Consider the following 251,699-nt stretch of genomic DNA (forward strand, 5'->3'; position numbering starts at 1 on the left):
AGTCTTTGCAGTAAGCACAATATTCTGCACAGTCAATGTGGCACATGCTATTTTAAGATTTTCGTATGCAATCTAACAAATTTCTGCACATAAAATGTATTTTATGAATCATTTCCTGAAGAAGCATACACGTACATTTAACCCAGACAGAGTTTATCCCAGAAAATTTTGTAAGTAATATTTTATAATCACAGTAACGCGGTTTCGTGTTGCCCTGGTGCAATGCTATCTTAATGTCATATAATATTTTTTTACAAAGCTTAATAAAATTTGAATAAGACATATCATATAAATATAGAACCGTGTGTGACCCATTGAATTATTAATTGAGGAAGGACAATTGCTTTTACACTCTCTCTTAAACACTTCATCTAGACGTAATATGATATTTCAGAGTTTGCAAAAGACACTTGCTCATATCTAAGGCTAATACAGAAAATATTTTCAACTGTCTTCACTCCTTACACGTTTATTAGGAAATGAATGCAACAATTACTTAATAATAAAATGTAGCTTTTCTTTTGTGTGATCAAAATATAAATTATTTTTAATCCAAATTAAATATTATAGGTGCAAATGAAAAAAGTATGTATTTTGTATTGGGGATGTAAAGGTTTGCACTCTTCCGACCTTAAATAATATAAACAAAAAGTATATCGATACATTGTTGCTTCTTTTTTTTCAGACAAAATGACACTTTGTTGCTTATATTTAAGTTTAGATTTAACTTTTCTTTTCGAATAAAATATGATTGAATTGTTTAAAAAGTGTGATATAGTGGAGCTGCTCTAATTTCACACCATGTATGTGCAAAATATATATTTTGTTTTCGTCAAGTAGTTAAGTGGTAGAAATTCACCTTTATAAGGTGAATAGGTGAGGTATATGGGGTTCGAATATCGGTCTTTATATATATCATATAATGTTCTTGTCAACTCAACTGAGTTAAGCTCACGAAAACCAATATATTAATCATTAGACTATTACTTTTCCTACTTGTGGGATTCCTCGCGCGCCCTATTTTTTTTTTCAAAGATGCCCTTGAGTTTCCGAATTTCATAATCCGGAATGGTATTTTCCTTTGTTATAGGGTGAAAAATGGAGTTACGGGTTTTTTCGGATTTTGTAATCCGAAAACTTCAAAAAATAGGGCGTGTTACATGATGTTTCCAGATTACATAATCCGGAAACCCCCTAAACACCCTTTTTCAAGGTAAAACAATTCGGATTATATAATCTGAACTGTATCAGCACAAATTCTAAACATGTTTGTAACATGAATAGTCATTTTAGGGACAATATTAATCTTCCTAACTCTCATCATTCCGTTTTTGGGTCATTGTTACTTGTTCTTAGTCAAAAATCGGGTTTTCGGGCTACTTGATCGGATTGCTCCGAAACTTCCCCAGAAAATCAGAAAAAACTCAAGGACCATGACTCCTCTAGAAGAGACTTCTTACGGGATTCCGCCCCTCAAAATCCAAAATTCCATCCTTTAGACCTATTTTTCATTTTTTTTAATTTTTCATATTCTCAGAAAAATCCGAAAAAATTTGCATTAGTTTTATTTGATTTTTAAAAATTTTGGTACTATTTTTATGATTTTATTTGATAGGTTTTAAGCATTTTTTACTTAGTTTTTTTGTTGTTTTTAAAAGCAAAACTTAAAACTGTTAAAATGTGAGAGAGTCTGATGGTTGATTATACATAAGAATTGTCCGGATTATAAAATCCGAAATAGTAAACATGAAGCCGGATTTTAAAATCCAAAATGCACAAGGGCATTTTTGAAAAAATTACAGGGCGCGGGAGAAGGCCATAGGGTGGAAAAAGTAATAGTCTAATCATTATTACGTTTTTAAAATATCTTAATTAAAAAAAAAACATTAAGACAACAAGCAACGAAAAATTAAAGTAACTGAAAGTAATAAACGATAGACACAGTTGATCTTTCTTCATGTAATTCGGCACATGATGCCTACCTTTGTGACAATAGAATATCTATAATTTCATTTCATTTCTATGATGAATTTAGGGTTACGACTAAAATATAGTATTGCAGTTCAGTTTACAATAATACAATTCCTTACTCCTTAATTTTATTAGGTTGCAAACACTTAACTCTAAAGATTTGGAGCCCTAAAGATTTGGAGCCAAATCAGCAGCAATTAATGCTAATAAGTTAACCTTAAAAAAATTTGGCTACAAAGTAGTAGCCTTTACATATTCATCTAAGTGCTTATCCTAATCATCTTCAACTCTCTCTCTCTCTCTCATTGTTTCTCACGAACTCTTCTTGGCTTTGGGTGTCTCTGAAATGGCATCTCCTTCATTTTTTGTTTCTTTCTCTTTGTTGCCCTCATCTATCCAATCAGGAAGAAGATAACCAAATTCAGAGTTGCCGGCAATCTCAAAGCCATCGATGTTGTCTCTAACTCCGACTTCAAAGCTTCCGTCGGCAAAAACATTGACGTTTCTCATCGGAAGGGTAAGAACGTGTAGTTATGCATTTAAAATGGAAAGGGCACACCGAATCATCAATTCGCCAACATATTGGTGTTTGCATATTTTTTTAGTTCTTTGTAAGTGTTATCTTATTATTGATTCCTTTTCACTCCATTCTGATTTTGCATATGTTCACAATTTGTTTGCAGCTTGAAGAAAGGAATGTTTCCATTCATGTGTTTTTAACCCTTATACAGAAAGAAAGAAAGAAAGGACACTTGAGACTTCTATGTGCAAAATCTGAAGCAAGAAGAGGTATTGCAGCTAGACATAACTAGACATAAAAGGATATCTAGAATTGATTTGGAAAACTTTGTGGAACTATTCTAATGTGTACTGTCATTAAAGTTTTATTTTTATAAACAAGCAATCCATTGTAATTGAGTTTTTGAGTAGCTACTTGAATCAAATTCTCTCTATTTGAATCAGCTTTTGATTAGGTCATAGTTTTATGTTTTTGACAGCTTTATCACATAGTGCAGTCCTTTCACAAAAGTTAAGCTTTAAATAAGTAATAACTTTGTCTTTGTTGCTATAGACCCTTTAGTGCTACCACCAACATGAATGTTTGCCTGCAAACTGAAAACATTACTTTAGATATTTGAGTAACATCAGACTTTGCAAAACATGAATTTTACAAGGCATCATGTTAGTTTGATGAGTTTTACTTCTTGGCCTAGGGGGTATTTGAAACTTTCAACAGTCTTTACGGCAACATGTTTATGCAACACCTACGCTAATGCAACAATTTTGTAGCTGACCGAACATTGTTGCCATATGAATTATCTTTTGATTATTTACGGTAGAATTATTTATTAACTATTTCATTATTTAAATACAATGGTCTTAAGCATTTAAATTTATTATAGCAGTATAGGCAAGACAACTTATGATCACGTTTGTTTTAAATTAGGTGCTATTTGTGGTGCTGATTGCTACTACGGAACAAATGTTATTTTAAATGGTAAATTACCAGAGGTAGAAGCGTACAATACAAGGTAGTTTCAGGACTTAAGTTCATGTAAAATTCAATGCTATTTTCTTGATTTCAAACATAGCGAGTAACATATAATTTTGTATGATTAGAGGATGAAAGGTGCTGATATAGATATGAGTCAGGGTGTGAGCCAGATGTCGACACATGAATCTGTGGAAGTTTATTTTGCAATGACTATTAACAAAAGCCAAGGTCAGTCTCTTAAACATATAGGAGTTTATTTGCCATCGTCTGTTTTTTCTCATGGTCAATTATACGTGGCATTGTCAAGAGTTACTTCAAGAGAAGGTTTGAAGATTTTAATATCTAATGACGATGGTGAAGACGATTGTGTAACGTCTAATGTGGTTTATAGAGAGGTTTTTCATAATCTTTCTTAATCTGTGTCATTTGTATGATTGAACATATTGATAGTCTTTTTTTATTTGTATGAAAGATGTAATATACTATCTTTATTACCGTCTTTTTTATTTGTATGAATGATGTAATACACTATCTTCATCATTATTGTACTAATGACTTATTGCTACGCTTCTATAGATTTTTATATTATTGTCGGTTTCTACAATCTATATGACCCGTGCGGCGCACGGGTCGGCGTTCTAGTTGAACCATAACGTTGGAATATATCGTCTATTCAACAACAATTGGTTTAACACATACATAGTACATACGCAAGGGCAAGGGGCGGGGTGGAGGGAGCTTCACCAGTTCATATCCTTTTCCGCCCCTTGCTCCTCTTCCATGTATATATGAGTCATACACATTAGAAAATCTATATCATATAATGACAACTTCAAAGTTAAATATAGAAAATAATTACAATTGATCAAACATATATTTTTCTAGACAAATTTATCCTTAACAACTCAACTATTTTTCAAATTTATATTTAAATCTACATCATAATTTAAGGAACTAAAAAGCTAACTACAAAGTTTTGTTAACCTTTTTCTAAACAAATTTCTCTTAAATAGTGTAGATTTATAAAATGAAAACAAACAAATTAAATTAAAATTAAGACTTGATACATCACTTGGTCCTTTAACTTAATTCTTTTTTTTAAATTGGTCCATTAACTATTAAACCGTTTCAATTTGGTCCTTTGTCTTGTTTCCATCATTCAATTTGGTTCTATTTTATCAATTTTAACGGCTAAAAAAGGAGACCATTGGATGCAACGTGGAGAAATGAACAGTGAGGAATTGAAAAAAGTTCTGATTGAGATTGAACCTGAATCTAAACCGAACGAAGCTTTGTGGTGGAAGAGGCGATTGAGTGAACCGATTGAGAGTGGAAAAAGGAAAAGTGAACCGATTGAGCAAAGCTTTGAGGGGAACAGTGACTCGGTTTTCAAATTGGGTTAGAGCAAAGCTTCAATTGAGCAAAGCTTTGAGGGAAACAGTGATCGATTTCGGATTGGGTGAGAGCAAATGTTTGAGGGGGAAGTGAGAATGAGAAATCATATTGGTTTTAGGGGGATGCTGAAAGTAAGAAAGCGGGAGACGAAATATTTGGGTAAAAGGTTGGAAGTGAAAGATAGACCCACATATGGAAAATATAGTTTCATTCAATTTGGTACCTTTCTGGAAATTAAATGGGGGAATGTTAGAGCCAAGTGAAAATAGTGAAATAGAGGGGTAGGAGGGAAATGAAATTTGATTATTTTGAGAAAGTGAAATGTGAGGGATATGAAATTTGATTATTTTGGCATAAAAAGGAAAGTGAATTGAGTATTATGATTCTGCCAAAAAAATTACATTTACTCCAAAAAAAGAAAATCATTTCGTCCCGTGAGCATAGTTCAGTTGGTAGGACAATGCATTATTATATGTATGGGTCGAGGTTCGATCTCTGGACACCTCATTTATTAACATACTTATTAACATTATAAGGTGAATTCTAGCCACCAGACTACCTGACCAAAAAAAAAAATCATTCCTTTGTTATTATTTTTTATAAAAAAAAATCACACCCTTTTATTGATTAATATTCTCGTTTCACATAATAAACAATAGTAAGTCTAACAAATTTGCATTTACATTTCATGTAAATAAATTTTTCTATAATAATGTTATATTATTGTTGTTATTAAAAAAAGTAATAACTTCGGCAACTAAAATTATATATAAAAAAATTGATAATTTAAATAAAATTTATCTTTATAATAAGGAGCAGAGGAGTAATTTATAATAAGAGAATGCATAGAGTAATTACTGTCTTACGGTGAAGGGTAATTTTAACGTGTAGAAACAGCTATCAATATTTCAACACATCAAGTCACACCTTGTCGCTGGTAGCAGTCTCCAGACTTAATGGTAATGTTGCCTTGGAACCACAAAATGGTGCATGCCTCGTATAGCCTTTTGGGAAATGGTCGAATAACAGTTTGGCACGTTATCCTATACTGATTGGAAGGCCGTTTGAAAAATTTAGGTTGGAAATGAGAAATATCTAGTTACATTGTGACCATATTTGAGAAGTAATGTCGTTCTCCATAATTTCACTACTTCTATATTTTAAATTTTACTTTTATATTAATAGCTAATAGTAATTATTAACCTTAAATATTTTTTTTTTTTAATGTTACGTGTCTTAATAAATTTTATATTTTAATTAATATTGTTTGCGATCATTGTTGTTTTTACAAAGTTAATTTTTCAAATAAATAATTACTAGTTTTTTTAACAAAGTATTAAAAACACACCGTAATATAAAAATGACAAAAATCAAAATAAAAAAAGAAGAGAGGAAAAGCTATTTCTTAAGCATAAAATATGGACAAAAGTTAAAAAGGCTGCGACGGTTGGAAAAAAGAGTCGCAAGAACTACTGTTGCAAATATTAGATTGCGACAGTTTTTCTTGAACCGTTGGAAATTCAGTGTCGCAAAATTGCAAATTTCTTGCAGTGATAGTTCACTAAAATCAATATCTGATTACAATTGCTCAAGCACAAAAACAAGAGATTTCAATATACTCAAGCACAAAAGCAAGAGATTTCTTATGTTAAAGCACACACGCAAGAGACTTCTTATGCTCAATCACAAAAGCAATAACTTTTTAATCAAACAAAATTTCACAAAAAGATGTTTGAGGTTTGAACATTTGATATATAATCAGTGGTGTTCACAATTCAAATCAGATACAGATTTTTAAGATACTAAATTTTCTAAGATATAACAGTTGTTAAAAAATTCTAAGTGAACTTTGATGTGAAAACAATTCAGCAGAGTTTTGACACTTGTAATGATATGTCTTCAGAATAATAACTTTTAACTAACTCCAGACTTTGTTGAACTTCAGCTTTTAAGGCTCTTCAGACTCTCTGATGACGTCAGCTTCTTATGGTCTTCAGACGATGTTGTCTTCAGACTCGGTCTTTAATCTTGCAACATAAGCTTCCTTTGAAAATTTCATTGCTCTCGTTTGTTTTTTCAAAACCAAAACTTGAATTAAACACTGATAAATTTTAGTCTATGGTGTTGCACATTTGAACCAATATTAGCATATTCAATTGACATTTTAATACCTTGTTATCATCAAAACTTAAGGTGGTAATGTTAAACACATTTTGTTTCAACAACCTAAACGTGGCTACAATCTGAACGGCAACAAGTGCAACCAATCCTACTGTATAAAACGACCTTCTTTGACCTAAAAGGATATAGGAACCGAAATTTCTCAGATCAGGTTCCCGAGGTAAGTCGATCGGACGAACTATCTCCTCATAAACTAGTCAACTTAGGAACTAATTTACCACGAGAACCTAAATGTGGCTTGAATATGAACGACAACAAGTACAATCAATCCGACCGTTCAAAACGACTTGATAGACCTATAAGGATAAATGACCTAAAATTTCTCAGATCGGATTCCCGGAGGTAAGTCAATTAGACGAACAATCCCTTCATAACTAGTCAACTTAGGAACTAGTTTACTCATGGGACCGAAACGTGGCTAGAATCTGAACGACAACAAGAAAAATCAACACAGACCGTTGAAAGAAGGTCCCCGGAGTAAACTAGTACCTAAGTTCACTAGTTTTTGAGGGGATAGTTCGTCCGATCGACTTACCTCCGGGCTCCGGGAACCCGATATGAGAAATTCTGATTTCCTTATCCTTTTAGGTCTAAGAAGGTTATTTTGAACGGTCGGATTGATTGTACTTGTCGCCGTTCATATTCTAGCCACCTCTAGGTTCTCGGAGTAAACTACTACCTAAGTTGACTAGTTTATGAGCTGATAGTTCGTCCTATCGATTTACCTTCGAAAACCCGATCTAAGAGTCAACTAGGAACATGAATTTCGACGATCAGAATCTTAGAGATAAGTTGATTTGACAAACCATCCCTTTGAAAATCTAGTCTTGAAAATTTAGTCAACAAACTTACACTTATCTGTTGACTGAATCTTACCCAAACGACAAACAGTATCAAACAAAGTCATCCTTAAATTGAACCAGAAACTTGAATTTCGACGAAGGAATAATTTGTGCGATTGATTTATAACAAAACATCGGATCGCCAAAATTTGAGTTTATATTTCGTCCTTAGTCTGCTTAGGTTTTATTCAATGGTCAAATTAATTAAATAGAAGATAAATTCTTACTTGGACACAACTCCAAATAAAAAAATTTGGACACATAAAAATTAATTATATGTATGTCAACCCAAATTTTATTTAGGCTTTGTGTCAACGTAAAATTTGCTTTACAGAAACCCATAATAAAACGAATTAAATCATTTTGACATAAAATGAATTCATTTTATCTATGGACTAGGAATTCAAAATTAATTCAATGTAAAACAGATGTAATTCATTTTATTTCTCTCAATAGCTATCAAATTTCTAATAACAAGTAAGATAAAACCTGGGAAATTCAAAATGAGTATTGGCCACGCCATGTAGTCAAAATTATTATTATTTTATTGCACAAGAAAATAGGAAAAATAACAATGAGAAAGTAATAAACATTATTATTTCTCAAAACAGGTAACAACAGTTAAATATAATTAAAATCCACAAAAATCATAAGTGCATGCTTGGTATTGTTGGTGATATTTAATTGTGTAATGTAATGAATGATAGGCCGTTGGTTCGAATTTTGGTTGGTACACAATGAAATTCAACCCATAGTATGACCCGACCGGATCTCGCTCGATACACAATAAAATTCAACGGTTTTTACGTAGTTTTGATAGGATTTGAATGGTATTGAGAAATCACATACATATTTTGCAAAATCCACACGTTGATCGCAGTTAATTTTTTTAAGGTTCTTTCATAAGTGTCTTTCAAAAACAAACATGGTTTAAATCTTTGATTTTTCACGTAAGTTACATCATTTCACACAGTAATTTCGAGAAATAATTATTCATACAAGAGAAGTCTCACTCAAATCGTAAAACAAAAAATGGAGTATGCGAAAAACTAATTCTCAGAACGGTGAAGTTATTTTTGACGGCGGTGGCGAACTGAAAGGGGTGGATTAAAGGGAGTGTGATTACAAACACTGTGAGTGTTTTTAAAATGGTGGACATATAACTCACACAATTGTACTCCATTCTTCATCTTTGTTTCATCCAAAAAAAAAAACCCAAAAACTTCAACTCAAATTCTGGAAGGAAACAAGAATTATTTCACACACCCATAACCATAATATCCGAATCTAAAATTATCATTACACTAATATAATGTGATATTTACCGTTAACCGGAAGAAGAAAAAGAAAGTGTCCCGTGAGCATAGCTCAGTTGGTGGACAATGCATTATTATATGCAGGGGTTGGGGTTCGAACCTCGGACACCCCACTTATTCACCTTAAAAAGTGAATTCTAGCCACTAGGCTACCTGACAAAAAAAAAAGTAAAATTTTATTTCTATATGTGTTTTTTTGGGGTGATTTACAAGTATCATTACCCATGAGAATCATATCCAGAGTATCAAATCCTTATATTTCTGGGTAAAATTGCTCATGTATTATTTCGATTTCCCCTAAAAAAAAATGATGATTATGTCACATATCACTGTTCCTCCAACTTATGTGTTTACTGCACAACCTTTGATAAACCAAAATCCACATCACATTGTCTGTGAAGTAATAAAACAAAAGTTTAATTGCACTTCTGACCCCTCATTCTTTTAAAAGTTGCGATTTTGGCCCTCTAACTAATTAAAATACAAAACAGTTCCCTATGTATTGGATCTTTGGCAGTTTTGGCCCCCAATGCCACTTTTGACTTAGTCTTCACTGACGTGGCACCTCACTTAAGAGATATGGGTGCCACGTCAGCGAAGACTAAGTCAAAAGTGGTATTGGGAGCCAAAACTGCCAAAGATCCAATGCATAGGGGCTGTTTTGTATTTTAATTAATTAGAGGGTCAAAATCGCAAGTTTTGAAAAGATAGGGGGCCAAAAGTGCAATTAAGCCTAAAACAAATCAACCGTCTTCTCCGGTTTGTTTTACAAAAAAAAAAATCCATACAAAAATCATAGGGACTAGAATCTGAGTTATGTTTTTTTTTTTTAAGGAAACTAGATTGACTTAAGTGTTGACAAAAAATATCCTTATTCCCATCTTTCCCAGATCTTCATCTTGTTCTTCTTCATTCTCCTTGTTATTGTTTATCTTAACATTTACTTGCTGATTCTTTGTGTAACAATGTTGATTTAGAATTCAAAGACACATAAACGTGTTATACCATACTACATGATTTGGATTGAAAAAGGAGTCATATGGGTTTAATTAACTAGGTTCTAAATAAACTGCCGGACAGTGGTGGCGCGGCGAGATAAAGACGGTGGAGTTTGGCATTTGGCAGTGAAAAATTGTACAATGGAAGATATTAATAATGCATGGGGTAATTTTGTAATAATCAAAACTACTGTGGTGAGTCTCTAATACTATTAAATAAAATAGTTAGGGTGAATGTCATAATCTCACATAAATCTGCAAATCGATCATAACATGTATTTTTATTTTTGTGCACCATACCAAAAAAGATACACTTTGGCAGGCTAGATGCCACCAGGTTATTATGATAAAATTTGTGTATAGTTTACCAATGGCGGTTTTCTATAGAACTTACGTATTGCCCTACAAACCGAAGAATTTCGAATTTGAACAAGTCATAGTTGGTGTGATCGAAAGCTCCATCCTAACTCCCAATTATAATATATCTTCATCAACTTGCATTTGCTATTTGACCGGTAATCAAACCAACAAATACAAATTTGATTGATAATATTATTAATTAATATGGAAAAACATATAATAATATAAATGTAGATGTAATTATATTTCTATAAATGAATGTAATTAAAGTAATTATTGGCGTTGTCAATTTCTTTTTTTATTGGTTACAAAATTTGTAGGGTGAAGGGATGGTGCCCCAATCCAAAGTAGGGAAGACTTTCGAACTCAAAAAGAACTTACAAAAGTAATTATATTTACCTTCCTCCAAAGACACTAACGGGGCTCGAACCCGAATTCTCTCGGATTCAAGACCTGTCTATAGTAGATTAACAGACTTGTCGTAAGATATTCAAATGCATAAGTAAGTTATGTTTTGTAACATTTTTTTGATTTGTTTCTACCATTGTCAAATCAAAGTCACTTCATTGGATGACATATGATGGAATTATTGATCAGGTGGTGTGTTAAAGAATTGTACATACAATACTATCTTACTTGTGCATTATATAAGCAACGCTAAAAAACATAATGTGTATGATGTCACTCGTAATTTATTTTCTTGACTAAGTAAATTGTTTTTATGATATCCCCTAATTAAGTTGTTAAGCTTTTTTTTACTTCCCCAAAAAAAGTTGTTAAGCTTTTACATAAAACAATATAAATATATGAACCATACAAAACACGATGCATTTAAATATTACTCCTTCCGTCCCTAATTATAGGACCCTTTTAAAAAAATAACGGGAATTAAAATAGTGGATATTTGTATTAAATATGTTTGTAATTACTATTGTTTTTACAATTTTATCCTTTAAGAGAGAATTGGTTTATGTTTTCAACATGATATTTATTGTTGATTGAAGAAAATTATGTATAATAAATAGGGGCATGCATGTAAAGAAATAATTAATGTAGTTGAAAATAGCAAAGGGGTCTTATAAAAAGGAACAAAAAAATTCTCAAAAGGGTCTTATAATCAGGGACGGAGGGAGTAGTATATATCTTTTCTACTATGAGTTGCAAACTGCAATTGCATAATTTTGTTTTTGACAATGACATTTGCATAACTTATAGCAATAATTCGGAGATGCGTGGCAGATAATTATATCGCATTTTATTAGAACTGGTCGAGATATCCGTGCTACAACACGGATAGTGCGGCTTCGCCGCGCTGTATGGTCGCAACTCCGTCGCGTGTTGCGTCTCGGCTGTGTTTGGTATAGTAATTTTTTTTTTTGTCCATAGTGAAAATATGTAAAGTATTTAAAGCATAATAATTAATCGGTAGTGATGAAAAAATTATAAATATGTATATATTGATCGGTAGTGATGAAAAATTATAAAATAATTAATTTTATTTTTTGGTCAAGTAGCTTAGTGGCTAGAGCTCACACAATTTAATTGTCGAGAAGTGGAGTGTTCGGGGTTCGAATCCCGGCCCCTTCATATAAAATGCGATATCCCTACCAACTGAGTTAGGCTCACGGGGATAAAATAATTAAATTTTAATATGAACAAATATATATTAAATTTTAGTATTGACGATATTAAAAAAGCTAATAAATAGTAACCAAAAAAAGCTAATAAATGAAAATAATCATTGTTTTTATTTACTAATATGTTTTAGTGTGAGAAATACTAATAAGCATCCCGTGAAAAATCATAATTAATGTATTATATAATATTGTTATCATAAAATATATTTCATAAATAAACATATGCTAACATATTCCCGTAAAAAAAATACAGTGAGATATATTTTTGTTAATATATAGTCCATACGCTCGTATATATTCTATCAATATAAATAAGAATATACTAATATATTCCCGTAAAACAAATATATACTCATATATTTTTATTAATATATAGTCCATACACCAACATATACTTTATTAATATATTAATAAAACTTAGGCAGTCACGGTGTTTAAATAGAGATATTAAAAAATACTATTTTTTTTTTAAAGATTAAAAAATATTAATTAAAATTAATCACTCGTTATAGTTACTAAAATGGGTCCCGTGTTACAATTGTACACTCCAATGGGTTTTTTATTGATACATTTAAAAAAACGGACAAAATTGAAGCAAGATTAATCGTAATATATTATAATTTTTTTGTTTATTTTAGTATTGACGATATTAAAAAAAATGAAAATACATTTCACAAATAAACATATACTAACATATTCCCGTATAAAAACATATAGTTAGATATATTTTTATTAATATATAGTCCATACACTCATATATATTTATCAGTATATAGTGTCCATTAGATTTCAGAAATAAGAATATACTAATATATTCCCGTAAAACAAACATATACTCACATAGTCACATATATATTTTTATTAATATATAGTTCATACACCTACGTATATTTTTCGAATATATTAATAAAACTTAGGCGGTCGCGGTGTTTAAATAGAGATATTAAAAAAATATTAATTAAAATTGATCACTCGTTGTAATTACTAAAATGGATCCCGTGTTACAATTGGACACTCCAATGGTTTTTTTAGTGATACATTTAAAAAAAAAAAAAAAACAACGGAAAAAATTGAAGTATGATTAATCATAATATATTATAATATTGTTATTGTTTTAGTATTGACGATATTAAAAAAGCTAATAAATGAAAATACATTTCATAAATAAATATATACTAACATATTCCCGTAAAAAAAATATATAGTGAGATATATTTTTGTTAAAATATAGTTCATATACTAATATGTATTTTATCAATATATAGTTCCCATTAAATTTCAGAAATAAGAATATATTAATATATTTCCATAAAACAAACATATACTCATATATATTTTTATTAATATATAGTCCATACACCCACATATATTTTATTGATATATTAATAAAACTTAGGCAATCGCGGTGTTTAATTAGAGATATTAAAAAAATATTAATTAAAATTGATCACTCTTGTAGTTACTAAAATGAGTCTCGTGTTACAATTGTACACTCCAACGGGTTTTTTAGTGATACATTTAAAAATAAAAAAAAAACAGAAAAAATTGAAGTATGATTAATCAAAGTATATTATAATATTGTTCTTGTTTTAGTATTGACGATATGAAAAAAGCTAATAAATAAAAATAATCATAAATTTTATTTACTAATATGTTTGAGTGTGAAAAATATTAATATGTGTTCCGTGAAAAAACATAATTAACGTATTATATAATAGTGTTATCGTAAAATACAAAATCATATTCTGCTATAACAACAACACTTGTTAGTTTCCTCTATAAAAAAACTTGTCGGTAAAATCGAATTGATAATTAGTAGAGAAAATGGAGTTGAAAATGAAGAGAGAAAATGAAAAATGAAGAAAATTGGTAAGAAAAAGATAAGAGAGGAGAGTGAGATTCAGAGAGTAAAGTTTATTATTAAAAAATAAAGGTGAGAGAAAAGTTTATTATTAAATAAATAAAGAAGAGAGAGAAAAATTTAGTATTATAAATAAAGAAAGATGAGAGAGAAAAGTTTATTATTAAATAAAGAAAGGTAAGAAAGTGGGTTTTAGTAAAGTGGGTTTAGATAGTGGATTTGACAAAAATAACCCTAAAGTTGTAAAAGAAAAAGTTTGAAAGAAAATTAGGTATGGGTAGTTAAATAATTTTGGTAGTATCTTGTTTTCATATATTGTAAGTGAAGTGATGATAAGATAGTCTAGAAGTTCTAGCTCAACTGACAAATGCCGAAATTGTAAGGTCAGACGTCGTGATCTGGATTCGAACATGAGACCTCGCAGTTTTATGTGAGTTTAATTTCAATAGATTACCACTTCATCTAAGACAAAAAAGAAAAAAAAAATTATATTGTCAATTTCATTCAACTTGGTTGACGTGGAAATGATTAAACAATAACATATCTGAGCTATTTGAATAAAGAAATACAATTAGTAGATATTATAGTAAACTTTTAAAATTTACCATGCATTCATTTTTCAAGTCAAATTTTAAAATTTAAATATTGTTTAGACACGAAAATGTCAATTAATACGTGATTGCATTTCCAATTTAATTAATAAGTGCTGGTGGACCACGTCCACTTGTGCAAGAGTGAGAGAGATTCTTGCATGTAAGAGTGGAAATTGCTGCTGCCGAGCAATTAGCTCCTAGTCCTCAGTGCTGTAATATAAGTAAAAAAAAAAATATTTTTTGTCCCAAAATATAAGTAAAAAAGATAAATTTTTATCCTATTTAATCTTAATTTTTTTATAAAAATCTTTTTTCCAATAATTTTTTTTTGTTTATTCTCTTAAAATTAAATGTAAATTACATTCAATTTTCTCTCTTTTTTATTTTTTCCATAACCAATAGTCAATGATTTTTTTTTTACATCTTCCTATAAAACTTTTTCCAAAGAAAGCACAAAAAAACTATACTCCAAATTCTTATGTTTTAGTTTTCTTAATAAATGTGATTTTTTTTTTCCCTATAATTTGGGTCAGAGGGAGTATATGATACCGAGTCCGTCCTTAATTATAAGACCCTTTTGAATATTATTTTTTTGTCCCTTTTTATAAGACTCTTTTTCTATTTTCAACTACATTAATTATTTCTTTACATACATGTCTCTATTTATTATACATATTTTTCTTCGATCAGCAACAAATAACATGTTGAAAACATAAACCATCTATCTCTCTTAAAGGATAAAATTATAAAAACAATAGTAATTACAAACATATTTAATACAAATATCCACTATCTTAATTTTCATTATTTTTTTCAAAAGGATCTTATAATTAAGAACGGAGGTATTGTATTGATTCAATCATTCTTTTTTGTTAAATATTAAATCCGACTATTCAATTTTGTACTGTAATTTATATTTTACACCACGGTTTACACGTGACAAGAAAACCAAACAAATACAATAGACAAACACTTTTTCTTTGTTCAAAGGAATATGGAAACATTGCATCGTTTTTCTGTTTGACCAACTATGATTTTGTTTTAATAAAAAATGATGGAATTGATTAGTTTAATTGCTCATAATGAAATGATTTGTTGTTAAAGAGTCTCACCAACAAAAGATGATATAAACACGTGTTTATAAATGGGGACAATTCTCGCCTTACAAATCAGTTTTGTTGGGTTGTGTTATAAGCGGTGGCGAACTCATGATACATAGCTCATAGGCGGGCTACTTCACCACTAGCCTGGATGTTTATGCTTGAAATCTTTTTTTTGAAGAAGCTAAATAGCCCATTCAAATTGACACCAGTAAGAATCGAACCTGAAACTTTAAGGAGGAGCATAGATGCCAAGTTAATACCACCAAGCCAACTCAAGTGGGTTATTCATGCTTGAAATCTAAATGCAAATGTTAATATATATATATATATATATATATATATATATATATATATTAAAACTCGGTATCCGATCCAAGGATCGACTAATCTGAGGGGACCAATCCCACCGCCCACTTGTGTGGGCCCCTTATAAGTCAGAGCTGCTCTATATGGACTTGTCCACCGAAATTGGTACCAACGGAATCAAACTTGAGACCTTGAGAGGAGCACACTTCAAGATCTCAAGTCAACCACTAGGTCGACACCAAATGGATTCAAATGTTAATATATATAATATAACTTTTAGGTAAAAATGTATATACATACCTATTAAAAATAAAAACTTTGAGACTCTCGGGAGGTCATGGCCCTCCCATGTCCCCCTTGACTCCGTCTCTCATTATAAGGTTAGAAGTGTCTTCTCGTTATAAATTTTTATCAAAAGCCATATCAATCAAATATGAGATTTGGGGTTTTTTCAATATTTGTGGTGTTATTTTATTCAATTATTCCTTATTTGAAATTTATCTTTTTCCTTCGATAGTTGTTTGATCTTCTGTGAAATCAGTTAAATAAATGGATTTTTTATTTTTTTTGTAAAAACTAAATAAATGGATTTTGTCAACAAAAGAAAAACTAAATAAATGAAAATATGACATAATTTCTTTTGCACCCGAGAATATGGCATAAGTCTCGTTAAATTAAGGGTTAAACGTATTTTTTATCCTTATAAATTTTTTAAATTTTAAGATTGGTGACAACTAGGGTACCCATGGAAGAATGGTGGGAAATTTACTCCAACCAACGAACATTCACCGTTTTAGATGGTATCCATAAACTACCTTGACCCCACCAACAAATTGCTCATTAAGATTGGTTGGTGGGTAAATTACCCACCATTTTTCAAAGGTAATCTAAAAAAACCTTTAAGATTTAGCCCCTGTTTTTATTTCGTCTTAATTTCATAAGGGAGAGTCTCTTTGCAAAACACAATAAGTTAGCTCATACTTATAAGCTCATATAACTAAAAACACCAGTTATATGACTGCTAATTTTTTTGATTTGGTCAAATATGTTTTTTATCCTTACATTTTGCGCTCCTTTGAAAAATAGTCCATACATTTCATTAAATATTTTTAAAATCCTCGCATTTTATCTCCGTTATCAAAATTAGTCCCTGCTGTTAATTCTCTAATGGAATGCTGATTTGGTCCCTACATTTTGCATGACTTTTAAAAATAGTCTTTGCATTTCAATAAATGTTTTCAAAATCCCTAAAATAATAAGGACTATTCTCTAATGGAATGATGTTTTGGTAAAATATTAGCGGGATAGAGTAACATATTTATATTATTTTACGGAAACAATTTCATTTAAAAGTGAAACAAATCGGTTGCAACAACATAACCAACAAAAGAGGAATTTCCTCAATCCAAACCGAATCAATTGAAACTAAAGCAAACTTAGCTAGAGCATGAGCAACATCATTATCAACTCTTCATACATGAAAAACTAAAAATGAAGAAAGCAAACAACTAAGATTTTAATCACCAAACCAAAGTAAAAATTATCATCGGTAGACGACTTCATAGTCTTCACCACATTAAGACTTAAGAGAAACACCTTCCACAATAATGTTTTGAAAATTCATATCATAGGCAAATTGAATTGCAAACTAAAATCTATGAGCTTCAACAATGTTATCATCAAGAAGTGCCTCAAAGTTTCATACAGCATCCGCTAAAATAAAATTTTATGAGTCTCTAACTATAGCTCCTATTCAGATGCATCAATGTTCAATTTAAAAGAAGATGTGGGAGAAGGATTTCAGTTAGAGGGAGAAAATACAGAAATAGTTGACTTCATATCAATACGAGTATCCACAAGTCCTTTATAATCTTTTTCATAAAAATTAATTACTGAACCAGCTGATAAATATAAAATATCAAAGAATTTATTGAAAATTTCTTTAAAAAAAAGAATATATTAAAAATTAATAGTAAAAATTCTAATCAAGAAAATAAGTGAAAAATAAGTATGAGTTATGAATGTAAAAACTATTTGAAATAGCATATTAAAAAGTATATAAACTTGTGAGAAAATAATTGTTACTTACGCAACTATATTTTGATCATACAAGTTTATATGATATAAACTACTGTATTTGTTTAACATTGCCAAACAGAACTTAAAACTTAATTGATTGAAAAAGACTGAAATGATAAAATATCTATATATTATATTCTATATAATTTTTTTAAAAATATTGATAACGTCAAAAACTAAATTCACAACAACTAGCTATTTCAAGAATCTGTCCAAAAAATAAAGCTATTTGAAGAAGTAATTATAGTTACCCACTCTTTGTTAATTAAGTAACCAAACAGCACGCAAACACAAATGAAAAAAGTCTTTTAATCCAAGTTTTCACTTCACCATGACACTTTTCTTTTACTCATGTGGCAATATGGCCTACGGCACTTGCATTATTTCAATCACATTTATTACAGACAACAACTTTGTCTTGGATTTGTCCTACATAGACAAATGAATTATTGATGCATTTTTTCATTCATTACCTCATCCTTATGAATATACCAGCACATGCAGAATTACAGATCCAGATTCGAATCTCAGCGAAAACATGTCAAACAATAACTAGCGGCTAAGGAGAATATAGTTTCTTCTTTTTTTAAGGATAAAAAGATAGCTGTCTTCATGAATGCTGCTACCAAACACCAAACCAAGCAGAACACTCAGAACTTATAGACAAGATAACTTACTAACTTTACAAGTCACCCTTAAATAAACTATATAAGACCATTTACAATGGTAAAATATATTCAACAATCCTCAACATCCACTTTTTCAATTTCCAAAACTCCACATCATTTTCTCTCTCTTAATTCAATACCTATTCAATTTTTACCTCTCCAATGGTTTTTTCATTCAACATCCTACCCCACCATATTTTATTTCTTATTCTTATTTAATTTTATATTTTTTTTTATAATTACATAAAATTACAATTATCGATTATAATTAAATTAAAATGAAGAAACACTTAACAATTTTTATTTTTTTGTAAAAACAAAATTTATTTAAATAATTTATTTATATTTTCTTAACATAAATAAAATGCAATACAACAAACTAAATAAACACTAAAACTTCAAAAGAAAGGCTAATACAAAGCTAATAATAAGATTAAGAGAGTGAAAAATTTGATTTTTTTTCTGTGTCCAAATCAAATGATCCAAGTCTCTATTTATAGAGAAAAAAAAATTACGAATTTTGGTAAAAAAGAAATAAAAATAAAAATTTATTTGCAATAAAATAATTGGGTCCAAATTATTAAGAAGATAAAAATCCGAGCAGCCAATCAGCGCGCGCTAAGTATCTCCATGGGCCAGACATTCAACATGTTGAATTGTTTCAACACTTCCCTCCTCCAACTCACTTTTTCCCCATTTCAACACCTCCCACCTACAATGGTTCAACAAAGGTTCAACATGTTGAATGGCAAATTCAACATGCTATTGTAAATGGTCTTTGATGGCTCTGGTCTCTGGATAGAACCGAACCCACTCGTTGTGATCTTAATCCACTTTCCTATCTGTCACATAATATTAAAAGAGTCTCACATTTTTTTAAAATTGAAACTAAAAGTAATTTACAACTTCACACTCCCCAACCTAAGGAAGTAGTTAAATCCATAAAGAAGTGTAATAATCGGTACGTCCGAAACACTCCTTTGCCTTATAGGACACTGATTAATAAAGTCAAAAAATATATGTTTTAAATTAAAAATAATTTTTTTTACACTTTCGAAAAGTTAATTATGCAAGATTCAATAAAATAGTATTATATATATTTTTTTAATTAGTATTTCGATGACACCGGTTAATATTTCTCATAAATAAACCGTGAGAGCTTGCAAAATATTAAGAAACTATACTTTAAAAAACACAATCATTTGATAAAATTGACTAACGTTACGATAAAAAAAATTAAATATTAATTAACTACATAGTTTATGTTTATAAGTTAACTGTAATTTTTTTTTAAATGCTTCATATTTAAATTTGCTAGTTTATTCATCATCAACTTCTCTATTCGTATTCCCTAAAAAAAAAAACTGTATTCATAATTTTTTTTTTGTTACAACTTACAATTCGTATCAAATTATAAGTAAATGATAGAAAGTTGCTACTTACTCTTAGCCTAGCACTCATTTTGCTGGTTAAGATTCATTGCAATTTTAATAAACTCCATTTTAATTAATTTTTTTTTTTAAAAAGTAAATGATAGAAAGAGTTAAACATTTTCTGTCTAAATTTTAAATGAGGTATGTTTGATTTTTATTTTTTTATAATTAATGATGTTTACATTTTATGAGTTTAATTAATATATTATATCAGTGTATAATTATTTTACACATATATTTAATAAAACATGGTCTGTTAATTAATCAATATGACAACTCATGTTTCTTTTTTTGAAGTAACAACAACTTATGTGTTATTGTATACATTAATCAACGTGAAAATGCATTATTAAATAGATGAGTAAAATAAGTATACTCTCATATAATATATATATTAGTTAAATTTATATTTTATTTTAAGTATTATTCAAATCGTCTCATAAGTCCTAACTCAATTAGTAAAACTGTCGAAATTGTTAGACCAGATATCATGACCGAGGTTTAAACCGCGATACCTCCATTTTATGTGTGTAAGTTTACGATGACTTTGTCATCTCGTCTATAAAAAAAAAAAGTATTATTCAAATCATTCATTATTAATAATTTCTTATGTCATGTTCTACAAACTACTCATTCCGTCCCGTAATAATTGAGTTATTTGTAAAAAAATATTATCGCATAAATCTTGACTCATTTCAGTTTTCAATAGAACATTAATTACTTTTTTCCAACTATAACTCTAATTAATACTACTTTCACTACTTCCAATTCAATATATTCTACTTGATATATAAAGAAGAATGCACCAATACTTGATAAAGATTCTCAAAACTATTTTTCTTTTTCTTTCATTTATACAATTTTTTTAATATGTGTGAAAAGCTCAATTAAATTTGGATGAGAGGGAGTACCATTTATGTTTACTAATAAATAAACTAAAAAATTAGGTACCATTTAGAGCATGACACAATGGTTAATACTCAAGATATATACGATGTTCCTGTCCTTTGGTTGGTAGACCTAATATATATGATGTTTATGATCCTTTGGTTGGTAGAGAATGAATATTCGGCCGGGTATGTAATATTTTCAATTTTACTGTTATTGTTTAGTTCAGTTTTTTAGATGAGGTGGGAGGAACTAAATTTCTCTTAGCCCTTTATAAAAAAAGAAAGAAAGAAAGAAAATAAGTGGACAAATTAGTTTGGAAGGAGGAAACTATTTGTATATACTGAATTTTTTGTCTACTTACTATATTATAAAATTAAATGTCTATGATTTTATAATTTTGCCCTTAAAAGGGGCATTTTTGTAATTTCCTATTGATGGGTGTGGTTATTGCCACCTCATCATTTTTAGGGTGCATTTTCCATTTTGCCCCTCATCATTTTTTTTAATTATTTTATAATTTTAATAACTTTTAACTATTTTCCAATTTTTATTTTTTAACTATTTTTTAATTTTTTCACCCAAATTCAGTTACTTCTACATTGCCGTTGTGAGAAATTAAGGTATCGTTTTTTTTCCAACTTCTCTACATTTTTAAGGAGAAGTTAGGTCAAACACACTATCAATTATTTTAATTTCAATATTGTTTAATCATCACAACCTCACAAATATTTTTATTCACGCTGTCATTTAATGATGCCAAATATTTTTATTTCCTTTCTTAAACCTCACGAATATATAAACACACACATATTAACGTTTAAAGTAATATTTTATGTCTGTCTGTCTGTTTTTTGTTACGTTAATGTAGAGCTGTCAAAACGGGCGGCCCTGCCCGGCCCGTTCGGGCTTTTAAGGGCCGGGCTAAAAAGCCCGGTTTGAATATGGGCTGGAAAAATAGAGCCCGAGCCCGGCCCTTTACGGGCTCCCGGGCTAACGGACCAGCGCAGGCCCTTTTTTTCATTATTTAAGGATTGAAAATATAATAACATAAATGTACACAAAATTTATAGTGAACAAAAGATAAATTAAGTTTGGTCCAAGAGAATAACAATTATCCATACTAACATAGTAACATTAACATAATTGTACACTAAAAAAATATATTTATTAAATTCATTTGCTAATCTGTATAGTTACTATATATATAATTTTTTTAGGGAACAACATAGTCACTATATTGTCTTGCAAGATCCACATATATGATATAATTAATTAATTAGCTAATACATGTAAAAATAAATTAAAAAAAGAAAGAAAGATAAAGCGTACTAAACTGAGTTAACAGTGAGGAAAGGAAATCACAATGCAACCATAAACAAAAGGGTTTCATAAGTGGGGAATAAAAGCATAACATTTTTAACATCATAGGAGAACAAGAGTTAAGAAACAATGATGAAACACGACCACTTTGATTTTTGTTTTTCCTTCATTTTAATCAGAAGAAGTAACAAAATTTCGGTCAAAAAAAATAAATTAGAAGTAACAAAACATATGAACATAAGTATATACAATTTTTAGAAGAGAGAATGACTTAAATACCAAATGAACATAATTATTTGGGCTGTCCGTCCAGTCCCGTGTAAAAAATAATGCATTTTTTTTGCGGGCTGCTCTTAGCCCTAACGAGCTTCGGGCTTTTTCGGGCCGGGCTAAAAAACCCTGAAAAAATTCGGACTGCTATTTATCGGCCCAGGCCCTACATTTTATTCGGACATTCGGGCTGGCCCGTAAGACCCGATCCATTTTGACATCTCTACGTTAATGCATATAATTTTTTTTAGTGTTGCTTGGTTGAGTGCCTACCTCACCAATTTTCATATTTTATAAATTTTTGACTATTTTTCAATTTTTTTACTTTTAACTATTTTCTAATTTTTTTTCTCCCAAATTCAGTTGCTTCTACACTGTCGTTGTGCCAAACGGTTCCGACTTTTTTTCCAGCTTCTCTCAATTTTTAAGGAGAAGCTAGACCAAACACAATATTAATAAAGTACCTTCGAAAAAAAGTACTTTTTTAGAATGCATAAAATTGAATGGAATGAGCTTTAACCAAAAATTGTTGAATGCTACTTCAAAAAACTATTTCTCCGTAATTTATTTCACAAGCACCTCTCTTCAACTCACGCATGCAACCTTTTATTTTATTTTTTAATATTATATTTCAATTTGTTTTTTTCCTTCCATTTAATGTTTTTTTTGAACCGGTCCATATAATTTTTTTTAAAGGAGGATCAATTTAATTTTATTATTTGAAGAAATTTTATTATCTTTTTATCACTTATATATTTAATTTTAATATCTTTTAATTATCACAACCTCACAAATATTTTTATTCCTTTTCTTCAACCTCACAAATATACACGCACACACATTAGCGTTTAGAGTAATATTTTATGTCCATATGTCTGTTATTTTGTTACGCTAATGCGTGTAATTTTTTTAGTGTTGCGTAATGCGTATAATTATTATTTTTATAACATTTTGATTTTAATTAAAAGTAAAAGTATAGATGCCTAAAATAATTATACTTATATATATTTTACACATTTATATTGTAACAAACTATGCATATCTTTTTCTTATTAAAAAAACTAAACATATCTTTTTCAACGACACCAGCGATGTAATAAATATAATATCATATATATCATATAATATAATATAATATGAATTCTTATCTTTTTAAATGACACCAAAAATATGGTATTCTTATAACAAAATTTGTTATACAGTATAATTGGAAAAGAAAAAATAAACTATTCTCTACCTTAGCTCATTTGATATAGACAATGCATAAATATATGCAAGGTCGCGGGTTCGAACCCCAGGCACCATCAAAAAAATAATAAATTCAAAGTTTTGTATAATATTTTGCCAAACACCTTTTAACTTAAAAATAACTTTAGAACTAAAAAAAATAAAGAAACCAAACAGCTTTAGCTTTTTTCTTAAAGAGCTTTATTTTAACTTTATTTTAAAGTAGCTTTTAGACCGAAAAAAAGTCTGGCCAAACAGTACCTAAGATATTGTTTGACCCGATGTTTTTTCAACTTCTCTACATTTTTAAGGAGAAGTTAGGCCAAGTACAGTATCAATTAAGTACTTACTAAAAAAGATACTTTTTTTTTAATGCATGAAATTGAATGGAATGAGCTTTGGCCAACAGTTGTTGAATGTTACTTCAAAAAACTACTTCTCGACAATTTATTTCACAAGCATCTCTCTTCAATTCATGTTGGGAACCTTTTCTTTTATTTTCTAATATTATATTTCATTATATTTTTTTCTTCCATTTAATTTTTTTTTAGCCGTTCCATTTAATTTTTTTAAGGAGGTTCCATTTAATTTTATTACCTTTTTTTTCAAAGAAACTTTATTATCTTTTTATCACTTATATATTTAATTTAAATATCGTATAATCATAACAACCTCACAAATATTTTTATTCACATTATCATTTAATGATACAAAATATTTTTATTTTCTTTCTTCAACCTCGCAAATACACACACACACACACACATATTAACGTTTAGAGTAATATTTTATGTGTGTCTGTTTTTTTGTTACGCTAATGCGTTTAATTTTTATAAAATTTTGATATGAATTAGAAGTAAAATTGTAGATGTCTTTTCTTTAAAAAAGGTATAAATGCCTAAAAAAATTATGCTTATATATATATATATATATTGCACCTTTATATCGTAACAAACTATGCATATCTTTTTCATATTGAAAAAAACTGAATATTGCTAAATAGAAAAGATATTATTTTCCATTTTGCCAACATCAGATGATAGGATTTTGTATAAGTTTGATAATGACCCGAAAGATGTCTTTCCTTATGTAGTGGGAATATAGTTGATGTAACACCATGGAAAAAAATACTTCGTAGCTTTATCATTTACTATCTATTTACCTTGTGTTCTTTGCTTCCATTTTGTAGTCAATGGCAACCCAAATATATGTAACAATTGGTGAGAAGTTTAAGACTTAGTAAGTTTACATTATGAGTTCACAATACAGTGTTAGAGTAACTTATTATTTCACAATCCGATTTGATTGTTTTTTTACCATGTTTCTTGAATTGTTGTCGTGACCTTAACACTTTTCAAGCTCAGAGTCAAAGCTTCAGTTAGAACTTAAGTCAGAGTTCGACTTCTCCTCTACGTACTTCGTACAACGATTTTTCCAAACTGTCTCAGGTTAGGCCAATTGCTGAATTATAAACTTAGTCAATGTCTGCTTTTGTTATGCACAAACATGCTTTGAGTTTTTTTACGCACAAATTAAAAATACATATTGCATTATTCTTTATTTAATGTGCATAATTTGTGTTAGGAAACATACTACATCACTATTTGGAAAACAACTAAATTCAATCCTAACCAGTTTGGATTGTATTATGAGAGTTGCACCAAATGTTTGAAGACATCAATGTCAAATGGTGGTAGCTATATATGCACATGCGGAAGTGATGCTTAATTTCCATTTGTTTGAACAATGTTAATTGGTCAATGGGGTGCATATAATGTACATGCATGCATTTATCTAGACTTTATAGGAAGATAAATTATAAGTCATGCTACATTTTTTTTAGCTTAAAATCAGTTATGGTACCTTTATTTAATAAATTATATGTAACTATATTTGCATACATTTTATCCATGTAAATATGCATTAGACTAATATTGCAGTTATTTTCCTGTTTAGCATTTCCCAAACGAGGTGTCAAGAACAATTCTGAAAGGAAAGCGTAAAACAATCACTCTCATTGATGACCAGATATAAAGACAGTATAACTGTCACCTCATTACCGCCAATAGAGCAAGCTATGAAAATTACTTGGGTGGGCAGTGGTTCAATTTCTGCAGAGAATGAGTGATGGAAGAAGGTGGTAAGCTCATCTTTGATCTCGAAAAATCACAGAAGAACTTGCAAATTCGAGTTGTTCCAAAGTAGATCTTTGTTGTTGAATTATTTAAACTTCTACTATTTTAACATATCGCTTTGGACTGTAGTCGTAAACTATCTTGACTTTGGGATGTCATTTGTTCTTTTCATTTTTTCTGATGTAAATATTGGCAAAAATCCCATTTTGGTTAGTTTATGAAACTTGCAATCTCTTTTATAAACCTAACTATTATGTAACGTTAATTTGCACATTGTTGGTTCCTTCATTGGTTCCAATTAGTATCATGTTAATTATAATGTTGTTTCCTAATCTCTTGAACAAAATAAAACATGCTCTTTTCCTACAACAAATCTTTATAATGTTTTGGTAAATGTTTTAGAAATGTATATATATATATATATATATATATATATATATATATATATATAACTTCTAATTAACACTGCAATTTGTTTTGTACCTAGCACTTATCAAATGAGATATCAATGACATTTCTAAAAGGAACACGGAAAACAATCACACTCATCCACAAACAAACTCAAAAAGGTATGAGTGTCGCTTGATAACGACAAAGAGAGCAAGTTACAAAAAATACTTAGGCGGTCAATGGTTCAAATTTTGCAGAGAACATATGTTAGAGGTAGGTGATAAGTTAATTTTTTATCTAGAGAAGCCACCTAAAAATATGCACGTTCAAGTCGTTCCCAAATAAAGATTTGGTGTTCATGATCCGCACTTTCAACAAATCACCTTAACTCTAATCCTAGACTAGATTATCTTCACTCATCGATGCTACTTCTTTGCTTGATTTCATTTGATGTAAATATGGGTATCAATCATTTTTTGGTAACTCTATAACAACAACACTCTTTTTTACAATTTTGGATAATATGTAAATTCACACATCATTGGTTCCTTTATTTGTTCCAATTGTTTTCATCCTAAATATTATGTCAATTCCTAATCTCATAAACTGATTATATGCTCTCTTAATCAGCCCATACATATTTTATGATGAATCACAATGTTCCGTCATTTTAGCATCACTTCTTTTAAAGAATTTTTTTTCAAATACGTTATTGAACCCGTGCGAAGCACGGGTTTGTAACTAGTTTATATATAAAAAGTTACATGAGAATAAAAGTCAAATGAACAACAAAATTCGTCGTTAATTAGCATATGTGTTTTATATTCAATAAATCTTTTGATTAAAATAACTAGATAGATGGTTAAAAGAAAAAAGATTTATACCAAACAAAATATCTCTTGAATAAAATAATGTGATGGATGGTCAAAAGAACAATAATTTTAGTTATTTATGTGGGAGAGTAACATAAATGATATACTAAATACAATAATACATATTAAAAAATAAAATAAAATAATACAGGTTGTCAAAAGATACAATAGAAATATAGAACAGACATAAATAATTTTCTTGTTCATAAAACATCAATTATTAGACTGAAAATTTGTAAAGAAAAAATACGATTTTTTTTTTTTTTATAACGAAAAACTTAATAAGTTAAATTAAACATCAATAATTGAGAAAACCTGTCCCTATTATTTCATACGTCATAGTGATAGGACATATATAAATAAAATAACAACACATATTGTGCTATGCACTTATCAGTATCACCTATCTGCACAGTTTGGCTATCATTTGTTCACATGTTCGTCCTTCGACCCATAAAATAATTGAGAAATAACAATTTTTTGGCTTATTATTTATAGGGTTAAATATGTATTTGGTCCCTATAAATATATCAATTTTTCGTTTTAGTCCCTCTAAAATTTTCCTTCGATTTTTAGTCCCTATAAAATTTTCAATCTTCAATTTTTGTCCCTCTTTTAAAGTAAACTCATATGTAAAATTCATATTATTTAATAAAAATTTCCAGAAAAATTAAAAATATTATAAGAATCACTCCAAAAAAAATTCAGAATTTTTTAACAAAACATGAATTTAATATGAATTTATATATTGTTTACGGTTAAAAATTCATATTTAATTTGTGTTTTGTTAAAAAATTCTAATTTTTTAAAGGAAATTTTTTTAGAATATTTTACACATTTCTGCATAATTTCATTAAAAAATAGAAAAATTAAATTAAAAATAGGGACCAAAAGTAGTGATTGAAAATTTTATAGGGACTAAATGTTGAAGGAAAATTTTAGAGGGACTAAAACGAAAAGTTGACATATTTATAGGGACCAAAAACATATTTAACCCTTATTTATATTATATTTTTACTTTATCTATTTATTATTTTGGTTTTTGTGCTCATATCTTTTTTTACTATAAATCTACAAGAGATACTACCCACATCTCAAATAATCTAAGTTACATCCCAAAATTACTAATACACCCTTTAATTAAAATAAAAATTTCAATTCAATTCAAAACCCACACAACACAGTCTATGTATTATCTTCAAACAAAAAAGTTCACGTATCCCCTCAAACTCAGAAAGAAGCCAATCACGTCTTCATCTCCTTCCTGTCAATCGCGCCTTCATCTCCTTCATGTTCACGTGTTCACCCACATAAGTAAACTAAAGTAAATTCATTTTACGTAGTTTATGTAAACTGAGTTTACATACACTATGTAAACTAAGTTTACATAAGTTAAGTAAACTAACATAAATTGAGTTTATGTAGTTTATGTAAACTGAGTTTACTTAGTTCATGTAAACTCAGTTTATGTAGTTTATGTAAACTGAGTTTACATGCACTATGTAAACTGAGCTTAAATAAGTTAAGTAAACTAACGTAAACTGAGTATACGTGTATGTTATTCCTTTTTAGAATAGGCACGTAAACTAAATTTACATGAGACCTGTGTAAACTTAAATTACGTTACGCGTCTACGTAAACTAAAATCACGTTATACCGTGGAACAAAATAGATAAACGTGAAATTAACAACGTCAACAAAGATAAACATCCATGGTAAAATTAACAACATCGAATAAATCATAGAGCAAATGATAATAGAAACTCATAAGAAATTTATCAAATTCACTTACTTGTATGAATCGAGTACGTATCAATGGAAGAGATGTTGATTCAATTGGCGATTTTAGTAGGTATTGATTGCATATCCACGGTGGTTTCTGGGTGAAAAGGATAAAGGTTACAAGTGATAATAAAAAAAAATTAAGAAGTTTACATGGAGAGGGCATTTTCGATATTATTGTAAAATTTTTTAAAAAATTGGGTGTAACTAGAACTATATGGGGTGACACTAAAAAAAGTACAAATCTATAGTTGTTACATAAGTTGTCGTACAAATAATTGTTCAAATAACATATTTTAAAGTAATTATCAACTAAAAAAAATGTTTTTGAATGCGGAAGAAAATATAAAAGGAGCTACTCCATATTGTACCGATTTCATATTTTCAAACCTAACACCAGAACGACTATCTTGATAGCTCGTTTTTTTAAGGGATCATGCTAACTTTAAGGCACAAATTAAGAAGTTAAAATTGAAATTAAAACATAATTTTGTCTAGAGAAGTTAAGATTTTAAATTTTTAAAATATGAAATGCACAATTTTTAATAAAATATTTATATCTTTAGTTTCTTAACTTTATTTTAATCATTTTATAATTTTTTTTATATTTTTTTGGTACATAAATAATATTGAATTACATTGATGACACATTTTATTTGATTATACATAGTCTTTAAAATCTATGCAGGTTAACTAAATAGTTTCAACAATCAATTACATATTTCGGTCACTAATATAAGCAAAAGTCAACATTTTAGATTTATTTATTAAATGATGTATGTGATTTATAATAAATACTATATACATCATTAATTAAACGAATATAAAATGTAAATTTTTATTTATAATAGTTATAGGAGGGTATAATTATAGCATTGATGTCAAAAAGAGTTTTTCCTTTTTCACAATATTTTTGTTTTTATTCCATAGGGACCATTTGTAAACACAATTTGCCAAAAAAAAAACACAATTTGCCAATGCCAGGTAAGCAATAAATTGGTTCATTTCATGCCTCGGTTTCTTATCAACTCTCTGACTTTTTTTTGTCTATTAATAAAATTAACATAACTATTAATTTAGGCTGCCATAGACGAAAATTATCTATACAACCCTTATTTACAAAGAAAAATGATATTTGTACAACCATTTTCTAACAATTTTTTTACACTCATACTTACATTATCTTTTTATTCTCTCTCTTCATTTTTTTATCTCTATTATCTTTTACCAATCAAATGAGAGACAATTAAAGTTGTCATAGAAGTTGTACCAAAGAGTTGTACATATATTACTACTCTTTTACAAATATCTAAAGAGAAATGATATTTGTACAATCATTTTTGTACAACTTTCTCTCTCATACTCACATTATCTTCTTATTCTCTCTCTTCCTTTTTCTCTCTCCATTGTTTTTGACCAATGAAAAGAGAGCACAACAAGGTTGTCCCAAAAATTATAGCAAAAAAATTGTTCAAATATCATTACTCATATCTAAAATAAACAAGAATAATGACATCTACAGAACAATTTTTTACAACCTTTAAGATACCTTCTTTCTCTTTTAACAACGTAGAGATAAAAACAAAAACAAAAGTAAAAATACAATATGAGAGTAACAAACAATTGTACTAAACTCATATTCATATTGGATGGTTCCTTATTCGAGAATTGACTCAAATGGAGCCTCTTTAACTTAGTGGTAGAGTAACACTATGGTAAAGCATAAGTTGTCGGTTCATATCCGATAAAAGTTTTTATTCAAAAAATAACAACAATAGTGTTCTGATTTGCAGAAAAAATGGAGATATTTTTTTTTATATTTGTAAGAAGTAGCTCTTTGTAAAAAAAAACTAAGATACAGTTGAATTTCATTAAAAGATTGAATTTTTATTCTATTAAATTATTGTTACCATTTGAATTTACAAAAAAAAATTTATTAGAAAGTTGTTGTATAAATATCTCCATAAAAAAAAGCAAGCATAAGAGAATTTACCAAAAAGTAAAGAGGGTGGATAGAACCGTAGAAGACTGTACTTGAACGATAAGAAGGAAAACGTTTCAATATTCTCCACGTCAGATTGAGTTACAGGTGGTGTGTTTGTCTGACAAAAAAGAATATACCAAAAAAATTAAGAAAATACCAAAAGAAACATGATAAACACAAAAACTAATTCAAGAATCCTGTGTCACAAATAAATTAATAATAATATTTTTTTAAAAATAATAATAATATATAGATCTTTTATAATTTTTTGACAATAATAATGAATCTCAATGATGATGTTTTTTTTATTGATAAATATATATACATAAGTAGCCGAGTAAACGGAACTCTGAAATATCACACGCAGAGACGAAGTAAGAGATATATATCAATCAATCTCTTCCTTCATTTCATTTCATTCCCATTTTGCAAACCAAATTATTGTCTTCTTTTATTCACTATTCATCCATCATTTCTTCCCTTTCAATCTCAATTTTCATTTTTTATATTTGATTTGTTATTATATTTATCCCTTCACGCCAAAGTGAAGAAATTATCAAGAGCTTGTTCCTTTATTTTCTGTGGATTTTTTTTTTAACATCACCCGAAAATTCAGTTCTACCTGTCCGAATTTTCTTCCTCACCAAACAGAACACGAGTCTTGGTTCTGTTTTTTGAACAAGAGATTTTATCGTTTTGAAACGTGTGAGAGTGTGTCAATTCAAAGAACAAAAAACATGGTTGATATGAAAATGAGATCCATATTATGGATGATGTTGTTATTGTTTGGTTCTTTTTTGATTGTATCTGGTGAAAGAAAGCTTGTGAAAATACAACTACCAAGTTTTAATGTTACTACTCAACCTCAAAAACATGAACAAAGCTTTCTCACAAAAGCTGTTAATTTCTTATGGAAATCAGATGGATCGGGTTATCAACACGTGTGGCCGGTAAGATTTCACTTTTCTGTTGGATTTTATGTCTTTGTTTTATCTTAAAGTTGAATCTAAATCAAAAGATAAATATTTAGTTTTATTCCTTCATTCTATGGATATGTTTTTGTTTTTCACATGTTTTTGTCAGTTATTGTAACTTTGGGTAATATAATAAAGTGCTTCTTTTGTTTATTTGTATTGTTGCAGGAAATGGAATTTGGGTGGCAAATTGTGTTGGGTAGTTTTATTGGATTTTGTGGAGCAGCGTTTGGAAGTGTTGGAGGTGTAGGTGGTGGTGGCATATTCGTTCCTATGCTCAGTCTTATTATTGGATTTGATCCTAAATCATCGACTGCTATCTCCAAATGTAAGACACGTGCTTACACGTTATTCTCAAAAATAAAATAAAAATTATTACGAGTAGTAACTGTCTTTCTCTTGTCAATTCTGAACCTTAGTACAATTAACACTGCCGTTACTTTCAGATAATTATTTCAACCACTTAACTGCCGGAAGATAACAAGTACTTGAATTAAATGCTTATCAAGGAAATTAAAAACAGTACATAGTACTTCAAAATACTTTGTATGGTCCAAAATTGAACATAAGATTTAAGATAATTCACGTACAAATATACATCATTTAATTATTTAAAAATATATATTGTATAATTCTCTTATCTTTTTATGAATGTGTCAAAAAAAATTTTTGACCAGCATAAGAGTTTCTCTATGCTAAAATTACTTTGCAAAGGAGATATTATAATGGGATTAAAGCTATCCCTTATCATTTAGTAAACAATTAAACTTTATAAAAATTAAAGAAAAGGAAAAATAATAATATTTTATTAAAATGGAAATTCATTTGGCTAGTTTTGCTTGTTCAAAGAAAAAAAATTGTTAAAATGTAAGGGTCTCTCTTTGAACATTTTTGAAGGTTCATATTAGATACATACATTAGGGATGAAATAATTAGTGTTTGCTAATGATAAAAAAACCTTAATTAAATAATTTTCTTGGATGATTCAATTGGTTTAAGCTAAAGATTGAAAAAGTTAGAAAACTAACAACTTAACATTTGCCTATCCAAAACCAGAGTTTGAGATACACTGGATTTTGGATAAAAAAAAAAAAGAATACTTCCACAAACAAGTATAAATAAGAGCTCTTAATGCACCTTAAAAACTAAATTATCCCTGAACATTAATCAAAGAGAAAACATTTGCAGCTTCTTGGATTAGCACTATATTTATTGATTTATGGGGTGTTCTGTTTGTTTCAGGTATGATCATGGGTGCAGCTCTGTCAACTGTCTACTACAACCTTAGGCTGAGACATCCTACATTGGACATGCCAATTATTGACTATGATTTGGCACTTCTCATTCAACCTATGCTCATGCTTGGTATCAGCATTGGAGTCGTCTTCAACGTTGTATTTCCTGATTGGCTTGTCACTATATTGCTTATTGTTCTTTTCTTAGGTAACCATTAATTCAATTCAACTGTCTTCTTCAGTAATTAGACATTTTTGTTGCTCCTCTGAATATTTTTACTCTCATGCAGGCACATCAACAAAAGCATTCTTTAAAGGGCTTGAGACATGGAATAAGGAAACCATAATGAAAAAGGTTTCATTTAATTTATCATGTAGTATAATGCTTTCGCTACATTTTCAAAGCTAAAATTTTACCATTGTAAACAAATAAATGTTTTATATGTTATTTTTTCGTAAATTATTTAGTGACAATCACTTGAAAATTTTATTTCTAGGAGGCTGCCAGGAGACAAGAATCAAATGGTGAGTTCAGGATTATTTTCCCAAAACAAAATAAAGTTGTCCTGGACCATTATTTTTCCTGATGTCAGAGTGTATTCAATTTCTTTTTGGTTAGGTTCAGGAGAATATAAAGCTCTTCCAACTGGACCAAATGTTGCCATTGAAAAGGAAAACAAGGTACAGGAGAATATTATATATTGAGGGAGGGTGATATTTCCATATTTAATAGGAATATGGTAATTTAAAAAAATATATATTTGGGGAAAGGGGTAAATTATTATTGATCAAAGTGACATTAATGGTCTTTTTTCAATGGACTCCTTCATTATAGATTAGAAGGACAAACTCTTACCACTTAATTGACACATTATTGATATAATAATTCGTTCAATTGCAGGTGTCTATAATTGAAAATGTATACTGGAAGGAGTTTGGGCTACTAGCATTTGTGTGGATTTCATTCCTTGCACTACAGATTGCCAAGGTATGTTCTGTCATCACAGTTATTAATACATAATACCAGTTTATAACTTTCAATTAATTCAAGCCTCCTGTTGACAGCAAAACTACACAACTACATGTTCTGCAGCATATTGGATACTGAACTTGTTACAGGTAAATTTAACTCTTGTGGTTTTGCTTTTTAATTGAACATGATATCTCATTGTCACTCAACTTTTATGAATTTGTATTTGAATGTATGTTACAAGTTACAAAAATATCAGAAAAAGTTTGAATCATGTTACATATGCAGATCCCAATCGCAGTTGGGGTAACTGCGTACGAGGCAACTGCATTGTTCACAGGGAGAAGAGTGATAGCTTCTACTGGTGATCAAGGGAAAGCATTTACAGTTGGCCAGCTAGTCATCTATTGTGTCTTTGGTGTGCTGGCCGGTATAGTCGGTGGATTGCTGGGACTAGGAGGCGGATTTGTTATGGGTCCGCTTTTTCTAGAGCTAGGAGTCCCTCCTCAAGTGAGTTTCAAACTGCAGTATATAAATCATGCTTCTCTTATCCTGATCATTAAGTGATTCCTAATTGGATCGGGTGTCATCTGTGCAGGTGTCAAGCGCCACAGCCACTTTTGCAATGACATTCTCCTCGTCTATGTCTGTTGTGGAATACTACTTGCTGAAACGATTTCCAGTTCCTTATGGTTCGTGCCGCGATCGCTCCTTGCTTACTTTCTACTTTTATAATATTCCAGTTCCAGTTCCTTCTGATTTCTGACCAATGTGCTTTTTGAAATGTGACACACAGCTCTTTACTTGAGCCTGGTGGCTACTATTGCAGCCTTGGTTGGACAACATATTGTGAGAAGGCTGATCATCCTATTTGGAAGAGCATCACTCATCATCTTTATTCTAGCCGGCACAATATTTATCAGTGCAATCTCACTAGGTAAGCTTACCCATTTTTTGGATTTGGGTTGTGTGCAATCATAACCTCGTAATTGAACGCAGTCAGTCACATTTAGACGGCTGATTAAAATCCGAATGTCAAGATTTTGAACCGGGTAGTTCAGATTAAAAAAAATGGAAATCTACATTGTAATTTTAATCAGACAGTCTAGACGTGGCTGACTATGCACAAACATTATATCAATATATGGTACACTAATATTTTCACTCATCTTGTTAGGTGGAGTTGGCATTTCAAATATGGTGCACAAGATTGCCAATCATGAGTATATGGGATTTGAGAATATCTGCAAGTACGGATCATAGCACATTTACTTTCTAGTGTTTACACTATTATTCAAAAATTGCGTACCAAGGCCAAGAGCTAAGGTGGCCATGATAGATTATTTCTTATCCTGTTAGAAGGTGTCATTTTTTATTATTGCCAAGTCATGGAGTGATTCCGTAGGAAACTCAGAAACTTATATTCATTCACACTGTTCAAGCCATTTAGATTAAGATTCATGTGATTTGAATCTTATTGTGTCATTTTCAATGAAAATTGCCATTATTAATTTATGTATGTAGGTTCTATTAGCTTATTATAAATAAAATTGCTGGGGTCATCTTTTGGTACCATAAATGTTGCAGTTGCAATGCCACTAATTTATGTATGTGGGCTCTATTAGCTTGCTATATATATCTTCAAGGGAGAACATTGCATGGAGTTTACATCCTCGCATATAGGGCGAGGGATACATTTTTTTTGCAGTTAAAATACAGAGTACTGTCAAAGATAAAATAGGAAAAACAAAGTTAAGCAACACATATTAATCTATATTATTTGATCACAAGGAATGTACATCATTTTTATTGGTCATCATGACAAAGAAGGAAAATTTCAGTTTGATGGTCCATACATTTATATTTTACGAGAGCTACTTTTATCCTATTAATAATCTTTCAAAAATCACACCTGTCAAGAATCAAGATATACCAATCCACAAAGAAAAACACCTAGGCAAAATGATACATTATTTTCCGTCATAAATTCGGATGTGAATTACTGGAAAACAAGGTCCCATATGTTTCAACTTTCAAGTCACACAACAATCATTGCCCTCATATACTACAACTAGACGGCCCCAAATTTGGGTCAACACCACATGGTACTGTTTCTATTTTCTTTCACTTCCAATTATGCAAAGAATATGTACTATGTACTAACAAGTGGGAAGAAAAAAAAAGGGCCATGACTTTTCAGGTTAGGTGAAATCATACGGACCGGCAATTAAATCCCTTTTTTTATGTGTAGAGTGCATATCCACCATATAGTCGCTATCGTTAATATAACCTTTGTGATAAACCGATAATGCTTGGGAGACCAAGTTTACCAAAAACACAAACAATATTAGACTCGGCGGTATGTATGTGATCATGTGAATCTCTTATAGGATTCCTATATGTTCTAATAACATTTGGAGAAGAAGAATGGATGAGGAGATCCACATTCGATAAAGTTTCAAGTTTGATCTTAAAATTTATACACTTATTCCCTTCATGAAGAGTGTGGCAAATAATGATATTGCTTTGCTAGATCAAATCTTTTATGTTTTGAATCAAAATAGCATGAACGTGGTACTTCATGGATTGACCTTTTATGAGATTTATACTATGCAAGGAATTAGCAAATGAGCTCATTAATATCCATAGATTTAGCTAACAAAAGACCCTGATAAATAGCAAGTAACTTGGTTGGGAGAATATCTGAGGAATTGTGAATATAACATGAAAAACCTGACAAGTAAACACCAACATTATTTTTTACGACATCGCCAAACCAAGATCTTATAGGGGAGCCTAAGCAGCTCCATCAACATTAAGGATGGCGTTAGAGTGATTGTGTTGTTATTCCACTTTATGAGTCTATCTTCCAACGCAACATTAGAGATTTGATTAAACCAAACTTTAAAAGTTTTAACCATATTTTGAATGTTGAAAGATAGATTACTTATGGACCAAATTTCTTTACATAAGCACATGTTGTTTCTCTGGTGCCAAGTCCATCAAAGAACATCGGTGAAAAGAAAAGAATTAGGACCCAAAAAACCATTCTTAAGCCAATCATGTTCAACCATGATAAATAAAAAAATCTGGATAATTGAACCATGAATGATGCCAAATTAAAAATTTGATTTTTTTTCTTCGTGAGCTATATTTTCCAAATTCAAGACCAAGAGAGATTATGGGTAGAAAGAGTTACCAGATTCATGCGATAAAGTAGCCAAGAATATCCACTTTTGGTAATTGGTAGTGTAGTTACCACTTTTGTTACTTGTCCAAATGAAAGCATCTTCTAGGGAAACATTGAATTTAAGGTGAATGTTGTTGATGTTGTCAGACACGTAAAGAACATGAGTATAAGGGCCGAGAGAGGATGTGACGTCTTTAACTGTCAAGTGCTGATCATGGATGTCAATAAAGGGTGCCAAGGACCCTAAATAACCAAATGAATTCCAGGGATAAGACCAAAAAGAAGAACTATTTGATCACGCGCGCCAAGAGAAACCATCTTTTATGATGTTTTTTACTTTTATGATGGAAGACCAAGTGGTTGAGGCGCTATTCTGGACAACAACATGGAGGAAGCGCAAACCACCAACATGAGGAGGTCGGCCCAAAGACTATTAGATGATTGGACCGAATCCCAAACAAGCTTACCAAGATAAGTATTAGTATCTCTAGCTCATATGATACTTGGGACGAGCAACTCTATTCCAACCAACTAGATAATATGTCATATTTTCATATTAATTATTTAAAAATTAAATCAAATTTAAATGAATTTTATATGTACGATACATAATCCAACAAAATTTAAGATCCCTACGAATTTATCTAAAAAAACACAGCTTCTCATCAACGAATGAAAGGTATAGGACAAAATAAAAAATAAATTCAGAATGTGAGGCACATGAAGTTAATTTTTTTTTTTGCTTTTGCACCGGTTTCCGACCCACCAATGATGAACGACTAATCCGACTCGTGCGTAGAGGCATGCACACATAAAGTTAACTTTTGTCATATTATAAATACCATTTTTTTCGTATACACAATGTAAAGAGTTTTTGTATTGTTAATCAATCGTAACCAACATATCATTATAAATATTTGAGTTTTAAATTTTTTTGTTAATATTAATAATTATTAGTATCATGTCAGAAGTAAAAACCGAGCATCCACTTCCTTATTACCCCGCTCTTTAATTCCCCCCACCCAGCAACCAAATCGATCTCATTTCTTCTAAAAAAAATTGACTTTTATCGTAACCAAAAAACCATTTATCAAATTGCATACAATTATTGATAAAATAAAATAAAATTGCTCACAATTAGTTATGATATGCTGATTGCTTGACATTAGAAAACCTTTTACACATATACATGTAAATTTTTTTGTTAATATTAATAAGAACAATAGTCACTTTAGTCCCTAGCTCTGCACCTCGCTGTCACATAGGTCCCTAATTCAGGATTAAATATAAACAAGTTTCTGACTCTACACTTCTGTTATCACTTTAGTCCCTGCCGTTAAAAAAATCTGTTAAGTGATGATGTGGCACATGTCTTATACTGACTTGGCATACGATGTGTTAGGGACTCACAAAAGTTATGGTACATAAGGAAATCCTTATGCACCGTGCATAAACACTTCACAACCATCAGATCTAGTGTACACGTGTAATAATCCTAGGCTTCTCAAACTACACCAAATCAAACTTCATTTGATTCAAACACTTCTCTCACTAAAACATAAAGCTCTCCCTCTCTCTACAATTCAGATGAGTCTTAATCTCTTCCGACCACACATGATGATTCCGGCGCAGTGGCCGGTGGTGACACCACCGCACCGGAGTTCAAAACTCCGTCCAAATCAAAAAGTTTTCACGGTTTTAGACATCCTTTTTTGTGTTGATTCCAAATATCGCCTTAGATTTCTCAAAAAATAAACTCACACGAGCGTAGATCTACGAGTAAAAAAACGGAACAAAAAGAGAAAATGAAACTACCTCTTGTTCTTCACGGATCCGTTTCGCGTTTTGGTCTTCTTCTCCGATCCGGTTCGGATTTGTTGTTGTGTTGAAGTGTTGTTCCGATCTGGTTCAAATCTTGTTGTGGTAGGCTGTACAAACTCTCCCTCTACCTCTTCTAAACCGATTCTAGATTTATTGATGAATTCGAGAGTGATAGAGGATGTTTATGTGATTTTCTGTGGTTTAGTGTTCATGAGGTTCACGGTTTCAGATCTGAAGTTGTTACTGGATTCGAAATCTTTGTGATGTTAGAGGGATTTATGGCTGGGAAACTGCTGGAAACCATTAAGTACATCTAATGGTTTTCCACAGCAAAATGGTTTTGGCATTCCGGTACGGTGATGATGATGAACGACAGTGTTGATGATGAGATTGAAGATTCTGGAAACCATTTCCACAACAAAATGGGTTTGGAGTACAACTCACAGAAACTATTTCCATAGCTAAATGGTTTTGGCATTCTGGTACGGTGATGATGATGAACGACGCTGTTGATAATGAGATTGAAGATTCAAGTGGTGATAATGATGAACGACGGTGATGATCCAGTTTGTTTCCACGTTTGATTCGTTTTGTTTTGTTTTGTTTGGTTTCCTTTGGGGGTGTAGGAAGCAATTATGTTGGGATTTATGCACGGTGCATAAGGATTTCCTTATGCACCATAACTGATCCCTAATCTAAGGGGTTTAACATCCAAGGGACTAACTTTCTCTAATAATGGATTGTATGATTCTAAAAAGGGGTTTAACATGTTGTTGCTTTGTTAGTTTTGATGTTATAGAAATTAGGGTTTAATTTTGTTGTTGATAATTTTGATGTTATAGAAGTTAGGTTTGAATTGCAATTTGATTGTTGAGAGATTATAATTTGAGAGAAATAATCTAGGGTAAAGTGAACCATAGAATTGAACGGTGAAAAGAGTGGTTAATCAGGTAGGTTAGTGATGGATTAACGTTCTAATGATAGGGTAATCATATGGTGATGATTATTGACGATTTTGGAGAGTTTAGGGTCAAGAAATGGAGCCAAGGAGGCTCCCATGGTAGAAAATCGCAGAAAAATCTATGATTTTAGCATGTATGATGCTGTCGAAATCATGAGGCGATTTTGACAGAAAACCTGCAATTTCAGTATGTCTGATGCATATCCCTTTTCATGTTCTTGCATCTTTTTCACACGTTTCTGTTTTGAATTGAGTTTTGGTATAAACATGAAAGTTTTAGATAATCGTGTTAGCTTTCTAGTGGCTTTGGTTTGACTTGAAAATGATTTTTGGTTTTTGAGATATGATGAAAATACTCCAAGGTGGTCTTAGTGAAATTTTATGAAAATTCCGCATAACTATTTCTAAGTCAACCCAAAACTTATGGATTGTCTCCAAACTTCAAAGCTTGTGTACTATGAGTTCAATTAAGGTGTTTAAGAGTATTTAACCTATGTTGTGGTGGATCTAACTTGGTTTGACGTGAATATCTTTGTTGGATGATTTAATATCTATATGAATGTATATGTTGATAAATATGAGGTATATGATGTTGTTCATGATTTATGAATTATTATATGAGTGTATATGTCGATGAATATGAATGTATATGATGTTGTTCATGATTGATGAATTATTATATGAGTGTATATGTCAATGAATATGAATGTATATGATGTTGTTCATGATTGATGAATTATTATATGATGTTGTTTATGATTGATGAATAATGAAGTCATAATGCGAAGTCGTTGCCGCTGTTGTCGTCAATGTCGTTAAATTTGTAAGTTGTTGTCGATGTTGTCGATGTTGTTGGTTGTTGTTGCAATTGTTGATGAGTCCATGCATAATCATTAAAGTTGAGGGCTTGATGCTCTGTTGAATGTATAATCATTCATATAAAGCTGGGGGCTTGATGCCCTGTCAAATGCTTGATCATTCATACCACGTTGAGAGCCTATGCTCTATAAGTTGGGGGCTTGATGCCCTGATTGGTACCACATGCATATTGCATTGTCAAGTTGATGTTGTTGTCGTTGCATTGTCGTTGATGTTGAGTTGTCGGTATTGTCGTCGTGTTGTCAAGTTGTCGAAATAATTAATGAGTTGTTCTTGAGAAATTATGTGAAGCATTAACATTGTTTAATTGTTGTTGTTTATGTTGTTAAATTCTCTACTTGACTCATTGTTTATTACTATTGTTGATGATGATTTGTTGTTGTTTTATGTTGATAAATTCTCTTATCTAAATTATTGTTTATTAGTATTGTTGATGATGAATTACTTTTGTTTTGTGTTGTTAAATTCTCTACTTGACTCATTATTTATCAGTATCGTTGATGATAAATTGTTGTTGTTTCATGTTGTTAAATTCTTTTATAGAATTATATGCATATTATTATTGAATGTGAAATCTCACCCATTCTGTTTGAATGTTGCCTCTACGTGGGTAACATGCAGATAACCAGGAGCAACCACTGATTTGAGTTGATTCCTCATGTCGTCTTAGGAGTCGCTCTGATACTTAACCGGATGAGGACTTTGATGTTTATTTCCTTTGTTACATATTTTTCTCTATGAATTTATTGTTGGACCAAGTTTGTTGGATTTAATGATGTTGTCTATGTTGAGGCCGTAATGTCATTTTGTTGAATAATGAAATATTTTTCCGCTGCGAGTTAATTTGAATTATTGATAAAAGATATTTAAATAAATAATAATTTTACTCTATTTATCTTTTAAAGAAGTGTGACATCCTGTTTAAGTTGAATACTCTGATTATTATGTATTATTTTGCATGTTGGAAAAACGGGGTGTTACGGCGGCTGCCCCGGAGGTGTTACCTGTGGACCCTCCCTTTCCTGGAGGACCGGAAAATATATATCTGCTGCACTCTTATGCCAATCATATGGCATTGCCGCTTTGGTATAATTCAGAGAACGTAAGTGTAATTTTTTAAAATGTTTTTTCTTTATGTTTAATTATTTTCTTTATATGTGCGTTTGTTTAATTATTATATCAACTTTTATATGTGTTTTTTTTTTAATTCTTTCTTTATGTTTAATTATTTTCTTTATTTCAACTTTTATTGTTTTCTTTATGTTTAATTATGATTTAAATTGTTTTTGTTATGTGTTTTTTTTAAGTTTTACATGTGTTATGTCTTAAATTAAAAATATGTGCGGCAATTTAAATTTGTGATTTTTATTTTTGCATTTATTAAGTTTTATTTTGATTACTTAAATGTTTACATTGTTTAAACTATGTTTATTTTTCTATTATTTCAGTGTCGTAAGAAGCGTGATGTAAAACCGATTAATCATGGGGCTAAGATTTTGAGTCTCGGACGTCCAAACGAGAATCATGATTGGTTTTGGGGTCCTCTTAGGGAGAGCGGGTTACATGATTTGGTTTTCCTGGGCTACGCCACTGTGCCTCATGGTTTGCAGATGACTCTATGCGAGAGGTGGCATCCCGAGACCAGCACTTCTCATGGGGGAGATGACCGTGACTTTGGAGGATGTCGCATGTCTTATGCATCTTCAGATTGAAGGGAGGATGTTGGGCCACCGAAAGAAGATGCTGAGACTTGAGGGAGAGGCACTATTGGTGAGGCACTTGGAACGTCGAAGAAGGAGGCAGAGAAAATTTGCAATAAAGAGTATGGTGGGTACATTAGTTATCCAAAGCTGAAGGACTTATATACGACTAGCCTTGGTAGGGCTAACATTTTGGCGGATACAGAGGATCCAGAGGAGCTGGAGGAGTTGGAGAGGGTTAGGACTTATTTTGGAGGTGTTACATTCTCTACTTGGTTGGATGCTTGTTGTTTGGGATAGAAGCAACAAACGCATCGAGTTGATCTATCTGACGACAATGGAGGACGGCTACGCGCGAATGCATAATTATTCGTGGGGAGGGATGACACTTGCATAACTATACAGCGAGTTAGCTGAGGGCTGTTTACCTGGTGACAGGCAGATTGGGGGAAGCGTGACACTGCTCACTGTAAGAAAACTTATATTTTATTTTTTTGTTAACTTTTATTTTTTTTGTTATATTTTTTGTGCGTAATAATTTATAAATGTGATTTGTTTGGTTTGTGCAGGCATGGTTTTTGGCGCACTTTCCAAAGTTTTATGCTGTTGATCCAAACACCAAGTATGTTGAAAACTTACCGGTTGCGGCGAGGTGGAAGCTTCAGAAGGGTCATGGAGAGGGGGTCACGTATCAGTCACTGCTTGATCGTATTATGTTTGATGACGTATGTTGGAGGCCGTACGAAGAGCACAAGGACTTCTAGGCTTTCGAGGAGGTATTCTGGTATTCAGGCTGGATTATGTGCGGTGATTGTAGGGTGTACCGTCACTTGACCGAGAGGGTTTTGAGGCAGTACGGATACGTCCAGACCGTCCCTAGACATCCGCCGGATGTTGTAGAGCTGTCACCGGCTGAGATTGTGCAGGCTTTCGTCGACTTCCGCACTCACACGCTTAAGGCGGCCGATTGGGGTGAGCATGCAGGAGAGCAGACATGGCGTATGGTAGATGGCTATGTACGATGGTACACCGTTGTGTCTCACCCTCCGTAGTTCGTTTTTTAGAACTTGTTTTTTAGTTTTGGTATTTTGATGACATTGGTTTGTATAATATTCGTATTTTAATGACATTACTTTTCATTTCATGGAATATTTTACTTTGTTTAATGGTATAAAAATGTTTGGTTTAATTAAGTTGTGCATTTGCGCAAATATTTGTTTTGTGATTTGAACCATTATGCATAAAAATAACAGGTACATATGTTGTGTTTTGTGTTTGAAACACATTACAGGTTCATGAAATGAAGCTACTGCCTCTGCCTTGGCTTCAGGACGCTTCGGCAGTTTACTGCCGAGAAAATCCTTGCTAATTAAGTGTCGAGGAAATTCTCGGCAGTTAACTGCAGCCGGTTTTTTAAATCCTCGTGTTTCTCAGCCTAACAAAGATGTGTCAACAACAATCTTCAAACAAAAATATATGCCTAATAACTAGCAGAGTAAACGGGGACTCTGATTATTGAGACGGAGAAAGAGATCAATATCTTCCTCCTTTTCACTTTGCCATTCCATGTAAAGCAAAGCAAATTACTGTGTATTCTATCCTAACTTAGGAATCCTAATCATCGTTCTTCCTTTGAACCCTAATTTCTATAATCTATCCCATCACGTTAAAGATGGCTGAGATGAAAATGGGCTCCATATTATGGATTTTGTTGTTGTTATTTGGTTTTGCATCATTTTTTGTGACTGTATCGAGTGAAATAAGGCTTGTGAAAATACAAGTGCCAAGTTTTGATTCTAAGGCTATGTTTCTAGTTAAATTGAAATGTATCTTTACAACCAAAATAAAAGAATGTCTCCCAGGCGAGTTCATAAAAAATATGAAGAAGAAAAAAAATCAACAAAGTAAAAGATGAATGTCTACCTAATATTCCCAACAATATACTAGGTTTAGAAGCAATTACCAGTCAATGGTGTCCCCAATTCCAAGTTGCCCATTCGTGCCTCTTCCCCAAGAATATACATTGTCTTTTCCAGTAACAGCAATTGTGTCTCCAACCACATGAGATTTGAGCTACTTTCTGTCAAACCAAACAAAAGTGATTTATTCTGCTCATCAATGATATTTTCCTTTGTATCATATTTTTTTCCTTGACCTGATATTAGTACCATTTCATAGTGTAATTTATATTTATATCTTTCAATTTATTTATTTATTTTGTTTATACACTTTGTATTATGCTAACTGTTGTATTTTCCCCCTAAATAGGAAAAACCTTGGCCTCCTTGGTTGAGAGATATGCAGTTGTACCAGATGAAACTGTAAGTGTCTTGTTTTAGCATACAGTACTTCTAAACTTAAGACTGAAGAGTGACTAGAGTATGTTAATAGGAGCAATTTTGCTCATAGTTTAAGAAATCTAGAAAGAAAAAGATAACATCAACTTGTGGGGACTATCTGCATTATGAGAACTTTAGGAGCTTGTTTTGATTGACAACTTATTTTGCAGCTTGTAGTATAAGTGCTTATGAATAAGCTATTTCTATGACTCAAGATAAAATAAAATCACACTATTTTTTTTTATAATCTACGGAGAGCTTATGGAAATAAGCTGAAAACAGATTGTAAATGTCATGAACAGTTTTCATAAGTTCTCTCAAGCGGTGTCACAAGTGCTTATGCTTGTAGATGAGCTCAAATAAGTCAATCTAAACATGCCTTGGTATGAGAGACACACATTTCATGCTAATATTATATAAACTTGTATAATTTGGCAGGCGCCGGTGGCTAACTCAGGTAGTTTAGATAGGCTGGACCTTAGTGTCCCAGAAAGCGATGTCAAACGGATCCGAGTTTGATATTACTACAAAATCTCCATTCGACAAGAATGATGCATCCTATCAATGTCTCTGCCTCCAGTGGCGGATCTTAGTGGTGACCTGCAGGTGCCACTGCATCCCCTAACTCTACTATAATTATCATATTATGCATGATATATCCAACGGAACATTGTTGTCGCAGTGGATAGACGAGTTTGGAAACCCCCCAAGGGTGTTGGTTTGAACCTCGTTAGCTTATTTTTTTTTATATTTTCCATTGTATTATTAATACTTTACTCAAAAAAAGAGGTCCCAATGGGAATTGAACCACTGTTCTCTATGGTAGTTTCAGGAAAATAAACCACTAGACTAAAAGGGGTGTATTGGATTAGGATATTAAAAGACTATTTTAATAAAAAAAAAGTCTTTAAGATTTTAAAAGATTGTGTGAGATTGTATTGATTCTGTGAGATTTTAAAAGACTTTTTATGTAAAAAGACTTTATACACTAAGATTTTAAAGGATTTATCACACTGACTTTTAAGGATTTCATGTGATTTTAAAATTTCAAAGGATTCAATGAATTTTAGGAGAAAAAGAACAAACTTACAAGCGTGAATGATAAAAAATAATGAACAAATAAATTCTATCGTTTGAATAAAGAAAAATAAAACCAATAAAAAATTCTTTTACTATTGATTTTCAAATTTTAAGAATTTTATAACATTTTAAGGGAGTAAAAAACACTCTATCACATTATTCTCAATACACATTTTTTATTTGTTAAAAATGTTATTCCCACAAAATTCTATTGTACATATTTAAAATTATGCCAGCACTTACAAATCTTTCAAAAAAAAAATATTGTGTCAGCCATTACAAATTGGTCGAGTTACACGAGTTTACCTAGTGTTAACTCAGTCAAACTCGTTAAACCTTCCAATTTCACCAGAAATCTATTTTACCTCAGAGTTAACACGATTTTTGTACCTAAAAACGTAAACTCGGTAATCTCGGAGAGTTAACACTCGATTTGCAGAACATTGATTACGACATACTCTCTATCATAACATTCTCAATACAATTTTTTATTTTTTTATGAGATAGAGAGAGAGAGAGAGAGAGAGAGAGAGAGAGAGAGAAAGGAGAGAATAGGGAGAGGGAGGGAGGGAGATATATATATATATATATATAGTAACTTTTAAAAGAAAAACAATCTCAAGAAATCTCATCTTTTCATGAAAGACTTTTTCTTGTTAAAATTACACTACAAAATCCATCAAAATCCAATTTATCAAACAATCATTCGAAATTAGAATGATTTTGAATACCACAAGACTTTTTTTAAATTATGAAAAGTCATGATTGAATATCTCAAGACTTTTTTAAAATGACAAAGAGTCTTGATTGAATACCACAAGACTTTTTTTAAGTTGCAAAAAGTCTTGATTGAATACCACAATACTTTTTCATAATTAAAAAGTCTTTTAAAATCCCATATAATCCTAATCCAATACATCCCCCAATTCATAATTTTATTAAGGGTTAATTAAGTTTTTGGTCCCTATAAATATTTGTAGTTTTCTTTTTAGTCCCTATAAAAATAAATCACACTTTTTAGTCCCTACAAAAATTTTCGTTAGTGTTTTTAGTCCCTGTTAAATTAAAATTTGTTTAATTATGCTTAAAATTTTAAATTTTTTAATGATTTTTTACATATTTGTTTAAAACATTATAAAAGGTTCCGACACAATAAATTAGCTCAAAATTTTATTTTTAGGTCCAAATTTTTGTTATTTTATCTTGAATTTTCGGCGTTTAAAAAAAAATTATATTTAATTCATTACATGTTAAAAAATTCTAATTTTTTATAAAAGAGATTATTATAATGTTCTTAACATGTCTGTTAAAAATCATTTTAAAATATAAAAGTTTAAGTATAATTAAACAAATTTCAATTTAATATGGACCAACACCTACTTTTAGTCCTAGTAAAATTAAAATTTGCTTAATTTTGTTTAAACTTTTAAATTTGTAACATATTTGTCACATACTTACTTAGAATATTATACAAAGTTCCTCCGCAAAAAAGTAACTTAAAATTTTATTATTAGGTCCAAATTTTCATTAATATAATCTTGAAAATTTGTCTTTTAGAAAAATTCATATTTAATTCATTACATGTTAAAAAACTAATTTTGTTTTTTTTATAAAAGAGTGTCTTACAATGTTATTAACAAGTATGTAAAAAATCTTTCAAAAAATTAGAAGTTTAGACTAAAAACACTAACATAAAATTTTATAGGAACTAAAAAGTGTGATTTATTTTTATAGGGACTAAAAACAAAACTGCAGATATTTATAGGGACCAAAAACTTAATTAACCTTTTTATTAATAACTTAAAACGGATTTATATATATTCTAAACATATTTGATACCCCAGAAAAAAAGCTCAAGATCCGCCACTGTCTGCCTCATCCATCAGTCCCATGGGGCGAGCTTCCACTTTTATCATTTTGGTTATTAACATAGTTATTGTAAAGTATAATATATCCTAGTATACAGTATGGATATATTGAATTTTTAAAACTGAGAAATTCAATTCAAGACCAGTTTTGTGGAAACAAAAATTTGATTGTCCCTCACGTGTTTGCTTAATTTGGGTGCTGATTGCAAATTTTCATTGTTGCAGATTTTTCTATCGCGGTGCTCTCCAGTGGTTCCCCGAAATTGGGTTAGTTTACTGTTCAATTGTTTTTTTGTTTGTTTTTGTTGTTGTTATTTGAGATAGCTTCTCCTATTTTACATATTGCTTTTAGAAAAAGTACTCTACAACTTTAATAAGGGTTAGGAACTTCATATAGAATGGAACATTTGAGCAGGACATTCCAAAACAGAATAAATACCTGCATGAAAAATGTGAGATATATGCACCTTAAGAATTCAGAACAATTCGTTCAATAGAACATTATTTCATTATCGTGCTTGCATTGAGCTACTCATCATTTTTCCACTTTTTCCATGCTTCTGTCAATGGAGTATGTTCTTGAATCAGTGTTTTAGAGAGAGATGAGAGGAAGAAGAGCTAGAATCAAATTTTGGAACACAATTTCCTTCCTTTTTTTTCTTTCTTTTTTCTTTTTAATTATTTGTTGTTTTTTTTTTCCATTTATTTAATTCCTTAATTTATATGTGACTTTTTTTATTTATTTTTAATTAAAACAATGCACACGTGGCGGCTTTGAAGTGTCACGTCAGCGTTAACAGAGTCAAAATTGGTTTAGGGGGCCAAAACTGTCAAAGATCCAATACATAGGGGGCTGTTTTGTATTTTAATTAGTCAGAGGTCCAAAATCGCAACTTCTTAAAACATAGGGGTCAAAAGTGCAATTAAGCCTTCTTTTTATGATTGTGCTTCAGTTTATTCCCGCAACCAGTATGGCCAAGGTTATCGGTCCCTTGGTTTCTGTTTTTGTAATATATGTTACATAAGGTGATGTTTCTCACTATGTGGAACTATTAAAAAACTATAACTATGGCATACTATTTCTCTTTGGCTCGTAATGTGCTTTGTATTAAGCATGTCAAATAGTATTATTAAAGAGGTTAAGATTCAGTCATGAAGCTGATCAGGTGGATGAAGACATGATTGAGACTGTTATTCTATGTTTGTGGAGGATGAATGTTTTTAATCAGTTGTAATTCGGGGCTTTTTGCAAAAGTTTAGGTTCATAGTCAAATGTTAGACAAATTCAGAATGAGATCCATGCTAAAAGTTTTCTTCAAATTAGATGTTGGTGAAGCAATTTGAGAGGCTTATCAAGTTGTTTTCTATCACTTTGATTCATTTAGGGTTTTCTTTGGTCATTCTTAGCTTATTGTCAAATGTTTCTTGGCTTATTTCCATAGTTGCAACTGGTTGCTGCTTCTGTTATGTCATCGTGCAGCTTTATTCTCTGTGGTTGTTTTGTGTTCAGTAAATTATTCACCAATGTGCAGATTTTCCTTCTATTCGTTCATGCAATCATGCTTAAAAAACAAAGACCTACTGGCTACTACACGTGTGCATGCGCACGATAGACTCAAATTAGCTCTGAAATCCACACGTTCTGTTGTGATTTTTTTTACTAAACAAACATTATCAATTCATTTAAATCGATAAAATTTACATTGATCCAAAGAGGACAATACAAACCTCAAAGTCGTTAAAACTATGAATGACGAATTTGTAAGCAAATTAACAACATCTAAGTTTACCTATTTGAAAATCACTTATTTAAAAAGAAGGGAAACAAAGAAAAAAATGATTTAAAGGGGTGATTTTGAAAAGAAAAAAAATGGCCCTTAATCACCCCTCTCATGAAAGGATGAAGGATGAGGCAGCTAGCTTTTTTCTTACAATGTGGTTAGGCTTGTGAGTTTACATGCTTGTATTATTAAGAATTTGTAGAGTACTACTGGTGTAATCCATTACCCACTTCGATTTCACTATCAATGACAATACTTCTTTCAAGCACTTCGATGAGATGATAAGCTATCTCTTCAAACTTAACCTAAGGTTTTGGGTTTGGAATTTTAAATCCCTCAAAAAGAAGATCGTTGGATAAATGAGATTCATTATATCTAACTGTGTATCCCCAACACGTAATATTAGCCACATCATATTTTATTATTAGAATATCTGAAATTAAATTTTTATTTTTATTTTTAAAAAAACCCAATTTTTTTTTAAAAATAATATAAATTCATTTATATTAATTTATAATATGTTAAAAATAAGGTTTTCTTATTTTTTATTTTGAAAAATTAAATTTCAAATATGTTAATAATAAAATCTGATGTGGCTAATATTAGGTGTTGAGGATACACGGTTAGATATGATGAATCTCCTTTATCCAATGGTCTTCTTTTTGAGAGATTTAAAATTAATAAAATAGAATCAAATCGATGACCAAAACAAAGATAAGGACCAAATTGAAACGTTTAATAGTTAAAAGATCAAACTGAGAAATTAAAATAAATTAAGGGACCAAGGGATATATTAAGCTGAAAATTTTATCACCCATTAGAATTTTACCCTTTCTCATAGGATTAGTCTGTGTAATTGTGTACGTAGATATCCAATTAAAAAAAAGGGAAAATTACACCCACCTCCCTTGAGTTTCATCTAAATGACACTGACACTAACACCCCCTCTAGTTTGAAAACCTACACTAATCTCCCTTAAGTTTTCATCAATTAGACAAACACCACTCTTATTATTTACACCGTTAAATTTCCATTCACATAAATTGATACATTATCCCATGATACAAATCCAACCTCTCAAACCAAAAAAAAAAAGAGATCGATGCCCAATAATCTCTCATAATCCAGCATCGAATAAATATATTTTACAAAAAATTGAATAATATGTCTCTTTAATGGATAAGAACCCATATATTTTCCTTCCTTTGTCTCTGGTGTTGCACAGTTGTATCCTCCTGTGACTCCATAATTGCAATTCTTTTAATCATTTGTTCACATTTGAAGTTCACATAAATTTTATTAAAACCTTCAAAGCCAAAATTCGAGTCATCTTATACATTCTCATGTGTATATTTAACTATTCATTCTTTAACGCCAATTGGATTGATTTTATTCAATCTCCTCATTATTCCCATCGTGATTATCTCTCTCTTTCTCTAGAATTAGCAAAGTCTCTCCCATCGTCATCTCCTTGACTCTCTCTCAATGGAATTAGCAAAGTATGTCCCTTTAAGCACAATCAAGTTAACAAACATGTGAGGTTTAGCATGGGAAAGCTACTTTTTTCCCACCATGGAAAGTTAATTTTTGACCATTAGATCAAACCAAGAACACATTCTTATCATACTCCTCATCACTAGATTTTTATAATTTTATTATTTTAAAAACAAAAAATATATTTCGAAATTAAAATAAACATTTAAAAATAAAAAATAAATTTAAAAATATGGAAATTAATTTTCCAAAATTTTAAAAAATATAAATAAAATAAACTTGTTTCCAAAAAATTTAATTATGATTTTCGAAGATTAAATTTTTGTAATTTTCAAAAATTAATTTCCATATTTTTTTAGAATTTTTTTATTTCGAAAAAAATGTAAAAATTTCTGAAAATATTTTTTTGAGTAAATAGGCAAAAACCCCCCTGATTTTTAGAAAATTTCAAAAAACCCCCTGAAATTGACAAACGTTAGTCAATTACCCCCCTCCGTTTGTTTTGGCTGTTAAATGACTTTTTTTTTTTTTTTTTTTTTGCTTTCTTCATCTTCTTCCTTCCACTTTTTTCATCATTTTCATGAATATTTATAAAAAATCCAGAAAAAAATTAAGAAACAACAACCATTAACAACATCATCATCATCTCATTACTAGCTTCTCTTGTTTGTTGCTCATTGTTGTTATCCAAAAGGGTCGTAGCAGAAAGATCAAGAGACAATTGATGATGATGATCAGTGTTGTTGATAATTTCATCGCTGCTCCAAAAAGGAAATCCATTTGAATGAGGGGTTAAAAAGTGATTGATTCTGAAGAGGAGACATGAGTGATGATGGAACAATAACATCATGAGAATGAGAAGAAACGTTGCTGTTGATGTTGGTGTTCATGCTATTCATCATAACCCTTGTTCTTTTTCCAACAAGTTCATGATCTTTTCTGTTATTCATTCTGTTGTTGATGAATTCCAAAGGGTTGTTGTTGATTAATTCAAGAAGGTAACAAACAAGAGAGAGAGAGAATCATTAGAAAGTGTGTGAGGTTGATGATGATGATGTTGTTGTTAATGGTTGTTGTTTCTTAAATTTTTTCTGGATTTTTTTATGAATGTTGATGAAGATGATGAAAAAAGTGGAAGGAAGAAGATGAAGAAAGCAAAAAGAAATTAAAAAATAGTCATTTAACAGCCAAAACAAACGGAGGGGGGTAATTGACTAACGTTTGATAATTTCAGGGGAGTTTTTGAAGTTTCTTAAAAATTAGGGGGGTTTTTGACGAAAGTTACAATTTCAGGGGGATTTTTGCCTATTCACTCTTTTTTTTTTTAGGCTTAAATGTGTCATTAATCCCTGCAGTTATACCATTTTTTGGGTTTAGTCCATGCACTTTTTTTTGTTTGGTTTTAGTCCTTGCACTTTAGAAAATATTTGGTTTTGGTCCTTGCCGTTAAAAAAAATGTCAAAATTTACAGAGTGCCACGTGGCCCAATCGTTACATGCCATGTGCCACATCAAAAAGAAATATTTAATTTTTTTTTTTGGTAGATAAAAATTATTTAAAAATTTAATTAAATCAAATAAAACAATTGTTTTATAATTTGTTTTGTTATTATTATTAGAGGCCTTCAATCCCACATCATCACCATCACTATTTATGCTCTTACAAGAGAATTATAAACTATTCTTCTCTCAATTTCAGTCATATCCCCCTTTCTTGTTACAATACAATTATAGATTACTCTTGTTCAAGGTTTGGTGTTCGTACATCTTTTTTTAGTGTATTGTAACAGAATATGACACACAACCACCATTTCTTCTTAGCAAATTTTATCATTGAATTGAACCACAAAATTTCATCTTTCAACTGGACTATGAAGACAGAACTTAATCGAGCTTTGAAGACAAAATTCAAAGTCAATTTCACGACCATGAGATTGATTCGCATTCAATTGAAAACCCTAGTTTCCATTTTTTCCCCTTTCACAAAACCTTCGATTGGCGTTTATGTGCAAACTGGAATTCCTTCTTTACACTTACAAATAATATTGACAATAAAGGTGTTGATAGTGAAGAAGAAAAACATCAAGAATGCTGTTGCGATGGAATGGGAATGCTACAGCCTACAAAACCGTAACACAAGAGGACTTGGCTTTTTAATGTTATGTTACTAATATTTTTTTTTTGAGCAAATGTTACTAATATTAATAAAATAATTGCTTATTTGATTTAATTAAATTTGTAAATATTTCCTTTGTGCCACATGGCATGTAACGATTGGGCCACGTGGCACTCAGTTAATTTTGACATTTTTTTAAACGGCTAACTATCGGTAAGGACCGAAACCAAAATTTTTCTAAAGTGCAAGACTAAAATCAAACAAAAAAAAGCGCAGGGACTAAACCCAAAAAATGGTATAACTGCAGGGACTAATGACACATTTAAGCCTTTTTTTTTTTTTATATCAATCAGCCTTTTATTTTAAATTTATTTTTTATTTTTAAATGTTTATTAACTTTCCCATGGTGGGAAAAAAATAGCTTTCCCATGCTAAACCTCACCTAACAAACATATCAGTTTGTAAAAATTAAGGGAACTAGGCCTTTTACCCGTGCTACCGCCCGGGACATTAAAAATGGAGAAGTTGAAAAAGTTCCGAATATATTCATTACATAAAGAATAAAATAAATAAATATGAAATCATAGTCCCACCGCCTACACAATTACTTGCTACCGCACGGGTCATGAACAATGCTGAAGCTAAGAGAACCTCCAGCGGTTGGAATTTTGCTTGGTCCGCCAGTATGGAGTACCCAAAGTCATGGTACTTTTGTTGGTTTTATCATTGGGGTCCGCCAAAGTGGCATCACCGTTACTTCTATTATGTGGGCCCAACATGAATAAAGAGTTGTGATACATATAATAAATACCAATATAATATTAGTATGTGAGATAAAATTGTGGGACCCAATATGAGTTTTTAAGATTGCACTATTGGAGTAAAAAAGAAGGGAGTTGCTTCAAAATGATTTGGCATTAGTAGGACCCACAAAATAACTTTGGGTGAGTTCACCATTGGAGGTGCTCTAATAGATTGCAATATGATTCATTACATAGATAAGGAAACAATTCAACATAAACTACATTATCTTTTAGGACATATAATAGTTGATCACACTTTTTTTTTTTTTCCGTCTAGTTCACACATTTTGGAACACCTCTTTATATACTACATTTCAAGTGGTGTTGATACAATCCCCACAACCTGCCTATCAAATACATTAAAATTAAAAAATATCACTTGTCGTGATATATATTATCTTCATGAGCCTCATCTTTTTTTCCTTAAATGTATGATTTCTGCTTACATTTAGATACACTATAAACTTGAAAAGCTGGGAATAAATCTCCTATGCCAGATAGCCTAAAGGCTTGTTACACTTACCTACCATAACAAAAAATGCCTAAAGAATTACTATTTGAGTGAAGAAAAGGAAAATTTAAATTGTCTTTCAACATAAATAATTTATTTTCCTATAGTGAAGAAAAATAATCCTTTGACAGCCACGCAGACACTTATTTTGTCTATAGTGAAAAAGCTTTTTAAAACATGGATTGTGGCATGCATGAAGATTTCTATACATCAATATTTCTCATTTAAATATCTTAAAAAATTCACCTACATGTAATGAAAGCATACTGATAGGCTCATTATAAACTACTCATAATCACTCCTTTTATGGCTATAATCAAATGCTAAAATAATTCTAAACAACCATGAAAACCATTAACCACTATAAATTACACAGAAATCTGGATAAAGTGTTCAGAAAAATGTTTGTACTCATCATTCATGACCCAAAAAAATAATGTAACAACATAAGAAAGAAAGATAGAACAACCTTGGAATTTCAAGAAACCAAGAGACCATGAAACTTTTTAAAAGAAAATAGATGGATAGTGCAAGAAGTGACAGAGAAAAGTAACATGAACAAAATTCACGACTCAAACTGATTATTTCAAATTATCCAGAATATATTTATAACTCTGAAACAGAATATTGGGATTGACTAATAATTATGTAAATAGAAATTACATAGACACACTAAATATATGGTTATGGGCTTGGAGAATTGATGCCAAGAATCCATGTGAAAGGTACAGGAGAATATGCCCATGGAAAGACGGGATTGATGATCAAAAGCAAAGCTCAACACTAATGCAAAGTCAATAAAAGACATTCAAAACTCCAAATGAAGAAATTACACACCTCTTGTTCTTACAAACCGAGAAAGCAAATTCATTCCCCAAGTGAGGGCATAAGAAGAAGGGTTTTTGTGTGTTGAAGATCAGAAGAAGAATAGGGTTGTGTTGTTACGTTAGAGAGAGTGAGGAAAAGAGGGAGTGGTTGTATGTTGTAGTGGCTTCGTGAATAATTAAAATTCCAATAACAATCAGATTTCATATGAAATACTCCCTCGATCCTTTATACAAGAAACAAAAGACATAAAACATCAGGACTAAGGAAATATATTGAAAATAGTTATCTTCATTTAATATATCTCTACATTTAAAAAAAATCCATGAATACCCTTAAATTAATTACTCTTTATTCCACCAACTTACTTACTTTTAATATTCTCTCTCATAATAAGTAAGGGCACAAATGAAATTTAGCTTCAAACATACTTGAAACTTGGTCAATATTTCTTATAAAAAGGACCAAAAAAATTCTCACTTTTGTTCCTAATAAAAAGGACCGGAGGGAGTAGTAGCTATTAAAATTTTGCTTTGGAAAATATAGAATTCATATGAAATAGCTTTGCTTTGGAAAATATCATTGTTATTAATAACATATATTGGTAAATGTCACTCCAATTAATGCAATAGATTTGGAGCCAAATTTTTAGGGTTAAGTGTTTGCAAACCTAATAACATTAACGAGTAAGGGATAGATTTGGAGCCAAATTTTTAGGGTTAAGTGTTTGCAAACCTAATAACATTAAAGAGTAAGGGATATCAACACCATTAACTGTGTTAGTATCGAAAGGAGATGTTTGTCTAATCTTATTATCTAATCCCTTACTCCTTAATGTTATTAGGTTAGCAATCACTTAACCCTAAAAATTTCTCTCTCAAAATGTTGTATTAATTGTTGTTAGTGTTAACCCTAATTCTTTCAATATTCCACCAAATGAAATTCAAAAAACGTAGCAATATTTAACATGCCTTTTTATTAATTTGGTGATACAATGAACTACATTTAATTAATTTCTATTGTTGTGCCGTATGGAAAACACCAATCTCTCCACTCAACCTCTCTTTTCGATTTCCAAGGCATGTAGAATGGTATCCCAATTAAGTTTCTTTCCTATAATAGATGCAACCCTAAAAAAATTCCCTCCATATGATGTTGCAATTCAAAATCCTAATATTCTGCCTTGCTGAGAGTGAAAATGAAATTTCAAATTCTTCTTGGCTAATGTGGCGCTTTTCCAACTTCTTTCCAACAATTAATGCTAATTTTCCTCTTTATCTGTTTTTATGTGGTAATTCTAAACAGAACCATACACTTTGGAATACCCCATGCAATCAGTCACGTTTAATTTCCACTCAGCATTATTTTGGGTGTTTCCAATGCAAACAATCGTTTATCTTCCCCATCTTTTATTGCTATATATGTATGCAAACCAGATACTCATGAACCATATCGTTACTGCCTATCTGAATCTTCCAACTCGAGCATCTTTGGTAGAAACATTGAAACCCTACTTTCTTACCACTGCTTGACCGGTAAATATATTATCATTGTTTGCATTCATCCCTATCTTTTCATGTTGAGTTTTGTACGTTACTAATATTGGTGTTTAATGTTAAACATGTCCTTTCGTGAAGAGCCCTGTTTCAGATTTGGACAAGACAATCAACAAAACAGAATGAAGTATAGGTCATATATTGTTGAATATGACATTGAGGATGTTAGTAGCCGTTGCATTCTCATTTGAATTTCCTGGTTGGGGATGGATCTTGCAAGATTTAGCAGCTTTCTTTTTGTTGTGTTGGGTTTGATTGTGAAAAATCACGATGGAGCCGTTGTTTTTAAAACCTGCAGATTGGAAGAAATTGCAGTAGAGTCAGCCTTAGCAGAAGATTTAGGTGTGCGATGGGGTATGCAATGTGCAATCTGCTCTAGAAAGAGGTATCTGAAGCTTGATAATTTCATCTGATGCTGAGAATGTAGTAAACTGCATCTTAGGAAAGAGTTTCAGTGCTGGAATTGACACTGTTATACTAGACTGTAAGCAGCTACTAAACTCTTTTACTATTGCTAGAATTATCCATGTTAAAAGATGTTTTAATGTAGAGGCACGTGACATGGCCATTCTTTCTAAGACTGTAGGATTTAAAGCTTGGATAGGGAATGCCCCTACTGAACTTTTGGTAACTGAAACTGTTGTAACCTCTTTTTAGAAGCTGTGAACCAGCTTTTCTTCAATGAATTAAATGTTTGAACCTAAAAAAAAAACTTCAATCTGCTAATCAGTTGTGATTATGTTAATTTGCATTGGAATCCATTTCTAAAATTAAATTAATTATAAGGAAAGGGATATCCATTTCTAATAATGTGACAAAGAAAGCTGCTAAATCTTATTGGAATCGTTTAAATTTGCAGCTAGGTAAATTATGAGACAAGCAAATGTAATTTCTTTGGACTATGAAAATGCATTAGAGAGCAAGAACAATGTCATTTTGCTGCCATATATTTGTTTTTCCTATTGCTTTAGTATTTGTATGTTCACAAGCTTCCTAATATTTTTTTAGTCTCACAGCTTCTTATCATACTCTGATCTTCATTTTTGTTTTACATTCCTTTTCTATTATTTTAATTTTAATATACTAATCATATTTAAAGGGGGTTATTGGTTATAATAAGAAGCACTGCTTTTGTTTGTTGAATTGTGGTTTAATGCTCAATCTTACCTCATGCAGGTTTGGAAGATTGTGAAATGAAGATATGACTAAAATTTGAGGGGATGTTATTCAACAGGTCATCCCCTATATTTTAGTTGATTGCAGGACGTTAAAATGCGGGACTATGTTCAATATTCTATACAATTCATCTGGATTTTACATTGCAAATTTCTACACTATTTTATTTATGGTGTTTGTGATGCAGGATTTTACATTGCAAATTAAATGGAAGCTTTGATAAGATTCTAAATGTGTGCATGTTAAGATGGTTTTGTTTTCAATATTGTAACTGCATTAAGCTATTTTTTAATCGACACGTTTGATAGGTTTGAAGAATCAATGAAGATGATAATGATACTAATGTAAAATCAAACAGTGTATGTTTATGATTAATGTGGATCAATGTTAATAATATGACTTAGTTTATAACAATCTTTTAGTGTGAAATGTCATATTACTGGTTGTTAGACATGATATTACCTGCACATTGTTGGATGTGTGTATTATGTATGATATTATATTTTTAATTATTTCTAAATGTTTATGCCGCACGGGTAAACGATCTAGTCCTAATGTACAATACACACAACACTTAAAAAACCCTAATCCTTGATTTTGAACCGGAAACTTTTGCTTTAACTACATTTAATGTCAAATTCAAATTTCAAATCCCCCTCCCACAAATTCTCACTAACTCTGCATTAAGTGCACATGCGGTTTACCAAAAAAATACAGGTACAATTAATCGGTAATTACCGAGACATGTTCTTCTTTCAATATGCCAACCTCTCCTCTCTGTTCCAAGTTTATTACCTGAAATCTCTCTTCTTCCCATTCTCTCTCTTTTCTCTCTATATCTCTCTCACGGATCAGAAATCAACTACATCTCTTTTCTCTCTATCTCTCTCTCTCACGAATCAGGAAAGCTTTTGCGTTGGCGGATTTAGCTGTGGATGCGTAATCATGCGATCATTTTGAGATTTACGTGTTCAAGATACGAAGATGTGGATGTTGAAGGTCACATGATTGGACGAATCAGAATCTCCCGTTGCGAAATCGAACACCTCTTCGACGATGTCACCTCCAGGTTGAACATTTATCACTAATTTCTCCTTTAGTAACTGTGATAGATTTGTTTTGTTCTTCCTTTAACCATTTCCAATTTTGTAGGGTTTTTTGTTTTTCTCTTCCTGGTTGTTGTGTTGCGCCATTGAATTTTATGCCTATTTTATCCCATTCACATATCAATTTTTATTTCTAGCAATTGAAACCTTGGTTTTCTCCTTATTGTTTTTGAATATGATTGTGCAATTTGGTTTTCTAGGGTTTTATTGTAAGAGGGTTTATATGTAGAGACTGTCTACCACAAAATCAGTATCGGGAAAAGGACTTTAGAGAGTGGAGAAGGACCAGCCTGAACGAAAGAGTTGTTCTTGCTGAGTAATTCCGGTTCTATATTCCATTGCTATACTCCAAAAATGACTATAACTGAAAAATATTGAGTATGGTCACATTGCCAATAGGCACATTCCCCTGTTCTCAAGCATATTTGTATTTCTGTTAATATTTTGTAAAGTAGTGTATAATTTACATGATCTGAACAACTTTGTGTTTATGTTAGGTATCTGCAATTCCAATGGAGGAAGAACATGTCAAGAATCAAGATAGTGTTTCACAGTTTGCCCTGCAGCCCCTGAAACTAGATAGTGGTTACTTAACAACTGATCCAATAACTGATATTTTTTAGCAGAAACTGTCATAGAGAAGCTGGCTATTGAGTATCTGCATTTGAGTTTATTGAATAAATGTTATTTTTGAAAGTTCAAATCTAATGTAATCTAAGAATTGCAATTGAGTAATATAAATTTCACACTTTGTATAATTTATTCTCTTCTTCATTCCAAATTCAATTTTTTTTTTCTTTCAATCCGATGTTTTGAAACATTGTTACCGTTCTGAACCATTTCTGTTTTATTGTGATGCAGGCGGTGATAGTTTTTACATCAATTCTTAACTCGAGCATCTCCAAGCTAAATATATTGAAACTTGCCATTCTGATATGAACAGATTGTGGGTTTCTCTTCTTTTTTTGTTTATTCGAATTATTTACCCCCAAATTTTCATTGATTTTTTTAAAAAAATATTTTCCCCTTATTTTGAAGTGGATTGTCGGTGAACATTCAAGTGATATCTATGAATCACATATTGGATACAACCTTTTACTTGCTAGATTGACATGTAGTTTATTTGGCGCGGGTCCCGCTGTCATTTTGGGATCTTTTCTGGTGGTTGTTGTGCAGGTTTTTGGTGGTTTCGGGCTGCTATCATGGTGCTGTTGGCTGCTGTCTTGGTGCTATCATAGTCCTGTTGGCGGCTCTCTTGCTGGTTTCGATTGCTGGCTGGCATCTAGAGGGTTGGCGGTTGCAGCTGTTTGGCTGTTTTCTGCGGCTGTCAGCTGGGTTAGCAGCTACTGTCCACCGTTTTTCTGCTATTTTTTTGGGTGCTTTGCTGCACTAGGGGGCTGGTTGTTGCACATGTTGCGTTTAGGGACAACTCACATGTTTGGTTGTTGGTTTTAATGAAACCTACAACCCATTTTTAGTTAAGTTTTGATGAAAAATCTAATGCCTCTTCATTTCTTTTTTAGTCTGCTGAATATGTGCATTTTCTTGACAGAATTATGCTGTAACAACAATAAACAAATAAATATTTGGAGGGGTAATTTGTGGTTTATCACCTAAGAAAGTCAGAGTTGAATATGATACTAAATGTGCCTCTACTGTTATGGTTGTTGAAGGAAAATGAGTTTCTCGAAAATGCAACATAAACCGCAATGCAATGATAGTTTTGGTTTTCATGTGGCGATTGTAATACTTGAGTTTCCTAACAATGCTCAATGATTTCTTTCTGCTGCTACTGTCTAGGACCAGAAAGAACTTTTACTCATATATATCCAATTGTACCGAACAACACTGCAGCATTATTTTGTCCATATGAAATTGAGTTTTTATGTATCCAATTGTACTGAACAATGGTGTTTTCTTCATAAAGGTAAAGAATACGTCATAGGACCTGCATCAGTATCTTAATCAAAGGTGTATGAGCTCAATAGTTTTTTAGTCCCCTATAGTTGTTAAATTGATAAATGATGTTTTCTTAACTTTTTATAGTGAAAAAATATCATGTTTGAGATGAGGAGAGCAGTTAATGTGCCATTTGTCTCATTTAGTACTCATGGCTCTCAAAATGTTATTTATATTTCTCTTAACTAGGGATGAATGTCATGTGTTCTTTGGCTGCCAATATGCCGATGAAGTATGATGAATGGCTGGTGCAAAAGATGCAGAATTTGATCATGAGGCGCTGTTTTTTTTATTTATTTTAAGTTTTCTTTCCTATTATGCAGGGACTGTGCAGGATCGGAAAACCTTTGCAGTGATGTTTTAGTGCATATGGCGTCGTTGAAATGAAAAAGTCTGGTACAATCAAACAAAGAAGCAACAATTTCAGTTCAGGACTCGCGTGAAGTGCAATCTGATTGGCAGCAGCAGCACGCTAAGCACACAGCATCAGCTGCAAACAGCAGCACTGACAATTTTAGCAGCGCTATTGGAGTTCCAAGGTGGACTGAGCCAGCAAATAGAGATATAAAATGCAATGTCGACAGAACGTCTCTTTCACAGTTACCATATTTATCATATAACCATATAATCTTCATAACTTAAAGAGTGGCAATCACCGCTATTTCGGAACAAATTTTTATTGTGTTATTCTTCAATGCAAAATCACCGATATTTAGGACGAGAATTTTGCTGTGTTATTCTTCAATGTAAAATCACCGCTATTCAGGAACATATATTTTAACCGTTATTCTTTAATGTAAAATCACCGCTATTTAGGCTAAGATTTTTACTCTCTTCAATGTAAAATCATTTCTATTTAGGATAAGATTTTTACTGTGTCATTCTTCAATCTAAAATCACCGCTATTTAGGAACATATTTTAATTATGTTATATGTCTTATTCTTCAATGTAAAATCACCGTTGTTTAGGATAAGAGTTTTACTTTGTTATTCTTCAATGTAAAATCACCGCTATTTAACAACATATTTTAACTGTGTTACCGTATAGTTCAAATAATATACCTAAACTCTGAAACAAGCGTTTTACATTATGAGTCATATGACTAAACCATAGCAGAACTATGTGAAACAAGCGTTATACGTACATACATTGATTATCGTAATTTCCAATGCATCCATTAAAAAGCGGCGACTCTAAAACCATTGCAGTTGTTGTGCTCAGAATATTTTCAAAAAACATTTGCCTTTTCATAAAGGTAAAGAACAATGGTGTTTTATTCAACTTGGTGCTCAAGGCAATTTAATGTGACACAATCATTGGGAAGTTGGATGTACTTAAGAGAAAAATATGATTGTCCTAATAGCATGCAACTTACTTTTCTATATAGTTCTGATATGCTAAGACATACTCACGAGTTTCAGTTGTTACAAGGCTTGAGGTGGTTTTATCAGTACAAGAGAGGTGATGTTGCCCAACAAGAAACGTAAGACTAATGGAGGTGGTCATCCATTGTCTGATATTAGCAACGGTGAGCATATTCTAATATGTTTATATTTTTTAACCGATCATAATGTTAGGCTATTTGTAACTTAAAGTATGTGCATGAATATGCAGTTGATAACTCAATTCATCGCAAGAACGTTGCTCCAAAATCTCATCTAACTAGGATTTCCTCGGTTGCTCCTGAAAAATTTGTTATAACAAGTCGTATAAACCATCCTATATTGGACGAGTATGCAACCCCATATGCTAACGAGAATCCGAATAGACGTATGTGCAACGATGAAATGAAGGAACCTTATGTTCATTGTGCTCGTGATTTTTGGATATCAAACCATTAATTGATTTGAATCGTCAATCTTTGAACTCTCGATTTTTATTCGTGGGAAGGGAAAAAATGAGTAAAAACCCTTATCGAGACTTTGGATTCGGGGGTTGGTTACGCGAAGGGAAGGTGCTAGCACCCTAAGCGTCTACGGTATTCCGTAGGAACCTCTTACCTAATTTATCTTGTGCTAAATTCGTTGCTTATTTGAAAATTATTACCTAAAAGTCTAAGTGAAAGAATGGGGGGAGAAGAAGTATGTTTTTGGTTATTTTTATTTGACTTGGAAGGATAAAAATCCTATGCCTACATACCCTTAAAGAAAAGGGATCAAAACCAATGTAGTTCACCTAAAAAGTTTCTTTTTGGTGGGTTGGTTGATTTTAGATTTTAGAAAATGGTTTTAAGAAGGGATAAGAGGCCTCAAGGCATGAGATAAAATAAGATGAGGTTGGTCAAATTTTAATTACAAGAAATCAAGTCTATTATGAATGTTAATTCAATTAAGCATTTGATTAAGAAAATAAAAGGAAAAACACTTGGGTTACAAACCAAGGTTTATTAAGAAAATATTTTTGGAGTTTTGCATATTTGATTTTTTTTTTGGGAAAATGATTTTGTTTAAACTAACCTTAAAAACTAACGTAACGGAGCAAAAATGAAATAAGCGGTAAATAAAGCGGCATAGTGTCGGTGCGTATGTTACTACACTATTACATACCCTCCTAGATACATTATATGGTCTCAAGAGAAATATAATAAGAAATAAAAAAATGCGCAAAATAAATTACATCAATTTCCTAATTATACACACTAAAAAAATTAATGACAATAAAATGACAAGAAATTAAAATATGCATGAGATGATTCTAAATAAAAGATGGCAATTATAAAATTAAAACAGTAAATAAAAATTAAAACAAACACAATATTTTTGTAAGTTTTTTAGATAATTTTCTTTTAGCAAAGAGGTGCAGAAAGTAAAAACAGAGGTGTAATTAATAAAATTGTAGTGAAATTTAAAAACAATTGGGCTCAGACTGGACAGATCTGGACCGTTCGATTAATCAGAGGATCCAGATCCAATCACAGGGAATACTCATCATAGCCACTAGATCAATGATCTAGGAGTTAAAAAACAAAAGGAACACAGGGACCGATAGATTTACGATCTAACGGTTTAAATGAAAAGAACACAGGGAGCAAAATAAACAATCATGCATACAAAACAAACTGAGGAGGCATCAACAGCCGTTAGATCAAAGATCTAACGGCTAACAGCAAAGGCACATGGAGACAATCATGAAGCGCATACACAGGAACAGACCAAACAAAAAGCACTATAAAAGCATATCAAACAAAAAAACACACACAATTCCTTTCAATTCTCTCTCTAAGTTTAACTTAGAGAGAGAAGCTCTCCCTTCTCTCTAAAAAATTTCTGGAAAAAAGAGGATGATCTTCATCTTCTCCGGCGAGCTTCGCCGCTCCGGCGCGGCGGTTTGCCGGCCCAACAGGGCGGCGCCGCCGCACCGGAAAAGCGAAACTTCTCCGTTTTCGAATCTTTTTACATTTTTAGATATCCTTTTTCTTCCTAAGTTCAAATCCACAAACAGAATTTTGAAAACAAGCTTGAATCGTCCTAGATCTACACAAATAGAAACGAATTTTTTTTACCTCTTTTTACCTTGAGACCTGTGCCGATTTGCTCTTGTTCTTTCTTTAAGCGCGCGTTTCAGCTCCGATTCCCTCTTGTTTCTTTCGATTCGGTTTAGTATGAAGCTTGCTCTTCTACTTCTTCATCTATTCCGATCTGTTCCGGTTTGATCTACTTTCTGTTCTGGTCCGATCTCTTTGTTTCGATCCAATCTTCTTTCTCTGTTACATCTCTTCTTTCGTATCTGGACAGTGTTTGTGATGTTCAAATCCGAAAACGGTTGATTCTGGAAAATGGAATTTGAGTGATGGATTTGTGTTGAGGTTTATGAATTGTGAAGATTTGTGATTCTGGAATTTGTGATGTTGAGATTGCTGGAAAATTGTGGTTGATAATTTTTTGCGGCCGTAAAAATGTGTTAGTGTGAAATTCAGTGCGGCCTCCTTTCTCCTTTTGCAGCCTTGATTTTATACCATTAGGGTTGAAGATAATAAGGAAATAACTACCGTGTTACTGGATTTGGCAACAAGCCTTTGACCCTATGAATTTGCCTAAAAATGAGGCATACGAAGAAGAAAAGAAAAAAAATTGGACCCTTTGCCGGAAATTTTCGGACTTTGGACAAAAAAACGGAAAATAAACTAAAAAAGAGTAACTGATTTTAAAATCAAAACTAAAATTAAAACTAATAAAAGATGGAAATTAAATACTGAAATAAAAAGAAAATAAAGAAAGAGAGAAGAGGGTCCGACTCGGAATAAAAAATGAGGTACTTCAAAGTAACCTCTCTGCCGAAATTTCGTCTGAAACGACGAAAATTTCCGACTTTAAAAATACGAATAAAATGGGTAAGAATAGAGAAAAGTGGTCAAAATTTGGGGTATGACATTCATGAACCAGTTTCGGGTATGGTTCGAAGCATTTTGTCGATTCATGGTAATTTATTATTATATAAATGTATGTTGATTGTTTTCTCTAAGATGCGTTATTTGTGGCTGCAGTACAGTTCAACTGTTGTTTACAAAAGATTTTCTGCAATATACCAACATGAACTCAATTTTAATTGTATTTTAATAGTCACATTGTATTGGTACTAAAACACTTTATTTATTTATTTATTTAAATGATGTATTTGTCGTCAATATGAACCGTGCGGCAGCACGGATGCAAGGTCTAATTGATGAAAACTTAAAGGAGGTTAGTGTAGGTTTTCAAACTAGAGAGGGTGTTAGTGTCATTTAGATAAAACTCAAGGGAGGTGGATGTAATTTCCCCTAAAAAAAAATGGTCTATGCATAGTAATGGTAAACAATTTTGCACATCAAAAAACCCGATAAATTGCTTCTTTTTTTTTATGGTCTTTTGTGTGTAAATAACTGTTTTTTCTAAGGGTTTTTTTTTGTTACAAAAATTTTAGGGTGAGGGGATGGTGCCCCAGTCCAAGGCAGGGAAGACCTTCGGGCTCAAAGAGCACTTACAAAGGTAATTACATTTACCTCCCTCCAAAGGCACTAACGGGACTCGAACCCGGATTCTCTCGGATTCAAGACTTGTCTTTGTTTTTTTTTTCCTCATAAAAAAGGAACATTAAGCATTATTGTTGATAAATGCAAGCCTCATATTTGGTTAATGAAAAGTTAAAATAAAAACTAATGTTTCGTCCATAATAAATGAGAGAAAAATTGGAAATATAAAATTAATTATGTAATGAAATGACAAAGCGACACTTAATTTGCTAAAACAAACATTAATTTGCTAAAATAAAATATCCATCCGTTTCAAAATATATCACATTTTTTAATATATATTCCCTGTATCGTTCCAATTTTATCGGATGTCCCTGAAGGGTATTTTTTAATATATATTATTCACATGATTTACTTTAAATATACATATCAACTGTTATATATAATCACAAATATTAACATGTAAAATGTTGTTCCATTTATCTCGATATATTTTTTAAAATATTAAATTTTTTTAGTTTTTTTACTTTAGATAACTAAAGATAATTAAAGATTTAATAATTAAGGATTAAAGAGATGTTTGTTATTTAAAATAATTTAACGGCTATTTTTAGAGTGTTAGTTAAGAAGAATCTTGAATTTGATTCTTGAAGTGAGAAAGAACTTGCAACCGGAACACTCATCTATAAAAACCAATCCACTGTATGATTCATTAGTTCACCAACAATTATTTCACGCTTCTTCTGAAGTATTATTCAAATTCACAGAACAAATCGTTGCTATTTCTGAACCCAAATCATGGTGCAACAATCAACTCTAAATAATCAACATGGTGATTCACCTATCAACATTAACTCTCCTTCTTCTCCTTCCCATCAGTCTCTTCATTCTGGTATCAATGCCTCGTCTTCCTCCCATCAACATCATATCAGTTCCCCTTCATCTTCTTCTAATATTACCCTTAGGATTGAACCCAAGAAAGATCCTACAGCGCTTCTTACATGGATTTGTGCTGCTGAGGTTCGCTATCCTCGCAATTACTGTTATCCAAGAAAGGATTTATATTTGCAGGCTATTAGGCATCTTGCCTTTATGCAATGGAGAGTTGAGTTTCAACCTCCTCATAAAGATGATAAAGACAGAAAGGGAAAGTATATGTTTACACCACCCGATGACGAAAGCCAAACGTTTGATAACCTAGTTGATGCGTGTAACTACGAATTTAGGGAGGATCAAGATGCGGAAGACGAGTTGAGGCAGGATCAAGAGGTGGATGACTTCGTTTCCATGGAAACTCTTGATGAAGAGGGAATGCTAAGGTGTGGGTTGTGTAATATTGCTTGTATAGATTATGTGATTATGGGGCTTAATACTTTCTGCAGCAATTCGTGTAAGGGATGTTTTGATGATTTACAAAAGCAACTTTTTGAGAATGTTACCATTGATGATGCATCAGCATCATCTCTCATCATCAGATATGATACAAAAAAGTCAAAAATCAATCAACAATGTGATTACGAACTGTTCAAGGAGGCAGCAGAAACGTTATGTTATGGCTTTGGTCCGGGAATTGAAAGCATGGTGGAACAAATGGTTTACAACAAAAAGGGTGAACACGGAGGGTTTTACACGTGTATAATTCAAAAGGAAGGAAAATGTGCCAGTGTTGCTGTTTTTAGGGCACATGCAAGAAATGGGTTTGTGGAAATCCCCATTGTGGCTACCATGGAATCCTTTAGATCGCAGGGTTTGTGTAAAAGATTGATTCACTCGATTGAGAACTGTGTAAAACGATTAGGTATTCACCATCTTATTTTGCCTTCACTACGCACAAGGTTGGCTATGTGGGAGCATTTTGGGTTCTAGCCAATACAAGATGATGATCTGAATTTTCTTCTCCAAGGTAACAACCTTGACATCATAGAGAATTTTGATAGAAACACATTGTGTCTCAAAACACTGAGCAGTGAATATGATGATGACGTTTAGGATTCAGTTTACAGTTTTTGTTAAAAAGGGTAGAAATGATAATGCTACTGATATTGCTCTAGTTGTCTAGGCTTTGGATATTGTGCTAGTTTCCTGTTATTTCACTCTCTATTTTCCTGTTATCCTTTTTGTGGTAGTTATAGATGTTGTTGTTGTTATTTGTTTTGCATCTTTTAGTAAGGCTTGTGAAAATACAAGTGCCATGTTTTAATGTTACTACTCAAACTCAAAAGCATGAACATAATTTTCTCATTAAAGCTATTAATTTGTTGTGGAAATAAAATGGATTCGGTTATAAGCATGTGTGGCCGATTAAATTTCACATTTCTTTTGGATTTTTTGTGAAAGTTAAATCTAAAGCCAAAGCAAAAATATTGTATTGTATGAGTTTTTTGTTGTAATTCTGATTTTAATCGATGCGTTTTTGTTAAATCTAAAGCCAAATACAAGTGCTTGTTTCTAAGTAATTTGAGTGTTAGTGTTTGAATTTTCATAGAAATTCTCATTTATCTACCAAATATGATGTTTTGAATTTTCATAGAAATTCTCATTTATCTACTAAATATCATGTATTTTTTAATAGATTTGTTTCATAAAAATCAAAACTTTTTCTGGGTGTTGTGGATGTTAAATCTTATATATGCATTCATATGAATTGGATATCTAGCTATAACATTTTTTTGTTTTTACACAATGGGTTAGATCAACCTTTCAAAAGAAAAGTATATTTGAAACACTGTTTTTTTTTTTTTTTGAGAGGGGATATTTGAAACACTGTTGAAGAACATTTCTCTCTTCAGAACATCTACTATTTGTAAAAAAAAAAGCTTTGATTTTATTTATATTTAAAAAAACTTGACTTTTGCTTGATTTTTCCATTCATGCGCAGTAAAGTATTTTCATTGGATTTGCAAAGAACATGCAAGAAGCATTCCATGCGATTAATATTTTTTTTCCAATCTTAAATGAAGATGTTCACAAATGTTGACTCATCATTTTTTTTTTTTTGGAACATTAAGGTATCAATCTCACAAGATGTCACATGATTTATTATAAGTATTTGCTTGGACATGATCTGTGTCAATGTTCAAGTTCTCAATCTCATAAGATATTATGCTTGGCAATGTGCTTGTTGTTCTTACTGGCATGTGTACCATTAATCTCATATTCACGTCTTAAAATTTGCATCTAGTGTAGACATCGCAACAAACTTTCATTCCTTAGACATTGGTAAAACTCAATATTGAGGAGAAGGTTCTCATTTTGAAATGGGCAAATATAACTTATGAAATACAATTAGAGTTCAAAAAATTCTTTGTACATGTCATCGATGCATTTCTACAATATGACTAAGGTGTTTTTATAGAAGAACTAAATCATCGATGTATTGTACGGTATTTCATAAAACAAAAAATTGAATTGAGTTTTTTTTGTTTTTGTTTTGAGGAATTGAATTGAGTTATAGAGTAGGTTTATTGCTTTGTACGGTGAAAATGAGACAAAATTTAATTAGGCTAATTTTAATTAAATATATGGAAATATATTGACATTTAATTTTACTCAACTCCTACTATAATCAGATTTTTTTTTTTTTTGGTTAACCAATAAATTATTATTGATTTAGAAGTTATTTGTTGAGATTATCCTCATTTCACATAAGATCTACTTCTAGTGTAATCCAAATATTTAACGGTGTTTTTGTATTAAAAAAATAAAATATTAGCAATTTACAACAATTCGACACTTAATTTAATTTCAGCTAACATTTGTCTCCTTTATTTTTTGGTTTTTCAATTTAATCATTTATGTTATAAAATGTCAATATTGTTATCCTTTTATATTAAAAAAATAAATCAAAAACTCAAAAATTTGCTTATTTTGAAAATTAAATTATCACTATATTAATTATTAATGTTGATATTTTGAAAGTTATCACATGTTTTCAAAATTTGATTACACTAATTTTCTTATATTTTTTTTTGAATTATACTATGAATATATAAAAATTTGCTTCCGCATATATAAACACAAAAAATCCACAACGAACACAATACAAATATTTAATGGTGTTTTGCATATAAAATAAAATAAAAAATTTTAGAAACACTACAATAATGTTTATATTTAATTTTGAAAATAGTCATTAGTTTTCAAAATTTTATCATATTAGTAAATAAAAATTCGGCTAAATTGCATTTTTGGTCTCTTAACTGTTAAGGTAGTATCGCTTTGGTCCCTTAATTAAAATTCGATTTATTTTGGTCCCTTTACTTCTATGTGTTACACATTTTCGTCCTTTTTGTTAGTTTTAATTCAAAAACGTTAGATTTTCTTCATTTTCTTCTGAAATTTTTCTAGGACTCTTGTTGTTAAAGGTTGATGGAGATGATATAAAGATGAAAAAGATGAGAAAATGAAGAAAACTTAACATTTTTGAATTAAAACTAACGGAAATGACCAAAATGTGTAACAGAGATAAGTTAAGGGACCAAAATAAATCGAATTTTAATTAAGCGACGAAAGCGATGCTACGTAAATAGTTAAGGGACCAAAAATGCAATTAAGCCTAAAAATTAGCATTTGTAAATAAAAGAAACTAAAACCCGCAATGTGTTGTAAAAATTTAACAGATTTTTGCATATAAAAATGATGGAAGGTAGTACCAAGAAAGTCCTATGCTGTCAAGATTCATAGAATAATATCAATTATTTTGATACCAAAGTTAATTACTCCAACGACTGATCAGAACATACATAAGATACAACTTGTAATATGGTGGTGATCAATGAAGACCTTGGTGGACAAATATTACACAGTCCTATCTTTAGTACTAGTGATTAGTGTTCTCAGTAATCTTGTCAGTTTTCCATGCCTTGGATACAATATAGTAAAACCAAAATTCATAATACATCTAATCTAATACTGCATACACTAATGCATGTATTATGCACTTAACACATTCAATTGATGTGCCAGCTGCCTTGGAACTCTATAATGCAAATATAAAATTGCATACAATTATTAACATTTATTAATTGATAATTGCAACAAACAGTGGCACTTGAGTGATTTACAATTGAAACCAAGGGCATAATACAAATGATCCAACTATAAAAGAAGTGTCACACTAGTTTGAGCATAGAAACAAAATCTTCCACTGTGCTTTCTATTACTCACTTGTTTTCTTCCAATATTATTTTTGTCAAATAATAAAGTAATATTCAAGAGTTATATCATAGTGTTTTTGGTCTATTAAGGTTCAAATGGGTATAACAGAAGCATTCTCCAAATTTGTAGTTGAATTTTTACAAGCATTCAAAAACTCACCAGGAAACTCAGTGCCTCATCGTGATCACCTTGATCAAAATCATCAACAGAATATGCTCAAGCTCGACAAAAGGATGATTCGAGCTCTCGTTACTGTCTTTGGAATGGAAAGAAATGGAAGAATCAAGAAGGAAAATGCTAGGCAAGTGGTGGAGAAGCTTGGTTTGATCTATGGTTCTGATCACAAAGAAAACAAGGCTTTTCAAGATGATGATGAAGAAGAAGTGGTTGTTGAAGAGGTGCTTGGTGAATTGGAAGATATGTCAAAGAGAAGTGAGTTATTGCTTGAAGCTTTCAAAATATTTGATGAGGATGGTGATGGATATATAGATGCAATGGAGTTGAAGAGAGTGCCTGATTGCTTGGGTTTGGATAAAGGTTGGGATATGAATACAATTGAAAGGATGGTTAAGGTTGTTGTTTTGAGCTTATGTGGAAAAGTTGATTCCGGTGAGTTTGAATTGATGATGGGATAGTACTTTACCAGTCTGTTCATTCCTTGACAAGTTTTTTTTTCATCATCTGATTACAGTCTTGATGCAATATTGCAGACGAATCCCATTTAGTATACATGTCATGCATGTTTATTTTATGTTTCAACTGTCCAGTCCCAAGTAGTACTACTACTACTAAATATAAAATTTGATCAAGTGAAACCCTTAAGGCCAAATAGTTACACAACTCATAGCATTGCTTAGGACTCCAAACCCAACAAGATTTAAATTGTGTTCGCCAACCGTGACTCCATTGTATCAGGCACTATTTCCCTGCTGGACATTGATGGTTGGTGAAACATGTGGCATGCAGCGAATACTAGTAGTCGTGTTGAGTTGTGGCGGTGTGCTCATTTGACATTGATTATGAAGAAACTGATTGTTTAGCGATGTGATGAAAGAGCTTCTAGTGACTATATGCTTGACTAACTTCACCTAACATAACTATAACATAAGCTCTCCGTATACCTTAGCTCTCAAAGCTTCTACATCTGATTTTAGCACTTGGTTATTTGTATCAGCCTCGTGAAATTGTTGACTAGCATCCGTAAACTGTTTGTATAGGGTTGCATTTTCCAGTTTCAGTTTTCCAACCTAAGAAATCAAAATTCAAATGGGAAGAAAATGATCACTACTTATGATGTTTAGCTGTTATACATCTCAAAAGATTATGCATCAATTTAAAAAACAAACAAATTTAACCAACAAAAGAAATGACTAATTTAGTCACTGAAATAGTATGTTTCCTAGAATTTGCTCAAATTTGCACTTGGTAATAACTTTTAAAATAATATTTGAAATTAAAAATCCTGTACGAGAAATTTAGATATCAAATTGTCTAACCCACAATTTCATAAACTAAATTAATAACTTCCAAAACATTGATTAGTTACCTGAGACTCAAGTTCAAACAAATGCGCTTGTTTTCTCCGCCTTGATCTCCTGGCTGACTTGGGATTTGAAACCTTCCTGAAACCATGTCATGAATCATTATATGATTTGAAAACCATATATTATATGAAGTGCTGTATTATAAGTGCTTTAATTTGACAGAAGTACCTTCTAAGATGTTTCATATCAAGTGGATTTGTACTTTGTTAGTGATGTCGTCGACTTTCCTGTGCAAGTAAACAAACACACATGTTCCTTAAGTCATGTCATTATTAACCAGTGACATATATCGTAATCAATAAGTTACTTGATTCCCATTATATACTTAGACAAATGTTTCTGTGGTATGATATGCTCGCCTAATTGGCCAATTGCTTCCATTGATGCATTATCAGGCCTCTATTGAGAACACAAGGCAATCTTAATTTGATTAATGGATAAATCAAGGGCAACCTTAGAGGAAACTGATTCATCAGAACACAAAGCAAGCAATGCCTACAATGGGCACAACCAAGCATTAAGCAAATACAATGAGAATAACAATAACAGTACAGAATTCATATATATTCTTCTAAGCCACCAAGTGCCAATGCAACAACAGTAAATTCTGAATATGATATCCAGCATATTATTAAATATAGGTTTCCGAGTTTCTAGTTAGAATTAAATATGAAGACCAACTTATCACTATACCTTGAACAGAGTAGTGTGAGGGAAAATTTTATATCTGAGATGAATCGGATGCTTTCGTCTTTTAGCGGCTGTAAGCATATCCATTCCACGACAGACTTTTTTTTTGAAGAAATTCCACGACAGACTTGTTCTTTCTCATCTGCTGAAAAAGGTGAAATACGGTCCTCTTGAACTCCAGTCATTGTTTCCCGAGCAACTCTATCAGAGGGAGACGGTCTGCAACTTTTTCTTTTCCTGTAAACATCTTTTGGAGCAGTTTCTTCAATGGCATATTTTGGAACCCATGAAAAACCTCTTTCAACAAGTTACTTAGACTGCTCCTAAGAGACAACCTTGGTGTAGTACCTGATCTTACCTTCTGCTTTGGTTGGGATTTTGAGCCAGATTACAGATATGTGATGTTCCCTAGGAGGCAAGCTGATATGTACAGCAATAGCGTTGGTTGCATATGTCTACAGAAATAACTTTATGCGATACAAATGGTTGTCTTGTAAAAAGGAAAATAACTAATATCTACATAAATACAAAAGCATTCCTTCCGGACAAATTTACATCTTTCTACTTACGCTATCTACCAATAATCTTACATGTGCAACTTTCAACCTATCCCAAACACACCCACAAGCACACTTCGTTTCCAAAAAATCATAACATGATTTTGCATATATTGTAAAAATTAAAGGATAAGTTATTGTACGCAAACAAACAATCTCAAGATCGAGAATGAATAGAGTCTCAGATTTATTGGTGACAAGCTTAAGGCTGCTGCTATTGCACGCAATATCGTTCAAATAAATAAAAGTTGACATGTGGTGGCTGAAATCCTTGGGCACAAAGATGACAACTCCATGAACATTTGGTGCTTTGTATTTGTCTCTACGGATTCTGCACTCTGAATTATCATGGTGCTTAGTACTCTTGAATTCCGGATGATATAGTTAGCAAATTGAAACTCACAATTGATGCGACTATAATTTCGAAGGGAGCATGTTGTAAGATGAGATAAAAGGCATTCTGGAACAATTGTTGGGTCCTCCCAATCTTTGTCTCCGCTATTGGTGACCGTATCAGCCTGTGACAATAATAATAGACATTTGATTTATTTTAAAAATATATAGAAGTAGAAGTGTGAAGAGAGAAAGGGGCAATACCTCACGAATGATAAGAGTTTGAAGCTTGGGGAAATTTGGAAGCAGTTGTTTCATTAGACAGTTCCACTTCAAAGAGGCGAATATGGGCATAAAGTTGAATATAAGCTCAAGGTGGGTTAAGTTGGGAAACATGCCGTGTAAATAAACGGGGACAGTCTGCATCATGAGTTACAAAGACATAAATAAATAATATTGGAGCAGAATGTAACAACTAATTTGGTCATCATATACATGCATATATACATACATACCTCTTGTATGCGGAGAAGATTCACGTTATAAAGCCAATCAAACTCAAGTAAACCATTGGAAATGTTAGCTCTGACCAAATTGGATAGGTTTAGAACCTCTCTACCTGTACGAATCACCATACAACGTCTCGTAACTATTACATCCTTTGCTTCCAACTCCTCTAGAACGGGACAACCAGATAGAAGTGTCGTGATGTACCAATAATATGTGAAACTGACAGATTCTAAGTGAAGGACTTTTAGCAAGGGAAGATCAACGAAAGGAACTTGGTTCAATGTTATCCTCTTCAATTTGAGTTGGGTCAGGGTTTTGGTAGTTAGGATGAAAGAAGGCAGTATGGTTTCGGAGTAACGGCACTTTATAAACTCTCCTCTATCTCTACCAATCACCTTAAAGAAAGTCGTAGTTATTGAATCATTTGCTTCCAACTTCTCTAGAATGGGACAACTAGATAGAAGTTTCATCAAGTACTCAGGACATGTGAAAGTGACAGATTCTAAGTGAAGGACTTTTAGTGAGGGAAGATCAACGAAAGGAACTTCGTTCAATGTTACCCTCTTCAATTTGAGGGATGTCAAGGTTTTGCTAGTTAGAATGAAAGAAGGCAGTGTGGTTTCGTTAAGATGGCAGAGATTTATGCTTAGGTTTTCAACTCCTGAAGTAATTGCAGCATAAACCAAATTGTTGAAATCGTTCTTGTCTATGAAGCTATAGCGACAATTAAGCTGGAACGAGAGGATGGGTAGACTCTTATCCCGCATGCTCATGAAGGAGTAGAAGAATTTACGAAAGGCGAAATGGTCTGTAAAGGAGTGGTCATCGAATCGGAGCATCAGCTGCGAGAGGAAGAGTGGATTCCACCTCTTTGAGAGAATGGTTGTGGCCGCTGCGTCTTTCGTCGGAAGGAATGACAGAATTTCATGAAGAAGTGTGTCCGGCAGATCACTGATTCTGTCTTTCCGTCGAAATGAAATTCGCAGCCGCCGTGACATTGCGGTGGATCGAGAAGCTGAGGGAGGCAAGAGAGAGGAAAAGATCGATCGTGTAATACCAATGATGATGACGTGGAAAAATATATTATTTTCACTTTCACGTTCACTAAACAACAAGCCCGTAGGGATAATATATATATATATTACTTTCACTTCCACGTTTATTAAAGAATCGATGTGGGACAAAAAACAACAAGCCCATAGGAAGTAGTAAAAAAAAACACAGAAGGTATAATTTTGAGCATGTGGCTCGTATAAATTGTGATTGCTCTTTCAACATGACCTTAGTCCATACTTCTCTTAAAGTCTCATATTTGATTATTTTTTGTCAATATTATTAAAATGGTAAGGGTCACTCTTTGAATATTTTTTGAAGGTTTATATTAGATACATTTCGAGATAATAAGTGTTTGCTAATGATAAAAAAAAAAAAAAAAACTTAATTGAACAATTTTCTTAGATAATTCCTAACGATAAAAAAAACTTAATTAAACAATTTTCTTAAATTATCCCTGAACAATTATCAAAGAGAAAATTCTAACTTGAGATTTCATTCCTTGCACTACAGATTGTCAAGGTTTGTTCTATCATCACAGTTATTATAATCTAACTTGAGAATTATAATCTCCTATTGACAGCAAAACTACACAACTGCATGTTCTGCGGCATATTGGGTTGGGGTACTGAATTTGTTACAGGTAAATTTACCTCTAGTGGTATTGTTTTTCTTGATTGAACATTATATCTCATTGTCACTCAACTTTTATGAATTTGTATTTGAATGTATGTTACAAGTTACAAAAATATCGGAAAAAGTTTGAATCATGTTTTATATGTTACATATGCAGATACTAATCGCAGTTGGGGTAACTGCGTACGAGGCAAAGCAACTGCATTGTTCACACAGAGAAGAGTGATAGCTTCTGCTGGTGATCAAGGGAAAGCATTTACAGTTGGCCTGCTAATCATCTATTGTGTCTTTGGTGTACTGGCCGGTATAGTCGGTGGATTGCTGGGACTAGGAGGCGGATTTGTTATGGGTCCGCTTTTTCTAGAGCTAGGGGTCCCTTCTCAATCAAGTGAGAGTTTCAAACTGCAGTATATAAATCGTCATTCTCTTATCCTGATCATCAAACAGTTGGTTAGTATGATTCCTAATTGGATCGGATGTCTTCTTTGCAGGTGCCAAGCGCCACGACCACTTTTGCAATGACATTCTCCTCGTCTATGTCTGTTGTAGAATACTATTTGCTGAAACGATTTCCGATTCCTTATGGTTTGTGCCGCGATAGCTTCTAACTTACTTTCTACTTTTTATAATTTTCAGTTTTGGACAATTGAATTGCTTCTGAGTTATGACCAATGTTTGGTTGAATTAAGTATTTGGAGCTTGGAAATTGTACTTAATTCAACAGGTGGCGGAGCCAAGAAATAAATCTTGGATGGGCCATAAATAGTGATGGAAGTTTTTTGTGGACGGCCAATTTATTTAGCGTATGAAAATATATATATTTTATTGGTATATTTTATCATTGGTTAGTTTGAATAACTATAAACTTGTTATTTGTTGAATATAGTTGAAACTAGTATTTTTAAATTAGAATCGATTATTAACTCAGACAAAGTACAAGATCATTGATCGAACAACTAGGTCGTCGATTGAACTTCATGATTGAATCAGATGACTGCGTAAAAAAAAACTGATGACATATAATAATGTAAAAAAGATCATTACATAAGAAAATATACTTATAATCAAGTACACTAATGAAATATATTTTTATTTAATCAAAAATGTAGTATTTTTGCACCTAAGAAATAGTGTTTATACAATTTAATATTTTTATGATATAATGTTATTTAAGGATCTTTTAACGTTTAAATATTATATGTTATGTGTTTTAAAAAAGAGTTGTTGTTCTCTTTTGTATAAAAATAAGAAAGAAAGAAAGTAAAAAGACAATTGTACCAAAAAATAAGAGCAAAGAAGGAATGATAGAGGGCTCTGTCCTCTCCTGTATGAAAAAAAAAAAAAAAAAAAAAAAAAAAAAAAAAAGAAGAAGGAATGATAGTTTTAAATTAAATAAAGGAGTTGTGTTTTATTATCAAAAATAAGAAAGAAAGAAAGAATTATCTTTTAGACTTCTAACCTGCAGGATGTTTTTTGTAAATTAAAAAAAAAAGAAAAAAAGGAATAGGCAGGAGTACCAAGAACATTACACTTGGCAACCCTCTATCCACTACAACACATTACACTGATGTTATAGAGCTCCACGAAATAATATATATACTTACTAAGAATTATTATATTTGGGGTTGGCCATGGCCCACCCTTAACCCATGGGCAGCTACACCTCTGAATTCAACCAAAATGTGGTTATAGGTGAGCAACATATGAGTTTTACTTCTGGTGGTCTGTTTGTTTTTATTGTGGAAAACCGTCTAACCGCACGTTTGGTTGAATTAAGTATTTTGAGCTTCTTTAAAATCACGTCAATATGTAGTTTTACTTTCTTATCTGTTTGTTTTACCCGTTGAAATACGAGTTTACTTGTACATCCACCAAACCAAATAGTCACTCCATCCAATCGAAAATATTGATAAGGTTGGTGTTTCATATAAATAAAATGATACGTGAAGCTTATTATAACAAGTTTATGTATTGAATGAATTTACAGTCATCCAACTAATCATATAACATTTTTGGTGAGTTAGAAACGTTGGAAGAGTTTGATGGAGGAAGTCTCGGGTTCAATCCATAAGAACTAACATAACTATTAATATTACTAACATTTGCTTATAACAAAAATATAGTGTCATTAATCCTTGACATAAGAGATTCGATCAAGGCTGAATTTGGAGAAAAAAAATTGAAAAATAGTTAAAAATATAAAAATTGAAAAATAGTTAAAAATTATTAAAAATATAAAAATTATAAAATAATTAAAAAAAATGGTGAGGGGTAAAATGGAAAATGAACTCTCATATAATAGTGAGGTGGCACCAACCAACTTAATATATATAGTAATAAGTAGGCTTAATAGATCCATTGGTCCCTTAAATAATTTCAATTTTTCATTTTGGTCCCATAATTAATAAAACACACGTTTTAGTCCCTCATTTTTTCCTCCGTTTGCCAAATAAATCTCAAACTGTTAACTTTAACTCTAAATGTCTATTTTAAAGGAGGACCATTGGATTACGCATGTCTATTTTATCTTACGGTGAATCAACAACATCTAATTAATTTTCTCTTTCTTCATCTTCTTTCCTTTACTTCTTCATCATCATTCATCATCACATTCATCAGCAACATCATCTTCATCAACACAATATCAACAACAACAAAATCAAATCAAACCCAGCCATATCAAATAATTCGTACAACATCAACAAACACAAAATCAAACCAAAATTCATCCATTCTCATCATCATCTCCATCTGTTCTCAAACAACAACAAAAAAAAAAATCCAAAAAAATTTATCTTCTCCATCTTAACTTAAAAAAAAAAAAAAAAAACAAACTTTGTGTGAAGGACAAGAATAGCGCTAATCAAAGCTTCATTGGGTTCATTCAAGAGCAAGTGAAGACATGATTCAGCTTCATCTTATCAGCGATACAAAACAGAACATAAACCCTAATTTTTTTGAAATTGAAATTGAAATTGAAATACAAGAAAGTTTGTGAATCATTCACAACAATTAAAAATATATATATATATATATATATATAGAAGTTTAAAGAACACGAAGACCATATTTGGTTTCATCAATGGCTGCTTTGGCTAATTGTTTTTGGGAATCGCCTCTTCATAAAAAACAAGACCAACATGAAGAACAACAACATACTTTAAACGCGAAGATGAAGAACAAGACCATTCTTTCCTTTTCCGATTCCAGATTCGGTCTCCAATTTCCCGTTATTATTGCTCTTGTTTAGTTGAAGATATTTTTTTTTGTTTTTTTCTTCTTGTTGATGTAGATTGATTTCGAGTAGGAAGAAGAACTTTCTAGATCTGCTTCTCCGTAATACCCAAATCATGTTCTTAGCAATTTTGTTTTTGATGTTTTGAGTTTATGAATTATCCAAAAAGTATTCAAAGATTATTATCCAGAATTTGGGGTTGTTGTGTTTTTTTTTAATTTTGAAGAAGATGGAGTCACGTGAGTTTTTGGATTTTTTTTTTATGAATTTGAAGATTTTTTGGATTTCAAAGTCTACATTCAACACTTCTTTTTTCTACAGTTTGGATTTTTTTTTTCTGGGCATGTTCATGAAGATGATGATGGTGTTGATGAATGTGATGAATGATGATGAAGAAGTAAATGAAAGAAGATGAAGAAAGAGAAAATTAATTAGATGTTGTTGATTCACCGTAAGATAAAATAGACATGCGTAATCCAATGGTTCTCTTTTAAAATAGACATTTAGAGTTAAAGTTGACAGTTTGAGATTTATTTGGCAAACGGAGGAAAAAGTGAGGGACTAAAACGTGTGTTTTATTAATTATGGGACCAAAATGAAAAATTGAAATTATTTAAGGGACCAATAGATCTATTAAGCCTAATAAGTAGATCGACTTTTACCGTAACCAAAAAACCATCTATCAAGTTGCATGCAATCTTCTACTATATACTACTATTTATTAAAGTTAATGGCTGTCCCAATTAGGGATGGCAATTGGACCCAGATTCAATGGGTACCTGCAAAAAATACTCACAATGGGTAAGGTAAAACCCCGCTTTTATGGGTCTGGGTACGAGTACGGATAATACCCGCAAAATTAAATGGGTATGGGCACGGGTAAGAGTACTATACTGCCCAGACCCGCAACCCCGCATATACAAAATATAAGTTGTTTTGAAGTTTGGTATCACTTAACAAGCATCATTTGTTGCATTTTTATCTGTCAAATATCTTCATTTGTTAATCCTAGCATGATGTATATTAAGATTTTTTAAGCTACTATGTTGCAGTTTTACAGACCTAAAGCAATGAATATGATGTGTACCACTAAATTCATTAAGTTGAAATTGTGATTTATTTTACACAAATGAGTTTTTATTCAATTGTAAAAATAAAAAATAAAACTTGAGGATAGGATATGAAACTTTGAAGGGGAACTCCTCAGGTCTGTTGCCGAAGTTCAAGCTCTACATCAAATAGATATTTTCTATAAAGGTTATGATTATGCAAGTAGCAAAATTTATAGGGTTCAACATTCTGTGAAAACATATTTGTCATCTACATGTCTACTACTCATATTGCCGTAACAAAAATAGGCTTGACAACAAATATGTTAATTTAATATTTGGTTTATTCTTTCGTATATTTTAGCTTTTACGATGTATCGTTTTTTTTTTTTTTTTGAAGAATTTGTGCATGTACTACGGCGACAAAGTACTGGATTTCCAAGAGGTAGTTCTAAATATATAGAGGAGCGGCTTTTTCTCAGCTTTGGAGACTTGGGTTTGTTGCAAGTTTTTGTACCAGGTTGAGTGACACAGTCTAGAGTGAGATAGGCAAAGCATATGAAAAAACAACGTGAGTAGTTAACTCTTTCTTTTGTTGGATAGATATATGTTAGTTTCCAAGGATCTAACCCTGAACTTCATACTTAGAACTCCATCGATGGATATCAAACTTTTTGTTCAATTTTGTAGCTTTGTTGCCCTGTTTGAAATTAAAGTAGAATAATTTGAAAAAAGGTTTGTGCTTTGTTACATTGTTTGTTAGCCTTTGCTTGGTTACCTCCATTGATGATTGTTTCATTGTGTTAAAAATTGGGTTGACATTCATTTGGTTGTGATTCCAAATTGGGATTCCCATGTGCAACAACATTAAGTTTTGAATTTTAGGCTTTGCATTGCTTTACTTTCAGACTTCAAGTTTGATTCCTGAAATTAAAGTATGCTAAACAATTGGTTTGTAACTTTTCTAGACCTTTGATAAACATGTGCAATGGCATGTTACGTGATTTGGAATTTTTGAAACCATGATTTGGAATTTTTGAAACCACTCACAATCATATTTTGTTCAAATGCACAATTTATTTGGATGAACTACGCTATATCATGATATCAGATTTGAATTTTTAGTTAGTGGAATAAAGTGCCCAATATAATGGATTAATATTTTACTGAATAAGGGTTTTGAAGTTTGTAGGATTGATGGTTCAGTGAGATTGGAACTATGATATAAAAGTGCAGGTCAGTACCAACATTTCATTTTTTTTTTTCATGTGAAAACCATTTGTTTATTTCTCTGTAAAATACATGCCATGTGAACTGTTTTTAATCTCTTCAAAATTGTGTTTTTAAGATTTGATTTTTTCTTCCTTTGTGCATATTTAGAAGGATGGCAATTTTGACAGAACATTAAGTATAATGCTTCCATTTGAATCAGAAATTGTTGCCAAGTTTGAGTAGCGCTGAAGAAGATACATGGTGATATCATGTATTGAACATTAAGAAAGTATATATATTGGAACTAAAGCAGCATCTTACGGAGACAGGAAAAGGTACATAAATGTTTGAAACTTTGGATACTTCGGTAACCTTTTCCCAAAAAGTTTGTACTTTCTCTGAAGGACTAATAGATTTAGGTTTAATGAGTTATTTCAGTGGAATGAATTATATTGAATTGATTCATCACTATATGCAGCGTTAGTTTTTGTGTTGATGATAATTGCGACGAACTTCTGATATAGTGCCGAGCCGCACATTGTGTCATGGTGGAGAAGCACATTTGAAATGTTTGCGGCGGAAAAGCTAGATAGGTTCAAGAAACAACAAGAGAAGTGTCAATCGACACTCTTCAGAATTGCGTCGAGCAAAGTTGGTAGCAGAAAACCTAATACTCCGGTGGTGGCTGCAAATGCATCTTCAAATGGAAGAAATTCAAAAACTGGTGTTAAATTCTCAAATGATACTGAGAGGCTTCAGCAGATTAATAATAATATATGTAAAGCCCCCGTTGGTGCTCAGATGAAGCGTGTTATTGATCTACAACATTATTAAAATTGATTCATCATTAATTAATCAATAAATATGCTAAAAATTCAACTTTATTGATCTAACACAATAACAACATTGAATAGATTAACCCCACAGAATCTATACAACCAAATCAAAAAGCTAACAACCCATTAACCTTAAAAAAAAACAAAAAAATAATCTATTAATTCACTTTGGTTATTGATGGTATACTAAGTAATTTACACTCACAATTCTTTGATGCATAAAACAGCAGGTCACTGGAGATCCAAACCCAATTTCAAAGCAACTTATATGAAAACTATTTGACTTTATTTTATATAAAAACAGCTTATACATAAGTGCTTATGCTATAAGTGCTTAAGTTGTTTATCCAAATGGAACCTTTATGGTAAAATGCCAATACCTGCCATGATATACTCAGGAGCAGCATAGCCATTTGTTCCCATCATGCATGTTGTTGTCACATGTGTTTCTTCTCCTTCAGGACCATCTTTAGCTAATCCAAGGTCTAATAGTTTAGCTGTGTAATCCTGAATTTAGGGAAGAAAAAAAAAATACTTGATGTAGGCTAGCAGCAGATGCAACATTATCATTGATCAAATGAATGAACATAGCGAGTCCAGTAATATATTTGAAGTTTTGAAATCCCTATATATTACAAGTTTTGACATACCGTAGGAATCGGAACTGATTTCGAGGATTCAGCAAATGTATCAACCTTCTCAAGGTTCAGTGACTGAGTTGGAGCATCGAAGACAATATTCTATAACAACACAATGGAAAATGAAACATAAGCCGTAAAAAATCAAATAGCCATATCTGTTATAAATAAAATAGCTTCATAGAAAATATCCTATAACAATGCAATCGAAAACCAAACATAAACAACAAAAAATCAAATAGCCAAATCAATTATAAATAGAATAGAACGAAATCACAAAAAATGTTCCATCTATCTATCTGCCACCAATGATCCTCATTATGCATTATTTTCTTCTCCAAAAACACCACAAAAAGGGAATTTCTACAACAGTGAATAACTGAAACTTAGAAACCTTTCCAAACATAACATGTAGCGAATTACACGATTTTAATACCAAGATAAAGTCACTTAAATGAGGTTAATGCCACTCGAATGAAAAATCTTCAGTAAAGAACGTTATATTCGTTTCTGCATTACTACCATTCCTCCTGCAACTTCATTATGGGACCAATTTTCTAGCATACCAAGAAACCATATAAAAATGCTAGCACAAATGCTTGAGGTAATTTTGGCTTTCACATTCAATTCGATTCCGTTGTTTGTTTTTTTTAATTATTGTTAGTTACTGGCGATTTTATTGTAGTGATTTTGATGCATGAGATGAGGGAAAAAAGGAATTTTATTAGAATGTATACACTCATTTTACATATTCTGTGAGAAGCCTAGCTGTTAAGTTTGAGGTTAATTGAGCTATTGTAGCTCAAAGTCACCAATTGCAAATTGAAACTAATATGTTTGGCTGAACACTGAGTTAGACGGAATCACTGTGGACTTGTGATTTTGCTTTTACGCACTGTGATTTCGTGAAACTCACCGCCCAGCCAAACATATTGAGAACTTCATTTAAGAAGCAAAAACGTTTTTTTATTGTTTGCAAATTAGCCATGTTACTTAAGATAGCATACCCATGAAAGTCCACAATTAGGAATTGATTCGTCAAAACCATATTGATTTGGTGTTTTGGTTTGCTGATAGACACGACAAGCTTTTATACCAGAGCAAATAAATGAAGCATGCTATGTTGATATGAGGCTAACAAAGATGTTTTTGAGAGTCTGAGAAAAAAACCAAAAGTAGAATACGACGGGCAACGGTTCTCTTACAAGGTAACCTTTACGGGTTCATATAACTTAAACAGTTTTATATTTGAATACTCCTTTAGCAAATAACTTCTTCATCTGTTGTTTGTTTTTTGTCTAGCATGTTCTCATTTTCGTCTACATTATTTTAATGGCAAGATGGTTCTACCTACGTGGTTTTGTTACCACTTCTGGAAGGAGATTTCAGGGCTGCTCTTCAGGGGAATGAAATTGAGATTTGTGTTGAAAGTGGTATGTACTCTTCGAACAACACAACAGACAATCATAAATTTGTTAGTATTTTTTGTCTGTGTAAATCGTGTAGTCTCTGCTCACAATGGTAGAAACAAATCCCCGGAGTTGGGTAGGACCACAATGCCGAGACTAATGTATGTTATGTATGATTGTAGGATGTCCTGATGATGTGGAGCAATTTGATGGGACTCATTTGGTGTTTATTGGGGCTGGATCAGATCCTTATGAAGTTATAACAAATGTTTTCTAGTGAGTTTCACAATACATGCTTTACCTTTTCAATATACTCTTCTGAGGTGATATGAACTAAAACATGTTCCATTAGTGCAGTATTAAGACTTAACTAACTTATTGCTTAATGAGACAATTCCTAATTTGCAGTGATAAACTTTTTGTGCTTCGTATAAATGTGTTGTTAACTAGAACCATCAATTTTTTTCTTTGTTCAGGACTATTGAGTCGGGTTGAATAACATAATTTTATATCATTGTATCTACATCTTTTTGTTTGCTTTGTTTGGATTGATAGGAGATGCGTTGTGGAACACCGATGGGCAAGGAGAATGCATTTGCAGCATTGCTCGAGTTATGCCGGAGTGGAGGTTCAGCTGCAACTGAAAGGGTGGTTAAGGCACCACCTATTGCCGGATTACTTCAAACCCAACTATTTACCGGGACAAAGCGAGCTAGACGTAAAGCCGCTTCACTTGCTAGAGTGTTTCAGAGATGTGAAAATGCATCTCTACATTATGGTGGATTAGGTGTAGGCTATGCATTGGCTAGCAATTCAGCTCAAACTAGGGATTCAAGCTTTGCTGCAGAGGGATGTTTCAGTACCAATGTCCATCTCTGTACCTGTAATATAGTGATATAATACTTTTCCTGTATTTGTAATTGTTACGTTCACAATTTTTATTGGAAGTCTTTACATATTCTTTCATTGAAACTTTAAAAAGTCATAAAAAAATGTCACAAATACCATATGTATTCTCTTCCAAGAGATACATGAATGTTGTTGACAAGTTAGGTTCATCACTTGTGTAACGTTGAGTTATATCAAAGACAGAAAAGAGAATGCTCTACAAAAGAGTTTTAGACCATTTCTTGGTCATATTTGGTTTCATGATTTTTTTCCTTTCTTGGCCACCACTGCATATTAATCTTAATGGTCTCAATTGAAAGGGTTTTCCCTAGAGTAGTAAAATCCCACTTAATGTTCACAATTGATGATTACAATGGGGCCTAGTTGTGCTCATATCATCATTTCATTTGAATGTAAATCATTCTGCTTGCATTTTTTATTTTCTTGCATTGATTAGATGGAGACTTGTGTGCTATTGAAGACATTTATGTGGGTCATGTTATTATTACATTTACCACAAATTCATAAACAATATTGCAATATGCACTATTCTTTTTTTTTTAAAAAAGAATCTATACCATGCTTCTTGTCTTCCGAACACCAAATCGAGGCGCTTCAGTTAGGCAATCATTCACAATTTTAACCATGGAGTCTAATAGTAATTCAGATGCATTAGATTTGGAGAGAGTTTGAACATTTTCTTCAGCTACAGTTGTGATATTTTCGCTTCCTAGACACTCAGATAATATCTAGCTGACAATAGGAAAGGAGATAATGGTATGTAATAAGTTAGTTATGAAGATCATGATTTCAATTATGATTGCATCTTATTCAATTCAATGCTAATCACAAATTGCTGCAATGAACTTACTATGGTTAAGTATGTTAAATGTAATTATCTTGCTTTCTGCTTGCATTTCGTTATCTTTATAATCAACTAACTACATCTAATATTGTACTCTTTAGATATTAAGCTAAGACTATTGAAGTTTTAAAAATGCAAAGTACACAATTTGGACCGTTATTTAAGGTAAACAAAAAATGATGTTGGCTGCAGGGACATATATTTTACCAACTTGGGATTAAGACGGTTGGTGAATACAAATTAAGGGAAATATATTGATATAAGGTTTGTGAGGTTTTCCAATCATGATCCGTACTTTCAACAAATCACCTTAACTCTAATCTTAGATTAGATTATCTTCACTCACCGATGTTACTTATTTGTTTGATTTCATTGGATGTAAGGTTTGTGGGGGTCAAAACTGCCACATGTGCAAAACTTAGGGGGTAGTTTTGTAGTTTTTTTCTTAGGGGGCCAAAATCACAACTTTGGAAAAGTTAAGAGGTTAAAACTGCTATTAAGCTTATATTATATATATGGGATAGGATCAATTGACACCATGGTGTCAAAATTAGTTTGACACCAAATCTCATCCATTCATTTCATTTAATCCAAAGGTTTAAAACTATCACCAAATTAATTAATATACACCAAATATTCTCTATCACCTAATTAAGAAACATATCTATCATTATTAATTTATAATCAAACATTCCATTTTTATTTCCCCAAATTTATTTGTTCCTCTTTTTTATTTCCCCAAATTTATAAATTTTCCCATATTTATATAATCATACTCAAACTTTTTTTCTAAACTTTTTTATAAAATAAATGGTTGAACTCATATACCTATGGTTGTTTGAGTCATCATCACCATCAATGATATTTCTTTGTCTTTATCTCATATACTCATATTTTTTTAATAATTAATTAAATTGTATTAAAAAAAACCAACAAGCTCGACAAATGATTCTTGAATTGTTCATGCTAATTAGATTATTTTGTCACTCATAGGTTTAATGTTTTTTTAGAGGACTCGTTGTGTCTCATGTTTAACTAAATTAAGATTTATCATGATTTTATAAAAATTATAAAGTTTGAGTTGTGCTTATGGCCAAAAGAAAAAAATTAGGAGAAAATAAAAAGGGTTTGAATCTACCAAAAACAAGAAGGTATTGTTTGATTATGAATTAATGATGATAGATATATTTCTTAATTAGGTGATATAGAGTATTTGATGTATCATAATTAATTTGGTGATAGTTTTAAACCTTTGAATTAAATGAAATGAATGGATAAGATTCGGTGTCAAACTAATTTTGACACCATGGTGTCATTTGATCATATCCCTATATATATATATATATATGGGGTTTGCTAGGATACACCCACTAGTTTTTATTAAGGTGTGTTTTAGCAAAGATATAACTAAAAAGTTGTTAAATACACCTTAAGATGAATGTTGCTAAAACACAACTTCTATAAAATAAATGAGTGTATGTTAGCAACTCCTATAGGCATTTGCTAGGATACACCCACTTATTTTTTAGAAGGTGTGTTTTAGCAAGTTATAACTAAAAAGTAGTTAAATACATGAAAACTAGTGGGTGTGTTCTAACAAATCCATATATATATATATATATATATATATATATATATATATATATATATATATATATATATTACTTTCCCTCTCACGTTTACTAAACAATCTATGTGGGACAAAAAACGACAAACCCATAGAAGTAAAAAAAAACACAAAAGGTATATTAAATCCCTTTATATATATATATATATATATATATATATATATATATATATATATATTACTTTCCCTCTCACGTTTACTAAACAATCTATGTGGGACAAAAAACGACAAACCCATAGAAGTAAAAAAAAACACAAAAGGTATATTAAATCCCTTTTTGTATTAATGATAATGATAATGGAAATTAGGGGTGGGCAAAAATACGCAAAAACCAATTTAATCGGTTAACCAAACCGAACCGTATCAAAATTAACTGAACCATTTAACAAATTTTCGAACCAAACCATTATTTTGATAACAATTCACTAACGGAACTGAACCGTTAGTAACCACAATTATCCGAACCAAACTGAACCGAACCATTAACCATTTCTATTTTAAAAACAGCTTATTTATTTTATAAAACAGCTTATTCAAAACAACTTATTTTAAAAAACAATTTATTCAAAACAATTTGTTTTATGAAAACAGCTTATTTTAAAAATAAAAATGAAAGCTTATTAAAAAAAACTTATTATATAAACAGCTTATTCAAAATAACTTATTTTATGCAAAACAACTTATTTTAAAAAAACATCTAATTCAAAACAACTAATTTCACTCTTCTGCAATTCCAGCTATACCATTGTCTGAACGAAATGTGATGTTCTTACTTTTGAAGTTCACTTTTGAGTGGAAATATTAAGTTCATATATATCATAACAGTATAAGTGTATTATAGGATAATTCAATTATGTGTATGTTGCTTTAAAATTTTGTATAGAGTACTGCTCTAAGGAAAAGACGATATGATAGTTTGATGCTTTGATTAACTAATTTTGCAAGTAAAATAATGTTTCAAGTTAATAAAATGGAACGATAAGTTGCTTTAAGTTGGTTCTGATATTAGCATCCCTCTTTTCGTAGCAATTCATAACCTAATTTAGAGCAAACGTTGTTTTACATTTGAAGCATAGATAATCTTTGTGTTGTTCTTTTACTAAAAGCGACAATTATAATGTTTTTTCATCTTTTTGAATTGAAAACTGCAAAATATATTAAAATATAAATTTTGGTTCGGTTCGGTTAGCAAATTACGAAACGGTTAACCGAACTATAACTTTGGTTCAGTTCAGTTCGTTCTAAATCTTAAATGATTTGGTTCGGTTATTCCGAACCATTTCAACACTTCGGTTCGGTTCGGTTAATATGGTTAACCGAACCATGCCCACCCCTAATGGAAATACATCAATAGCAGTGTTTTAATGTTAAATCCAAAGTTATGTGACTAATTGTCTGAACCTGTCTTGATTAATTCAAGGAGGCTGCCAGGAGACAAGAAACAATTGGTGAGTTCATGAACTGTTTATTTTGTTTAGATTCTGGGTAAGAAAAAGAAAGTTTTCCTAAATCATTTTTTCTTATGTCCTGAGTGTATGCAATTTTATTTTGTTTAGATTCTGGAGCTGAAGTAGAATACAAACCTCTTTCAACTGGATCAAATGGTGCCCTTGAAAAAGGCGCCAAGATGCATAAAGTGTCACTAATAATCATTTTACAATTATCTTTGAAGAATTTAAATTGTGTTTCTTCCAATTACAAAGTCAAATTCTTATCACTAAACTTACATCTCAAAACATAACAGTATGGTAATTTGCAGGTCACTATAATTGAAAATGTGTGCCGGAAGGAGTTTGGACTTCTAGCATTTGTTTGGGTTTCACTCATTGCAGCACAGATTGCCAAGGTTTGCTCTTCCATCACAGTTAAATTAATACATACCATATACTAACAGTTTGTAACATTCAATTGATATAATTTGAGAACAATGTTTTTTTTTTACAGCAAAACTACACATTACATGTTCAACAACGTATTGGGTCTTACACCGTCCTATTAATTTTACAAAGAAAAAGAGGTATTGATACAAAAATCAAAGCAATAGAAAGAGAAAATAAAAACATAATATGAGTATGATAGAGAAAGTTGTCAAAAAATTGTTGTACAAATATCATTTCTCTAAAAAAGTTAAAATATATTCTACGAACAAAATCAATTTTAATCGACATCATCTAAACATTTCAACTCAATTATACATTTTTAGAATCAATTTTGGCTACTCCAAACGAAAATCAAACATACAATTAAAAATTCATGTGATACAAATCTATGTGTTATTCAATGAAAGTCGACAATAAACTGAATTGTGCAATGCTAGTAATATATTCAATATTAGTTAGTAAATAACAACAATATAATATACATCATTTGGTCACTCTTATAAGCAAAAAAATATTGATACTTTAATTAACATGAATAGATTTGAATTGTCACTCTTCGACATGTTCAATGAGTTTTTATTTTTTGTTACTATTTGAGGTATTTGATTATTTTAGTATAAGTAATAATAATGATTATTTAGTTGATGTATTTGTGTCGTTCTTAATTATGTTTGAAATATTTGACTTTCATTTGAGATTTGTCCTTGCATATATACCTTGTATCATGTTGTTAATCAATGGTTTAATCTATTAATATTTCTATCAAAATTGTTTATCCATCAACGATATAACTCATTCGTGTAATTGAATAAGACTTTACTCAACTCTATATATTATGAACGACTTGATTCAACTCTATATAATATGAACAGAGTAATGCTCCTCCCTCCCATGCTTAGGTATGCACGCACTCACGCATGTGCATGCATGCCCACACACACAAACATATACACAAACTTTTGTTAATTTCTTTTTTTCCCTCCTAATTATATAACTTAAAATGATTTTATCTCTAATAGGGTAAATTTGGAAAGTAGTATCGATTTTCCACAAATTTATTACTACTAATTTTCTTGAATCTAAAATTTATTGAACATTATTTAAAAAAGTATTAAACATATCATATATTGAGAGATAATGTGAGGATAGTTATTCGCTTCATTTAATTAACAATCAAGTTAGTGACAAACTCGTATTCAAGAGATGTCATTTTAATGGTTAAAATTTGACTTTATAACCTCAAAACTCATAGTCATAGTTCTGATCACACTTCAAACTGTTGTAATATCCAATGAATATTCAAGTTACTAGTTAGAAGAAAACTCTTAACAAGTCAACCATTTCTTAAATTTTAGAGAGAAAATGTGAGATGTGAAAGATGATGAAAATGATTGAAAGGGATCATAATTAATGGGGTCAGAGATGATGAAAATGATTGAAAGGGATCAAAATGAAAGAATTTAATTAAGTAGTTAGGTGTGAAAGCGATTTTAATTAAATTAGAAGATTCCCCATGTTGCCTATAAATACACAAGAATTTTTGAGGAAAAAAAAAAAAATTCAATTCAACTAAAACACGCAAAAACATAAAATGAAGAAGTTTTCTATTGTTCTTGTGTTTGCAATCACGAGTGGCTACTGGAAGCAATCTCCTCCTATGTGAGGAGGGTTGTTTCTCCGATGTTCCTTCTTGTATCTCCTCCCATGTGAGGAGGGTTGTTTCTTCGATGATCTTTCTTGTACCTGCTTCCCTCCACAACCACCTGTGGTTACACCACCGCCGCCTCCACCACCCGTGCTGGTTAAAAAACTCTCTGCATTATTTTATTTTAATTAATATATGTGTGTGTTGTTTTTCTTTGCTGGTCTTTGTGTAATAATCATAATAATAATATGTTTGTTGTTTTTCTTTATTAATAAAGATAATGTAATTGTTTTTTTTTACCAAACTAAAATGACATATATTATAAACAAGATTAATTTACCGTGCATAAGACATGCAAAAGGTAAATTAACCAACAAAAGTACAACAATATGGTGCTGCTCTTAAGAAACACCGGCTAAAATGAGATAATGTCATCGTTATTAATAAAAATTCTCATTTACCAGTAATAAAAACTAATGTCATGTTTGTACTCGAAAAAAAACTAATGTCATGTAAAGAACCATCACCTAAAATTTATTACAACCACAAGACTAAAATTTATCTCCAATTAAATTCCATTATGCTGGAAATTATCAAAACTTAAAATTATATTCCTTACCGGCAAGAAAAAGAAAGAAAAAAAATAATCCTCTCATCTATCTAAACATAGTGGGAGTGGTCTAGTCTTAGTCTCAGACAAGCATTCTCCAATTGAAGAATATTGTAACGATTACATAAAATAATGAAGAATAAATATTTTTTACATTTGATATGTGACCAATTAAGAACAACCCAAACCCCCACCACGATGAGTGTGGGTGGGAGACGTTTTGTCAATTTTAGAAAAATTAAAGTTAAACCTAAATAAATTAATTTAGAATTTGCTTGGTAATTAAGTTAACAAACTTAAAAGCATCACAACAAAGTGTGCTACGTTTTTTTAAACCAAAATTCAAATCCTCTTGAAGCAACTTAATTAACCTTGAAGAATCCCCTAATTTGTGAAAAACAAATTCCCCCACTCAAGCCTAAAATTAATATTCTCACATCTCATTAAATTAATAATTCAAACTAACAACAAAGGACCCTGCTATGAGATTTAGTGGTGATTCTTCTGATATGTTACTTCTAGTGAATTTATGTAAGCACATTGTAGTGTACATGAGTCGGAGAAGTAAGTATGTTTGTATATTTGTTTTTGTTCTTGTATTTCTGTTATAGAAACATGTTTTATTTAGTATTAATTTTGTTACTATTTTTTCAGGAACACGAGACAACTCAAGTGCATCAACAATGGGAAAAGGATAATCAACATCAATAAATAGTAATATCTTATGAGATGGCTTTAGGATATTATTGAGGTTTTAAGTCTTTTTCAACTTTCAGGTACCATCTATGATCAAATTAACCTAAGTGTATTCACAATATTTAAAGAGCGAGGGTTTAGAGAGACCAATAATTTTCATCTTCCCATCAATGATATGACCATCACATTGAATCTTGTTTCATGTTTACTGCACTTTCCTGTCTGTGGCATGTTCCTAGACCATTCATCGCCAATGTCTAATGAAGAAGTGTTGACTTGCTTAATGCGCAACTTGAATTAAAACTTAGAAGAGACCGAGTACGACATAGGTGCTTAGATAACATTTAGCTGGCTTTAAGAAGTCTTGGCTTAATTGATCCCTTAACTTATTTCTTTTATTCAATTTGGTCCCATAAATCTTAACTTTCTTAAACACGTCCCTTAAATTATTTTTTTTATGAGAAATGATATTTGTACAACTAAATTGTGACAACTTTTGTACAACTTTCTCTCTCATACTCACATGATGGTCTTATCTTCTCTCTTCCTTTTTCTCTCTCCATTGTGTTTGACCAATAAGAAGAGAGAACAACAAAGTTGTCACTAAAGTTGTCATGGAATGGATGTACAAATATCATTTCTCTTTTTTTATTCAATTTTGTCCAATTTTGATAATTTTAATCCCATAGAAAAAAAAATCGTTAGATTACGGAGGTCTATCAGATTTTATAGTGTATCACCAACACCTAATTTGTTTCCTTTCTTCTTCTTCTTTCCTCATCTTCATCTATATTCATCCTTCATCAATATTCATCAATAAAACCCAAGGAAAAAAATAAACCTACTATTTAATCACTACACCAATATCATTGTCATCTTCATCTATCATCATGAACACCCTCCACTCACTCCACCATAACCATCCCAAAATCAAAAGAAGAAAAATCCATTATTTTCAAAACAATAAAAAACGGGTCACATGTTCAAAAATCAAACACAAAAACTCAAATCATCATCATTTCGTTATACACAGTGGAGTATACAAGAATCAACAATTACATAAAACAATCTTTTAACAGTGATTGAATTGAATCAAACAAGCATTTCACAAAAACAGTAGCAATAACTTCTTAACTTCAACAACCATGGCAGCATCTTCTCCAACATCCTCATTCTACTCCTTCCCATTCACAACATCCCCCAAATATTCTCACCTAATTCTCTTCTCTTGTTCCTTTCATCTCAAACACCATTCCCTCCATCTCAAATCGCCGCCATCACTGTTTGTCTTAGCTTCACCGAGCTGCAACACCCACGACTTCAATTAAAATTGACAGATCTGCAATCTCTAATACTCCCTCAAAGGTCCTTCCTTTTCAGGTTGTTTATTTCAGATCTTGAGATAAGAAAGCACGAGAAGGAATAGAATGATATTCTGCTTTAACATGTTGGCTCAACCCAACTTCGATAAGTTTTAATACTGTCATCAAAACTGAGTCCAATGGTGAGTAAGGGAGTTCAACCATGAATGAAAACATAAAATAGCTAAGAATTTTCCAATGGGTTCCTTGATTTATGAAAAAGTAATCAAAACCCATAATGAAAATATATGTATAGAAGTTTTAGATCAAGAACTGCTTGAAGATTACGAAAATTTATGAGAATACTGAGTGTGTTTATGGAGAGAGTTATTATAATATTATTTTGAATCAATTTTTGGATGAGGGGTTTGATTATGTAGTTTTTGTTTAAGTTTTTTTTTTTTTCCGTAAGAGTTTTTGTTTAAGTTGAAATGTGAATTTTTGAAAGAAAAAAAGGTGGGATTTTTATTTTATGTTATAAAGATGATGAAGGTTGAATGATGATGAAGATGGGGAAGAAGATGAAGAAAATAAATAAATTAGGTGTTGGTGGTACACTATAAAATATGGTAGACCTTCATAATCCAATTTTTTTAGGGGATTAAAATTATCAAAATTGAACTAAATTGAATAAAAGAAATAAATTAAGGGACGTGTTTGAGAAAGTTAAGACTTATGTGGTCAAATTGAATAAAAGAAATAAGTTAAGGGACCGACACATCAATTAAGCCAAAAATCTTTTACAATGCACCGGTGGTGGAGGCTCTCAGGATCAACACAAAACTATGTGTATCAAAGTCTCCCTTACCTTATTGAATGCACTACTGACAAGAGCCGGCAGTACATAGATGTAATGTACCTAAACTTCTTCCAAAACCTCACTACAATTAATTAGTGGTGCTGATAAAATTTCCAATTTTGTGATTCTCAACTCTATTGTTAGACCCATGTGGCACTATCTCCCGATTAAATCAGACACCATGTCCTGATGAGACCGGCCCGTAACTCTCGATCATGTAAAACATGACATGAGCATTTGGGGCAACTTGGAGGGTCTATGGGCAATTTGAGGGGTCTAAAGAGCAATTTTAAATTTGCTATGCTAAATTTTGATAATCTAAAAAGTTCCCATGAAAGTATAATATTCATAAATTGACCCTAAATGAAAGCGTGTTGACATTCGAAAAAGACGAAACAGAAAGTTGCGCGTGATTATGTTTTATGCAGCGATTCGGATATCAATTCCCCAAATTGAAATTCAACTCCCAAACACAGAACCCAACGCACTTTCTCTCCTCTCGTGTTCGTGCGTGCGTGAAATCTAAGCAACTCAATAATGGTGTTCTACTTCAAAGCACGCCCTGAAGCTGGCGATTACACCATCTTCATGGGTCTTGACAAGTTCGAGAACGAAGAGCTCATCAAATACGGTTTCATCGAAGACATCTGGTAAACCCTAATTCCATTTCCTATTTGCCAATTTCATGAATTTCTTCTTTGTTTTCAGAAATTGTATGCATCGTGAAGGAATACACTTTATGACCTTAATCTGATTTATGATTTTGAGATTAACAATTATTGCCAAATCGTTTTGTTTCAGTGTGTTTAGAAATTAGGATATTGGGATTGGACTAATTACTTTGGTGATGTTTTTGTTGCTCATGGTTAGGTTAAAATTAAGAATTGTGATTCAATAATTCTGCGGTTATTTCAATAATACCATGCTCTGTTTGGCACTGCCAGATTTTGAGCTTATAACCTCATATTTTTGTCAATAAAAACAGTTAGTTTGACAACATTTTTGTTTCTCTCACGAGTTAATAGCTTATTTTGATTAGCTAATTCAATTAGCTTATATCTTATAAGTTTTTCTCTCAATTTTTTCCACGTCATCTTATTTGAAAAAAATTTAATATATCTTTTTATTTATAAGCTAGTTCAGCCGCTAATTTTACCAATCACTACAAATTAAATCAACTAGCCTATGTACTATAAGCTAGCTTATAAGCTATTCACTACAAGCTCATCCGTTATAAGCTAGCGTATCAGCTATCTGCTATTGTATGCCAAACATAACTATATTTATGCCAAACATAACTATGTTTATGTGTATCACAAAGAATGAGTTTTTAACCCCTGCAATATGAAATTTCAGTCTACTATTTATTCTTTTCTCTTCCAGTATAGATCTCGAGGGGCATGCTCTTTCTGGATGATAAAAGTCCCTGATGCAAAATTTCCAAATCTCTCACTGTTTAAAATTGCGTTTAAATGATATTCTTATTTGGTTTTATGCTTTCGTATGTAGATTATCATTGCTATAATTACTTTTATGTTAGTTTTCTTTTTCAGACATTTAATTAATGATTGAATCTGTCTTTTGTAGGTTCCATGTTGATAAGATGTCTTCAGCCCATGTTTATGTCAGGCTGCACAAAGGTCAGACTATTGATGACATGAGTGAAGGTTTATTGGAAGACTGTGCTCAACTTGTCAAAGCAAATTCAATTCAAGGTAAAATATAACGATTAGTTAGTCCTCTGGTCTATCCGTTTAGTTGACCCAAGGGCCAATTTTATGTATCCTTTCAAGTGTAGATGCATTTCAGTTGCATTTATAACTGTAAATCAGAAAGGCTAAGAGCTTTTGTATAAACTTTTTCACTAGACTTATCAGAAGAGAAATGTTTAAAGAATCTTACACAAACTACCAGTTTTTTGAACAATAGCTTTTTATATAAGTTGAAATTAGCTTTTCCATCATAATTTGTTTCTGAAACTTTCTCATTTAACCTCTCTGTAAACACTTTTTAAGCTTATGACAAATTTTTCTTAGGTGAAGAACTATAAATTTATTTTAGTTGCGAAGTTGTTATAAACTAAATGCCAATTCAAACCAGGCCTAGTTCTCATACTAGGTTTTAATATACATAAATCTAATTATTACTTACTATTATATGCATTTCCTTCCAAAGCCTAATTTTGTGCTGTTGGTGATTACCTTTTTTTCTTTATTCATGGCAGGGAATAAAGTAAACAACGTTGATGTTGTTTACACTCCCTGGTCCAATTTAAAGAAAACTGCTTCGATGGACGTTGGTCAAGTTGGTTTTCACAGCTCAAAAATGGTCTGTTTTTACACTTGGATCAGTTGCTGTTTCTTTTTCAGTTATTTTTTTTTTTTGCAGTGGGTGGGGTATCTGGGTGAATGATTAAGCTTCCACTTTAGACTATCATTATCTGGCTTTTGTGCATTTTAGGTGCGAACTGTGAGAGTGGAGAAGAAGATAAATGAGATTGTTAACAGGCTAAACAAAACGAAGGTGGAAAGAAAACCTGATTTGAAAGGTGACTAATAAGTTTGCTATTCTTTCCTTTGCCTTTATAGTTTTTATTTAACATTTATGATAAATTTTGTGGATGAAGATGCAACTGTGTACTGTTTCTGTTTGTTATCATATATCTAGCCATTTAGTCATTGTGGTGTCTAATGTACAATATGCTTGCCAATTTAATTCGACTCAGCTGATCTTGTTATTTATGCGGGTATGTGTTCTGCAGCTGAGCGAGAAGCAGTTGCTGCTGCTGAAAGAGCTGAGAGGAAACATCAACTGAGAGAAAAAGTGAGCATTGCTTCTTTCTTTCTTACTTTCAAATTCATGCATAACCAAAGTATCTAAGCACAATATATTATGCAGACAACATCAGATTCTACTAGTATAATTTAATTTTGATGCATTGTCATTGCAAAAAATCTGTACACTTGCATCCAGGCATACAACAATGTATTGTCACATACATCATGGAATATGTTTAGCACCTCATGATATATTGTTAACTTATTTAAACACTTTTGCTAAAAAAACAAACTTATTTAAACACTTAAGATGACATTATATAGAGTCAGTTTGTTTAAAATTAATAATAGTGATTTTTACATTAGATTACCCTGGCTAGTGATTATTTTAGAGGTTTTTTATACAAAGCATAAGTGAATGAATATATCACACATTAATATCAAATTATTTCTCAAAAGCTACTAATAGTCATTATAATCCGGTGTTTTTATTCTAGTTGTTTCCCAATGCTGAAATAAACAGATAGAAAATCCTAGGAAGTGATTAAATTTGAAACAAATGAGTTCCATATCATTGTCAAACTCATAAAATATTGCACAAACTCTTCTATTAGATCTTTGACCAATGGCTGTGCTCCGAAACAAATTGGTGAATGATTGTTTGTATTTTTACCGCTGTCTATGTTGCATTCTCTTCAGGGCACAGTTGTCTAAAATGTAATTTATTTTTCCCTATGTCCTGGTGCACTGCTTGAGTTCTTTGAGTCACTTTCCATCTTGTTGTTATTTAGGATGTTATGTTTGTAAACTTTGTTAAGAATTTTAGAATCCAGCCTAAGGTTCAGTGTCTTCTTTGCCTTCTAACAGTGAAATATCTTTGTAGCGTAACATTTCAGTGTCTTCTTGATCTAGTTCAATTGTTTTTTTCTTGAACAATTACTAGAATTAAATCACATGTTTCTGTGTGCAGAAGCATTCTTTGTGACTGACATGTTGCATTCTCCTTGGGGCATAGTTGTCTACTATATAATTTATCTTTTCCTTTGTCCTAAGGCACTACTTGAGTACTTTGTGTCACTTTGTATCTTGTTGTCCTTTAGGATGTTATATGTGTGAACTTTGTTAAGAATTTGAGGATTGGGCCTAAGGTTCATGGTGTTTTCTTTGCCTGCTAAAAATGAAATATCTTCATTGTCGTGTAACATCTTAGTGTTTTCTTGATCTAGTTCAATTGTTTTTTCTTTGAACAATTGCTAGAATCAAATCACATGTTTCTGTGTGCAGAAGCGCCGTGAGGAAATAGACAGACTAGAAAAGGAGAAACAATCAGAGCTTAGGAGCTACAAGGGTTTGATGGTCGCAGAAAATATGACATCCAACAAAGACATTGCTTCAGGAAGCAGATCATTCCAGGAAGTGGAGGAGGATTTCATGTAAACATTGGTTATTGGCTTATAGACAAATGACTGGTGGTCAACTTGCTGCCATGATTAAATAACCCAACTGGAATCTGAAACTGCATCATTGTCTTGGTTAAGGAAACCAAGTGGTGTGTGTACCCAACTGTGATTTAGGGATAAAGGAGAATATAAAATAGGGAGGGGAGAATGCAATGATTGGTTTTCATACCTTGTGATGGTTATATACCTGATTTATAACTTTGCTTGTGACAATGGTTTTTATTTTATTTTCTCACAGTCGAGTCAAAAACTGATGTTTCTTGCTATAATTTTGAGTCTTGTTAGGCTTGTCAGGTTTAAACTTTTGCTTTTAGGAAATTGTTAACTATGCGATAAATTATCAGGGCATTTTGAAGTATTCATGGTACTGGCAGAGAAGCTCGTTTATTTTTTTATCACAAGACTAATGGTAGGAATAGAATATTATTTAGTGAGAGGCTGCAAGAGTAGCACATAAGCATACATGTAAGTTATGTATGTATGCCCTAACAGTGATGATATTTTGCTGGTTTGCACATTTCATCACGAAGCTGAAAAAACCACTCTTGTTGGAGAGGTTATAAGCCAGTCATAAAGATATTAGAGACGTGTTTTCACTTCAAAGTTCAAACGTGATCCAATTTACTACACTTGGAGCTGAATTGAACAGGTTTATTGTTAGAGTAATGATATTTGATCATCCATTTTTAACAACTTTTGTGACAACACTCTCTCTCATACTCTCATTGTATTTTTATTCTCTCTCTTCCTTTTTCTCTCTCTATTGTTATTGTCCAATAAAAAGAGGAAAAACGTTGTCACTGAAAGTTGTTGAAAATTGATTGTCAAAATATCATTACTCTTATTGTTATTATGGTTGAGTTGAGAGAAATGATATTTGAACAATCATTTTTAACAACTTCGGTGACAACTCTCTCATACTCTCATTATACTTTATTCTCTCTCTTCCTTTTTCTTTCTCTCTATTGCTATTGTCCAATAAGAATGGAGGAAAAAGGTTGTCACCCAAAGTTGTCTAAAATTGGTTGTCAAAATATCATTCCTCATATAGTAAAGTTTTATTAGACGTACATTGTAGATGCTAGTTTAAAAAGTCTTATATAAGTTGACATCTAATAGTACACTTACAGTGCTGATGCTAGTTTCATCAGCCGGGACGGGAACGACTTTGATACAAACACATGGCTAACATGAGAAATAAGAACAAATAAATATAAGTATATGACCATAGGCGGGGGGGTTGGACAGCTCAACTCAACTAGTTTGAGTTAAGGAAAAAAAGTCTTGGAGGTATTGGATCAAACCCGATCATGGAATAAAATATTGATCTAACAAACTAACTACCAACATTTGCTATAAAACTAAAACCTAGGATCTATTCAAAATAAATTAGCTGGTTGATTCATTGTGACTAATCCTAATAATAGCAACAATATTCTGGTTTTTTCTTCTTTCAAAAAAATTATTCTGGTTTTTTCTTATGCTATAATTAGATATACTCTTCATGTTACCCCATTCATCCTTTGCTGTAATCCTCAAAACAGTCATGTATTTGTTGTTTTGAACCCTTGAAGGAAGAGACTCAACAGAAAACATATATTGATTCAAATGGGTGTATGCCCAATTTGCACATGCAGATCCACGATTCCTACTAAATCCCATGTGGATGTGAACAAAAGTGTTTTTAAGTAAAACTCGATGATTCGATCAATTGAGCAGAACTGTCCAAAGCAAAAGTCCAATTCTAATTACATATTTCGGTGAAGAAAAGAACAAAAACCGTCCTGATTTGCCGAGTTTCAATGAATTTTAAGTCATCATACATAAAATAAAATGATCCGAGTCATAAGTCTTAATTAATCTTAATTCAATCTTGTCAACATAAATTAATCTTAACTCAATGATTCAAACAAAAATTCTTCTTAATTCCCCCTTAAAATCCAACTTAATTCAATGGTTGCAACCCGTGTTTTTATATAATTATATTGACCTAAAGAAAATTGCCAAATTTGTTTCCTTTTTACTTTACATACATGATATATATTGGCATTTTGTTTTCTTTCGGTAAATGATCTATTGACAATCTTAGTAAATTAATCTAGTTATTATTATTTGCATTAAAGAAACTAAATATTGCACCTTTAATTAAATTAAAATCCTTCAAAGTTGTTTTTTCAAAGAACCTTCGAAGTTGTTGTGGTTGTTTTTTTTTTTTTTGACAAGAAGTTGTTGTTTCTTTTTTATTTTTATTTTTTATGTTCGATTAAACCTTTAGGAAAAAAAAAATTATGCTATTGTTATTGTCATTGAGATTCTCTTACTTCGACAGTTTTCTTAAAAAATATTTTAATATTTATTTAATGAATTTTCACATATGGGACGTTTTGATCTTCTTTCAAAATAAAAACTTCTTTCTTTAAAGCATAATCTTGTTTTTTTGGGTAACTTGTTTTAATCCTGAGTAAAAATAGATAATACGGCCGTGTTTGTTGTTTCTTGCGTTAGAACTCAAAATAAAATGGGGAAAAGGGAAGTTTAGTAAATTGTAAAATTTTATACGTGCATGACACTTCATATCACAGAGATAATTTATTTTGACAACACATATATACTTTTTTTTGAAACAAACAACACATAGATACTTAAAAATATATATTTAGTTTTAGATTTAATTCGTAAAACACCACAAAAAAAGACGCCACAAAAAGAGATTTAATTTGTAAACACAGGGCAACATAAATATCCGATGCTACATTTTTTAAGTTAGTTTTTAAAACGTCTTTTATAAATATCATTGAGTTAATTGCTATATACTTCATCCGTCCTTCAATAGATGATCTATTTGAAAATATGCACTATTGACCAAACATAATTTGACTATATTTTTCTGCTAATATACAAAGATAAATAATATCATATAAAATATCGTTGAATTCGTCTCGATGAATATTTTCAAAATATCAAATTTTCATATTTTACACATGTATCAAATTTAACAATGTAAAATTATTTTACACATGTATCAAATGATGTCTTACAACGTCAATTAATGAATATGAAAACACACGAGTTCACGTATTCATTAACTTACGCGACAACACATCGTTGAATTCATTGTAGAATATTTATAAACCGACAATGTATATTAATTAAACAAACAATGTATTTAGAATGTTTTGATTTAATGCATATCTAAAAAAGTTTTACGGCAAAAATGTATAAAAATTAATCTTTATAGTTTTTCATGAAAAGATACTTACAAAAATACTATATTTTAAAAATGAGTTACGCAGTGTTTTAAGAACATTGTTTAAGAAACATATAAAAAAAAACATTTTATCTTAGAAATACAAGTCAAACACATGTAAAAGTTATAACTACACAATTTTTAATATAAAAATTATTGTTTTTAAATGCTTAAAAAATATCCTAAAACATTCGTTAGCAAAAACACCACAAAAAAACATTTGTTAGTATTTTCCATTAAGCATTAATGTAAGTAGGTGATATAATGTAAAAATATTAGTAAACTCCAGAAAAAATCTGCTAAAAAAACAAACTTCAGAAAAATATGTGGAGGAAATCTGAAAGAAAGAAAATAAAAAATATGACCGTTGCACTTTTGGAAAAATAAAAACTCAAGGTAAAATGTGAACCTTGACTCCGACGTTTCTCATCACGACCGTTCATTTTAAAAAAGTCAATAATATTGTTTGTGAAAAAAGGAAAAAAGAAAAAAAAAATCAAAAAAGAAAAGAAAAGAAAAAGAGAAAATAGTTTCCGCCCCTTTATGTTTGAGTTTGAATATTGAGAAGACCGTTTCCTTTAACACTTTCTCTCACTAAAACCTCTTCTTATTCTTCTCCCTACTTTGAATGTTGATGTCAAATTCTAGATCTTTCTTCAACATCCATCCATTCGGATTTTCATTTTCACACAGTTTCAATTTCCTCATCTATTTTCTCGAATATCTTCATTTCTGAAGCTCAATCTGGTTGGTGTTTTTTTTTTTGAACAATGGTTGGTGAACGCTTGCATTTTGATTTCGATTTCTTCTTCATGTTTATATTTATGTTTATTCTCCAATCTACAACTCATATTTATGCTTAAATGTAAATTCTATTCCGAGTTTTCAAATTGCTTTAAATTTGAATTCCTTATTTTTTTTCTTCCTTTTTTTGAATTTTTTACTTTAATTGTTTGATTTTGTAAGGATCCAGTCTGTTTAAATTTCTCTATTTCATTCGTAATGCCGCCATGTGTTTGATCCATGTAGCGGATCCCACTTTGTGCGACTTATGTGATTTATTTTTGAAATTTGAATTCAATTTATATTGATTCATATGTTTGTTTGCAGGAATTTTTGCTTGGGTAATTTTACAAGTGTGGATTAGGGATTAGAATGATTTGGAGGACAAATTGTGGAGATAATTGCAGACAAGTCGAAATTCCGGTACACTATGGGAAGTGAGTCGACAATTCCTGCTTTATCAGATGGCGTACAGAAAATTAGAGCATTACATGGGTAAATCTTAAATTCATCTTTTGTTTTACTAACATGCTTGATATGCACTTGTTGCTTTAATCTCAGATACCCCTTTTGGAAGTAAATTTTAGATTCATTGGTATGTTTATGTTTGGAGTTGTTATTTGCTTTCTTTTGATTATGAAATGATTTATTACCAAGACAAAGAAATGAATCCTTATTTTCCCAATTATAGCTTATCGCATCTGTCATTACAATTTTCCTACACCTTTTTTCCTTAAGCTAGTTGAAAAGAGGTCTGCAAGAGTGGTAACATTATACTTGTGACATTTTCCTATCACATTTGTCACATTTTTCTGTCACATTTCTGCTGATTTGATTTGTTCAACCAAAGTCGAATAGATGCACCCGTCCCCTGTACACTCCGACACTTCCAATCGGTGCCACATTGCTGGCTTAACACCTGAGTGTGAAGTTGCACAAGAAAAGCCAAAATGAGGCACTCTCTAAACTTTTTCAACTTCAATGGGGTGTATCCACTTTAATTATTATTCATTAAGGTCACTATACCTGGTCAATCAATGGTGGTAGCTTAGCTACTATAATGAGATTGAGCAGTTGCCAAACAAAATTGAAGATTATGAAAATTTTATATGCAAAAGACAAAAGACATATACTTTATGAGGATTTTAAAACGTTTCGACATTTAAATTTTTTTTTTTATGAAATCTATAACATGTCATTATATATTTATAAGCAGTGAAATGAGTTTACTCATACAATTACGCACGTATTTGCAGGAGGACTACTGGCCCTACAAGGCGATCCACTAAAGGACAATGGACACCCGAGGAGGTGAATTTTTAATACTTTTAACATATTACATCTTTCTAAAGTTTGGTAACATTGCTCCACTGCAACTTCATTTGTCTGTTTTAGGGGAGACACAATAAAATTTTGTATCATGTGAAATTTAGCATCTATAGACTTATTGTGTTAACTTTTTCACTTTCAATCATTATAGTTAATAGTTATTGTGTAGACTTCTTTGAAGATCATAAATGGCTAAATAATGCAATGACTTTTTTTGTATACATGTGCATTTAGAAGCTGTACTTGATTTTTCTTTGAAATTCTTCTATGTAAAAATGTATTATATGATCAAGTGAAATACATGAATTCTGTGTATGCAGGATAATATATTGAGGAAGGCTGTTGAGCGTTTTCAAGGAAAAAATTGGAAAAAAATAGGTAATATTTTCACGACATACTTCTTTTGGCGTATAACTGCATAGTGGAGCATTGGTTGTGTCCAATTCTTCATAAAACTAGACGAGCTTTTTCAGTTGGACCTTTACAGGCTTAACTGAGGAGATTTAAAATGGGAAAAAGAACTGGTGTTTGTTGGGGAATCAATCTATATATTTGTAGTAAACTCAATTTATATTTTTTTGTTGTCTTTACACCTATTCAATATTGTTTTTTGACTTGTTATGATTGTACAATGTGTTTGCAGCGGAGTGTTTCAAGGATAGAACTGATGTACAATGCCTGCATAGGTGGCAAAAAGTCTTAAATCCAGAACTTATCAAAGGTCCTTGGTCCAAAGAGGTAATATCAACTTCTCATTTCTTGCCGGTGTTGATTATATACTTAGCAATTTTGTGTTGGTTCTGACATGATAGCCTATTCTATCCATTTTCTGTTTGGAGATCTGTTATTTACTTACCTATCAATCTGAATGCAAACAGGAAGATGAAACAATTGTTGATTTGGTAAACAAATATGGGCCTAAAAAGTGGTCTACTATAGCACAACATTTACCTGGACGTATCGGTAAGCAATGTCGAGAAAGGTATGGTTATTGGATTTCTAATAGTTAATGTATGTTATGATTAACATACTTTACGTCCAAAAACATTAAATTAGAGTACAATGTATTTAATATTTATTCCGACTACATTTTCTTATTGCCACTTAGTGGGATAAGACTTGGTTGTTGTTGTATTTTTTCCGTATTGCACACACACATATATAAATTAAATTACGCTTGGGGGGTTGTAGTAGTCAATTCTCATTCTCGCTGATAATGATAATTTTTGAAAAATTATTAGGTGGCATAATCATCTTAATCCTTCTATAAACAAAGAAGCATGGACGCAGGAAGAAGAGTTGGCTCTAATACATGCTCATCAGATATATGGGAATAGATGGGCAGAGTTATCAAAGTTTTTGCCTGGAAGGTAAATACACGTTAATTTGGTTTTTGCATTTCATTTAAATAAGGAATGAAGTTGAAAAGTGCATGCAATGCAACCATGCTCTCACTTCATTTTTGGAATCACTGTTTCTTATGTATTTTATGGGCTGATTTCATTAGAGATCTGGATACCCTACAGTACTGGCGTCAGGTAGAAAAAAATATCAATTTTTATCAATAAAAATATCATGCTATCAGAATATGCATGTTTTTCTGGCTGAAATTTAGATTCATTTTTTACTTCTGTTTATTAGTTAGCATTTGAAAATGTGATTTTTCATTTTCTGATGTGGAAACAGGACAGACAATGCTATAAAGAACCACTGGAATAGTTCTGTTAAGAAAAAATTGGATTCCTACTTGGCGTCAGGCTTGCTTGCTCAGTTTCAAAATGTCCCACTTGTTGGAAATCCGAATCAACCTATTGCTTCATCCTCTGCAAGGTTGCAGTTTAGTGTAGATGATAATGGTCCTAGGGGCACAGAAGGTGAGGAAGTTTCACAGTGTAGCCAGGAGTCCATTAATGCTAGTCACTTTCCGTCTGGCAGAGAGTTGAGCATTGCCGTTATACAAAATGTGGAGGAGTACAGGCAAAATGAAGAATCTAATCAAGCATCATGTTCAGAGCCATATTACATGTCTCTGGATGGTGTTACTCTCCAAGAGGTTTGCTCCTCTCAATTTCTTGAGCAAAAATATTCAAACGAACCTGGGAGTTCCTCCGCAAATGTGGACTGCCAATTTAATTTACATGCTTTGCCCACCTCACTGGACTTTGGGCAGGAATCGACGCAGTTGCAAAATGATTCTTTAGCTTCTGGTGAAAACATGATGATTGTTCCATATGAATATCGGCCTTCATCTATGGGCAATGCTAAAGGAGAACAAAACATGTTGATAACTGATGATGAATGTTGCAGATTCCTATTTTCAGAGGCAATGAGCGATGAATGTTTTTCCTCTGGAGGAGTAAATAATGTTGACTTGTCTGGATACACTTCATCTCTTTGTCATTCGTCTTTACCATCTGATAGTAGGATGATAATGTCTACTGCCGAAGCAAATCAGTTGGTCGGCTCTGTGGATCAGCAATTTGACTCGAGGGAAGATGTTGTGAAAGATGATAGTTTAAAATTGGAGCCTGTAAGTAATTCTGGATGTGGATCAGATACGATGCAAACTTGCTATCCAATTGATGAAAAGCCAAATGTGCATACACAACAGGAGGAAACAGGAGGAACTCTATGTTATGAACCGCCCCGTTTTCCAAGCTTGGATATACCTTTCTTGAGCTGTGATCTTATACAATCTGGAGATATGCAGCAAGAATTTAGTCCCTTAGGTATCCGCCAGTTTATGATGTCTTCTATGAACTGTCTGACTCCTTTCAGATTGTGGGACTCACCTTCTCGCATTGATAGTCCGGACGCTTTGTTAAAAAGTGCTGCTAAAACTTTCACAAGTACACCGTCCATAATGAAGAAGAAGAAACGAAACCGAGAAAGAGACCTTTTATCTCCACTATCAGATAGAAGAATGGAGAAGAAACATGAGATTGACATGACGTCAACTTTGATTAGAAACTTTTCCCGTTTGGATGTCATGTTTGATGACAATGAGACTCAAGGTATTGAACATGATAAAGAAAATCGTGGACCAGCTTTTATGGTGGAGGATAAAAGTAACTCTGAGGAGAAGATTGAGCAGCCTCCACTTGATGCTGATTCTAAGATGAAGAATGATATTGATACCACTGCTGAAATTGTAAGTACTACTTTTACTATTCGAGAAACCACCATGATCCTTGTCTCTTAAGAATATTAATAGTTGTAAATACTAACTTGTCACTGTGCTCCAAAATGTTATTATTCTATTGTGGTCGATTGCAGTCCAAATTTTGTAATATTGACTTGTTATTTTTACTGGTCAGGTGCAACAGCCTTCTCGAGTTTTGATTGAACATGATATGAATGATCCATCGCTGTATTCTCCTAATCAAGTTGGTTTGAAATCAGACATAGTTCTAAGTTTAAGTGCTCGAAGTCATCAAAAATCAGTCTCAAGATTTAGCTCTCCTTGTGTTCGATTAAAGGAGCACGAAAGACTCTCAGTTTCTGTTACTTGTGTACAATCCATCTGTTCATCATCAATCCCAGGAGAGAATATGGATGATCAAACCGGAAATGATGATGGTTTTGAAACAAATAACATGTACTATTCCTTAACATGATTTTATTGTTATCTAAATTTTTTTCAAAGTTTTTAATGGATCACATTGTTTCTGAGTAACTTCTCTTTTGGTTTCAGTTTTGGAGGAATGCCTTTTAGGAAAAGCTTTGAATCACCTTCAGCATGGAAATCCCCTTTGTTTATAAACACCTTTTTGTCTAGTCCTAGGATTGATGCTGAAATTACTATCGAGGTACTATATATTCTGTTGATTTAAGTACCGTTCTGAACTATTAGTTTCTTTCTCCTCGATTAAAGAAGTGAGCATGCCTACAGGACTACGGATGTTTCTTTAGCCCGGGTGATAAAAGCAGCTATGATGCACTTGGATGGATTAAGCAGATTGGTGAACACACTGCTGCTCAATATGCCAATGCTCTAGAGGCTTTAGAAAATGAAACTCCTAAGGCACTACCAAATGATGCCTCTGGAGACGACCAGGAAAACAACGATCCTCATAATCAGTCTGGGAACCATTCTAAGTCGCCTTCAAATGCTTCGGTAAATCTGGACTTTATCAATGCTTCGTTTCTGTATTTTTTCAACAAAATTTCAATTTAGTCCTAAACTTGTTAGATTGAGAATAGTTTATATTTATTAGTTCAGAGACTAATTAATAGAAAGTAATCATTGAGGGGTTATTTTTCTAGTTTTGTCTGTTATATATCTAATAGCATAAAGAAATATATTTGTTTTCAGGTGGAGCGACGCATGCTTGACTTCAGCGAATGTGGAACTCCAAACAAAGGTGATAAGGGCAAATCCTCAGCTATGAGTGTTTCAAGTCCTTCTTCGTATTTGTTGAAGGGCTGTAGATAGATAGCTGCCTGTTCATTGTTATGGCTAATGCCCTCAGCTGTTTTGCTCTTTGATGAGTATACTTTATATATATAAAATGCCGTTTATTTATAGAAAAAATTATTTTGTTGTTAAGCTTGTAGTACAAGACTTGAATTTGTAAGTTTGTAACAACAACAACAACAAAAATTATCCCCAAGTTATGATGATTCTTGATTCTCCGGGTATGTTTGGAACGTAAAAAGGTAGAGGAAGATAAGCAGAAGAGGGAAGCGAGGAAATAATAGTTATAGTTATATTTTCTCCTTTGGTGTTGATAGGTGTGGCAAAGCGAGTAGAACCCATGTGTTCGACAGTATAACCCGCTATTTTAAGTGGAACGGATTGATTTTTTGAACTCGGCCATTCAAGTTAGTCCACTGTTTTATCTACCGAAAAAATGGAGCAGCGAATGGAGGATTGGCCAATTTAGAAAAACTGTTTTCCCTGATGCTTTTTAAATTCGAATCGGTGAATCCAGTAGTTGTAGAATTTGTGTAATGCTGAAATAGGGACAAACCTTGCAAAATAAAAAATAGAATGGCTTGAAGTTGCATTTGAGGTACTCAGTTTTCACAACAAAACCTAAATATCTGATTTATTTTATGCAGTTTACGTATTAAGCTTCAAGTTATGGGGCGTTCTGATGCTATAAAATGAACAGTACTCCATATGTAAAATGAAATAGGGAGAATTATTAATTATGTTTGTTTTATTTATTTCAATTTTAAAATCATAATTCTAATTATAAATCTCCCCTTATCAAAAAGGCCTTAAAGTTTCAAAGGGTATATATAGATGATTAAAATTTCTATCTTCTCTATTAAGAAATAACTATATTTAAAAGGTTTTAATTTTACAAGAATTAAAACAAACATATTTAAATTCGTAGAATATCAATAATATTTTATACATATGTCTGATCAAATCATTCTATGATACCACTTTTTAAGTTAGTTCCTAAAATATTAAAAAATATATATATTTGACTTGATTGAACTGGAGGTAAAAGAATTCACATCATCAATAGATAAAGATTAATCTCTAAAACTAAATTATTTTTTAATAGCGATTGATTTACCCGTGCTTGGCATGGGCTCCATATATCAAATGATACTCATTCCTTCTGCATTCAAAGACCATACAAATTAATCAAGATTCAAGACAACGCAATGCTGATTTTTCTTTTCAACAAAGAAGGAAAAAATAATTTAAACTCCTTCCTAAGTTATTTTTTTCCCTTCCGTGAGTTTGAATCACGCTAGAAAGTGCTTATGAAAATTAGCTCCTACCCTCCTACATATTCGTTATAATTAGATTTATTTATTTATATCTATTTATATTGCGTATGTGTATAAAATAAATTGAAATGGAAAGGTGTACTAGAATTATCACGGGGTGCGGATAGTTGAAACCGAAAAATAAGTAGTGGGCTGAAGCAGGCCTTTCCGTTGGTAATTCAAAAACCCTACTTCAAATTTCGACATCGCTAGAACCTTCCATTCTGATCTAGAACCAGTTGCCTCTAGTACCCTATTAAAACCCTAATCCATTTGTTGAATCTCATTTCCAGAAAAAAACCATAATCCTTCAAATCTCCATCAATGGCTAAGCGTTTGATTCCAACCTTTAACCGCATCCTCGTCGAGAAAATCATCCCTCCTTCCAAGACCTCCGCCGGTATTCTTCTCCCTGAGAAGACCTCCCAGGTTTGTAGAAACTTTCTTCTTCGTTTTTTTATATATGTCCCTGCGTTAATCGATTTCGATTTAATTGATTCTGGTTTCAAAACAGCTTAATTCAGGGAAGGTGGTAGCTGTTGGACCTGGATCGAGAGACAAATCTGGGAATTTGATTCCGGTGTCAGTTAAAGAAGGTGACCACGTTCTCTTGCCTGAATATGGTGGCTCTCAAATTAAGCTTGATGACAAAGAGTTTCATTTGTTTAGGGATGAGGACATTTTGGGCATTCTGCGTGATTGATTTATGGACTAGTGTTTGTGTTTGATAAAGTGAAATTTATGATGATTAGGTTTATTAAAATAACTTCAATTTAGTGTCCAATGTAATTTGGTGCAAACATTTGAGAGGGATTTTCATTTTTCCTGAAATATTGTGATTTATGCCTCTTTTATATTCAGAAATATTATGGCAATGAGGATACTTCTTTTTCTTGCAGTGCAGTGGTCGTTATGGTTCTGTATTTGATTTTAACCTTTTTTATTCTGATTTTCATTTTATTAATGGTCAAAATAGTGTAAGTAATAATATTACCTAATTAGGACCAGAGACCATAGGAACTCTATTTAGATTGTGCAGCTGATAGTGTGTAGAGAAAATTAGAGAATTACATATTTAATCTTAAAACACTTAACTAAATAGTTGTGTATATCCACGGTAGCCTTCGAACATTCGTTAAGGTCACTGTAGCAGGCCAATCAATGGTGGTAGCTTAACTCCTAGTCTCCTCTAATGAGATTGAGCAGCCACCTAACAAAATTGAAGATGTTGGAAGTTTTATATCCAAAAGTTATTCATTGTTTGTGCAACCAAGGTGAATAAGCCAAGAATTTGAGTTCTAAGGTGAATAAATGAGGAATTTAAGTTCGAATACTAACCCTTGTAGTATGTAGACGTAATACAATGTTCTTGTCGGTTGAACTATGTTTACATGACTCTATTGATTATGTTATGTTTACATGATTCTTTTGACTTGTTATCTTTATTTTTTTCTTTTACTTTATCTTTTTCTTCTTTTGCAATTTTCTTACTTTTGATAATGTTAAGTGATGAATCATACTTTAACAACCTCGCTCGGTCTCAAATCTTTAGGAATGATTTAGAACGACAACGTAATCTCCAGCTTTATGCAACATGAGAATCTATGGCTCTAAATAATCACATGGCATTGTAGAATAGAGACACGCCTCAGAAAAAGGGAGGATTATAAGAGCTTGACACCAATAAAAAACATGCAAGAGGAGAAGCATAAACGCATGGCGAACTTTGCTTTGGAGCCGACAATTTACTCGGTAACCTGATTATTCAAAAAGCTTCCATTCCTCCGTCTAAGTCCTTCGTTGCTTTGAGTTGTATACAACACAACATACATTGACACCCTTTGTCATTGTTTATATAATGATGGATGATTGATGACGTGCAAAATATTTGCTAAATTTAGTTCATTAATCATGTGGTTAATGAATTGACAATTTTTGACAGGATGTGAAGTTCTTTTTGGTGAATTGACAAACTCGATTAGCCAAGTGTGATTCAGCCGTAAAATGTAGTGAATTAACAAATAGTTGAAAGTGAAAGTCAATAACCATGGAGTACCTTTGTGTGCATTATGAAATAATGCAGTATCAAAACAATCCAATAGCAAGGGACGAAAATTAGTTATGAAAAAAACATCGGATAAAATCAAGGTTAAATTACATCAGAATATTTGTAACAAATCGGTTTTTTATTTTTATTTTTTATTTTTTATTTATCACTTACGCATTTTAAGTTATTTAAATGTAACAAATTAGTTTTAAGTATTTTTCGTAACACTTAGGTATTTAAGTTGTTTAATTGTAACTTTTACGTCTCGAATAACTTATATGATTTTTAGCAAAACATATGATTTTTGTTGTCATTATTGCAAATAATTTACATTGTCGACAAGAGATGTATCTAAAAGAAGTAAATGCACTTTGCAATGTAGAAAATCAATGTTCGAATAATTTTAGACATAAGAGAGTCACATTTAATGTACGGCACACTTTAAATTAGATAATCTTTAGCAAAAATAACTTATGAAAAATAAATAATTGTACCCTCTGAACCAGGGTCTTGGATCGTTTCGATGTATCTACGTTTAATTTATTAATTAACGGTTGATATTGTCCACTTTACATTTAGGGGGTGTATTAGATTAGGATTTCAAAGGACAATTTTTGCTTAAAAAAGTCTCAAAGATTTTAAAAGATTTTGTAGGATTTTAATGATTTTTATGATTTTAAAAGACTATCAGAATTTTCAATTTGGATTTCAATGAATTTACATCATAAGATTTTAAAGGATTTTATGGATTTATAAGATTTCAAAAGATTTTATAAATTTTAGGCTTAGGAGGGTGTAAAGACTGTTTTGATAGAAAAAATCTTGAAGATTTTAAAAGACTTTGTTGGATTGTATTGATTTTGTCGGATTTTAAAAGACTTTTTTTGAAAGACTTTTTACAATCAAGATTCTTTGCAAGATTTTAATGGATTCATGATATAGATTTTAAAGGATTTTAATGGATTTTAAAGATTTTAAAAGGGTCAATAAATTTAAAGATACAGTACAAACCAAAAAATCAACCGAAAAAAATCATTGAATCAATGAGTGTAATATTTCTTCAAAAAAAAAAAAAAACTATTAGATAATATACTACTAGCAGGTTAATTGATCTTAAAAATTCTGGACATATGATATCAAAATAAATAGACCTAAAAATAAGTTATGTTAGTTTATTGATTATAATAATTTGATTGAAAAATGCATGTTACAGGTAGAAAAATGCAAGTAGAAAAATTATTATAATACCAATGAACGTAAAGTTGTGATTTTTATAATAATTTGATATATAGGTAGATGATAAATTAACCACAAGATTATACAGTACATTATTATTTTTTTTTTTAATGAACGTAAAAGTTATGTTAAGAAAAGTGCAAGTTAGAGGCATGATGATTTCGACAAAATTTGCCAAACAAAATATATAACATGCCATTGTTAGAGTATAACAGAAAAGAATTTGGAAGAAACGTAAAAAAAATAAAATAAAAAAAAAAAAGAGAATTTGGAAGAGTATTACAAAATCTCAAGGAAATGTGTGGGAGATAGAAAAGTCTCAAGGCTAGGTGTGAGATTGTTAGTATGTACATTTTACATTAAACAATCTCACAAAATCCATTACTCACAACAATCCATTAAAATCTCTAGAGTTTTGAATACCAGTAGACAATTTTTAAGTTATGCAAAATCTCAATCGAATACCACTGGATTTCATTGGACTCATTAAAAAAGCTTGAAAATCCTAATTGAATACCACAAGAATGTTTTACATTCTTTAAAAATCTTGATTGAATACCACAAGACTTTTATAAAACAAAAAAGTCTTTTAAAATCCTTTGAAATCTTAATCCAATACACCCACCTTAATTAAACTTTTGGTCTTCAAATTTTGATCAGCTCACGAAAATGGTCCTAACTCTTTCAAATCGAACAAAACCGTCCTAAACTATCATGTTTTTTCGCAGTTTTAGTCCTACCTTCTATTTTCAACTCTAGAAACATAGAGAAATGACAGTTTTAGGCAGTTTTAGACCTACCCATAAGCTCAACCATGAAATAAACAAGGAATAAAGCATGTGGGTACAAGGAATATACTCTATTCAGCGCACAAACCAAATAAACCTTAATTTGAAACATATCTTGGAAATTAGGGTTTTTGGATAGTGTGTTCAATAAAGTGGATTCCTTGTACCCACATGCTTTCTTTCTTGTTTATTTCATGGTTGAGCATAGGGGGTAGATCTAAAACTGCAATTTCTTTGCGTTTATGGAGTTGAAAATAGGAGGTAGGACAAAAACTGCAAAAAACATATAGTTTAGGGACGGTTTTGTTCGATTTGTAAGAGGCAGGGCCATTTTTGTGAGCTGGTCAAAATGCGAGGACCAAAAGTGTAATTAAGCCTAAATTTTAAGGACTCATTGAAAAGAAATGATTACAACACACTTTGTATCATAATATTCTCAATACAAACTCTTATTTTTTATTTTATTTTTTTGAGAGAGAGAGAGAGAGAGAGAGAGAGAGAGAGACTTTTTTATAATTAAAAAGTCTTTTAAAATCCCTTAAAATTTTAATCCAATACATCCCCCGTCCGTTTGGTTCGAGAATTAGGAGGGGAGGGATTTTTACGGAGGGGAGTGGAGGGGAGATATTTTTAATTAAAAGTGTGTTTGGTTCACAAGGGGAGGGGAGGGATTTTAACAGTATTTTACCGTTTTACCCTTAAACTTAATTAAATAAAAGAAATTGTTTGTTTTTACGATTTCAGAAACTGACAAAGACAAGCACACATCTAAGCCGCTATTTTATCTTAAACTGGCTCATGTATTTTGCTCCAAGCATCATATTGTTTTTTTTTTTTTTGGCTTTTTTTATCGGAGCAATTCTTTGTAATATTTTTTTACACAACAAGACATGGATAGGTGAATTAACTGTGAAAAAAAAACAAGCAACAACAAGTATAATAAGCTGAATTAAAATAAAATAATAATAATAAAACTTCAACGATTTCATCAAAAAAAAAAAAGACTTCAACGATTTTAAAAGTGAAAAAAAAAACAATACTCTCAAATGAATGGATCAATACCATAAGAAAAAACACACTATGAAACAAACAAGCCACCGTAAGGATAAAGCAACAATTTAAACAATAAAGTTCCAACAACGATAACGATTAAACAAGGATAATAAAGTAGCGAATCAATAACGATGTAATTAATAATACTACGATATAGACAATGAGATGATGAAATTACTCACAATTCACTTTGGAGGAAGCCTCAAGCAGTCGTTGACAACAACAAAGTAGTAGTAAGAGCGGTTTGTACATCTAACAAATAAGAGTGGTAGATTATATAATAATAAAAATTGTTACAAGGAAAATATAACAAAATAATAATAATAATTGTTACAAGAATAAGATAACCTAATAATAATAATAAGATTGTTACAAAAATAATATAATCTAATAATAATAAAAGTTGTTACAAGGTTAATATTGAGATTTGAAATTAATTTAAGGATAATTATGGCAATGCAATAAAATTTTAAAGAGATTTGCTCCCCTCCCCTCCCCTTCCCTTCCCTTCTAAAAATTGAACCAAACACTTCAGATTAAAAATCTCCCCTCCCCTTCCCTCCCCTCCCCTCCAAAACTCTCGAACCAAACGGACCCTAAAGTGAGTCGGCCACTTCAGAGGAGTTGGATCAAGTATAATTAGTCTTAGGGGGGTGTATTGGATTAAGATTTTAAAAGACTATTTTAATAAAAAAAAAAAGTCTTTAAGATTTTAAAAGACTGTGTGAGATTGTATTGATTCTGTGAGATTTTAAAAGACTGTGTGAGATTGTATTGATTCTGTGAGATTTTAAAAGACTTTTTATGTAAAAGACTTTATACACTCAAGATTTTAAAGGATTTATCACACTGACTTTTAAGGATTTCAAAGGATTTTACGTGATTTTAAAATTTCAAAAGATTCAATGAATTTTAGGGGAAAAAGAACAAATAAATTATACCGTTTGAATGAAGAAAAATAAAACAAATAAAAAATTCTTTTACTATTGATTTTCATATTTTAAGAGTTTTACGGATTTTATAAGATTTTAAGGGACTAAAAAAACACATTATTCTCAATACACATTTTTTATTTGTTAAAAATGTTTTCCAACAAAATTCAATTGTACATATTTAAAATTATGCCAGCACTTACAAATCTTTCAAAAAAATTGTGTTAGCCATTACAAATCGGTCGAGTTTACACGAGTTTACCGAGTGTTAACTCAGTCAAACTCGTTAAACCTTCCAATTTTACCAGAAACCGAGTTTACCTCAGAGTTAACACGATTTTTGTACATAAAAACGTAAACTCGATATTCTCGGAGAGTTAACACTCGACTTGCGAAACATTGATTACGGCATACTCTCTATAATAACATTCTCAATACAATTTTTTATTTTTTTTATGAGAGAGAGAGAGAGAGAGAGAGAGAGAGAGAGGGGGGAGGGAGAGAGAGAGAGAGAGTGAAAGGAGAAGAGAGAGATAAAAACAATCTCAAGAAATCTCATATTTTCATAAAAGATTTTTTCTTGTTAAAATTACACTACAAAATCCCACAAAATCCATCAAAATCCAATTTATTAAACAATCCTTCGAAATTTGAATGATTTTGAATACCACAAGACTTTTTTTTTTAAATGATAAAAAGTCTTGATTGAATACCTTAAGACTTTTTTAAAATGACAAAGAGTCTTGATTGAATACCACAAGACTTTTTTTAAGTTGCAAAAAGTCTTGATTGAATACCACAAGACTTTTTCATACTTAAAAAGTATTTTAAAATCCCATAGAATCATAATTCAATACATCCCCCTTAATTTATTTGTTATATATGTGCATATATAATATCAACCATCAATTTATTAATACCGTTACTATTAGTTACTTTACTCTCTAAAGTAAATTATTCACGCTAAATCCTTTACTTTTGAGTGGACTGTGAAAGAAAAGGAAAAAAAAAACGTGTGAAAGTAGCATCACAGGACCCAAGCTTCTTTTCTATCATCCAGGTACGTATGTATGTATCTATGATATGATGATTGGCATTGTTTGAGAGTTTGAATAGTGTGAAGGAGAGGGACGACGAACTTCTTCTGAGTTGGAAGTAGGTTGCTTGGTTGTTCAGGTGAATGTATGTTGAGAAGTAAACAAACAACAGGGCTTCTTCTTAGTCCCACATCGACTAAATATGTGAAAATTTTAGTCTTTATATTACACTACATCACCTCTTAGCTTGTCACTTCGGGGACATCCGATAAAATTGGAACGATACAGAGAAGATTAGCAAGGCCCCTGCGCAAGGATGACACGCACAATTCGAGAAATGGTTCAAATTTTTTTGGATTTTTTTTCCCGATTTCTTCTTCGTTTGGGAATGTTTTTTTTTTTTTTTTGTTGTTCGTTCAGGTATGTTCTTCTTCCCTTTTCTGCAAATTAATTTCGTTTTCCATTCGGTGGTTCCTTTTCTCTTCTTTGATTTTCGCGTTTAGGGTTTTAGTTAAATATTTTGAAATTGGGGGTTATTGTCTCCTTGAACCTGTATTTCCATCAAAGTATTACAATTCTTGTTCTGGTTATTTTGTTGGATGGTTGTTATAGATAGATATGTATTACCATTGTATTGGGGATGGTCTTATTGTTCTGTCGGTATTGCATTATGTATAGATAGTTTCATTTCAGTCTTTCTTTGACGTCAGTATGTCTATTCAAATGCTTCACTAATCCATATACCATAGCTTTCAATTATTTATTCAATGAATTTTCTGATATATGTGGAACAAACAGTCACTCGGGTCGAGTTGTTGAAACATTGTGTCATCATTCATGATTTGACGAATAATGTTACTCAGTATGTATGTATGTCATTCATTTAGACAATTTTTCACCTATTTTCCCAATCACGGGAAAAGGAAAAATATTTACAAGTGTAAAAAAAAAACGCCTATTGTTCAAAATGTCACTACTAATCTATGTCACTCTCTTGCAGCTGCAGATTTACAGCCCATTGAAGCGAGAAGTGATATGCAAAAAAACCTCTTCTCTGCAAGGAATGGTGAGGCCACCCATTGGATGATCATATCCGAATTCATCCTCTGCTCGACTCAACAAGTCTTGAAATGAAGTTTGGTTCAAGTAGGACATATGGATCACAAACCGCTTCATTTCTTCTCCAACGTACACTGCAAGATATCCCTTTGGCACATTTGTCGCTTTTGTTGATGCTTGGCTACTACTAAAGGAAGCCCTTCTTATAGCTGCTGGTAAACAGAAGCCCATTTTAAATGTTTCAAACAACAGACTAAACCTCTCAAATTTAAGGAAAAGAGTATTTATCTTTTGATGCTTGAGTATGTGAATGATTTGTGATGGAAAGTAGTAGTGTATTTATAGTCTTCAAGAGTTTCTTCAAATCCATTTCTTTGAGAAATTAAATTATTGTTAAAGGATGGGCTCCATGAGATGAGGGAACACATGGTATTGTCTTTTGATGTCTCTCCATAAATCATGGCTCAACAAGTTCAATAAGAGTGCATATATAATAAGCCCCACTATTTGAAAGAAAGGCCAGCAGAGTACCCACTTGGAAGTCAAATGAGATGGCTAGATTTAAATTAAATTTCTTTTATGGATTGTCATATTTTTTAGATATGCATTAGAGATGTAACATGTGTTCTTCCTATTGACTGCGCAGCTCAATGCCGACATATAGCTAGCTACCAAAAATTTCTGTTGTAGTGTGAATTCTAAGGTAATGGCTAGTTGGTTCATAAATGTTAGGAGGGAACTTGGAGCCTGTATCAAAGTCTTGGTCAGCAGTCAGAAGATAGTAGTACACGTTTGAACCCACAGATAGCAGAAAAGCTGTACTCTGATAATTGAATTTTTAATTTCAACATCTGTATATATTTCGTTTTAAATAATTGCAGTCTTTTGAAGAAAGTCTAGGAACAACTGCTTTGACATAAGGAGGAGTATAGATCAAAACTTGAACTTGTACCAAAGTTTGTTCGATGACTTTTTCTGCATATAAGATAATTAGCCAGTAGAACCTTGATTCATGAAACTGCATTAAACTGGCATGTGATGTCTTCTTCTGTACTACTATATAAGCGAGGCTTTCTAGGTGAACATGTCGAGTTGTATTTAATGTTCAATAATATTTTTTATTTTTCTTTTGCTCCAAAGAAGGCCTGATGGTTTTTGTAACTCAAGTATCAGAGCCAAATTATTGTACAGTTGATGACTTACTGCTTCAAGTGTCAGAGTTCTCCATTTAAAATTGGTTAACAGATATAAGGAGGCAAGAGATCACAGTTTAGTTTGGGTGAGTTTCTAGCCTTAAAGAATTGAGATGATTATTTGACTCTTGGTTCTGTTTTGTATGATAAGGTTTGACTCTTAGCCAAGATACACTTTTATGAATAGTTGAGGCTGCATGGAATTCAAATTAAAGGATTTCCGTTATATGTGTGTTTAAGGACAACAACTTTGACGAGAACTCCATGTGATTATGGTGTCCTCCACCTTCTTCCAACATCACAAGAAGAATCCAACTTAATAAATAATTGGTAAGAACTAAGACGTTTTATTATGTGGTATATTCTTTTCGTCATTTTAATTTAACTTCTACTGGCCTGTTTTCAAAATTATATTATGAGCCAATCAGGTTGAAAATCTTTATAGGTTAAAGAAAGGGTTTTCTTTAGATATTTATTTGTTTCAAGTTTTGTTGTATATCCTTGTAACATATACCAATTTTGCATCACCATATCAATGAGTATGTAACAAACAGTATCCATAAAATCAGTGGATGGCGTGTTTGTGCAATGCAAGTATTTCAGGTGACACAAAAAACAATAGCTAAATTCACAAGAATATAGTTTTGTAAGATTCTCATTTCTGATTTCCACTTAAGAGGAAACATCAAAATAAACAAAACAAAATTGTGATATACAAAAGTTGTCTCAAGTAGTCAATCCTATTGTGTTATGTTATCGTTATTCTGAACTTTTGCGGTATGAATTTATTTATAGGCCGTTCAAGCGGGAAGTTGTATGTAAAAACACATCTTCCTTGCACGGAATTGTAAGACCACCCATTGGATGACAGTAACGGAATTCCTCTTCGGCTTGACGCAACAATTCTTGAAATGAAGGCTCATTCAAGAATGACACTGGAATCAAAAACCTCTCATTTTCCTCTCCTAACATACACCGCAAAATAGCCTTTTGGGACGTCCACTTGTTTGCTAGACGATTGACTTGCACTAAATGATGACTGTCTAATACCAGGTAAGCGAAAACCCATTCTTGTTTTGTTTCTTGACGACTGAATGATCTCAAAGAAGTAGTAGAAATAATAAATTATGATGCTTTGAAGTAGGAATGGTATGTGTTGTTTCTAAACCCAATGATGTGTATATATAGACTTCGAAAACCAATTGTATGGTGAATGAGTTGTTCAATGGGTTTAGTTGGAGACATGGCTCATTAATGATCACATGGCACTGTCTTGGAGGTTTTCACTTAGGATTAGGCTTGTGAAACAGACCTGTTTCAGACAATCTCCAAACATAACAAGTATTTTGTCCTTGGGGATGTGACAACTGGTTGCTATTATTGCTTGAAATTCAACCAACCATGAAATATACTTCGAAGCTGTTGCCAATCTTCTTCATATGGATATAATCTTGCAACATGATTGAATTTTAATCTAACAATCAAAAGATCCATCATGTTTCGAGTTTTCACTCTTCCACAGAACTAGCTGGATTTAAATTATGACATAGCTTGTATTCTTGCAAGCTTTACTGCATTGTCAAGGCAGTGTTCCAATTAACTTGGTTGTTGTTAAATCTTCTTCAAAATTGATGAGGAATTTTAACTTTTAAGCGGCTTACATTGTAGAATCAGTCAGCTTCAGAGATTTGTTGTTACCAAAAAACTTGAGCTTATAGCATTTAATTCTGATCGGTGGACTTGCATCCTGGTTATCTCTGTACAAATTTTTATACATTTTGCACGGAAAATGATCATAAATTGATAATTCATAAGGTATTTTGGTCGGAAATGTGGATCTAACCAATTAGGTTTGCATCACAAAGATGAGTGGTTGACACCTTACCTCAAATTAATTTTGATTAGTATGGCTCACTTGAATCTCATTATTATCAGGAAACAACAGATGTCAATCTTGAATAACGACAAAATCAAAACTTGGACTTCTATCCTCTTTTTGCAGTCCCTTACAATTGACCACAATCATTGTTGTCTATGTCAGCTAAATTAATTTTGTAGGCCACCTACAGTTTTGTTATCAAATTTTTTTAGCCTTTGTTACAACCAACTCTCTCAAAGTCTTAAGCAATTATTCAATATTTGAGAAAGACCTCTTGGGAAGTATCATGTGATCTCTTGTGAACCAAAATCTGCTTGTGTATTTGATAGGATAAAACCGCAAGTGCACGGTCTTACCGAAGTAGTAATAAAAGAGTATCGTTCCGACAGGAAGTAGTTTAATTCAATCAACCTTTGATGATGATTAGAGGAGAATCGAGTTGCAAGTTGGGGTTTTCAAAAGATTGAAAGATAATATAATAAAAGGAGTCTTGGGATCATTGGTTTATCTAAATGACAGGTCCTTCACAAACCAAACTATAAACTTATAACTTTATGTTAGACCTAATTTCTCAAGACAGTTTCTCTTTTGTTCCTCTAGCAACCAAGCCTATTTCGCTGACTTGATTACTATTAGATTTTGGTTTCTCTAACAACCAAGCCTATTTCGCTGACTTGATCATTATTAGTTTCCTTGAAGATCGAAACTATATGTCTCAAAGATTGCAAAGACTATTTCGCTGTCTTTGCAATCCTTGTCTAAATTCACTTGTTCGAATATCAAAGCTCCACTTTCGTTTTATGAATTGATATTTGAGATGATGGATAAACAATTATCAAACCCTCCACTTTCGTTTCCACAGTTTGATAATGGTTGATCCATGTTAAAGCGGTGAATTTAGATAAGAAATTAGAGTTACATAAGATTAAGGCTTAGAGCTTGGCTTGATTAGGATTATGTCATTTAGACTTATCCAACAATCCCAAGACAAAGAGAAGTCTACTCACTCATGTTCATCGTAGACATGGAGAAGAAGAGAGAAAGTAAAGGAAAAGAAAAGAACTTTTATTAGAAAGACAATTGTCACTTATTGAATTCCAAGAAAAGATGAATATTTGTGATGGCTAGCTACTCTATTTATAGTTTACATTCGACTTAAAATCTAAGCAATCACTAGAATGTTCCACAAGTAAACTAAAACAGAGTAGCTTAAAATCTAAGCAAAGCAGCAAAAATAGTTATGGAGTGTGGCACGGCTGTGCCAAGCCTAGCACGGGCCGTGCCAAGTTTCTAACTTGAGGGAGATATATTTTTGTCTCCGAATCTTCATATTTTCGTACCGATTCAGCTCCAAAACCCCTTTCTTTTGCTTCAAGACTCAATTCATCAAATATTCGTTTCTGAAATATAACAATATGCAATTGTAGTAAAATAGCTCGAAAAGGAAATAATATTAAAATAAAATAAACTTAAATCTAATTAAAACAAAACTAAATAACATATTAAAATAGATAATAAATGACTCATCAGTATTGTCTGCAACATGTCCCTTCAAGATCTAAATATGCACAGTTGATGAATAGTGTATTTGTGTATGACTAATATTTTTCTCATAATTCGTTAGGTTTCATCAGCATTGAGCTGTGTCATCAATGTGAAGATAACATGTGCCATGTCTGATGCATGCCTCAAATGAAATGAGTAGGCACTATACAAGCATTGAGTTTAACATGAACCTTTCATTCCAAAGGTGGGGTTTTCACTCTTATTGAACTTACTGATCCTTAATAGTGGCATCTAAGACAACCCCATGTGATATCTCATCTCATGGCCCCCATCCTTTTAGCAATCATTTCTCTAACAAAGGGATTTCAAGAAACTCTTAGAAACTATAAATATTGTGTCCTCATTCACAACACTCACAAATCACTCAAGCAATCAAACTTGGATACTTTTATCTTACATCTGAGAAATTCATCTTATTTCTTCAAAACATTTGAAATGGGTTTCCGTTTACCAGCAGCTATTAGACGAGCTTCATTTAGCAGTAGCCAAACATCAAAAGTATTGAATGTGCCAAAGGGTTATCTTGCAGTGTATGTTGGAGAGCAAATGCTGCGGTTTGTTATCCCCATGTCATACTTGAACCAAGCTTCATTTCAAAACTTGTTGAATCAAGTGGAGGAAGAATTTGGATATGATCATCCAATGGGTGGCCTCACAATTCCTTGCACAGAAGATGTCTTCTTGCAAATTACTTCTCGCTTCAATGAGCTATAAATCTTTCAATAAAGGAGACTGACATAGATTAGCAGGGAAATTTTGTACAATAGTCATGATTTATATTTTGTAAAGATTTTGTTTCATTTTCCTACCTCTGGAATGGAGAATTGTCCATCTGAATGACAAATTCATTCAGGAACAAATTATTTGTTATTATTTATTTCTATTTTCTAATCATATTGGCAGAATACATTCAACAACTCCAATATGATTCTCTTTATAAATTACAAAAACTGGTGATTCCTTGGCAAAGTAAGAAAAAGAAATTATGAAACATTATCTAGTTTTTCTTGGTTTACTATAATGATGACATAAGAGAATGTGCTGTAAGCAATATCGAGCTCGAATATTCCTGCAAATTTCTGGCCTAATAAAACATTCAGCCAAACTAAAGTAGTTGATAAGTATCTTGGATCTAAGCTCACAATTTTTTTTACATGTATTGTGCTTCTATTAATTGCTTCTTCATCTAGGCAGATGAATTAGGCTATGATAAATAAGAAAACTCCTCCAACTATTCCTAGTCCAGTGAGATTCAATCATCAACTTGGGCAAACCCAAACTCTGAAAGCAAACTTCTGATGATTAGAAAGGATATATTTCTACTGGGAAAAACCCAAACCCCACATTGAATGAAGATAAATAGTGACATGACACCCTCACCTTATAAGATGGTTTTTTAAGGTTGAGTTGGGTCCAGGGATGGTGCAAAAAAAAAAAACTGTCATTTTACTTTTAACTTTTTTTTATAACAATTTATTTATCTTAACGTGCTTTATTTTGGTAAAGTGGAATTCTGCACTGAGGTAGCAGGATTTGTTTGCTGAGAGGGTTGAGAGTGAATCAGGGCTTCCATAGATCATCACAGCAAAGTGACTATACTCTTCTGGTAATCCCTCAAGTACAACATCAATTTGATCCTGTTCAGTTATAGGATCTCCAATTACAAGCAAAAAATCCGCAATCATTTTGATCTGAAGCAACTGCCGTAACTTTGTATGGATGGGCTACTTCCACATTGTTGATCTAGCTGCAAAAATGGCCTATATATCAATCGCAGAATGAGAAGGATCATACCACGAAATTTAGTTCCACAATTGAGCCAAACATTAACTAAAAACAGTTAAAAGTAAAACCGTATTCACTAGTGATTATAAAGTTTCATTTTGTACCATCCATCCTTGTAGCAAAAGGAGTAGAGAGATTGACCAAAATAATACGTAAAATGGTAATAAAATATACCCTTTATAATCATCACAATCTATAATAACCACTCCGTTCAATTATCCTAAAAAAAAACTACTCCCTTCAATTTGTTTCATTTTTTTCTTCTTTGAATAAAATATGTTTCAAATTTTCACACAGTCTGTATATTCGCAGCATATTCGCCTTCAACACAAGTGAAGTAGGACAGATTTGACTGAAATTTGAATTTTGATGAACGTAGTATATACATATTTTTATCCCAAACAATCATTAGTTTTGTAACTTATAAAATAGAAGCATATAGAAGCCCTTTGAGGTGTTGAATATATCAAGTCATTATGATTAGAATTGGAAATAAAGTAAATAATAACATACAATCTCTTCCTGAAATTGTCCTTCAGATGGACAATGCTAACCCATTCCAAAGGCAGGAAAGGGGAAAAATTCTTTACAAATCTAAATCATGACTTTGTACAAAATGTCACTTCTAATGTGCAAGAAAACACCTTCTGTGCAAGGAATTGTTAGGCCACCCATTGGGTGATCATATCCAAATTCTTCCTCTGCTTGACTCAACAAGTTTTGAAATGAAGCTTGGTTCAAGTATGACTTGGGGATCACAAACCGTTTCATCTTGTCTCCAACATATACCGCAAGATAGCCCTTTGGCACATTCACAACTTTTGATGATGCTTGGCTACCTGTAAATGAAGTTCGTCTAATGGCAGGTAAACGGAAACCCATTTCAAATATTTTGAAGAAAAAACTGAATTTCTCAGATTTCAGCAAAATCTTTCTATATTTGTTTGCTCGAGTGATTTGTGAAGTTGTAAAGGAGGGACAGTGTCTTTGATGGCACATGACACGAGATCACATGGTATTGTCTTTGATGCCTCTGTCAAGGATCAATAAGTTCAATAGGAGCGCAATATGAATGGCCGATAGAGTACCCGCTATATATCAATGCCTACTCATTTCTTTTCACACAAGCATCAGACATGGCACATGTTCTCTTCTATTGATAATGTAACATGATGTTTGTTGATGAATGTCAGCCATACACCTAACACATTATTTATGAACTGTGCATATTTATTTTTCTTGACTTAGTTGTTGAAGAGTATAGTTGGAGACAATCAAGCTAAGGTTCACAAGAGATCACATGATATTGTCTAGAGGTATTTCTCAAAGATTGAATTATCGCTTAACACTTCAGAGAGCAATTAAATATATGTCCCACTTCATTGAGATTGACCCCATCCCCATCGTGGATGTGAAAGTGCCTAAAAATAAAGCTCGTAATGAGAAGGGCTTTGCAACAGCTTCCAAGTAGATTTCATGGTTTATTGATAGATTTTTTCAAGCATTAACAGCTACCAGTTGTCCTGTCCTATAGAAACAACGACAAAATATACTTGATAATGATTTGTTTAAAGCTTGTCTGAATTCTGAAAGATGTGAAGCAGGTCTCTGTCACAAGTCTAATCCTCAATGAAAACCTCCAAGACAGTGCTATGTGATCATTAATGAGCTATGTCTCCAATTAAACCCCATTGAATTATAACCCATTCACAAAGTTATATATATATATATATATAGGTTTGCTAGGATACACCCACTAATTTTTATGTGGGAGTATTTTAGCAAAAATATAACTAAAAAGTTGTTAAATACACCTTAAGGTGAATGTTGATAAAACACATATTCTAAAAAATAAATGGGTGTATGTTAGCAACTCCTACAGGCATTTGCTAGAATACACCCACTTAATTTTTAGAAGGTGTGTTTTAGGGAGTTATAACTAAAAAGTAGTTAAATGTACCTTAAGATGTAGCTTGCTAAAACACTCCCACATAAAAACTAGTAGGTGTGCTCTAGCAAACCCCATATATATATATATATATATATATATATATATATATATAACCATCCTTGAGTTTACAAGCAACACAAATCATTCTTACCTTGAAGCTCATAATTCAAATTCGCATATTTCTTCTACTACTTTGTGATCATTCTGTCGTGAAGAAAAAAAAAACAACGGGGTTTCACTTTCACCTACCTGGTATTAGAAGATCATCATTTAGTGCAAGTCAATCATCTAGCAAAGAAGTGGAAGTCCCAAAAGGCTATCTTGCAGTGTATGTTGGAGAGAAAATGAAGAGGTTCTTGATTCCAATATCATTCTTGAATGAGCCTTTATTTCAAGAATTGCTTAGCCAAGCTGAAGAGGAATTTGGCTACTGTCATCCAATGGGTGGTCTTACAATTCCCTGCAAGGAAGATGTCTTCTTACATACAGCTTCTCACTTGAACAGACTATAATTCATGTATGAGTGATAACATAGGATAGTAGGACTGACTAGTTGAGACAAGTTTTGTACATCGGAAATTTCTTTGTCAATTTTGATGCTTCCTCTTAAGTGGAAATCTTAAATGATAACCTTAAGAAACTATATTTTTATGTGTTATTTTTTGTGTCATCTCAAATAGTTGCATTGCATGCACCAAGACTGGTAATTCTTTTGCATATATTAGGAGGCCATACAAACCTTTCTATGATCTTGACATGAACTTATCGTTAAAGTTATTATAGAAAGCACACAATTATGAGGAGTCTACCATTGCCAGTTCTCTACGACCAGCCATAATCTACAAATAGAATAGAAGTAAAACATTAATTTCAATAACCAAATAATCTCATCTCAATTGCAAATTTGAAAGTTCCTAAAATATAGAATCATAGAAACTCATCCAAACTAGGTCATGATCTCTTGCTTATCTCTTAGTATGTTTATCATTTTTAAATTGAGAACTTGGAATAATCTGATAGACTGATACTTAAAACTGGCATTATTCAGTCAGTCATCAACAGTATCATAATTAAACTGTTATTCATTGACTGATACTCCACATGTCCCCTGTGATTGTTCAGTATTTCATGAATAAAGGTTCTACTAGCTAATTATTATGTGCAGAAAGAAAATCATTGAACAACCTTTTATCAGCATAAGTTAAAATTTTGAGCTATAGTTAAATCATTGCTTGACTTTCCTCAAAAGACTGCAATTATTTTAAACTAAATATAAGGACCGTTGAAATTTAATTTTCAGAATAGCATATGTTTGCTACTTGTAGACTGTAGCTGTGACCGGTGGGTCCAAACATATACTACTAAGTACTATCTTCTGAATTGTTGTCCACTTGCTAAGAATTTTGATGTTCTATATTTTTCTGCAAAGTGCCTTTATTCATGGAGAAACCTTATGTCCCTTTAGTGAAGAGAAAAAACCTTTGGAAGAGTTTGTTTCATGAATGGTTGCATTGCTTCAATTGTCAAGCATTACACCTTTACTCTAAAAGGTCTCTATTTAACCATTGCAACTTTTCAAATATATTTTGAAAATTTCTCTAACAAAACGCCTATAAATAAGAGAAATACAATTCATACCAGTCTCACAAACAAATTTTTAATTAAAAAAAAATTAGAGTTAGCGATTTCACACCTTTCCCCCAAACACGATCACGATGTCTTCATACACCAAGAAGATCACTCTCAACAGTTCCGACGGCGAAACCTTCAAAGTTTCCAAGATGGTGGCACGTGAATCGCAGGTGATCAAGCATATGATCGAGGAAGATTGTGCCAATGAAGCAATCCCTCTTCAGGACGTCACCGCAAATATTTTGGCTATGGTGATTGAATACTGTAAGAAGCATGTCGATGCCGCCGCAGCAAGTTCTGATGGAAAACCTTCAGAAGATGATCTTGAGGATTGGGATGCTGAATTTGTGAAGGTTGATAAGGGTACGCTTTTCAACCTCATTGATGCTGCAAACTATTTGGAAATCAAGAGCTTGTTGGATCTTACTTGCCAAACTGTGGCGGACATGATGAAAGGGAAGACACCGGAGGAAATTCGAAACACTTTTAACATCGAGAACGATTTCACTCCGCAGGAAGAGGAAGAAGTTCGAAGGGAAAATCAATGGGCATTTGAATGAATGAAACTTGGCTGCAATGTAGATTTATTATGCTTTTATGTGTTTTTGTTTTTTGAGTGACTTTCTAGTTTGACCCATGATCATGATGTGTGTTTTATCGTTATTATTATATTGTTATATTCGTTTGTAAAAAATAAAAAAAATTAGATATTATAATCATTTACTTAAAATAAAAGAGCACAGAAAAATAAATTTGAGGGTGATTTAGGGTAACAGGGTTGAAGAAGAGAACGTAAAAACGAGAAGAGAAAAAGAGTTTTTGGAACGTAAATAAAAAGTCCAAGACAAACATTTAGATATTTATTAAGGAAAATGCCAGTGCTCTTGAATTTTATTAAAAATATACATATTTTAATATTCGTCAAAGTCATGAATGAACAATGTTTCAACAACTCCACTCAAGAGACTGCTTGTTCAACATATATCAGAAAATTTCTATTCAATAAATAATCGAAAGCTATGCTATGTGGATTTGTGAAGCTTTTTTTTTTTGGTTACGACTTGTGTGAAGCATTTGAATGGACATAACATAATGGAAGACTGAAATAAAACTATCTATGCATAATAATAGTGACAATCATAAATAAAATTATCTATCTATAACAAACTATGAAGCAAAATACTCCTAAGAGGTGTTGTCGCGGTGTATCGTGTTCGAAACGGTTTCGATACATATAACATTGAATTATGTTATTTTTTAAAATTATTATTGGTGTCGACATGTCTGCGTCTATGTTTCATAGATAACCATGCAACACAATAAACACAACAAAAAAATGTTAAAAGAAGATTGGACCATTTCTCAATTTGTGCGTGTCATCCTTGTGCAAGGGCCATCCATGCCAATCTTCTCTATATCGTTCCAATTTTATCGGATGTTCCCAAAGGGACAAGCCTTGTTGTTTGCCTGTTCTATGACTATACACACACTCAAAACGTGAAATATTTAGGTCATGTGGGACTTAAAGCGAACAAGCAAGCAAACATAATACTCCGTATACAATGCATATATACTTGAAGTTGATGTTCAGAATATCCTTGAATCTTTTGGATGGTGGGAGGGTGAAACTTGCTAGGAGATATCATCAGGCATTCCAAAGGCATTAATCTCTAGGAACTTTCCTGATAATGGAATCATTTGTTGCATGAGTCACAGTACAGATAGATTGTACAGGTAAGAATTCTTTACAACTCAAGTTTATCAAACCTCCTCTAGGTTTATACATTAATAATGACTTTATTTTAATGAATTTACTTGCTGGAGTTTAAAGCGTTCTGCTGTTATTAGAGCTTCAGATGGTTTCCGGCAAAGAGACCCTGCATCTCACACAATTCACATTGTGTCATTTTTAAATAAATAGGAGTTATGTAATTGTTTGTTGTCATGCTGAGTTGTGAATGATTGTGGTGTAAAACAATTTTACATTGATATTGCATATCCTTTAATCTTTCTTTTTTTAATGTTGCACACACAGCCGAATTAGATAGATGATATCTTACCTTCTGATTTGTAATGTTTTGCAGCGACAAGCCCGAATACCGCAACTTTAACCAAGGATTTCTTATTTGCTGGTCCTTCTAGAGATCGAAAAAGGTAAAAAAAAATCCACAATTCTCTAAGTACCTAATATACTTACTTGACCAGTTAATATATATATATATATTAGCCTGTTCGTTACTCATGGATTCTGTTATTGTATTCTTCTAAAGATACGGAACATGAATGACCATTCTGGAGTTATTGAGGTATTCAATTGTCAAGGAGCCGGTTGGTGAAAGTTAAAAAGAAGAATCTTATCCACGATGAGAATCCAGGCACAATCACTGGCATCATTAGCCATTAGGACTAAAGATATCGACTATCGGTTGACGGTTGCAGATGATAAATGGACAGGAGACACCACTTCTTCTTTTGTATAATTGTTTCTTTGTTTATGATACTAATTTGCAGGTAAAGTAGTCTACCTTCCAAATGAAATGATGTTTCCATTCGAATTACCATGAAATCCTGAGAATACGAACTTTTTAGGATAGTCCCTGTCAAATTTTTCCCTACTGGTTTAATCAAAACATGTTCAATTCAGGAGGGGCTGTCAAAGAGTTCAGTTCTGGATTTAAGGGAGTTGCAAATGTTTCCATGAAAGTGTGCTGGTGTGGCCTATTCGGTGCTTATTCATCAGCTTGGCTTGAGTTGATTAATGTTGATTCGGAAGAGGTGGAATTCAGTTACGAGGAAGAATCGGGATCGGGGACTATTGATTTGATTGCCAGAGAAAGAGTTATACTAATGGAACATTCCTATGGATTTATCAAATACATTCCTATGGAAATTTCTATGTAGACCTGTAGCAGGAAATGTTGGTAGTTTCTAGTCCTTCTAATGTATAACTAGAAATAAATGAATGAATATCAACTTTTTCACTATGGCTCATTTCTCTCTGCGTCATACAGAATTTACATGCAAATAAATACTTTTAAATCGTGTGCCAATTTGCTAGTAGGTTCTTAACATATCTGTACCTCTTAGTTGGCTAGCTAATGGAGAGGAGATTTTATCAATATTTATCAAGTCCAAGTATAATCATTTAATTTAAAGGGAATATTTATCACCCAAGTTCAGAATTTAAAGGTGTGTTCACTGTACACGCCTTCGTACGTCAACTTGGATGAACAATGGCTGGAAACCTTGAGCAGTGTGTAATAAATCGACGATGCCATTGGTGTTGCTTGTTGCAACTTGAGCAACAACCACTTGCTTCGCTTCTTTCATATTTGAGAAACACGCTCTCATTATTATAAACCCTAATTTGAAGCTTTATTCAATCTCAGTGAAACAGTTATTGTGATCAAGTGAAGCTTTTAACTTGCGATTTATTTATATCAATGGAACATTTCTATTGATTTATAAATCAAATACTTTAGGTTGGTCATGGAAATTTGATGGGCCTATGTAGACCTGTAGCAGGAAATGTTTGTATTTTCTAGTTCTAATGTATAACTAGAAACAAACGAATGAATATCACAATCTTTTCTATCAACTTTTTCATGACAGCTCATTTCTGTCTCTCGGTCTCATTTCAGCCTCTTACGTTTTTGCAAATGAAACAAAATCAAATCAAATATATATAGAGCGTGAGAGCGCGTGCACACTCACACACAGAGATAGAGAGAGAATGTATCAAATGAGAACTATTTGTTTCAAACGTTGGATAAAATTAAGATATGAGATTAAGAAACTTAAATTAAATAGTCGCGTGACTTGTGATATCTTAGCGCCTCTGTCATTTATCTCTATCAATATGTCTGTATAGTTGCTTCCATTCTTCCAGATTTTCTTCATACCATCATTTATCAGATCCCGCTTTCTTCAACTTCAGATCCATCTATCATATTCCTCTATCGCATGTGTGTGTTGCTCCAACCTTTCAAATAATGCAATTACTCCCATTTTGCCTAGCCCCAAATAAGGGCGGCGAGCATCACCACATCAAAAACATCGTAAAGATAAATATTATTATGATACCTTATTCAGCATTTTTTTGTCTAAGCATGATTAATGAATTTTAGAGCATCATTCTCTGATATAACATTAACACGGCTGGCCCTGTTTTTATGTGTCACTCCATATACCTTATTCAGCATTTTTTTGTCTAAGCATGATTAATGAATTTTAGAGCATCATTCTCTGATATAACATTAACACGGCTGAATGTGTCACTCCATATATCTTGTTGGCAACTTTCACTATCTCTGGACGGAATGTTGTCGTAATAAATTGAGTGTTTCCTTCATCTGCCAGGCGCTGGATCATTTCTATGGAAGTCAAGAATCTCCAAAGGAACAACAGTATATGTAAGGAAATATAGATGTCACTCAGAGTATCACATCCATTAACAAATTTTAAATTTGTCTCATGCATGTATTCTAAACAGAAGTACTAAATGCAATAAAATAACTCATGTTATGAAGTATTTTGTTGGCAATAGCTGAAGGACAGAACAGAATCGGTTAAGTACGGTTCAAAAGCATTTTATATGCATCTTGAATGAAACAAACAAATAAAGTGAATTTCAGATATTCTTATCTTCAGATTCCTTCTTTTTTTTTTTTAAAACTGTAACAAACAAATGAAAACTTCAAAAAGTGATTGTATTTTTTAAAAAGTTAGTTATATTTTAAGATAAAAGCTGTTAACATAAAGTTCTAACAAACAAGCCCTAGTGAAGTGGTAGATGCAGCATGCAGTAAATATAGATGAAGAAAATGCAAGAACAGACATGACAATATAGCATCCAAACTGATAGAATGGATACTTCCAACAGCAGTTCTGTACTCTGTATCTAATGCCGCGTCAATCTCGTCAAATAGATAAAAGGGAGCCGGATCACATTTTTGTATGGAAAATATAAGTGCAAGGGAAACAACAGTTTTTTGGCTCCCCGATAACTGCTTCATGTTCATCGTCTTCCCTTGCTTAGTAAAAGAGGCCTGCAAGGTATAAACATGACTACGAATATCAAGGCTTGTTTTGGGATGTTTTGTCCAGTAAATTTCACCTAATATCTCTAGACATGAATATTAATATATTCACACCGTGCCATTTCTGACTAAAAATAAAGATGCAAAAATAAAGAAGCAAAAATCAAATATACTTGCCTTCACTTTCACTTCAATGTACTTGTCTACTCTCCCCTCTGGATTTGCTTCTCGATGACCACCCTCATCTTGATCATCATCATCATCATGATTACCATCCTGAGGGAAAGGAAACAAAATATAGAAATACCATTTTCATGAGTTACAGTAACAAAATTAAACATCAATTTGCATTTGGAGATTCCTCACAAAATTTGTAAATAAAATAGAAATAAAGCAATGCTCAGCCACCACATAAACAAGAACAAGAAAACAGTTTGATAGGAAAACATAAAAAATTAATGAAGCGAACAATATTGTTGTCGAAAATATTAGAATATTCTTAGTCTTTATTATTAATATTAGTTTTTATTTTATGTTTATATCACTCCTTAATTTGGGGAGTTGACATTATGTATTGCTTCAATAAAAGGAATATTAGCTTCTCAATGGAAGTATATTGATCTCTTTTAGACTGGAATGAGTGGTTGAAGGCCAGACGATACACCTGTGAACTCAAATGAAAATCTTGGGGAAAAAGGAAATATTCTGGTTGATTTTCGGAGATACTAGAGGTTAGCTGGAAAATTAATATACTTGGCACATACTCGTCCCGATGTTGCCTTTCCCGCAAGTGTTGCCGATCATTTTATGTACCCCGGAAAAGGCTACCCGGAAAAGGGTATATTCTTTGAAGAAGAAAAACCACTGATAACAATGTTACTATTTTTACCAATGTAGACTAGACGGAGTTCTGTAAAAGATAGGAAGTCTGCTTTAGGTTATTGTACCTACGTGTAGTAAAACTTGATAAGTTGGAGAAGCGAAAAACAAAGTGTTTGCAAAAAGTAGCACGAAATCTTAGTTTAGAGCAACGATCCACAGGATTTGTGAAGGCCTGTGGATTTATAGAGCCCTAAAGGAACTAAAGATGGTGATAGAATTCCCGTTGAAGTTTTCATGTGATAGCAAGGACACAATAAGTATAGCCCACAATATCGTCCAGCATGACAAAGCATATTGAAATTAATCGTCACTTTATAAGAGAAAAATAGACTTTGAAATTTTATGCCTTCAAATAAAAAAAAAGGCCAACAATTAAGTTAGAGTTTAGCAAGACCAACTTTTAAGCATCTAATAAGGAAATTGGGCATGATGTATATTCATTTTTAGGCCTAAATGCACTTTTGGTCTTCCTATTTTAACCATAATTAACCTGAATTCCCTCATTTCTAAAACCAGGTTTTTGGTCCAACTTTTGGGATGTTTTTGGTCGCCCTCTATTTTTGATGATGTAGCACAAGTCTCCATCACTTCACTAAGCTCCCCCCAACACTTCTTCCTCGATCTTCTTCTCTGGAAGAAGCTTTGAGATCCCATGGTTGTTGAGCCTCAGAAGTTTGATTTCACAAAGGTAGCACAGTTCATGTCGAGATCCTCAACTCAGTTGTGTCGCATCATTGTCACATCATCAAAAATAGTGGGGGGCCAAAAAGTCCCAAAGCTGCATTGATACCTTATTTTTATTATTGATTATATCACTCCTTAATTTGAGAAGTTGACATAATGTATTCCTCCTATATAAGGAGTGCCCTTCTACTGAAATAATAATTCTCTCTTGCTATAATATTTTCCACACATATGCGACATGAAACACGGGTAACAAGCTATAAAGCGTCATCTTTTCCTATCCAATGCAATCACAAAAATTGATGGGAGAATCTAAGACGTTATTTGATAACCACAAACCTTCTTCTTCATCATCATAACCAGATCAGCATTGCCCCCCTTTACAAGCTCAGAGAATACTCTTCGAAAATGGCTAGCAACACCTTTGAAAGTTCGTTCTACTGATTCATCTTTCCGTTGATCAAGCAGTGATATTAGCTCTTTTATAACCTGCAATTATTTAATAGAAAAAAAGTAGAACAATTTAGCAATGTTTCATACAATACAATCACAAATTCAAAAGTTGGCATTGAGTCAGTCCTACACTCAAACCCAATCTTAAAACCAAAAATCACATTAATACTACATTACAGGACATGTAACATCAGAAAATATAAACTCGATAAGAAAAATAACACAAAAATATGTTATTCCAGATGCAGGTAAGTGTTCGAAAATACCGACTTCATGGACACAAAGATGCAACAACTTTCACCGCCAAAATCAATTGTTTGAAAAGCAATATTAAAGTACAGAACCAGCAATACAGGTCATGCAAATTTGGCCACCAAAGACTTCTGTATCTTCGTTAACAATTATAAAGAACTTCCTTAACTGAAATAGCAGTATACCTTCTCTCCAACAACAAGTTCAGCTTGTCTTTTCTGAAGTTCTTCTCGCTGTTCTGTAAAATTTATGTACTGATCGAGTGCTTTCTTGTTGACATGACTAAACTGTTGCAAGTTATCCTTGCACTTGTGTAGCCTTTTTTTCAAATCTTTAATACTCCTATGTTTGTACCTAGCATGGCCAATGATAAATGGAAAAGAGTCAACTAAAATTAGAAGAAAAAAGAAGAAATAAAAAGCACAGAGAAAACAGTTAAATGACACTGGAGTCAAAAGGAATATGCTTTTCAGGAAAATGTGGCTTTGCAGAGAAGTTTGGAGTTTGTAAGAGTACAAGGATTTCTTAGGAAGCACATGCTATAAACTTTGAAGTCAGAATGAAATGCGGCTTTAGAGCTTTATAATTTAACTATCATTTATTTTTTTTCTTCAGAATATCATCCTCTTTTATCATATCCCTCTTAAAAAATAAATCTTCTACACACAAAAAAGTAAGAAAAGTACAAATATGCTGCAAGGAAAGCCTTACATCTCAAAAACATCTGATGTTAATGGGCCCAGTTCCTTTATATTTCTGGTATATTCTTCTACTTTAGCAGAATATGAATTTTTTTTATCCAGCAATTCCTCTAATTCTTTAGCTTCTTCCTGATGTTTTCTCTCATACTCCTCCTCCAAAGTCTGCAGCTAAACAACTTCGTAACTATGGAAAAACAACACATAACAATCAATCAATTTAAAAGAGAAATGCCTTCAATTTATTCATTTCGTCTTTGATCTCTGCAATTTTGTTGGTTCGATTAATTATACGGTCAGAAATACCTGAGGAAGAAAACTTGGTCAAACAAGGAACAACAATTTGAGCTTAGATGTATAGATAAAAGACAACATTGGCTGAAGTTCTCACTTTTATGCTTAGCCGATGCATCATTAACCAATATTTTAGCATCACTAAATTCCTGCCTCTTCAATTCAGCATCAACAACCATAGAGTCAGCATCAACAACCATAGAGTCAGCATCAGCAGATGATATCACAGCCTCCAGGTCTTGTTTTCTTCTCTTGAGATTAGTCCTTAGATTAGTCTCCAGCTCCGTTTTAAGTGCTTTCCCTCTGCAAAATTTGAAGTTAAAATTGTGAAGATAGCCCTTTTCCGTTTATGAACATCAATACAGTTCACTCAATAACCTCAATGCGATCATTCTTGCAAGAAACAAGCTTCTCTTTAAAGGCTTTGATTTCAGGGTTCAATTCTGACATAAGTTTTTTTTCTTCTGGCGTTAAATGATCAACGAGGTCTGTGCCCATCTCATCTTTTTTCCTATCAATGCTAGCCTTAAGCTGTTCAATATGATTCTGGACATCAACAAGTGATTTATCCTACAAGCAATTATGGAAAAGATAAAAAGCAATTAGCAGTGACCAGTCTCACAAGTAACTCAATAGAAAGGAAGCTCATGAGTGATTATTGAGTATAATCTGAGAAATTCAATGACACCTTCTTTGCAAGTGCTTTTGAAAATGATTGCTTATCTTTGTTAAAATTAGCAATGTCCTGCTTAAGGTCTTCTATCTGTGATTTGTTATGAGCACATTGACCATCGACCTTTTGCCTCTCAGCAAACAAGTTCATTAATCTTTTGGTCTATCTGTGAGACCAGCTCAGTGAAAACAAAACCATAGGGGAAAATGGATTTACAACAAGGAATGGCATAGGCATTAGAGAATGAATCTCGAAACTAATGAATATGTGGTATTTCATGTTATCACGTCAAAGACAAATCAAACACTGCTTAAAAAAAATTAGTACAAGACAAAACAATGAATAATGTAAAAGGAAAATCAATCATCATCAATGAATGAACTAAGTGTAGAAAACCATATAATGGAGTCGAAAGCAAACACCAAATATGTGTGAAGGCTTATTAAACCAAGGAAGTGCAGTAACAAGCAAGTTCTGCCCAACTTCACATGTGATAAAATCACAGGTAGAACTCTTATTTAATTCAGCTCAGCTTGCCACATTTCTAATAAAGCAATTTCATCAAGCAAATGCACCTTAATGAATCAAAAAACTTTGATTTAAGACAGCCCCATGAATATGTCCAAGATACCAGAAAAGTAAATGTCAAACCATAACTAAATCACTATTTCTAAAAGTTGCAGGTAATCACAGAAAATTACAGACAGACATATCATCTCCCTTTATAGATGTGAAAAAAATGTGTTATAACATAAACGGAAAAATTAGAAATAAAAAATAAATATGACCGTTGGGACACATTACCAAATACCATCTCACTCTTAAAGCTATTCTTTTCAAACTTGCGATGGTAATCAAGGTCATCCGGATTTACTTTGTTTTCTCAGTTTCCTTATATGTCTTTTATATAGAGTACTGTTTATTAACTAACATTAAAGGATATCATGTATCTTAAGTTTAACTTGCTCCAATTCTCCCTCTTTAATGTGAAATATACTGTCAGTACTCTTGTTAACGATATTCATAAACTTCAATATTGATTGCCTGTGATCAAAAAATCCTCCGGTCATAGTACCACTATTGCTTACTTGATCACCTGTAAAGAAACAGACTACAATTTGTCAAAACAAAACAATTGATCATCCACACTATGTAGACACATGCAAAGAGCTAGGCGAACCTTCCAGTGTTATGCAGTTCAAACCATTTGTACGGGCTACCTTTGAAGCCACATCCAGATCCTCGCAGATAACTGTTCCAGCAAATACCTAATAGAAATAATATCATAATTGATGTTAAGGAACATATATTGCAACTACATGACTAAGAGGATGACATCACTGATTAGACAAAGTAATATTCAGGTTTAAAGTGCTCTCTTGGGTGTAGAGTGCTACTATGACTCAAACTTTGACACTCTAATTAATAATGGCTTAGATATGTTTCTCATCCCCCAAAATATACTAAGTAATGTTTTTAGTCCCCCGAAATAGTGTTTTGAATCTGTTTTATTTCTAATTGCTAAGAATTATTTGTTTATAAATATGCATCATCTATAATAAGATCATTTTTTTCTCTGCCGCCATACCCACTTTTGGACTACTGGGAAAAATCTAAATCCCACATTGAAAAGAGATAAGGCCTAAAAGAATTTATAAAAAGTGGCGCCCCGCACATTATAAGCCAGTTTTGTAAGGTTAAGTTATGTCCGGTATAAAAACCGAAGATAGTGTTTGGGCATGAGAAGGTGTATTAGAAAGAAGAAAAAAAACTAAGTTCTACATTGGAATGACTTAGACCCAATATAAAAACCTAAGATGGACAAACCAGCTTACGAGAAAGAGAATTTATATTCATGTTTTAAAATAATTAAATGAAACTTACAAAACTACCTCTTATTTTAAGCTGGTTTAGATTAGTAAAAAAATGTTTTCTTGTCCAAAACTATATCTTCTAATTTTGAAGTCGGTGTAATTATTTAAACAAGATATGCATTTCACTAAAAGAATAGAGTTCCCAAACAATCAAGAGGAAGAAAATCGGCAACAATCATGAGTTCTTAGGATCTCACAAAATCCTTGGGATTCAATTAAATAATTCTATTAATACCAACAATCTAAATAACAAAAGGAGCCTAAAGGGTACTTATAATCCAAGGATGATAAGCACCCAAGCTCCTGCCAAACCTTCCCTTAAAAATCAGTTGTCAGGGGGAAAGAACCAAACTAAACTACCCTCGAGCATCCAATACTACACGATGCGCCAATTTTAATATGCTACGATGAAACCAGATAAACCATTTTAGAATTAAGCTAATTTTAACATATTACCCGAAGATACCATGCATGTACCCATATGTAAATAAGAAACAGCACTTGAGTATAAACTAACCTTTCTGAATGCTGGAGTATAGTCATCTTTAAAATTCAATTTTTGTATAAGTGGTATGACATCAGATCTCTGTGGATAAGTGACGTCGGGAGCACGTACTCTGTTAAGTGGAATAATGTAACACGTCCACCATTTTCTTGATTAAGATGTTTAATTATCTCAGTTGACTTGTCATCATTTTCAACAACCACATGAAATAAGCTGTTAAAAGTAATTTGTTAAATTAAGAAATCAAGCCAAATATGAAAAATTATAAAAAAAAACCAATAGAAGATTCAGTTAAGAACAAATTTTAAAGTTGATTAAAAGAAAACTGCATGCTATGGATGTGCCGAATCTACACCCCATTCCCATATCCAAAACAAAATACACTTACAAATGTGACACATTTATGCAAACAATTACAAGGGAGACCTGATTCCTGCAGTCATTTCAACTGCGGCGAAAAACTTTTCATCACAGTTCAGCAACTCAATAATTGGACCATGAACACCAGAAATGTTGTGACTTTTGCAGATCTTCCGAACTGAATTCAACCCTCTTCTAATTCCCTGCACATAATCGAAAGATACTTGTAATGGAATGAAAAAGTTGAGAGTATTCCTAAATATTAGAATGACATTAATTTACATCTATGATCAAGTGTTGTGTTATTTCGGACAGGGTATCCACAAATCATTAAAACTATATACAATAAACACGCATAGAGTACCTCACATGTAGTGAGAGGGGAAATGCCTTGGAAATACCACAAGGGATCTAACATTTTATGCAATGGAAATACAACGTTAAAAGAAGTTTTTAAGATAGTTTACTCACACCAGGAATTGCACGTTGAAGATTCTTTTCGGCCTTTTCAAGTTCTACTTTCCCTTTATCAGTTATAGCCGTAAGTTCATTCTCTTGAGTCCATAAGGACCTATAATATAACAAAACAAAATTGTAAGAAATATCTCATATACTATGAAAGGTAAGAAATATCTAACTTTCTTCAATTTAATGATTTTTTTCATCCAGAAAAAACATTTATACACAAAAAAAAAAAAGACAAGATATACGAACTTCCTCTCTTCATGAAGCTCATCTCTCTTTACTTTATAATCATTAGAGCATTTGCGTAACATGGCAGTGTGAGATTCCAAAGTAGTAAGGTTTGTTCTACGGCTCTTGATATTCTCATCACGGCCATGGATTTCATTATTAAGCCGTGCAATTTCTTCCACCAGATTTTTCTCCTGTGGCCCAAAACGAAAATCAAAACAAAAAAAAAAAGAAGCAAAGTTTTTGTAACAGCACAAGACAATTTAGTAAGGGGTAATGATCAGTATTACAAAACACTGATAGCGGAGCATAGCGGCCAACCCCAAAAACGCTATAAAATGATAGTGGAAAGCGGCATGGTCGTTATTTTTACATTTTTATACAATTTATATCATTTATACAATCTAATTATATGTAAATAAAAACTTGATAACTAGTTGTGGTGGTGGCACTATTTTGGTGTTTCAAAATTGCATAATTCCAATAAAGTCCCAACAAAAAGTCTTAATGCTTAAATCTTAAAGGGATTTTTTGGAATTTTTTATCTTATTCTGAGGTGTGAAGCTATCTCAGTGAAACTTCCGTTATTTGGACACGGCCACAACGCCTGTAAAAGCCAGGGGCCGCTCTGCTATAGCACTATAGCACATTATTGACTACACTAAGTTAAAGGGGTACATGGAACTACTTTTACTCTGACACTGCCAATTTGGAAACGTGCAGGGTTTTACTTAGAAATGTTGAGTGAGGAAAATGCCTCTATTTTATACCCAAAACAGCGCTAGTTTTAGTTAAGTGCCAATGGAATTTATTTAATGTTCACATCAAGGATTAATACTCAAAGTTCCACTACCTTCATAAAATACTCGGTCACCACAATTTAATATATCAATCTTAACAATATAAATATCAAATGGCTTATCAGCTAATAAGAATTATGAACATAATATAAGATTTAGGAAGTGGGAAAAAATAAAAAATATATCTACATAATCCAATTCTTAATAACTAAATCTACATAAAAACTCCCATTTAGAAGTTAGAGATTACTTTTATTAATATGCTTCTAATCTTGGTAACAAATTTCAAGTGTCTGGCAGAGTGCTGAAAAGCCTGCTAGAAGAAATTGGTAGTAGTTTAGGAGGGCAGAACATGATAATCAAAGGCAAAAGTTAGCTGGCTTCTTATTTTTGTTTCTTAAACAATAATAAACATAAAACTTTATGAAAAAACTCAATTGGATTTCATTGAAGCATATATTCCCCAGAGACCCCTTAGTGGATAAAGCTGGGTTGTTGTTGTATATATTCCCCAAGAATAATAAGAAGGGTGTAATTAATGTGTATTATGTATGAATACATTCAATATTGAAGTTTCATATTCCAATTTCCAATGCAAATTGGAATAAATGGAGTAATAAATGTATCCAGAAATTTGTTGAGAATCTTATATTTAAGGAGGAGCAAATGTTCATAAAGGGTCTTATAATTAAGGATAGGGGGAGTAATAGAAATCCATTATGCAGAATTATGTGTATATAATGGATCTCAAAGATGCGATTTCTGTTTATTGAGCTAAAATTAATAGAAAACAAATTAACAGCCTGATGAAAAGCTGATAACTTCGCGTGTCAAAGAAAAAACAGTATTTTGTCCACAATTCAGAATAACGTATGCCATTAAATGAACACTTGCCTGCATTACGCTTGAAGAGAGCACCGGTTCACGATCATCAATCTCCTTTTGAAGCCATTTATCACGAGCAGCTTTACTCGAAAATTGTGTTGCACGCCCTTGCTTTTGATAAAGTATACTGAGTTTCTTCTCACACTCCATGATTCTAACAATTCATAATTTTGTAAGAAATAAGATTCGAATAAAAAACTGTACAAATATGTGAAAGATAGATGATATTTCTCTATCATATAACCAAACTACTTTAATGTTATGAGACACACACACACATATGATATATATATATATATATATATATATATATATATATATATATATATATATAGAGAGAGAGAGAGAGAGAGAGAGAGAGAGAGAGAGCAGCAGCAGCAGCAAAGAAAACGGGTTAAAATACATTATACAACTACAACATACCGCTTGGTAATGTCTTTTTCTTCCTGAACTTGACCATCATATAAAGGAATGATTTTGTCTAGTTCATCCATTGAGACTTTAATTTCATTCTCAAGCATCTCCGGTTGTTTTGTGGCATCTTCCTGAAACCATTTAGGTAAAAGATAAATCATGAACAGAACCACCCCATTCAAAAGAACTCATAACATGATATCACCATTAGAATAATACTTTGGCATGGGTATTTCCAGATGTCTTCGCTTGTAAGTCTTTAAGATCAAGCTCGAGCACAGTGTGCTTCTGTAATGCTTTTGTTTGAAGATTTTCACTAACTTCTTTTTCTTTGATAAAGTTTTGATGTTCCTTTGTCATGCGACTTTGCTGATATTTCGGAAACCTTGGTCCGATACTCTTCTATCTAAAACAAGGAGTCAAGAATATACCTTCATGCATCAGAAATGCAATATAGTAAAACCAGAATTAAAAATATCTAGAAGACTAGAAAAATATAAACTTGACATGTTAATTTTTAATTGATCTATAAAGATCAACAACAAAAATTAAGTGTACAGTTATAAACTGCAAATAATTGCATTGAAAGTGGACGGGGATGAAACTGAGATGAGACATTTGCAGGAGAGAAAGGGAGGAGTGAAAGACTAGCCAATTGCCAGAAGACTAAGAAGTGGAAGATTTGGGTATGAATGAGGTGGAAGACTTACCCTAAAACTTGCTCTGAGAAACAGATGTTTTTATTAATCTGGCCTCTCTCTAAAACATTACAAATTTAGAGATGTAAGCTAAGTTGGAAGGTCGTTAATTTGCTACTACTATAATGTCAAGTGTATTTTACTCTCTACATGATCTAGCTCAAGTGTTGTCAAAATACCAGCCACCGTGAATTGCAGCGGCGGATTTTTTGACATCCACTATGGAAAATTAGTGAAGGACAGTCGCGCCATGGCGCTTTTATAGCAGAGAAGGCATCTTAAAGTGCCAGATTTTTGGCAGAGGGCCATGGTCCGCCACTTCTAATTGATAACATTGTTTGGCTTTACTTTTACTAAGGCGTTACATTCCTCCCCCTTTCAAGCAAATTGATGACAGACCAGTATACATCACAAGTCCTCGGAAAGTGTATGTCGAAGAAAAAAAAAGGAGTTATTGGCGACAGTTATGTGCATAAATGACAGTTGTTTTCAATTTTGTCAATCGCAGAAGTCAGAACATAGCAGATTGTTAAAATTCTGCTACACAATAGCGCTATAGCGCCACTATAGAAACTATTTGGCAACAGTTTGTACTAAATTGGGCAGCTATTTTTATTAGAAAGATAGGTTAGGAGGACAGTTATGTGTGTTTTATTTCTGTTAAAGACTCCCACATCTGATAAAAGATGGCCTTAACATGTGTTTATAAGTGGGGGCAATCCTCACCTCACAAAACGGTTTTGTGGGGTTGTGTAAGACCCACGATTTCTAAGAATTTCTATATGTATGGGTGGCAGTTATTCTATTTCTAGTTTAGTCCAGAACAGTTATCATGAAAACCATCCCACTTGTTTGTGCAATCTAAAAGTCTGCTGGAGGAATGTCAAGTACTAAGGATCTTCCAATCTGTCTATTTAACTACACCCAAGTAAAACCAAAAATGAGGTCTTCATAAGAACTATATAACCAATTTCTTCGTATCTAAGCATTGGTTTTGAATCATGCATCAAGAATTAACAAAATGAACATATCATCACAAAAATGATGTCATTCAAATAATTACAAATGTAGAAACATTTTAATGTAAATAACCTTTGCAAGGTTTTGCTTAGCATCTTGAACTTCTTTGTCCAATATGGCATATTCCAATGATTTTCTCTGCTTCTCAAGATCATGATATTTTCCAAGTTCCTCTTTCTCCTCATCTAGTTCCTTCAACCTCTCATCTAAATTCTGTACAACTTGGTCAATATGCTTTCTTTTCTTATCTGTCTCACAGTAAAATACATTACAATATCAACATCTATAACAAGAAATAACATACAAAATGAGAAATCTTAAAAATAAAGAGTAGGAAATACTTGCCTGTATTCTGAATTATTTTGAAACTTTCACGACGCCTCTCCTCGTAAGTTCTAGTACCGCCTATTTCCTTCAGTAAATCCAATCGTTCGGAGTTTTTCATCAAGGTTAGGGCTGCTATCTAGGGAAAGAGCAAGAAATGAGCAAGTTTAGTAACTACTTCAAAGTTTATCAACAACATAAAAAATTTAAAATCCAAATCATAGCACCATCAGCATGCACCAATACCTTTCCTTGTTGTACCACATAATATGGATTTGAGCGAGAGAACCCAGCACTTTCCAGTAAACTCATCACTTCAGTTTTCCTGCAAATTATTTATCATCTTTCTTTAAGACATAGCTAAATAAAATACTCAAATAACTAGTGAGCATAGGATAAAATGTCAAATCCAAAGGTTTTGTATGCTCTATGTCTTATGTACCGTTTGGCCCGGCTTTTTTCCACCTTCTTTACGTTTTTAAGGAGAAGTTAGGTCAAACACAATATCAATAAAGTACCTTCGAAAAAAGTACTTTTTTTAGAATGCATAAAATTGAATGAAATGAGCTTTAACCAAAAGTTGTTGAATGCTACTTCAAAAAACTATTTCTCCCTAATTTATTTCACAAGCACCTCTCTTCAACTCACGCTGGCAACCTTTTCTTTTATTTTTTCAATATATTTTTTTCTTCCATTTTATTTTATATTATTTTTTGAACCGATCCATTTAATTTTTTTTTAATGACGGTCCATTTAAGTTTATTATCTATTTTTTAAGGAATTTTATTATCTTTTTATCACTTATATATTAATTTCAATATCTTTTGATTATCACAATCTCGCAAATATTTTTATTCACGCTGTCAATGAATGACACCGAATATTTTTATTCCCTTTCTTCAACCTCGGAAATATATACACGCACATTAGCGTTTAGAGTAATATTTTATGTTCGTCTGTTTGTTTACTTTGTTATGCTAATGCGTATAATTTTTTTTACTGTTGCGTAATGCGTATAATTATTTTTATAAAATTTTGATTTTAATTAAAAGCACAAGTGTAGTTGCCTAAAAAAGATTATACTTATATATATTTTACACATTTGTATTGTAAGAAACTATGCATATCTTTTTCTTATTAAAAAAACGAAACATATATTTTCCAATAACACCAGCAATGTAACAAATATAATATTATATAATATAAATTCTTATCTTTTTGACTGACACTAAAGATATGGTATTCTTATAACAAAATTTGTTATAGAGTATAATTGGAAAAGAAAAAACCACTTATTCTCATTATATATACACACACATATACATATTATAGATGTTATCTCTGAATATATGATTGAGCGTGACGAAGAAAGCAATATAAATGAAGAAATCAGTTCATATAATCCAAGAAGAGTACAAGATGGAGGCTACATGAATAAATTTAGAAATTAAATAGGAGTTGCGTTGATGGAGAGTAGAAATGTTTGAGTTTGTGATGATTTATGGTTTTTTTTTTAAAAAAATAATTATTGTTTTTAATTTTCCAAGCTACTTTGATATTATTTATGTTATTATTTGATCCTCCTTAAATTATTTCTCCTATTCAAATATTTAACAAGTCATTTATATGATGATACAAATTTGTATTCATGTTACACAAAATAAACGTCATTGAGTAAATATAGTATTTGTAAAAATATATCTTTTATATTTTAAACATTTCTTCCCTTCAAAAAATATTTTAGACATTTTTTTATTTATTATGTTAATTCATAATGAATTCAAAATTTTTTTTATTTATAGACAATGCATAAATATATGCAAGGTCCCGAGTTCGAACCCCAGACACAACAAAAAAATAATAAATTTAAATTTTTGTACAATATTTTGTTAAACAGCTTTTAACTTAAAAATAACTTTATAACTGAAAAAAAAAAAAAAAAAAAAACCAAACAGCTTTAACTTTTTTCTTAAAAGATTTTATTTTAACTTTGTTTTAGAGTAGCTTTTAGACCAAAAAAAAAACCTGATCAAACGGTACATTAATCTATTATACTCACGTTATGTGTTTTCCCATCTACAAAATATTCATCCTTTTTCAAACTAATTGTCCTGCGTAAGTGCACTTCCTCCTTGTCAACCTATTCACCAACAAAATGTACATGTGCAAATTTTGCAAATAAGTTCCCACTCAGATCCTTTAAATAATAAACAAACTACTGCTGAATGAAGAAACTAGGAAAAAACAAACTGAAATAAATTAGGCAACATATTTTAAATAGGGAAATGTTGTTCATCGCGAAAGATTGTATCCCAAAGCATCACGACAGTAACATGGCCCATTTATAAGTAATTAATTCTACAACACTGACTCCCCATGAATGGTTAGTGGGGGCTTTTTAATAGCTTCTCTCTTTTCGGGATAAATTCGCTGGATATTTCTTCGCTATACATTGCATTGTCCTTTTAAATATTCAAAACAGAATGAGAAATAAAAGAAAAACTAAACTCTGCAAACATGGCAACAGTTCTAAACACAGTAGCTAACAGGGTGAAATGTAAAAAGAAGTACATCAACAAGCATCGACCGAATTTTTTTGCAGACAACTTAGATAAAAAAGGAAAATTAGAGTGGTATTGTATTTCACAACAAGAAAAGAAAATAACATTTCTTTTTTCCCAAGCCTAAAACAAAACGTACATAAGTGATCTTTTTTAGTATAATGTAATTAATTGAAGCAAAGGAACTTATAAAAGTGGAAAATCATCTTCCTTTTATATTAATAGAAATGTTATGAAATTGTTGTTTTCAAAATATTACCGGTATACGATTGTCTGAATTATCAAACACAATCTCCACAAACGCGGATAAAACCTGGTGTCCAGGCGCCCCCAGCTTCCTATAAAGAGAAAAATTCATTTAAGATTTATCAAATTCTACTATTATTGATTTCTCCTGGATAGGAATCAGAAATATAAATGTATAAAAGGAAGTATGAATTGTGCCATACATGGAGTAGTGCATGCTTATCCTCACTGCCTAGGTTCTGAAAGAGATCACTCAACACAAAACGAATGGCTGGAAACAAAAGAAAAGGGGGAAACTTGTCAAATTCAAGGTGAGCAGTTTAGTTTCCGTTACGGATTTCACTTGTGTACCATTAAGGTACCAATGGTATATACCATTGGCCAATTAGAGTGTGCCACTTACCAATGTTACTTTATAAATGCATTATTTGATATATTTTATTTAAAGGGTGTAGCTACTGCTCAAAGAGCAAAAGCAGATCAAGTAATAAGTACAGTGGCACAGGAAATGGCAATTTTCTTACCATAGAAAAAATTAGTTTGACAGATCCATTAGCACCAACTGCAAAAAAGAAAAAAAATAATGAGCAAGTAGATACTATTGATGTTCCTAAGAAATACAATCATGGCGCATTAATTTGACCTAAACTGGAAAAATGCAAAATGACTTTATGGAAACAACTTCACATTAAATTAGATGGAATAAACAAAAGGAAGAATCTTCAGAGTATAAAGTGGTGATGAAAATGAAGAGAATGTTGTGAACAAAGAATGTACTTCCCAAATAGGATAATTTTCGCTAAATCCCCTCGCAAAATAGTTTAACTAGTAAATCTTATTTTATTTAAACCTACTCTCCAACTCATCTTCCAAATAGGACTCCTGTTATTCTAAAGTGAAGTCTTTCATTTCGCATTGTATTTTCCAAAAATCTATGATGTACACAGACGAAACTTGACTAGATTCATTTCACATTGTATCAACTTCATACTTTATTGAGCTGTAGTGCCATTGACATGTCATGAATGAAATGCCTACAACGTGCATTTAAAGGATTATGCTAAATCAATATATGGAATCATCTAAAAGCTTTTCAATGAAATTATTACCAACACAATTAACTTTAGACTGAAATCCTCCGTGTCAAATTTCTCTCGGTAACTCTTGAAACCTTCGATCACAACCTTAAAAATACAGAAAAATAATTTAACCAAATGTTATATTATAGGAGAAGTAAATGCAAATGAAAAATTAAATTAAATAAATAAATGTATCAAAGAATAGTTACCTTCTTAATGTGGTTTTTTCTACATTACCCTCTCTTGTTTAGAGGGTATTTACCCTTTCAAGATATCAACCAATCAAAATATAATATACAAATGTAACATTAAATGTCAAATAAATGAGTCAATTTTTCTATTAAAAAAAAATCAATTTTAATAAGGTAACTTTTAATTTTTATTTAATTATATTTAGGTATACAATCATAATTAATTTACACTATAGGGTTTGTAACATCTAAAATTTCACATCAAATTCAATCCATCATGGTTGTGTTTGGTAACACGAATAAGCTAGCTTATAGCTTATTGGACTAGCTTATAAGCTTGTTTTGATATAATAATATGTGTTTGATAAAATGCTTTTTTCACTAGCTTATAGCGTTTTTTGAGCTTATAGCCGGTAGTTTTTATATTTTCTTCCAATTTTAACCCTATTAATTTAATTTAATTATTTTTTAATAAAACAACATGTCCATGGCTTAAAAATAACGGCCAAGTTTATAGCTTATTTTTTAATAAAACAACTGCCATGTTTTCTCCTTTGAAAAAAAACTGTCATGCTTTATTTTATTTTTTAATGAACACTTTATATATATTTCTTAAAAGAAATGCTTTATATTTAACTATAACTAGCCTACGGTACGTTGTAAAATTTTATATATTCTTGCTTGCATTTTTTCCATCTTCCTCTTATTTTTGGGATTCATAAAAGTAGAGATCAATGAGCTTTTGCCCTCTTTTGTACAACAAAAAAAGCAGAGATCATAATTGTCGGTGAAATTTTATTGGAGACTAAAACCAAAAGTTTGAATATTTATAAGGATCCAAAACATAGTTAACCATAAATTAAAATATTAAGAAAATAAATACATTAGAAAAAATCTCTCTCTCTCTCTCTCTCTCTCTATATATATATATATATATATATATATATATATATATATATATATATATATATATAAACATGTCCTTTTATGTCATTTTATACTTATTAGTCATTTCAACAACTAATTTTACCAAACACTTCAATTTTAATAAATGATTTTTCAGCTATAAGCTATCAGTAAGACATCAGTTATAAGCTAGTTTTTCAGCTTTCAGCTAGCTTATAGCTTATTTTTACCAAACACAACCCACATACGTTCATAAATTTTGTTCCATTCCAAAACCTAGAACACACACAACGTGAAATTTCTTCTTCATTCTTTTTCTCATCTTGATTGTTCAATTCTCTCGTTCCAGAATTGTCGTCGTTTCCAATTATCGTGAGAATCGTTGTTGTCCATTTGATTCCAGACATTGTGAGAACCAGTGTTGTTTCCAAACGCTATAACCACGAATTGCTCACGAATTAACGCTCACCTTATGAAATTCATGTTCGTATTAGCATTATTTATTATTTATTTATTTCACTTTGTCTTCTCTTCCATAGCTTTAACCGACCTCACACTGTGTTCACAATCTCAACAAATGTTCATTTCGACAACACAAAATTCACTAGGAACTGAAACAACATGACAACACAATATAATGATTTGAATAAAACAAATTCCAAAAGTAAATTTAATAATTAATATTGTACCAAAAATAAAATTAATAATCAACGCATTGAAGATCCATTTATCTTAATCAAACGCAAAATATGGTGATAAAATACAATTTTATATAATCTCAAACAAACTCAAAACCCAAATAAAAATGGAAGCATCATTGGAATTCATGTCAAAGTTGAAAGTCACCAATGTCGCATTATAAGTGTAAAACGGTTGCAATCAAGTCACGATAGTAGTGAGAAAGAAACGAAAATGAAAAATCAAATCAAAAAGAAAAATCAAGACATGATACCTGATGTGATTATGGAAACAACACTGATTCTCACAATGTCTGGAATCAAAAGGACGACAACGATTCTCAAGATAATAGGAAACGACGGCAATTCTCGAACGAGAGAATTGAACAATCAAGATGAGAAGAAGAATGAAGAAGAAATTGCACGTTATGTGTGTTCTAGGTTTTGGAATGGAACAAAATTTATGAACGTATGTGGGGTGTGTTTCGTAAAAATAAGTTATAAGCTAGTTGAAAAACAAGCTTATAGTTGATGTCTTATAACTGATAGCTTATAGCTGAAAAGATGGTTTATTAAAATTAAAGTGTTTGGTAAAATTAGATGTTGAAGTGACTGATAAGTATAAAATGACATGTTTATATATATATATATATATAATAGACATTTTTTCTAATGTATTTATTTTTTAATATTTTAATTTATGGTTAACTATGTTCTGGATCCTTGTAAATATTTAAACTTTTGGGTTTAGTCTCCAATAAAATTTCACCGACAATTTTGATCTCTGCTTTTTTTTTTTGTACAAAAGAGGGCAAAAGCACATTGATCTCTACTTTTATGAATCCCAAAAATAAGAGGAAGGTGGAAAAAAATGCAAGCAAGAATATATAAATTTTTACAACGTACCGTAGGCTAGTTATAGTTAAATATAAAGCATTTATTTTAAGAAATATTATAAAGCGTTCATTAAAAAATAAAATAAATCATGATAGTTTTTTTTTAAAGGAGAAAACGTGGCACTTGTTTTATTAAAAAATAAGCTATGAACTTAGCCGTTATTTTTTAAGCCATGAACATGTTGTTTTATTAAAAAATAATTAAATTAAATTAATAGGGTTTAAATTGGAAGAAAATATATAAAACTATCAGCTATAAGCTCAAAAGCTACTTGAAATAGCTTCTCAAAAAACGCTATAAGATAGTGAAAAAAGTTTTTTTTATCAAACACATCTTATTATATAAAAACAAGGTTATAAGCTAGTCCAACAAGCTATAAGCTAACTTATTCGTGTTACCAAACACAGTCATGATGGGTTGAATTTGATGTGAAATTTTAATTGTTACAAGCCATATAGTGTAAATTAATTAAGATTGCATACATAAATATAATTAAATAAAAATTAAAAGTTACCTTATTAAAATTGATTTTTTTATAGAAAAATTGACTCATTTATTTGACATTTAATGTTACATTTGTATATTACATTTTAATTGGTTGATATCTTGAAAGGGTAAATACCTTCTAAACAAGAGAGGATAATCTAGACCTTACATCGTAATATTCATGTTGAAACTATCATTAACTCAACCTACAAGATTATATAAGAAACACAATCCAAAATGTAACATCTTCTCGAAAAACAACAGCGGTGTGTATGTGAAGACAAACAATATAACGGCAGAACTCACACTAAAATTCAAAAATAAATTCCTTCATGATATATGTATATAGCATTACGGCAATCAACAATCATGTAGCACCAACACCTTTGATTAAAGATTGTCCACACCGGCATATGATTAAATTCCATTAATTCATCTTTTTAAAATTATCACCGTTTCATGTTGGTATCAGTTTCCTATCCGGTGTCTATGTTCGTGTTAGTGCTTCATAGATGAATAATCATGCTCAAAACCATGGAAGAGTGTTTGTTTACGTTTGAGCATGGAAATCAAGTGGCGGAACAGTAAGTTCAAGTAAAAACTGTCTTGGAAATAGTTTTAGGGTTTGAAAGAGTGTTTCATTTAAAGTGAGAAAAAACATTACAGATGATTACGAGAGAGAAACATAAAACTTTAAAGCGATGAGCGGAGTTGACCAAAGAGTAGGGTTGGATGCAGGGCCGTCCCTAAGAATTCGGGGGCTCGGCTCTGAGAATGAAAAGAGGCCAGTGATAAAATCAAAACGTATTTTTTTAAAAAAAGCAATGATCTATTTATATTTTTTAAAAGATAAATATAAGGTGCCGTATATATATGGTACACCCAAAGGTAAAAATGACTACCGTATACATGAGGAACCCCCGCCTAACACCAAAAGCAAAAGGACCTAATTCTAATAGGCCTAAAAGACTAAAACAAGGAGACAGAAAATGGCTGGGGATATTAAAAAAAAAATTGGAGGGCAGTAGTACTGGTGGGTATTAAAAAAAAATTGAGGCCCATGACTGAGGGAGGCCCAGCTCTGTTGAGCTGTTTGCACCTCCTCAGGGACGGGCCTGGTTGGATGGAGAGAGAGAGAGAGAGAGAGAGATAACGTACGTACCTCAGAGAAAGAGAGAGAGAGAGAGAGTTCATTAGCAATTTTGTATAAGCCGTGCGGCACAGGCAAAGTTATTCGAGGGAATGGGTATTTATAAGCGCCATAATTTAGGGTAAAGGTTTTGTTTACGTTTCCTACCAAAAAAACAAAAAATTGTTCCACAAGTCCTTGTTCAACCAACAAAAAGAAAAGCATTATTAGGTTGGACGCCGTGACCGGGATTCAAACCCCGACTTGTGTGTATAAATTTTTAATGATTATTATCATCTCATCGACTCATCCTACTAAAAAATATATTTTAATCGGCCACGAGAAAAAGTGGTCTCGAATATAAACTTTCCCTTTTACCCTAAATTCACTCGCATGTGTCCAACCTGGCTCAACTCTCAATGTCAATATCTTGACGTGAGTTTGAATAAAAAATCTTACAATTGTGTGATTGATGTATTTGTCACTTTGTCTACTTCCAAAAAATATATAAGTATATGTATCTAAATCTGCATTAACGTGTTCATTTTTCTACTTTTATTGATAAAAATAATAAGGGTTATATATGTTTTTGATCCCTATAAATATGTCAACTTTTTCGTTTTAGTCCCTCTAAAAAAATTCTTCAACTTTTAGATCTAAAAACGTTTTTCATCACTTTTAGTATCTTATTTAAAGTAAATTTGTATGTAGAATTCATATTTATGAATAAAAAATTTCATAAAAATTTATAATATTATAAAGATCTCTTCCAAAAAAAATTATAATTTTTTAACAAAACATGAATTAAATATAAATTTTAAATTTTTTGCTTAAAAAAATTCATATTTAATTTATGTTTTGTTGAAAATATTTAATTTTTCTTGGGAGTGATTTTTACAATATTCTACACATTTCTGCACAATTTCATTAAAAAATATTAAGTTAAGTTAAAAATAGGGACTAAAAGTGGTGATTGAAATATTTATAGGGACTAAAAGTTGAAGGAAAATTTTAGAGGGACTAAAACGAAAAATTAGTATATTTTTAGGGACAAAAAAATATTTAACCCAAATAATAAGTTTTTAATTAAGTTTATTTGCGTTTTACTATATTTTCACTTTTGTTTTATTAAAAAGATAGTTCAAGAGAGATATGGTGAAATAGTGCAAAGATGATGGAATTCCTACAAAGAATGAAGACTTGTTGACTAAGTCAGGTCTCGGAGCAATGAAAACCTCTTTTAATGCTATAAAGACTAAAAACTAACACCAAGAAAGCCAATGGTTGTTACAGTCAACCATAACCTCAAGCTACGGCCGTAACAACTAGATTTAATTTTTTGTTTTTCTTTGTAAGAAGTTGAATGGTTTTAAATATGGCTTAGGCTATACAAAACCCATCCTTAATGTATTGTAGTACTATCTAACAGTGCACAAAATCAAAAGGCTTAGGCTATAAATATGGCAAGCCTAACCTTTGTTTCACACGACGTTTCATCATAGATCTTTTGTAGTTGTACTTGTTTTCAATAAAAGTTTTTGTTTTTATTTACATGTTCTCTTAATTTTTTGAGATAGCTCATTACTATGATGAGTGAGTAGTCTCTCTTTGTCTTGATAACATGAAAAGTAATCATATGATGAATTTTTCCAAAACTCCATTCTTTTCTTTTGATAAGGGAATTCAAAACCTAATCTAGTCTTAATGTGTTAAGAAAAAATATTAGACATCCACTTTAGTCAAGAGACAAAGATGTTGCTAAAAATATAAAGCTAGACAAAGGTTTCGAAGCATAATCCCTCCAAAAAAATAGGTTTCGAAGCATGAGAATAGGAAGTTGTGTGATGAAGTCGGTAATCAGACTTATATTGTTAAAAGAGAAACAAGCATTTGATGATGTGAACTGGGTTAATTTAAAAAAGGTTAAAATTGATATTTTTGATGATTTGTAGGGATATAATTGTTGAGGTGTGGAGTAAATTATTCATTCTCGATCCCTCTATAATAAGGTTTTGGCCTACCAAAAGTGGACTTATTAGCTCATCTAGTCACTTGGTCGCAGCAAAGACAAAACCCTAAAACCTCTTATAAATACATATTTGGGTCTTGTTAATGAGTGTCCCCGAGACACTCTTTAAGCATTTCTTATAGAGTAATTGTTCTTTTAAAAAAGTAAAAACTTCAATTTCCAATGCAATAAATGCACAAACTTTCATAAAATCTTACCACTGTAGGTCTTTAAAAAATATCGGAGGCACTCGTTAACATTTCTCATACATATTATCCGTTGGCAAAACCAATACATACTTTATGTTGAGTTTTAACTACACATATACAATCAGTAGCACTGTTGTTTGATCCATTGCATTCTTTTAATCAAGAAAATTACACCAGTCTTTGTTTGAAGATTTTTTTACCCTCTTCACCTATCTCTTTGGTGTATTTCCTTGATTAAACAAATTTGTTAGATCATCAGATATCCTTACAACAATTTGTTTGTTGTTCTGAATTCAAATCAGATGGTGTTTTTTTCCGTTGTAATTGTTGTTGATTCGAGATGATTGTTTTTCTACATTTCTTTTTTTAAAATTTGTCATATTCTAATAGATGATATTCATTAAATCGCGTTACTCATTGTTTTATCGTTTCCGGTTGTTTTGGTTTTCCTTGTGTATCAGAAGCATTTGAAATCCTCGTGTCATATCGATCAATGGTGTTCCAAAATTCAGTTTTTACCATGTCTGTCAAATAATTGACTTATGTTCTAAAAAAAATCGGTTAATTTACCGACAAGGTCATCAAATCCTTCTAAAACGATTTTCAACCAAAATCCATCTTTTGCTAACCACTTTCCACCACCCATGAGAGCTTTACAAGGGGTTTTAGCATCAGAATAAGCCTAGAAACTCAAACTCTAAACTAGCATGTTTAATATATTCTTGTCATAATCATCATCGACTTCAAGACCTAAATCAAAGTAGGGATTAAGCCTCAGAAAACTAGCATCATTAAGCCTCAGTAAATTAATTTTATAATAAATGTCCATTGTTGAGTTATAATAATATGATGTATAATTTTTAGGAGATACTAGACTTGCAAGACTCTTTTTTTTACCACAATGTCAAACCCTTGAATTAAGAATACGTTCCTGCTCAAAATTATTCCGTTTCATCCAAAAACCAACCGTTACCTTTTCTTTTGTAAGAGGAAACTTAAACCCCCATAACCAAACAAAGGTTGAGACTGAGAGCCATCGAGAAATTAAGAAATTAAAGTACAGGGCCAAATCCACCAACAGAGTCGTTTTTTTCTTTTTCAATATTTCTTATGAGAACTTAACGACTCTCCACTGCCACAGATGTACAAGGAAAGTTCTCTATGGAGAGAAGGCATCAGGAAGTAGTTTGTAATTCTCACATCAAATAAAAGACTTAATTGTTTTTGACAAATAAAGGTTTCATTGTTGATGAGACACTTATTAGACAAAAATATCCACCATCACGGGGATGAATTGATAACGAACATTGAAATTTAAGCAACTCGCGTTACAACTGCATGTATTGCATCGGCCAGATGTGGGACTGTTTTGGAGCTCAAACCAGCCATGCTAATCCTCCTGCACAATAATAAATGAATGTCTCGAGTTATGTGGAATTTCAGCCTAAATGAATGGTTACACATCAGGGTTATCGGAAACATATATATCCATGCTGTAGGTAGAGATTAACAGCAAGAGACAGCAGAAGCAAATAGTTACTGAGACAGCATCATTTCTCATAGTCCTTAAAAAAATGTACAACATTGCTGGTCAAACACAAGTTACTCACAAATATTAAATATAAGGTGTGTGCAAAAGAATGCAACTCAAACTAAAAAGTAACTAAATACCACATCAAACAGTACTTGTTTTCAAAAATCTTTGGTTCAAGAGTTTGTTTATAAGAATTTGTCGTTTTTTAAATGAACTGTAAGAATTTATTTAGACTTCAAAAACTAGTCTTGATAATAAATTCTTGTTATAAAAAATGAGCATAATGCAGAAAACACAAACATATATGTATGATGACTTGATTCAGAGAATAATGGATTCTAAAATTTAACCCCCAACATGTTGCACATTGCAACTTCATATTTATGAACAGCAAAAGAAATTGGACAGCAGCACAGTACGCAAGTTATAGGCACCATGTTCACACTTAACTGGAACATAAAGAAACAAAAGAGAATGTGCATCCTACTCGTCTGAACTAATTGAATAAGTCAGAAATAAAATTGTCTTACCCATCAGATGTCAGGTATATATGGTACTCTTTAGTCAAGATGGAAACTTGCTCAGGATTCAATCCTGTGAAAGTAAACATTCCAATTTGCTTGATAATGTGACTCCAATCACCTGGTGTACCTATTCAATTGCAGGAGAAATAAGTACAACTCAAATAAATGTTAACAAGAACTTCTCGCATGATAAAGAACCATACAGAAAGGACAAGCCAAAGGAATCGCAAAAGATTCTTTGTAGAGACCAACCTCTAGCACGTAAAGCATCAAAAAGTTGTTGGCGCATATTGATAATGCGATCAGCCATTGCCTTCAACTCAATAGTCCAGTCATTGTACAAATCCCTGAAAGAGGAGCAAAACAGGTAAGAATACATATGTCTAAGTCCAGCCAAGGGAGGCAGAAGTATATTGTCTCACTACCTGTCCTTGAGAATGGCAGCCACAATGGATGCACCATGAATAGGAGGACTTGAGTACATGGGCCTAATCACAAGTTTCAGTTGGCTCTCAACCCTGCTTGAAACATCAGCTGACTTGCTGACCTGGGGAGCAGTTGTTGTAGAAAATGAAAATCAGGGAAACTCTTCAAAAACACATGTTACTTGTGGCTACGCTTCTTTATATAGAAAAATCTAAATTTATCAATCACATTATTTGTGCTAAAAAGATAACATGATTCAAATCATAAGCAGGGAAAAAATAATATTGAATGGGGCGAAATACAAGGCCAGCTCACTAATTACTACTGATGAAACCCATAAAATTGTCTCCATTTAATGTTTTGAAATGCTTACAATGCTCAAGGCACCAACACGTTCACCATAAAGACCCATGTTCTTCGCATAACTCTGGGCTACCAGCAATTCTCCACCATCAGCAACAAACAAACGAACAGGCTGTGCATCTGCATCTAGACTTCCACTGGCAAAACCCTGTTGAACAAAAATAGATATAGCTTAAAAAGAGTTTTCAATAAAAGAATATGCATTGGAGACATGGTAGAAGTATATTCTTGTGTGGACATTATTCACCATAGATTATTCCAAGAAATGGGAAGCTTCAAGATTCAAGAGATTAGAAATGGTTGGATTTGTGATTTTGAAGTAAATATTTGTAGATTATGTCCACAAACAAGTTTCTCAATGGTAGAAAACAAAAGGCACGATGTTGGTTGAATGCAAAATGCTTGCCTGATAAGCACTGTCAAAGAAAGGTAACAAAGATTTTGATCTTATCAGATGTCTAATCTGCTCCCATTGTTCAAGCGTTGGATCAACACCAGTAGGGTTATGTGCACATGCATGTAGCAAAACAACAGATCCAGATGGGGCAGAACCAAGATCCTCAAGAAGTCCTATAAGGAACAAGGATGGGGAAATAACATTAAATAAAATCCAATTATGTTATGGAGTATTGATCATGATGCATATTGTGACACGCGAATGTTGATACAAATGCGAAAATAAGGAATGAACATTTCACAGCTTGATAGAATAGTTTCTAACCTTGAAAGTCAAGCCCTCGTGTTGCTGGAGCATAGTAGCGATATGTTTTGACAGTTAAACCTGCCAAGTTGAAAACCTTTGTATGATTGCCCCAAGTAGGTGTTGGCAAGTATATAATGCGCTGAAAAGATCAAGGCAAACAAACACGGTAAGCCCAACGATATACAGCAATATTGGTTAAAAAAATATAAAGGGGAGAAAAATTTAAGGATAGATCACTTTACTTGATGATAGTGTTTAGCCAGAAATTCACCCCCAACTCTTAGCGAACCAGTACCAGATAAACCTTGAACAGTGGTAACCCTGTTCTCTTGAATAGCAGGGCTATATTCAAAAAAGTTGGCAAGAGAACAGTTAGGAACTGACTGATAAGAATATTTATCTGCAAACAAGAAATTATTGATTGAACAAGAAAAGTTAATATAACAACATCAAGTTTCAATTATTAACCTGTCTGCACCAAAAATAAGCTTAGCACTCAATTTGTTGAAATCAGCGAGCCCAACAATTGGAATATACTCCTTGTTGCGTGACCTAAATACAATGCAGAACAGAAATTTATATAAAGACCGAAAGAAAAAAATTATCTTTACAAATGAGCAAAAAGAAAGTATAGTGAATCAAGTACTAACATGTCATTCAATAGTTGGCGTTCAACTCGCCTCACAACATCCAACACAAGGGGCTTACCTTCCTGGTAAGTATCACAGGCCATTAGTAAAAGTCACAAGTCACAATAAGTAAGTATAATTTCAAAGCTTATCTTGACACTTTAATTGAAGCTTTCATTGTTCATTACCTTATCGATCTATCATTCCTTAATATGCATTTTCAATGACCAAATTATGCAAAAGATGATTATGCAGTATAGGTCTGTTTGGAATGACTTATTTGAGTTTATCTCCTAACATAAGATTTGTGATATTGTTTGACAAGCTTATAAAAACAGCTTACAACACTAGCTCATAAATTGTTCTCAGCTTATTTTCATAAGTTCTCCAAAATAGTTTATGAGAAAACAATATAACTTTTTCTTTACTATCAAATGGCTTATACAAAAACGCTGTAATCATTTCTGCTATAAGCTGCAAATAAGTTGTATATCCAAATAATGCCTATATATTTCAGAATGAAGACGTGTTAAACTCCAACACTGACACATGTGATTTGCATTCAATCACTTCAATTTTTTAAATTATTATACATTAGTGTCGTGTCCGATGTCCATATAGATTATGTATCTCAAATAAATAAGATTCTAACCTCAGTTCGGTAAGCACCAACACCCAAGTTGAGCTTAATTGGGCTTGGATCCTTGTTGTAAGCGACAGTTACCTATTTTTCAAACACAGACACAAGAAATAGACAAAAAAATAAAAAATAAAAACAGAGGTAAGATAACAGAGCAATCATCAATAACAAAATTTTGGAATGAAATTAAATTTATGTCACTATCAAAGTTGCGTAAGCTTCACAAGTCACAACACAAGAAAACAATTGACATCAGCATCAGAACCGTATCGCTTTGAAATTCATTCATGCGTAAATTACAATCAAAATTGCATAATAATCTATCAAATAAATAAAAATAACTGAAATGAATTAATAAATTGAAATTGTGCAGTTAAGATCACAGACGATCTTAATATGATCACGAAATTGGATCAAATAAAAAAAGGTAAATGAATAGTGATCTGATGATCGAAGAGAAAGAGAAGAAAACATACACCGAGGATAGGATCTTCAGGAGCACGAACGAGATGAGCGAAGACGGAATCAGAAGAAGCGGTTGGAGAAGGAGTGATGTTTTGAGAAGCCATTTGATTTTGATCGTTAACGTCGAGAAAGTGTTTTGCAATAGTGTCTAGCCTGCGATCAGATGAAGAAGAATAAGAAGAAGAAAAAGTGGTGGTTGATTCGAGAATAATCGGTGGGCGCATGCTGTTTGATGTATATATTCTATGTATTATTTCCTTGGTTTTGGTTCCTATTTAAATTTAATTTAAACTACCAAAAAATATGTAGAAAGGTATACTCTCGTGAACTTTATGCGGTTTGTAACAAGAAACTTTATGCTGTTGTTGAAAACTCTATATATGGAGTAATGAATTTGTTTGGTTGTGGTTGTACAATGCATGCTTGATTGATGGAGACCCCTTCTTATTGTTATCACGTGTCATGATCATGAAGCAAGCATGTATAAACATGATGTAGTATGTAGTAGTAGTCGGCGGGTTATCTATCTATCTTATCGCATTCTTACCTAGGTTCCCCCGTTCTTCTCTCTTCAACTTGTTTGTTGCAACAAAAAACAATGCCGCAAGTAAAGGATATCGACTACCAAGATCATGTTAACTTGTATCTTAGGAAACAAGAAGTTAATGAGGTAAAAATATAAAAATATATAAATTTTAAATCGGAATATAATTTTTTATTTTATTTCTTGATGTTTGTTTTAAGAACACGAGTTAACATTTTTTATATTTTTAATCATAATAATTAAGTTAGAGTGTCGTCATTCATTGATAAAGTTCCTGTCAAAAAGAAAAGACAACAGATGAAGTTGATTGATGAAGTATATAGATTTTTATTAACCAAAAAATGCTAGACATTAGTGATTTATTTGACAGTCACAAAATGATTTAAGTAAACACACATTTCATTAGTTGCTTACAAAGTTAAAAATTCAAATGCAAATCATTAACCATTTAAAATATTTTATCAATTACTAAAATGAAATATTCTTAGGCTTTGTTTGCGTGTTTGGAAGAAAAAGGAGGGGAAGGTTTAGGAAAAAAGGAATGAGCATGTGGAAGAAATAGAAGAAAATGGGAGAGGAGGGCTTTTGGAGGGTTAACTTTTCTTCATAATACAAAACCCTCCTCAGTTGGAGGAACTAAAAAATTGTATTGGAGGAGGGTTTTTGGAAATTTTGGAGGATTAATAAGAATTTTTCAAATTTAATTTATGTTGTTATAATATTTTTAAAATTAAAAATAAAGCAATCATATGCATTAATTTACCATTCTCTAAAAAACTACTCTTTTAAAAAATTTGTAAGATTTCTCTATTTTTCTTCATATTTTGCACCACTCAAAGTCTTTCCTTTCCTTTCCCTCCAAACTCGCAAATAAAGTCTAAGTCGTCAATGACTTATAAATGCACTTTAGCGGTTAATGACATACATGTCAAATAAGTGATTAATTAAGACCCCAAAAAACAAAAAAATAATTGTGCTAAACCTTCGATTTCTAAAGGAAATGAACCTTAAAACCGCCAAAAATTGTTCCCGTGATAAATCAAACTCATATTTGTGTTACAAAAAATCATTGTAAAAAAACTATTTGTGCTAAAAATATATTCTAATTTTATCTAAAAAAAAAATTATAAAAAATCATTAACAAAACATTATTCACCCAAACGTAATTTGTCGAGTATTTGTACCAAATTGATGTTTAAAAACATTATTGGACAACTGATGACAAACTGATAGTGAACATCACATACTGAGTGAGGATAAGAACAAAGGACAGCTAACAGAGTTTGCGACTCCTCCACTTTTGAAAGGCCCTGCCGTATCATTAATCTACATATTTGTACTGTTAAGTGATAGATGCTACAAACTAGCCATTAACAGTGTTCAGCAATAAACAAGGAGAACAACGCACCAAAAGAAACATGGTATTTGTCCACAAAAAAAAAAGGAACATTGAATCTTTATGCCCTCATTTGAAAACATAAGTGGGTGGGTAATATCTCTAAAATAAAAGACAAGCAAAAAATAGTATTTAGTATTACATGTAGGAAGCTAACTACATCCTCCTTCCACTTCAATAAAATGTGAACAAAATTCTGTCGGCAAAGCAAATTAAAAAGGGAAACCGATAAGGGTGCAAAGTACATCAACTCACTCCAGCTTTATACTGTCCATCTCGTTGATCACCTTTTCAAGCTGCAAACAAGACAGACGAAAATGGTTTACGTAAGAACTAATAATTACTTCGTAACAAAATGCAAGCAATGGGCTCCAAAAGTCAAATGTTTTTGTCTAAATTTTAGAGAGAATACTCTTGACAAATATAAATAATATGGACCGCAAAGGAGACGCAACCATACCTTAACAACCTGACGCAAGAAGTAATCTCCATACCGTTTGGAAGGTTTAGACTCCACAACATGAATTGTGTCCTGCAGTAAATGAAAACATCATTAAAAATTTGTTGCAGCATCATTAGAGATAAATATTGCTATACAGTTCAGTTCCTAAAGCCTGATTCTCGCCTTCAAGCTAGGACAATTAATATGAATTCCTGACCAAGAAGCGAGTTAACAAACGGTCTGAGCTCAGAGTTACTTGATCATCAATTTCATATAGATTTTGAGAACAACGAAATGATACTACTGTAACCAAAACAACACAGGTTTAAACTCAACAAAATACCTGTGTTAATGTAGCCCAGAAACTATTTAAAAAATTTAAAAACTGAATTTGAAATATGAATCTCTTCAAAGAGAAAAGGATTAGGCAAGAGGAAATAGTAAGCAAACTTACATCATCAATATAGAAATCTACATCAGCATTGGATATTATTTTTCCAGCACTATCAACAGCATGAGTCTTGTGCTTGTATGTCATCAAGATAGTCCTGCCAAGCAGCAAAATGGAAATGCATAAACAAACTAGTGTCCAAATATATATTTAATAAACAAAAAATAATATTGATCCAAGGAAATGCTAGATTAATTAGAAGTCTTGCAACCTTAAAGTTGGTTCATCTACTTCCATGTAACTTGCAAGTTTTGCAAGGGAGATTGTTGAATATACTTTCAAGAAGGTCCGGAGACCTGATAACAACTGTTGTTGCTTTGCTTCATAAAGGAACAGTTTCAATTGAAGTCTATACGCATCCTGGGGAAAGAAATAACTTTAAGTAATTTATATATTAAAAGGGGGAATTGGAAAGGAGCAAAAATAACATCTAAACGACAGCTGATGGGTTGAGTGGACTTTGTCAGATCATTGTAAACTTCAAATAAAGCCATTAACATAGAAGGCTCAAAGTCAATAGAGGTTTAAAAACAGACATGTGAACATAAATGTCGATAAATGAGCATATAACTGTAGAAAAAGAAGAAATATGTACCCCATAAAAATTCAGGTAACAAGCATGAGTCATTCTAAATGAAATTCAAGAGAACTTGAGTTTCAAAATGTCAAAATTCTTTTTATGACAGCTCACTAACTGCTCAACTGATTATAGATTAACAGATCATTTTCTCTTTCTCTTTATGCAGCTTTTTGGGAGATGGAGCTAGGTACTCCAAACCAAATTTATTTCACTCTGGAAGCAGAGATAATTGCTCATGAGTCACAAGTTAAACAAGAAAGAGAAAGAGAAAACAAGGACTTCGAAATTCAAATTTGAAGCTAATTGGAGCTAACTTCAAATTTGAAATGTTTGGGTCTATGCACTCACTCAAAATGCTCTATGGTCCAGAACCCAGATCACAGATGGAGTCTAAGATAAGATATACCTGGTTGTAATTTACTAGAGGCTCTTCAAAACTGGGCGCTGAAGGGGTAATAAACTTGGGGCATGCATATGAGAAGAGCTCATCATACATAGCAAAAGCCTCATCATCATATCGTTGCATTCTACTCATCTTTTCGCCATACTTCTCTCGCAACTGAGAGTTCACGGTTTCATCAACAAGCCTGCTTTGGGGGCAGAGCGAGAGGGAAATCGCCAGCAACGCATACATTTGTTCATTCTTCTTCAATATCTGTTCATATTGTGGAGACTTCTGATGGTACACCTTGTACTTAAAGATGTACAGTAGAATTTTGTTGAATTCACGAATTGCATCAACGTATCTGTAGAAAAGGCTACATTTCAGGCACACGTAAAAAAATAAAAAATAAAAAATAAAAAAATAAAAAACTTTTGAAATATATTTCTACAATGGAGATGCCACACCTTCAAATGATACTCAACTACTTGCCAATTTCTAATGAATCATAAATGCTCAGTTGTAATTCATAACCTAAGAACCCCAGAAAGAACCGAGATAGAAATCCCATGCCACGTGTGCAAGATGTTATTCTATATAAGACAACACACAATGAACACTACCAATATTATTTGAGCCTGTGGACATAAACACTACACTGACAGAATAGAGACGGCCATTCAAGTGATACAAGGCAAAGCTGCCTCAAATAAATAAGTAGTTTAGTTGGTAATCTTATTTTAGTTAGTTAAGACACGTGAATAGCTAACATCATGAAGCTATTAGTGAAAGAGCTACATGTCATCATATACGCACAAAACAGCAAGCAAGCAATTAATTAGTGGAAGTCATGACCTGCGGAGCATAAGATTGGCAAAACCGTAGTGGTAAATGGTGGTAATGTGGCATCCAATAACAATGGTGTAAACACCTGACTGACTAATATCAATAGGTTCCAAGCACTTGAGACCAGTGTGATAATCACCCAAGAGACAATGAACCCTCAGCAAACCAACCATACTAAAATACCCCAAAACTTTCAAGACATTGCTACCACCATTGTAATCATAGCCATCATTTGAAGTGAATTGCTCAAGCCCTTCCTTCTCCTGCTCGAGTATCTGAATAATCGTTGACTTCTCAACTAGCGCTTGCAAGAAGTTCAGAACACCAAAAACATTCCAAGCCTAAGACAGCAAAAGACAACATAATTAAGACCCTTTTTGGATGAACAGCTTCATTAAGAGCTTATGTAAAATATATTTCTACTACAAAAGATAAATGAAGCCAAAATAATTTCATATAAGTTGTAAGTTGTTTTCATAAGTCAAGTTGGAGAACTTGTGGAAGTGAGGTAAAAACAGCTATGGAACATGTCATAAGTTGTTTACATAAGCTCTACCATAAGCACTTATTTACCATGATAAGCGCTTGAGTATAAGCTATTTCTATAACAAAGGATAAATAAAGTTAATTGTTTTCATATAAGCTATATAGTTGTTGTAATAAACTATCTTGGAGAGCTTATGGAAATAAGCTTAAAACAGTTTATGAACATGTCATAAGCTGTTTTCGTACGTTCTCTCGAACAGTCTCACAGGTTGTTTGTGCGGATGGATAAGCTCAAATAAGTCCATCCAAACAGACCCAAACTCAAATAAATCAATCCAAACAGACCCTAACTCTGATAAAATAGATAAATAAAAAAAAAAAACAAATACAAATGAAATTCAACTTTACACAATGAATTACAATAAAAATGAGCTAATTATATATACCTGATCGAACTGTTTCAAGAGAGCAATTTCTTGTTCAGTTTTGTTCTTCATTTTAGCACGATACTGACAAAAGCTTTGAAACTGATAAACAAACTCGTCAACCATATCCCAAAGCCATTGATTCGGAAGCTGCATATTGACAACACCATGAAGAACAACCTGAAAGAGACTACAGTAATTATCCCACGAATCGATTCTCTGACGAAGCGTAGGAGTGAGACGAGCATAGAGGTGGCGAAACCACATCTCACGGTAGAGAAGACAGAAGACATGGTCGTTGTCGACGTATTGAGCGACGGCGTCTACGGAGGGCCATGGTGTGTCCTTGAAGAAACGCTCAGATAGGGTTTGGAAAGAGGTTTCGTACATTTGGTGGATCTCGTATACATTCTTCTCTCTGATGTGACGGTAGAGGTGAACAACAAAGGTTTTGACTGGATCGGGAACGAAGTTGGGATCGTAGCCTAGGTCTTGAGCTTGGAGACGTTCTTCGTCGTTCGCCATTGTCGCAGCAGATTCAGAGAGAGTGAAGGTAGCTTACGGCCGCAGTATCCAAACAGATTAGGGTTTTTGTTGTTTCACTGCGATTAATTTACTCTCAGGATATTTGTTTTTAGAGAATTGTTGTTCGCACACGTTGTTTAGCTGAGAAACACAACTAAATTATCTAAATACCCCCTCGGTAGTTAACTGCATAGGAATTTGAAATCCGGCTGCAGTTAACTGCCGAGGAAATATTTCATCAGATGAAACAGCCACCTGCTCCCCCTACACACTATTTTCTTCATCAACTTCATTTTCCATCTCCATTCCAATCCCAAAATCCAATATTTTTTTCCAACAATCCTTGATCCAAAATCATTCAAGCATCAAGCATAGGAGGTATCAACACACTTTTGATGTAAAAAAACAGGTATTGTGCATTTTATTCGATTGATTTTTTTATTATTTTATGGGTATCTACGTGAGTTACATAGAACCCTGTCATGGGAATCCTCGGTAGTATACTATCGAGGAAAACCTCGGTAGTAAGGTGCCGAGGAACTCTTGGTGAAAATTTTTCACAGCGAAAAATGGCAGCTACTGCCAGTTTTCAAAAAAAAATTTCTTTTATTTTTTTTTTGTTTTTTTTGTTTTAATTCATCATGGCATTGATGTTTATACATTAGTTAGTTGTTAATTCATGTTTATATGTTGTATAATTATAGTAATGGTAGAGAACGCGGAAGATGTTCCGGGAGAGACAAAAGAAAATTTTGTTGAAAATTCCGGAGATGTCAAACCGCCTAAGGTTGAAGCGAAACCAAACATTGATGGAGTTTTCGTCAGTGTTGAAGCTTCAAAGTATGTTGCCGGCTTCGATGTCCTCCCACTTCAAGCCCACGAGGTCGACACGGCTAGATTTTTTTTAGACGACGTTAAGTCGAAAGATAGAGATGAATTGCTTGAGTGGGTGCGTCGACAAGCAAATAAGGCGGGATTTACAATTGTCACACAAAGATCAAGCTTGATCAATCCAATGTTCCGGCTAGTGTGTGAAAGGAGTGGAACTCACAATGTTCCGAAAAAAACCGAAGCATGCGAGAACGGGCTCAAGAAAATGTGGTTGCTTATTCATGATTAGTGGATATCAAAGTAAGCAAACAAAGGAATGGGGATTGAACATTCTTAATGGAGTTCACAACCATCCCATGGAGCCGGCTTTAGAAGGACACATTCTTGCCGGTAGATTAAAGGAGGACGACAAGAAGATTGTAAGTGACTTGACCAAGAGCAAGATGCTTCCAAGAAATATTTGGATACATTTGAAGAACCAAAGACCACATTGCATGACAAATTTGAAGCAAGTGTACAATGAACGTCAACAAATATGAAAGGCAAATAGGGGTGACAAGAAGCCGTTGCAATTTCTAATCTCGAAGTTGGAGGAGCACAACTATACTTATTACTCAAGAACACAACTTGAAAGTAATACTATTGAAGATATTTTTTGGGCTCATCCAACTTCCATTAAGTTGTTTAACAATTTTCCAACGGTTTTGGTTATGGACTCCACCTACAAAACCAACATGTATAGGATGCCAATGTTTGAGGTAGTTGGGGTGACTTCAACCGATTTGACATATTCGGTTGGGTTTGAATTTATGACACATGAGAAAGAGGAAAACTTTGTTTGGATTTTAAAAATGTTGCGTAAACTTCTTTCGTCAAAGATGAATATGCCTAAGGTGATTGTTACCGATAGGGATATGTCTTTGATGAAAGCGGTTGCACATGTTTTTTCGGAAAGTTATGCAATGAATTGTTACTTTCATGTGCAAGCTAATATTAAACAAAGGTGTGTCTTAGATTGTAAATATCCTTTGGGCTTTAAAAAGGATGGGAAAGAGGTGAGCAATCGCGATGTGGTGAAGAAGATAATGAAGGCATGGAAAGCTATGGTTGAATCGTCCACTCAACAGTTATATGCAAATGCATTAGTGGAGTTCAAAGATTCATGTAGTGATTTCCCAATTTTTGTAAATTCTGTCATGACCACCTTGAATGAAGTGAAGGACAAAATTGTGAGGGCATGGACAGACCATGTGTTGCATCTAGGTTGCAGGACCACAAACAGGGTCGAATCGGCTCATGCTTTGTTGAAGAAATACTTGGACAATAGTGTGGGTGATTTGGGTACTTGTTGGGAGAAAATACATGACATGTTGTTGCTTCAGTTCACTGCTATACAAACATCCTTTGGTCACAGTGTTTGCGTGTTGGAACATAGATTCAAAGATGTTACTTTGTACTCGGGGTTAGGTGGTCATGTGTCCAGATATGCTTTGGACAACATTGCTTTGGAAGAGACACGTTGTAGGGAAACATTGTGCATGGACAATGACATTTGTGGTTGTGTTCAAAGGACATCTTACGGCCTACCATGTGCATGCGAAATTGCTACTAAGCTCCTTCAAGAGAAGCCAATTTTATTGAATGAGATATACCACCATTGGCTAAGGTTATCTATGGGCGAAGAAAGTAACGAAGTTGCTTTTTGTGTCGAGGTTGAGTTGAAGGCTATTGTAGAACGTCTAAAGAAACTCCCTTTCCAAATGAAGCTTGAGGTCAAAGAGGGTTTACGGCAGTTGGCATTTCCTGAAACAACCTTGATGTCTCCACCACCACGAAAAGTACCAACCAAGAGAGCAAAGAAAAAAGTCGACATTGCGAGGTCTAAAGGAAAAATTACATCGACTAGTCGGATCCCTTCTTCTTGGGAGGTTGTTGATTCCCAAAATCCGGATAGCCAACCGTCGCCATCACCAACAACATCATCGTATAAAAGGAAAAAAGGTGCTCGTCTTGGTAAAACATCACTTTCCCCACTTCCACCACCTACTCGGTATCCAAAGCCTAAGGCTATCCCGGTTATGCGTCCTATTGATTATATGCCACGCTTCATGCTTCCATTTATTGAAAAAGGGGTGGATGTTATCGGCGATGGACATTGCGGATTCCGGGCTATAGCCGAGTTCATGGGCTTCACCGAAAAAAATAATCTCATGATCCGTACACATCTTATTCAAGAGTTGATAGATCATAGAGATGATTATGTTGAAGTATTTGCGGGTGAGGATCGTTATAACTACATTTTTAAACGGATTACATCCTCCCGCAAATACAAAAACTTGTGCACATCTTGTTGATAAGTGGTTGACTTTTCCGGACATGGGACACATTGTTGCTAATTATTACAAAATGTGTGTGGTGGTGTTGACAAATCTTGAAGTTGGAAAATCGGAATCGTTTTTCCCACTAAGAGGGCCACCACCGCCGGGTAATCAAAAAACTTCCATCTTGTGCCTTGGGGCAATTCCAAATCATTTTGTGCTTATTTCCTTGAAGAATGGTTGTCCACTACCTCCATCATCTACGGAGTTGCACAATCACAAGAAAGAAGACGCGGTGACTTGGGAAGATGAGTATTTGGATCAACATGAGTTGTTCCGAAAGCTCATGGCTATTGAAAGTGGAAACAAACCGTCCAAACCACAAAAGGAGTCAAACAAAGTGGCGCCTATTTTGTTGGACACTCCCGAAAAACCAAAGCAACAATTTGAAGTTATTGCGGAAGATGAGGAAGATTCTATGTCACTTGATCTTCTCCAATCACTTGGTCTTTAATGAGTGATTTTTTTGTCGGTGTTAGTTTTTTTTTTTTGGTAGAAATTACACCGACGTATTTTTTGGGGTCGAAATTGTAACGCCAATTTTTTGTGGCCAATATATAACTAACATTATGTAATTTATATTGATATATATATATATATATATATATATATATGGTAATATGACTTTTATGTGGTGAAAATAATGCAATACTTATTTATAACTTATTAATGTTTACGCATTTGATTTATTCGTTATTACATTCCATTTAATTTTGTTCTAATATATGATTCTTTTGTTAATTTTTTTTTCAAGTGAGACATGTCTGAGGTTGCACAAATTGAAGGGTGTGTTAGGTACTCCGCGTTTAAAAAGACGGTTAAGGTTATGATAACGCCGACGGACTCTCTTGACAATTTGAAGGCACAACTTAACACTTATTTTGAGCATCTTGGTGAAAATCAATATACACGTCACTTATTTGGTCAAATGCCATGCATAGACCTAGAAGAAGATAGAGATGAATACGCATGGAAAACGGCAAGCTATATGTCTTTGCTTATTCGCGACGACGGCGACGTCGGATTTGTGTTTCGGAATATGGTGGAAGATAATATATTATATATGTATGTTCGTTCCATATGCAATTGCGTTGAATGTAAGTAGGGATTTAATTTAATGATGTGTAATGAGTAGTTTAATTATGGACACTTTGGAATGTTTTGAGTAGTTTAATTTGATGAATTTCAAACGTTTGTTTAATTTTAACCAAATGTCAGTTTAATTTAATTATGAACAATTGTAAAAGATATTGTACTTATCTTCATTATGTCCGAGTTTCAATCTTGTATGAATTATTTTGCCTTTGGAAATGCTCTGATTTAATTACAGGTAAAAACTGGCCGAAAAAATGGCTTGGAAATGTTTAAAATTATGCAGACCCACTGTCTGCATAATCAGTTTTCCTCGGCAGTTAACTGCAGCCGGATTTCAAATTCCTCGGCAGCTAACTGCAGAGGGGGTATTTGGATAATTTACTTGTGTTTCTCAGCCAAACAACATGTGGGAACAGCAATTCTCTTGTTTTTAAGGAAGCAAATACAGTAACTTTGCATCCAGAACTGTGGAATCAATTTTTCAAAAATCAAAAAAGTGTCATTTTTAACCTTAACCACTGCTGCTCCGATTAACGCAACCCTTATTTTTAATAGTTTTTTTTAGGGGAATAAAGTTTTTTAGTACACTCTACAAAAAATGATTTTTTATATGTACAATTCAATGGTGTCTTAACCCCTTTTTGTCACAGGTTTAAATGTGAAGAAGTAAAATGTTCGAGGTTCGAACATCGACTCATGCATATATTATAAGTTCACGGAAACTTCAATCTCATCAACTAATAAACGCGACAACTCACGTGTTTTTAAACACGTTAAATATTCTAACAACATATTATTGAATATATGTATAAAATAATTTTACACTAACATTACATACAAATAAAATCCATTTTTTAGTTTTTATTTTGAAATTTTAAATTCTCTTTCGGCTGAACTTAATTCAAATAAATTTTAAATAATGATTTGTCTATCCAATACAATATTGCATATGTCAAAGACAAATAAAAATGGTAAGTTTTTATTGAAAACAAAAATTGTTTATTGTAAAATTATGTGAGAAGCCTACATTGGACGATTAAACTCTCTCTCTCTCTCAAGATATTTAATAACGAGACATTCTCAAAGTTGGATGTCTCGTTAATCGTTATATAAAACCCTTTAAATTTTATGAATGTAGTTGGAAGGGGAGATCTCACGAAAAAGTAGACAAGGAGATTCTCGAACAAAAATTAGTTATCATCAAAGTAGATAGATACTTCACATCAATAAATAAAGGAGAATGTTAACCAATGTCCTTAGAACATTTGTTAAAGTACCAAAATAAGTAATTTTGCAATAAAAAGTTGTGTAATTTGAAGACGTCAAAGTTAATTGAAATCGAAGTATTGATCAAAATTATTAGTTCCGATCAATAGTCAAATTAATTTTTCAACTCTATTTATAAGTAGGGCAATGCAATTATTCTCTACAGTTGCGTTAATCCATAAGAGTTTATGAAAAAGAAGAATGTTAACCAATGCTTAAGCATCCAAAACAAGTAAGTTTTTATGAAAAAATTGTGTAATCATTTCTTGATCAAAAATAACATGTTATATTTCCAAGACAAAATTTCTATTTGAAAATTCTTTAATCATTGCCCTAAGGACACTGGTTAGCAATTGATAGCTACCATAGACATTATGTCCATGGGTCGGGGGTTCGAATCCCAGATTCCCCACTTCTCCACCATATTGTGTGTGAATCTCGCCACTAGATTGCACTTAAGGTGAGAACATGTCAAATTGTCAGGAACCTACCTCAGATTCAAAATATGCTGAGCTTTTCTTTTTCAAACAGAAAATATTTAAACATCAAGAGATTCATTATCTTAAGATATTGGCTACTTGCCAAGCACAAAGCTGTGGAAAAAAGCTCAGCGACAAGCTCCCAAACGTGATCTTTTGAAGTTTCAAGATTACTCTATGGCCTATAACTTCACGCAAAAGTAAAAACCACTTTATCTATTAAGTAGCTCCAAATGAAGCACACAAACCATGTAAAAAAAGTGAGCACGAACAGAGATTACTATGCCATCCACCTCAGGAAGTCAAAGCTTGGTCATTAACAAATTAATAAATATTAACAAACTAAACTACCTCGATCCCTAATATATGAGGTGAAATCCTCGTCCAAAGGAGCATCAAGTCCATACTAGTCCATACCCCTTTAACCAACATCTGTAATTGTTATCCTCATCCAAAGGAGCATCAAGTCCATACTCCTTTAACCAACATCTGTAATTGTTATTCTCGTCTTATGATACATGCTGAAACAATTATTTGTCCAAAACTGAATTCCACCCATCATAGCATTCTTCAATTCATGAAAGGCTTGAAAGATGGTGCCAACTTCTTAGAACTGAATTTATCGAGTTCACGGTATTTGCCTGTTTGAGTTAGTATGTGTTAAATGAGGTGCCTCCTCATAACTGTCGGGTTCATCTTCTTCATCAGAAGAAAGAAGGGATGAACCCATCCATGCTTTAAAACCTTCATTAACACGTCTTTCCACCTCTGGTGTGACTTCCAGGGGAGTCGTTTCCAACATTTCGAGACCTAGATTTCGTCCACTAAAGCTCCCCTCATCAAGAATCAAAGCTGCCTTTCTCCTAAGGAAGAAGGCAGTGCCACCGTATAGAACAGCCAGTCCCCACGATGCAACTTCATAGCACCAAAACAAAGGTGTAGAGCAGTTGCTCATGAATGTCAAGAGACTTGAACCAAGAAACAAGGCAAGAAGACCAAAGATGATGGCAAATATAAGATTCAAGATGGATAGACAGCGAACGCCACCTGTAGGTTATCCAATATAAAACTTCAATTAATTGAACCAATAAAATTTTCCAGTGTCGGATGAAAAATGAGGCCTTAATTGAAAGTGCACAGAAGGACATAAGTGAAAATATCAGACAGTAGAGGAATCATACCCCGTCTTGAGGCACAATAATTATTGTCAACCACCTTCAAGCATCCATGCCTTGTTGGAGCAGAATAAGCTACAGTGATACCTGCAAGATAATTATAATATAAAATACAAGATAATATACCAGGAATATAAAATAAGTGTTTATTTATAAACAATCAAATAATACTGCACAACTAAAGAAGAGAAGAGTTATAAAATAGGCTGTGTATAGTACAGTAAAAAACAAGTTATGGATCAAGAGGGGAAGTACAAAATAGAGAATGGAAAATCACTCTTTAAATAAATATTTGGATTACAGTTTGCACATTAATTTGCAGTTTGGCAAAATAAACAGCAACAACCAAGCCTTATCCCACTAAGTGGGGTTGGCTAAATGGATCAAATTACACCATAATGGTCTATGATACACCATATTTGGATCCAACTCATTAATCTCTAAACCTTTCCTAATAGTTTCTCTTAAATTTTTTCTAGGTCTTCCTCTCCCTCTTTCGATCCGACTCTCCTCCATCTGATCTACTCTTCTTTCTACAACATAGGTCTTCTCTCTACATGCCCAAACCACCTAAGCCTATTTTCTACCATCTTTTCTACTATAGGTGCTACCCCAACTCTCCCTATTGGATTGCAGTTTGCACCTTAATTTGCAGTATGTTTGGCAAAATAGATATATGTTTTCCTATTGAATAAAACCATAGTTTGCAAACTTATATCCAAATATGCTCTTAGCTGTTGGCACCACAAACCATCAAATATGTTCAAGATCATCAATTCAAGAAGACAATAAAAAAAGGATTAGTTCTGCAAAAACTTAAGCTATAGATTAAATATAGTCCAGAGCATGATAATGTGGCTGGCAATCTTAAAATCACGTTATTTGTGAAATCTTTAAAAGGAAATTACATGGTTGGAACTGTCCTTTTATCGAAAAATTCCAACAAGGTCAGGGGATTGTACTGAAAGTACAAATGAGAAACAGAAACAGTCCAACATAACAGAGATGGCATTTGTGCAACTCTTGAATTGACAAATTGGTGCAGGCTGCAGCTGGTATCGGTTGCTTCTCTTAAGTTGAAAAAGTAAAATTATTTGATTTGGATGAAGCAAACTATACGGTTATGCAAAGTTAGACATCCAAGATTTGAGAATGTGGCACTACTCTGCTCTAAAATTGACACTTCTCCTTCTCGACTTTCATCTTAGAAATGAATCAAGTGATAAAAGTTACACAAATGCTAGGAAGATTTCCAGAAAAGCACCAAGTGGTCAAAGTCTCTAATAATCCTCTAGAATACTATAAATCTTAGATTCAAATTTATAAAGAGGACAGAAGCATACTTATATCGCTGATGTCAAACATACAGCAAATAACAAGATCCATAACTATAGTTTGTCTTTGCATTCTAATTTCCAAAAATCATAAACTAGACAAGTTTATGGAGAACTCAAAACAATTTCCATTATAAGCATCACGGTTATTATCAATTCAACTTGCATCATATAAATCAATGCTTTTTCTCTCTCTCTCTCTCTCTCTTTCTCTCATTTAATATTTTATTGACATTAACCATCTTCATTAGGTTTTCTAATTTCTATACTTTTAATTCAAAGCTTTTTCCTTTTAGCTGTGATTTCACCATGAAAAGGATTATATCTACAGTTGAGTTCTCCCCATTTTTTAGCAGCATACTCTTGAAATTTGTTTCAATGCCAAAAAATCCTCCGCCTCAAAGGAACTGCAGTCTGCTACCTATGATATTGTCTTAATTATTATATCACATGGCAACTATAAATATTTTCAAATCAAAACTCTCAAAAAATTACATGCAATCTCATCTCTGGGTGTAGACCCTGGTTTTAGAGAAACTCAAAAAATGTAGCTTTTGTAAAATCACTGTCACTGTGATTCAACTCTGAGATTCTGTTAAACTCGCTGTGAATCCAAACATACACTAATATCCTTTTATTGTCTAGCATGCGTGTATTAATAATCAGATAAAATTAAATCCTCCTAGAATGGAACGATGAAATTAAATTTCTTACCAGCAATGAGATAGACGCCGGAAAGCACGAAAACAATGAAAGAAGGAATGAACACAACCATCCAATAATAATCAGCAATCTCTTGATCGGTAAGATAAAAAGCACCAGGAATCAAATCCGAATAAGAGCCACCTTTCATTCCTATTTCTATCGATTGAATTTTCCGAACGCAAAACGGTCTCTTCCCATCGCTACCGGGAAACACTATCTTCAAACTAATAACCGTAGAAACAATGATTGCAAGCCAAATTATAGCCACAAAAGAAATTGTCACTGGTCTTTGAAGCTTGCCCCAAGCTTTTTGTTCTTCTCTGAGACTCTCGTACTCGCGCTTGGGCATAAAGGCTTGCCGAAGCGCGTCGCTGATGATCGACATCGACAGAAACAGCAACCGGCTTTTAAATTAGGGTTTCCAATTTCTTCCAGATTGGTTTATTAAAACCCCAACTCTGATGAATTTAATCACTGAAATCTATTGCTGCAGAGTGAGAGTGGTTCAAAATTGTAATGAAGGATCAGCGTTTGAATCTCGAATTAAAAATGAAATGATTAAGAGAATTGTTGTTCCTGATTTGACTGTGACACACGAACGAGTATTTTATGAAAATGCCTTTTTATAGTTTACTGGCGAAGTTTTTAGTAAACTCACGGCAGTTTTCGGTAGTTAACTGCTGAGGAAATCTGAACTAAACCAGAACGCAGAACCATTCCCATTTCCAAAACAATTTCAAAATTCTCAATTTCTCTCCAATCTTCACCAAATCCATTTTCACGAATTGCAAGCAAATCAAGTGTACATTATCACAAGTAAGTTGTGTCAATCATTTTAATGTTAATGTTAATTTGTTTAGGTTGATTTTTTTAAAAAAATTAGAGTAGTTTGTATGTGGTTAGGGTTGATTTTAAAATTGACAATTTGATGATTGCATGTGTAGTTTAGGAATTGATAAATGAATGTAGTTGTTGCCTATGTTGTTTAAATCATAATGTGGCTTTGAATGGTGGCAAATGAACACAATTTGAATATGTTTTATACTTTACACACAAAGTGTTTGATAAAATGCCTCAGTGACAATTTTATAAATTATTTAGTTAGTTTAGGTTATGGAAATGATATAAATGATGTTAATATAGTTTGGTTAAGTGTATATTGATTTTTTAGTTAGTTTAGGTTACGAGAATTATGATGGACACAAATGATTTAGTTGTATAGAAATGATTGAGTGTACGTTAATTATATATTGAATGATGTTTAGGTTATTATGGAAATGATAGACATAAATTTTATTGTAATGATGATTATATTGAATGATTTTAGGTTATGGAAATGATGTTCATTGTTGTACTTTTAATGAGTTTGATTATGTTTATGTTTAGTTTAGGTTTAATGTGTTTGATTAGGTTATGGAAATGATGTTAATTTTATTATTTTTTGTGTAGATATGGTCGATCAGGACCCCATTGATCCATCTAAGATGATTGGTGGTAGGCGTGCGATGACTCAGAGCTACCGGAGGGAGAGGCAGAGCGGCCACATCCCAAAGAGGGGTAGAGGTCGGAGGGGAGATGGTTCAGGGAGCTCTCAGGCTACACAACCTGAGGAGTCACAGGTTGTTGACCCGTCACAGCCTCTTGACCAGTCTGGGGTGGAGTATGTAACACCCCGTTTTCCCAATATACAAATTTCTTAAACAATTATCAGAGTAAAAACCATAAATGGGATATCACATAGAAACGTAATCCAAAACAGTTAAATAATGATTTAACCTTCACAAATTATCTTTAACATAGCAGCGGAAAATCATAATCATAATTCGTAAAACGATTTTGGCACGCAGGCCCAACAAGTATCTCAAAAGAGTTTATCAAAACATAAGCAGTTCACGTAAAAGAATGAAGCATGTTATAGCATATAACCCCATCCCGTTACGTATCAGAGCGACCTAGACGACACAGTGAAGGCAAGGCCAACTCACGAAGCAACTGCACACTAAGCACGATCACCTGCAAGTTACCCATACGAAGGGCAACATTTCCAAGCAGAAGGGGTGAGATTTCATAATACAATAACATTAATCAATGTAATCGAGAATCATAAATTAACATCATATTCATTCTATTTCTAACTTTGCATAATTGCTAAACAGTTATCACGTAATCATATATCCAATCATTAGGAATAACATAACATAATCAATAAACACATATCACGTAATCACATAATCAATCATCATCAACAAGGCATCTTAATCATGACAATGTGACAATGCTCTTAGACTTCTTATATGCATGTGGTACCAATCGTCATCATAAGTATTAATATACTTTAATCGTGCGGAGGACAAAGCTCCTATAAAACGTGCGGAGGACAAAGCTCCTAATTTTCGTGGTGAGGACTAAGCTCAATGATATGCTATGCATGGACACTTATGAACAAAACACGTAATCATCGTAATCAACATGCATCCAATAATTTGGAGCTAAACCTTATCATATACATATGCACTTAGTTAAATAACGGAAGCAGCATAAACAAATCTCATATCAAGATGATATCATTATATCAATAGCACATAAATTGCATTATTATCAAACCTTCATATCTTGCATGAATATACAATACATTAGTTCTTGCTCAATGAATATCAATATAACTTAAACAACTCTACAACTGCATTAAACGTCATCACTAGGTCTCAATACCAATTAGGGGTTCACTCTTGATCAACACATGCGACACAGATCGCACAAACACTCAAGCAACTACATTCTGGTTGTACTCGCGAGGCGAGAGTACTTACTCGCCATGGCGAGTAACACTAATCTCCCAAACTGATGTTGTTCTGGGTTCAATCCTGTCCTAAAAATCATTCCTAATCGTCTCTAGGTATGTTTAGGCACTCAAAGGCATACAAGGTTCAACTAAAAAGGTCGAAACACGAAATATGACATGCTCTCTGCCTAAGCTCGCGAGGCGAGGAAAGGTTACTCGCCATGGCGAGTTGCACCAGACAACTCGCGAGGCGAAGGGGAAAGGCTCGCGTGGCGAGCGATGAATCTTCATCACTCGCGAGGCGAGGATCATAGCTCGCCGTGGCGAGCGATGAATGTCGCTACAGCCAGGCTTCCTAAAATCACAAAAATCCGACGTTTCACATGGTTCTAAGCTTGGTTTTGATTCCAGAATTCATCCTAAACATATTCTAAGGTTACAGGACAATTCTTACATCAATCTAAACAAGTTTTACCGTTTATTCTCAAATTTTAGGGTTTTGACCTAATTCCAAAACTCCTCTAAATCAATCCTAACTTTGTCAACTAATCATCAGAATTACAGAGGTTAATGCTACTGAGTTATTAGTCCCACCCTTACCTGGTTATGAAGAAAATCGCAGCCCTCTTGATCTCTTGCTCCTCTCCAAGCTTTTTCTCCCTTTTCCAAAAGTTTTCACGTACAATCAGTTTTTTCCAACAATTAGGTCTTCTCTATTTATATCTCTTCCTAATTACTTATCTTATCTCAATTTCTCCCCCAAAACTATCTAAAATATCAAAACAGCCCTCAACTAAATATTTTATATTATTTTCAAATCTTTATTTTATTTAACAATAAAATAAATTCTCTAATCTTATCAAATCCTCCAAAACTCAAAACTTATCACGTCATCAATCAAATCATCAAAATCACCACAAATCATCAAAACATATCAAAATCATGTATTTATTATATAATTATAATATAATTGTCTAAACTCGATTAAATAAACGATTAAACGAAAGTGGGCGTTACAACTCTCCCCCACTTAAAAGATTTTCGTCCTCGAAAATTTACCTCAAGCAAACAACTCTGGATAAGACTCCAGCATCTTACTCTCAAGCTCCCACGTCAAGCTTTCACCAGTCGCTCCCGACCAAACGACTCTCACGAGAGGTATCTCCTTGCCTCTCAACGTCTTCACTTTACGATCATCAATCCTCAACGGTAAAGTCTCTACCGTAAGGTTGTCTCTAATTTGCACATCGTCACTTTGGATTACATGAGATGGATCCGGAACATACTTTCGAAGTTGCGACACATGGAAAACGTTGTGCAAATTCGAAAGATGCGGCGGTAAACCCACTCGGTAAGCCACCGTTCCAACTCTTTCCAATATCTGATACGGACCAATGAACTTCGGGGTCAACTTCTTTGACTTCAAAGCACGTCCTACACCAGTCATAGGAGTGACTCTCAAAAACACGTGGTCTCCTTCCTGAAATTCAAGATCTTTTCTACGCTTATCATGATAACTCTTTTGTCGACTCTGCGACGCCTTCATTTTCTCTTGGATCATCTGAACTTTCTCAGTAGTTTGCTGAACAATCTCTGGTCCTAAGACCACTCTTTCTCCTGATTCAAACCAACACAACGGAGTTCTGCATCTCCGACCATACAAAGCCTCGAACGGTGCCATTCCAATACTAGAATGATAACTATTATTATAAGTGAACTCGATCAACGGAAGATGACTATCCCAAGTTCCTCCTTGCTCAAGAACACAAATTCTCAACAAATCCTCTAGCGACTGAATTGTCCTCTCCGACTGACCATCTGTCTGTGGATGATACGCCGAACTCAATCTCAACTTCGAACCCAAAGCCTCTTGCAAACTTTTCCAAAATCTAGAAGTAAATCTTGGATCTCTATCTGATACAATGCTCGAAGGAACACCATGCAACTTCACAATCTCTTTGATGTAAATCTCTGCCAACTGGGCAACAGGGAAACTAATATTAATCGGTAGAAAATGAGCTGACTTCGTCAACCTATCAACAATAACCCAAATTGCGTCGCTCCCTCTAGGAGTATTCGGCAAACTCGTCACAAAATCCATGGATATACTATCCCATTTCCATTCTGGCACGTCTAAAGGTACCATCATTCCAGCAGGTTTCTGATGCTCAACTTTCGACTTCTGACAAACTAAACAGGAATACACAAACTGTGCCACATCTCGTTTCAAACCAGACCACCAGAAAATTTTCTTTAAATCATGATACATCTTCGTAGCTCCCGGATGAATACTCAAGCTACTTCTATGACTCTCTTCAAGAATCATCTTCTTAATCTCTTCATTGTCTGGGATACAAATTCTTCCTCGGAATCTCAACACACCTTGATCATCGATTTTAAAATCATTGTTTTCAGTCTGATCTCTAGCAACCAACAAGTCCACAAACTTTACATCAACTTTCTGTGCTTCCTTGATACTTTTCAGAAATTCACTATCAATCTTCAGCATACCCAGTTTCACACTCTGAGGTGACCATTCGCAAACCAAACTCATATCTCTAAACTGTTCAAGCAATTCGAACTCTCTGACCATCATGGCGGACATATGCAATGTCTTCCTACTCAAGGCATCTGCAACAACATTAGCTTTACCTGGATGATAATTCAAACCAAAGTCATAATCCTTCAACAATTCAAGCCATCTTCGCTGTCTCATATTCAATTCCTTCTGATCGAACAAATACTTCAAACTCTTGTGATCACTAAACACCTCAAATCTCGAACCATACAAGTAATGTCTCCATATCTTCAATACAAAGACTACAGCCGCCAACTCGAGATCATGCGTAGGATAATTCTTCTCATGAATTCTCAACTGTCTTGAAGCATAAGCTACCACTTTACCTTCTTGCATAAGTACACCTCCTAAACCCAACTTGGACGCATCACAATATACCACAAAAGGTTCATCTGACTTCGGCAAAATTAACACTGGAGCAGTCGTCAAACGCTTCTTCAATTCACCGAAACTTTTCTCACAATGAACGTCCCACACAAAAGTTTTACCTTTACAAGTCAACTGCGTTAGCGGAAGAGCTAACTTAGAAAACCCTTCAATAAACCTTCTATAGTAACCAGCTAAACCCAAGAAACTTCTAATCTCAGTAACTGACTTAGGAGTCTCCCACTGTGATACCGCTTCAACTTTAGACAGATCCACTGCAATTCCATCACCAGAAATAACATGGCCTAGAAAACTCACTTCTTCCAACCAGAATTCACACTTAGACAATTTAGCATAAAGTTTCTTCTCTTTCAACACTTGCAAAACAATCTTCAGATGCTCGGCATGTTCTTCTTCAGTCTTGGAGTAAATCAAAATATCGTCGATGAACACAACTACGAACCGATCCAAAAATGCATGGAAGATGCGATTCATATACTCCATAAACACTCCAGGTGCATTGGTAACTCCAAAAGGCATAACTTTATATTCATAGTGACCATAACGCGTTCTGAAAGCCGTCTTCTGCATATCTTCGTCTTTTACTTTAATCTGGTGATAACCTGATCTCAAATCAATCTTGCTGAAAACTCGTGCACCCACTAGCTGATCCATCAAATCATCAATTCTCGGAAGTGGATACCTATTCTTGATAGTTACCTTGTTCAACTGTCGATAATCAATACACAACCGCATACTACCATCTTTCTTCTTTACTAACAAAACCGGCGCTCCCCAAGGTGAAACACTTGGTCTAACAAACTTCTTCTCAAGCAAGTCTTCCAACTGTTTCTTCAACTCAGATAACTCGGAAGCAGACATACGATAAGGTGCCATCGAGACCGGCTTCGTTCCAGGAACAAGATCAATAGAAAACTCAACTTCTCTCTCTGGAGGCACATCAGGAATCTCATCTGGAAAAACTTCAGGAAATTCACACACCACCGGTAACCTGTCAATCACTGCTTGATTCTCAATAGATATAGTAGCCATTAACGAAAACATCAAGATACCGTCGCGTTCCAGTTGCTTCAGCTGCTTAGTAGATAAAAACTCTGCACCACTTTCCTCTTCGACGGAAGAGAAATGTACTGACTTGCTAAAACAATTAATAAGAACGTGGTTGTACTCTAACCAGTTCATACCCAAAATCACATCCATACCACTCAAAGGTAGACAAACTAAATCCATTTCAAAATCACGACCAAACATAGACAAAGGACATTTCAAACATACGAGAGAAGTAGTCACCGAACCCTTAGCTGGAGTTTCGACAACCATCTCTCCATTCATATCAGACAAATCAAGACCCAAAACAGAAACACAATCGAAAGCAATAAAACAATGCGTAGCACCAGTATCAATAATAGCAACTAAAGGAGTATTATTAATATAGCAAGTACCTCTGATCAAACGATCCTCATTCTCTGTCTGAGTCCCAGTCAAAGCAAAGACCCTACCAGTAGTCGGCGCCCTCTTAAGCTGAGTACACTGAGAACTAATGTGACCTTCTCCATTGCAGTTAAAGCACACAATGTCTGCACGATTACAATCAGCTACGACATGACCCTTCTTACCACACCGGACACACTTCTTGATTTCCTCAGAACAGGCGTTGCTCTTGTGGCCTTTCTCACCACAATTGAAGCACACAATCTCAGCAGCATCCTTCTTCTTAGGCCGCCTAACGTCGACCATCTTCTGTTTACCTTTGTCAGCGGGGGCACTGTACGGCTTAGGACGACTCTGCTGTCCCTTGCCCTTCCTCTCATTCACTACCTTGTAGTGAGCCTTCGTATCCTCTTCGTAGATCCTGCAGCTATTAACCAAATCCTGAAAAACTCTCAGCTGTTGGTATCCAATCGCCCTCTTAATGTCGGGCCTCAAACCGTTCTCGAACTTGATGCATCTCGAGAACTCAGCATTCTCTGCAGTATAGTGCGGATAGAACTTAGACAGCTCCACGAACTTGGCAGCATACTCTGTCACGGACATATTTCCTTGCTTCAGCTCAAGGAATTCGATCTCTTTCTTCCCGCGAACATCTTCCGGAAAGTATCTTCTCAGGAACTCTCTCCTGAAAACAGCCCAAGTCACAACAGCTCCCTCCTGCCCAAGGGTAGGCAGAAGAGCAACCCACCAGTCGTCAGCTTCTTCGGCTAGCTGATGAGTACCAAACCGCACCTTCTGATCTTCAGTGCACTGCATAACTCGGAAAATCCTCTCCATCTCCTTAAGCCACGTCTGGGCTCCATCAGGGTCATAACGTCCTCTGAAAGTCGGAGGGTTCTTCTTCATGAACGTCTCCAACATCCTAGCTTCAGCATTTGCACCAGCATTTGCGTTAGGTTGTTGTCCCACAGCTTGGACAACAGCTTGTAGAGCAGCAGCTAACGCAGCATCGTTCCTTCCAGCCATTTCTGATATTCTACAAAAGTAGCAACAACAACATAAGATAGTAATATAAATATTACTAAGACTCGACACGACTCTCTAATTGACCGGACGGATCGACCTGCTCTGATACCAATTGTAACACCCCGTTTTCCCAATATACAAATTTCTTAAACAATTATCAGAGTAAAAACCATAAATGGGATATCACATAGAAACGTAATCCAAAACAGTTAAATAATGATTTAACCTTCACAAATTATCTTTAACATAGCAGCGGAAAATCATAATCATAATTCATAAAACGATTTTGGCACGCAGGCCCAACAAGTATCTCAAAAGAGTTTATCAAAACATAAGCAGTTCACGTAAAAGAATGAAGCATGTTATAGCATATAACCCCATCCCGTTACGTATCAGAGCGACCTAGACGACACAGTGAAGGCAAGGCCAACTCACGAAGCAACTGCACACTAAGCACGATCACCTGCAAGTTACCCATACGAAGGGCAACATTTCCAAGCAGAAGGGGTGAGATTTCATAATACAATAACATTAATCAATGTAATCGAGAATCATAAATTAACATCATATTCATTCTATTTCTAACTTTGCATAATTGCTAAACAGTTATCACGTAATCATATATCCAATCATTAGGAATAACATAACATAATCAATAAACACATATCACGTAATCACATAATCAATCATCATCAACAAGGCATCTTAATCATGACAATGTGACAATGCTCTTAGACTTCTTATATGCATGTGGTACCAATCGTCATCATAAGTATTAATATACTTTAATCGTGCGGAGGACAAAGCTCCTATAAAACGTGCGGAGGACAAAGCTCCTAATTTTCGTGGTGAGGACTAAGCTCAATGATATGCTATGCATGGACACTTATGAACAAAACACGTAATCATCGTAATCAACATGCATCCAATAATTTGGAGCTAAACCTTATCATATACATATGCACTTAGTTAAATAACGGAAGCAGCATAAACAAATCTCATATCAAGATGATATCATTATATCAATAGCACATAAATTGCATTATTATCAAACCTTCATATCTTGCATGAATATACAATACATTAGTTCTTGCTCAATGAATATCAATATAACTTAAACAACTCTACAACTGCATTAAACGTCATCACTAGGTCTCAATACCAATTAGGGGTTCACTCTTGATCAACACATGCGACACAGATCGCACAAACACTCAAGCAACTACATTCTGGTTGTACTCGCGAGGCGAGAGTACTTACTCGCCATGGCGAGTAACACTAATCTCCCAAACTGATGTTGTTCTGGGTTCAATCCTGTCCTAAAAATCATTCCTAATCGTCTCTAGGTATGTTTAGGCACTCAAAGGCATACAAGGTTCAACTAAAAAGGTCGAAACACGAAATATGACATGCTCTCTGCCTAAGCTCGCGAGGCGAGGAAAGGTTACTCGCCATGGCGAGTTGCACCAGACAACTCGCGAGGCGAAGGGGAAAGGCTCGCGTGGCGAGCGATGAATCTTCATCACTCGCGAGGCGAGGATCATAGCTCGCCGTGGCGAGCGATGAATGTCGCTACAGCCAGGCTTCCTAAAATCACAAAAATCCGACGTTTCACATGGTTCTAAGCTTGGTTTTGATTCCAGAATTCATCCTAAACATATTCTAAGGTTACAGGACAATTCTTACATCAATCTAAACAAGTTTTACCGTTTATTCTCAAATTTTAGGGTTTTGACCTAATTCCAAAACTCCTCTAAATCAATCCTAACTTTGTCAACTAATCATCAGAATTACAGAGGTTAATGCTACTGAGTTATTAGTCCCACCCTTACCTGGTTATGAAGAAAATCGCAGCCCTCTTGGTCTCTTGCTCCTCTCCAAGCTTTTTCTCCCTTTTCCAAAAGTTTTCACGTACAATCAGTTTTTTCCAACAATTAGGTCTTCTCTATTTATATCTCTTCCTAATTACTTATCTTATCTCAATTTCTCCCCCAAAACTATCTAAAATATCAAAACAGCCCTCAACTAAATATTTTATATTATTTTCAAATCTTTATTTTATTTAACAATAAAATAAATTCTCTAATCTTATCAAATCCTCCAAAACTCAAAACTTATCACGTCATCAATCAAATCATCAAAATCACCACAAATCATCAAAACATATCAAAATCATGTATTTATTATATAATTATAATATAATTGCCTAAACTCGATTAAATAAACGATTAAATGAAAGTGGGCGTTACAGAGTACCTGAATTATCAGGATCAGGTACACCACGATGTGACTGATGGTGGATATGACAAGGATCATATACCACAGCAGTAGCATGTAGGAGACGATGATGACATTGCAGCAGCTGCTGCACCGGAGGTGTTACCTGTGGAACTTCCCTCTCCTGGTGGACCGGCAGACTTATCTTTGCTCCACTCTTATGCCAGTCATGTGGCGTTGCCACTTTGGTATAATTCAGATAATGTAAGTGTAATTTTTTTAAATGTTTTTTCTTTATGTTTAATTATTTTCTTTAAATATGTGTTTGTTTAATTATTATATCCACTTTTATATATTTATTTTTTTAATTCTTTTTCTTTATGTTTAATTGTTTTCTTTAAATGTGTGTTTGTTTAATTATTATATCCACTTTAAATGTATGTATCATTCACTTGAGTGGAATTAACGAACGACGAAAACGTGACGAGCATGTTTTGGGAGCACAACATGTTCCAGTTGATCGATATGCGGGTGAAGTTGCTTAGATCAACTGAAGATATCATCAAAAGTTTGATTCCGCCAGAAGATCGTCATTAGTTAGGGTAAGGTGCATTCCAACTACAACAATTGTATTCTTTTGAATGGGGTAATTCAAACTTGTCAAACAACAGGACTCGAGCATTTCGCAAGCACCTCATGTTTCTCCTTTGAAAATATTAAATTCTTGTTATGCTGGTTTAGATGAAGGTATTAAGTGTCAATGATTGAACCTCAATTCGGTGGCACTTGAATACCATCATCTAAAGCAAGCCTAACAAAAATTTATTCTTTTCAAAGGGAAAACATGAAGTGCTTGGCGAAATGCTTGAGTCCTGTTGTTTTGCAGGTTTGAATTTATCCCATTCAAAGGTAAGACAATTGTTGGAGTTGGAATGCACATTCCAACTGCAGCAATTGTCTTACTCTAGATGGGGCAATTCAAACTTGTTAATCGGCAGGACTCCAGCATTCGATAAGCGTCTTGAACACTGGTATTCAAGTGTCAAGGAATGCACCTCATTATTTTGACACTTGAATACCAACATTCAAGATGCTGATCGAATACTGGTGTCCTGCTGCTTAGCAAGTTTGAATTTGCCCCATTCAGTGGTAAAATGATTGTTGCAGTTGGAAGGTAAATTTCGGAATGTAATGTAATGTAATGTGTAATGCAATGTAATGTGATAACATATATTTTGTTTTGAATGGAACAATAATTATTTTATTTATTCACTTTTCAAATTTATTTATTCCAAATGCGATTTTATTCTAAGTACCATAATGTCTACATTAAAAAAAATGGCGATCAAAACCTAACAATTCAATAAAAGTTCTCTAACCATTCTAACCTAAACTATCCTAACATATCATAAAATCAACAAATCAATATAATCGAACCTATATAATCGAAATTTAACAAAAAATAACAAACAATATGACCACAAAGCAACAATGCAATAGGATTCAAAAAACTTACTTGTTTTTGTGATTGAAATTGGCTTGGAATGACTTCAAATGACTCAAAATCGCACCTTGGATAATCAAAAACGCAACAATGGAGTTTTGGAAACTCCTATGTTGTTATGTTCTTATAACATTTTCTTCGGCAGTTAACTACCGAGGTTTTCCTCGACAGTTAGCTACCGCGGTTTTCTTCGGCAGTTAACTGCAGCCGGATTTATAAAACTTCGGCAGTTAACTGCCGAGGGGCATTTGAGTAATTTACTCGTGTGGCACAGCCAAACCAAATGCGGGAACAACAATTCTCAATGATTAAAAGTGGAAGTAAACATGAATGAAATGAATGTTTTTTCAATTTTATTATTAATTTTTGGCTAAAATATGTTTTTGGTCCCTGGCCAAGGAAAATCTGTTCAAAACCAAAAAAGAGGGGGGAATGGGTTTCAAGATTCTAAGGGATTTTAATATGGCAATGTTAGCTAAACAAATATGGAGGCTCCATATCCAACCCAACTCTCTTCTAGCCAAATGCTACAAAGCAAAATACTACCCTCATAACGATGTGCTCAATGCTCCTGTGCACAAAAACCCTAGCTATGCTTGGAGGAGCTTATACCAGGCCAAATGGATTATTAACAAAGGAAGCTGCTGGAAAATAGGCAATGGTCACAAGGTCAGATTTCAGGAAGACAACTGGCTTCCCTTTCAAAATGGTTTCAAGGTCATTACTCCTCACTCAAACCCCAACACCCCTGCTATGGTTCATGACCTACTTGAGACTAATCCTTTTGACTGGAACTATCAGATACTTCAAACAAACTTTCTCCCTATAGACAGTGGCCAAATTGTTCAACTACCTATCATCCATTAACATAAGGATGATGAAATTATGTGGATGTATAGTAATAATGGGAATTACACAGTAAAGAGTGGTTATGAGGCTCTTCAAAGCTGGAAAAACAATAGCAACCCTGGTCCCTCCACCAGTTCTCAGAATAATAACATATGGAAGAAACTATGGGCTCTACACACTATACCTAGACACAAGATGATTGTATGGCGCATTCTCCATAACACCCTTCCTGTCAGAACTGAACTCAACAAAAGAGGAGTTAATTGCCCACCCCTTTGCCCAAGATGTTATTCTAATTTGGAAACTACAAATCACATTTTCATGAGTTGTGAGAGAACCCAGCGAGTTTGGTTTGGTTCTCAATTGTCTATTCGTTTCCCTGATAATTCTACTATTAATTTCTCAGATTGGTTATTTGATGCTATCTCTAATCAGACAGAGGAAATTATAATCAAAATTTCTGCAATTACCTATAGTATTTGGCATGCAAGGAACAAGGCTATCTTCGAAAACCAGTTCGTATCTGAGGATACTATCATTCAATAAGCTCAAAACAGTATCCTGGCTTATGAGCAAGCTACAATCAAACCCCAGAATCCCAATATTGTACTATCCTCGCTATCTGCAACTTCAAATACGAATACAACTCGTCGGCGTAGCAACGTTAGATCGCGGTGGCAAAAACCTCTGAATAACATTCTAAAAGCCAACTGTGATGCTAATCTTCAGGTCCAAGGCAGATGGGGTCTGGGTTGTATTATAAGAAATGCGGATGGGGAAGCTAAGGTCACAGCTACTTGGTGCATAAATGGTTTTGATTGTGCAGCTACAGCGGAAACTTATGCTATTTTGGCAGCGATGTACCTAGCTAAAGATTATGGTTTTAAGAACATGGAGTTTGAAAGTGATTGTGAAGCTGTCATCAAAAAACTGAAGCTCAAAAGCGATGATGATAGAACTTATCTTGGCTCAATTTTGTCTGAAATCTGGATGGCCAGTGGATGGTTTGACACTTGTACATATCATTTTATCCCTAGAATAGGTAATCAAGTGGCACATGGATTAGCCCATCTTGCCCACTCTAAACCCAATAACATTTGGACTATTCAAAAATAAAAAATAAAAAAAAAATGAAATTTTAAAAGATTTAAGAAACTTATTTAAAAAATAAAAAAAAGATAGAATGATTAAAAATACTTGAACACTGCATTTTTTTTTTAAGGCAACACTGCTAATAAATTTTGGATAGATTGTTTGATTAACTTTAAAAAATATTGGCAAAATTACGCAAACAGTCCCTTATCTTAATTTTAGGTAACGTTTTAGTCCTTTATCTTTTTATTTTTCCGTTTTCATCCTTTATCTTTTTAAAACGTTGCACTGTTACCCTTCTGTTAACCATCTGTTAAGAAAAACACTGTTTATATTAAAATATTATTTAACTATTTCTTTTTTGCTAATTTGAGAAAAAGAAACACAGCAACACAACAACCCATAAAACACATTATTCATGTGTTTTTCAACCCAGAAGCATTTGCGCTTTACAACCCATAAAGCATGTGCGATCATTCTTTATGTAGGCGCAAGCAACACCTTGTGAACTTTCATTCATCATCATATATACAGAAATCATGCAAACACAAGGTGAACGATAGACCAACAACTGCTTTAAGAAATTAAAATCAAACATTATTTTCTAATAGTTGGAAGCAAGTGATTTCTTTTGCAATATTTAACATATAAGATATAACTCATTACTTGTAGACTACCTGATGAATCATGATTTTTTGGAAACATTATATGTAGAGATAAAGAATTGCCCAAGAAACGGAAATCCAGAAACAATAAAACAGATACTCACATTGCAAGATCTCAAAAACCAACAAGATTTTCAAATGATTTGATGAGTTAGTGGTGATAATTTTTCATTCATGTATTTCGAATGTTGTTTTGATGTATGAATTTCAATAACCTTATCTATACATGGTTCGATCCATTAATGGGGATGTCATGAATTTCAAGATTTGATTTTTTAGGGTTGCAGCATGCATCTGCTTCACATCTAACATTGGAGAAGAAGAAGATAACGTCCAATTTGTTTTTTAACAGAATGTGTAACGGATTCCACTTAAAGGGTAAAGGTGCAACATTTTAAAAAGATAAAGGACTAAAACGGGAAAATAAAAAGATAAAAGACTAAAATTTTACCTAAAATTAAGTTAAGGGACTATTTATGTAGTTTTGCCAAAATAGTTTTAATGTAGCGTTTGATTAGGATCTAAAGTGGTTGAATTATAAACTTATAGGTGGACCAATGGAGGTTTGTTTTGGTTTAAAATAAAAATTGAATGTTTAATTGGTTTGGATTGAATGTTCAACTTTGTTGTCATGGGACTGGGAGAGCAATTTGGAGGGGCGATTGCACAAAACCCTATTATTTGGGGGCACCAATTCACTTTTTTTTCTCTCACATTCAAATGTGTCGATTCACTTCTTGTTTTACTCAAGTTTGACACAGATAAAATACATATCATATGCTTGTATATAGTTGATGTTTTTTTTATACAAAGTGAAATTGACATTTATATACCTACACTGTTAAACTTTCACACATCTTTCAGTCGATGATATATTAAAATAACCGATGACTAATTTATTACAGACCTTTCACGGAGGCTACATGCATTCATGTCTCTTTCTATTTTGATGACAGTAAAAACATTGCATAAGTCTTTGCGCGTGCGTGCAAGTGCGTGCAATCATAAAAAAAATAGGACACCAAATTCATATTTTATAGAAGGGACTCCAAATTTCATGGACGAACTTGTATTTAATAGTATTAGATGTTTTAAAGTCTGGTTCTCACATAATATCATCAAAGTAACTTTCATAAAAATAATTAATTTAAGACATAAATTAAACTACAAAAAATATATCTCAAGTGACAAGTTTATATAGATAACTAGGATTGTTCGTGGCTCGGTTCAGTTAAAAATATTGAACTCTACTAAGTCAAACCATAACAACTATTCAATTGAGTTACAAAAACATATATATAGAAAAATGATTCTTAAACACTCAAAACCATTGTATCACTGTAGAGAGAAATAAACAAAAACAGCAAAATGATAGACGTGACATGTTGTTGATGTGATATGAAAAGAGATATAAATATTAAATGAGACGTTGAATAAGTGTATGAAAAGTAAGGGATGTACAAGTATAATTGCTCGTATATATAATTAAGGTTGTTCATGTTTCAATTAAGTCTATATTGTGAATTGTATCAAACCGAACCATAACAACTACGTCACGACCCACTCTCAGGCCATGACTGGCGCATAAGCTAATACAATAAATCAACATAAATTTAGCCTCACAAGCGTAATACAATATGGCATATAAACTGTTATAAAATACCTATTACTAGAGTCTTGTAGTGTCATGAATTTTCACGACATTTCAAATTGCTAATTAGTTATAAGAATAATGTATATAAAAACTATCTCATTGTATGTACATCTCAAAGAGAATAATATCGCTTATTGTTATAGTTACAACATATGAAAAACACATATGACGATCACTGTTCAATATAGAAATCTAACACAGAATAAACTTTTGAATACAATTGTACTATTTTATATTTTATTAAGGAGACCACAATAATATTTCAATTTAATTTTCTATATCGGTGTACTCTTTCATCAATGAAGTGCAGACAATAAAAAACGCTATATATTTAATTTACGTAATTGAATTAACTTAAAGATTGCAACAAGTTATAGTATCTTTAAGATGCAGACTCTAAAAATATTGGATCCAGGATTGAAAATTATGTGAAACATAAACATAATTCAGCTCGATGCTAACTGTTATCTAAATGAGCAATGGTATAGAAAGAAATTCCTTTTATCCAAAAGTGTGTACCGGTTATATGTCTTTTCACCACGAGCTTATAGCTTATTTCACGAGCTTATAAGCTATTTTTCAGACGTTATTTCAAGTAGCGTTTGAGCTTATAGCTTATAACTTCTCACTTTTTCTTCTAATTTTATCCTTATTATTTCATTTAAATTCCATTTTTATTCATTACAATTTATTATAATAAGCTACGTAATAAATACTACTATCCTTTTATTCCAATTTTTGTATATATATCAGCTGACTTTTTTTTTGTTTTGAAAAAATATATACCTTCGTTTTTTTTTTACGGAACAAAATACTATTACTCTATTAGTGTTACTTTATTTTTTTATTTTTTTGAGGTAAGTGTTATTTTCTTTATTCTCTGTTAGTGTTACTTTATTAGTATTACTCTATTAGTGTTACCCTTTTTTTTTTTTTTAGGTAAGTGTTATTTTCTTTATAAAGTGGAAACACTTAAATGATAATAAATAAAAGATAAAATTTTAGGGAATAAAATTTAATTTAATTTATAATACATAGGATATATTAAATTAATAAATTTTAAGTATTTTTTTAAAGAAAAATTAGTTTACAAAATTACAAATACTTAAATATTAATTGATATAATTTTTATTATGAATTAAAAATACTCTTTATATCATTTTAGATTTATCAGCTAATTGAACCGCTATTTTTATCAAACATTTCAGTTAGCTTATAAGCTATTTGCTATTTTTACCAAAGAGACCCATAGTCCCAACAATAAAGAGTACCTCAAAGCACGTTCTTGATATCACGATGGAATTTAAGAATTAGACTATCACCACCTCCAAATCCACTACAACATTGTCTTTGATAATTAAATATAGGCTAAAATATGTTTTTAGACCCTGTAAATATGGCGAATTTGGGTTTTGGTCCCGGATAAATTTTATTTTTGAAATTCATCCCTGCAAAATTTTTTGTTTTTTAAAATAGTCCTTAACCCCACTTTATTGATGATTTGGCACATTTATGCCTACGTGGCATTCGCTGACTGTGTAAGTTTGTACATTTGACAGTCACATGGTAATTATCTTAGTTTAATTATTTAATAAACTTTTTTTAAAAATAATAAATATATTTTTGAAATTAAAATAAAACATTTAAAAATAAAAATAAATTGAGGGACCAAAGTGGTAAACGACAGAAGAGTTATGAGACACTTTATAGTTAAGGGACGAAAATGAAAACAAAGAATAAGTTAACAGACCAAACAATGTATTAAACTAAAATTAAAATAAAATGAAATAGGCAACTGGATATTATGCAAACAACTTAATTACGAGTAACGACATACCATCACTTCATTTTAATTTTGTTTTTCTGCATGAAGAGTTCCAAGTTAATGATTATTATCCCTTAAAGCACTAATATCTGACTCTCTAGAATTTGAATAGAAACCTACAATTGAAGGAGGGCGTTCGGACTTTCAGACAAAGCTCTCATGCTCCTCTTACTTCCATCTTGACCTTCTTTTAATATTTCTTGAGCGTTTCCAGGAACTACACACCACTCCTCTATCAACTCACGTACAAAATCGAAAAGGGGAATAATATGTTGCTGGAGAATTTCTTAAATGGAGAATTTCTCAGTAATGCCTTTGGGTGAAGGACCGAAAGTGAAAACCAAAGGGAGAATGATTGTTCTTGTTGTTCGTGTCCCATGAAAGTCTAAATGCTTCATTTAACTCTAAAATTAAGTGAAAAAGGGGAAGGGCTATGCTATATGTAGCGACAAAAAGTCTCGCGAATATCCCACGAATTATGTTTTATAAGCTTTTGCCATTTTCCATTTCACAGTTATTACTCTCTACCTTTTTTTTCCACTCAAAACTTGGTCACCAACTACATATGAAGACACATGAAGGCTGAAGCAAACACTATATGCTCAGAAAAAGACAATAAGCAAAGGCAACTTTGTCACGTCTCTAAACTTTGGTAATTGAAGAGAACCAATAAAATAATACAATGAAGAGAATCTGGAGATGAAGTGGAACAGCAGAAAACAAGGGGAGAGATAAATGGTATGACCAAAAAGAGATAAAACAAGGAAATCACCGCTTTTGAGCTTTTCTCGTGTGATATTCGTGAAACTTTTGTCGCGATGTTAAGCATTTTCCATAATATATACATCAAGAACTTTTAATGCACAAGAAAAATCCATGGATTTCACGACATTGAATCAGGTCTATGATTGAATATATATTTAGAACCAAGTTTATCATTAAATCTTTTTTCCCAATCAAGGTTTTGCAATTTGGGGTCATAGGTTATTGGTGTTGATTAGCTTGGGTGACAATTTTTTTTGCCCATTTGAGTTGCAAAATGTTGTTTAACATTGTGCATCCTGTGCTGAAAAGTAAATTAACAACTCATCTGAACCCTTGTTTTTGTGTGGTGTTGGGAAGAGACCAACGTACGTGTCATTGTGTGAGGTTGTTAGGACTCTGTGATTAGGCAGAGTGAGTGGGTCATTGTAAGCAGATGTATGGGTCGCATCCACCTCCTGGAGCCAAAAACACAACTTAATGTAGCTTAACATAACATTTATAGAATATACCATTGAATTTTTTTATTGAGTTTGTTACCATTTGAAAGTCACAAATGTTTATATCTATATTATATATAAAGAAAACTACCCCTTTCAGCATTTTTGAATTCATTTTTTCCTTTCAAAAAAGACCCTCAATTTTTAATACAAATAACACATATAACAAATAGATAAGAATAAATGTAAATATTAAAAAAAAAATAACAAATACGATATAAATACATATATGTCTGGTTTTTTCATTTATCATTAAAAACATGTGACAAACTAGATGAGTTATACTTGCTTTTTTCATTATCTCAATTATACTCTTAAATAATTTTTTCTATAATAAAGATTGTTGTTGGTGTCGTTAAAAAAAGAATTTAGATTATATTTTTTTGTTCCATTGTTGATGTCATTGAAATAAATAATCATGATTAGTTTGATTTGTTATAACTTGAGAGCAACAAACATTTATATTTTTAGTTTTAATTCAAATCAAATTTCATAAAAAAAATGTCCGACTTTTCGCTAGTTATTATAATTTTAATTAAAACCAAAATTTCATATAAAAATAGTTTATAATTTACACACATTAGTGCAATAAAACTGCTCATAATTTACATGTGTTAGCGCAACAAAAAGAAGAACGAAATGACTAATCTCAAAATTTCTCAATTTTATTAAGAGCAAAAACATATTTAACCATTTAATGTGTCAAAGAAAAATAAATAAATAAAATTAGAAACTATATAAATTGAAATAAATAATAAATTGGTCCATTATTATCTTGGATCAGAAAAAGTCGAAGCCCATTATCATAAACCAATTTTCTTTCTTCTTCAACTTTCTTCTTTTTTCTCAACTCGTCTCCAGCAGTGTTTTAGGGTTTCTCTGCGTCAAATTTTGATCGCAACCATCCCGCAAACGTGACAGCTGCTACTCGATCATGGTAAATTTTAATCTCAACAATCAATTTTTAGCTCTAGATTATTCGCTCTGTTAAATTGATCGGATCTGTGAAATATAATATTCATTGATCTATTGCTTCATGCGTAAATGGACCATGTATAATCGATGAATATGCGAGTTTTATGTCTAAAATTTGATTAGATAGCTATGAAAAACTTACACCAGGCACAACACACGTCGACAGTGATAATAATTGAGAAAATGATATAATTGAATGTAATCAGTTTGTATCGGTGTCAGATATCGACACGTCTTTGTTTAGATCTGGTTAGAAGTGTTGGTGCTACATAGTTAAACAGTGAGGAGCAAAGCGGAATGATGGCCGTGACCTTTAAATCTTCTTCAATTGTGTAAATTTACTTAAGAAAATAGTGTAATTTTTTAATTTTTACTTTTTTTTTTTTATATTTTTTTTAATTTGAATTTTGGACCAAATTCATCTAGGAAAATCATCATGTTGTCTTGATCCATAATGAATCAGTCTTAATGTAGTATTGTTCATTAGTTAAGGTGCTAATGAATGTTTTTGAATATTTGATCCTAATTACTATTGTGTTTCCCGATTTTACTAGGTTCTGTTACAGTTAGATCCGTTTCTCAATGAACTCACCAGCATGTTCGAGCGCAGCACTGAGAAGGGCACTGTTTGGGTTACTCTCAAACGATGTACGTTTTGATGCTGTTTTTATTTGGGGTTAAATATGTCTAATTCATATAGATATTTATAGAATCAAAAACATATTTAACCATTTTATTTGCTAGCTTGAGTGAAGGTTTTGGTTTTATATGTTCAGAAACTTATTTTTGTATGTTTGTTGTTGTTGTGTGGTTTTTTTTTTTTCTTTCTTCCAGCATCCTTGAAATCTAAAGTTCAGAAGAATAAATTGGTCACTGCTGGTGAAGCAATTGAGTATAGATGCCTTATACGTGCCACTAATGGGAAAAAGACAATTTCTACTACGGTATGTATCTTTGAGTTTGTTGTATCCACTATGCTTTTCATTAAAACTTTCTTGTTAGATGAACTCTTGCTATATTTTACTAGGTTACTTAGTGAAATACAACCTTCTGGCTATTTAGGCATTAAATTTTTAGGCACATTCTGATTGGCTTCTAGCTTATAGGAGTTTCTCAATCAAAGCTAATGGGTAGACAGAGACTAATGTGCCCATATGTCCGCTTTCTTAATGTGCATATGTATATTTTATCGTGTTTAATCATCAAATAACGTTCTTTTTAAATTAATTCACTTGTTGCATAATATATATTTTATGTGAATGTGGATTTATCTAAATTTCAGTTTTCATGTTGTATTTGTCTCATTCTAAAATGTCATTTTTGCTTTGCTGTTAGTGTTGGTGAAAAGCCCTTGATTAGAGTAGACTGATTTTTCACCACAGAGAAATAAATGAAAGATGAAGAAATAAAGATTCACTGATGGGTTTAGTTGTAGATGTTACCTGTCGTATATAATAAATCTTTAGGGTGCTTTCCAAACTCCAAAAACAGGATACGTAGGTCAATTGGAGGTGGTTTCATGATCTTGTATGTTTATTACTTTCTCACACTTGAAAAACCAGTTCTTATTGGAACATCATTTATGTCAAAACAAGTTTAAATGTAAAGAAAGAAAAGTTTCCATATTTCTCTTCTTCCTATATTTATACTAATTCTGAAGTTCAAAACAGATTCACAAAGATTTACTGAACATTTATACTAATTTTGAAGTTCTAAACAGATTCACAAAGATTTATTGAAAAATATTTGATATTGAACTAGTTCCAACTTCTAAGGCATGTTTTATTACAAACAACGTGAATTCTCTAAAACAACTTTCATAGGGATTTAAAAAACTGGTTATACCATATATTATAGTTTAAAATTTAAATATGCCAAACACCTCTTATCAATCTTTCCTGCATCAGTTCTTTTGGAGATTACCCGATCTTTGCTTTTATTTATTGGATTGGACAATTGAGTTGGAGATATAATTCCAGTAGAAATATTTCTCAACTTTCAAAATTGTTTTGTATATTATGGCATGCTTCTGTGGAATATTATTTCAAGTATATTATGGCATGCTTGTGTGGAATATTATTTCAAAACTAATTGTAGACCAAAACATGAAAATAAAGTGAAACAAAAGGGACAATCTCTCGACTCTATTTCATTTTGCTTGATAACACCTCAATAATCATTAATGGTGTTATATATGTATATTGTATACGGGTTACAACCAACCAGGGCTATACTTTTGTTTGTGCAATTTGGGCTTAGGCAATTAGGCTCGAATCTTAACCAATTCATCAAAGATTGTTGTGAATAACTCTGCAAGTTCTTCCTTGTGACGTTATAAACTAGTTCAAGAATAAGCTTTGTTTTGAGCAGCATGAATGAATTTCTTAAAACTAGTTCAAAGGGATATATGAAACTGCTAATATCATAGATATTATGGTTTAAATATTCCAATTACCTCCTATCAATCTTTCCCGCATCAGTTCTTTTGAAGATAACTTTGATCTTTGTATTTATTTATTGGAATGGACAATTGAGCTGGAGATGTGATTTCAGTGGAAAAGTTTCTTGAATTCGAAACATGTTTTATATATTATGGTACAGCCTGCTTTTGTGGGAAACGTTGCAGTTAGTTTATGCTGTGAAATGTGCTGTCCTAATATCTACCAAATTATTTTACTGGTAGATCTTTTGGTTTGTGCTATACTCTGGTGATCACTTTTCACTTGAATGAATTCCCTGTCCGCCTAAGCTGATTTTCCATGTTATTTTGGCATAAATAGCATGTAATTATTAAGAAGTTGCTTTTTAAAATATCAGTGACCGAGTATTATTTTTCATACACTATCAAGAATATTAGCACATATAGTTTTAGATAAGGCATGAAAATGAAGGGCAACAGAAGGGATAGTCTCTTGACTCTGTTTCATTTTGCTGTTTGCTGTGGTAATGTCTCCTGGCCAATGATCATAGGTGTTATCTTGGTTCTGCTTATGTTAATGCCATTTGGGTTTATGTTATTAGGCTTGATCAATTAATCAAAGATTGTTATCTATCTTGCCACCTTACTTGGTTTCGGGCTCGTATTAACACTTTAGGGTCAAGTTAGTTTATCATTAAAATTTAGGCAGATTTTTCTGAATAATTCTGAAATTTCTTCCCGACGACTTTACTAAATCCAGCATCACCTTAATCGCCTATTCCTTGAGTTGTTAATCCGTGCTTAATCATAAAGGCTCATTCCTTATAGCTCCAATTAGGATCACCCTGTATGTTTTAGTCCATATAAACATGAGAGTTACAGCTGCAAAATACAGCAGAAAAAACTTATAAAAACAGGGTTGAACTTTGCTACGATGTGCTCTTAAGTCAACTAATTATTTATAACTTGTATAAGCTACACTAACCTTGGTTATATCTTTAAGATCCTTTATTTTCTTATCCTCAACATGTCAAATATCACTTAAAAATTTCAATTATGGAGATACTATCACTCATTCAAATCTTTTCGGATTCCTTCCACACTCGAACCATGTACATAAGTGTACAGCTAAAGTTTGTTTTCATAAAAGCTATAAGCTGTTTTTATGAGCAATCCTTGAGTTTATGGAAATACGTTGAAAATAGCTTGTCACTGGATAAGTTCTAATAAATAAATGAATACAAACATGCCCTAAATGAAGAGTTCTTGTTAGTTGCCTACTTTATGTAGATTTTGTTTTTGAATTGGATGAAACATCATGCACGAGTCCCCCCCAGATCTCTTTGGCTATTTCTGCTTTTCTCTCCATGCTTTTCACGTTTTTGCAAGTTTTCTTTTCCACTTCTATTATCTAATTTTACTGGATTGTCATTTGAAAGGTTGGCCCAAAGGATCATCAACGCTTTCAAGCTTCTTATGCAACTATATTAAAGGCCCACATGACTGCTTTGAAGAAGAGAGAAAGGAAGGATAAGAAGAAGTCTGCAGAGATCGACAAAAGAGAAGGAAGTTCAAAGAGGCCGAAGAAGACTTGAAGTGATCTCTGCTTTTTCTCTTTGGTATTCTGCACAAACTTAGTTTCCCGCTTCCTTTATATTCATCTAAAGGATGCTCGGCCACACATACTTTTTGGAGTTGCAGAGTGAGGAGTAATCGAAATGGGGGGAAGAGATAACCAAGATAGTTAGATAACTGTTCATTGAATTGTGAATTTGTGAAAATTTTCTTTCAGTTCCTTCGGAGGTTATAAATTGAATTTTCTTCAGGATATACCTTTTTACCCCTATTGATATTTCATTTTGAGGTAGTTAATCTTTTGGTCCCAAATATCTCATTGAACCATGATTCCGTTTATGATTGTTGCACCACAGGTGTGCAGTTATTGATAGCTTTTTTCACCAAATAAATTACCAGTTCCAAATTGGTTATTAATTCTTTAAAACTGCTGTTTACCATCCAAATAAATATCAACATTAACAGAGGCAGTAGATTTTAGGGTTCTATGGAAGAACAGTAGAAGAAAGGTAGTTTATTCGTGCCGATACTTATTGATTGAGAAGATAAAATTCCAATTAAAACTATAAAATGCTAAAGATCCATCCTGTAGGAAAATATTCTTCCTAAACAACCATTGCTAAAGGGGTCAACAACCCTAACTAACAGATCCCTAACTAACAACCCTAACTAAATTGGTATCAGAATGGATATGGCCAACTTAGATTCAAAACAACCAAGAAAATTGTTTTGTGAGAAAGGAAAGTTCCTATTGACACAAGTAAAATACATAAATACCCCAAACGGTAGTTAACACCGTTAGGAAAGGCGCCGGTAGTTAACAACCGCTGGCCTTCCAGTATAGAAGTTTCAAAAACTCCATTGTTACGTTTTTTGCTTCCATAGGTGCGAATTTCACAAACCATAAGTCATTCGAAGTCAATTTCAAGCACAAAATCAAGTAAATTTTTTGTATCCTACTGCGTTGCTATTTTGTGATTGATTTGATAGTTTTTTTTGGTTAAATTGTGATTATAGAGGTTTATTGAATTTATGATGTTATGATAGTTTAGGTTGTTTGAATTGTTAGGTTTAAGTTAGAATTGTTTAGATTGTTATGAAATTATGGTACAATTTTTAGGATTAGATGAATTGTTGTATAATCGTTGCGATTAGTTTAGGTTTGTTATGAAATTTTTTGTTATGTATTTGTGATAGAATGGTTACGATTAGTTACAATATAATTTTTAGGATTAGTTTAGGTTTTGATGAATTATTGTAGGTTTTGATTGCCAATTTGTTTTTGTAGATATGTCTCAGAATCAGGGAAATGTTGAGTTGAACAAGAAGAAGGAGGGTGACGACAAGAAGAAAGAAAAATCGCCGATGACATGGCACGGAATCACATGTGATGGATCCGTCAAAAAGAAGGATTCGAAGGTGCTGGTGTATAATCATTCGAGGTTGAGGAGGAGCGGGAGGACATGCTATTTTGGTCCTCAGCCAAAAGCAGGTGCCCCAGGAACTGTCAAGGACAACCCAATTGACTTGTGTGATGAGGAATATGATTGAATGTAATGGGTTGTAATATCTAATTGTTTTGGATCTTTTTTTTTATGGTACATTTTGCTTGACATATTGGTACTTTGAATAAATTTGCGTTTTAAATAATTTCAATTAAAATCGCGTTTTGAATAATTTTGATTAAAGTCGCGTTTTGAATAATTGCGTATTCGAATAAAAACTAATTAAATCTAACGTGAATTCAACTAATTAAAATTGCGTAATGAATAAATAAATTCGAAAAGTGAATAAATAAGATAATTATTGTTCCATTCAAAACAAAATATATGTTATTACATTGCATTGCATTACATTACATTCCGAAATGTATCTTCCAACTGCAACAATTATCTTACCACTGAATGGGGAAAATTCAAACTTGCTAAACAGCAGGACTCCAGCATCCGATGAGCATCTTGAATGATGGCATTCAAGTGTCAAAAGAACGAGGTGCATTCCTTGACACTTGAATACCATTGTTCAAGATGCACATCACATGCTGGATTCTTGCCGTTTAACAAATTTGAATTACCCCATTCAGAGGAAGACAATTGTTGCACTTGGACGTTTGTACGTCCCAACTACAACAATTGTGTTACCTTTGAATGAGGTAAATTCAAACTTGCAGGACTCCAATATTCGACCGGCATTCCGAATGTTCCATTCAAAAAATTAAATTCTTGTTAGGCTGAGATTAAATGACGTATTCAAATGTCAAAAGAATGAGGTCCATTCGTTGACACTTCAATACCTTCATTTAAATCAGCCTAACAAAAATTTAATCTTTTGACAAGAACAATAGGAATGCCGGTCGAATATTGGAGACCTGCCGTTTGGCAAGTTTGAATTACCCCATTCAAAGGAAGACAATTGTTGTAGCTGGAAGGTGCATTCATTCCGTACCTAATGACGATCTTCTGGCGGAATCAAACTTTTGATGATATCTTCAGTTGATCTTAGCAACGTCACCCGCATATCGATACACTGGAACATGTTGTGTTCCCAAAACATGCTCGTCACGTTTTCGTCGTTCGTTAATTCCACCCAAGTGAATGATACTCTCCCCTCGTTGAGCGTTGGACGTTTATACCGAACGTGTTCCACCCTCCTTGTGTCTCTGGGGTTGACTCCTTGGTTGAATTCAGTCAGTTCATCATTGAGACCTCTTAACGTTACACCAAGGCACCGAACCTTCAACCTCTGAGGTTCTCCCCCATTGAATTGCGCATGAACGTCGATCCACCTGGCCATTGTTTCAAATCTACACAATTAAAAAATAAAAATAATCAATGAAAAACTCATTCGAACACTTGTAGTGAAAATGTGACATAAACCCTAAAAATCCTAAACAAACCCTAAAATTTTTATAAAATTCTAAAAAAAAAATAGAAATTTAAGAAATATAACTTCATTATAATAGGTATTCATAATAGATGTTAATAGCATTTCAGATCTACAACATAACTATATTAAGAACAAATATTCAAACCCTAAAAAATTTATAAAATTCGAAAAAAAATATATAAAATCAAGCAATATAACTTTATTATAACAGGTATTCATAATATATGTTAATAACATCTGAGATCTACAACATAACTATATTAAAACAAAAATTCAAAATTTAATAATTAAACAACAACTAAAACATATAAACACATATACTAACTATAATATATGACAATAGCATAAGTGATAACTTACTTGTGATTTAGTGGAAGAAATTTTGGATTATTTGGTAGAGTTTTTTTAAGAGAGAGTGGGTGAAAATTTGAGAGAAAGATGGTGAAGATGATGGAGTGAGTGAGTGTCTGGCTACTGATTTGAATATATCACGAACACAACGGCAGTTAACTACCGCTGGAAGGCCAGCGGTTGTTAACTGCCGGCGCATAGCCTAACGGCAGTTAATTGCCGCTGGGGGCATTTAGGTATTTTACTTGTGTCAATTGGAACTTTTCAATGTCAGAAAAGCAATTTTCAACAACCAAAACAAGCCAACTCAGAATGGATATGGCTTTTCTGTTTAATAAAGAGAAGAAAATTGTTTTTCTTAAATAAAATACTTCCTATTGACACAAGTAAATGACGTTTTTATCATCAGCGACAGTTAACAACTGTTAGGCCATGGCCAGCAGTTAACTGTCGCTGGCTTCTCAGCGGTTGTTAACTGCCGTTGTGTTCGTGATATATTCAAGTCAGTAGCCATAATCCAGACACTCACTCCATCATCATCATCACCATCTTTTTCTCAAATTTTCATTCTCTCTCTAAAAAAAACTCTACCAAATCATCCAAAATTTCTTCCACTAAATCACCAGTTATCACTTATGTTATTGTCATACATTTTAGTTAGTATATGTGTTTATATATTTATAATTTTGGTTGTTGTTTAATTATTAAATTTTGAATTTTTGTTTTTAATATAGTTATGTTGTAGATTTGAAATGCTATTAACATATATTATGAATACCTGTTATAATGAATTTATATTGCTTAAATTTATATTTTTTTTTCAAATTTTATAAATTTTTTAGGGTTTGAATTTTTGTTTTTAATATAGTTATGTTGTAGATCTGAAATGCTATTAACATATGTTATGAATACATGTTATAATGAAGTTATATTGCTTACATTTATATTTTTTTTTTCGAATTTTATAAATTTTTTAGGGTTTGTTTAGGATTTTTAGGGTTTATGTCAAATTTTCACTACAAGTGTTTGAATGAGTTTTTCATTGATTATTTTTAATTTCTAATTGTGTAGATTTGAAACAATGGCGGGGTGAATCGACGTTCATGCACAATTCAACGGCGGAGAACCTCAGAGGTTGAAGGTTCGGTGCCTTGGTGTAACGTTAAGAGGTCTCAAGGATGAACTGACTGAATTCAACCAAGGAGTCGACCCCAAAGACACAAGGAGGGTGGAACACGTTCGGTATAAACGTCCAACGCTCGACGAGGGGAGTGTATCATTCACTTGGGTGGAATTAACGAACGACGAAAACGTGACGAACATGTTTTGGGAGCACAACATGTTCCAGTGGATCGATATGCGGGAAACGTTGCTGAGATCAACTGAAGATATCATCAAAAGTTTGATTCCGCCAGAAGATCGTCACTAGGTACCGAATGAATGCACCTTCCAGCTACAACAATTGTCTTTCTTTGAATGGGGTAATTCGAACTTGCCAAACGGCAGGACTCCAATATTCGACCCGCATTCCCATTGTCCCTGTCAAAAGATTAAATTCTTGTTAGTCCGGTTTAAATGAAGGTATTGAAGTGTCAAGGAATGAACCTCATTCTTTTCACACTTAAATACCGTCATTTAAACCAAACCTAACAAGAATTTAATCTTTTGAATGGAACATTGGGAATGCCGGTCGTATATTGGAGTCCTGCTGCTTGGCAAATTTGAATTTACCCCATTCAAAGGTAACACAATTGTTGGAGTTGGGAGGTACAAACGTCCAACTGCAACAATTGTCTTCATTTGAATGGGGTAATTCAAACTTGTTAAACGGCAGGACTCCAACATGCGATGAGCATCTTGAATGATGGTATTCAAGTGTCAAAAGAATTCTTTTGACACTTGAATACCATCATTCAAGATGCTCATCGCATGCTGGAGTCCTGCTGTTTAGCAAGTTTGAATTTACCCCATTCAAGGGTAAGATGATTGTTGCAGTTGTAAGGTACATTCGGGAATGTAATGTGATAACATATATAGTTGAATATGCATAATACAAGTTGTTTTGAATGGAACAATAATTATCTTATTTATTCACTTTTCGAATTTATTTATTCATTACGTAATTTTAATTAGTTGAATTCACGTTAGATTTAATTAGTTTTTATTTGAATACGCAATTATTCAAAACGCGACTTTAATCAAAATTATTCAAAACGTGATTTTAATTGAAATTATTCAAAACACGAATTTATTCAAAGTACCAATATGTCAAGCAAAATGTATCATAAACAAAACATAAAAAAAAGATCCAAAACAATTAGATATTACAACCCATTACATTCAATCATCTTCCTCATCACACAAGTCAATTGGGTTGTCTTCGACAGTCCATGGGGCACCTGCTTTTGGCTGAGGACCAAAATAGCATGTCCTTCTGTTTCTCCTCAACCTCGAATGATTATACACCATCACCTTCGAATCCTTCTTTTTGACGGATCCATCACACGTGATTCCGTGCCGTGTCATCGACGATTTTTCTTTCTTCTTGTTGTCACCCTCCTTTTTGTTCACCTCAACGTTTCCCTGATTCTGAGACATATCTACATAAACAAATCGGCGATCAAAACCTACATCATGTCGTAACAATTCTACAATAATTCATCATATTCTAAACTAATCCTAAAACTTATACCGTAACTAATCGTAACAATTCTATCACAAATTCAACAACAAAATTTCACAACAAACCTAAACTAATCGCAACGATTATACAACAATTCATCTAATCTTAAAAATTCTACCATAATTTCATAACAATTCTACAATTAAAAAATCTAAACAATTCTAACCTAAACCTAACAATTCAAACAACCTAAACTATCATAACATCATAAAATCAATAAACCTCTATAATCGCAATTTAACAAAAAAAAAAAGACTAACAAATCAATCACAAAATATCAATGCAATAGGATTCAAAAAACTTACTTGATTTTGTGCTAGAAATTGGTTTGGAATGACTTATGCTTTGTGAAATTCGCACCTATGGAAGCAAAAAACGTAACAATGGAGTTTTGGAAACTCCTATGTTGTTTTGTTCATATAACAGAAAGCAACGGCAGTTAACAACCGCTGGAAGTCAGCGGCAGTTAACTGGCGGCGCATGGTCTAACGGTTGTTAACTGTCGTTGGGGTAAAAGCGTCATATTCTTGCGTCAATAGGAAGTATTCATTGTCAAAAAAGCAATTTTCTAAAGAGAATTGATGAAATTCGTGTAAAAAAAAAGGTGATGTTTTTCTTGACAGGATATACACATATTGACTTTTGACTTTTAAGCAAATTGGATAACTATCTTAGTACTTACAAGTAAATATATATTTTTTTAAACTAATTAAATAATTAATTTATCTGATTTATAATACGCTACATCTATTATTTGATAAAACTAAAAAAATAATATTTAATTATTATGATAGTGTAGTTGTTAACTACTACTTGCTTTTCGAGTTATGATTTTGTAAAAATAAGTCATCCCTTTACTTTTTTTCAATATTGAATATAAGGAAAAAAATACTTTTTTTTTTGAAAGAAGGAAAAAAAATACTTATATTTAGAATTATTAAATATAAATAATTTTCTAGTGATAAAAAGGTAAAAAAGAAAATTAAAAAATCTAATTTTTTTCAGTGCATTTAACAATATAATTACATTGTAATCTCCATGAGTATAGCTCAGTTGGCAGGGACATGCATTGTTATATGCAGGAGTCGGAGTTCGAACCCGGACACCCCACTTATTCACTTTGAAAAAAGTGAATTCTAGCCACCTTACTACATTTAGAATTACAAAAAAAAAATAATTACATTGCAAAATATATATTTTGTTAGCAATATATACTTTTTACGTAAAAAAAGGGATGTAATTACAATACCCTTAAAACACTTTTTTAAGGGAATACCGAATATTTTAAAACATTGTTAGCACGATCCTAAAAGCAATATATAATCATGAATGTTTATTTATGATCTAAATCAGAAAAGTAGTCTTTGTGTTAAAAATAAAATGAGAAACGTATATATATTGAAACTTAAATAATTTTTTTGGCCGAATAGAAATAGAAGATTCTAAAGAAGAAGAAGATCCCAAAATGTTTTTTTGTTTTTAAGTCAGGTACGGTGGAACTGAACATTCGAAGCTGCATGCCATTATTTGCTTATTAAATAAACTTGGTCGGCATAGCTGGACAAACACGTGGAGTGTTATTATTGGTTGATAAGTAGCATTATTCTTCCACCCTTGCAAATTTTCCTCAACGGAATTCAGTTGAGTTCACCATCTTCTTTGTGTGTGTGTGTGTGTGTTGTGAGAGATAGATATAAAGAGAGGAACCGTTACGTTTTTATCTCTGTTGTATCACTATTTCTTTGATCGTTGCAACGTGGTGAAGTGTTTGATCGATTCTCTTCGTGAAACTGCGATGGTGAATCCTTTGGTTGAACGTGCCACCAGCGACTTCCTCATTGGTCCTGATTGGGCTTTGAATCTCGAGATCTGTGATGTACTCAATCGTGATCCCGGGTACGAAACTACCAATTGCGTTGGCATTTGAATTTTAAATCTTGTTCTTCTTTCTTGCGTATTTTGATCGAATAGTTGTTTTTCTTGCAGAATTAACACACAAAATAAAATAAAATAATGACTGAATTCCTTTGATTTTCTTGTATGGACGATTCGTGACAGTTAAGTTATTGAGTGGAGTTTGTGTCGATCGCTGTGATAAACATTGCAATGGAACAGAGAAAATTAAAAATAGCAAATTTTTGTTGATTTTGAATTTGAGTGCTATTTTTTTGTAGATTGTTTGATCAATCAGGGAATAGGGATAGTATATGGCTATTTTGGATTCTGCAAATTTGAGTGTGATCCACTTGTATAGTATCCGAAAAGTGAGGAATTGCAGGTTCGAACCTATGCTCAAATGTCATGCATGCGTTTACCATCTGAGCTGTAATTACTCAAATGTCATGCATGCGTTTACCATCTGAGCTGTAATTACAAGACACCATGTATTTTGTTTTTGGTTGCTGTAAGCTATGAGTGACTCTCTTCTCATGATAGGCTATTATGATTTTTTTTTTATTTTTTTATTTTTTTATTTTTTATTTTTGTGAAATTTTCACCTTATCTTCGTTAAACATTCATGACTGGTGGCTATTTATCATCGAGGAAGAAATATTTGCACTTGAACATTACATTTTTATGTCGAAAACATAGTTAATTGCACGTGCGTTCACGGCTACATTTCCTAGCTTCAATATAATACCATTATTAGAGTTGCTTTGAGGCACGATAAATGTGATGCAGACGCCGTTCCAAAAGGACCGTTAGAGGATTCGTTCATATCGTGGGTTTACTTTTGTAAGACGTAAGCTTTCAGGAACCAATAGTTTCGGATTTGTGTCTATCAAGTTATGTATCAAAGTTTGGGAATCCCATGTATGAATGTAGTATTTCTTTTGTTTTATGTCTTCTACTATTGGGAGAAACGGGTGGTATGTCCCAATTTTTACATGTTCAGGTTTCTCTACTCTTCTGTATATACAGTTTGGAACTGAATGTTTATTTTCTTTGTTTTTTTTTTTAATTAGCAAGAGCGTTTAAGTGGAAATCTTATATATAATTTTTGAGTTTTGCTTCTTCATAGTTTGAGAACTCATTGTGGTTATGATTTTTCAGGCAAGCAAAGCATATTGTTAGAGGTTTAAAGAAGCGGATTGGACACAGAAATTCTAAAATTCAAATTCTTGCGCTAACTGTGAGCTCATATACTTCACTATAAGTATTTTCAGCCCAGATCTTAACATTGTTCAATCAGCTTTTGTATATATGTATTTTTTGACCTTCTTTTCACACTGCGGTTGTTTGATTTAATGTTTCCTGTTACTTTCTGAAATAAGCATTCCACTTTAAACAACCTCAAGCATATAGAGAGAGCCGACAATATATATATTTTATTTTTTATCTGTGATTGACATTCTGTTAGGAGAGAAAAGGCCTCTCAAATGCCTTTGTGAGATTGTATTCATCTTGTATTCTTTGTGAATGGGTAATACACATATCATTTCTTTTGAATCACCGGTCTAACAGCCTCTATCATCTTTAACAATTAGAATACTTTTTTTATTGGTCTGTTTTTGTTATATTCTAGCTGCTGGAGACAGTCATAAAGAATTGCGGGGACATTGTCCACATGCATGTTGCCGAGAGAGAGGTTCTTCATGAGATGGTGAAAATAGTAAAGAAGAAGGTATTCATATTTCTTTAATGTTTCAGCAGCCTTCTTATCTCGTACCCGCTTTCATCATGCAAAATATGTTTATCATATTTGTCACGCCAATTGTAGCCCGATTATCATGTCCGAGAGAAGATACTGGCTCTTATTGATACTTGGCAAGAAGCTTTTGGAGGTCCAAGGGCAAAATATCCACAGTATTATGCTGCCTACCAGGAACTGCTGGTACGTTATCCTTGCTCTCTACCTGCCATTATGAGTAGGTAGGAAGGGAACTGTTAGCTGATGTTAAAGCTGCAGGGTTTTAGATAAAGAGGAAAGATAAAGAATGAAGACTTAAACTCATGATATGATGTGATACAAAAAGGCTTGGAAATTAATTTTAAGAGATAATTTAGGATACCCCAAGATAGAAATTAATCTTATGAAATGACCGAAGATATTCTAAAAAATATCAAGATGTTATAACATATTTTTGTTGCTTCTAACGATCTCAAGTTAAAGCTTATTACAATTTACTTATTATAGTTGCATCTTTTAAAAGACAAAAATGGCAAAATATAGCTGTCGGGGAGACCAAATTTGGGACAAAATTGCACCTAAGTGCAGTTAAAGACAAAAACCAACACCAAATTGTGACTGGGACAAGATCAATGCCAAAGACCGAGTGTCTTTGAAGAAACACGTCTTATTTTAGGATGGATTGAAGGAATAGGAGTATATCTTGGAAGATCATGTTGAGGGGCCACAACAGCTCAATGAAAACGGTGGAAAAATCAATTTGAATGTGAGACCCACAAGCTAAAAGTGGTCTTACTCTCAACATAACCAGGAAGTACTTTGGACCAAAGGTAACCAGCGATACAATGAGTAGACCACATAAAGGTACTCTGGACCTCACATGCCGACAAGAAAAGCTTTGGAGACATATGTGTGTGACTATCCGTGAGACTCCTCCGGTGGCCGTGTTTGTGGGAACACCCAATTGGTAGGCTCTGTACACAATGACATTTCCTTGGACATATGACAACCAAATTAGAAAGATCAGCCTCCTTGATGGAAGACAGTGATGGTCAAGAAAGGTTTTTGAATACAATTATTATTATAGTAGAGTCCCCCTAGCAATAGGGAGGATTACTCTGAATCTATGTGAAGTTGTAAGATTTTAGATTAACAGGGAAAAGAAAGAATAAAGAGTTTCAATGATAAATATGTTTTTATATGATTGATGAATACGATTGACACATTAAGATTAAACACGGACCTTTATTTATTCAGATACAAGACTCCAAATCCTAATTTAAGAGAGGGAAACAAAATCACGATAATATACTAAATAAATATGGAATCTAATTTAAGCAACAATCTAATCTTGCAAGAACCTCTAAGATGAAATGAAATAACTTGTCCTATGAGATTAGAAAATCTAAGATACTTCAAGACAATACCAAGATACTAAAAGATATTTTCATATCGTATTACAGTTGAGATGCATTTGGCACTTTTTTTGAGGATATAATGCTCTCTAGTCTCATCTGCTTGCTTATATAGGTTTTGGGAATGAATGGTTGCACCCAGAATATTTGCATAAAACTTTTTTAAATTAATATCTTTGCACATCTCTTTAATTCTATAAATGGATTTTTTTATTAGCATGCGGGGGCTCCGTTCCCTTCAAGATCTGAGCAATCTGCACCTGTATTCACACCAGTACAAACACAACCATTGGGATCATACCCTCAAAATATACGTGATTCTGATTCTCAGCAACCGGAAGCTGAGTCCTCAGTGGAGGCTGAGTTTCCAACCCTTAGGTACATCTCTCTCCGTGTTATCATATAAAAGGAAGTTAAATAATTGTTTTCATTTCCTATTTTCTAACCCTCAAGCTATCTTCATATCTTTATTTTATGGAATTTGTTAATTATACTTAATTTTAGTGTAGTACATTATCATAACCATATTCATTATCTGTGTAGATTTTCTTTTAAGCTAAAATGCCACCTTTTAAGACATGTTCTGTTTCATTTTGTATTTGGCATAGCCTTGCATATTATTTTTTCAGTTAAGATGTTTGTTACATCATAGTTTTTCTATACACTATCATATGTTCCTCCCCTTTTCATATTCATTGTTTGTTTGTTTGTTCATTTCTTGATCTATGTAACATAGCTTAGAAGATCAATATGTAATTGGAAAGCTTTCTCTTGTTTCTCGATTTATAGGATCGCTTAAGTAATGCTTGTATATTACATTCAACAGTATGTCGAAATTCGTAAGACCAACCCCTTCCCCCGCCCAAAATCTAATAACTTAACCTTTGGGAATTTAAATGGATTGACATTATGAACTACGATGAGGCTGTTCAAGAGTAGGTTATCAGTAATAACTATTAGAGGAACATCTGAAAATTTTTCCAACACACTATTATTGGTCAATTTCATGTTGGTTCCACTACAGAGAGGACCTAGGTTTTTAAGAGGGAAAACTTACCGAATAATATTGAATGTTTTGAGAAAAGTGTGTTGTTGGTATTCTTAACTATTCTTAGACGATGATAAACATTATTCTCTGTGGTACAAATTACCATATCTGACTCTGCATTGATTTGTTCTAATTGAGCTTTTTGTTGTCAGTTTGACCGAAATTCAGAATGCACGTGGTATTATGGACGTTCTTGCAGAAATGCTCACTGCTTTAGAGCCTAGTAGTAACAAAGAAGTAAGATGTTCAATTTGAGCTTTCAAATTATGATGTATCTAGATAGAAAAATATCATGTGAAACTTGAGGGTTTTATCAATGGGGGAAAAGCACCGATTTTTTTGAATATGTAGCATTAGTGCATTACATGTATGACCGTTACTTCTATGTTTAGGGCCTCCGGCAGGAAGTTATTGTTGATTTGGTGGAGCAATGTCGCACATACAAGCAAAGAGTGGTACACCTTGTTAATTCAACTTCGTAAGGCCTGCTGTTCTTTTTCATGATGACCACATCATCATATTCTTTACATGTTAAATTCATTTTGTGTATTCTTGAGGAAATTTCTTATTTAAATCCAAAGAAAAAACTAGTTATTATTTATGGTTTAATTTTCTCCAGGGATGAGTCACTTCTATGCCAAGGACTAGCTCTTAATGATGATCTGCAGCGTGTACTTTCCAAGCATGAATCCATTTCTTCGGGAGCTGCTGTTCAAAATCACAAGCATGAATCCATTTCTTCAGGAGCTGCTGTTCAAAATCACACTGAGAAACCAAATCCTGAACCTAGTGGAGCACTTATAGATGTTGATGGTCCTTTGATTGATACTGGAGATACTAGTAAACAAACTGATGCGAGGTAGTCCAATGTCTATTTCCGCTCTCCATTTCTACTCTCTGCATTCATTTACATAGGATACTATTGTTCTTAACTCTTACCCAATTATAATTCAAGTAATTCATTTTTCACCCTGTTATAATACACGTGATTCTTTTCTGTTTGCTATTTTCTTCTTGACACAGTGATTTTTCTAATTCAAAATAAATCAAAAATTATATTTGCCCAATGAAACTGGGAAATTTTTTTATATTGTTTCTAGTGGTCTGATCTCTTTGCTTTATGGGGATTTGAAGATGAGTTTTGGCTTAAAAGCTAGGGCTGTGTGAAGTTCTGTGCTAATTTATTTTGGATTGTTAGGGCTTGTTTGATTGTATTTTGGTTTTTAGTTTTTAAAACCAGTATTACCTGTTTTGATTTTCAAGTTTTAAAAACAAGAAAACAAGAATCATTTTTGTAAAACAATTTCACTAAAAAGTTAATCAGACAAGTTTTTCAGTTTTTATTTAAAAACTGAAAAATGGATTTTAGTAAGGGAATCAAACACTTAGTTTTTTTCATTCTTCTTATTTGACCTGGGAGCATTATGTGTCACAGGAAGTCTCCATTTATGTGTTTTACTCTATGTCGGAGCAATGGATCATAGGCTTAGTTTTGGCTGAAGATTTGTGTATATTAAGTATAAACATGCAGAAATAGATTGGTGTCGAAAAGCATTTCAAGTTGACTAAACCTGTCTGGTGCCTTTTGGTTATATTATATGGCTCTCAAGTTAATATGTTTTTTTACAGATCATCTTCTAGTGCTGAAGCAGGGTCTCAAACATTTAATCAATTGTTGCTTCCTGCACCCTCTACATCAAATGGTTCGGCTCCTCCAGTAAAAGTTGATCCCAAATGGGATCTGCTCAGTGGTGAAGAGTATAACTCACCAAAAGCAGATAATTCACTTGCTCTTGTTCCTGTAGAACAACAGCCTGCCAGTCCTGTGTCTCAACAGAATGCCCTTGTTCCTTTTGATTTGTTTTCTAATGGAAACATTGTACCCACTTCTGTTAATACCCAGCTAATAGCCCCCCAATTTCAACAACAAACTATCATATCTCAAGGTGTATTTTACCCGAATGGAAGTATGCCTAATGTGGGATCACCTCGGTACGAGCAATCAATATATACTCAAAACACAGGTCCTGCCTGGAATGGTCAGGTTGTGCAGCAGCAACAGCAACAGCCACCTTCACCCGTTTATGGTGCACTTAATGCTTCCTTTTAGATTTAATTCCTGTCTTGCTCAACTCCTTTCACAATTATGTTCTATTCTTTATAGTAGTTTCTATGATTTCTGATCTTTACTTTTGAGTTGGTTCATGAAATTTTCGTATACAGGTGCACAAAGTGGTGGATCATTTCCCCCTCCTCCTTGGGAAATTCAACCTGCAGACAATGGTAGTCCAGTAGCCGGCAGTCAATACCCGCAGCCACTGCAAGTCACGGTACATGTACAAACTGCTGCCCTTCCTCAGGGACCTCAAGCAACCGGGTATGACCAGGCTGCTGGAATGTATATGCAGCCAAATGCTAGCCATTTCTCTTCAATCAATAACCAGGTTCAAAGTAACCAATTTGGTTTGCAGCCTCCGTATATTCAGGGTGTTGCAGGTCCTTATATGGGCATGGTTCCGCATCAAATGCAAAATGGTCCCGTGGCTTCCATGTATCCTCAACAGATGTATGGTAACCAATTTATGGGATATGGCTATGGTCAGCAACAGCAACAAGGGCCTCAATATATCGAGCAGCAAATGTATGGTTTATCTGTGAGAGATGATAATGCTTCAAGAAATCCTTACCAGGTTTCTGCTGCATCTTATGCGCCATCCGGAAAGCCTTCCAAGCCTGAGGATAAGTTATTTGGAGATCTTATTGACTTTTCAAAAGTGAAACCAAAATCCACTCCAGGCCCCAGCTGATAGCCCTTAAAAAACTAAGATTTGTTTTTTTGCCTTTTTCACTTGTTTGCCTACTCTTGCCATTTTTTTTCATTATTCTTTACATTTTACTTTCTTTATAGTAATATAATATATATGTATATTTTTGTTTTGTTACTGTTCCATATTGTTTTGCTTCTCTGCCAACCGGCGATAGATTTAGGCTATAATAATATTTCTTTTTTTATCCCTGTAATATATATATATATACCTACATTTTCACTTTGGTCCCTGATTTTTTATTTTTTTTGGAGTGATCTCCATTAAATGTATTCGTTTCATTACGGTCCTTGTTATACTATGGGGTTCCTTTTAGTTTTGTTCCCCATCATTTTTTTTTTCCTGTCCGCACTCCTTGTTTTCTCACTCTATGAACACCAATATTGTCTCCATTTTTTATTTTTTTGAGTGATCTCAAAAACGGGCAAACGGATCACTCCTGCTGTTTTGGTACTGCCATCTTCCCTGTGCACTTTTCAAGCGTTGGATTTAATCCAACAGTGTTGACAAAAGAGGAAAATGAGTGGTAAAGACAAAATCGAAGGCTGAGATTAATGTAGAATGTAAGGCTGGAGAGAACTAGCAGGAGAGGATCCAAAATTCAAAAGCGGAGTTTTTTTCCTTCTCAAAAACGGTGATTGGTTGGTGACCGACCACATCAAGTGATTTGTTTAGGTTCACCGATGGTTCTTCTAATTTAAAGTCACCCTTGGTTTATGCTTAATTAGTTCCATATATGATAGGGTCTCGACCCGAAAAAATGGGTTTGAAATGGAAAATATATATTACAGAGACTTAAATAATATTATATGGATTAAAGAAATAACGAGGATCAAAATGATAATATAAGATTGAATTCATAAAAAAGTTAACATTGAAAATGGACACCAATTATACTTGATTTGTGTACCCTAATTATCATATGAGAAAATGGGACATGCACTATAATTATAAAACTAGCCTTGACAATATAAATAGTTCTTATCAAACGACAATGTAAAACTAATTTACACTATTAGTGCATATTCCCTAAACTATTATTATTTATCAAATTAGATTAAAGAAAGATAGTATGTATTATTAGAGTAAACAAGTTTTATATTTATTTTTGAATGAGAAATTATAGTTGTTATGTTAGTAATTTTTCCTTACTAAGACTTAAACTAAAAGAATAAAAAAATGCAATTGTTAGTTTTAAAAGATGGTTACAAGATATATTCGTATGATGATGGAAAATTATTTTACACCATCATCATCACTAATCTCGTAAAATTATAGTGCACACTAAATTATTCAATAAAATTAAAAGTTAAAAAAATTATAAAAAAGAAAGTCAGCTGGAATCCAATCCCCATAATTGAGAAAAAGATAGAGAAAAAGAAAAATTAAATAATACTTTTTCTCAAAAATAAATAAATAAAATTAAATAATGACTATTTTTTAAATAATTAAATAAAATGTATTTTATGTGTGAGTGTCTAAATGACAAAAGGTTGCGTCTAAGGAAGACTTTCAACCAATCCCCTAGTGCCGTTTTGTCTATCTGTACGGTCTCTCCCGTGCAATTCTCCGCCGTTGTATTAATCCAACGGTTGATTCACAAAAGGGAAAAGTATCAATTAGAGGAGAGAGAAACGAATGTAGTGATAATTTTCTTCGACATTTTTTGAGATTTCTTCACCTCTTTTTCTTGTTGTGAATATCAATCATGCAGGTTCGTTCGTTAATGGATGCAATTCTTAGTGACTTCAATTATCTTGTATTGAATTGATTAGTAGGTCTTGTTTGTTGGTGGTTATTGGTTAGTTAGGGTTATGCAAAATTGGATTTGTGTTCTTGTAATTGCAGAAAGCTTAGCATATTGAAATTGGATTTGTTTGTGTTTTTAACGCAGGCATCAAGGGCGAGGCTGTTCAAGGAGTACAAAGAAGTGCAACGAGAGAAGACAGCTGATCCTGATATTCAACTCGTTTGTGATGATTCCAACATTTTTAAATGGACAGCTCTAATCAAGGTATGCTAGCGAATGCTCTCGACGATTAGAATATGGTTTATGATAGAACATTATGACGTAATTTGATCTGACCCCACATAGTGGGATAAGACTTAGTTGTTATTGTTGTTGGGATGATCTGAGATTTGCTCTGGTTTATTTTGTTTACCACCAGGGACCTTCAGAGACTCCGTTTGATGGGGGTGTTTTCCAGCTTGCATTTTCTGTTCCAGAGCATTATCCTTTACAACCTCCTCAAGTTCGGTTTTTGACTAAAATATTTCACCCCAACGTGCATTTTAAGGTACAATGGATTGCTCTGTAAGATACTATCAGATTGTTGTTTGCTGATGCTTTTCACTTTTAGAACACAATTGTATGATATCTGAAGAGAATTATATCATCCTAATTTGTTTTGCTGATGAATGATTTATCAAGCATTCCATATAAGTGATGATAATAGTTTAAAAATAGGGTAAATTGCATTGCATTGCCCTGAGATATGTTAAAATATCACACATACACCCTCTAGTTTGCCAAAGACACTAACCTCCCCCAACTTTAACACTGTTACCCGACAAAAAGAGAAAAAGTTTTTGTCTGCCGTCTTCTTCATTTGGTGTCTCATCTGTGAAACTGGCTTTCTGAGCCTAAAGCTCCGCTGCTGGAGGGTAATAATTGTATTTTTCTAAAGTCTGGTGTGAATGATGGATACACCCCGTGCCTTTGCTTTTTTCAGTTTGGTGTTTGACTTCATATATTGTCTACAAAATCAAGAACACGATGACAATAGCTAATAATATATCAAATTGGTTGGTCTATTTTCATCTTGGTTTGGCTGGTAAAACTTAATTATCTCCATGCCAAATTGAGCAACTAATATACCAAATTGGTTGGAACATGGCAGCACTAATATGCCTCACATGATTGGGGTATTGAGCCATTATCTAGATGTCTGCACCCTGTATGCCACTTGTTGTCGGGTTAACAATAAGCCGACCAATTTGGGTGAACTTTACGCTCATTGAACTTGTTGAAGTATGGATTTTAATTGGCAAAATAAAATGTACCAGTAAGTTAATGTTAATTCGGCAACACATGGTAATTCAGGTGCTGTATTTTAATTGTGATGGAAAAGGTAGATTTAGTAAGAGAGTAGCTTTACCAATGTCGTCATGCTTTCTTTGCATATTCCCTTCTTTGAAGATTATTTGCTGAGTGAGGGAAAGTAGTCTGACGCAATGTTTTAAAACCCTAACCGCAGCCGGGATCAACCCAGTCAAGGCCCTGTGTTAGTAGTCTAGTTGAACCGCATGACTGTTGACCCAGTTTATATTAAAATATAAATCGTTACAAATTTATTACTTATAAATACATATACTAAATTTATTTTTAATTTGATAAGTCTTGAAAGTTAACGTTATAACAATATAGTTTATAAAAGTTAAATGTTAATATATACTTTTTTTCGAAAAAAGTAGTAACATACATATTAAAGCAAGTAATCTAACACAGAAAACTAGTAACATCAGTTATATATATATATTTAAACAAGTAGAAGTGATAATTTTGCAAGATTCCACGTTTTCCCAGCAGTTAAGGATGTAAAGTAGCACATCAATTGTCTCATGTTCTACTCCTTAGAGATCCAGTGCCATTTATTTAATTTTTGATGTAACTACAAACCAGTTTAACTGTTGAATAGAACCGGTTCGACCAGTTCAACTGGAAATCAACCGGTTCATATGCTTATCTGGTCCAACACAGTGACTGGACCAGCCATGGCTCTGGTTTCCGGTTCGGCCTGTCCGGTTTTTAAAACTATGTTCTGAGGAATTTTTGTTTTAATGGATGGAAAACGATGTTAATTTATAAGGGAGGCAGCTGTCACCTTCAAAATTAAACGAGGATAGAGCTTGATTTAAAAATAGAGGGGATGTCTGTGTTATTTGAAGATATCCCAGGGAAGTCATTGTAATTTGTACTTAAAAATATCTAGTAGTTGTTCACATGAAGAGTGAATGGGATCTGATACCCTAGTAGTCTCTTTCATAGTTCTATGAACCATCAGTGTGAAATTAGGGGTATTCACAAGTTGGCTTGTTTCGAGTTTGTGGTATAAGAGGATCCAAACATGTTGCATGTGATTAGATTGGTTTTAATTTTTTTCTCTCCAGCCAATCCGAATCAAACAGCTGAATTAAGATTTAGACTGGTGTGGTTGTCTTGACTGCCTTCTCTATAATGGGAAGACCAATGATGTTGATAAGTTAGAGACTGGTAATTTCCACTATTACACCCCCTCCCCTTTGAGTTTCATAAGAACTTGTTGGAAACTGACAACAATATTGATTTGAAGTTGAATTCCTAGTCAATTATTTTTGCTTTCCTTTTGTTCTTTATAAATTTGATAGATAACTTCATTTTATTCAATTGGATTTGTTTTTCTTGACATTTTTTCATGAATACTTTTTAAACTTCTAATAATTTTCCAGACCGGAGAGATTTGCCTAGATATCTTGAAAACTGCTTGGAGCCCCGCATGGACTCTGCAATCTGTTTGTAGAGCTATAATTGCATTGATGGCTCATCCAGAACCTGACAGCCCACTGAATTGTGATTCAGGTTGTTAAACATATCTGCTCCATATAATATTTTTTTCTCTAATGCCGTGGAATGGAAAGAAGTTATATCCTCCTCCCTCCAAATGAATAATAAAACTGCTAGAAAAAGAAACTTGTATTCAGATATGGATCCAATGTAGCATAGCTTTATTGATTATAGGTGATCAGATTGAAGCTGGACTTGAGGATTGAGAAACTGCAAAAGATATGCGATTAACTATTTTTAAACATCATGCTTATCAATTATGCTCGATGGAATGGGTGTGGTGGTCCACTAGGCTTTGACATTTCACTTAATGATGGCCCTTTTGTTCTTTAACTGTGTGCTATTTGAATTTATATGCATGCTTCCAGATTTTCGTTGTTCATTATAAATTTCCCAGCAGCTCTTAGCATAATCGGTATTTTTTGGAAGATAAAGAACTTCAAATCCTTAAGCCTGCAACTCATTCCAAAATATATAGACCTTATTTTCTTTGTACTGAAACAAAAAGAATGTGAACTGAAAACTTGTAATCTAGTTGGAAAGAATGTCATTTCTCACTTATTTTCTGCTGGGGGTGCAGGTAATCTTCTACGTTCAGGTGATGTTAGAGGCTATCAGTCCATGGCAAGAATGTACACTAGGCTTGCAGCAATGCCAAAAAAAGGCTGATTGATTTCTGATCATTTCTGTTCTATGTTTGTCTAGGTAACAAGTTAGCAATTGATATAGCAGTTCATTGTTCAAATCTTAATTTGTTTAAAATGTATACATTTTCTATAAGAATGATTTTTGTTGTTTTAAGATGTGTATTGAAGTGGTGACTTGTACAGAGTTTCGATGTGATTTTATGTATCTGTACTTGGGCTAGAATTGAGCTCAATAATCAACGTGCTTGTATAACATTTGATTGCTTCCATTTCTATTAAAGTTGTATTTCGAGGTTGACATTTAGCTTTCTCTTGTGCTGATAATTTCAAGTACGGTGGAATGTAGTGTGCCAGCCCAATTACTTCCATGGTTTGTTTAATGGTGTGATAATTCTTGATTCCTTTTGGAGGAAGCATTGGATTATTAACTAAACCATTTATTATCTATTAATGGTTTCACTTATCTATCTGATGGTCTTTGATCTCCAAGGAAGAAAGACGGATTTCATGGAGGTAATAGTGTATAGTACACATTAACATTTGGTTTGAAATTTTTTCCAATCTGGGATAGAGGATAGGAGAAACCACAGACCATGGACTACGTCCACATAATTAGTATCAGAACCAAACTTGGACCTTCTAAAAAACCTCCTACGATTCTAGATGTACATTTTTGGACAGCATAGAATGTCTAGTCGCGTTCATTCTATAACAGAATTAATCATTTATGTCTGAATCCGAACTCGTGTTTGGCGTTGGAGAATCTTTTTCCTATTTTCAATCTAGTTTTTTCACTCGTAAACAATTCAACGACCCTCCATAAAAATTTAACAATTGCGGTCCAAATAATTTACCTTTGAAAAACAACCTAGGTAGCCTTAGAAAGAGCTTGAATTTTAGGAGTGTCATTTGCATTGACGTACTTTGCACAAGAAGGGTTGAAAGCAAAAACCTAACTCCGATTCAGTTTTATTCTTAATGAAAAAAGCTAGATTTATAGGAGACATACCTCATGCAAGTTAACTATCCATCTCATTAAAGATTAAAAATTTACAGTATCAATTTAGCTTCTACGTCTTCCCACACCTTCCCGTGAAATAATTATTGGTTTTATATTTTGTTTTTTCACAGGTTTATTCCATTCGAGTTAATTATATGAATCATGTCAGTATGTCACACTAAATGTGGACACCACTTTGATTCAATCTTTAGTTTATAGAGTTATGGGGGTCTACCCTTAAAAAAAAAAGAAGTTACGGGGTCTAGCTTTTTTTAATAGGACAAAACTTAGGTACAGTACCACAAGTGTTGTTGATACTGTTCCCCAATAAAATTATGACACATGTACAATTTATGCCACGTCACTTCCCTCATCGTTCAATTTTAGAGCTATCAAAATAGATGCAGCGCCGATAAGGAAGACCGTCCATGGAAACCACACGAACAGAGCCGATAGTGTTGGTGTGTTTCCATATTGATCACCATTCAAATCAAATACAATCTGTTGGTGCAAAATTTTTGTTTCAATTAACGAGATAGTGGATATAGAAAAGAGTAGTGATATATGTACAACTTTTTTATACAACTTTCATGACAACTTTAATTTTCTATCTTTTGATTGGTCAAAAATAATAGAGAGAAAAAGGAAGAGAGAGAATAAGAAGATAATGTGAGTATGAGAGAGAAAATTGTCAAAAAGTTGTTAGAAAATGGTTGTACAAATATCATTTCTCTATAGAAAAAACAGGCTTTGTCGGTGCATTTGGATTTCAAGGCAAGGTATGAAGGTTTCATGGTAATGGTAACATCTAGATCTAGGAATGATAGGTTATAATTAAAAGTTAATAGAATGATGGTGTGAAGCAATTGTTTTTGTACAATTTGATGATGAATGTGTTGTTATGGAAGATGGTGATGATTCACGATTGTTCTCCCAAACTTGTTTTCCCGTGAATTGAACGGCGAGGAATTGATGTGGCATAAATTGTACATGTGTCATGATTTTATTGGGGAACAGTACCAACAGCACTTGTGGTACTGTACCTAAGTTTTGTCCTTTTTAATAAATCTAATTCTAAATAAGTATTGATTTATTCGGAAAAAAAAAAAGAAGAAATAAGTATAAGTTATTTATGAAAATACAAGAATGCCCCTATTTAGTATCAATCACAATTAATTTATTTGAACTCAATTAATTTAATTATTAGTTTGATTTAAATGAAATTAAACTCAACATTATATATGAATATATTTCTTTAGTCAACATTATATATGAATGTTTTAAGTAGACATTGTTACCAATGCAAAGAGCGAAAGACATGCGAAAAAAAAGGTTAGAGTCCTCCCTGCCACTTTTCTTCTCATCACTAAGAAGAAAAATTGCAGGTCACACACTCTCCCCCGCTCCCCCACCCCATTGGTTTACCTTGCCAATCAAGAGAAAATGCTCGTTTCTCTTGCTACACTTCACCGGTATTTCCCTTAACCAATCACACTCTAAAGGCGTGTGCATCCTAAGTAGAAAAGAATTATGTCCCCCGGCATAAGTCAGACTGTCAGACACACATAGAACTATGGTTCTACATTTTATTGTGATAATAGCATGGACTAGAGGATACATTAAATAGAAAATCACAACACGGCATACATACAATCATACAAAGGCAACCGGAATGAGCCAGAGCGAGTTGGTTGTTAATTTTACAATCCAGGCATAAGCTGAGGCTTTAGAAACTTGTCAAACCAATCAGATGACTCTTTCACCATGAATTTTGTTATTTGGTGCTCAATTCCAGGTTCTGCAATAAACTACATGTAAATGCAATCAATTTACAAAGCTTTAGTTCAAGCGACTTCATTACCATTTCTATTATTAGGAGTAGTTTAAAATTAAATGGTGCAACATTGGAAATGAAATTTGCAGGTTGCGGTCAATATTAACTCTAAGCTTTTTTTTCAACATTCGGCAGGCGTGAGATTTCTCAACAAAGTGATATTGACCATACAACATACATACCTGGAAATCATCTGTGCGGTGAAAAGCTTCGTATGCCTTGCTTGCTTTTGCCCTCGGAATTTCCAAGCCGGCTAGGGGACACCTAGGATCTTCCGCACCTAGATTTAGGAACACCCAAGTGAATGCTTCAATTTCCAAGTTAAAATCAAAACCCCCAAAAGTATCTAAATTGACTAATACGGATGGATAGGTCTAATAAGTAATTGATATATCATCAAGAAGTGCAAAACTTGTATTGCAGTGCTTTCAACACATCAATTTGAATATGAATATTGTTTTTAACTACAATTTGGAAATGTTGAATAAACAATAAATACAAGGATCTTACCATTGAGAATAAGCAGACGACGCGGTGCAATTGATGGAATTGAGCAAGGGGAATCAAATTGGGAAGCTCATGAGTCTATAATTAGTTCCTTTAATATAATATTTGGTTTCGTTTTATTTATATTAAGTTTATTTTATTTAAATATTATTTCCTTTTAGAGCTATTTTACTTCAATCGCATATTATTATATTTCATGAACGAATGTTTGATAGATTGAGTCTTGTAGCAAAATGAAGAGGATTAGGAGCTGATTCGGGTGAAAAATACAAAGATTGAAGACGAAAATATATTCTCACCAAGTCAGAAGCTTGGCACGGCCGTGCCACCTCCCAGGGCCTCTTTTGCTGCTTTTGCTTCATGATCTAGCTGCCTATTTTGATCGAAAAGCCCGTGGTTTCTTGTGGAACATTCTAGTGAATAATTGCTTAAGTTTTAATTCATCATCTCAAATATCAATTCATAAAACGATAGTGGAGTTTTGATATTCGAACAAGTGAATTTAGACAAGGATTGCAAAGGCAGCGAAATAGTCTTTGCAATCCTTGAGTTGCTAGAGGAACCAAAATCTAATAGTAATCAAGTCAGCGAAATAGGCTTGATTGCTAGAGGAACATAAGAGAAACTTGTCTTTAGAAGTTTGGTCTAACATAAGGTTCTATGTTTAATAATTTAGTTTGTGATGGGTTTGTCACCATAACGGACCAATGATTCCAAGACTCTCTTTTATTGTTATTTTCAACCGTTAAAAAATCAAATATTTTCCCATTCAAACCTTTTCTAACCATCAATTAAAGATGATTAAATTGAACAACTTCTTGTCGCAATCCTGTCCCACACCTGATTCAGAAATATTAACTCCTGAGGTTAGTATCTACTGCAAAACACTTAAATTCATATGGAGTCTCGAGACAATTATAGTCGGAATTGTAAAAACTTAGCGCACCTTCTCCACCACTTCTTTGTCAATAGCATCTTTGCCCAAATCATCACGAGCCACTGCAAGCATGAACTCAAGAGCATTAGGATGTAATTTCCAAGGCACGTTTAGAATATTTGTTCAGTCATTCATTGCTGGTAATGCTTGCGTAAGTACCCAATAGGACCGAGATTCATATCATAACATAACCCCCTTCTATACACTTTTCCAACTTCATCATATGATTCCATAGGCAGTCTATCATAATTATAAATAACTGATCGTAAATGAGAACATTAATCTTTTAAGACATTGTTTGAACATTACATATGAAATCCTAACTTTGATTTATGAAATCATAATACACTAAAACTGGTATGATTACTGGGTTATATGACCAGAACAGTGATTCCATTATATATAAATCTGAATGAAGTGGTAGGAGCAATAACTAAAGCAAAGCAATTAACACGTGAAAGGAAAAAGGAATTTCTCAAACAATACATTATAATACCTTCAAAAACAGGCTTTATACTGTCAACTCGAGCCTGCCACTTATCATTGTCTATGGCCCATCGCAATCACAGCATAGCGAGTATCAGCAGTTGCAGCAAACCATGCATGCATTCCTGAATCAAAGAATCATGTAAGTGATGAGTCACAACAAATCTTGTAACTGACATATTCCTCTCAAGTGTCAACTTCTCTTAACCAACCTCCAAGGGATATTCCAGTAATTCCTATCCTAGAGTAGAGGGGTCTGCATCTTCTCTCTGTGTTAGATAATCTGCCAATTTAATCAAGTCCCATACCTGCCAGGTCAAGGAATAATACACAGTTTCTGAGTCAAAGTTAATCGTGAGTTCAAACTGCGCTAATGCCACGAACTACAAAACTACATGTCAACCAAATAATTTGAAGCACAAAGTGGTCTCAGTTAAACAACAAAGCAGCATAATACATAAGGAGGGACTATACCGTGTCATATATGAATGGCATTGTGTCTCCAGTTTTCCGCAGAAATAATAGCCTGTATTTTTTACCGCGAGGGGTAACCAAGACAAAAGTGAAAAATAAATTATCAGTTTTGAATTTTATGCGGATTATTTGTGTCTGAAGTAGTAGTAATATTTTAGGAAAAGAGTTATTTTCTATAGGGCAACTTTCCTTCAGTTTTTATTCCGAATCACTACGATGTCAATACAATATAATTTATATACAAAATTCCTATGTTTGGAATTCATTACAACAATAAATGAGTTAGTTTGTAAATCAAAATCTATTTTGGAACTAAAAATTTACTGAGTAACTTATTTTATTACCATTATTTTGAATATGCCCACTAAAGTCCCCCAAAACTAAATCCAATGGTTTCAATCAAATCAATTTCTAAATTTTGTTGCTGCGAATAGATTGAAGTTTGAACAGAAGCTAAATCTTTTCCATAAATAACATAGTGCAATCCATAGGACATAATCTATGCATCACACACATTTTAGATTGAACACCAGTTAGCTGTCGTACATGGTGTCTGACATATGTTAGTATTCTACACTAATTAACACGATACTAACCAATACACGTAGTTACATTTAGCTACTTTTAATTTCTATAATTTTATCTTTGTTTATGTGTCGTATCTGGTGTTTGTGCCAGTACTTCATAGATTAGAACTAAAAGAAAGTTAAGTGAAGTAAAAAAAGCAAATCAATACATACATCACAATAGGTGTTTATGTCCTTCGCACGTTCACCATGGTAACGAGAATCAACTGAAATTGCTATATATCCCCGCGAAGCATATGCCTGAAACAAGAAGCACAAAAATAGAAACCAAAGACAAATTAAATCCACAATATAATAATTAAACAATCACAAATCTTATTTCATAGGAGTTGAACAAAATGAGCAATGAGTGAAGCAGTGAAAATGCGGTATAATAACCTCAAGCAATGGACGCAGAGATTCTTTATGCGAATTTGTACTGTGAAGGAAAACAACTGCAGGTCTTCTTGTCTGCTTATCGCTTTCCTTCAAGCTCAAAATCAATACAGGCAGCCATCCTTGATCACCTTCGCTCAAAATCAATAAATATAATTATTCTCTAGATATTAGATACAATACTAATCATACTAGTTAGTTAGACTAATTACTAATTAGTTAGTTAGTTAGTTAAACTAGTTAATTGTTCTGATTGAAAAATAGGCTTTATTGTATGTAATGGCAATTATCTCTCAATTAATCGATATACTTTTGGCTAAAGTGCACTTTTCTCCCTTAACTTTCAAAAAGTTGCAATTTTGACCCTCTATGAACAAAAACTACAATTTTAGCCCCCTAAGAATTAGCCCCTTTGCAGTAGTGGTCCTTTTTAACAATTTTGACCGAGTCAACACTGATTTGGCATGCCACGTGTGTAATTAACCATTAAAAAAAAACAAAAATGCTACATTTTAAATTGTTGAATTAAAAAAATGAAGAAAAAAAAAAGAAAAAGGAAAGGAAGAAAGAGAGGCACGTGAATCTTAATCTCCTTCATTTTCTTAACAGCTTCATTTTCTTCTCAACCAAAACCCAGAAAATATAACATGAATCTTTTCAACAACAACAACAATCTTCATAAAAAAATTCAGAAAATCATCTCAAAAATCCAAATTAAGGATTTAACCCAAAAACCCAAATTGTTTCTGTTCGATTTTCAATAGCTATTCCGACTTGTATCATCAATTCGATTTGGCGTTTCTACTGTCATTGTTTGTCTATTTCGATTTCTCGTTTTGATTTGATTCTTTCTGATTTTTGTTTCACATATCTTTGTTTCTGCAAAATCGATTTTCTTCATCTCCTACACTTCATATTCACTTCCTTCTGCAAAATTGTTTCACGTATCTTCAATCACAGTTGTGTTTCTGAGAAAACGAAGATTATGATAAGAAATTAAGGAAATTCATTATGTTCTTCATCCCCCTTCACTATCATATTCATCCCTTCAACATAATATATCTTCATCTCAAAACCCTAAAAAATTAAATTAAAAATTAAATAAAATTGAAATTGAAACAGAGATGTTATTATGAGATAGTAAAGGATTGCTGAAAATTAGAAGAGAATGAAAGAAAGTTGAAGAATTGAAAGAGTGTGTGTAAATGTTTGTGTTATCTAAGAAAAAATTGAATCCAAGGACTGATGTTTGTGATGGAATATTTGGTGGATTTATGATGATGAATTCTTCTTCATCTTTTACTTATTGGATTTCTTCTTGGAGTGATGATTGAAGAACTTGGAGTAGTTTGGGTCTGCTGTTAAGAAGCTGCAGAAGGAGGTTGAGATCTTGAGAACCTCTCACGTGCCTCTCTCATTCTTCTTTTCCTTTTTTATTTTTTTTTTTCATTTTTTTAATTCAAAAATTTTAAATGTAGCATTTTTATTTTTTTTAAATGGTTAATTACACACGTGGCATGCCAAATCAGCGTTGACTCGGTCAAAATTGCTAAAAAGGACCACTATTGCAAAGGGGACAATTCTTAAGGGACCAAAATTGTAGTTTTTGTTCATAGGGGGTCAAAATTGCAACTTTTTAAAAGTTAAGGGTGGAAAAGTGCACTTTAGCCTATATTTTTCTATGCTTTTCTCTCATCTATGAGTTCCATCAAGAATTGTAAATACTAGACCCAAAAATCAAATCCAAATAACAAAAATGTCGATCCAAAAATTCAACTCGAGAGAAATAAAATTAATTATAATTACCTCTATTGTTAGATAGAGGTTCTCCTCCTTGAGCAAATCTGTGAAGTTCACAATGACTTTCTTTGGACAAGACTTCAAAATCACCTGCTATAAAATTGTTAATGATTAAACAAGCAAATGAAGAAGAAAATCGAAAATGAGTGTTGAAACTTGAAAACCTCGTCAACTGATGGAGGAGAGTTATGTACAACTGGTTTTGCAACTTGGACGGTCAACGGAACTGAAACAAACAAATTTCATTTCTAGAAGAAGAAAAAAATAAGATTTAGGTTTTCTGCTACGGAGGATTTGAAGAAACTCTGATTGGAACTTGATCTGAGCTTCAATGGCTTCCTTTTCTTCCATTTTGGAATTAACTTTTGTGACACTTATTTTCTCTTTGTTTATCAATCACTCGGTCCCTTTTTATAAACACTAGTTGCATGTTTTAAATATATTAAGAAAAAATAATTAATAGTATAATTATTAAAACGACACAGAGAAACTGGACAAATATTAGTTTTGTGTTTCCCGCCATTACTTTGACTCTAGTATTTTTATTGGTCCCAAACACATCCGTGTGCTCTTAAACAAAATATTGTCGTGCCAAATAACACCTTTACGTATTTAAGTAATGTACTTCTTCTTTCCCACTTAAAGACTCTTTTCAAAATTCTACATCCATTAGCTCTCCTCAAATTGCCCCTATATAAGGTTAAAATATAAAGAGTTTTGCTTCAGAACACATTTTAAATATTTTAAATTAAAAAATTATTCTATAAAAAAGTCAAATAGTTCAATTTTCAATGAATTGAATACATAAATTTTCATAAAAATTTACGCTTTAAGAGACACTCGTTAGCTTTACTCAAATATGAATAATCCAAAATTTGAAGTTCATGAAATTAATAACTATTTATCGATTTTTATATTTTAATAAATATCATTTCATAAGAAAAAAATGTCATTTAACTATTTATGATAAAATCATACTAATTTTTTTACATTTAATCATAAAAAATAATCAATATTAACTATTATGAGTAATAAAATTTCAGAAAAATTAAATTCTATTTAGCCGACATTTTTGGTAAATAAGATTTAGTTATTATAATTATAAAGGTTAAAAAATATTTATTTTTCAAAAAAAAATTCATTTAGCTATTAATTAAAGACCTATGTACCGGTACACTCGATTTTTGAGTATTGCATAGAAATTGTTGATGTTTTTTATCATTGATTTTTTTTTTTTAAGGAATTATCATTGAATTTAGATTTTTTCAGGAAGCTAAATAATATGTCTAGGGAAAATAACATTCACCTCCCATGAGATAGGTTGAAATATCAATAACACCTCACTGGTTTGCCAATAAAGAGAAGTGCTCATATTAATTCACCTAAAAAAAGAAAAGACAGAAGTGCTAATATCTCTTGCTACTTTGCTTCTGCGCATATCTCTTGTTACAGTCTCAGTAGTTCCTTTAACCAATCACACTCTAAAGGCGTGCGTGCATACATAACAGATAGGAATCATGTCCCTTGACCATAATTTAGACACACATAGAACTATGGTTCTACATTTTATTGCGATAATAACATGGACTAGAGGATACATTAAACAGAAAATCATAAAACGACACACATACAATGATACAAAGACAACTGGAATGATCCAGAGTGAGTTCGTTTATAAGTTTACAATCCGGGCATAAGTTGAGGCTTTAGAAACTTGTCAAACCAATCAGATGACTCTTTCACCATGAATTTCGTTATTTGGTGCTCAATTCCAGGTTCTGCAATAAACTGCATATCAAAGCAATCAATTGCAAAGCTTTAGTTCAACTGTTCAAGTGACTTCATTATCATTTCTACTATTATGAGTAGTTTGAAATTAAATGGTTGCAGCCGATATTAAATCTAGGCGTTTTTTTCGAATTTATGATGGAGTCCACATTTGGCAGGTGTGAGATTTCTCAACAAAGTGAGTGACCATACAAAGAGTGCATACCTGGAAATTATCTACACGGTCAAAGTTTTTGTGTGCCTGGCTTGCTTTTGCCCTTGGAATCTCCAATCCGGCAAGAGGACACCTAGGATCTTCCGCACCTAGAGTTAGGAACCCCAAAAGTTAAAAATTGATTAATACGTATGCATAGGTCTAATAAGTAATTGATATATAATTAAGAAGTGCAAAACTTGTATTGTAGTGCATTCCACACATCAATTTGCATATGAATATTATTTCCAACTACAATTTGAAAGTGTTGAGTAAACAACAAAATACAAGGATCTTACCATTGAGAATAAGCAGAGGACGTGGTGCAATTGATGGAATTGAGTACGGGGAATCAAATTGGGAAGCTAAACCAGGAGCAATCCTGTCCCACACCTGATTCAGAAATATAAAATCTTAATGTCTCTCGAAGGTGGGGAGGCGGTTAATTGGTTCACGGATAGGGTGGCCCGTAAGGTAGGAAATGGAAGTAATACTAGCTTTTGGTATGAAAAGTGGATTGGTGCTCAAACTCTAGCCTTATCCTACCCCAGGATTTTTTCAATTTCGTCCCAACAAGAGGCGAAGGTGGGAGATTTATGGGAAAACCGCAACGGAGAGGTGTTTTGGAATCTTACTTGGAGGAGACAACCTTTTCTTTGGGAAGGCAATTTAATTCATAACTTGTTGGTGCTCATAGAGGGTGTTACCTTGACGGAGGAGGTTGATAGGTGGATATGGTTGCCGGAAGAGGGAGGTGCTTTCTCGGTGCGCTCGTCTTATAGGGTGTTGGAAGGAATCCTATTGTTGGATGATGGCTTGAATACTCTAGAGGAAGAAGTGTTTGCCAAGCTATGGAAGAGTCCGGCTCCATCTAAAGTTGTTGCTTTTTCTTGGATGGTGCTTTTAGACCGCATCCCGACTCGTTCTAATCTTGCTTTTCGTCGCATTTTAGGCACCGGTGAAGACCATAGTTGCGTGTTTTGTGGACAAGGGGAGGAGACTACAACCCACCTCTTCTTGCATTGTGATCTTGTTGTGTTGATTTGGCGTAAAGGTGATGAGTTGGTTGGGCTTTAATTTTATTACACCTCAAAACATGCTTGTGCACTTTGAGTGTTGGAGTGGGGAGGACTTTTCCAAACAGTTTAGGAAAGGGTTGTGGTTGATTTGGCACGCATCAATTTGGATGATTTGGAAGGAAAGAAATGCAAGGATCTTTAATAATCACTACAAGGATTATGGTGTGGTGGTGGATGAGATTAAGGGGTTGTCGTGGTGTTGGTCGTTGAGTAGATTACGGATTGCCTCTTGCCTTTACTATGAGTGGTGTTGGAATCCGAAAGAATGTCTAAAAAGAAAACAAGGGCTGTTGTAGCGCTAGAGCAGGCTGTCATTTTGGAAGATCTTTGCTTTCCTGTTTGCCTGGGCACTTTTTGGTGCGGCGCTGGTTTTGTTTCTGCTGTTTTCAGTGCTGGTGAGTTTGGGGATGGGCCTTGCGCTTGTTTGCTTTCCCGGTTTCATCAGGTTTTGGTGGCGGCCTGTGCTGGTCTTTTGGAGCCTCTGCTGGGTGGACAGTATGGTGTGTTTGTAGGTGTGCTGCTGTTGTGTTTGGTATGTTGGAGCAGTTTGGTTTTTTGGCTTGGGGGCTTTGTATCTTTGCATGGTAACCCTTGGTGTTTTAGCTAGCGCTACTGTCTTGTTGTTTTCTCTAGTTCCTATCAGTTTTGGAATTAGTTTTTAGGGTTTTTTTTATTGAGTTGGTGTATTGGTGTTGTAAGGTCCTTTGTTTATAGGCCTTGCTTGTACTCTTTTTCCTCCTATTGTGGGCTTAGTGTGTCTTGCGCTTGCCTTGCTTAATAAAATTATGCTGTTTCAAAAAAAAGTATCTAGTATCTACTGCAATTTGACTTACAAAGACAAAGCTCTATATGGAAATTCTGCCCAGTGGATGAATAACTAGCAATTACAGTGGATTAATGTACCATAGCACCAACAATTGTCAAACATGTTTTCTTAAAGTAGTAAACATATCAAAGCATATGGAAATTCATTTGAAGTCTCGAGACAATTATAGCTGGAATTATAAAAACTTAGCTGACCTTCTCCACCACCTCTTTGTCAATAGCACTTTTGCCCAAATCATCACGAGCCACTGCATACATGAACCCAAGAGGACAAGAGCGTTAGGATATACAAATTACCAAGGCACGTTTAGAATATTTGTTTAGTCATTCATAGCTGGCAAACTTGAATAAGTACCCAATAGCACCCATGTTCATATCATATTTTCCTTCTAGGTCTTACTCTTAAACACGATTCCAACTTCGCCATGTACTCTAATCCATATGTAGTATATTATAATTTATAAACAATGAATCATAAACGAGACCATTGCTCTTTTAAGAAATTGATTGACATTACATATGAAATCCTAACTATAATTTATGAAAGCACTACACATAACAAACCAGTACATGGTTACTAGGGTTATATGAACAGTGACTTCCATTTTATATAAATCTAAATGAAATAGTAGGAGCAATAACTAAAGCAAAGCAAAAAACACGTGAAATACAAGAAATTTCAGAAACAATACATCATCGTACCTTCAAAAACTGGCTTAATACTGTCAACTCGAGCCTGCCACTTATCGTTGTCTATGGCCCATCGAAATCCCTGCAAATATATGATGTGAAAGTGTTGAAATTGTTGTTTCAGAAGCACATCTTGTTAAATATAATCCTCATTCAATAATTCAATGTCACCTGAACACCAATCAGAGGAGCAACCACAGCATAGCGAGTATCAACAGCTGCAGCAAACCATGCATGCATTCCTGAATCAAGGAATAATGTAAGTGATGTATCACAACAAACTTGGTATCCAACATATTCCTCTCAACTTCTCTCAACCAACCTCCAAGTGATATTCCAGTAATTCCTATCCTAGAGGGGTCTATATCTTCTCTCTCTGTTAGATAATCTGCCAATTTAATCAAGTCCCATACCTGCCAGATCAAGGAACAATAGTATAATACATCATTTCTAAACCAAAGTAATCATGGTTCAAATTGCGCTAATGCTTTCATCGATGGAGCTACAGGTCAACCAAATCATTTGGGGCACAAAGTGGCTAAGTTAAACAACAAAGTAGCATGATAAACAAGGAAGGAATTTACCGTGTCATATATGAATGGCATTGTGTCTCCGGTTTTCCATGCGGATATAAGAGCCTATTATTTTTACCCCAAGAGTGAACCAACAAAAGTGAAAAACAAATTATCAGTTTTGAATATATATAGGGACTACTTATGTTTCTCTCTGTGAAGGATCTCAAGTAGTAATATTGCAGAAAAATAGTTTTCAGTCAAAAAACAATAGTTAATTTCTTTTATATATAAAGATGTGATGAACAGAAAAACATCAATATAACTGACAAATTACTTATTCTAAAGCTTAGATTCTATAATGAAACTTTCACAGCTTATTCAAAATCACTAAAATGTCATTTTGTTTTAATTTAAAAATCAAATTGCTATTCTGGAATTCATTTGCAGATCAAAATCTATTTCTGAACTAGATCAAATTATATTACTTTATGTGCAATATAATTTATTTCAGCTACTTTGAATAAGTTGCACTTCATTTTCCTGTGTCCGTGTAAGCGCTTCGTAGATTTTTTTTTTTCTCTGAGTAGATTGAAGTTTGAGCATCAGCCAGATCTTTTTCCTAAATAACATAGTTCAATTCATTGATTGAAAAATATATACCACCAGCATTCGCGATCTGACACAACACTTACGTTATTATCAATATCTATGTGTCAGTCTCGCGTGTCCGTGTAAGTGCTTCACAGACTATAACTAAACGTAAGCAGAGGAAAGCAAATACATACATCGCGATAGGTGGTTGCGTTCTTTGCACGTTCACCATGGTAACGAGAATCAACCGAAATTGTTATATATCCTCGCGAAGCATATGCCTGAAACACGAAGACCAAAAATGGAAACCAAAGCCAAAAAAATTGACGATTATTATAAGCTAATGAATCATGATAAATCATATTTCATAGGAGTAGAACAAAATGAGTGATGATTGAAGCTGAGAAAATGTAGTAAGCAACCTCAAGCAACGGACGCAGATATTCTTTATACTTGTTTGTACTGTGAAGGAAAACAACTGCAGGTCTTCTTGTCTGCTTATCGCTTTCCTTCAAGCTCAAAATCAACACAGGCAACCGTCCTTGATCTCCTTCCTACAAAATCAACGAATATTTCAATGTCCGTATGAAATCAAATTAATTAGTTAAGTATAATAACTACCTCTATTGTTAAGTAGAGATTCTCCTGCTTTAGCAAATCATTGAAGTTCGGAATATCTTTCTTTGGACATGATTTCATAATCTCCTCATCGGTTGATGGAGGAGAGTTATGCACCACTGGTTTTGCGACTTGGACGGTTAAAGGAACTGAAACAAACACATATAACAAACGAATTTCATAATCAAAGAATTGTTAAATAATCAATACATAGCGATCGAGATCGTGGAATTGTTCCACCTTGAGGAGGTCGTCTGCTACGGAGGATTTGAAGAAACTCTGATCGGAATTTGCTCTGTTCATCAATGGCGCCATTTTCTTCCATTTTCGTTTCGATTTCGCGATAATGCGAGAGTGCAGCTCTGGTCACTCGTGTTGCATGCGTTTTGAATTTATAATTAAACAATTTGGGTGGGATAGTTGTAGTAGTTGTTAGAGGGCGAAGGAGGCACGTGTGGCTAAATAGAGTCAGCACGTGCAGTTTTCGGAGTGGGTTAGCATTAGCAGGTGTGACTTTCATCGTTTAGCTGAATGAACGAACAGTCTTGCAAGTTGCAACCCAGTAGATACGGTGGGTTGTACTAATTATGGGTAGCTTCCTCCGATTGTCTCCTTCCTTTATCTGCAACAAGACAAAATCATTTACCTTTCTCACCACTTATTTTCTCTCTCGTTATTTATTACCATACTCCCTCTACTCTGGTACCACCATACCATAGTTATAAATCAAGAGTGTAGTCACGGGTAGCATTTGGATGACATAGAGTTGGATGATATTGGTGACATTGATCAATCATAATGTCACAATGTTTGTGAAAGAGAGAGAAACACAAGCATTATGGCATTGTGATTGGCCAATGTCACCAATGTCATCCAACTCTATGTCACCCAAGTATTTTCCGTGTAGTTACATTATGATTTTATCTTTTTTTTCTTTCTTTCTATTATTTTTTATCAATGAAAAGAGAAAAAAAGAAAATTATCATATAAATTATTACATATTTGTTGCCGTAGTTGTTAAGGAATACTTTATAATCAAATATATGTATTATTTTTAAGGAATTCTTTAGATTTGTTGAAAAACCAACAAATCTGATTTATTATAATCATTATATTTAAATGGTTTTTTTTAGGGAATATTTAAATGGTTAATGATCATATTTGTAGAAAGAATCGACCAGATTTTATTTATATTTCGGTCGAATTTTGGATTATCAAAAATTTTGAAAAATGAAAAGTCAAAATCAGAAGAAAAAAAAAATTATATGTCAATTATTAAATAAATCTGAAAAAATAAATTTTTTGTTTATAATAATGTCTAAAACTCTAAATAGAGTATATATTGTTGCGAGTTCTACTATGGTCCACCTTCATAAGTGCTTCACCATGGATCGCTATTTAAAATTATTAGAAATAAAAACTCACGATCTTTCTCATATCTACATTTAAGATAATGATTTGATTGATGTCGGTTTAATGCCTACTACGTATTTAGTTTTTGTTGTTTTAATCAAATTGATAACAATTAAATCATTATTTCAATCGTAAAAATAAGAAGGATCATTAATATATTTTTTTAGTCAAGAAGGATCGTTAATATCTATTATCAAGAGACAATGTATGTCGTCATTAAAGTTTTAAATATTTTTTTTTAGTATTAGTGCATAGTAGACCATTTACAAACGTTATTCATATTAGAATTTCTCTATAATACTATATGTAAATGGGATACACAATTTTAGCTAATTTTATTCTTCTATTTTCACCATTTGTTTAAAAAAAAATACAAAAATATCTCAACTATTTTGACATGCATTGGCCGCGACATCTTTTATTTTGTGGTGGTCGGGGTTTGAACCCCGGACCTTACATATTATTATACATTGTCCATACCAACTAAGGTAAGCTCACGGGGACATTAGCCTCGACATCTATTGCAAGTTTACAACACTCCAAAAATATTACTATTAAATAAAATTAAAAAGAAAGATACCAAAATACTTGGAGGGAGTAGACAAGGATAACCATTGGAACTCAACATCTACCTCATTAAAATTGTCAAGAAAATCTATAAAAGTAAAACTTTGGCAAAGAAAAAAGAGTATAAATATATTTAAAAAAAAAAAAGGAAAAAAGAACACTTACAAATACTTTCTCTTGTTATTATTTTTTACTTCAAATATAAATGTCACCTTATTCTCTATTTTATTTTATTTTTACTCTTAAAATATATTCCATCAATTCATTTTTAATTGTTGATTTAGAGCATTCTATTAACATACAACCAATAAACTTTATTATTCAACATACAACCAATAAACTTTATTATATTTTACATAACTATAATTTTTTCTTTTTATAACGCCCTTAATTATTTATTATCTTATTCTATCTACATATTAAGTTACAACGGTTTATATGTTCTATCAATAAAACTTATGTGGCATTGTAAGGATTACACCTTAAGGATTCTCTAAATCTCTATTTAGTATATCTTTAATGTTTTTTATTTAAACAAAGTATCTTTCGTGTGCAACTGTGAATAATAATCTCTCCAGTCTTGCAAGACGCAAGACTTAAATGGATGGCAAATATTTCCTGAAAGTTTTAACCATTGTTGTATATCTGAGTTTAGATTCGAACTCATGACTTTGATTAAACTAATAGACATTCATGTCATTTCATTGAAGCATTTTTGGATCACTATATCTTTACTATATTTCATGATAAACCAACATTTTAAAAATAACCCTCTAAAGAAAAATTAAATGACTAATTACTAAATTTGTTATTAAAAAATAATCATCTCGTCGTTGAGTCTTTTATCATCTAAATTAATATTATATATAAATAAAATTAATTTTGACCTCCAAAGATAGATAATTCATTAATATATCTTTTTCCGAGATCAAATTTATCATGCTTACGAAACAAAATAATCATGTCTTCTATTGAGAATACATGACAGAATATAGGGACATCGGTAGTTAATATCAACGAAGCTTCAGCTCATGGCTTTATCATGATCAAATACTATTACTGTGTTCTTTGTTACAGTACTACTTTGTTTTATTGAAGGATTGTTACGGTAGTACTTATTTGTCACAATGTTAACAAGATGATAACACAAAACTGAGGAAGCGTTATTACACTCCAGAGAGAGTCTATACCAAATATGTATCAATACTCAATATGATCCAAATTCTAAAGGAAGATGTCTCGAAAAATATTAAGCAAGTGGTGCCAAGATATAGTGAAAACTTGTGAGACCCCACCAATCACCATTTAATATTTTAACTCGTATAGATTCCCTCAACTTGAAAATACACAAGTGAGTTTTATTAGTGAGATCTGTCACCCTGATGTTGAATTCCGACATGAAATGATATGAATGAGTACTTGTGCCTTATAGCGGCTATATTTCGGAGATAAGTTTCTGAGATCAAAAATGGTTTTTTCCGTGGACATTACATAGTGTTATCAATATCCTTGAAAAGTTGAAAGTAAACACAAAAGTTATCTGTGTCCATGCCAAGACTTGGTTATCAACGTCACTAAAGAGGTTCCAGTTACATGCGGTTGAGTCAAGTTGATAGTTATTCCAGACAAAATATTTGAAAGAGATTGGGACCAATCTAACTATATGCACATGAGCAGCATCACTTACGGGCTGCACAACAAAACTGGTAACCTTTTCTTAACTCCAATATACACGTAAGGTCACTAGGAAGTCCTTCACAATTCAAATTCAGTCCTGTTAAAAGAAAAAGGAAGTCTTTCACGATACATCAGATTACCACTTCCGGTTGTTCAATCGGCAGGCAACCTCAATGAAAGATCAGTAGTATCATGTCCATTAGTTCTTGCATAGGTAGCCACTGGGATTGAGCAATTGGCAGTGCAGTTGTTGAGAAGAATCCCCTTAGTTTCAGCACCACTATCACCATTGTTTTTAGGTGTTTTCTCGATACTAACATCTTTCTTCACTGATGAAGAGTGCATTGTTTCTACAAATTTAAAGATAGCTAATGTTAGTAAATGAAAATTAGTGAAGTATATTTCTTAATATAAAAGTTTGAGGGATTAAAGGAACAAAATAGATTATTATTCTTGCAGTTGCCCAGGTTACTGATATTAAATAAAAAATTAAAGCTACTTTTAGGGTCACATTAATCATTTCAAAGTATTATAGTATCCAATCAAACATATGGCTAAAGGTGAACTGAGGAAATAAAATTTCAGGAACCACCCGCCATTTTGGGAAAAAAATAAAAGAAAGTGAAGTGCTTCTCAACAATTGATCAGAAAAGACTAGAATAAAGGCATCTTTTGTTTCTATGCCATTTTTATTAATTTAATCGTTATTACGGAGAGAGATTGTTCATTACCTCAATCACATCACATATTTAACCAAATAACAATGAGCTTCCTTGATTTTTCAGTTGTGGAAAATTTATAAAAAAAACTTGACATCCTAAAAAGAGGTCTCAAAAACAAAGCAAAAAAATGGCATGCTGTTTATAGCAATGATACAATGTATTGAGTGTGTTGGGCAATTTCACTTGAGAATATTGTAAGCCGAAATGCAATATTCTGTATCGAAAAAAGTAGCAGAAGAGCCTAAGCTCTTTTTGTCTAATATAGAAAGATGTTCCTGGATAACTATCCTAAAGGTTTTGATATCGATAATTTTGAGGATGATCTTTTTTATGATAGAGAGGATACCATTTACAGTCTTTTACCTAGGAACGAGGATAGTTGCTATAGTTTGGATACATGCATACAAATGATGAAACCATACTTATCACCATTTTCTTCCTTGGTGACCAGAATTGCTTCTTGATTCAGATATAAGCCGATGCATGACAACAAGGTGACACTGCTATGGGTGAATATATGGCTTCATAATTTTTATGTTCCAGCTTGACGTTCTTAATTTCATGAATATGATGATGATGCTAAAAAGTAAGTTGGGTAAGACAAATGCTAGAAAGTGTAATGTATCATAAAGAGGCCAGGTATGGGTGTACTACGTGGTCACCTCAGCTGAATCAGTATGCCCATCTCACCATGCAAAAATATTATTGGCTCATGAGGATAATGTGAGTGAGACAAAAAGATGGTCTCTTCTGATATAAAGCAAGAAATATATAGATGGGTCACGGTTTAATTATCCTCTTTAATATAAACCCATTTGAATCAAGTATTTTTCAGCTATGTCAAATGAGGCTTTTCACAATGACTTCATAGACATGTATATTTAAGACAGGAAAACCCGAGTTAATTGTGCCCCAACAATGTCAAAATTGTAAAGGCTTCAGCATCATAGTATGAAAACCTAACCTTTAATGCTACCAAGAATAATCAGTTCTCCAAGAACATCCCTGAACTTGGTCAGGATAAGCCTTTCCTGCTCTGCATAAACAGCAGTGTATCCATCAGAGTTGGAAGACTTTTGAATCATGTTCTGATAAGCATTGTCAATTGCAACTCCATTTGCAGAACCATTACCGAAAAACATCTCATCCAGTTCATCACACATCAATTTAAGTGTTTCTGGTGACAGTGGCCTATTATGAATGTCAATATCTACTGCATCTGCTACATCTTTATTTGCATGATTCTCCGAAGCCCTGACAACATTTCTACTGTCTTGCAGCAATTGAGATGATGAAGCAATAGAAGCTTCATATTTCTCGGTCTTTATTTTCCTAGCAGCTTTCCCTCTCATTTCTGGAAATTTGAAAAACAATTACAATGTCAGTCGGTCTCACAGATCAAATGTGTGAAAAAGTAGGGGACGGGTGAAAAGATACAGAATAGAAAATAAATACAAATATTGAAGTTCAAAAGAACACTTATGCTTACTTAAATAAATGTCCTAGCAGCATAAAATTTGGAAAGTTTGCAAATGAAAACATAAACATTCTCAATCGTCCACCACAAAGTAGATACATCAAATTACTATAAGATGAATATAGAGTGTTCATCCACGTGTTAGTCAAAACCTGCATTTGTCTTTGCAGCTTCTTTGGAGAGAACAACTAAAAGTGAACAAAGATTTTTCACATTCTGTGTCTGGAGGACATCAGCCAGCACAGACCTTCAACATGAAATATTGTTAATTCCGATTTTTTTTTATATTCATATTTCAAGCATAATATTAATCGCTCACCTAATGATTGAAAAAAAATCACATACCTGAATTTAGGTCTTGAAATTCTTTTATAGGCAGTGTCGGAAACAAAGGAAGCTGACAGGGATAAGGGAGATGAAGCTATAGGATCAAGTTCCTGATTAAAATTCAAGATAGCGTAAAAGATATATTAATTACAATCGGATGTCAGAACATGGATAAAACTGATATTGATAGCTAAATTAATAGGGAACTAGCAAGGAAATTGATGGTTCCAAGGGATTAAAACAGAACTAAGAAGTTGATAAATGCGGGGTGCAATGATTATTTATATGACAATGTTATAGCCTTATTAGTTTCACATTGATTTTAAATCCAAACATAGTGAATTTGAATGGTGACCCTACAACAGAAAGGGTAACTAAATGATTATTAAATAGATCCAAGGAAACCGTATCAATAATGCAAAGAAGCACCCGTTGGTGTTGAGCAGTCATGCTAACAGGTTGATCTGTGAGTGATTTGCCAGAAAAACTTTCCTGGATTTTTCTCTTCTTGGGTGTTATATGGGTTCCAGAGATGGAGGGTCCAAATCCAACTGCTCCGTTAATGGCAGCATTAGTTGCTTGTCTGATTTGAACTAGACTACACTCTTCTTGTAAAACTATTCTCCATACGTCACTTCCTTCAAAATTCTTGCAGTCAATGCATTTACAATTTTCAGAGCAGAGGACGTTGGCATGGAAACACTCACAATACTTCTTTAGGCAACCTTTCTTGCAGTGACATCCTTTATTGTGCCTTCCTATCAATTGAATTTCAGACACTTCCTCCTGAGTTTGTTCAAGACATTTAAATGGCACCACAAGTAAGCTAAAATATGAGCTAGCTCCATAATAGTTATTAACAGCACCAAATTTTAGCTCAAAAGACTGATGCAAAACGCCAACTATAAATACATGAGGGAGTTGAATTGAACTACTAACCATAGAAACTTCTGGTTTTTGCGGACTGCTTGCAATTTTTGGTCTGAAAGCATTTGGATTTTTTTCCAGTGTCATTCCAATTGCCTCCTTTCGGGCAGCCTCATTGTTCAGATTATTATGACAATTTTGACAGTTGCAACCATCACAATAGATCCCAGCTGCATAGCACTCACAGTACCTTGCAGTTGCAAAATCAGCTATTGTTATAAAGAAAGTGCATGGTCATGTGATGAAATACCCTTGATGAAAGTTTTTCATACAGAGAAGCTAAAGTACTTACAGTTTAAGGCATTTGGAATTTTTGCAGTTACATCGTTTTTGCTTCTTTAGAGTGTTGTCCTTTAACCCTGCTTTATTTTGAGACTGTGATCTAGGGCTAGGAGACTCGTTTCTGAAGGAAAACAAATGCATTCAAACACAACAAATGCAAATTAGTAGAGTAAGAGTTCTTACTGTGAAGCAAAATTCAATCATAGAGTAAGAGATAAAACAGTCTTTTTGAAGAGGGCCGTATAAATGGACAGATGAAGTGATCAATATATTTTTATTGGCAAGTTTAGATCGCTTTCCTTTCCTTTTATAAAAACTAATAAGATTTGGTGATTGCCTAGTTTAGTGGCAAATTTATAATACTTTTTTTCCCAAAAATGCAATCATTAACCAATCTCAGAATGATGCTCAGATTGCATTCAGATGCAAGCAAACCAAGTTCTATTTTTAAACATGGAAGAAAAATGTAAAAAACATATATGATTAGTGAAATGAATTATTGACTTAAATTGGTAGGAAATCCAGACTTTCATCCCTGATGCTCTTCACATTAGTACTTATGTGGCCATCCATATCTTTAAAAGTTCTCCAAGAATCATGCTTTTCGCACATCTAATCAAATTATAGACAAGATCCCTTGTCTTCAAATAGAAGCTAACTTCCAGCATAAGCCTTATATTTCTTATACTAAAATTCCAAACATACATCCCTAATACATCCAATTCTACGTTCTAAATTATGTAGCATTAAAACTTCATACGATTTGTCAAAAATAAAAATAACACTTCATATGAAGAGTGTGTCCAGTGTTCGATATGCATCAACACCAACACAAAGTGTAGTTAATTAAATTTCTTCATTTAAAAAAAATATATCGCTGTCAACATGCTTTTCATTTAAATTAAGTGCAACACAATCCACAAGTCGCAAAATGCCGAAATTGTTAGGTCGAACGTCATGATCGGGGTTCGAACCCCGACAACTTCACTTGTGTGCGTAGGTTTATAATGACTTTGTCATTTCGTCTATCTACCAAAAATAAATAAAATGCAACACATTTAGAAAGAAAAAAAAAAATCAAAACGTTATTTTTCACTTTTCTATTATATTATCATTTATTTTTTAAATTCAATTCTTAAGAATACTTACAGCGCTTGAAACCTCTTCACCGGAAGCTTTGGTGTGGAGTATGGTAATCGATGAACCGGCGAAACTAACTGCGGCCGCGGTGATTGAAAATGCGGCATCACCGGCGGAGACTGTGACGTTCTCTGCTGCTGCCACTGTGGTGGTGATTGTTTCCACGGCCGTCTCACTGGTGACTGAAAATCCAAATGCATTTGCGCCGGAGGTGGCAAATACGACGGTGTCGGAGGTCGTGGAATGGTTTTTGACAGTGACTGCGGCGTCGGTGGCGACAATGTCAGGTACGACGGACCTCCACATGCGGCGGCGAAATCCAATTGCCGCGCAAATTTCCGATTAGCTAAATCCAGCGTCGTTTCGCTCTTCTCCATGAACGTATCAACGTTTCTTCTTAAACCTGCAAAAAAGCAACTCAACAATGAACCAAAAACGATATCGTTAAGCTTCGATTTCAAATCACAATGTGTGAATCTTAACGAATTACCGTTTCGAATTGAGTTTTCAAAACATGTGAAGAAAAAAGAAACTTTACCTATGCGATTCTGAGAGAAATTTATCGTAATCGATGAGACGAAAACATGCAGAGAATGAAATTTCCGGTGTGGCAAGGAAGATTGACGGTGGAGAACGATCGCCGGAGAGTTTGTTGCGGTGAAGATTCCGCCGTGGGAGTGGAAGTGGTTAGTGTCACTTGTTTTTTCTCGAGATTTTGAAAATCTACTCTATATATATGAAAATAAATGACTACCAAAAGTATTAAACTACCCCTAAACCAATTATTTTTTACTTTAAACCAATTATTTTTTACTTTTACTTTTACTTTTTACGGGGTAAAAAAAAGTTCTAGAAGTCCTAACTCAACTGACAAATGTCGAAATTACAAGGTCGAACGTTATGATTCGGGTTCGAACTCAAAACCTCATAATTGTTTGTAAGTTTAATTTAAGTGGATTACCACTTCATCTAAGACAAAAGAAAAAAAAAATATGTGACGGTTGAGATTATCTCGAGGAGATGTAAATGTTTTGTCTCCGTTGAATTTGATGACATGGTAACAGTACTTTTCCTGCGAAGTAATGAAGAGGAGACAAGTTTTGGCGCTAATTTAATACAAAGGATATGAATGGGGCTTAAGCCATCTAAATCATGCAACAACAATGATTTTAACCATGTAGGCAACAAAATTGAGAAAGAGACCAGGGGTTCAACAATGCAAGTAACTTCTCCAAACAGAGAATCATAGTCATGCTAACTAATGAATGTTATAACACATTAGTTAAGAAAAAATAATAATAACTTTTACATCAAAAATGTTTTTTACACCAAGGTTTCACAGCGCAAATTCTAATATATTATTATTATATTTGTTTTCTTAATTAATGTCCTTAGGCCATTAGTTAACATTTTTTTTTTAAAAAGTACTACATATTTACATAGACTAAAAACAAATCATAATAAAAATAAAAATATAAAATAGGATTCTAATTTAGGGATGTTAATGAGTACCCTATAGATAGGGTACTACAATGCCCTTCTCCATGCCTGCATTTGTAAAAAATACATGTACCCGAGCTCGTATCCTTGTGGGCAACAACTTTAGTGGCATTCCTCATACCCTATGAGCACCTAAGTGCACATACCTGCATCCATTATCCGCACTTTAACTATAAAAGGACAATAAAAACATCATAAAAATATGGTCAAAATGTTTTAAATCAACTCATTAAATAGTATGAATCATTGTATTTAACCAAATAAAAACATCCAAAATATTCCTCAAAAGTTGTACACCAGTAGGGAGCGGTTATTGTGTTAAGTAGTTTTTAAGTTTGAGTTTAGGTTTAAATAGATAAATTAATTATACAGTTATTTGTCATATTATATAAATATGTATATACGGGTTGCGGGGTAAGGTAGCATAATACTCTTACACGCGCTCATGCCCATTTAAATCTATGGATAATTACCCGGACCTAAGCTCAGACCCACAAAAGCAGAGTTTTATCCTATCCATTGTGAGTATTTTTGTAGGTATCCATCGGGCCTGAGTCTCCCTAACTTTAAAATAATACGAATATATTTTCTAATATCCCAACGAAGTGAATCTCCCTCTTCTACAAAAAAAAATAGTATCTTTCGTTTGATGTAGTTTAATCAACAAAAAATTACTTTATGTTTTTAAGATAAAAAAAATTTGGCGTCATCATGTAGACATCAGTTGGTGGTGGTGCGACGGTCGGCTTTAGCCATCCACACCACCCTTTCCAGATCTTCCGGAGGTTGCCGTGCCGGTGGATTGTGGTTCCTGTTGTTCGCGGTTTTTGTTCGTACTTCGTTTTTGTTTGCTTGGTTTGGGAGGCGGTGGTTTGGTGGTGGATTTGAGTTTCGCAACACCCTTTCTTGGTGGTAATGGCCTTGGATTCGCGGCTTGGTGTCCGAGGTTGTGTTGTGGTCATTCTGTCGTAGTTGTTCTCGCCGGTGGTTTTATTCCTCTTCTGCGTGATCCATATTACGGTGGTGTGATGAGGCGCGGCCTATGCATCACCTCACCTCCGGCTATATGGCGACCTTTGGGTGGGTGGCTTTAGGAGTTGGTAGTAGTAGCCCGCGGTGGTGGTTGGTGGCGGGGTTGATGGTGGTAGTTTTGGGTGGTTTTTGTATTTGTTGGCGTTGATTTCATGTCGGGTGTTTCGTGTTTGTTTCTATCTGTCCCAGATCTGTCTGTAAGAAGTGATGGTGGTGTTACGTGGTGACGGTGGTGAGGTAAGTCTCAGTTTTGGTGGTAAGAGGAGGTGATGGTGGTCGTTTTGGTATTGTAGCTGCGACAGTGTTGTTTTCTTCCTTACAGGTGCTGAGTTTGCGGTTGTTAGAACAACACAGGTTGTCTGGTGTTTTTGTATGGTGGTTGTTTCCTTCTGATCCAGATCTATGTGGAGGAGGTGATGGTGGTGTGAGGTGGCGATGTAGGCCACATTTTTGGTGGTGTGAGGAGGTGTTGGTGGTCTTCAACGGTTGAGTTCGATCATAACCTTCTCACCCGATTTGATTACTATGTTATCTGGTGGTTTGTCGATGTGGATCGACGATGTTACTGCAGTGAAGGTGGATTTTGTTGTTGCGCTGGTTGTTGTTGTTGTTGTTGCAGAGGTGGATTCGTTAAGGTGACATCGATTGTTGTTGTGGCGAAGGTGGTTGTTGTTGTTTCAATCGTTATTGTTACCGGTTGTTTTTCAAAGGTTGTTGGTTGTTGTGTTGGTTCTTGACGTTGTTGTTTGGGGGTTGCGTGCGAGCAGCAGATTGCAGGTGGTGGAAATTGTTTTTTGTGGTAGCTTGTGATGTTGGTTGATGGTTTTTTTTATGTATGTTGGGTGAGGGTTTTGGGCACGTACAACTTTTGTTTTTCTTTGTATGTTGCTACCTTTCGAATCCTAGTCTAACATTCCTTGTGCTGGTTATGACTCATTGTCGTTCAATAAATTCCATTTTGGCTTCTTCAACAAAAAAAAAATTACTTTATATGGCAAGGTGGCAAGGGAATTTGACAATGACAAATGAATTTAAATAGTATATTTATTAAAAAAAATGCGTAGTAAAAAAGATATTATTAATAATAATAATTTTTCTTAAAAATGTACTCATCACTGTGAAAAATGTATTCGGGAACTTTTAATTTGATGATGTAATTGGGAACAAGTGATTAATATTAAATTGACAATTTACATTGAAATTGAGAGTGAATAATGCATATAGTTTTCGGGAAGACAAGGTTGAGATTGTATATCTTCGATGATTTTGTCTCATCTATTTTATACTTCATCCGTTTTAAAATGAGTGTCGTTTTAGATTGTTACACGCATATTAAGAAATGCAATAATATTGACTGTAGACATGATACTTTTACTAAAATAATCTTGTTAACTATTGGTGCATTTCCCATCATTATAAATTAAAGTATAATGTGGTACTTTTGAAGTACTCCATCCGATCTCAAATGTAGGGAGAAAAAAAAAGCACACCAATTAAGAAAATGAATTGATTACATTGAAGTCATGTTAAAAAATATACAACTTTCCAATTTTGCCCTTGTCATGTTTTAGTAATAATTAATGATGGAGTGGGTTTAAGTAATAATTACTGCGCACGTGTATCAAAAGAAAGTGACTTTTGAACTCATGGAGATAGGGTAACGTGAAACAGTATGGGAGCATGCAGCTTTGAATTATGAGAATGTGATTTTTAACAAGGGTAAAATTGGAATAGTAGCATTTATTAGGTTGCTTTTACTATACTTTTTCTTACATTTGAGACCACAATTTTTTTTTGTTTTTTTTTCCTACATTTGAGACCGGAGGGAGTAGTGTGCATAGTAATAATTAAGGGGAACTATTGGAAAAAAGTAATTAAAAGTGCATTGAAAACTTAAAGTGACATTCATTTTAAAACAAATTTTTTTGGCTAAAACGACACTCACTTTAAAACGAAGATTTTTTTATGCATCTAAATAATTTATTTTAATCATTAATTTATCTATAAAATACATTAAAATGAGACACAAAATAACAAAAGAGGAATGATATGCAAACATTCCATTTTTACAACCAACAACTTCTCGTTATTTTTTAATATTTTTGACTCATTTTAATTTGCATGCTCCTCACAAATATTATAAGGTGTATTACATTAGTTGTTCAATTTTGGTTGTCCTAACACAACTCATAATATAAAAAAAAAATTAAAATATGGTTTTAGTCTCTGCTAATATGCATCGTTTTGACTTTAGTCCCTGTAAAAAAAAATTGTAGAAAAAAGTCTTGCAAAATATTTTGTTTTTTAAAATAATCATTGACTCCACTTTTGTGATGATTTGCATATGTGACACATGATGACTGAACTCATTTTATAAAAAAAATCTCTGCAAAATATTTTATTTTTTAAAAAGTTCCTGCAAAATATTTGTTTTTTAAAATAGGACTTTTTTAAAAAACAAAATATTATGGTCCACCCGAATATTTTAAAACTGTGTTTAATGATTATTAAAGCATGAATTTAATAATATATATTATAGATTATTTTATGGTCCAGCTGAACCTTATTTTCTGGCTCCACTGCTAAATATCTACCTTTCGCATGGGTAAATTGCAACTTGATAACGTAATGAGAGAGGTCGCACTTCAACAAAACAAATTAGCCGTTACCTTCAACAAATTAAATCTTATAAAAATGACACATAAAGATGCAAAACACTATGTTCATCCTTTGGGATCAAACCAAAACAAACAACATTTGATCTTAGTTCGAGTTGATCAATGTCCTCCTTCATTAAAATTAAGTAAATTATGATCCTGGTACCATTTTCTCCTTCCTAAAACCTTTAAAGTCCAATTTTTTATTTTATTTTATAATTTTGACAAGTAGATAGGAGATATTTTAAAATTAAAATAATGGAATTTAGTGAAATGATAACTAGTTTTGGTGTCAACCCATTCTTAGGAAACGCGTCTCGATAATTCAAAGTTCGCCTGAAGATAAATAAAATATAGTCAAGAATTGTTTCACATATGAATCGAAGTGGTTAATGAACTTCATCAATAATAAATTGTTTAAAAGAATCCAAGTTCGATTACCAATGGAATAATTTTTTGGCAGATTTTACTTATCTTGGAACGAACTTCATATTACCATCCCATTTTCTATGAAAAACGAAAAGAAATTTATTTTTTGAAAGATTTATACATAGAATAAGATATATGTGATTTAAATGTTTTTATAAATCAGTCTCGCAAACAACACAAATGCAACATACCAAAATTGATTTTAGTCATAGAAATTGTTAGACATCTCAAAAACTTATCTCACTATAATTTCAAGATAGTTTTTAGTGCAACTATAACATGTGCTTTTTATCATTTTCATCTACCCTTATTCCAACATATCTAAGATCTAATGGCCGTCTTTTATTCGTGAAATAATTGCGATTTTGATGTATTTTTTTGAGTAAGTGTAGATCTAATCAATAACTTTTGCGTTGTCAACGTTATAGATCCGGAGATATGAGTATTTCGGATATTTGAATATAGTCATATATGTTGACATATGTATTATGTCGTTTTGTGTTTTTTTTTTTTAGGGAATGTCGTTTTGTGTTATTAATGTGGATGTTGTAAGTTTGTTCACATATTCATCCTTTTTGTTTTTAAGGACTTTAAATCTGTATTCTATCGATTTACTCTATCGATTTAAATGAATAAACATCGTTTATTTTTATTAATAAAAGAAAATAGCGTCGCTCTTGATCATATCATAAAGTACGTCTGATCTTTGAATCGTTAATGTTATTTATTGCCGTTCCATTCGTCAACTAAATATACTCAAAATCACCATATGCCAAAGCATGTGCTGAATCGTTTTCTTTTTTTTTTGGCTTTCGCACCGGTTTCCGACCCACCAATGGTGGACGACTAATCCAGTTCATGCGTAGAGGCATGCGCACTGACCAAGTGTTGTTCCCCCTGAGAATCGAACCCGATATTCCCCGGATAGATCCTTGGAAGGAGCTATTTGCCACTGGAGTCCAAACAACTTGGTTACTGAATCGTTTTCAACTTACACTCTATGCAGCGGATAATGTTCATAACAAGATGTTGGAACAACCATATATATTTTGAAGCAATTTTTATTCAGAAACGACAATATTTAACAAGGAAACTAAATAAGACCTCCAAAAACACTATAAGGCTTTTGGTAAATAAAAAACTCATAAAAAGAAACTTCGGGTTAAGTTCAAAAGAAAAAAAAAACTACATTATATGTTCATTATTATAAGCAAAAATTTACATTTTAGATTAATTCAATTAATAATGTATATGATCTTTATTATATATCACGTACATCATTTAATAAATTAATCTAAAATATTGATTTTTGTTTATAATACGACGAGATGGTGTTATAAGACTTTAATCGGATGGAACAAATATTTATTTACTTTGTGGCCGAATTTTGAGTTAATAAATCATTTTCCTCATTTCTTTCAAAAAAAAAAAAACATTTTCCTCATTTCTTTCAAAAGAAAAAAAATCATTTTCCTCTTTAAATTGGAAGGTTAGAAAAAAGATAGAATACAAGTGATATTAGATCCAATATCAAATATATTTAACTTTTTGTGTACATTTAAGATATTTAATTTATTTATTCTTGTAAGCTTAACTCAATTGGTATGGACAATGCATATTATATGCAAGGTTCGAGGTTCAAACCTGATTACCACCAAAAAAATATATAATTTGTATGCACTATCGATGTACAATTGTTTTACACATACATTTAATGAATATTGCAGCCAATCAATTAATAAATAATGAATTTGAAAATACATGACAATACCTTATTAAATACATGTGTAAGACAATTGTACACACTAATTAAACTCTTAAGATAGGAGGAGGGGTGTCTTTATACTTAAGCATCATTTTAATTGGAATATTATGTATCTTCCTTGACAAAAAAGTTAGTTTTCCAACTTACAAAAGTTGCGATGTCCCAAATTATAAAAAAAAAACAAGGGTCCTTATTTTCTGGTACAAACTGGAAATTCATCTGATAAGAGGCTTGTGAATTATTAGCGACATGAAAATGACGTGACAGATAATGAAAATTCGTAAAATCAGATTTCTTTGCTATATCCATGGGTTATTTGATCATCCTTTCTTTGTTTCCCTTTCTCCGGTCAAACTAAACTAAATGATAAAATCATTAAATTTATTGATTTCATCCTTAAAACAATGTAATTAGAGAAGTTAGAATTTGCTCCATAAAAAAATAAAAAGATTTAAAAAAATGATATTTATATTGTT

At 32.8% G+C, this 251,699-nt stretch overlaps 16 protein-coding genes, 4 long non-coding RNA genes, 2 other non-coding genes and 2 pseudogenes across 31 annotated transcripts; 14 read left to right on the top strand and 10 right to left on the bottom strand.

The window, feature by feature from the left end:
* The first annotated feature begins 31,463 nt into the window (after positions 1-31,463).
* LOC25490062 (sulfite exporter TauE/SafE family protein 3) lies at positions 31,464-35,867 on the top strand. Its single transcript, XM_013606494.3, has 12 exons — positions 31,464-32,059; positions 32,252-32,411; positions 33,326-33,526; positions 33,609-33,673; positions 33,816-33,843; positions 33,938-33,999; positions 34,220-34,306; positions 34,384-34,437; positions 34,577-34,798; positions 34,887-34,980; positions 35,085-35,225; positions 35,466-35,867. Exons 1-12 carry the CDS (start codon positions 31,847-31,849, stop codon positions 35,549-35,551), a joined length of 1,413 nt encoding a protein of 470 aa, XP_013461948.1. The 5' UTR covers positions 31,464-31,846; the 3' UTR covers positions 35,552-35,867.
* A 23,141-nt stretch (positions 35,868-59,008) lies between these two features.
* On the top strand, positions 59,009-62,333 carry LOC25490073 (uncharacterized). Of its 3 annotated transcripts, none has more exons than XR_003009998.2 (4): positions 59,009-59,456; positions 59,694-59,871; positions 59,991-61,420; positions 61,776-62,333. It is a non-coding gene; the product is annotated as an uncharacterized lncRNA (long non-coding RNA). The 3 variants fall into 3 exon arrangements; XR_003009999.2 differs by having other exon boundaries at positions 59,010-59,456; positions 59,991-60,439; positions 60,670-62,333; XR_003009997.2 differs by having other exon boundaries at positions 59,017-59,456; positions 59,991-62,333.
* Positions 62,334-71,398: 9,065 nt separating this feature from the next.
* On the bottom strand, positions 71,399-76,308 carry LOC112420449 (FBD-associated F-box protein At4g10400). Its single transcript, XM_024779919.2, has 6 exons — positions 75,198-76,308; positions 74,947-75,102; positions 73,796-74,867; positions 73,271-73,597; positions 73,105-73,180; positions 71,399-72,763 (listed from the first exon to the last, which is right to left on the bottom strand). Exons 1-3 carry the CDS (start codon positions 76,188-76,190, stop codon positions 74,583-74,585), a joined length of 1,434 nt encoding a protein of 477 aa, XP_024635687.1. The 5' UTR covers positions 76,191-76,308; the 3' UTR covers positions 71,399-72,763; positions 73,105-73,180; positions 73,271-73,597; positions 73,796-74,582.
* On the top strand, positions 71,654-72,213 carry LOC25490071 (calmodulin-like protein 7). Its single transcript, XM_013606504.3, has one exon. The coding sequence runs from the start codon at positions 71,654-71,656 to the stop codon at positions 72,191-72,193; it is 540 nt and encodes a 179-aa protein (XP_013461958.1). The 3' UTR covers positions 72,194-72,213.
* Positions 72,656-73,977, bottom strand: LOC25490078 (bZIP transcription factor RISBZ4). The gene is made up of 5 exons (XM_039832116.1): positions 73,921-73,977; positions 73,556-73,597; positions 73,410-73,501; positions 73,105-73,180; positions 72,656-72,805 (listed from the first exon to the last, which is right to left on the bottom strand). Exons 1-5 carry the CDS (start codon positions 73,975-73,977, stop codon positions 72,656-72,658), a joined length of 417 nt encoding a protein of 138 aa, XP_039688050.1.
* Positions 76,309-81,322: 5,014 nt separating the features above from the next.
* Positions 81,323-83,202, top strand: LOC112419998 (uncharacterized). Its single transcript, XR_005645355.1, has 4 exons — positions 81,323-81,736; positions 82,358-82,401; positions 82,598-82,712; positions 82,856-83,202. It is a non-coding gene; the product is annotated as an uncharacterized lncRNA (long non-coding RNA).
* Positions 83,203-84,436: 1,234 nt separating this feature from the next.
* On the top strand, positions 84,437-86,409 carry LOC112419997 (uncharacterized). Its single transcript, XR_003010212.2, has 5 exons — positions 84,437-84,455; positions 84,929-85,059; positions 85,154-85,284; positions 85,443-85,536; positions 85,816-86,409. It is a non-coding gene; the product is annotated as an uncharacterized lncRNA (long non-coding RNA).
* Positions 86,410-96,006: 9,597 nt separating this feature from the next.
* Positions 96,007-100,263, top strand: LOC25490083 (coiled-coil domain-containing protein 25). 2 transcript variants are annotated; one of them, XM_013606517.3, is made up of 6 exons: positions 96,007-96,281; positions 97,219-97,346; positions 97,856-97,959; positions 98,092-98,179; positions 98,393-98,454; positions 99,635-99,836. In XM_013606517.3, exons 1-6 carry the CDS (start codon positions 96,169-96,171, stop codon positions 99,701-99,703), a joined length of 564 nt encoding a protein of 187 aa, XP_013461971.1. In that variant the 5' UTR covers positions 96,007-96,168; the 3' UTR covers positions 99,704-99,836. The 2 variants fall into 2 exon arrangements, with proteins under 2 accessions (XP_013461971.1, XP_013461970.1); XM_013606516.3 differs by having other exon boundaries at positions 96,014-96,281; positions 99,693-100,263.
* Positions 100,264-103,660: 3,397 nt separating this feature from the next.
* LOC25490084 (transcription factor MYB3R-1) lies at positions 103,661-109,868 on the top strand. 2 transcript variants are annotated; one of them, XM_013606518.3, is made up of 12 exons: positions 103,661-103,888; positions 104,226-104,393; positions 105,155-105,209; positions 105,548-105,605; positions 105,871-105,965; positions 106,106-106,209; positions 106,469-106,597; positions 106,914-108,378; positions 108,545-108,825; positions 108,922-109,036; positions 109,120-109,344; positions 109,543-109,868. In XM_013606518.3, exons 2-12 carry the CDS (start codon positions 104,329-104,331, stop codon positions 109,660-109,662), a joined length of 2,712 nt encoding a protein of 903 aa, XP_013461972.1. In that variant the 5' UTR covers positions 103,661-103,888; positions 104,226-104,328; the 3' UTR covers positions 109,663-109,868. The 2 variants fall into 2 exon arrangements, with proteins under 2 accessions (XP_013461972.1, XP_024635648.1); XM_024779880.2 differs by having other exon boundaries at positions 103,661-103,862.
* A 1,307-nt stretch (positions 109,869-111,175) lies between these two features.
* On the top strand, positions 111,176-111,858 carry LOC25490085 (10 kDa chaperonin, mitochondrial). Its single transcript, XM_013606519.3, has 2 exons — positions 111,176-111,389; positions 111,475-111,858. Exons 1-2 carry the CDS (start codon positions 111,285-111,287, stop codon positions 111,661-111,663), a joined length of 294 nt encoding a protein of 97 aa, XP_013461973.1. The 5' UTR covers positions 111,176-111,284; the 3' UTR covers positions 111,664-111,858.
* Positions 111,859-118,028: 6,170 nt separating this feature from the next.
* On the top strand, positions 118,029-124,332 carry LOC112420438 (uncharacterized). Of its 3 annotated transcripts, none has more exons than XR_005645356.1 (4): positions 118,029-118,473; positions 119,054-120,635; positions 121,101-121,358; positions 123,809-124,332. It is a non-coding gene; the product is annotated as an uncharacterized lncRNA (long non-coding RNA). The 3 variants fall into 3 exon arrangements; XR_003010508.2 differs by lacking the exon at positions 118,029-118,473 and having other exon boundaries at positions 118,525-120,391; positions 120,493-120,635; XR_003010507.2 differs by lacking the exon at positions 118,029-118,473 and having other exon boundaries at positions 118,537-120,635.
* LOC112420603 (U6 spliceosomal RNA) lies at positions 118,303-118,405 on the top strand. Its single transcript, XR_003010776.1, has one exon. It is a non-coding gene; the product is annotated as a U6 spliceosomal RNA (small nuclear RNA).
* A 4,531-nt stretch (positions 124,333-128,863) lies between the features above and the next one.
* LOC25490092 (SKP1-like protein 1A) lies at positions 128,864-129,751 on the top strand. The gene has a single exon (XM_013606526.3). It carries the CDS (start codon positions 129,202-129,204, stop codon positions 129,676-129,678), a length of 477 nt encoding a protein of 158 aa, XP_013461980.1. The 5' UTR covers positions 128,864-129,201; the 3' UTR covers positions 129,679-129,751.
* Positions 129,752-130,462: 711 nt separating this feature from the next.
* Positions 130,463-130,569, bottom strand: LOC112420604 (U6 spliceosomal RNA). Its single transcript, XR_003010777.1, has one exon. It is a non-coding gene; the product is annotated as a U6 spliceosomal RNA (small nuclear RNA).
* Positions 130,570-132,749: 2,180 nt separating this feature from the next.
* LOC25490096 (structural maintenance of chromosomes protein 3-like) lies at positions 132,750-151,056 on the bottom strand (annotated as a pseudogene).
* A 6,057-nt stretch (positions 151,057-157,113) lies between these two features.
* On the bottom strand, positions 157,114-161,720 carry LOC25490097 (aspartate aminotransferase 1). The gene is made up of 12 exons (XM_013606531.3): positions 161,351-161,720; positions 160,887-160,958; positions 160,256-160,317; positions 160,074-160,157; positions 159,848-159,947; positions 159,624-159,744; positions 159,309-159,472; positions 158,913-159,050; positions 158,539-158,660; positions 158,366-158,460; positions 158,120-158,240; positions 157,114-157,454 (listed from the first exon to the last, which is right to left on the bottom strand). The coding sequence occupies exons 1-12, from the start codon at positions 161,561-161,563 to the stop codon at positions 157,370-157,372; spliced, it is 1,377 nt and encodes a 458-aa protein (XP_013461985.1). The 5' UTR covers positions 161,564-161,720; the 3' UTR covers positions 157,114-157,369.
* Positions 161,721-163,181: 1,461 nt separating this feature from the next.
* Positions 163,182-167,509, bottom strand: LOC25490098 (eukaryotic translation initiation factor 3 subunit L). The gene is made up of 7 exons (XM_013606534.3): positions 166,913-167,509; positions 165,990-166,321; positions 165,159-165,498; positions 164,384-164,532; positions 164,176-164,269; positions 163,740-163,811; positions 163,182-163,575 (listed from the first exon to the last, which is right to left on the bottom strand). The coding sequence occupies exons 1-7, from the start codon at positions 167,414-167,416 to the stop codon at positions 163,531-163,533; spliced, it is 1,536 nt and encodes a 511-aa protein (XP_013461988.1). The 5' UTR covers positions 167,417-167,509; the 3' UTR covers positions 163,182-163,530.
* Positions 167,510-173,654: 6,145 nt separating this feature from the next.
* LOC25490101 (uncharacterized) lies at positions 173,655-177,253 on the bottom strand. The gene is made up of 3 exons (XM_013606537.3): positions 176,689-177,253; positions 174,647-174,727; positions 173,655-174,512 (listed from the first exon to the last, which is right to left on the bottom strand). The coding sequence occupies exons 1-3, from the start codon at positions 177,062-177,064 to the stop codon at positions 174,094-174,096; spliced, it is 876 nt and encodes a 291-aa protein (XP_013461991.1). The 5' UTR covers positions 177,065-177,253; the 3' UTR covers positions 173,655-174,093.
* Positions 177,254-196,724: 19,471 nt separating this feature from the next.
* LOC25490105 (signal recognition particle 14 kDa protein) lies at positions 196,725-201,234 on the top strand. The gene is made up of 4 exons (XM_013606541.3): positions 196,725-196,888; positions 197,481-197,574; positions 197,761-197,870; positions 200,785-201,234. Exons 1-4 carry the CDS (start codon positions 196,886-196,888, stop codon positions 200,938-200,940), a joined length of 363 nt encoding a protein of 120 aa, XP_013461995.1. The 5' UTR covers positions 196,725-196,885; the 3' UTR covers positions 200,941-201,234.
* A 7,110-nt stretch (positions 201,235-208,344) lies between these two features.
* On the top strand, positions 208,345-215,884 carry LOC25490106 (TOM1-like protein 9). 3 transcript variants are annotated; one of them, XM_039832130.1, is made up of 11 exons: positions 208,345-208,736; positions 209,895-209,973; positions 210,367-210,465; positions 210,562-210,675; positions 212,104-212,264; positions 213,087-213,171; positions 213,327-213,412; positions 213,554-213,636; positions 213,679-213,793; positions 214,564-215,021; positions 215,158-215,884. In XM_039832130.1, the coding sequence occupies exons 1-11, from the start codon at positions 208,636-208,638 to the stop codon at positions 215,739-215,741; spliced, it is 1,965 nt and encodes a 654-aa protein (XP_039688064.1). In that variant the 5' UTR covers positions 208,345-208,635; the 3' UTR covers positions 215,742-215,884. The 3 variants fall into 3 exon arrangements, with proteins under 3 accessions (XP_039688064.1, XP_013461996.1, XP_024635013.1); XM_013606542.3 differs by having other exon boundaries at positions 208,346-208,736; positions 213,554-213,793; XM_024779245.2 differs by lacking the exon at positions 208,345-208,736 and adding an exon at positions 208,839-209,118 and having other exon boundaries at positions 213,554-213,793.
* A 1,436-nt stretch (positions 215,885-217,320) lies between these two features.
* Positions 217,321-221,313, top strand: LOC25490107 (protein PEROXIN-4). The gene is made up of 5 exons (XM_013606544.3): positions 217,321-217,473; positions 217,654-217,773; positions 217,928-218,056; positions 220,248-220,377; positions 220,943-221,313. The coding sequence occupies exons 1-5, from the start codon at positions 217,468-217,470 to the stop codon at positions 221,029-221,031; spliced, it is 474 nt and encodes a 157-aa protein (XP_013461998.1). The 5' UTR covers positions 217,321-217,467; the 3' UTR covers positions 221,032-221,313.
* A 1,931-nt stretch (positions 221,314-223,244) lies between these two features.
* On the bottom strand, positions 223,245-229,360 carry LOC25490109 (putative esterase YitV; annotated as a pseudogene).
* Positions 229,361-230,386: 1,026 nt separating this feature from the next.
* LOC112420324 (putative esterase YitV) lies at positions 230,387-235,944 on the bottom strand. 2 transcript variants are annotated; one of them, XM_024779166.2, is made up of 12 exons: positions 235,549-235,943; positions 235,312-235,457; positions 235,113-235,244; positions 234,885-234,971; positions 234,169-234,222; positions 233,907-233,997; positions 233,756-233,826; positions 233,597-233,666; positions 233,090-233,142; positions 231,290-231,383; positions 231,003-231,100; positions 230,387-230,797 (listed from the first exon to the last, which is right to left on the bottom strand). In XM_024779166.2, the coding sequence occupies exons 1-12, from the start codon at positions 235,826-235,828 to the stop codon at positions 230,690-230,692; spliced, it is 1,284 nt and encodes a 427-aa protein (XP_024634934.1). In that variant the 5' UTR covers positions 235,829-235,943; the 3' UTR covers positions 230,387-230,689. The 2 variants fall into 2 exon arrangements, with proteins under 2 accessions (XP_024634934.1, XP_024634935.1); XM_024779167.2 differs by lacking the exon at positions 231,290-231,383 and having other exon boundaries at positions 235,549-235,944.
* A 2,615-nt stretch (positions 235,945-238,559) lies between these two features.
* Positions 238,560-244,553, bottom strand: LOC25490111 (protein tesmin/TSO1-like CXC 5). The gene is made up of 9 exons (XM_024778280.2): positions 244,379-244,553; positions 243,850-244,243; positions 242,711-242,821; positions 242,431-242,608; positions 241,921-242,277; positions 241,510-241,601; positions 241,317-241,411; positions 240,652-241,041; positions 238,560-239,315 (listed from the first exon to the last, which is right to left on the bottom strand). The coding sequence occupies exons 2-9, from the start codon at positions 244,215-244,217 to the stop codon at positions 239,119-239,121; spliced, it is 1,788 nt and encodes a 595-aa protein (XP_024634048.1). The 5' UTR covers positions 244,218-244,243; positions 244,379-244,553; the 3' UTR covers positions 238,560-239,118.
* Positions 244,554-251,699: the final 7,146 nt, after the last annotated feature.

Source organism: Medicago truncatula, chromosome 3, assembly GCF_003473485.1.
Source record: "Medicago truncatula cultivar Jemalong A17 chromosome 3, MtrunA17r5.0-ANR, whole genome shotgun sequence".
Taxonomy (NCBI): Eukaryota; Viridiplantae; Streptophyta; class Magnoliopsida; order Fabales; family Fabaceae; genus Medicago; species Medicago truncatula.

Bases quoted from the DNA above. Each gene is read 5' to 3' on its own strand.
- LOC25490062 (XM_013606494.3), top strand. From the start codon at position 31,847: ATGGTTGATATGAAAATGAGATCCATATTATGGATGATGTTGTTATTG. The intron at 32,060-32,251 runs GTAAGATTTCAC...GTATTGTTGCAG, and splicing joins GTTATCAACACGTGTGGCCG to GAAATGGAATTTGGGTGGCA. The intron at 34,307-34,383 runs GTATGTTCTGTC...TCCTGTTGACAG, and splicing joins TTGCACTACAGATTGCCAAG to CAAAACTACACAACTACATG.
- LOC25490071 (XM_013606504.3), top strand. From the start codon at position 71,654: ATGGGTATAACAGAAGCATTCTCCAAATTTGTAGTTGAATTTTTACAA.
- LOC25490078 (XM_039832116.1), bottom strand. From the start codon at position 73,977: ATGACTGGAGTTCAAGAGGACCGTATTTCACCTTTTTCAGCAGATGAG. The intron at 73,181-73,409 runs GTAACTTATTGA...ACATGGTTTCAG, and splicing joins AAGTATATAATGGGAATCAA to GAAGGTTTCAAATCCCAAGT. The intron at 72,806-73,104 runs GTAACTAATCAA...TTGATTTCTTAG, and splicing joins TGTTTGAACTTGAGTCTCAG to GTTGGAAAACTGAAACTGGA.
- LOC112420449 (XM_024779919.2), bottom strand. From the start codon at position 76,190: ATGTCACGGCGGCTGCGAATTTCATTTCGACGGAAAGACAGAATCAGT. The intron at 75,103-75,197 runs GTATGTATGTAT...CTCATGATGCAG, and splicing joins ATCTTCTCCGCATACAAGAG to ACTGTCCCCGTTTATTTACA. The intron at 74,868-74,946 runs GTATTGCCCCTT...TTATTGTCACAG, and splicing joins AAACTCTTATCATTCGTGAG to GCTGATACGGTCACCAATAG.
- LOC25490083 (XM_013606516.3), top strand. From the start codon at position 96,169: ATGGTGTTCTACTTCAAAGCACGCCCTGAAGCTGGCGATTACACCATC. The intron at 97,347-97,855 runs GTAAAATATAAC...TATTCATGGCAG, and splicing joins CAAAGCAAATTCAATTCAAG to GGAATAAAGTAAACAACGTT. The intron at 98,180-98,392 runs GTGACTAATAAG...TGTGTTCTGCAG, and splicing joins AAGAAAACCTGATTTGAAAG to CTGAGCGAGAAGCAGTTGCT.
- LOC25490084 (XM_013606518.3), top strand. From the start codon at position 104,329: ATGGGAAGTGAGTCGACAATTCCTGCTTTATCAGATGGCGTACAGAAA. The intron at 105,210-105,547 runs GTGAATTTTTAA...CTGTGTATGCAG, and splicing joins GACAATGGACACCCGAGGAG to GATAATATATTGAGGAAGGC. The intron at 105,606-105,870 runs GTAATATTTTCA...ATGTGTTTGCAG, and splicing joins AAAAAATTGGAAAAAAATAG to CGGAGTGTTTCAAGGATAGA.
- LOC25490085 (XM_013606519.3), top strand. From the start codon at position 111,285: ATGGCTAAGCGTTTGATTCCAACCTTTAACCGCATCCTCGTCGAGAAA. The intron at 111,390-111,474 runs GTTTGTAGAAAC...GTTTCAAAACAG, and splicing joins TCCCTGAGAAGACCTCCCAG to CTTAATTCAGGGAAGGTGGT.
- LOC25490092 (XM_013606526.3), top strand. From the start codon at position 129,202: ATGTCTTCATACACCAAGAAGATCACTCTCAACAGTTCCGACGGCGAA.
- LOC25490097 (XM_013606531.3), bottom strand. From the start codon at position 161,563: ATGCGCCCACCGATTATTCTCGAATCAACCACCACTTTTTCTTCTTCT. The intron at 160,959-161,350 runs GTATGTTTTCTT...TTTGAAAAATAG, and splicing joins CTGAAGATCCTATCCTCGGT to GTAACTGTCGCTTACAACAA. The intron at 159,948-160,073 runs GTTAATAATTGA...TTTTGAATATAG, and splicing joins CTTATTTTTGGTGCAGACAG to CCCTGCTATTCAAGAGAACA.
- LOC25490098 (XM_013606534.3), bottom strand. From the start codon at position 167,416: ATGGCGAACGACGAAGAACGTCTCCAAGCTCAAGACCTAGGCTACGAT. The intron at 166,322-166,912 runs GTATATATAATT...TTGCTGTCTTAG, and splicing joins TCTTGAAACAGTTCGATCAG to GCTTGGAATGTTTTTGGTGT. The intron at 163,812-164,175 runs GTAAGTTTGCTT...CATTTACTGCAG, and splicing joins TAGATTTCTATATTGATGAT to GACACAATTCATGTTGTGGA.
- LOC25490101 (XM_013606537.3), bottom strand. From the start codon at position 177,064: ATGTCGATCATCAGCGACGCGCTTCGGCAAGCCTTTATGCCCAAGCGC. The intron at 174,728-176,688 runs GTAAGAAATTTA...ATTATCTTGCAG, and splicing joins CGGCGTCTATCTCATTGCTG to GTATCACTGTAGCTTATTCT. The intron at 174,513-174,646 runs GTATGATTCCTC...GATAACCTACAG, and splicing joins TTATTGTGCCTCAAGACGGG to GTGGCGTTCGCTGTCTATCC.
- LOC25490105 (XM_013606541.3), top strand. The intron at 197,575-197,760 runs GTACGTTTTGAT...TCTTTCTTCCAG, and splicing joins TTGGGTTACTCTCAAACGAT to CATCCTTGAAATCTAAAGTT. The intron at 197,871-200,784 runs GTATGTATCTTT...GTCATTTGAAAG, and splicing joins AAAAGACAATTTCTACTACG to GTTGGCCCAAAGGATCATCA.
- LOC25490106 (XM_013606542.3), top strand. From the start codon at position 208,636: ATGGTGAATCCTTTGGTTGAACGTGCCACCAGCGACTTCCTCATTGGT. The intron at 208,737-209,894 runs GTACGAAACTAC...ATGATTTTTCAG, and splicing joins GTACTCAATCGTGATCCCGG to GCAAGCAAAGCATATTGTTA. The intron at 209,974-210,366 runs GTGAGCTCATAT...GTTATATTCTAG, and splicing joins TTCAAATTCTTGCGCTAACT to CTGCTGGAGACAGTCATAAA.
- LOC25490107 (XM_013606544.3), top strand. The intron at 217,774-217,927 runs GTATGCTAGCGA...GTTTACCACCAG, and splicing joins AATGGACAGCTCTAATCAAG to GGACCTTCAGAGACTCCGTT. The intron at 218,057-220,247 runs GTACAATGGATT...ATAATTTTCCAG, and splicing joins ACCCCAACGTGCATTTTAAG to ACCGGAGAGATTTGCCTAGA.
- LOC112420324 (XM_024779166.2), bottom strand. From the start codon at position 235,828: ATGAAAGTCACACCTGCTAATGCTAACCCACTCCGAAAACTGCACGTG. The intron at 233,827-233,906 runs GTTGGTTGAGAG...TCCTTGATTCAG, and splicing joins TACTGGAATATCACTTGGAG to GAATGCATGCATGGTTTGCT. The intron at 233,143-233,596 runs GTACGATGATGT...TCATGTATGCAG, and splicing joins TATTAAGCCAGTTTTTGAAG to TGGCTCGTGATGATTTGGGC.
- LOC25490111 (XM_024778280.2), bottom strand. From the start codon at position 244,217: ATGGAGAAGAGCGAAACGACGCTGGATTTAGCTAATCGGAAATTTGCG. The intron at 242,278-242,430 runs GTTAGTAGTTCA...GAACAAACTCAG, and splicing joins AAAAACCAGAAGTTTCTATG to GAGGAAGTGTCTGAAATTCA. The intron at 241,602-241,920 runs GTGCTTCTTTGC...AATTTTAATCAG, and splicing joins TGACTGCTCAACACCAACGG to GAACTTGATCCTATAGCTTC.